The sequence below is a fragment of the Bubalus bubalis genome, chromosome 13 (genome assembly GCF_019923935.1).
Source record: "Bubalus bubalis isolate 160015118507 breed Murrah chromosome 13, NDDB_SH_1, whole genome shotgun sequence".
Classification (NCBI taxonomy): domain Eukaryota; kingdom Metazoa; phylum Chordata; class Mammalia; order Artiodactyla; family Bovidae; genus Bubalus; species Bubalus bubalis.
The window spans coordinates 74,604,772-74,893,129 of NC_059169.1; the positions used below are offsets into that span (position 1 = coordinate 74,604,772).

General features: G+C 41.6%; 1 protein-coding gene and 2 long non-coding RNA genes across 23 annotated transcripts; 2 read left to right on the plus strand and 1 right to left on the minus strand.

Moving 5' to 3' along the window:
• Window positions 1-45,726: 45,726 nt before the first annotated feature.
• On the plus strand, window positions 45,727-169,357 carry TSC22D1 (TSC22 domain family member 1). 16 transcript variants are annotated; one of them, XM_006053400.4, is made up of 4 exons: window positions 45,727-48,568; window positions 48,932-48,975; window positions 76,545-76,691; window positions 77,588-79,280. In XM_006053400.4, exons 1-4 carry the CDS (start codon window positions 46,109-46,111, stop codon window positions 77,721-77,723), a joined length of 2,787 nt encoding a protein of 928 aa, XP_006053462.2. In that variant the 5' UTR covers window positions 45,727-46,108; the 3' UTR covers window positions 77,724-79,280. The 16 variants fall into 16 exon arrangements, 12 of the variants coding, with proteins under 12 accessions (XP_006053462.2, XP_025118802.2, XP_006053463.2 ...); XM_006053399.4 differs by lacking the exons at window positions 76,545-76,691; window positions 77,588-79,280 and adding exons at window positions 166,742-166,793; window positions 167,967-169,357 and having other exon boundaries at window positions 45,744-48,568; XM_025263017.3 differs by having other exon boundaries at window positions 76,532-79,280.
• Window positions 169,358-201,932: 32,575 nt separating this feature from the next.
• SERP2 lies at window positions 201,933-228,085 on the minus strand. Of its 6 annotated transcripts, none has more exons than XR_006543838.1 (6): window positions 228,067-228,085; window positions 227,194-227,311; window positions 220,277-220,349; window positions 209,646-209,700; window positions 209,283-209,530; window positions 201,933-202,387 (listed from the first exon to the last, which is right to left on the minus strand). It is a non-coding gene; the product is annotated as a stress associated endoplasmic reticulum protein family member 2 (long non-coding RNA). The 6 variants fall into 6 exon arrangements; XR_006543837.1 differs by lacking the exon at window positions 228,067-228,085 and adding an exon at window positions 227,737-228,029; XR_006543836.1 differs by lacking the exon at window positions 228,067-228,085 and adding an exon at window positions 227,584-227,730.
• An 18,955-nt stretch (window positions 228,086-247,040) lies between these two features.
• Window positions 247,041-251,592, plus strand: LOC123328919. Its single transcript, XR_006543921.2, has 2 exons — window positions 247,041-247,332; window positions 251,067-251,592. It is a non-coding gene; the product is annotated as an uncharacterized LOC123328919 (long non-coding RNA).
• The last annotated feature ends 36,766 nt before the right edge of the window (window positions 251,593-288,358 follow it).

A 288,358-nucleotide genomic window follows, 5' to 3' on the forward strand; every position in this document is an offset into this window, starting at 1 on the left:
TATTTTGAGTTCAATTTCTGGACATGCCGATAGAGATATGACTACAAAATGCTCTGAAGGACAGTAGATATTTTGCTCAGTAAACCGACTTGTGAAAGTTTAATCAGCGAATTTATCCTTCCTCCACCTCAGCCCATCCAGGATGTAGAAATGAACACTTTCCTTCTTTCACAAGAAATTTACTCCACATGCTCTGTGAGACAATGTAAGAGAAACGATAGATCAGATAAACTGATCCATAAAAAGATGCTGTCAGCTACAAATGATACCAAATATCAACCTTTTAATTGTGATACCTAAACATAATTTCCCTAGAAGATATCATTTTACTTAAAAATTATTTATTTATATATTTGGCTGAAATATATATATATATTATATATATATTTGGCTAAAATATAATATACATTTATATATTTAGTTGTGCCTGTGAACTCTTAGCTTCCGCATGTGGGATCCAGTTCCCCCTAGCAGGGACCAAACCGAGGCTCCCTGCACTGGGAGCGGGGAGTCTTAGCCACTGGACAACCAGGGAAGTCCCCAAGGATGTCATTTTAGTAACAGCTTTATACTTGCTTTGTATGAGTGTTTACTTTCTAATGGAAATGATCCCATTGCCATCCTTTTGCCTGTAGGAGAGGAGGGGCAGTAGGGGAAAGACAACTTAAGGAAAAGGTTGTGGAAATGGATCTGATGGTTCGGGCAGATGATTAACTGCCTCTGCAGAGGCAGCCCTGAGGGCTACAAAAGCCTTCCTCAATTTAAGACTTTCCCCGTTTCCCTTCTGATTGTTGAAATCTGATCTTTGTTTCCTAGTCATACATCAGTAGCTTGATAACAGTAATCTGTTGATTGTAATTTTCCTCCAGTATTCAAAACTAGAGAAGCAGGCAAAAGCTCGATGCCAGGGTTGCCTCTTTTTGCCGGTCTTCATCTTCATGTGTTAAGGTGGAAAGAACAAGAGCTGGGAAAGGATCCCCAGACAGCTCAGACCACGGAGAGGAGAAGAGACGCAACTGCCTCCTTTGGGAGCCACTCATCATCTTTTGGCGTACTGGATTAACCCTAGTACAAAGGGGCCCTTTCCCAGTTAAACCAAACTCTCGGTTTTTTATTGGGTTGGCCCAAAAGTTCATTTGGGCTTTTCCATAAGATGTTACAGGAACACGTGAACAGAGTTTTTGGTCAATTCAACATGATCCTGGGTGTCAGGATCAGTTGTGAAATGTGTGTCACAAACACATTACTAGTAATAAAGTGGTAGAGTTTTCTTAGTAGCAATGGTTATTATTGCTCAAGAAATGTGAGTGGATTAAGGGTTAGCCTTTAAAAAATGTCTTCCTCACTCAGGTCCATTCTAACGTGTTTTCCTGGGGGAGAAGCTGAGGGAGGGGGATTACTAATGAGACACAGGGATCACTCTACGGCACCTTCAGTGGTTCGTGCCCAAGGACCTCCTTTGTTTTGGGCGCCATGACTAGATGAGGTTGAGAAATACTGGTCCCAGAACCATCTCTCAGGGAGACCTCTGGGCCTCTAAGTTGGTGCACGACTGTGCTTGCATGTGGCATCTTTCTCCCCTCTTCCTTCTCACCTTGCAGTTCAACCCAGGTACTAACACAACACAGTGTTTGGTTGGTTCTTACTTGTCACATGGGCTTCCTCTGAAACCTTTCATCGAGTTGTCATGGACCAAGCTGCTGCCTCCAACTTGTCCAGCTCAGAAACAGAGAAAATTGGCTGTGTTTTTCTTTTTTTCAAGTCATCAGCATTTAAAGCCCACCTCTGCTGTTTAATTTCTGTGTGACCTTGGAAACTTTCTTAACCTCTCTAAGGCTCAGTTTCTCTCACCTGGAAAACGGGAATACAATAGGGTTGTTGTAAGTATTAAGTTGAGATGATGTTATTTGGAGGAAAAACTTCTTCTTCCAACTTGAGTTCAGCTTGTCAGGAGAAAACACAAAGCTTACTTACATTCAGTGGAGGTTTTAAATGAAATGACTCCCAAAGCAGGGAGAGATAGGGGTGTATATATGAACTAAATGGGAGAGGGAGGGAAGAGAAAGAGGTTCTGTGGAAGAACAAAGGGAAGGCCTGACAGTTTCAGATAAAGTTTGTTAGGCAGTTACTCATCCCAGTGATAATGATTAGTCTGCTTTCCGGCTGTAAGTCTCCTGGACAGGGAATTGCTGACAGCTGTATGTTTCAAGAGTGCTGGCTAAGTCCCCAAAAGAAGCTTCGGGAAGGTTGCTTTCTGTGGCTGCTATTTGTTCAGATGCTTTTAGCTCAAAATAATCTTTACGCTATTGAAGCACATGTTGGATTCCTTCACTGAAAGACACAGGGTGCTATCTAGGTGTTGTTACAGGAGAGGTGAATCTTTCAGAGTTCAGAGACATTAACCAAAAGGAACATCATCACCCTTGGGGGTCAATGGCTCCCTCCTGGGCACTGAGGAGGAGGTACCATAGAAATCCTAAAAGCGAAGGCAGCAATGAAAAGAAGTGTTCTGCTTCTCTCAAGGGGAGAAAAGAAGTCCCCACTCTACACTCTTAGACCACAAACACAGATGATGGGTTCCTGCCCCTACATGGGAACAGCCTCTTCTTTGGTCCTCAGTACAAGAAAACTTAAGCTGAATAAAAATCATTTTCCTTCTGAAGTTTTTGCTCCTGGTGTCTGCTGCTGTTGTTCAGTCACTCAGTCGTGTCCAACTCTTTGCCACTCCATGGACTGCAACATTCCAGGCTTCCCTGTCCTTCACCATCTCCGGGAGCTTGCTTAAACTCATGTCCATTGAGTTGGTGATACCATCCAACCATCTCACCCTCGGTCATCTCTTCTCCTCCTGCCTTCAATCTTTACCAGCATCAGAGTCTTTTCCAATGATTCGGCTCTCTGCATCAGGTGGCCAAAGTACTGGAGCTTCAGTTTTAGCATCAGTTCTTCCAGTGAATGTACAGGATTGATTTCCTTTAGGATGGACTGGTTGGATCTCCTTGCAGTCTAAGGGACTCTCAAGAGTCTTTTCCAACACCACAGTTCAAAAGCATCAGTTCTTTGGTGCTCAGCTTTCTTTATGGTCCAATTCTCACATTCATACACGGCTACTGGAAAAACCACAGGTTCGACTAGATGGACCTTTGTTGGCAAAGTAATGTCTCTGTTTTTTAATATGCTGTCTAGGTTTGTAACAACTTTTCTTCCAAGGAATGTCTTTTAATTTCATGGCTGCAGTCACCAACTGCAGTGATTTTGGAGCCCAAGAAAATAAAGTCTGTCACTGTTTCCATTGTTTCCCCATCTATTTGTCACGAAGTGATGGAAGCAGATGCCATGATCTTAGTTTTTCGAATGTTGAGTTTTAAGCCAGCAATTTCACTCTCCTCTTTCACCTTTATCAAGAGGCTCTTTACTTCCTCTTTGCTTTCTGTCATAAAGGTGGCATCATCCGCATATCTGAGGTTGTTGATATTTCTTCTGGCAATCTTGATTTCAGCTTGTGCTTCATCCAGCTTGGCATTCTGCATGATATACTCTGCATATAAGTTAAATAAGCAGAGTGACAATATACAGCTTTGACATACTCCTTTCCCAGTTGAGGGCTTCCCTTGTGGCTCAGCTGGTAAAGAATCCACCTGCAATGTGGGAGACCTGGGTTCAATCCCTGGGTTGGGAAGATCTTCTGGAGAAGGGAAAGGCTACCCACTCCAGTATTCTGGCCTGGAGAATTCCATGGACTGTATAGTCCATGGGGTCGCAAAGAGTCAGACATGACTGAGTGACTTTCACTCACTCTCACTCACTCACTCACTCACTTACTTTCCCAGTTTTGAAGCTGGTGTCTGAAAGATGGTCAAAATGAGGCAAGGGATGTGGGAGAGGGCTTACAGAGTCAAGGCAGAAATTACAATCACTTAACGAGGACCAGGGGCTTCCCTGGTGGCTCAGATGATAGAGAATCTGCCTGCAATTTGGGAGACACAGGTTCAATCTCTGGGTTGGAAAGATTCCCTAGAGAAGGAAATGGCAACCCATGCCAGTATTCTTGCCTGGAGAATCCCCATGGACAGAGGAGCCTGGTGGGCTACAGTCCATGGGGTCACAAAGAGTCAGACATGACTGAGTGACTAAACAACAACAGTGAGGAACAGGTGAAAATCTACAACCAGGTGTGTGTATTTTTAAGTCCAAGGACACAGACTGTGTCAAAGTAAATAGCTTTATATAAAGGCGTGATTTGGTCTCAAGGTATTTTAAGCCCTGATAAGAAGAATCTTTAAAAATAAGAGATAAATCTCTACATGGCTTGTCAGAGAAAAGAATAGTGGAATACTTCATATTGCATAGATTTTCATGATTTTTAATTCCATTTTGGGGGAGGGGGTCTAATTCCTTTCTATTTGTGGTACATGTAACTCTAGGAGTGAAAACTCATTAGAAAATTTTATGTAATACATAATTGCATTGACGATGGCGATACCAAAAGAGACGGACTCCCAGTGAGAAATATTTTTTAATTTTACTGTTTATTTTATTAAAGATTTATTAATTGCATGTATTACAAAGGGGACTGCTCCAAGCCTATGAATATTATTCTTATATAATTGTGCAAATTATACAAATGATTTATGCAAAATGATTCAAAATGGCTAAATCTGAAAGTTTAATTTGGAATAGATGACCAATATTTTCTTTGGTAAGGTATATTTTCCCTCCCCCAGGCCAAGTGGTAATTAAATAAGAAATAAGGGGAGCAAGGTACACTGGAGGTTAGAAAATGAAGTTTAATTTTCATTTTATTTATTTATTTACTAATTTTTAAATTTTTGGCCATGCCCTGTGGCATGTGGGGTCTTAGTGCACCAGCCAGGGCACCCAGAGCAGCCCAAAATAAAAATAAATAAAACAAATAATAAAGAAATAAATACATAACTTGTAAAATTAAATCTGAATTTTCAAAATTATTGAAAACCATATCTGTTTTCTATATCCATTCATTGTGTCATTCAGTGACTGTTCCATTACCTTTTACTATGGTCTTGTGGTGAAGGACATAATGAAACAGAATATCCAGCAATGACTTAGTTCTTCGGCATTTGGCAAGAGCTTTACACACACTAGTTGAGGCCCACAAGAGTTTGCTGAAATGAATATTATCATTCCCATTTAACCAATGACAAATCTTAGGCTCAAAATGATTGTCCAAATGTCGATAACCTGATTCCAAGTCCAGGGTTCTTTCTACCAAAACATGAATTGTATTTTACCCTTGTACCTTACCTTTAGATCTCAAGTCTGGGAGAGGAGGTATCTATACATTTAAAAGGAAAAAAACAAGATTTAGACAGCAATGTAAAATAGGGATTTGGAAAATATTATGGGGTAGTTAAGTGGTTAAATCCCTAATGTGCAAGGCAGAAAGCAAGGATCACTCAGGAGGAACATATCACTCTTGATGGAGAAAGCAGTGTATGTTTATTACAAGTGGAAAATAATCTTTACCACACAAGGACTAACAGCCTGTTTGTGGAATCTGATGTAATCACATAAAAACTATTGTTAACTTCAAACAAGCAAAAAATGCATAAATCAAATCCATGTTTCTTATCAGATCTGTGGTACCTACTTTTGGCACCTGTAAATAATTCTAAGTGTGAAAAGCTTTGATAAACCAACTTCATTTGAAAAGCAAAAACATATAGATGGTGAGACTACCAGAGGAAAAAGATTTAGGGTAATCTCAATTTAACCCAATATCAACTGAAGTGAAGGAAATGGGTTAACAACAGATACTTACCTTTAACTAATCCACAGAATTCATGATATGTACTCAGGCTCTTTAAAACTCTCTATTTCAACAGTCAGTATCCACTAGATGTGACTATTTGAATTTTAATTCATTATAAATTAAATTTAAAATTCAGCTTTTCAGTTGCAGTTACCACCTCTGACATACTCAATAGCCATATATGGTGACTGGCAGCCATACTGGACAGTGCAGACTTAGGACATGTTCATCTTTGCAGAAAGGTCTGCTAACACGGCTGCTGTAGACTCTGGCAAACGATAGATTTTGATGAGGATGTAAAATTATTTTTTAAAAGAAAAAAGGGGAAAATAAGGAGTTCTTATTATACTTTTGCCTTGTTTTATATAATGGTAGCATTAGAGTTGCTGTATTCATTCATTTTCGAACAAATATTTGCGCTTTGCTAGGCATTGTGTAATTGCACCATTTCAGTTCTGCTAGGGATTAGCAGTTGTTTCTCCCAGAACCTAGCACCTAGAGTTGTGCAGGAAAATAGTCCTACTCGATAGTCATTTATTGCTGGAACAATGCAGACCCTCAGGCTCCTTCCTTTGTCCTTGTACAGGTCAGGAGTGAGACGAGCAACTCCAGTGCTGAAGATAAGGCAAATTCTTAATTACCTACCCGGTATCTCTTCCCTTCTTCCTTGTGCACAGAATTCCAGTTTTATTACAGTCATGTCCCCAGCCAGGGTGATGGATCAAGACTTTTTTGTGGAGGTCGTGCACTGCACAAAGGTGTCAGGCCCAAAAGTTGAGTGATGGCTGAAAAATAAGTCTTTTTTAACGTTTACATAAATGTTTTATTACCTACTGGCTGTCCTGCCTGAGGCAGTCAGTCTCTCAAATTTTTCAGTCTATCAGCTCTCTCTGCTGATATTTCATTGCATATTCAGTGTACAATGCTACCTTCACCCCATTTTCATTTTTTTTTTCCATGTTTGATGCCTTAAATTATTGTGCCTAATCCAAGTCTTGAGTCACTCTTCCCCCTCTTCCTTTTTTAATAGACTCTTCTTTCCTGTCTCTCAACAGAAATAGCTTTTCCTCATTATATACAATAATTGCCTATTAAAAAAATTAAACTATACATAAAAGTATAAAGGAGAAAGGAAAATACCTGAAATCTCATTTCTGGGATAATATTAACATTTTGGTGACTTTTTTTTCACGTTTGTATATACAAGGGATTTTCTGGATCATTTTGTCTGCTTCCTCCAGTCTTTTCCCCACATGATAAATTAAGAACCATCTCATTAGAGCCCACTACAAATTTAGTTGTCAGACTTTGCCTGGATGCTTACACTGCTTGGCAATGTTTTAAAATCTGTCACATTTCCTTTTTACTACATTGGGTTAATGGACATCTTCCCAGTTCTCCTCAAGCTCTACCCACTTGGCTGCAAAGAGTGAGTCCCTCCTCAACTCCCCTTCACCTTGGCAGAGTTCTGTCATGGCCCGTGGGTCCAAAAAAAAAAAAAAAAAGACGAAGAGGGGGCAAGGAGAAAGGAGGCAAGTCATGGTTACTTTGGGATGGACAGTGGGCACGCTTAGGAAACAGAAGCTGGGAAGGCAAAATGTAACAGACCAGGAAGGCATGTTCACCGAGAAAGGCCAAGTCCGGATGCAAGAGCCAAAAAGGAAGGTTGCAATGGAAGCCCAAGAAGAGCCTTAGAAATTAGTCACCTGAGTGTGGTCCCTGTTTTTGTTTTTAATTATTTCCCTGTTTTTGGCCGTGCCGGGTCTTCACTGTTGCATGTGGGCTTTCTCCAGTTGTGGCGAGCGGGGGCTGCTCTCTAGGTGCGGTGCACGGGCTTCTTATTGTAGGGGCTTCTCTTGTTACAGAGCACAGGCTCTAGGAGCACGGGCTTAGTTGTTCTGTGGCACATGGGATCTTCCCAGACCGGGGATCAAACCCGGGTCTCCTGCACTGGCAGCCAGATGACTCCAGTTAACAGGGCGTTATGACAACCAACTCCAGGTGCTAAAGTAGCTCGAGGTGTCATGTGGCTCCTGACAGGTTGGTGTTCTGGCCCCCAAAGAACCAACTCCACAGGCACCCTTGGCCATTTGGTCCACTCACTCCACTTGCCCGACTGTGAACCTTGGAAGCAGCTCGTGCCCACATGAAGGTTAAGCCAGTGCCAGTTTATGTACGATGGCTTGTCTACAGAACTTCTCTTCCAGGCTGGAGTTGACCAGGGTCCTGCTCTGTCCTAATGAGTTGTTCCCTTGAAGCATTCTTCCCGATATTCCTAAAATCCTCCCCAAGCTCTGGTGAAAGATACTATGTTTATTACCAGAAGCCATGTTCTAAGATGGGAACACATCCTATGTCTTGATGCTGTTGTGTAGAAAAGAGAGGGGAACAAAGCCTTTCAGTGTTCTAGAAAGATTGAAAGGCTGCTGGGATGGGTATAGAGGGGAGAGTTGGGAAGAGGATCTGAGGTTCTAGCAGCTTCTTATGTGGACTTTAAAGCAACTGACTCACTTTTCAGCTGCATGTTCATTGTCAAAGCCCAGGGTGCCATGATTCCAGTTCCCAGGCATTTCAGAGATATTATGCCGTAAGTCAGGTCACTTCTAGACTTCCTTCACTGCTGGTTTCAGGTTCAGTTCTCATGAATTTCCTGAGTCAGTTATGGCTCATCCATCTGCTTAACGGTTTTTAAAATGTTGATGATGTTTGTCTTCATAGACATATGCCTATCTTTTAAATTTATTTATTTTTAACCTTTTACTGTTAGTTTTGGGGCTGGGGAAAGCAATTGAAGTAAAATGTCCTTAACTCATCATCTTAAACCAGAAGTTAGCATGAGAATATTTGCCAAGGAGAGCAATATTGTAAAAACATTATTTTAAGGAAGCTCAGATCATCTGTAAAATGCAGGACAAATTAGATGGGCAGAAACTTGAGTCACGGAGTTAGGAGGGCCCCACAAAAATCCCAAAGGGAGAAAGTTAAAGGTCTAAAATGTGGTTGTGGCAAGGAGAATGAAAATAAAGAGCAAAACCTTTGAAAAAAGAGAAAGGAATTTGTTGACCAATTGACTACAAGAAAGAGGAGTCCATGTACCTGGGAGAGGGTGACTGAAAGAATCTATGGAATTTATGAGAAGGAATAAGGAAGAAGAAGCATGGAAGAAATTTGAGGGGCAGTTCCTGGCTTCTGTTTTTATAATGGTCTAAGTGTTGAGAATGAGGAGAAAGTGTGTTTTCTCAGAGCAACTAAAATGTATTTGCCAAAAGTCATCAAACTTGTTAAAGTAATTAGTTAATTTATTTGGTGCTGTGCTGGGTCTTTGTTCCTGTGTGCAGGGTTTCTCTAGTTGTGGCCAGAGGAGGCTACTCTCTAGTAGCTGGGGCACATGGACTTAGTTGTCCGGAATCTTCCCTGATCCGGGATCAAACCTGTATTGCCTGCATTGGCATTCAAATTCTTAACCACTGGACCACCAGGGAAGTCCTTAAATTATAGCTTGTTTAAAGAGATTTGAAATAGGTATTCAAGAACTTCTAAATGTAATCATGGAAGCGAATGACCTCAGAGGTTCAGGAGGTGATGTCCTCTCTCTCCATTGGAAGGTCACGTCTTTTTAGGAAAAGGGTTTTTATTCTCTGGAGGGAGTAAATCAGAGGGGTTCTGATTTGGGAGTTACTAGGCATAGTTTCCCTGGAGAAAGAAATGGCAACCTACTCCAGTATTCTTGCCTGGAGAATCCCATGAAGCCTGGCAGGCTACAGTCTATGGGGTCGCAAGAGTCAGACATGACTGAGCGACTAAGCACACACAGGCATAATTTAAGTTTGGGGGTACTACAAAGTTATTTTAGGGGAATAAGAAAAATTCTGCAGCCTTCTTACCCCACAGGTAGCCAGGCTGTCATTTTTAGTCAAGAGACCACAGGAGGCTTTTTAAAGAAATCTGGGGACCTCCCTGGTGGTCTAGTGGCTAAGACTCGCTGATCCCACTGCAGGAATCCTGGGTTTGATTCCTGGTCAGAGAACTAGATCCCCTGTGCCACAATGAAGACTGAAGATCAAGAGAGCTGCAACTAAGAACCAGTGCAGCCAGATAAATTAAAAAAAAAAAAAAAAATTTTTTTTAAATAAATCTGACTAAGCTAGGAGGAAAAGTCTAAATATACAGACAACAAGAGCTCCCTGTGCCAGACAAGGATCTCCAGGGAAACAGAGAATCAACAGGATATAGGTATATTTGCATTAAGAGATTTATATTAAGGGATTGGCTCATGCAATTATGGGGACCAGAAAATCCAACATCTATAGGGCAGGTCAACAGGCCAGAAAGTGAGGCAGGATTTCTTTGTTACAGTCTTGAGGAAGAATCACTTTTCTTGGGAAACCTGTTTTTTTGCTCTTAAGGGCTTCAACTGATTAGATGAGGTCCATCCACATGATTGAGAGTAATCTCCTTTAAAGTCAACTGACTGTAGATGTTACTCACACCTACAAAATACCTTCACATCATGTCTAGAATAGTGCTTGATGAAACAACTGGGCACTATAGGCTAGGCAAGTGAAAGTGAAGTCACTCAGTTGTGTCCGACTCTTTGTGACCCCATGAATGGTAGCCTACCAGGCTCCATGGTCCATGGGATTTTCCAGGCAAGAGTACTGGAGTGGGCTGCCATTTCCTTCTCCAGGGGATCTCCCCAACCCAGGGATCGAACCCGGGTCTCCTGCATTGCAGACAGCCGCTTTACCGTCTGAGCCACTAGGGAAGCTAGGCTACACAAATTGACCCAGAAAACTCAGTCCTCACATTCCCTGAAGCAACTTTCCATCCAGATGAGCCCAATACCAAAGCCTGCCATCAACAAGGCCCACTTATGGATGAGGCCTCTTAGTCCCCCTTTCTAAATGTCCCATGCTAAAGAAAGAACAGTCAACCAAGAATCAGTAGACATCTGAGCAAAGTCATTTGTGGAAACAAAAATAATTCAGGCAGAAGGAAAAAATTGAAAAACTATCAGGGATATCTTTGGGGAGATAACAGAAGACAAGTCTATCATGAAACAAGAAAGAAGCTACTGGAGAAAAAATGACTTCAGAGATCAAAAAGAAGCTCTTAGAAATTACAAACATTATAACACAAATGAAAAACTTGGTAAGAGGATTATAAGATAAAGATAAGGAAATCTCTAAGAAAGTAAAACAAAATGACAGAAAGATGGAAAACAGATAAGGGAAAAAGAGAGAGAGATCAGTTTGGGGAACTGATACCTAAATGAGGTTTTCATAAAGAGAGAACAGAGAAAATGGAGGAGGGGAAAATATCAAAGAAACAATTCAAAAAAGTTTCCAAGCATTAAAGGTCATGAGTTTCCAGACTGAAAAGGTTTACCCAGTTCAGCTCAGGGGTTAAATCTATATCTACATGAAGCTACCTCATCATGAAACTGAAGAAAACAGGGAGTAAAGCCTGGATGAGAAGAAGGGACAGGTTACATACACATGATCAAAAATCAGGCTGACTTCCGACTTCTCAACAGCATCAGCAGAGAACAATGGAACAATGCCTTCAAAACTCTAACAGGAAAATAATACTTTAACCTGGTATTCTAATCCCAACCAAACCTAGCAAACTGAAGGGTGCAAGGATGATATTTTCAGAAATTAAAGTTCTCCAAAAATTCACTTCCCAACCATTGTTTTCTCAGCAAAGAGTGAAGGATATATTCCTCCCAAATAAAGGAATAAAGAAAGAAAGAGGAGGAAATGAAATTCAGGAATCAAGGCGTCGCTCCAAATCTTTGTTGTGACGAGACAAAGAACCGAGGAACATACACTCGCGTGACAAAGGGATATAAGGAAAGAGAGAGGGGAAAAGAATACTCAGGGACATGGTGAGGGGAGATCTCAGAACACAGAGAGAGTAGTCAGTCCAAACTGAATAAGATCAAAGGGTTCTGGGAGAAATGTCTCCAAGAATAAATTGATTGGTAGGACTTCCCTGGTGGTCCAGTGTATAAGAATCTGCCTTCCAATACAGGGGATACAGGTTTGATCCCTGGTCTGGAAACTAAGGTCCCACATATGTGTGTGAGCGCTTAGTCGTGTCCAACTCTTTGCAACCATGGGACAACTAAGCCCTCACACGGCAACGACTGAGCCTTAGCACTCTAAAGCCTGTGCTCTGCAACAGAAGCCCACTCGATGCAATGAAGACCCAGCATGGCAAAAAAATTTTTTTTAATTAAAAAAAAAAGAAATTGATTGGGCACTTGGCATGTTTGAACATATTAAAAGGAGAGTTACACCTCTTGGAACAATTTGGAGACAGAAAACTAAGCAATAAAATAAAAAACAAACCAAGAAATTATCAAATCCAGGAAAACCAAAAGGTTATTGAAGAAAGTAAAAGTAATCATGTCACTGAGAACTACTCGATTCAATTATAAACAGTATTTACCTAGTTAAAATAATGTAAATATTAAACACTGTTTAACCAAATGACATATTTGTTTAGAGGATTTATATTTGCAGTGCAGGCCAAGAAGTGGGGAAAGAGCTAAACTCTTATCTTGTATAATAAATAGAAACACGGATAATAAGCAACACTGAAAAATCAAGTAACGGTATTTATCTCCATAGCATCCCAGTAAGGTTATTTAAAGATTTAAAGATAAATACATTAAAAATAAAAACCAAAAACAGAAAGCTAAAAGGCTTGTCTCTGGGAGGAAAAAAATTAATGGTGGAAACAAGGAAAAGATTATTGTTTTTCATTATAAGCTTTGTAGAACTGTTTGATTCTTGTCCTACACACACACTTTTAACAAAAACAAAAACTTAGGGAAAAAATTTCCAGAATAGCATAAAACCCAAACTCCTGGCTATGGCGTCAGAATCCCGGATTCCCCTTACGAGTTTTGCCACTCACCAGCTATGTGACCTTGGGCAAGGTTTCTAAGTTCTCCAAATTCTGCGAAAAGGGGATGGTAATAGTTTTCATGGGCCTCCCAGGTGGCTCTGTGGTAAAGAATCCACCTGCCAGGCAGGAGTTCGATCCCTGGGTCAGGAAGATCCCCTGAAAAAGGAAATGACAATCTGCTCCAATATTCTTGCCTAGGAAATCCCATGGACAGAGGAGCCTGGTGGGCTACAGTCCATGGGGTTGCAAAAGAGCTGGACACGACTTAGAGACTACGCAACAACAACAATTGTTCTCATGGTAACGGTACATATTTACTGATTCACAGCCCTGCTTGTGAACTATGAATGAAATAACCCATGTGAAGTCTAAGCACTATGATTGCTACACTTAGTGTGTTGCATAAACTTTGGCTAATTTTTTAGCCATTATCAGGCTGATATCAAAGGCTCTTTGTATGAATAATCTCTCCCATCTGCTTTTCCAACCTCAAGTTCTATCCCTCTTCACGACAAACTCTATGCAAACTCTAAGTGTGGCCTGCAGTGTTCATCCTTTGGGAAATACACCACACTCCTTTCTGCCTCCTTGCTCTTGCTCATGCAATTGTGTGTTTTCCTATTCCACAACCTATTTTGGTTGAAATAACAATGGGAAAGAAATGCGTTACACCCCGCAAATAACTGGACGATATTTGCATTCAGAGGGTGGAAATCCAAGATGTAAATATTTCCTCTAGGGGCTAAAAGCTGAAAGAAGGAGCTCCATTTTTGTTTGAGACATGTTAATCTTGTCATTGCTCAAGGTTGCCATGGTTCCTGTTTTGGTGCTTTCAGGACTTAAGCTTAAACCACTACATCTGAACAAGTGGAAATAACCCTATTCGATTGAGACAGGGAGTCAGGCAGGGTGAGACTCTTGGGAGATAAGTCAATGCTGTAACTAGAAATATAAGCCAGGATTTTTGTGTTTCTATGACACACCAATCCTGGCTGCCCCTGACACTGCCTATTTCTAGCTTCATGTTTTCCAGGGAATCAAGGAGCAATTTATTTTGTAAACCAGGGAGATTCTTTTCCCTTTCCTGTGACACAATTTAAATGGAAAAAAAAAAGTAACCATTTGCTTCTAGTTTTCTAAACTAGTTGTCTAATTTATTAATATTAGAGTCAATTATTTCATTAGCAAGAGAGAGACTTCATTAAAAAAATAAAGATTAAGCCAATGAAAATAAAGCTATTTGACTTTGGTAAATCATACTCTTCTGTCCACTTCACAATCATTTTCAAATTCACAGTCATAGACAGAACTGTTCCTTGAACAGAAGTGAAAATCGCTTTTTTATGAGACTCACTAAGAAATGGCAACCCACTCCAGTACTCTTGCCTGGAGAATCCCAAGGACAGAGGAGCCTGGCAGGCTATAGTCCATGGGGTCACAATGACCGAGCAACCAACACTAACACGAGAAGTCATTTCTACTCACATTTAAGTACTTTCTTAGAGACTCTTGGTTGCTGCTGTATACAGGAAATAACCAGGATTATAATATGGGAATATTGTTCATTGTTCTTCATTGCTTTAAATGGTCACAAGATTTCAAATTTTATGATTGCATAAATCATTTTATGAAGCTTTCTTTTGCAGATTTAAAGTAAGAAGATGCATAATATTATCTTCTTTCTAACCATCATTCTAAGTTGAATTCAGATAGACTATCCAGAAGCTTATGCAAATTCATCAGCATTTCATCATCTATTATCTTCACCAACAATATTTTATTGATATTTGCTGACACTTTATCAATGTCCCTAAGGCATATGAGGATAAATCAGGTGTACATTTGTATGGACTAGGAATATTCTCTGTTCTTAAAGGGTAAATAATTTGTGAAAGGTTGTTTCTTGCCAGCTGTATCAGGTTTTTAGGTAAGGAAGTGAGAGATGAGAATATTTTCATGTGAAATAGAAAATCTGAAACTCTCAGGTTAGGTTTTGAAAACTCTGATTCCCTTAGCTTGAAGGAAGGATAAAGTAGAAGACATTTAGATGAGCCAAGGACTTCCAAAATGTACACTTCAGTTTCACGTTCTCTGTATCATTCCTATGCCTTCTCTTCCAAGGCAAATACTATTGCTTAGGACACCCGAGGAACAATTAGGGCACCACTGAATCTCTATATTAGATAATTTCTTATAAACTGAGTTTTAACTCATGACCACCCTTAATTTCTAAATACATTCTTGCTTATTAATATCTATGTTAATTTAAACATACATGGGGACTTCCCTGGTGTTCCTGTGGTTAAGAATCTGCCTTTCAGTCTAGGGGATATGGGTTCGATCTCTGGTCAGGAAACTAAGATCCTACATGCCATAGGGCGACTAAGCCTGTGCGCCATAACTACTGAGCCTGCATGCTGCAATGAAGATCCAGTGCAGCCAAAAATAAATAAATAAAAATAAATATACATGCCTGCTAAATCTCATGGAAACAGAGTCTTAGACGATGGACAAGGTATGTTGCCAAGGCAAAGTTGCCAACTACAGGGTGGGACTGTTCTCAAAACAAGAAGGTCAAGTCCAGAAAAGTACCCATGAACCAAGTCTCTGGGACCCTCTAGTATGCGCTGGATACCAGTGATTAAACATGGAAGTAATAGCAACCCGTTACGCTTCCAAAATTTCATCAGATAATGACATCTTCCTTGGATTCAAAACTACAATGGCTTCAAACACTATGGTTGCCAACTTTTCAATTAACAGATTGATGGGTATATTGAAAAACTGGGCTGCTCTCAAGTGGTAATCTCACTAATGAATATTATGCTTGATAAATTAATTCTGAGGCTTAATTTCCAGTGTGGAATGGAAAACAATGAGAAAACAAAAATGAAATGACAATAGCACAAGATACAGATTTCAAAGAAATAGTTTGTAGCCTCTCCTATAGAAGAGGATAAGAAGAAATAGGTATTTCCAGAAATGTAGCAGGTGACATAAGAAGATGAGCTCATCAGTTTGCCTTGACTGGCATGGAATGTCGTCTCACACATGCACACGACTTGGGTGCAAAAGCTTTTTGTTCATGATGGTTTTACTGCTACCCCTGCAAGACTCAGTCAATTACATGTGATGCTCCTGCTGCTGCTGCTAAGTCGCTTCAGTTGTGTCCGACTCTGTGCGACCCCATAGATGGCAGCCCACCAGGCTCCCCCATCCCTGGGATTCTCCAGGCAAGAACATTGGAGTGGGTTGCCATTTCCTTCTCCAATGCATGAAAGTGAAAAGTGAAAGTAAAGTCGCTCAGTCGTGCCCTACTCTCAATGACCCCATGGACTGCAGCCCACCAGGCTCCTCCGTCCATGGGATTTTCCAGGCAAGAGTACTGGAGTGGGCTGCCATTGCCTTCTCCGTTACATGTGATGACCATGTGCTTTTTCCATAGCAATGTCTATAAGAATGTTTAATTTGAATTTTCCAGAACAACAGTCTAATGGCTAACAAGGCCTCACACCCTTTGAGTGGTGCCCAGGCAACGCCTATTCCTGATTGTGGTTGATAACTGACCACTAGGTTTAATATTTTCCCAATTTCTTTACTTTTCTTATTCTACTCCCCCCCACACCCCCCGCCTTTTTTCAATTTTATGTCATATACAGATTGGGGTAAAACACTTTACAAATTATTTCTGATTTAATATTTCTCATTTTCAAATGTGCTTTTCAGACTTTAATTAAACCAAGTCTCCCTAGGGGGCTACTAGGAAGCACTGTTTTTTTCTGCTTTCCAGAAAGGGACAAAGAAAAAGGAATAATAACTTCAGACAGTAAAAGTGGACAGAGACAATAAAGAAGAAACTCTCCTGACTGTTTCTGAATTTAGAAGCTTTCTGTGTTTCCTCAGAGCTCAATTCATACTATCATGCCTTTTAGGAAAATCTGATTCCTTGAAGAGGTTGATAGGTATTATATTCTATTTCATAATATGAGGGAAAATATCACTTACTTAACTTTTTATAGGTGTAATATCACATATAAAGTAAAATTTAAAAATATGTCTTCCTTCAGCTTATTTGCTTAGACAAAAATTATTATTTATTATGAAGCAATAAGATCATTACTTTTCAGCTTTGGGCAAAATTCATTCATAATTAGGCCAAAAATAATTATAATTTTACATACTGTCTTTTAAGTCATATAACTTGATAATCTTGTATTAGAAAGATTTATTGAGACAATTTAAAATATAAGAATTTTGGGAACTTCCCTGGTTATCCAGTGGCTAATACTCTGCTCCCAGTGCAGGGGGCCTAGGTTCAATCCCTCGTCAGGGAAGTAGATAATCACATGCCGCAACTGAGACTGCATGTGTAACTAAAGATTCCATGTGCTGCAAACAAGACCTTGCACACCAAATAAATAAAAAAAAATTTTAATGTTGTACTTTACATATACATACACATATGTGTGTGTGTGTGTGTGTGTGTGTGTGTGTGTGTGTGTGTGTGTATAACCAGTTTGTCTTTAAAATGCAGCCACTTAGTTTTGACTTCATTTACTGAGACCAAAGAGAACATTTGCAATCAGCATATATTAAAAACAAATCTTAGAAAACTTGTGGAAGAATAATAAAGTAGATCTTTGAAGAAGCACTTATCCTTTCTTCCAAATTCCACAGCAAGGTAAAGAGAAGTTTATTTTTAAAGGCAGATGCTGTCGATTTTTTTTTACAGAAAGTGCTAAAGAGTTCCCCTCCTTGAGGTGTTGTTATTGTTGTTCAGTCACTATGTCGTGTTGACTCTTTACAACCCCACGGACTGCAGCATGCCTGGCATCCTCGTCCTTCACAATTTCTCAGAGTTTGCTCAAATACATGCTCATTGAGTCGATCAGGCAATCTAATCATCTCATCCTCTGTTGTCCCCTTCTCTTGGCCTCAATTTTTCCCAGCATCAGGGTCTCTTCCCATGATTTGGCTCTTCACATCAGGTGGCCAAAGCATTGGAACATCAGCATCAGTCCTTCCAATGAAAATTCAGGACTGATTTCCTTTAGGATGGACTGGTTGGATCTTCTTGCAGTCCAAGGGACTCTCAAGAGTCTTCTCCAGTACCACAATTCAAAAGCATCTATTCTTTGGTACCCAGCCTTCTTTATGGTCCAGCTCTCACTATCTGTTCACGACTAGTGGAAAAAGCATAGCTTTGACTGTGCAGACTTTTGCTGGCAAAGTGATGTCTCTATTTTTAACACAGTATCTAGGTTTGTCAAAGCTTTTCTTCCAAGGAGTCTTAATTTCATGGCTGCAGTCACCGTCCACCATGTTTTCGGAGCCCAAGAAAATAAAATCTGTCACTGCGCCCAATTTTTCTTCTTCTATTTGCTGTGAAGTGATGGGACTGGATGCCATCATCTTAGTGTTTTGAATGATGGCTTAGTTTTAACCCAATTTTTTCACTCTCCTCTATCATCTCTTCAAGAGGCTCTTTAGTTGCTCTTCAATTTTGGCCATTAGAATAGTGTCATCTGCATATTTGAGGTTGTTGATAGTTCTCCTGGCAATCTTGATTCTAGCTTATGAGTCTTCCAGTCCAAAATTTTGCATGATGTACTCTGTATATAAGTTAAATAAGCAGGGTGACAATATAAAGCCTTGACGTATTCCTTTCCCAATTTGGAACCAGTCTGTTGTTCCATGTCTGGTTCTACCTGTTGCTTCTTGGCCTGCATACAGATTTCTCAGGAGACAGGTAAGGCGGTCTGGTATTCCCATCTCTTTAAGAATTTTCCACAGTTTGTTGTGATCCACACTGTCAATTTCCTTGCTTTTTCTTTGATCCAACGAATGTTGGCTATTTGATCTCTGGTTCTTCTGCTTTTTCTAAACCCAGCTTGTACACCAGGAAGTTCTCGGTTCATGCACTGCTGAAACTTACATTGAAGGATTTTGAGCATAACCTTATTAGCATGCGAAATGAGCATAATTGTTCAGTTGTTTGAACATTCTTTGGCACTGCCCTTCTTTGGGATTGGAATGAAAACTGACCTTTTCTAGTCCTGTGGCCACTGCTGAGTTTTCCAAATTTGCTGGCATATTGAGTGAAGTACTTTAACGGCATCATCTTTTAGGATTTGAAATAGCTCAGCTGGAATTCCATCACCTCCATTAGCTTTGTTTGTAATAATGCTTCCTAAGGTCCATTTGACTTCATACTCCAGGATGTCCGGCTCTAGGTGAGTGACCACACCATCGTGGTTATCCAAGTCATTAGGATTTTTTTTTTTTTTTTGGTAGAGTTCTTCTGTGTATTCTTCTTAATTTCGTCTGCTTCTGTTAGGTCCTTACTGTTTCTGTCCTCTATCACGCCCATCCTTTTAATGTTCCCTTGATATGTCCAAGTTTCTTGAAGGGACCTCTAGTCTTCCCATTCTTTTAACTCTACTTCTTTGCATTGTTCATTTAAGAAATCAAAAAAAGAGTGGATATATACATATACATGTATATGTATATTGGATTTCCTTCCCATTTAGGGGGGTGATATAATTTTTATGTTAGGGTCTCTGCTAAAGAAGCAGAGCAATGGCAAAAGTTCCAGCCAACATAACAAGTTTTAAAGGGCAAGGAAAAGGAAGAGACAAGAAAGACAGAGAAGATAAAGGAGAAATGAAGAGAGGAAAACATACAAAAGGAGAAGAAAAAGAATTGAATGGGAAGGGGAGGGAATGGTACTCATTGTTTTTTTTTTTTTTGTTGTTGTTGTTATTTTGGGTTTATTTCTTTTAGCTTTCAGTCCACGTTTTTTCAGTAATAGCATCCTCCATTTATCCTTTGCGATTACATCCTCCCATTCGGATACCATCTGGTGAGACTATTGTTCAGAAGCGGGGTGCTTTCCCCCAACCAAGGAAAGAAGAGTTGACCCTAGTTAAGCCAGTCAAACCCTCTCTCTTTGGAATCTGAACCATTGCTTCTAGATGTAGCTGTTGAGACTTTCATGCTGTGGAGACTCATGTGAGCTGCTTGGTTCAGTCCCTTCCAACACTGGATCTTCAGTCTTCTCTCTTCAATCCTTTGAGCTTCCCGACTTTGCCTGATAAATTTCTTTCTTTCTTTCCTTTTTTTTTTTTTTTTTTGACCTTGCTACTCAGCATATGGAACTTCCCTGCCTAGGGATCAAACCCATGCCCCCTGCATTGGAAGCATGGAGTCTTAACCACTGGACCACGAGGGAAATCCCAATAAATTTCTTTCTTGCTTAGATTTACCAGAGGCAATTACTGTTGCTGGCAACCAAAGAACTCTACCTGGTACAGTCAAGGAAGAAGATAAGTGAAAATACATGTGGAAAATAAGATCTGAGTGAGATCCACTGAGAATATATTTTCACATCCTGAATCCGTAGGTACTGGGGAAAACAATTTTAGCTTAAACCTGAAAAAGATGTGCAAATTTGTATTCAATCATTGCAGCTCTCTAGAAGCACATATAATCACACTGTAAAGTAGCAAAGGGTTTCTAAAAGGTGAGGATAATATTCTCTTTCAAGGATAACCTACTGCAAGATTGACATCACAATTTTGAGCAATGAAAAGAGAATGTGCTTCCTGCAAGGCAGAGGTTTACCTCTGTTTTTACTGTGTAAGATCTTTGTGTCTTTGATGATTTCACATCTCTGGCATGACTAAAGGATTTTTCAATTCAAATCGAACTCCTTCAACTTAGCTAGTCCCTCCCACCTCCCCCACTTACCCCCCTGGGATTCTTTCTTTTCACTGCCAAGGATTAAATTCTCTGTGAAAGCCATGAAGGCAATAGAAATCTGTACGAGAAATGAGACACAAAACTGTCCGAAAAGAGAGACGCAAGCCCAAAGCTTGAGTGAGAAAAATAATCGAACTCTTATTCATACTGGAAAAAAGTCTAGTTTCAAATCGAGTTTTTTTATTGACTTTTTTTGTCCAGAAAAGTATCATTATTTATGAATAAGAAATGGTTATTCTTCTGCTTTACCAAAGATGCTAAGTTTTGCATGTTTTAAACGCCAAACAAACATATCCATAGAAAAGGGCTTGCTGCCAGTTTCTGGTGAGCACACCAGACTTTCAAAACAGCCCAGATGTAGCAGCTCTGTGTTGACGGGTGAGCGATTCAAGACAGAGGGCTGAATTAGAACTGATTCTGCCTGAGATGCTGGTTTTTTTGGGTCATAGCTTGGTGATCAGAACGCAACCTCCCATGTACAGCAGCACAGATCCATTGCTCCCTCGTCACACTACACGCATGAAAGACAGTGCTGTTAGCAATGTGGGAGCATCAGATGTGATGAGTACAAGTGAAAAGGACCAACAGTATACACTGTAGACGGGAACTATTGCCTTGTTATTTTATCAGTCCTTACTCTCTCCCGAGTGGCTCAGCAGGCAAAGAATCTGTCTGAAGCTCAGGAGACCAGGGTTTGATCCCTGGGTTGGGAAGATTCCCTGGAGAAGGAAAACAGCAACCCACTCCAGTATTCTTTCCTGGGAAATCCTATGGACAGAGGAGCCTGGTGAGCTATAGTCCATGGGGTCGCAGAGTCAGACACAACTGAGCAACTAACACTTTCACTTTTTTTTCACTCTCTCCACCTCACATATGAAATATCTTCCATTAATTTTATTTTTTTTTAATTAAAAAAAAATATATGTATGTATTTGGCTGCACCGGGTCTTCGATCTTCCTTGTGGCGTGTGGGATCTTTAGTTGTGGCATGAAAACTCTTGGTTCCAACTTGTGGGATCTGGTTCCCTGACCAGGAATTGCACCCAAGCCCCCTGCATTGGAAGCACAGAGTCTTAGCCACTGGACCAGCAGGGAGGAACCATTACATTAATTTTATATCCTTGTAATTGGTGTGTGGAGCCATAAGTTGTGCCCAACTCAACTAAAGAGATTGCCAGTTTAGACATGATGATGAGGGGGTTCATACAAGAATGATATACTATCAGAACTGTATCATCTCATTTTCTGTCTGTTAACCCAAAAGCTCACCAAAAGCCTGAGGCTGAATAAAACGGAATATGATCAATTGACAAGAATTGCACTCTATATATTAACTCTCTTAAAATAGTCCCTTGAAAATGTCTTTCCTTTATGTTTATTTGACATGGGAATTTGTTGTTGTTTTATGCTCGCTCACACATTTTTGCTCTGTGTGACAAAAATGAGCTTGGGGGAAAAATCACAGATTATTATGTCAGGGCTCCCAAATGGTTAGATGACCCTATCCCCCCCAAAAATAACCCTAAGAGTTCTTTGTTTTTCTTATAATTGCTCAGGCTTTAATTCTATTGAAAAATGACTAGAAAAGCCAATCTATGAAACAACTCTTTAGTATTTGATAAATGAGTCAGTCTGATGGGCCTCCACAGTCACATCAGTCATGCTTCTCAGTTAACACTGCATATTTTCACATGGGACAGTCATTAAACAAACCTTTCGACACGATAGGACTTCAGTCATTCTGTCTCATTTCCCAGAAGGAAGAATAATGGAATAAAGCCTGGAGAGGCAAAAGAAAAAGGAAAGTGTATTACACACACACACACACTTCTTTCTAACCTATATGTCTTTGCAACTTAATTTGTTACAAAGAGCTACTATGGCCTATGAAGTGGCCCAAAAAAGCATACAGGAGACATTTATTGCTAAATCCTCAGGACACTTTAATGAGATAGCAGGAGATATTCTGCTAAATAATATTATTATTAAATAATAATAATATTAAATAATATTATTATTTAGCTCTTAATGATTGGGAAAATTAAGCAAAGTGAGGCTGAAAAATATACCTGATATTACACTACCAATCTGATTTAAAAGGCCAGAACTTGCTTAAATAACCTTATTTGGGAAAATGAATCTAAGCAGAGAGTGACCTGGACCAGTAGCTGCCATGTGGATCCAGATGTTATTTCCATTCTATTCTAAATAGCTCTGCTTTTAACCATAGACTAAGAGAACTCTGGTACCTCCCAGGAGAAATCAGACTGTCAGGCCTCTCCCTTGGATTACTGTGCACCCCCCGGTGCCCCCCTGCACACACAAGCCCCCACACTCGTGCTCTCTACACAAACCTACCAGCTGCCCACCAGAAAACCAGAAAAAGGTGCCTCAAGACAGGGCTGGAAGGGAAGGCTTCTTGTGGATGGACAACCCTTAGCAGCCGAACGAACTCTTCAACAAAATCATCCCTTTGGCTTCACTTCCAAGTTTTGGCTCTGAGTCAGATAAATACATAAAACATATATGTTTTGCAGAAACATATTTCTGTGTACATAAAAAGTACACAGAAATCTTTTTTTTTAAATTATTCATAATCTCACTACCCAGAGTGATGTCTGTCAATATTTTGGGATAGTGTAAAACAAAAAATGTTTAAATAGTCATTTGGGTTTCCACTGTACTTAGAATTCTTCTTAATATTTTATTTATTTATTTGGCTACATTGGGACTTAGTTGCTGCACACAGGCTCTTCCTAGTGGCTCGAGCTCACTAGCTGTGGCACTCAGGCTTAGTTTCTCTGCAGCCATGTGAGATCTTAGTTCCCCAACCAGGGATTGAACCCACATAGCACTGGCGACCCCCTCCAGTGCTCTTGCCTGGAAAATCCCATGGGTGGAGGAGCCTGGTGGCTGCAGTCCACGGGGCTGCTAAGAGTCAGACACGACTGAACGACTTCACTTTCACTTTTCACTTTCATCACTGGAGAAGGAAATGGCAACCCACTCCAGTGGTCTTGCCTGGAGAATCCCAGGGATGGCGGAGCCCGGCGGGCTGCTGTCTATGGGGTCGCACAGAGTCGGACACGACTGAAGCGACTTAGCAGCAGCAGCAGCAGCAGCCCTGCACTGCAAGGTGGATTCTTAACCAGGAAGCCCCTGTACTTGCAATTCTGAGTTCTGCTTTATCTTATTTTTTTGAAACTTTATATTGTGAGCATTTCTCTGTGTCATAAAGCATTCTTTGTAATCACCACACACATCTAGTGCATAAAAAATAATGATTATAGAGATCAAGGAGATACCATAAAGCCAAAGGGGGGAAAAATAAACAATCTTAAAGTTGAAGATGAAAGAATGATTGTTCTTATTACTAATTTTCAAATCCTAAAGGGGAAAAATGTTCAAGAAAAAAATTAGAAACTAGTAAAATAAGAATGACGTTACTTTGATCAACATATAAAATAATGAAAAGACAGCAAAGGCATAATATATAAATATTGAAACTGAGCAGGGCCCTGTGGGTCTCCCAGGCACAGAAGCTTTTCCATTTCCCATTTCTTGTGGGCAAGACTCTAGCCTTCATGGCTTTCCCTAAGTTCCAAAGGGCAGATTCTAACAGTTGCTAATCAGGGGAGAAGCAGCCAAGAAACCACCTGAGACAAGATTAAAGGGACTAGAGAAGTTCATCAAGATTGGGAGACCCCCAACCTGAGACAAGATTAAGGGAGTGCAAGCCCTTGTTGTTCAGTTGCTCAGTCAAGTCCAACTCTTGGCAACCCCATGGACTGCATGCAGCACAACAGGCTTCCCTGTCCATCACCATCTCCTGGAGCTTGCTCAAATTCACATCCATTGAGTCAGTGATGCCATCATATCCTCTCATCCTCTGTTGTCCTCTTCTCCTCCTGCCTTCAATCTTTTCCAGCATCAGGGTCTTTTCCAGTGAGTCGGGTCTCAAAGTATTGGAGCTTCAGCTTCAGCCTTGCTCACGCACTAATCTTGTCAGAGGCCCCACTTATGAATCATTGTTATAAAACCCATCCTCAAATCCTCCTAGGTTGGGACACATAGTTTTTTGAGGCAGGAGCCTGATGTATCTCCCTTTCCCTGGCAAAGTAGTAGGGCTATTCTTTTCCACTTCACCCAAAACTCTGTCTCCAGGAATTGATTTGCTCTGATATACAAAGAGGCTGAGGTTTCAGTAATACTATTGTTAGGGGGCACACACTGACTGAAATGGCCCACCGTGGCCAGGCATCCTAGTAACCATTTGAATGAGTCATTTTATGACAGGAAGTCCTAGTAAGGAACACAGAACTAATAAGCCATCACCAACAGGGAGAGTTCAGTTCAGTCCAGTTCAGTTGCTCAGTTGTGTCTGATTCTTTGTGACCCCATGGACTGCAGCACGCCAGGCCTCCCTGTCCGTCACCAACTCCCAGAGCTTACTCAAACTCATGTCCATTGAGTTGGTGATGCCATCCAACCATCTCATTCTCTGCTTCAATCTTTCCTCCCACCTTCAATCTTTCCCAGCAATCAGGGTCTTTTCTAATAAGTCAGTTCTTCACATCAGGTGACAAAAGTATTGGAGTTTCAGCTTCAGCATCAGTCCTTCCAGTGAATATTCAGGACTGATTTCCTTTAGGATGGACTGGTTGGATCTCCTTGCAGTCCAAGGGACTCTCAAAGAGTCTTTTCCAACACCACAGTTCAAAGGCATCAATTCTTCAGCGCTCAGCTTTCTTTATAGTCCAACTTTCACATCCAAACATGACTATTAGAAAAACCATAGCTTTGACTAGATGGATCTTTGTTGGCAACGTAGTGTCTTTACTTTTTAATTGGCTGTCTAGGTTGGTCATAACTTTTCTTCCAAGGAGCAAGTGCTCAGAGATGCTCAGAGGGCTCAAACTTTGTGTGCACCAGGACCCAGAGACTCCACAGAGACTGAGACAGAACTGTGTTTGAGTGTCTCCTGCACAGGTACGGGTCAGCAGTAGACTGCCACAGGGGTAGGGGCTTTGGGGTGCAGCGGACCTGGGTGTGACATAAGCCCTTTTGGAGGAGGTCACTATTAACCCCACCATAGAGCCGCCAGAACTTACACAGGCCTGGGGAGACAGACTCTTGGAGGGCACAGATAGAACCTTGTGCACCAGGACCCAGGAGAAAGGAGCAGTGACCCCACAAGAGACTGACCCAGATTTGCCTGTGAGCATCCAGGAGTCTCTGGCAGAGGCATGGGTCGGTGGTGGCCTGCTGCGGGGTTGGGGGCACTGAGTGTAGCAGTGTATGCATGGGACCTTTTGAAGGAGGTTGCCATTATCTTCATTACCTCCACCATAATTTGACCCCAGGTATTTTCCAGGCAAGAATACTGGAGTGGGTTGCCATTTCCTTCTCCAGAAATATCAGGGAGGGAACACAGTCCCACTCATTAACAGATAATTGGATTAAAGATTTACTGAGCATGGTCTCACCCATCAGAACAAGACCCAGTTTCGCCCTCAGTCAGTCTCTCCCATAAGGAAGCTTCCATAAGCCTCTTACACTTCCCCATCAGAGGGCAGACAGACTGAAAACCACAATCACAGAAAACTAACCAATCTGATCACATGTACCACAGCCTTGTCTAACTCGATGAAACTATGAGCCATGCCGTGTAGGGCCACCCAAGACAGACGGGTCTTGGTGGACAGTTCTGACAAAACTTGTTCCACTGGAGAAGGTAATGGCAAACCACTTCAGTATTCTTCCCTTGAGAACCCCATGAACAGTATGAAAAGGCAAAAAGATAGGACACTGAAAGGTGAACTCCCCAGGTCAGTAGGTGCCCAATATGCTACTGGAGATCAGTGGAGAAAAAACTCCAGAAAGAATGAAGAGACAGAGCCAAAGCAACAACACCTAGTTGTGGATGTGACTGGTGATGGAAGTAAAGTCTGATGCTGTAAAGAGCAATATTGCATAGGAAGCTGGAATATTAGGTCCATGAATGAAGGCAAATTGGAAGTGGTCAAACAGGAGATGGCAAGAGTGAACATCAACATTTTAGGAATCAGGGAACTAAAATGGACTGGAATGAGTGAATTTAACTCAGATGACCATTATATCTACTACTGTGGGCAAGAATCCCTTATAAGAAATGGAGTAGTCATCATAGTCAACAAAAGAGTCCAAAATGCAGTACTTGGATGCAATCTCAAAAACGACAGAATGATCTCTGTTCATTTCCAAGGCAAACCATTCAATATCACGATAATCCAAGTCTATGCCCTGACCAGTAATGCTGAAGAAGCTGAAGTTGAATGGTTATATGAAGACTTACAGGACCTTCTAGAACTAACACCTGAAGGAGATGTCCTTTTCATTACAGGGGACTGGAATGCAAAAGTAGGAAGTCAAGAAATACCTGGAGTAACAGGCAAATTTGGCTTTGGAGTACAGAATGAAGCAAGGCAAAAGCTAATAGAGTTTTGCCAAGAGAACACACTGGTCATAGGGAGAGTTCAGGATCAAAAGGAAACACCATGTGTCCAATCACCTCCCAGAAGCCTTCTCTCTGGCATCCATCTTGGCTGAGTGATGCATGCCCCACCAGGAAGGACTCTAAGTCAGAATGATTGGCTAAAGACAACCTGGAAACTAATCCCATCACCATAAAACCCAAGACTGCAAGCCAGGACTGTGGAAGAGCAGTCCTCCTGGGCTCCCTTACTCTACTGCTCTCCATCTGGGCGCCCCTTTCCAATAAAACCTCTTGCTTTGTCAGCACAAGTGTCTCCTTGGACAATACATTTCTGAGTGTTAGACAAGAACTCACTTCCGGGCCCTGGAACGTGTCCCCCTTCCTGCAACACTATCAAGAAAATAATTATTATTGTGCAGCACCAAATTATATTGGTAAGGTTAATTAAGGTAGTTTTATTAAATAATAAAGGCTTTCCAGGTGGTGCTAGTGGTAAAGAACCTCCCTGCCAATGGAGAGACATAAGAGGCGTGGGTTTAATCCCTGGGTTGGGAGGATCTCCTGGAGGAGGGCATGGCATCCACTCCAGGATTCTTGCCTGGAGAATCCCAAGGACAGAGGAGCCTGGTGGGCTACAGGCCACAGGGTCACAAACAGTTGGACAGAATTCAAGTGACTTAGCACGCACACATTAAATAATGAAAGGGAAATGCCTACATTTTAAAAAGATGCCTAGAGAAAATATGCATAAAGGATCTCATTATTTGTGAGTATGGTATTCTTTTTTTTTTTTTCTTTTCTTTAATTGACTAGTAGGGAGGAGCCTGGTAGGCCACAGTCCATGGGGTCGCAAAGAGTCGGACACGACTGAGCGACTTCACTTTATATTTGTTTATTTTTGGCTGTGCTGGGTCTTTGTTGCTGCGTGGGCTTTCTCTAGTTGTGGTGAGCAGGGGCCACGCTCGTTGCAGTGAGCAAACTTCTCATTGCAGTGGCTTTTCTTGTTGTGGAGCACTGGCTGTAGGCTCATGGCTTCAATAGTTGTGGTGCATGGGCTTAGTAGCTCCACGCCTGTGGGATCTTCAGGGACTAGGAATCAAACCCATGTCTCCTGCATTGGCAGGTGGAGTCTTAATCACTGGACCACCAGGGAAGTCCTGAGTATGATATTTTTAACAGAGCACTGCAACTTCTGACATGAGATTTCCTATGTGAGCTTTATGAGGACTTAGGAAAAAAAGGTGGACAGTATGTTAATAGCATTATATTAATAAAAAGTTCTTAAAGAGATGGGAATATCAGACCACCTTACCTGTCTCCTGAGAAATCTGTATGCAGGTCAAGAAGCAACAGTTAGAACCAGGTGTGGAACAACAGACTGGTTCCAAATTGGGAAAAGAGTACGTCAGGGCTTATTTAACTTTTATGCAGTGTACATCATGCAAAATACCAGGCTGGATGAAGCACAAGCTGGAATCAAGATTGCCAAAAGAAATGTCAACAACCTCAGATATGCAGATGCTGCTGCTGCTGCTAAGTCACTTCAGTCGTGTCTGACTCTGTGCGACCCCATAGATGGCAGCCCACCAGGCTTCCCCGTCCCTGGGATTCTCCAGGCAAGAACACTGGAGTGGGTTGCCATTTCCTTCTCCAATGCAGGAAAGTGAAAAGTGAAAGTGAAGTCGCTCAGTCGTGTCCGACTCTTCATGACCCCATGGACTGCAGCCTACCAGGCTCCTCCGTCCATGAGATTCTCCAGGCAAGAGTACTGGAGTGGGGTGCCGTTGCCTTCTCCCCTTATGGCAGAAAGTGAAGAGAAACTGAAGAGCCTCTTGATGAAGGTGAAAGAGGAGAGTGAAAAAGTTGGCTTAAAACTCAACATTCAGAAAACTAAGATCATGGCATCCAGTCCCATCACTTCATGACAAACAGATGGGGAAACAATGGAAACAGTGACAGACGTAATTTTCTTGGGCTCCAAAATCACTGCAGATGGTGACTGCAACCATGAAATTAAAAGACACCTGCTCCTTGGAAGAAAAGCTATGACAAACCCAGACAAGGGTCTGTCTAGTCAAAGCTATTGTTTTTCCAGTAGTCATGTACAGATGTGAGTTGGACCATAACGAAAGTTGAGTGCCAAAGAATTGATGCTTTTGAACTGTGGTGTTGGAGAAGACTCTTGAGAGTCCCTTGGACAGCAAGGAGATCAAACCAGTCAATTCTAAAGGAAATCACTACTGAATATTCTCTGGAAGGACTGATGCTGAAGCTGAAACTCCAATACTTTTGTCACCTGATGTGAAGAACTGACTCATTGGAAAAGACCCTGAAGTTGGGAAAGGTTGAAGGTAGAAGAAGAAGGGGATGATATAGGATGAGATGGTGGGATGGCATCACCAACTCAATGGACATGAGTTTGAGCAAGCTCTGGTAGTTGGTGATGGACAGGGAAGCCTGGCATGCTGCAGGCTGTGGGGTCTGAAAGAGTCAAACAAGACTGAGGGACTGAACTGAATTGAATCGATGTTAACAGCAGAACTGTCCAATTCCTCCCCCTGGCCCTAACCAAAGAGTATTCTCAAGGACAAAAAAAAAAAAAAGTGGTAATATTTAACCTCTCGCAAAATATTTTGTGTTCACTGGAGATTGATCCTGATACTACCAGCCTTTCCCTTTGCTTCAGAGCTATCTCCTACTTCCCAATTACAGCCAAGGGGGTGGGCTGGACCTGGGCTACAGCTGGGAGGAAAGAGCTCAGATAAAGGACTTGGAGAAGACTGTGGTTTACTGCTAAGAGAATGGGCTGTGGAGACAACTGCATCCCAATGCAGAGTTGTCACTTGTAGCTAGGTCACCTGAGCAAGTCACCCAAACTGTCTGCAACTCCATTTCCCCATTTATACAGTAGCGGTAATAAAATCTATTTCTCACAGATGTTTCATGAAAGTTGGTTACTGTCATTTATACTTTATCTTTTATGTTTTCACATATTTCTACTGTCCCTTTTTTGACCATGGAATTGTAGTTCATTTCAACAGTGATTCTGGCTTCTTGTTTTTTTGTTTTGGCTTTATTATAAATTCACTGGACTTGTGTTATGGTAAGCTGGAAAGTATCCTTCCATTCTTGTAATTTGATGTTTAATAAAGCTCATATATGGCACTAATACTACTCTTTAAACATTCATTAAACAAAAGTTCCCTAAATAAACTTTTTATTGAAAGTCTAACATTGTGCTAAGCACTATGCCAAATGATGTGGCTAGAAATTAATAAATCCTGGCTGGATGAGAAGGTTAGAAAATTGTCTAAATATATTTAGAAAAAGGCTTAGGCAAATATTTAAAAAATGTATAATGGATGAGGCTAATATAAAAGTAGATTTCTAGTTGTAATATGAGTTAAAGACGTTGGCTTAATTTCAAGAAGCTTTCTGATAGAGTAAAGAACCTGAATTAAGAATTTGGAAAAGCAAAGTGGAGTATTAATCAGGAGATTTTGTTTTCAGCCCAGGCATTAGTGATACAATTTTGAGCAGGACATTTAATTTTTCAGGACTTTAGTTTCTTTACTTATAAAAGAGAATTTGGAGGTTACAAACTGAAAAAAAAAAAATCTTCTACAGAACCCATGGACTCAAGGGGAAATCACAATGGAAATGATAACATTTTTATATGTACAACAACATATCAAAACTTGGGGGTAATTAGAAAGGTTGCATATGTGTAAATGAATTTATCTAAAATATAAGACAGCTTGAGCTACATGTTCAATTCATAAAACTAGGGTTAAACAAAGTAGAAAAGGAAAATAATGAAATTAACTATGGAAATTAAGGAAACAGTAGAAAAGAACAGAAATATAGATGATCAATAATACCAAAGGCTGGTTTTTGGAAATAAGCCAGACAAGGCAATTTATGGAAAGAAAATAATGGGCCAATCTCATTTACAAATTCAGATGCAAACTTTCTGAATTGACTACTAACAAATCATGTGCAAAAATGTATGAAAAATACATTGTGATCAGAGGAAAATACTATGGAAAAATACTATGGAAAACAATATGGCAGTTCCTCCACAAATTAAAAATAGAATCGCCATATGATCTAGCAACCCCATTTCTGGTCATATATCCAAAAGAACTCAAAGCAGGATCTCAAAGATGTATCTGTATACTCATGTTCATTGCAGCACTATTCACAACAGCCAAGAGGAGTAAGTAACTTAAATGTCCATAAACAGATGAGTGGATAAAGAAAAGTGGATAATCACACACAACGGACTCTTTTTTTTTTGGCTGCTCTAGGTCTTTGTTGCTGCGCTTGGGCATTCTCTAGTTGTGGCACGCAGGCCTCTTAATGCGGTGGCTTCTCTTGTTTTGGAGCACCGGCTCTAGGACATGTGGGCTTCAGTAGTTGAAGCATGTGGGCTTAGTTCCCCCCAAGGCATGTGGAATCTTTCTGGACTAGGGATTGAACTTTTGTCCCCTGCATTGGAAGGCAGATTCTTAACCACTGGACCACCAGGGAAGTCCCCCTAATGTACTTTTGATGGCAGACTCTCCATAATATAGTTCTTACTGTATCTGTCATGCAGACCACTCAACTCTGTATCAGGGTTATTGCCATTAGGAAATCAGCTTAGGTTTCAGCAGAAGACAGTAATGATAGAAAATGATGTTCAAGAGTTTAGGTTCTGTTACGTCTGGGCTTCCTCTTCCTTTGAAGGAGACGAGACTTCCTGTCCACCTACTCTTCTCATCCCAAATAAATAAAAATTAGGCAGCCAATTCAGAGACAAAGGTGGGTCTCTTAGAGACAAAGAGATCTGTTTACTCTTCCAGAGACCTCTCCCAGATGCTTTCCAACCACCCATAGGCACCAAAGAATTCTGTGTTATTTCTATTTTCATGCAGCCTTAGAAGAATTCTGTATGTGATCTCAGTACCCTTAAATAAGTTCTTGCTCCACGACTCAGTCTATTACTTTTTATTCTTCTTTTTTCCCCCTCTTACTTTTTGATTACCTGATTATGTCATATTTCTGCTGGTTGTATAAGTGTGATAGAGTTGACTGAAATGTATATTATAATCATTCTAGAATATTCTGTTATAAGGTATGTAGGCACAAACATGCCTTTTCTGTTCCACACTAAAAATGACTTACAATTTAGGCAAGTCCTTAATAAATGTTTGTGGGCTGAGAGACCTCACTGAAACAATGGCTTTTTTATTATCTTTGCTATTAGAAGAAAGCAATGACGGGATTCTTCCAAAATAGTAGATAAAGTATAGCAGACTTAGATGTCCACTTAAATAGAGTTACAGGCCTAGACTTTTTCTCTTTTGGTCTAGACCAAATTGTAAATGATTTGCCATCCCTCACGCACACATTGTAGTGTGGGGATGGGGGAACCCAGTGGGGTTGACTGGGAGGTTTGAGATGGTTGAAGAATGCAAACTGCCCAGGGGACAAGCATATGCAGATAATCAGGCGGTGGCTGTCCCTGAAATACTGATCAAAATGCACTTTAATCTGTGCAATAGACTTCAGGTTCTGCTCTCGTCCTGTTTCCCTGTTGAAAATGGGACTCAAGTTCATATTTTAAAAATTTCGTTTTAGCAACCTACATGTCCATTGACAGATGACTGGATAAGGAAGATATGGTACTTATGCACAATGGAATATTAGCCATAAAAAGGAACGAAAAACTTCAATGCTTTAAAGGTGAGGCTGATAACATTGCTTTTATTTATTTTTAAACATAATCCCCCTTTCTAGTTTTTCTACTTATGGAATATTCTATCTGTCACTGTATAGATAATGGGCTGCCATAGAATAAAATTGATTAATGTTAAACATATGAGATACAGACATAGTTTTTTTCAGTGCTTGGCTGTTGGCTATCATGTCATTTGTCAGAGGATAAGTAGCCTCAAAGAACACTTTTGGATGTTGTTATTGTCTCCACTTTCTGCTAAGTTTAGTATATTTCCCTGGTCTTACTAGTAATATTGCTAGATTTAGTTACACCAGGAACATAGAGGCTTTTTGCCTCCCGAACGTCTGCCGTTAAAAAAAATGAACAAAAGTAAAAACCCAACAACTGAAAATTAGACAAGCAGCAAAACTCATACGTTTACTCAGGATCAATTCTCATACTAAAGAGCCATAACTGCAGGTTTTCTTTACATCTGTACCGGGCACCACCGTATGCTCATTCCCCAGCAGATGTATGCATCAGTGAGGCATCACGGTTTCCAAACTATCATGTTGCTATTGTGTTACATTAGAATTCTTTTTATCTAATTTCCAAAGATTCATATGGTGCCTATATGTAATTGCTGGATTAAGACATGTTTGCAATGACTTAGAAGTCTCTGGTTACCTTCATCCTGGAGGAAAAATATCTTTGGTGAAACGTGAACCAAATTGTTCTCCTGCTGTTTTCCATTTGCTCTTTGTTTACAATAAAGTTATATAAATACACCTTTGAGCTGGCGGTGAGGGTCCATGGTAAGGCTGGCCTTCTCTTGTGCCCTCATTGATACATAAAGGAGCCCCCGCCTAGGCAATTTTGTCTCCTTAAAAAACAGGTAGTAGATATTCAACTAATGATATTGAACTTCAGTCAGTCTTATTATTTCCTATTCCTAGTTCTAAGGAGAGCTTCCCTTTTCTCCCCCAGGTGGCTTGAAATTCAAGATTAAATATCATCTTACTAGGAAAGGGTAGGGGGGATGTAGATCTCTTAAGGCAGAGTCAGTGACTTCTAGGAAAGATGAGTGGACCCTTAGAAGAACACATTGGAAGTATGATAGCTTGTGAAGAACTTTTGTCTGAGTGTGGCGCTGACTTCACTCTCCTCCTGTGATAAGTCCGTCTTCGCTGGTTAATGAATTAAAGAAACTCCCGGGGAGGGGATTTTTGACAATGGAATTCCTTCTGGAGGATCTGTCTTTAGGCAGATAAGGGGAGTTTAGAGAAAGCCTCTTCTTGCACTTGCTGTTTTTTAAGTGCCTACATCACAAAATATTAATATACCAAAGTAGCATATTTTGGGAGTGGTATGCCATGCTACACTTCACAATCATAAGTAAAAGGAAAAAGTGTTTCAGATGGAGGCGAATGCAAAAATAATAGCAGAACCCTCATTTGGTATTAATACTTCAAAATGGAAGGTTTTCTTTTTTTTAACTATTTTATTATTTATTTATTTGGCTGCATTGGGTCAGTTGCGGCACCCAGGATCTTCGTTGCACTGTGCTGGATATTTCGTTGCAGCATATGGACTCTCTAGTTGTAGTGCATGACCTCAGTGATTGCACGGGTTTAGCTGCTCCGTGGCACGTGGGATCTTAGTTTCCCTGACGAGGGATGAATCCAAGTCTGCGGCATTACAAGGCAGATTTTTAACCACTAGACCACCAGGGAAGTCCCCCAAATGGAAGTTTTGACCAATGAACAGGTAGTTAAGTTTTTTAGATGTGTTAATCATTTTATCTGAAATTATTCATTGTAGTCTTTGTGTGAGCTCTGTGATGAGTCATGCCAAGTTAAGTTTCTTAGATAGTAGTTCTGGAGCTCATCTGAGAGGAAGAAGCACCTGAATTTTCCATATCCTGAAGCCAGGATGTAAGGAATGAATCTCCAGAATCCACAGAGACTAAGTACCTCAGTTCTCAACAGTATTTAACATGATGCTCTATCCCTAAACAAATGCAAAGCTCTCAGAAAAGGAGATGCAGATTCAACTTGCATCTTCTTACCATTTTCACTGAACTTTGCTTCAAAAAAAAAAAAAACAAAAATGCTTTGGGCATGATGTTCCATGAAAAAGAGTAGTCAGAAAATTATCATAAGTTTAGTTTGGGCAAGGAGAATTTTTCAGAGATCAAGTAAAGAACAGAGAAGGAAATGTAATACCATTGGATGCCTTTGACTGAAATTTTAATAGTGAGCTTGTTTCTTACTGTCATAATTTCTGAACTTGATGTTCTGCAGAAACATCCTGTGAAAAGTTTAGTAGTGAAAGTTCATGTGATAAATGATATGGACAATATTATTGCAAAATGTGGGATCTAAGAAATTCTTTACAAGTACTTATTGAGTTCCTATCATATGCTTGACAGAATAAAGAGAACTTACATCCTTTTTCAAGATGCTTTTCACTGGAAGTATTCTTTTCAAAATGCTGTTTTTCTTTTATTAAGTAATTTAGGATCAACAATGGGGTAAAACAGTACTATCCCATTTTAATCAAAATGTATATTGATAGAAGTGTAATCCAACAACTATTTTTTTTGTGTTACTTATGCCTTGGATAAAAGGGGTGTTTAGAAACTCTTTAAAACATCAAAGTTAAACCACTGAGTTGGCATTATGGCATGATCCCATTCCTGTCTATAAATAACTGGAACAAGAAAGCACCTGAACCTTCACTTCTAGTTTTTGACGGAAAGCTTTGCTGGCATCCTTGCAATTAACTTTATGTTTAACTCCGTGAAGGGGCTGAGTCAGCTATACATTTAATTTTCTTGAATTTGACAAGTGTGTATACACTGCATGTATTAAATCAGTTTTGTTAGGCTCTTTTCTCTAAAGCCTATCTCATGCTTTTCTCTGAAATTCCAACCTTTCCCCTTTAACTGTTCTAATTATATCACTTACATAGGAAGGTTTTGTAAACACCTTATGCAAACAGTTGCATATAGCAGTCAGTGGTCATACACTTAGAAGGATTTTATCTTGTGCTTCTGATTCTAATTTAGCTTGCACATATCCAAGGTTTTCTTTTATTTTCCATCAAAGGTATAAAAATCAGAAAAGATTTTGGCCTTTATGACTACTGATTTCCTGTTTTCTTCCACAATGAAATTAACTGGGAATGTCAATTTAAGTATAAGTTACTGAAAAGTATTTTATCGTTTTTCTCCTGAAAGATAACTGAGAGTAGGAGAAAACGAATAACCAAAGGAAAATTCCACACTGAGGAATGACTTCAACAGCCATTCTTTTTTCCTTGAGCTCTGAGACTTGAAATAGACCTGTGTTTGTGAACCTAATCTTTAAATACAAAGAAATATTGGCTGCCATGATCTGTTTGTACTACTCGACCTGGTTTTAGTTCACATATGGTGGAAGGAAAGAAGTCTTCTCAGAATTGTAACACAAAGAAAAATAATGAATTTGCTTATTTCAATAACTTAAGTATTCAAAAACATGTGCAAATACAAATTGGTCCTTAGAACGTGTTGGAAAGACTAGTTTATTATTGTCTCTATTTTAAAGGCTCTCATGTTCAATGAACACTAATTGCTAGGATGGGAAAACATTTATCTTGTCCTGCATAGACACTGTTCCCCAATTATGTGTGATTAATGCCTCACCCCCTGCCCCCCCAAGCATTTGACATCTGTTTTTGATCAGTGAAGGATCATCCAACTTATCAAGCCGTGGTTCTGTTCATTTATGTCCAATTCCTAGGCAGCCGTAGTAGAGATTCTAAAATGTACATTCTTTCCTAGAATGTTTCTACATCAGGAGAAAATGGTGTTCCCAGAGTCTTTGGACAAATTAAAACATGAGTATTCTGTGGAAATTTAACTTGGGAGCTAGAGTTGGCAGAAACCTGATTTAACAATGTGTCTCAGATGCAGCCCTGAAGGAAGAGAAGGTTATACTGCAGGAATTTCTATCTTAGCCCCACCACTTGTTAAATTTTAAGACCACAAACTCTCTGCACCCCATATTCCTCATTTGCAAAATGGGGTAATTACAGCTCGTACATTATATAGTTGTGAGAATTAGAGATAAAACACTTAAAGCAGTTAGAAAATGTGTGGTAGAGAGTAGGTATTAAATAAATATTAGCTATCATCTGGGGAGATTTGGAGGGTTATCTGATTATAAACTTAGAAAAAAAAAAACAACGAAGTTAACAAATTATCTTTTTTTAATGTTACTTAGTTCTGTAGCAGAAGTTAGAAATTTTTTTTTTTTTAATTTAATTGTGAGGAAATTCTCCAAATTAACACATTCCTTAGAGAAGACTGACTGTGGAAGCATCTGTAACATTTATGTTGCTTCAAACAGGGAAGAAGTCTTTCATCCCCTTCATGTAGAAGAAATGCTGTGCGCAATTAGTGTGTATGCTGAATTATCTTCCTTGGCATTCAAAAGCATTAAAAGAACACTCATTAATTTCCAAAAGAGCTTTGAAAAATACTAGTCTCTAGAGGTCATACTGTGTTTGCAGGAAAATCCTCAGCACAGAGGCATGGAATCTGCTGCACTGAGGAGGGACCTGAGTATCCAGATTTAGGCATAAACCTTGGACAAGTTATTTAATCTCTCTGTGATCACTTACTTCTAAAATGAGAATGATAAAGCCTTTTCCCTCAAAGGGTAGAATTTAACGAGCTAATGTATATCAGTGTGCCCGCTGAACCATAAATTCAAATTTCTATACTTTTTTAAAAAAATAATCATGTCTCCTTTGAGGATATAAAATTGTTTAGCTGACCAGAAACATATTTATATTAAAGGTTTAACAAGTGCTACAAAATTGAATCAGTTATAAGTTAAGCTATACTCAGTTAAATGTGAATGAAAAGTTTCAAAATAAGTATTTTGTGCAATTTACAAAAGTCAAAGAGCACATATGACTTCTGGTCTCATATTAACAATTTTCTAGAGAGCAAACTGATTTAATAAACATGCTGTACTATCCCCATGCATAAATTTCATATGTAAAAATATATGACTTTTTTCATGTTTATAACTCATTATTAAAAAATTTGACTTTTTTAAGATGACATAATATCATATAAGAAATGAATCGCCAGTCCAGGTTCAATGCAGGATACAGGATGCTTGGGGCTGGTGCACTGGGATGACCCAGAGGGATGGTACGGGGAGAGAGGTGGGAGTGGGGTTCAGGATGGGGAACACGTGTACACCCGTGGCTGATTCATGTTGATGTATGGCAAAACCAATACAATATTGTAAAGTGAAAAAACAATAAAAATACTTCTGTTTAAAAAAACAAAAGTTACACACAACTACAGCATGACTCAAGTCCTGGTTGGCCAGAATAATTACTGGAGTGGATCAATGGTGTATTTTCTGCACCTGTTTCTCTTTAGTATTTATCTTTGCACTCATAGCCATTCTGAGTGCAAGTATTCTCTTCTTGTTCCTCAAGGACACTACTTTTGGAGAATTACTTGGTTTTATTTTATTAAAAAAATTTTTTTTTGGCTGTGCACGCAGCGTATAGTTTCCCTGGATGTGGGCTCTTAGTTCCCTGACCAGGAATCGAACCTGCACCCCCCGCATTGGAAGGTGAAGTGTCAACCACTGGACTGCCAGGAAAGTCCCTGCTTGGTTTTATTTTTTAACTTAATTTATTTTAATGTATTTATTTTTGGCTGCGCTGGGTCTTCCTTGCTTTGTGCAGGCTTTCTCTAGTTGTGAGAGGGGGCTACTATTTCTTGCGGTGTGCAGGCTTCTCATCGTGGTGGCTTCTCTTATTGAGGAGCACAGGTTCTAGGGCATGAGGGCTCTGCAGTTTCAGCGCAAGGAAGTCCCTTACTTGGTTTTAAATGCCCATCTATTTCAAAGTTCTCACAAATAGGTAAATTAAGTTATAATGGTCAGGAAATTTTCTATTTTATGGTAGAAAAAATTCTGGGATTCTCCAGGCAAGAATACTGGAGTGGGTTGCCATGCCCTCCTCTAGGGGATCTTCCCGACCCAGGAATGGAATCCAATCTCCTGCATTGGCAGGCAGGTTCTTTACCACTAGTGCCACCTGGGAAGCCCACTAAAAACTCCTGACATAGTGAAATTTACATGCTGGTTTGCAATGTCATGATAACGAGATTTAGGTGAACACTGCACCTGGGACTAATATGAACAATAGAGAGTAATTCAGAACTACTTCGGAGAAGGCGATGGCACCCCACTCTAGTACTCTTGCCTGGAAAATCCCTACCAGGTTCGAAGGAGCCTGGTAGGCTGCAGGCCGTGGGGTTGCGAAGAGTCCGACACGACTGAGCAACTTGCCTTTCCCTTTCAGAACTAAACCTTCAGAATGTAAATAGGTGAAATGTAGGCTTTCAAAACACAAAGGATAAGTCCAAGTACTGGATTCAAAGGAGTTAATGACTTCATTCCACACAGCAGTGGGCATTTGATAATAATGTAAAAAAACATCCAGACTTTTCAAATTGAAAGGTGGGAACATGATAACACCACCAGGTTGGTTCAAGGGCTTCTGTTTGTTTTTAGGGACTCATACTTATGTATCACTGGTCATAGGAATGCTGGCAACTGGAGAAAGAGAGAGACATTTCTCAAACTCAGGTTTTCCATATTTGCAGACTTGCTCCTCATATTTCAGTGGGACTTGAGGCTGCCTCACCAGGAATTTGAAGGTGAAACGGCAGATAAAAGTGAAACATGTTTCGAAAGACTGTATTTTCTTAGGTCTTACTGTTATCCTGGAAAAATGAAAACAAGTTTCTTTTAAAAGAAATAATACACCCACCCACCCCCCAACATCAAAACAGCACAAAAATAACATATTCATTATTACTGGTTATTAGAAATATCTGCTTTTACAGGGTTATCTCAGTGAGTCATTCTGTCCAACTTTGGAAGACTTGATTATATGTGTTTCTTCTGCTTCAAACCCTATCAGCACAATCATGGTGGATATTTAGATGGCCCCAGGTATGTTAAGTTATTCCGGGGTAATTTAAAACTTTGACCTAAAAGCCAACATTTGAGGGACTGTGAGTATTTTCTTTCACATAGTAGCTCAGAGACACATTTAGCCCCACTATATTCCACTGCACTTTCAATTTTTTAGGATACTTACTTCCTATTTTCCATTCAAGAACTATTTAAAAAGCATGTCAGAGTTTCATTTCAGCAATGAATGGTGGCCATTAATTGGGTGTATCTCTTAAAGCAAAGGCTGCTGTAGCCTTAAAACAGAAATTATTTTTGTAAATGGCCATCAGTCAGTGAGTCAGTTCAGTTGCTCAGTCATGTCCGACTCTTTGTGACCCTATGAACTGCAGCACGCCAGGCCTCCCTGTCCATCACCAACTCACAGAGTTTACTCAAACTCATGTCCATTGAGTCAGTGATGCCATCCAACCATCTCATCCTCTGTCGTCCCCTTCTCCTCCCGTCTTCATTGGCCATAGTTATGTCAAAGATCCAATTATTCACCTATCAATTCATGAATATCATAAAACAAGTCTGATGTTTTCAAGTGAACTTGATTTTTACTACCATCTCCCTTTCAGTATTTGTGGCCACCTACTTTGTATCTGGAGAAGGCAATGGCACCCCACTCCAGTACTCTTGCCTGGAAAATCCCATGGATGGAGGAGCCTCGTGGGCTGCAGTCCATGGGGTCGCTAAGAGTCGGACACGACTGAGCGACTTTGCTTTCACTTTTCACTTTCACACATTGGAGAAGGAAATGGCAACCCACTCCAGTGTTCTTGCCTGAAGAATCCCAGGGATGGAGCAGCCTAGTGCGCTGCCGTCTATGGGGTCGCATAGAGTTGGACACGACTGAAGCAACTTAGCAGCAGCAACTTTGTATCTGAGGTTATTGATATTTCTCCTGGCAATCTTGATTCCCGCTTGTGCTTCTTCCAGCCCAGAGTTTCTCATGATGTACTCTGCATATAAGTTAAATAAGCAGGGTGACAATATACAGCCTTGATGGACTCCTTTTCCTATTTGGAACCAGTCTGTTGTTCCATGTCCAGTTCTAACTGTTGCTTCCTGCATATAGGTTTCTCAAGAGGCAGGTCAAGTGGTCTGGTATTCCCATCTCTTGAAGAATTTTCCACAGTTTATTGTGATCCACACAGTCAAAGGTTTGGCTTAGTCAATAAAGCAGAAATAGATGTTTTTCTGGAACTCTCTTGCTTTTTCCATGATCTAGTGATGTTGGCAATTTGATTTCCGGTTCCTCTGCCTTTTCTAAAACCAGCTTGAACATCTGGAAGTTCACGGTTCATGTATTGCTGAAGCCTGGCTTGGAGAACTTTGAGCATTACTTTACTAGCGTGTGAGATGAGTGCAATTGTGCGGTAGTTTGAGCATTCTTTGGCATTGCCTTTCTTTGGGATTGGAATGAAAACTGACCTTTTCCAGTCCTGTGGCCACTGCTGAGTCTTCCAAATTTTCTGGCATATTGAGTGCAGTACTTTCACAGCATTATCTTCCAGGATTTGAAATAGCTCAACTGGAATTCCATCACCTCCACTAGCTTTTTTGTAGTGATGCTAAGGCCCACTTGACTTCACATTCCAGGATGTCTGGCTCCAGGTGAGTGATCACACCATCGTGATTATCTTGGTCGTGAAGATCTTTTTTGTACAGTTCTTCCGTGTATTCTTGCCACCTCTTCTTAATATCTTCTGCTTCTGTTAGGTCCATATCATTTCTGTCCTTTATCGAGCCCATCTTTGCATGAAATCTTCCCTTGGTATCTCTAATTTTTTTGAAGAGATCTCTAGTCTTTCCCATTCTGTTGTTTTCCTCTATTTCTTTGCATTGATTGCTGAGGAAGGCTTTCTTATCTCTTCTTGCTATTCTTTGGAACTCTGCATTCAGATGCTTATATTTTTCCTTTTCTCCTTTGCTTTTTGCTTCTCTTCTTTTCACAGCTATTTTTAAGGCCTCCCCAGACAGCCATTTTGCTTTTTTGCATTTCTTTTCCATGGGGATGGTCTTGATCCCTGTCTCCTGTACAATGTCACAAACCTCAGTCCATAGTTCATCAGGCACTCTATCAGATCTAGTCCCTTAAATCTATTTCTCACTTCCACTGTATAGTCATTAGGGACTTGATTTAGGTCATACCTGAATGGTCTAGTGGTTTTCCCTACTTTCTTCAATTTAAGTCTGAATTTGGCAATGATGAGTTCATGATCTGAGCCACAGTCAGCTCCCAGTCTTGTTTTTGCTGACTGTATAGAGCTTCTCCATCTTTGGCTGCAAAGAATATAATCAATCTGATTTCGGTGTTGACCATCTGGTAATGTCCATGTGTAGAGTCTTCTCTTGTGTTGTTGGAAGAGGGTGTTTGCTATGACCAGTGCGTTCTCTTGGCAAAACTCTATTATGCAGATGACACCACCCTTATGGCAGAAAGTGAAGAGGAACTAAAAAGCCTCTTGATGAAAGTGAAAGTGGAGAGTGAAAAAGTTGGCTTAAAGCTCAACATTCAGAAAACGAAGATCATGGCATCCGGTCCCATCACTTCATGGGAAATAGATGGGGAAACAGTGGAAACAGTGTCAGACTTTATTTTTTTGGGCTCCAAAATCACTGCAGATGGTGACTGCAACCATGAAATTAAAAGATGCTTACTCCTTGGAAGGAATGTTATGACCAACCTAGATAGCATATTGAAAAGCAGAGACATTACTTTGCCAACAAAGGTCCGTCTAGCCAAGGCTATGGTTTTTCCAGTGGTCATGTATGGATGTGAGAGTTGGACTGTGAAGAAAGCTGAGTGCGGAAGAATTGATGCTTTTGAACTGTAGTGTTGGAGAAGACTCTTGAGAGTCCCTTGGACTGCAAGGAGATCCAACCAGTCCATTCTAAAGGAGATCAGTCCTGGGTGTTCATTGGAAGGACTGATGCTGAAGCTGAAACTCCAATACTTTGGCCACCTGATGGGAAGAGTTGACTCATTGGAAAAGACTCTGATGCTGGGAAAGATTGAGGGCAGGAGGAGAAGGGGACGACAGAGGATGAGATGGCTGGATGGCATCACCGACTCGATGGACATGAGTTGGAGTGAACTCCGGGAGTTGGTGATGGACAAAGAGGCCTGGCATGCTGCGATTCATGGGGTCGCAAGGAGTCGGACACGACAGAGCGACTGAACTGAACTCAACTTTGTACCTAGGTCCTCTGGGTGGCAGTGGTTAAGAATCTGCCTGCGAATGCAAAAGACTTGGGGGTTTGATCCCTGTTGGGGGGGAAGATCCCCTGGAGAAGGAAATGGCAACCCACTCCAGTAGTCTTGCCTGTTAAATTCCAAGGACAGAGGAGCCTGACAGGTTACAGTCCACGCGATCGCAAAGTCTGCTGCCTCTGAGCAAGCACGTACTTGGTACTCAGCCCAGAACTCCTCGTTAAAAACACGTAGTCCTACTTTTTGAGTTTAGTGAAGGAGAGCACAGAAAAAGCAATAATATATCAAAACTGATACAGGCTATACAGGGATGTTGAGCATGTGCCTCTCTATACTGCAATAGAATGGTGAGGTTCCTAACCTTTTAGGGGATGGAAAGAGGGGAAAAGTTTAGAGAAAGCTAAAAGGTAAGATTCTGAATCTACTATTATGCATCTTTCAAACCCTGCCATATATGTTTTTAACAAGCTCCTGAAATAGGACTGTAGATCTGGTCTGTGAGATTTAGTGAATCAGAGGTCTGACCATAAACGTTTAGTCCCTCAACACTAAGTTGAAAAAAAAAAACATTTCTGAGGTTTCCTATACTGCGTTTTTGTTTTCTTGGTTCCTAGGTGAGAAGTACATTTTTGTTTAGGGGTCAAAAATGCTTAGGGTAGAACGTTTTAACGTGTAATGGCCAGAGCAGCAACTTTCAATTAACTTGCCTCCAATCCAACCTAACCCTGCTTCGGTAAAACTATGCAGGTTTTTTTTTTTTTCTTTTTTTCCAAACTGGAACTGCAGATAGTTCTTTTTCTAACCGCAAAGGTGGTCTTCATTGATCATTGTCCTCGCGTTGCCACCATGACCAGGCCACTGTGTCTTTCAAGTCAAAACCTATGCGGCCTACCGCCTGGACAATTACAGGGAAAGCTATCCCTGTGGGCGATTAGCTCCACCTGTTGAGGTCAGTTTTTTTTTTTTTTCCTCCCCCACTGGGCCGGGCTGCTTCCCTCCAGGTTACTACGGATTGCAAGAGCTCCCTTTCTGGAGATGAGCTCCCTCCGGCCGTTGACTGCAAAAAGCAGCAACATCTGCAGGCTCGCTCGCCCCTGCCCGTCGAAGGGGTCGAGGGGACCGCATGGCAGCTACCACCGCGCCGCACAAAAGGGGGCGCCGCTCGCGAGGAGCCACCGGCCTTCCGCGGACCCCGCGGCTCGGGGATATCCTCGGAGCCAGCGAGGGCGGCGCGGTCCGGGGGGCAAGCCCAGGTGCGGCGAGGCGGGGAGAAGGGCCCAGCCGCACGCCTAGGAGGAACGCCTGACTCATGTCGTGGCGGCGGCGGACTCCTGGGAACTGAAACTCGTGATGCTGCTGCTGCGGAGAAAAGCCTCATTACCCATTCCGGAGGCGGGGGTTGTGGGGGGGGGGAACACACCACCCAGGGCGCGGACACCCGAGCCCCGGGGACCCGGCGGCTTCCGCGGGCCCCTCCGCCCGCCGCGTGCCCGCGCGCGCGCCGGCCGCGTGTGGAAAAAGGAGCGGACACGCCTAACCGGCGCGCGCTCCGCGCCCCGCCCCACCCCCCATGGGCCGACCCGGATTCTCTCCCCCGCGGCCGAAACTCCCCACCCCCCTACCGCCGGCGCCTCAGTCAACCTTCGGCAATTTCCGCCGGGACACCCGGCGCTCGGCGAGGCCCGAAGACCCGCCGCCGCCGCCTCCTTCTACCGCCAGACCCGGCTTTATGTCTGCGGCGCCGAGGCGCATGCGCAGACGCCATCTTCCCTCCTTCTCAGCCGGCCCCCTCCCGCCGCCGCCGCCGCCACCGCCTCCGCCTCCTCTCGCCCGCTGTCGCCCCTCCTCCTCCTCCTGCGCTCGGGCGCTGGTCCCTCCTCTCCCGATGCCGCGAGAGACCGGGGGATACGGCGGAGCCAGAGAAGAGCACTAGTAACAACCACCACAGCCCCCTCCTCGCCCGCCGCCCTCCCTCGGCACCCACCCACTCACCCGCCCCGTTCGCCGACACCGACCAAACCCCACCTCTCGTTCCTTTGAACGGCGTCGGCTGCAGTCGCTGCACCAGCCCCGTCTGGCCACCAACGCCGCCGAGAGAGGAGTCGCCGTCGCCTGCGGCCCCCTCCCGCCAGGGCCGCGGGAGCAGCGGGGGTGAGAGGACCAACCGGCTGCGGAGGACGAGGACGAAGCGGCTCGCACCACCGCCGGCGCTCCTCAGCGCACGTCCCGCCGCCCTCCGAGGAGGCTCGGGCGCCGGCCCCTTCCTCCCCGAGGACGTGTGCCGAGCTGAGGCGCCTGCCCGGAGGGAGGAAAATGCTCGGGCTCCATGGCTGCCAGTGATGGAGCGGTCCCTGGGCTCCCGCTGCCACCGCCACCGCCGCCGCCGCGCCCCGGCCGTGCTCCGCGAGGACCCGGCGTCTCTGCGCGTCCGCCCGCGCCCCGTTGCTGGGCTCACCTTACCGGGCGCCCCGCCGCCCGAGCCTCGCCGCGCCGGCCCCAGCCGCGGCCAGCGTTTCCTCACGGAGCAGCAGCAGCCGCCGCGAGCCCAGGGGGTTTGAAAGGGTCCGCGGGGCCGTGGGGGGAGGAGGCCCGAGCCGGGCCGGCGGGGCCGGGAGCGGAGGTTTGAGCGACACTGACTGAGCTCGGGGCTCGCCGCCGGCAGCCGCGGCGGCGCTGGGGGGCGGCGAGGGGAAGGCGACACTCGCTCGGCGCCGCCTTCGTGCAGGGCGACCGGGAGGCTTTTTGCAGCGGCCGCCGCCGCCGCCGACGGGAGGAGGGGCGGAGGTGGCTCCGGAGTTGTCCGGAGAAGGTGGGCATTTCTTGGCTTTTCCCACCCCCTCCCCTCGCCTCCCAGCTCCCCTGCGCACCCCCTCCCTCCCGCCCCGCACCCCACGTGAAGCGGAGTATAAAGGGGGTGTGAGGCCAGAGGGGAAAGTGGATGGCGAAGGACTGAAGGGGTCCCCTCCTTCGGGTCCCCGGCCGCCCCGTTCACCCTCGTCCATCCTCCCTTCCCGAAGCTCGCCCTCGAAGGCAGGAACGGCCGGCGCCTGCGGCTGAGGAGAAGGAGGAGGAGGTGGGGGAATCGCGCCGGGCGGAGCGTCAGGTCCCGTTTTCCTCCCCGGCGTCTTGAATACAAAGATTACGGTGCAGAAGGAAATTGCACTCGCCTTCTCCGCCCCCCGCCCCGGTACCCAACACAATGCACCAGCCGCCCGAGTCCACGGCGGCCGCGGCCGCTGCAGACATGAGTGCTAGGAAGATGGCGCACCCGGCAATGTTCCCTCGAAGGGGCAGCGGCGGGGGCAGCGCCTCAGCTCTCGGTGCAGCAGGTACCGGCGTCGGTAGTAGTGCCCCATCTGCCGAGGATTTTCCGCCTCCGTCGCTGCTCCAGCCGCCGCCTCCTGCAGCATCTTCTCTGTCGGGACCACAGCCTCCGCCTCCACAAAGCCTGAACCTCCTTTCGCAGGCTCAGCTGCAGGCACAGCCTCTTGCGCCAGGCGGAACGCAGATGAAAAAGAAAAGTGGCTTCCAGATAACGAGCGTGACCCCGGCTCAGATCTCCGCTAGCATCAGCTCGAACAACAGCATCGCAGAGGACACGGAGAGCTACGACGACTTGGATGAGTCTCACACGGAAGATCTGTCGTCTTCCGAGATCCTTGATGTGTCGCTTTCCAGGGCTACGGACTTAGGGGAGCCTGAACGCAGCTCCTCGGAAGAGACTCTCAATAACTTCCAGGAAGCCGAGACACCTGGGGCGGTCTCTCCCAACCAGCCCCACCTTCCTCAGCCTCATTTGCCTCACCTTCCACAACAGAACGTTGTGATCAATGGGAATGCTCATCCACACCCCCTCCATCACCACCATCCCATTCATGGCCACCACCTGCACCACGGGCACCACCATCCATCCCATGCCGGGGTGGCCAGTACATCTATCCCTGGAGGGCCGCCCTCAAGCCCAGTGTCCAGAAAACTCTCGGCCGCGGGAAGCTCTGACGGTGTTATGCCAGTTGCACCAACTTCTGCTGTATCATCGAGTGGCTCGCCGGCATCTGTCATGACTAGTGTCCGTGCTCCGAGTACTACCGGCAGCCTAGGTATAAATTCTGTTACGGGCACCAATACGATGAATAACGTTAACATCACTGCTGTGGGTAGTTTTAATTCTGCTGTGACCAGCAGCATGCTTGGTAGCGCTAATATAAGTGTGAGCAGTATCCCCAGTGCTGCTAGTGTGAGTGTCGGGCCTGCAGTGAGCAGCGGGGTTAATGTGAATATCTTGAGTGGCATGGGCAATGGTACGATTGCTTCCTCCGCGGCCTTTAACAGCGCTGCCAGTGCAGCAGCGGGCATGACAGTGGGGTCCGTTTCGAGTCAGCAGCAACAGCCAACCGTTAACACGTCCAGGTTCAGAGTCGTGAAGTTAGATTCTACTTCTGAGCCTTTCAAAAAAGGTCGATGGACTTGCACTGAGTTCTATGAAAAAGAAAACGCCGCCGTACCCACCACCGAAGGGGTGGTGGTAAATAAGGTGGTGGAAAGTGTAAGACAAAACCCGACCGAAGCAACTTCCGAGAGGGAGAGCACGAGTGGGAGCTCCGTGAGCAGCAGCGTCAGCACTCTGAGTCACTACACGGAGAGTGTGGGCAGCGGAGAGATGGGCACCCTAGCAGCCCCGCCGGTGCAGCCGCAGCCGCCCCCGACCCTTCCAGGGGTGGCCCTTCCGCAGATGGACTTCAGTAGCGCCGCTCCACAGGGCATTTCAGCAGTTAGCATCCCTCAGAGTATTTCTCAGTCGCAGATCTCGCAGGTACAGTTACCGTCTCAAGAACTGGGCTATCAGCCGAAGCCAGGTCTTCAACCAGTACCTCTGCAAGCCGGTATTCAGCCGTCACCTGTTGGCGTGGTGGGTGTCACTTCGGCTTTAGGTCAGCAGCCTTCCGTCGCCAGCCTGGCTCAACCCCAACTGCCGTATTCCCAGGCGGCTCCCCCAGTGCAAGCTCCCCTGCCAGGGGCGCCACCCCAACAGGTACAATATGGCCAGCCGGCGCCAGCTGTGGCCCCTCCGATGGCCCCAAGCCACGGTACATCAGTGGCTCCGAACCCAGCCTCCGAGTATGTTCAGCCCTCACCGCTTCTCCAAACAGCGGTATCCTCTGGACAGCCCACTTCTGCAGGGATGGCCGTGGGAGCCACGGTGATTCCTATGGCTCAGCCACAGAGCATCCAGCTCCCAGTGCAGCCCGCGGCAGTGCAAGCACAACCTGCGGGGGCAGCTGGCCAACCTGTTGGCAAGGCTCACACGACAGTAGCTGCTGTACCTCCTGGCAGTCAAATCGCAAATATTGGTCAACAGACAAGCCTACCATCGGCACTGCAGCAGCCCTCCACCCAAGTCACACCTTCAGTTATCCAGCAAGGTGCTCCTCCGTCTTCACAGATAGTGCCACCTGCTCCAGTTGCGATGCTTCATCAGGGAGTTCAGCCCAGCGCTTCAGGCCTTCCTCAACAACTGGTCATCGCACCTCAGAGTACCCTGTTACCTGTGCCTCCCCAGCCACAGGGGGTCGAGTCGGTAGCTCCAGGAGTGGTTTCGAAGCAGTTGCCTGCAGTTAGTCCTTTGCCCTCTGCTAGTAGTATTTCTGTTACGAATCAGGTTAGTTCAGCTGGTCCTTCTGGACTGCCTTCTGCCCCGACAAACTTGGTCCCGTCACAGAATATAGCACAAGCCCCCGCCACTCAGAATGGTAATTTGGTTCAAAGTGTCAGTCAGCCTCCCTTGCTAGCATCTAATATAAATTTGCCTTTGGCACAACAGCTACCACTCAGTTCTGTTCAATTCTCCGCACAATCGTTAGCTCAGGCAATTGGAAGCCAAATCGAAGATGCCAGGCGCCCAGCGGAACCCTCCTTAGTTGGCTTACCTCAGACCATCAGTGGTGACAGTGGGGGAGTGTCAGCAGTTTCAGATGGCAGTAGCAGCAGCCTTGCAGCCTCTGCTTCTCTTTTCCCGTTGAAGGTGCTACCGCTGACGACACCCCTGGTGGATGGCGAGGACGAGAGGTAAGCTCATGCCATGTTTCTGCAGGCATTCAACAGATGCAGAGTTCCTCTGTTTAGTCACTGCATATGCACAGGGTTAGTCTAAAAGCATTATCTACTTTTTTCCTCTTTAGAGGTGAACGAGCATTTTTCTGGTAAGTTTTCTAGAGCAGGAGTGTGATGGAATGGTTTCAAACTGCTTAGGAAATGGTCTAAGTAAAACGTAAACAATACTTGACAGAATGGTTTTTGAACATTAAGAGTAGGTATGGGAGCCCCAAGCGGTTTTGTTATTTATGAGATGGTTTTTTAGAATTAATTATGAACAGAAGCTTAATTTTTGCCAACCCAGCTTAATAGTTCATCTTTTCTTTTGACTTACTAAAATCGTTATGATCATCTCTTGGGGGCAGGAGGGGAGGTTGTGGTTCCATTTGTTTCTCCTTCACTGGACTCGATGACCCAAAGTTCTACTGTGTGTGCTATTAGTCTGAAAAAGATCATGTTACTGCTTTTCCTAGTCAGATATTATAGGAAAGGTGACCTAAGCTGGGTTATACTGGGTTAGGTTGCTCTCAAACTAATTGACCGACTTTTGTGTACTTAATGGTCGTTTTATCTGAACAGTAAAGAAATGGGAATGGTAAAAAATGTTTTGTGGGGGAGGAGGGGCATACACTCTTAAAAACAGCCCAATTTATCTTTGACAGTAGTAGGCAGTATGTTTTTCCTTTTGCATAGTAGATCAAGATGGTAGCTGTTTTAAAGAGGAAAGAAAGAGAATGTCTTGGAGGGTTGAATTTATAGAGACATGAAACTGACTTTGTTCTCCTGCTAATCTACTCCACTTGTTCTCTTCTCTAACCAGAGAAATATAGAAAGCCTAAAATACATTACTAGACCATTGTTTTCTTAATAGGATTGGTAATAATATGGTGATCACATTTATTGAATCAAATTGTGTCTTTGAAGCTGGCTAGCTAGAAGAGTTGTGAAACCTTTCATGATACTACACGGCTTTAAATTAAGTCGATTTTTAAAGGAATGTTCTTTTCACAGATTTGCCTTACTAACCTTGATCAAAGTAATAGTTTTGATCAAGGAGTTTTGACAGAGGCTATTCATTTTCACTGTGGAACTTTGAATAAATGTGAAAGATACTTAAATATTTTAGTATTGGAGATTTTTGTGATTGAACTTTTATTAAGCCAGTTGGAACATTTACATTCTAAATGTATATCTGTGGTTTTCACTTTGGAAAAATTGAGCATATTTCAAAAGAATTGCCATTTTAGAAAAACAAAGGCCAAATGTTTCAGTGAGGCCTTCTTTTTTTTTTAATTACTTAAAAGATATAAGGTAAAGGCATAGTTAATTGAAATAATTTAAATTCTTGCCTTTGAGGATTCTTATTTTTCTAAGTCATATATAGAATCTTGTTATCTAGCCACATGTATTCTGTATCATGTATACAAGGCTATACTTTAAAGAGAGACCTCTTCTAGGAGGTGGTTTCCTTAATAGTTATATTATAATTGTTGCTAAACCTTTAAATTTATCAAATCATGCTAATACACATCTATAATTTTAAATAATTAACTTACCTCCGATATTCAGGTTTTCTAAATCTAGTGAGTGTGATCTGAGTAAAACCCCTATAAGAACAGGTATATTATGTGGATGCTAAATTTAGAGAAGTAAAAGATGGGTGGATACACAAATGAAAACCACATACTTTGAATTCAAACCTGCCATGATTTTTACTAATTACCATTGTGGTCTCCTGGCATGACTTTTTCCTTTTTGTTTTCTTCTCCTGGTGGTAGGGCATGATAGAGCTTTCCGTAACATGGTGTTCCAGACGATTAAAGTCAGATGTTGCTACTTACAACTCGGTTTTTAACTGTAGAGCTAGAGTCCCAGTTTAAGATACTAGAACAAAATTTTTCCATATAGCAACTGAGGTGAGGACTAATGAGGGGCAAATTATGTAGAAAGGTTTGAAATTAAAGGGGCAAAACAGATACTGAGAAATATGATTAAATATTGGTGTACAGTAACTTGAGTTGACTGTACCTGTTTTGAATTAACCACATATTTGAGCTTTTGTTAACATCCTTTAAATTCTGTAATACCAAAATGACCCCTAAAATAGCTGTAAAGGTCAGATCTGATAAATTTGTGTATTATTTTCTTGGCATTTTACTGCAGATTATCACTGTAGTTTGGGGAAAAATTGTTAAGTGATAATGATTTTAAAAATTGTTTTTACTTTTTTCTTCCCATGTTAGTTTCTGTGTTGTTTGTGTCTTCTGGGCTTCACCTATGGATCTCATGGGAGAAAAGGATACATTGTAATGTCAGTATTATGACTTAGAAAACGCATTAGCAATAAAACTTTTAGGTGGTAGGATAAATGAAGATTGGCTGTTCTTTTTTCATCTTTTGAAATAATATTGACACAGGGTAAATTTTAAAATGTTGGTAACACATGTGTCTACTGGTGTTGGCTACTGGCAGAGACTATAAAGATTAGAAACATGGATCAGGCCTTAAGATTATGTGTGATCTTTTAAAAAAAAAAAATCATTCTCCTTAAAAAGGTTTTAATGTCTTATATTGGGCTTCCCTGGTGGCTCAGATTCCTGAGTTTGGTCCCTGGGTTGGGAAGACCCCCCTGGAGAAGTGAATGGCTACCCACTCCCGTATTCTTGCCTAGAGAATTCCATGGACTAGGAGTCTGGTGGGCTATAATCCACGGGGTTGCAAAGAGTTGGACACAACTGGGTGGCTAGCAAACAAAACACATCATGTCTTAGGTTAGCCTTTAATGTGAACTTATTGTTACAGCACAGGGAAGATGCAGGTATTTCACACTGATGTTTTCAGTGTTTTGTGATTGTTAATACAGCCTCTTCTGTGAAATTGGTCAAACTTCCATTCATCCTTCAAGACTCAGCTCAGATGTTCCCTCTGTAGCATTCTCTTCAAGAAAGGTTTGCCTTAGCCCTTTTTAGTGTTCCTCTATTCAAGGCACTGTGCATGTTCAATTAAAATTAAATTTACCCATTTTCCCCACAAGACCGTGAATTCTTCAAGGGCAAGAGCTAAGTGTTTTTTGAAAGAATTAATGAGCAGACCTTTCTTTGCCTTTTGGATGATTTAAAACTTGTATTGTCTCTCACCTTAAGCATAACTGTTGGAGATGCAGGATCATATAATTTAATGCAACAGAATGAAAAGAAATTTCATACCTTAAAGTAAATTGATATTTATCTTCTAAATAGAGTACCTGTATATAGAGTAGTTCCTCAAATATTTATTAATGAGGAATTTGAGCTTTCTTATCCAATAGGAGTGATACTCATTTTTGCCAGCTTCTTAGGATGGTTGCATCAGATAAAATACTTTAACTGTGAAATACTAAATTATAAAATCTAATTTTTATTTATGTTGTACCTGCCCAGTTTAAAGAGCCAAATAGTTTACGTGCTTATCAAAACAAAGAAAAGCTTCCTGCCCTCTCTATTTCCCTGAAGCAATCACTTTCACCTCTTGTAGATGATGATTGTGATATTTATCTCCTAGTCTCTAAATAACCGCCTGTATTACTACTCGACGTGCAACGCAGCTAGGTGGTTAGGAGCATGGACTGCTTGGGTCTGAGCCACCCTCTGTTGTTCACCAGCTGCTTAACCTCTCTGTTCCTCGGTTTGCTCACTTTAGAAAGTGGTGAGAATAGTATCTACCGCGTAGGATTTTGTAAGAATGAAACGAATTTGGAAAGTCCTTTGAAATGTCTCTAACTCATATGCTCTATATTACTGTTCAGTTGCTAAGTCGTGTCCAACTCTCTGCAACCCCATGAACTGTAGCATGTCAGACTTCCCTGTCCTTCACTGTCTCCCAGAGTTTGCTCAAATTAAGGCCCATTGAGTCAGTGATGCTGTCTAACCATCTCATCCTCTGCTGCCCTTTTTTCCTTTTGTCTTCGATTTTTCCCAGCATCAGGGTCTTTTCCAATGAGTCGGCTCTTTGCATCAGGTGGCCAGAATCTTGGAGCTTCAGCATTAGTCCTTCCAATGAATATTCAAAGTTGATTTCCTTTAGGTTTGCTTTGTATAAGTATGTGTTAGGTAAAAATACTCCTAGCTTTTGTTTTTGGCTTTAGTAACTTCCTGGGTAGAAAATGAAGATTAACTTTGTCATGATCTACTCAGCTGGTCCTCCTTCCTCCTGGTCCCCCCTTCATCTTAATAGTTATGATTGCATCACTGTTGATTATTCAGTTTTCTTGTAAAGTATAACTTTTCCTAGCCTGTCTAATGTCCTGCACTTGCCTTCCTCCTCAGATCCCAGCCATCTAGTATGTATGGTATACTTGTATATATATTTCTGTATATTGTTTAACATGTACAAATGTTAGTAGTGGGTTCCCTTACCCCATGTTTTCATCCATCATCATCTGTTTCCTCCAGGTTGCCTTTCTTCCCATTTTTGTGGGTTTTGGGCTTAACCTTTTGTGATAGAGCCTCTCCTCAGATGTCTGGCAATTCTTGATCTTCTGGGTGTACTTGAATGTAGGAGACTAAAGAGCTGATAAGCAGTTCTCAATGTGACTTGTTGACTGTTAGCTTTTCCATAGGCTGATCTGGCTGGCATTCATTGTCTCCACGCCTCACTGCCGCTTTAGTTTTCTCTGTAGTAATCACTGACTCAGCATTTCATCAAATGTCCCTGGAGATGTTCAGACATATCAGGTATTGTTACCACTTTTATCTTTCTGAGGAAGTCTCTCATATTTCTCTGATCTTCATTCTGGACTAATTGCCTTTTAGACTTCCCTAATATTGTGGGGTTCTGTGGTTGGATCTCTCTTTTCCAGTGACCCATGTCATATTCTTTCTTGGCTTGCTCCATATTTTTAAATGGCTTTATATTACCCTTATACAGTTAGGTAAAGGATATTGGATTGGAAAGTGTATTATTTTATCATTTTGCTCCATAGCTTTCTAGCTTCCATGCTGCTTTTGGGAAGTTTGAAGCCGTTCTGATGGCTTACATATATTACATGTGGCTTGTGTGTGTTTTGTTTTTCCTTTTTACCCCTGTCCTCTTATCTATTCTCTTTTCTTCCCTTCTCTCATTTTTTAAATATCTGAAAACTTTTAAGAGTGTATCTGTTTTTAGCATTCTGAAATTTAACAGTGAGGGTTCCTTATGTGGATTTCTTTTCATTCAGGGTGCTGAATGCTTGGTGTGCCCTTCAGTCTGGAAACGCCTTTTAGTTTTGGGACTTTTTCTTGAATGAGGTTGTTGATTATTTCTTTCCGATTTCTCTTTTCTTTCTCGAATTTCTTTTATTGGGATAATAGACCTTCTTGACCAGTCTTCTGATTTTCTGATATTTTCTTTCCTATTTTCCATCTTTTTCTTTTTGCTCTACTGCTGTTGAGTTTTCATCTATTATCATAAATTATCATATGTTAAATTTCCAAGAGCTTTTGTCTTTGGTCCTTTTGAATAGTATCTATCCTGTTCTAGTAGCAATCATACTTTCTCTTAGCTGAGTATAAGTGTTAGTTTTTTTTTTTTATTCATTTAGGTTTCTTCTCCATGTGTGATCTGTGTGCTCCATTTTTTACTCTCTTAGTTTTTATTTGTTTGGTCTTTATCTTTTGTGTTACAGCCTTTCCTTAGATGGTGGTTGTGTGTGAGTAGGGGAGTAAAATGCTGATTTGGAATTCTGAGAGGTTTTGTTAGCTTCACTGTGTGGTAACCTGTCCAGGCACCTCCGTATGTGTTCCTTCACTCGGTCAGCTTGTTTTCGGTATGCTCTGCTGCATATTGCTGTGCCTCGTTTTCTCAGTCCCAGGATCTTGTGTTTTATATTCACTAGACAATATATTTTCAGTTTTTTGTTGGGGTTGGGGAGGGGTGGTTGGTATCTGTGGGGCTGGTTGCTTCTTAAACAGACTTTTAAACAATCTTTCTTATTTTAGCACTCTCTCTCCCCCACATCCCACTTCAGATGTATGTGGTACTGCCAATTCCTGAGTCTTTTGGGGATTTTACAGTTTAAATTGGGTTTGTTCTTGGCTTTCCCCACTGTTTGCTAAAGATTTGATTTCCTAGTGTTTGCTAAGTCATTTGTCACTCAACCATCTGCTTTCCAGCTTCCAAATTTTTGTTGCTATTGTCTTTTCACCCATTTTCTCAATTTTTGTGGGCTCATGGCTTTTTATATCTTAAAAATTCCTTTTCTGTCATGTTTGTGAGGTTTTTAGGAAAGGAGTGTGAACTGTGGTTAACTACACGTCTATTTCAGTTGTAGAATGCTATGCTGTTAAATATGAAGAATGATGCTAATCCAAAACTTGATCTGTAATTAGTACATAAATTTTGAGTGGAATCGCTTGGCTTATATTCAGCAGAAATAAGAATGGCATATAACTTGGTATTTCAGTTCACAGAAATGATTTTAAATGTTGGATTAGATTCAGTTAATACTTATTATCACATTTAATCACTAAACAGCCTTGTGAATTAAGTTTTCTCTAATTTACTGGTGCGTAAACAGAAGCTTATTTGGTTTATTAGAGAAACCGAGTGGGTTGTGTAAGGTTACACACATAGCAGTGAAGCAGAATAAGGATTAAAAGTCGTTTTTCCAATTCAGAATCTGGTGCTGTTTCCACTGCTCATAAGGCCAACACGAGGTGAGCCCCAAAGGAGTATTAGAGTGGCTGAAAACCTGAAAGAAGGCAGGCCTCGTTGATTTGTGTCTTAGTACAAATCATGGAATTGCCCTAGAATATATCAGCATTTACCTGTGACCCTTTGATGAGGAAAAAAGTGGGCAGAGTCATAAGATAGATGTACCTGGAAAATACAGTAGACAGACAAATGTTAGATGAATTAGTTTTAACATTTTGGGGGGAAAGTTGTATGAAAAGTATCTTTTCAGGAAAACCATTTTAATTTTCTAATCTAAATTCTGTCTTTGTAACATTGGCTTCAGTATTGAAAAGCAAATAGATTTTTTTGTTTGTTTGTTTGTTTAGAAACTTCAATTTAAAAATATGAAACTGCAGAGCACACCCTGTTCTGGTATGGCATTATCTGAACCATAGTGGTTGATTTTTGCTGTGTCACTGTGTCTTTAGGGTTGACTATGTCATGGTAAGAATATGCTTTAGTGGCTTATTAAAAGAAATGACGTGAGGGGAAACATTATAAAGGATGTTTATGTTATTTTAAAAGAATGATCTGTCTATATTGAGTTTTGGATTCCAGGTTGACATTTTTCCTAGGCTTGCATATATTCAAAGGGCCCACTCTCCCCAACCCTTCACTTCTTCCTTACCTATCAGCTAGACCTGAAAATCTTACTGGACCTTTCAGCCTCATGAGGTCTAGTTGAGCTTTGTTTTCCTTCCTTGAAACACCCATTCTCATTTACTTTCAGTTCAGCTCTTCTATCAGACTCATCGTTGGAGTTCTTTGGATTTGTGTCCTCTTCCCATCTCCTCCCTTTTCCCTAGGTAGTAGAGCTCTTCTTAGTTCTAGACTGATGTGGGCCTTTGCCTTAAATGTTATCTCTACTTGCGTTCTCACAGCCTCCCAGTCTCAACAGATCACAGTCTTAACCTCCTCATTACTTGAACTCTCAAATTTATTAGTCATCCTCATTTTACTAAATGTTATTTCTCTTTCTAGTTCTTCACTTTAGGAGCCTGAGTCATTTCTTTCCCTCACCCTCTACATTCTGACCATTACTTTCTAAATATATCTTGAATTTATCTTTTCTTTCGCTATCTCTGTTGCCAAAACTCTAGCCTAAGATAACATACTCAACTCTGAAAAGTACTGCTGTTGCTTCTTCACCAACTTTCTGCATACATTCTTGCCTTTCTCTGATTTTATGTCTTGTAGTCAGAATGACATTCTTAAAATGGAAATCTGTTTCAGTTACTCACTTGTCCCAAATCCCTAAGGCATTTCCATTTTTTTTAAAGGTGATTCCATTTTGCTTTTGCTCCCTTCTGGCTTCATATGCTACTTCCCCTCACTTTTTGAGTCCCATCTGCCTCCTTTCAGACCCTCAGGTTGTCATCCTTTCTTGCTCTGTCCTCCAGGCTTTGGCTTGGACTGTTCTTTTAGCCAAAACGTGTTCTATGTCATCTTTCCTCCTTTCCTCCCTAAAGCCTCACTGTCACCTTAAGAGGCCTTCTCTGATACACCAGTCTAAACTTAGATTCTTTGTTAACACTGTTTAAGATTACCTTGTTATTTTATAGTGCTTAGTACAGCTTGTAATTTGTGTGTGATTATCTGTTTGATTTTAAGCTTCACAAACAGGTTTTTGGTTTGCTACTATTTATACAAAGTATATGTCGGTATCTGATAGTAGATACTCAGTCAAAATCTGCTTAATAAGCGAAGAAAAAAAAAATTTAATGTTGGCATAAAGACAACTTCTTTTTAAAAACACTATTATGACATATTTGAAAGGTAAATAAGTTCTTGATACATCATGTGATAACAGTATTTTCTCCTTTAGTATAGTTGATTGAGAGAGAGTTGATTGAAAATTGATTACTTTTTGCTGTTTATGAGCAAAAAGCAATGCTTACTTGCTGCTTTTAACAAGCATCTCTGTTTATTTTTGCACATATGTTTTGTTTATGTAAGTTTATGATGAGTTCTCCAACTTAAACCCATTTATTTCTACATTGTGTCAGTATTTTTCTTTATCTCCTTTTGACTGGTTCAGCTCTTGAGCATAAATGATTCTCAAATATCTAAGTCTTACCTTGACAGTTCTTTGCAGTTTCAGCTGTTTAAAATATAAACATTTAACTGGCAAAATGCCACTTGTTTGTATTAAGAGTTTCCTTTGTTAGTGTAGTAAGTGTTGAGTTAATTACTTGTTTAAAATTCCTAACCACTCTGTTTTGCTTATGGTCACTGTAGTTACTTGTTACTAAACTAGTAAGTTATGGTTTCTGTTAAGGGCAAGGAACCATGAAAAAGATGTGGCAGTGATTAGAATTAGCAATAAATTTAATTGATTATATATGGATATTAAATGGGAGTAAAAAAGTATTAAGAGATGAGGCCTTTTCAGGTTGGGGTTATTAAAAACAGAAGGGAAAATACAGAGTCTGTTGTAGTTCAGGAGTCATCAGAGGCTAGTTCTGAGAGTCTTCAAAGGTTTTCATATCCTTTTGTGGACATACCAGTGTTAAACCTGGCTGCGTGGCTTAAAACTGTATTTGTGTTGACTGGGGAGAAGATTCACCATGGCTTGATTTTATTAAGGATTAGATCGTGGTGAATGGTATTGCCTTTTCTCATCCATGGAGCCATAGAGTAAAGAGTACTCTGAGCTTCCTGGGGATAAGACAGATGAGATAGCATCTTATTTTTCCAGGCAGCCCAGATTATTTTTATAATACTGATTTACAACCTAGGCGAGGAGCTCCTGGTACTCAGTGTACGTGTCTGAGTATTCTTTTTCTGAGTAATTGTAGATGGATGGATTGATTATAAAATTGCTCACTGTTGATGAGACTTTATTCTCTCTCAGCTCTCCTAGTTACCTAATTTCTTTGGTTATTAGGGTTAGTGTATATCTCCATGTCAACAAGCCACGTATTGACTAGTTAGTCAAACAACATATAGATGTATAGTTGAAATAATATCTAGTATTACATTTTTGCTATCATATGGGTATGATATATTTCTAGTGGTGATAGTAATAAAATCTTACTCTTGTATTATTTTTGTGGGGCAAGGGTTTAATAAAACCATTTGAGATAGATTATGTGCTCTGGAGTCATAGCAGTCTTAAAGTTGTCTTAAAGCAGTCTTAATGAATGGAGGAAATTAGGGGGATTGTGGTTTTCATTGTAAGATGATTCAGTTCAGGAACCCTTTGGTTAGCAAATTTCTCAACTTGTAAAAATACTGTATTCACTTTTCTAGCTTCTCCTCCCTCAAAGCAATGTTTCATTTCTCTTATGTCAAAAAGGAAAAAGACAACCCTGATTTTCCAGAAAAGCTATTGATTTACAGCTGCAGTTTTAAAGGTCTGAAGGATTAAGTGGTTCTAACCTTCAGGTACGATTTTGGCAGTTTAATGTCTCCATAGGTTTTATCTGTGTTTGTCATCCAAAGCAGATGTGTCCTAAATGTATTTAGTAGTGAAAGGAAATCCAAGTAACTGTGAACTAAATATCTAGGATGGGTTCCTTACATTATTGATCATAGGTGATTTCTTTGCGTACTAGCCAGAGTCCATTGCCAGTTTCTTCCAGGCACTAGAAAGAGATGGAATTATTTCTTCCTATCCCCTGAGCACTCCTAGTGTGGGAAAAGTCGCTCAGTCGTGTCCGACTCTTTGCGACCCTATGGCCTGTAGCCCACCAGGCTCCTCCATCCATGGAATTTTCCAGGCAAGAGTCTCTACCAAAAAGGAAATGGTATAGATTTATTCAAAGTGAGAAAAACATTATCATTGACAGTAAATGTAATTTGATTATTTTATTGACATCTAAAGTGCCACAAAACGTATTCCTTTATATGTTGGTGCCTTTTTTCATTTTTGTTTGCCATTTCAAAAATTTGGGAATATACACACATATGTGTGGGTACACGAGGTGGCTCAGATGGTAAAGCGTCTGCCTACAATGTGGGAGACCTGGGGTTCGATCCCTGGGTCGGGAAGAGCCTCTGGAGAAGGAAATGGCACCCAACTCCAGTACTCATGCCTGGAAAATCCCATGGACGGAAGAGCCTGGTAGGCTACAGTCCGTGGGGTCACACAGAGTTGGACACTACTGAGTGACTTCACATATACAAAGGTATATGCTTTTTTAAGAGGACGCTTTAAAATTGTCCTTAGATTACAGAATCTCCTGGGTATTTGAAAGGATGTAATTTATTTACGTGTATATACATAGTACTATTTATATCCTTCGGAGAAGGCAATGGCACCCCACTCCAGTACTCTTGCCTGGAAAATCCCATGGACGGAGGAGCCTCCTAGGCTGCAGTCCATGGGGTCGCTAGGAGTCGGACACAACTGAGCGACTTCACTTTCACTTTTCACTTTCACGCACTGGAGAAGGAAATGGCAACCCACTCCAGTGATCTTGCCTGGAGAATCCCAGGGACGGGGGAGCCTGGTGGGCTGCTGTCTATGGAGTCGCACAGAGTCGGACACGACTGAAGTGACTTAGCATAGCATTAGCATTTATATCCTTAAGGAGAGCCTGCAGTTGAATTTAAGAATAAATAAATATATACATATATATGCGTGTGCGCAAACACACACACACACACACACATGTACATGAAAGGAAGAGATAACAGGTAACAGATATATTACTCTTCTCCTAATTTTGGTCCTTTGTGTCAGTTTTTTCACCCATTTATAATTTATCTTGTAATATTTACATCTATTTTTGCAAGCTTCTGGAAACATTTTAGGGAATGACTTGAGATAGAAAACCAGTAAATGGGAAAAGTAGGACAAGGTAGGATATGGTGTTTCATGAGAGATATTATTAAAGCAGTGGTGAGAGATAGAATGTAAAGATCACATGCTTTTGAGAGAACTTTGATAGCTGTGGGGATTTGTAATATAAGTCACATTAGCAGAGAAAACAGCCCCAAAGGTTCAAGGTATGGAGAGTGTTTTATAGAAAAGAACACAGGACATAGTCTAAGTTGGTAGGAGATAATGTCTGTATACAAGAATGTGGCAGACGAGGCTAACTTTGAAAAGCCTTAAAGGCAGGATTGCCAAGTTTGGACTTAATTGGACTTGGAATGGAGGGCCCTTCTTGTGTTCGTGTAGTGGCCTGATCAGTGCTGTGTTTTAGGAAACACATCCTTACTTTGGATGTCTCATTGCTTCCTTTCTTAATGGGGTATGAGAAGTTCAGTAGTTCCCTTTCCATCACTGGTGAAGATAGAGGCACATTTTCTTTGTGGTTGCAATCTGAGATAATGGTTTGAACCAGTGACCTTGGCCTCATTAGGAAAGCTAAGAAGGTAAGGACCCAGTCCACACACTGTAACACTCCACTTATCCAGAGTGGGTAACTTAATCCTTCAGAACGCAGCTCTGGCTTCCGAAACCGCTGGAAATTGCCATCATAAAACAAAGCTATGTGGGTTTTTTTGTTTTGCTTGTTTCCTCTGGTCCTTTTTTGGACTTTTACTAGCTGTATCATCTTAAAGGAGATGAGGGGAGGGGAAGGGGAAAACGGGACTCTTAGGCATGTAGGATGACAGAAAGAAAGTAGCAGTTCATAACCTGACAGCAAAGTCAGAGTTGGAAATTTTAAGAAAACCCCAGAGAAATTTGATACGGTATTGACTGTTCACTAGTTGAAAGTTAGGTTATGTTTTGTATATTATTTTAAGGAAGCATGAACCTGAGTAAATTCCAAACGGTGTTAATTACTGAGCTATGGATAAGTATAAAGAGATGGTATTTTTAGTTGTATTTGCCACATTGTATCATTTAACCATGGACTGTTTAATATGCTGCTCTATGTTGCCTTTTTTCCCCATTCTCAAATAAGGGAAGTGCTTCACATTTTCCTAGTAAGAGTCTTCTGTAAGAAATTCATAATGTGTTATAAATAAATGTTAGGCTTCTACAGACAGATATTACAGAGAATATTTTCAGTACTAAAAAGTCCCTAATACATGCTAAGATTTAAGTAATTATCAGTGATTTTTATATTTTATATCAATTTTATATATTATAAAATATATATCATATACTGAATATATATTTTATATAATTTTCTATTTATATTAATGAAATTATTGATGAATAAATGGCATGTCAGTTACTGATGAATAAATGGCATATCAGTTACCTATCAGTTTAAGGTATTGTGTAGATACCTACTTATTTGGATATTTTTTTATAATATTCCCCCCTCAGTTTTTTCTTTGAAATATTTTTATCATCTTTTCAATGCAGTGAATCAAATAATTGTATCAAAGCTGATTTCTCATTTTAGATGTTTTAAGTCTCTTTTTTAGAAATGGATAATACAATCACTTTCCTTCATGAGGAGGTATTTGCTTATGCCTTTAATGTCGTTTTGTTTTCTTCGTTGTATCCTTTTTGTTGTGCTATTTTCAACAATGACTAGGATTCTTTATTGAGGGAAATACTCTCCTGTTTTAAAATTTACTTTTGAGAGATGGTATTGGAAGGACTTATGCTCAAGCTGAAACTCCCAATACTTCAGGCACCTGATGCGAAGAACTGACTCTTTGGAAAAGACCCTGATGCTCGGAAAAATTCAAGGTGGGAGGAGAAAAGGGGACAACAGAGGTTCATATGATTGGATGGCATCAACTCAATGGACATGAGTTTGAATAAGCTCTAGGAGTTGGTGATGGACAGGGAAGCCTGGCGTGCTGCAGTCCATGGGGTCACAAAGAGTCAGACACCTGAGCAACTGAACTGAACTGGTTCAGTGAAACTTACCTTATTAAATTTATTTTGGAAAAAATGCTACTTTGTAGTTAACCTTTTTTACTTGATTTTTGTTTTTTCAACTGTATTGTTTGGGGTGTAAGGTGATGAGGTGAATTGAGTAAATCTCTGGTTTGGGCTCCAGTGCTGTCTGCTGATCAGGTGCTAATGAGCCATCACATGTCTGAGTCTTTCCTTCTTGTCCTGTTTTAAAAGGCTTGATCACTTACAGTTGATCTTAACTTCTCTTCCAGAGTCAATCATGGAGCCTTATCTTTTGTCTTTGGTGGATATTCCATGATATCATAGAATCTTAAAATAAGGGATTTCAGTGATTCCTAAGCTGTTTTTTCATTGTGTTGTTCTCTTGGGATCTGTCAAACATTACTTACCAGTTATTCTCCTATGTGACATCAGGATTTATGTTTGTACAACTGGATATATATCTTATTAGGAATTTACTTGTTTTGAGATTCCAGGGAGGAAGGGTAGATCTAGAATGAGGAGGTGTAGGGTGAGTCCAAGCTAGGTATCTTAACTAGTTTTCTGCCTCCATTCTTGAATCCCATAGTAATAAACCAAATATTAAACTGCATCTGAGTCCTTTTTTAAAATTTATTTTTAAATGGAAGATATTGCTTTACTATGTTGTCTTGGTTTCTGCCGTACAGCAGTGTGAATGAGCCATAAGTATACATATATCCCCTCATCCCAATCCTTTTAGGAACAAGCATACTTGCGTGTGTGCTCAGGTGCTTCAGTCTTGTCCAACTCTGCGACCCTGTGGACTGTAGCCTGCCAGGCTCCTCTGTCCATGGGGTTCTCTAGGCAAGAATTATTGGAGTGGGTTGTCATTTCCTCTTCCAGGGGATCACCCCTCGTGCAGGGATCAAACCCATGTCTCACATGCCTCTGGCATTGGCAGGTGGGTTCATTACCACTAGAGCCACCTAGGAAGCCCCAGTATCAAGTATGTTTAATATTTACTGAAGGTAAATAATACTTGAAGTAGCAACTTCTTCAACTTTTTTTTTTTTTTAGGTAAATTTGTATAAGGTTGATGATAAATTCATAGGGGACCTGAGGATTGGATGACAGATGATTCTAAAATGTCTTTCACTATATTATTGGCTGACATACTACTACAGGTAAAATATTGTCAAGGAAGTTGGTCACATAACTACTAAGTGATGGAGCTAGTATTCCATGAGGTGATTTGATTCCAGAGCTTGTACCACTCTGGCTCTCTGTCTTTGTGGGTTCCATATCCATGGATTCGGCCATTCTCTGGTTGGTTGAATCTGAGGATGTGGGCTCCACAGATGGGGAGGGCCAGTAGTATTGATACTTGATACTACTTTGGACCTAGGGAATGTCATAATGAGTGAAGTAAGTCAGAGAAGGAGAAATATCGTATGACATCCCTTATACCTGGAATCTAAAAAGAATTGATACAGATGAACTTATTTACAAAACAGAAAGAGACCCAGACTTAGAAAAGGAGCTTATGATTGCCTGGGGGAGGAGATAGTTAGGGAGTTTGGGAAGGTCATGTACACGCTGCTGTATTTAAAATGGATAACCAAAAAGGACCTATTGTATAGCACATGGAACTCTACTCAATGTGATGTGCCAGCCTGGATTGGAGGGGTGTTTGGAAGAGAATGGATACATGTATATGTATGGCTGAATCCCTTTGCTGTTCACCAGAAACTACCACAACATTGTTAATTAGCTATACCAATAAAAGAGCTTCCCTGGTGGCTTAGATGATAAAGAGTCCACCTGCAGTGCAGGAGACCTGGGTTTGATCCCTGGGTTGGGAAGATCCCCTGGAGAAGGAAATGGCAACCCACTCCAGTATTCTTGCCTGGAGAATCCCATGGACGGAGGAACCTGGTGGGCTACAGTCCATGAAGTCGCAGAGTTGGACACAATTGAGTGACTTCACTTTCACTAATAAAAAGTTTAAAATTTGAAAAAAAAAGCACAAATGCAGGCCACAAAAAAAGCAGTCTTTAGCATATGAGTATGGAGCTCTTTGGCCTTATACACTTCCTGTTGGTTCTTCAGGAGTGGTACAGTGGCGTTCCAAATGATGATCCTCTCAATCTTAATTTCGTTCTTTTTTTCTTAAAACATTTGAAAGCATTTTCTACTCAAAATTATTTAAGTTTTCCAAGTTTTTGCTAAAGAATAAGCCTTTAATTAGAAAATCTGCTTAAGTGGAATCCAATTTCTGAAAAATAAATTGATATAGAGATAGTTTTATGACAAACATTTTAATAGATCAGACTGGTAGCCTTGTATTGATCTCAGTGAGCTTTAAGTACAGACTTATAAGCTCTTGATACTTCAGGTTATTTTTTGTTTCATGTGATCAAATTACAGTACTTTTCAAAATAGAAAACTCTTTAATCAATTCAATTATAATAGCACATTGTGACTCAGATCTTTTAATTTTGTACAGCGACAGCTTATGTTCACATTGCAAGATTATTATTGGAATAAAAAATTACTAATTTACATGAACATTTTTATATGAAGTTAAAAAACAAGATTTACTAGTCTTTTTTGCTCATTAACCTAGAAGAATATTATTTTTAAATCTTAGTTGCATTAGTTATTCTTTTAATTCAAATGTCTTATAGTAAAGTTGCTTTCCTTAATTTTTATATTTTCCTGATTCACTTGTAAACAGTGGAACTATAGAAAACAATTGGAATTTTTAAAAATTATAATTAACAGTAAAGGATATCTTAAAGTATATTTTAAAGGATATAGTAGTAATTTGTCATTTAATAGTAACATAGTATAAATCTTATTCACATGTTCCATAATTTTACTTTCCAGTAATATGAAATACCCAAAGCTGCTAAAAGTCAGTAATTTTCACATCTTGTACAATTGATTGCATTTCTAGACATTTTGCTTATTGATATGCTTTCAAGAGTCTAAATTTGCCACTCTTCCCAATCCTAGAAACAGTCACATTGAAAAAGAGAAATTATCAGTGAGGTTACCCTTCTGAAATGGATAGGCTAACAGACTCACTTTGTTTTTTCTTTATATAAGTTTAGGTATGTCTCTAGTTACATTCAGATTCTTAGCTCATGAGAATCTGCCAGTAGCTTCAGTTAGCTTATTAAGAAATTGATCCATATGCCAAAAAAAAAAGTGAACACATCGGCTTAACAAAAACCTGGTTGTGTTGTGAATATGTGACTTAAATACAATTAATACAAATGCAGTTAATACACATGGTTGAGTTAGAGGTTCAAAAATGAAAAGGGGCAGGGGGAACAAAAATAGAAAGACCAGTAAAAGGGATGGTCAGGCGAGAGGAGGATCTGGTGATAGTTTTTAGCTGTATGAAGTATTTTAGAAAAACTAAGCAATGTAAGCAATTGTCTGTTAGCCCAGAAGGCTTTTTATATTTATCATATTTCTGTTCTTTCTTGATATGTGTGATTATTTATTTAAGAAATATTTATTAAATGCTTGTTATACACATATGTTCACACTGAGCAAACATACTAAGGATGCAAAGGGAAAAAGACATGATTTTGGTCTTAAACAGTTTTGTCTTGTACCCCGAAGAAATATCCTAAAATCTTGTACGTCTTCTGAATTATTCCACGTTAAATCATGCTTAGTTATTCTGTGTGTGATGTGCATGACAGCTTTTCTGTTCACACAGGTTGATTAATCTAGGCTGTAGACTAATGAGCGTAGAGCATAATGAGGTGGAGTTTAATGAGCATTATCCTTGGCCTCAGATCAGGTGTCTAATCTTGTTTATGCTGTCTCTTCATTGTCTGACCTTTGTAAATGTACCTGTAAGCCCAATTTCTTACCTGTTAAATGGGAGTACTAGCTACCCTTGCACTGTTAATGGGAGGATTAAAGGAGATAATGTAGTGCAGCAAGTTCACTTCTTTGTTCGGTAAACAGTAGCTGCTGCTCTTACTATGCCAAATAAGAATGATTCCTTTCTTACCTACTGTAAATTGAAATTACGAACTTGTCTACGTGTTTAGAGACTTTCTCCATACTACAGCCTTAGAAACAAGTGATGCTGCGCCTTTGTGACATTTTTCGTGGTAGCCTTTCTCACCTGGAGCTCCATTAGAGAATTAATGCATGCAGGAGGAGTGCATACCTTCTCAATTCTCTAAAGAACAATGTGTATCTAGTATCACCATTCCAGATACATAAGAGAAAAGTAAATTTATAATGAAAGCATCGCGATTAATTCTTTTGCTGAATCCCAGGGTGCTTGGACTGTAGCTTGACTATTGGAGAAGTGCTTCAGAATTCTGGAACTCATGGAAATAAAAGTTGTTAAAAGCACACTTCCCTCTTTCTTAATGGAGGCAGGGAATATGTAGAAGGAATGTAGTGTCATGTGGCAGATTGTTGATACTCCAAAAATGAAACCATTTCCCTAATCAAATGGTTCTGAAACTTTTTTGCTGTAAGATTGTTTTAGACAGGCGTAATGTCCTGAAGGCCATCTGTTCCATACTTAGTCCCATATGGAACTGAAGACTTATCTGCTTAGAATGAATGGAATTAATCAGTTTATTTTAAATAAGATAATGAGTCAGTACCTGGTGTCTAAGTTTCAGAGATTCCTTGAACTGGATTTTGAAATCTAGTTTAAAAGTTTCAAAACTAATGTTTTGGGAATGCTGGTTCTTCAAGTAAAAAGAAAAATGTTCTAGAGCCCTGGAATTTGGGGGAGAATGCTTTTTGTTATATACATCTTGGAGACTGACATTGTATTTTAATTTATTGAAGACGGAGAAATTCTGCAGAAAGAAGACAGTTTTATTTCTTGACTCCAACTCATTTGAACATATAGCACCTATTAGTGTCTTGTAGACCCTGTGTTTTTGGGAACATACTTTGGGAAATGTTGATCTGTTTCATTTTACATGTGAGGAATATTCTGGGTCATATAGCTAAGTGATGGCAGGCTTCAAGTGCATCCCGTCCCTTCATTTATTATTCTACATGAGCGGTTCTTTTTCTGCTATACCACCTTGTTTCTCTTAAGTATTTGATTTATATTAGAAATAAAAGTATAATTGTTGTCATGTGAACGTGTATAGCAAGTATATAGCAAGTATATATACCATCTGGCAGAAGTTTAAGAGTATGTTGTGAGAAGTATAGCACTGACATATTTGCAGCCTCGTTTAATTGGCCCTGTCATTGTAAATGGTTTGCAGACCTTAAGGATGGGCCTCGTATGAGTTAGCATATTCCTAGGGGAGATCTGAAACTAGGAGAGAAAGAGCTAGTTAACTCCATGAACTCAGAGATAGGAACTCTAATCAGAACTTGCTCTGTGCTTCAGTTAGTAAAACATAGGACATTTTACTTACTTTACTTTGTTTTTCTTATGTTTTATAGTTAAAACTTGACATTGCTAACAAAGTAAAGGACCTAGTTAAACATTTGCAGTCCCATTTATCTATTTCATGTGTTAAGCATTTATTTCAGCAATGGAATAAGAAAGTGGTACCAAAAAGAATGTCAAATTCTGAAAATAATGGCAGTCTTTTGGAGACTAAAAGATTTATCAAAGAGGTGAAAAGAATGGATATTGGAGATGTTCCTGAAGATGTATTGGTAGATTAAGGTATTTTCTGGCCTTTTTGGAAATAACTTGGACGATAGACCATAAAACAGCAGGAAGTCAGGATTTTTAAAGTATTAGCTGTATTTATCAGAGACTTGATTCAAGTTTTAAAGGAAGAATGGAAAAAGATTTTCCAACTCAAACACTATAATCTTGTATTCTGAATAAAACTTAAAGAAGTGCCTTATTTAAACATGTGAAGGAGTATACAAGAATTTCATTTCTTGAAGAAGTTATATTCACATTTGTTGTTTTCTCACTGATTAAATTGAAAGCTTGAGTTGTGGTAATAGTGGCACTTACAAGGCCTTAATCCAGGATCTGTGATGGCCTTTAGAAAGCTGTATGGATAGCCCACGTGGTTTTAACTAAGCTTCATGTATCTCTTTTATGTCAAATCACATTTCTAAAGTTGATTTGATGGTAATGATGTTCTTTTCCTTTCAGGCCATTTCACCATCTTCTTTTTTGGCAGTATTTTCATTTTCACGACCTGGATCGTGACTATAAAATCTTATTTCTAAAATGTTTGGAAAGTTGGATTGTCTGTGAAAGCTGTGAATGGTTGGTAAAATATCAGGATTAATGTTTTTTTTTTTTTTCCCCCAGAATGTAAATTTAGTATAGCATATCAGGTTGGGCATTCTTTATTTTCCTGGTTTGCAGTTTCATTACTGTGTAGGTATTAAATACCTCATGAGTATTTGGCAAACTTGGGCTTTCTTAATTTCTGATGGTTTACTGACTGACATGGACCCCAAAGTTCAGGATGCCATCTGTGACTTCTTTTTGCCACTGCAGGCTCAATGGCCAGACAAGTTATATAGGACTAGAGTAGATTAAAGGTGTTATTTATAATTAAATAATTCTCTAGTCTTTTAGAAAACCTTGCTGTCTTTGTTGTTAAGGAATTTGAAAGCATCTTGTTCTTGTATAAACTACTGAGTACTTCTCATATCATACTCACAAAGAGATATTATATTGATTTTTATTAGGTTTCATCAGAATGAGGAAGGGAATGACCTTCCTTTGATCTTGTTTTTATATACAGAAGAATTTGAGTAGAAATAATGAAAGCCACCTGTAAATAATTTTAAAAATACATTAAAATTTAGGACAGCTACAACAGACATACAAAATATTATATACGCTAACAAACGAAAGACTGTTATCTAAGTAGCAGAATTGAGCTCTGAATTAGTAGAGAATAAAATCCAATTGTTACTGCTAGATCATTATTAACACTGCTCATAACAGAAGTGATGACTTAATATAATGTTTATTAATTTAATGTTTATATTTAATGACTTAAATATAATGCTTAAAGTACGTTAAGATAATTAAACTCATTGAACTTTTTATGAGATTTTTATACTTTTAAGAGACTGTCCTATATATTTGTTAGACAGGTTAATAGATACATGTGACATGTAAACTAGAAATTAAAAATCTGAATCTTGATTTTTTGGAGATCCTTTCATGATAGAAGAATTTCGAATTACCATTTCAACAGACTTTTAGATATAGGCCTTTTGGGTTCTGTAGAAACATCTGTTTCTAGATTATTTATGGTGCTGATACTGAGTTTTGCTATACTTTATTTCTAAGTCTTTTTGCCTTGCAGACTTTCCTGGGTTGGTAGAAATGGCAAAACAAAAGAAGAAAATTTCAGTTCTACTTAAAGCGTTTATTCTAGCATTTTATCACATTCTAAGTATTTTAAAAGCAAATATTGCTAATCAAAATAATATAATTTGGGAAAGTATAAAATTAGTTAAAACTCAGGATCTTGGAGACAGATTGGTTTTCTGTTTCCTAGTCTACAACTTACTAGATTTGTGATCTTAGATGAGTTAACTTTACTGCTTTGTGCCTTAGTTTATTCTAAGTAAACTTGTGACGATTGTATTGTATGTCATGGAGTTGTGAGGTTGAGTGAGGCCATATATATAAAACGCGTACTATATTGCTGTATACTAAGCTCTCCGTAAGTGTTTAAAAAAAAACCAGGTTACGAGTATTTACTTGTAACTCATTTTTTAAGTGAAGGTTTATTAATTGAGAATTTTGTCATTTGATTTTTAGGAAAAAAAATTGTAAGAGGGATATTTATGGCACTGTACTTTCTTATGGAGATTTTTAAGAAAATGAGCACAAATTTTTATTCTTTGAATTTTTTATTATGCAGGAATAAAAATTCACATGTAGTAATTCAAAATCTGAAGATTTTTTGTTTTTTAGCCAATTACTCCTATATGCTTGCTTTAGTCCAAAGTTCATTTCCATGCTAGTTTAACATAAACATAATTCAGTTTCTCTGTTTGTAGAAGAGAAGATATTTTTTTATCTCTGATTTCTTCCAAATCAGAGTTCTCTGTATAGAACTATTTATCAAAAAAATTAAAAAGCATAAGCAAGACTATCACTATCTGATTAGTTTTCTGATGTTAGTACAGAACATTAATGCTGTTATTTCTATTGCTGTTGGTGCTGCTGCTGCTGCTAAGTCGCTTCAGTCGTGTCCGACTCTGTGCGACCCCATAGACGGCAGCCCACCAGGCTTCCCCGTCCCTGGGATTCTCCAGGCAAGAACACTGGAGTGGGTTGCATTTCCTTCTCCAGTGCATGAAAGTGAAAAGTGAAAGTGAAGTTGCTCAGTTGTGTCCAACTCTGGCGACCCCATGAACTGCAGCCTACCAAGGCTCCTCCGTCCATGGGATTTTCTAGGCAAAAGTACTGGAGTGGGGTGCCATTGCCTTCTCCGTATTTCTACTAGTGTTAGTTTTTAAAGAAAGATTGAAGTGCACTTTATGTCAAATTATTCAGAACCTTTTAATTTTATTTTAAAACAAACTTAGGTCTACCAAAGTTGCAGAAATAGTACATAGAATTCGCCCAGCTTTTGCTAATATTTGTAGAACAAATGTAGACATCAGGAGTTAATACTAACCATCTGTAAGTTTATTTGCATTTTGATCATAGTCCATTAATGACCTTATTTTGGTCCAGGATCCTATCTAGAATTTCACAGTGTATTTAATTGTCATGTCTGTTTAATCTTCTTCAGTCTGGGCTAGTTCTTCATTGTCTTTGCCTTTTGTAACCGTGACATTTTTGAAGAGTACTGGTTAGTTAGACTATTTTTTAACTTGTGTGTCTGACGTTCTTTCATAATCAGATTGAGAATTAAACATTTTTGGAAAAGATTCCACTGAAGTGATGTTATGTCCTTATCAGTACATTGTATCAGGAGGTACATGGTACCGATTTGTCCTGATACTGGTGGTGATAAAAGTTAATTTGGTTAAGGAAGTGTCTGTCAGGTTTCTACACTATTAATTTACTTTTTTCCTATAATAACAAGTGTCTTGTGGGAGATATTTTAATACTGTGTCAATATTGTTTCTCATCATATTTCCATTAATTTTAACATTAAATTACTTTCATTATGGTTTTCTTTTTTTGAAATATAGAAGCCTTTTTCATTTAAAGGAGGCAGTGGTAAATTTAAATGTTTCTGTGTTTAGTTATCTTGACCCTGAAGTTGCCTTTTTAAATGCAGCTTGACTCTGAATTTGACTTTTTTTATAGTTGATATATATTTTTAGGATTGCCTTTTATCCTTCATTCTGTAGTGCATTAACTGCTCTAAAAATGTATTGCACCTTTTCTTCTTCTTTTTTTTTTTAACCTTTTTTACTTCCCTATCTTATAGCTAGTAGAACCTGAAGATACAGTTGGATTAGCTATTGCTTTTCTCTCTTTTAACAAATACTTAATATTTAAACCTAATAGAGTAACTTGAGCCCCAAATTTTGGGATTAGTATCTTTTCCAAAAGGATGAAGAAAAAAATATATTGGTAAATCTTGGAATTTGGTTAGATTCTTAAAATAATCTAACAGGTTTCTTTCACTCTCATTATATTTTCTTCTCTGTTAGTTTATTGCTTTCCATGCTTTATGTTCCTTAATTTCCAGGCTTTCTTCCTTATTTTAGTATTTATAAGGTGTATCCATTTTGATAATATATACATAGTTGTGGTTAGCTATAACCTTTTCTCGGAAGTTAAGCAGGGTCGGGCATCATTAGTACTTGGATGGGGGATACTGCCTTTTCCTTCAGATACAACACAGTACTGTGGCTAACTAATTCTAAGGAAGCTGGGCTTTGTCTGTCTGTCTGCCTTTTCGACAAGATCTCTCACTTTTTAAAATTTAAAAGTGAAATTGGATGTTTTGGCAATATCCAGTTTGTTTTCTTACTAATTTTGGTCTGGAAAAGAACATTAGAAAATTTATAATGGGTCTTGTAATTTAGCTAAAATTTGTGTCACCTCAGGATAATACCTGTGAAGTTTCAGGTGATCGATCATACAAAGAAATTAACCCTATATGCTAATGGACGCCACCCCCCCCCAATAAAAAGAGAATCCATGAAACAAATACTTATGATGATTTTTACTTCCTTTAGGATAAGAAAGCCTAACTTTAGACATCAGCTGCTTGACAAAGTTCTCCTTAACTTTTTGTTTTTTGACCAGTGGGCTTCATTCGTTTGTAAAACCTTTACTGAATTTATTTAACTCAAGTGTGTATGGGGGCTGGAGTTGCAAAGACTCACTGCTTCTCTTAAGGATGTTCTTTCATTTTCTTCTTAATGCCAGTTGGGCCTGATTTGGACATGTGAAGGGATTTGTGGGAAATTCTTATTCTTTGCAGAAATGCCTTAGAACTAGTAAGAATAAATGAAAAAGAACAAGAAGAAGAAATTTCTGTGTCACGTTCCCAGTTTTGAGTGAAAGTGAAGTCACTCAGTTGTGTCCGACTCTTTGCGACCCCATGGACTGTAAGCTTACCAGGCTCCTCTGGAGGAGGCAAGAGTACTGGAGTGGGTTGCCATTTCCTTCTCCAAGGGATCTTCCCAACCCAGGGATCGAACCCATGTCTCCCACATTGTAGGTAGACGCTTTACCATCTGAGCTACCATGTGACTCTAAGATGTTTTGTTTTATGAATTATCTGTAAATTTATAATTTAGACTTCAAATTAGTCTTCTATAACACAAGAGAATATAAATCATAGTCTTCATAGAAATATGTTATCTTCTATTTCATTGATTAAAAATGATTCCGTGAATCTTTCTCTCTTTTTGTTGGTATTAGAAATGCTTAGACCTAATAAATATTATATGCTTATTTGGTAATTTAGTATTGAGAACAAATATTGCAAATAGTCTGTACATTTCAGGAGAGTTTCTTAAGAGTGGTATTCATATATAAAATACTTAGATTGTTTCCAATTTGAATGTAACTTAATATTCAGTAAGAATCTTTAAACTTTAATAATGGAAAATACTAAAATGATAGATGAATAGACAGACTTTCTGCCTCCTTGTTTGAGTTCTTTTGTGGCATTTCAGCATTGCTGATTTTCTTAGCTTTGGTTTGGAATTTCTTCTTTATTGGTTGAACTGTAAATCCTGAAGCGGGGTAATTTCTTTTTTCCCTCTTGAAACATTACATCGAAGAATGCTGTCTGTTAAAACAGAATTAGGTTAGGTCCTACTGTGTCTTTCTTGTGAGCCTCAATCAGTAGTAGTCTTGCAAAGGCTATTCTTTCTTGTTTGAATAATGATCTCATTTTGAAAGTGCCTTTACATTTTTCTGTGTAAGTGATTATCAATCCATAGTCTTCATAAATTAATTCCTGAAGCAAGAGAGATACAGTTCTCCTCAGTGATTCAAATAATTCCTGTTTAAGGAAATCTGTTTAGTTCATTTTTGAGTATGAATATGTTGAATCCACAAGTTTTGGCATACTTTAGGCAAAATAGAGAGGTGATATCTTGAAAGTAATCTGACTTGGGAGAATTTCATAAGTGAGTCTATTTCTCCAGTCAGCTCTCTTATTTTACTTACCCTATAACTTAACCTAAGGACATTTGGCTTTTTAAAATCGAAGTTTGTTGCCTTTTTAATTTATATATTCTGTGGGGCCTGGTAATTCAAGGATTTGGAGCTCCTACTTAAGGAGAAACTGTAAATTTAGACCATTATTAATCTGAGCAAGATAATGATTTCTTGGGAGTTGTTTCTCATTTTCAAAGTGTAGTGGGCTTCTAAATTTAAATTTAGAATTGAGTAATTTTTTTCCATAATGGAATTCCCTGAGTAATTTTTTTCCATAATGGAATGCTCCCTTTTTGCATATATTTTCAATCAGATATATTGCTATACTACTGATTAGTATTTATAAAATGAAGAAAAACTAATAAATTTGGAAAATCATATCTTTATAGTTTCTGAATAAATTTTAAACTGTATCTTAGTTAAGTTTTACTTAGCTCTTATTCATTTGGGAGTCTTTAAATTTCCATGATTTATATTGAAATATTATTAGATAATGAAAAATAATTTGTCAAGAAAATTGATCAGAAAAGGGTAGAGGTTGATTGTTTAATAATTTTGAAAGTGATTTTGTCATACCTGTTTTCACGGTATAGGTCCACTGAAAACAAATGAGGTACCTCTGATGTATCAGTTTTAAGCCTTTCTCATCTGTTAAAGAGCCACTCCTTAAGAACTCCAGCTGTGGAATAGTTTGCTAATCTATTTGTGATTTTTGACCTTTGAAAATACCTATTTAGATTTTGTTTTCTTGAGAGATTGAATATTCAGATCTTTTCTTTTGGTGCTCTTTTCCTCTTGTTATCCCTCACATTCCTCCTAATGTGATTTTACTGTAAAATACTGTTTAAAGACCCTGGGATTTAAAATCTGTTGGAAATTTGAAGAAAAAATAGCTGCCACATAAACTCATAAAATACTGTTGTAGTTATTTATTTGATATCTCTTGTTAGATGACAGTTTCACCCCCTTGACTTCCTTTTACTTCTTTTTTCATTTCTTTAAATTTTGGAAATTATAGATTTGATGGTTAAATTTATAGGTTGTCTAAATCCAAACCATTTTCATTTCTCACTTGTACAGAATTTAATATAGTCCTAAGGTACCAAAGGGTTATTACCTCATTCCTTCATCTTCAGGCTTAAAAAGATCTTTTTTTCACTCTAATTGTTGTTAGGTAATGGAATAACCATTCCTTTTCAGCTGTTGGCATTTTTCCAAACTGGCCGGCAGAGCCAGGAGGAAGTGAAGGCATTAAAACTAACTTTGGTTGGTTGCTACCTTCTTAGTGCTGAACCTATAACCTTTGTGAGTTGATTGATAGAGAACAAGAGAGTGCAGTCCTCGTTCCACTAACAGGTAAGGAACCCTTGTGATGACCAGTCGGGGTGAGAGAGAAATAATTTGATAGCATTTTTTCTTAATTTATCCCCAAATACAACATGTCCCTGAAGTCAGACAGTGAACTGCCCATGTTCCAGACAGCAGGAGCATACAGCACCTTTCTATTTAGAATAAGATCTGAAATTTAATAGGGATGTATCACTCAGTACCATAGAATACAATCGATCTGTTTTCCATTGTTAAAATTTATCCTGCAGTCCCTCTAACTTTAAATATTATATATCTGCCTATCTTTATTCTCCTTTCAGCTTTTCCTTGATCAGATACTATGTGCTTTGAACTTCCTTCTCTTGTTCACCTTATTTCTATAATAAAGTGAACTTATTTTCCAGTATCTTTATCATCATCTATTATTTGGGTATATCTTAACTGCTTTAATTTCTACATTGAAGCAATTAATGATTATTTCCTGGTCCTTCTTGACCCCAAACCAAATAATCATATGTTTGAAAAGGATTTTTAGTCTGTATTGCCTATGTCCACTATTCTGCCCTCCCACTTTTAAAGATGAGTGCTTGAAGAATAAATCCTTTTCAGTGACAGTAGGCACAGCTTGATAAAATTCAGGTTTATTTTTATACTGCTATAATAAGGGGCTGTAGTCTGATTAATTCTTTAAATTACTGAAGAATTAAAAAACTGAGAACAAATTCCGCTTCTTAAGGCAATTCCCAAGGTTTAGTGGTATTCCTGTTAATATGCTTGATTATTCTATTTCTGCTTTTCAATCCATCGTCTTCTCTTTGACAGCAGAATTAATTGGGACTCCTCCTTTAATATATCTGAGGTCAAGTGCCTTTGCCTGTCCCTTTAAGATCTTGTTTACCAGTCCTAATTTATCATTTTTGTATTTGGTCTTCCACTTGACATTGAGTGGTTTGTCACACCCTGTGTTATGACTTAGACCAAGCTAGTTCCCTTCTTAGTAGTTACTGAGGAATTAATCATTTGTGGTGAAAGGCTTCTAAAATTCAAATTAAGAAGGCATGGAAGAATGTGTGCCCAGAGGCAGCCCCTTTTTGTCCTGAGGATAAGTCATTACAAGCTCAATGACCAGAGAATGTAATTTCTTAATAAGAGTTTTTTCTTAAATCTATATTCAGCTCTCTATTTCAGTGCTTCTCTCCTACCAGAGGTGCAAGGAGTGATCCTAGAACCACAGATACAGCCAAGACCACGGAGAGCTTTTGACGTCAGGGGTCCACTTTCTCCACTGAACCTTTGGAGGCAGAATATCCAGCTTCTGGAGAGAGTTGGGAAAGGGTAATAAACAAGTGGGTGCTTTCCGTTATTTACTTGGGTTTATTTATAGACTGGAGTGTCCTTCCATTGCCCATGTAATTCTGTTGTTTACTCCTTGGGTTCATAGAAGAACCAAGTGGGGCTGCAATCTGTTTTTCTAAGAATGCTAACTAGTGCCCTTTCAGAAAAGAGACTTAAGATGTATTTAATTTTCTCTCCAGATAATTAAAGCAGTGGCTGATTTGGGGGCACTGATTTGGTGAATGCCTGTGTAGTCCACAGGAATTTTTAAAAGGAAATATTTGCCCATTTTAACCTTTACTGGTAGCAGTGTACTTCTCAGTGCTCTTTTATATTCCAGTATTTAAGAAGTTTCTGTATTTTGTCTTTGGGCAAACTGGACATCTGTATTTTCCTGATTTATACATCTGATGTCCAGGTGTTATCCTACCCTATTAGTGAGAACTTTTTGGTCTATTTTCCTATGTTGAACTTTAGGACTCCATATCAGGTAGATCTTTAACAAGATGCAATGATAGTACCATTATGGTTTTACTGTCAAATTTAGGCTTCATTCTTTAATACGATACATATGAATGAATATGTTTCAGGAGATGCTATCCCTGAAAGCTTTGTTAAATATACTCACAAGTAGTTTTCCAGTCCCTAGGAATAATGTTATTTGTGGCAAAAGAACCTTGTCCTAGATTTTCCCCATGGCATTAATACGGTTTTCTGTTAGTATCTTTGATGCCAAGGGTAGGATTTGATTTCAGGAAGTTCTTATCATCTACAGTGGGTAGAATGTGAACTTTGGTGCCTTTGGCAAGTTTTCACTTTTTCCTTAGTGGATTCCTTCTGTGACTCCAGGTATCTTGATAATGGGAGACTGGTTTATTTGTTCTCTAATTGCCCAGATTTCTTTCAACTGGTAAACATCCTCCTTCAGCCAAAGGAACTCCTCTAGCAGAGCCTTCAAGGATGATATCTGTCACACATGCAGCAACTGCAGTTTGGAAGGCAGTGGTGAACGGAGCCATGCACTATGTCTAGAAGACACAAGGATGAGAGAGCCACCTGATCTTGTCATTGATAAACTTTAAGATTTTCTCTGGTGTACTTTTGATCTGGAAATGGAAAGGCTCAAATAATAACGTAATTTTTTCAGATTGGAACTTTACATGACCATGAAACTATTCCTTTCTATTCAGAAGACTGAACTAGAGGAAGCATGAGAGACTCCTTTCTTTAAAAAAGCAGCTCTCTATCTGTTTCACTTAAAAGATTTGTGGGATTGAAAATCACCCTAATGAAGCAGGCAGACCTTTTGGTAGTCTCGGAGACCCAGAAAACTTAATGAAACTTGTCTTTTGTTGCCCAACACTGAAAAGAACTAGGAAGTAAAGGGTGAAGATCTTAATTATTCCTAAATTACTTTTAATATTAGGATGTACTTTTTTGGTTTATCTTTTTCTAATCTTGAGCCTTATTCTTGTCGAATCAACAGATTCCAGTATAGAAGTAGAAGCACCTTCTAAATTAAGTCTTTAAAAGTAAATACCTGTTAAAGTTGAGGTACTGTTCTGCATTTGCAGGCATTCTAAAGTTGAATGATCCTGAAACAAAGAGGTATTTTATAGACCAAAGGCAAGTAGTAGTAGTAGAATAAGCCTCTGTGTGTGAATTAAGTGTTGCAAGAAAGTTATCCAAACTATGGATTTGATAAATTGATAGAAGTAGCTATCAAAATGTTTTATTTCTCTTTTTAGTATCTATTAAAACTAGTCAGTTGAAAGCTACTAAAGAAGTTTTTTAAAGTTACACGATGCTGCCAGTTTGTTTTATTTGGTCTCAACTTTAAGAATGGAAATTCTAGAGGTAACACTCTGGAAGCATCTAAATGTTTTAGGAATCTTAAGAGGTTTTAGAAGCCACACTTGCTAGGTTATAACCTGGCCTTTAGTCTTTGTTGGCTATGTGTGGGACCCTTTTTCCCCTCATTAATTATACATAAACTTTGATATGTATGGTACTTAAAAGTAAGTTTAAAAGATCAGTTTGAGCTAAAATTTCCCAGGAGAGCTCTGAGTTCCAATAAATGATTACAACTTTTTACTCTTGATTTGCTTTTGTTAAAAGTTAATAAGATAGTTTTTACAAACACATATAAATTAAAAAATAACTACTCAACATTTTAGAACTCAGGGAACTGAAGGCCAGTTTATGGCCTTTCGTTTCAGTTTTGAAGAGAAATGATTTAGTCTCTTAATCCCATTCATCTCATGCTTTGATTAAATTTTAGCTTTGTTCCTTAAAGTGTGCAAAAGAAATGTAAGTGCATTTCTATTCATCTCATGCCACTGAAAGCTATTTAAAAGTGAAACTTCATGTATATTAATGTGAACTGATTTGTTTAAACTTTTATTTTGATTCATTTTCTTTCAGATTTTTAAATATTTCATGTCACAATATGCAATCCTATATTTTTCAGTGTTTATTTTATGAATATTAATATAAGCTAATTTTTTTCTAGAATGACTAATTGTGTAACATTTGTATTATGTGATCATTTGAAAAACTAATAAATATTTTCTCCTTGAAAAAAATGCACTTACTGATAAATGGCTTATTTTTCTTTCAGGAGTAGAAAATGGAAACTATAACAGTATTTTAAAATGTATTTTAATTTTATGTGTCTTCCTCTAAGTATTTCTGAATATATATCCTTATATGTCTTAAACTTTTTTGAGAAAAAAATGATTTAAACTGTTGAATTAAAATGACTTCACTGGGTCACACAGTGCCATATTAAGGAAATAGGTGATCTATTAGTCTTGTTTTTGCACTTTACTGATTAGCTTCACCTTAGCTTTGTTTCCAGAATTGGATTTTTTTAGATGCCATTTTCGTATGTCGATTTTGCAAACCGTTAAAACTTGAGTTAATATTGCAAATATCAGGAGTAATACACTCAAGTCTTTTAAAGTGAGATCTTGCTAAACATAGACCCTTAGAAAATTGCATACAGAAGACAGTTCTTCGAGTCAGAAAAAGAATATTTGAGAATAATGACTTATTGGAGAACTGTTTTATTAGTGGGTGCTGTTAATAGGAGAAGAAAGTATTTTACATTTTGGTGTTCTACTTGAACAAGTCATTGGAGAAGAGGAAATCTTAACTTACAGAGTCTCTTTCTTTTAACCTTATCAAGAGAACATGGGAAAGGATAAAATTTGGTTTTCATGATTCTTGTCTTTATATCTACATAAACTTAATTAGAGCCATTAGAACAATTTACTTTTCTATGCAGAGTCTGCCAGAAACAAGAGGAGATTTCCCTTTTGGTTTGATGAAAATTTGTAAGAAGCAGACTGCTAAAATTAAAAAACTTTATGGTGGAGTCCTAGGTGACAAATAAGTTTAGTTAATGACAACTTGTGGATTAAAATGACCTAATTTGGCTCTGTAAAGAAATTATACTCTGAAAAAAAGAATTATAAAAGGATATTATGATTTAGAGTAGCCACTGTATTTGGGGTGTGGGAGAGGAGCTAAAATTCTTGTCTTTACTAGTCTAGTAATTTGGAAAAGATGAGTAAAAATACTGTGGATAAAATTTTGTTTTTAGAATTAAAGGTATTGAAAGATTCACAGACAAAATGTATTTCTATGAAAGATGGGAGGCTATGTTTCCTTGAGTACAAAAGAATTTAGAAGCCTTAACTATGTGTATTTAAAAGATGTAGGGCAGGGAGTGTTAAATAAAAGCATTACACTGGAAATTTCAAACATATTGTAAAAATAGTGATGACATGAGAGTTTTAAAAATAATTTTCATTACATGAACTCTTCCCTACACTATCAGTAGCTTCAAAATAAAAACGTTTATGAATATTGAACATGGCTTTATGTTTGAGGTATAAGAACTAGGCTTATTGTTTCACTGTGATTCGTAGGACTAGCTATAGAATAAAATAGTTTTTTTTAATTTGAGTAAAGAACTTTTTTTTAATAACTTCTGTTTTAAAGGAGATAAATGTCAATAAGAAGTGTGACTACAAGTACTGACCTTGTAGCTATTGTAAATATGTCCATAAATCTTACTCGATTTTGCTGTATTGAAACACTTGAGCAAAGTGTCAGTGCCTAGATGTCCTAAGCAATTTCTTGATTTTAAAAATTCAGGTATTTTAATTTCCCATTTAAGAAAGTTCACATTAACTTAGTCTTGAAATGTGAAAGGTTTGTATTTCCAAAATAAGCACATAGGTGCTCTTTAAAGGTTTTTCCCACTTAAATGTACATCTAAGGTACTCAGATTACTGCAGTAAGAAAAAACAAAAAATGCTAGGGAACTTTGAAGTGTGCATCGGAGTTTTCAGGAATTGTGATGAAAGTGATCTCTACTGAAGAGGTAAGCTATGGCATGTAGGTAGAAAATGTTCAAAATATTTTCAGTGTAACATCTGATGATAAAGTGACCTACAACAGATTTCCTTGGATTTTCAGACAGATGTAGAGTTAGGGAAAGAATTTTTCTTTAAATTTGCCCCAGAGAAGAGCAATGGATAAACCACAAATTTGTTTGGAGTGAATTTAGGAACATACGTCTATCTACATTGTACTCTCTGTACCTGGCCTCCTGTATTCCAGGCATCTCCTACCCTTGCTCTTTTTTTTTTTAAACCCTTGTTCTCTTAATGTTTATGATCCATACTTAACTTAGTATTTCTTATGTGCTGAGCACTGTTAAAATACTGTACTTTACATGGAAAGTTGAGTACATATTTCATGAGGTTATTCCCTGGTTGTTGGTTGTGTATGCCTATTTTTATTAAACCTAAAATGTAGAAAGTAGCTGTACTGAGTAATTTTAACTTTGGTTTGAGAAGTTAATTTGAGTTTTATAAACATTCACTTTCACTGTAACTCAGAGGAATCTTTAAGAAATAATATTGTTGGCTAGTATATACAAAATTGTTCAGACAAGATATTTATAAGGTTATTCCATAAGGTATATTAAGTGGGTTCAAAGAATCAAAAGTTAGCATAATATTCAGTCTATCTAGAAACAAAGGAAAATGTAATATTCAGTACAGATGAGCTAGAAATATGATTTAGGATTTTTTTTTTCTAAAATTATGTTATTATAATTTACTCAGTAGATGGCAACATAAAAAACAATACTCTTCCATCCTATCTTTTTAATTCTTTTTATAAGAATACCAGCTTGTGGACATTTGGCTTTTACTTAAAATACTGTGCTATCTGTTGTGGTTTTTCCTTCGTACGGAGCACATGACCGTGTTGTAGTGATAGCACTCGTGACCTCAGTGAGATAGCTCATTCCATGTTCAGGATGCTCTGATGGGAAGAAGCTGATCCAGAATATGCCTCCATGCCACTTTTTATTTGAAGATTACCTTGGGAATTAGCCAACTTAGAACCTTCATCTTACATACAAGATTAATTGATGTCTGAGAATATCACATGTATTTCTAATATCACATAGTTGATTAAAGGTCTACTGTAGGATTTGAGTCTCTTGAAGGCTCCGAGATCTATACTTATCCTGTACTTTATTGCTGCCTCATGTTAGTCCCAGTTCTGGGAACATCGAGCAAGTCTGATTCCCTTCAAATACCATAGCCTGCAGGTGATTTAAGATGGCTCTTACACTGCATCAATTTCAAATGCAGTTCGTTTCGTGTTTTTTTTTCCCTACAGGTTAAGCATACCTCCATTTCTTGCTCTTAGGTAGCATGGTTTTGAAATCCTTAAGAGTTTTGTAGATCTCTGAACATGCTTCAGTATATTATTTTTCTTAATGTGTGACACAACAAAGTACAGGTATGCTCAGCCTCTGTTTGACCTTGTGACACTCATACTGCTTTGTTTATCCTTACGTATTTATCCAATCAGGTGCTTAATTTTACGAGATTCTCTTGGACAAAAGAGTTTCATATTGATATGCAAATTTTGTTAAAAAATCAGGGCAGTAGTCTCTTACAGACTTAACATGTGCAGTTCAGTGGAAAAGAAAATGACTCAAAGTCAAGCCAAGACCTTGAGAAAGCAATCAAAAAAGTGTAATCTTCATTTCAGTTATTGCTTGCTTAATTCTGACTCACAGAGCTATAAATTCTGTATTAAATAGTTTTTATTGTTGTTCAGTCGCTAAGTCATGTCTAACTCTTTGCGACCACATGGACTGAGCACCCCCAGGCTCTGAGCACCACTCCCTCTCCTCCACTCTCTCCCAGAGTTTGCTCAAACTCAGGTCCATTGAGTCAGTTATGATATCTAGCCATCTCATCCTCTGCTGCCCCCTTCTTCTTTTGCCCTCAATCTTTCCCAATATCAACATCTTTTCCTTGCTTTTTGCATCAGGTGGTCAAAGTATTGGAGCTTCAGCATCAGTCCTTCCAGTGGATGTTCAGGGTTGATTTCCTTTAGGATTGACTGGTTTGATCTCCTTTCAGTCCAAGGAACTCGGAAGAGTCTTCTCCAGCACCACAATTCAAAAGCATTAATTCTTAGTGCAAAATGTTATTTTTCAGGTTGTCCTTTAGTAATTTAAGGGGAAACAGGCCCTTTGGAGCTAAATGGTTGACACAAGGACTGACATTGAGACGAAAATGAACTTGTGTTTAGTAACATAATTAAAACTGGAAATGAAAGGCAATGCTTTAGTGGAAAATTTTGAGATATATCCCAAATGGCTGAAGATGGTGGAGAAGTGCCCTGGAAGCCTGTGTGGCGAAAATTCTCATAGTTTCCTGTTGCCTCTTGAAATATCGTGCAAATACTTCAGCAACGTTGTTTTGGTATAACAGTGTTTTAAGTTACCAGTTAAACAGCTTCCCCCCTCCTCTCCAAATTTTAAATTGAGCTCCAGGAAGACATGTATTTAATACCTTTGAGGTATGAGTGGCCTAATGGTTTTTTTAATGGTTGATTGCATGTACCTTTAGGGTATGTGTTAACCTTTTTTTGAGAAATACTCAGGGTGTGTTCTACCTTACCTGAGTTAGAAAGAATTTGAGGACAAATGAGCAAGAAAGAAAAGAACGATTTACATGCCTACTTTGTGCAACTTTTGCTAGGTGAATTACACAGGGAGGCCTGGTGTCCTGCGATTATGGGGTCGCAAAGAGTCGGACACGACTGAGCGACTGATCTGATCTCATCTGATGTGATTAAATCCAGTTGACCTTTTAGGTAATTTTTTATTTTACACCCAAAGATGCCAAAACTCAGAAATCACAACATCTTCCCAAGGGCATATAATCAATAAGCAACAAAAGTAGCATTTAAAAGAACATTTGTCAAAATCTAAAGAATTCTATCATGCTGTTGATTGTCAAACATCTTTGCCAAAAAGAATGGATATTCTTAGGAAAATTTCATTTTTAAAAGGGATATTTTACTTAGTATGCATTTTTAAATTGAGAGTAGTTTTAGTCTTTACAGAAAAATTCACCAGAAAGTTCAGAATACCTCCCTCCTCCCCATATACAATTTTGCTTATCATAGTTTGCTCTATTGACATCTTGTGTGGTGTATTTTATAATTCATGAACTGATATCGATACCTCATTATTAAGTGAAATGTATAGTTTAGGGTTCACGCCTGTCATACAGTTCTGCAAGTTTCCCCATATACATAATGTCATGTAATAGTGTCATACAGAAAAGTTTCACCAACCTACACATGATATACGCCTATATTCATCCCTGTGTTCCCTCCCCACCCCTGGCAATCAGATCTTTTCCTTCTTTGTGTAGTTTTACCTCTAGCTGCCTCAGACTGCCTTCTTTAAGTTAGCAATGTACAATGTCTCTTTGTGATTTGTTAATGTACTTCTATTACTGAATGGTATTCCATCATATAAATGTACCACTGTGTGTTTATCCACTCATCTTTGAAGGACATCCTGATTGCCTCCAGTTTTTGGCACTTAGGAACAAAACTGCTGTAAACATTGGTGTGTAGGGTTTTTGAGGACAGAAGATTTCAACTCATTTGGAAAAACACCCAGCAATGCAATTGCTGGATCTTACGGTAAGACTATGCTTAGCATTGTAAGAAACGGCCCAGCTGTCTTTCTTCCAATGTGGCTGTACCATTTTGCCTTCCCACCAGCGATGAACCAGAGTTCCTGTTCTGCATCCTTGCCAGCATGTGGTGGTGGTGTTTTGGATTGTAGTCCCTCCAGTAGGTATATAGTGGCTTCTTACTGTTTTATTTTGCAATTCTCTAATGATAATTTTACCATCTGTATATCCTTTTCTGTGAGGTCTGCTTTCAGATCTTTTGCCCATTTAAAAAGTTTTTTTTTCCTTTTGTTTTAAAAGTCCTTTGTATGTTTTAGATAGCACTCCTTTACCAGAGAAGTATTTTGAAAGTATTTTCTCCTAGTCTGTGACTTGTCTTCATTATCTTAACCGTGTCTCCTAGAGAGCAAAAGTTTTAAAGTTTAATCAATTCCACATCAATTTTTTTTCCTCTAATGGATTGTGCTTTTGATGTTGCGTCTTTTAAAAACACACTGTTAAACCCATGGTCACCTACATTTTTTCCTATGTTACCTTCAGAAGTTTTACAGTTTTGAATTTTACATTTAGACCTGTGATCCATTTTGGATCGCAGTTAACTTTTGTGAAAGTTGTAAGGCAAAAGTTTAAGAAAAGACTATCCTTTTTCCTTTGTATTTTCTTTGCTCCTTTTTCAAAGATCACTTGACTATATTTGTATGGGTCTGTTTCTGGGCAGTTTATCCCATTTCATTGACCTGTCTTTTCTGCTGATACTACTACACTGTGTTGAATACTGTAGATTTTTTGGTTCATCTCAAAATTGGTTGTCAGTTCTCTAATTTTCTAGGTCTTTCACTGAGACTGAAACTAGGTCTTTCATATAAATTTTAGAATCAATTTGTCCACAAAATGACTTAATTAGGGTTTTTATTGGGATTGTATTGGATCTAAAGATTAAGTTGGGAAGACCTGACGTCTAACCATCTATGATCATGTAATTAGTCTCCCATTTATTTAGATCTTTGATTTTTCATCAACATTTTGTGGTTTTTTCCTCACATGGATCCTGTATATTGTTAAATTTATGCCTAAATATTTCTTCTCTTTTTTTTTTTTGGTGCTGATGCAAATGGTGTATTTTTAACTCCAGTTGTTCATTCCTGATATATAGGAAAACAGTTAACTTTACCTTTATCTTGCAACCTTTTTATAGTTGCTTACTAGTTACAGGTGTTTTTTCTTTCTTTCTTTCTTTAGGGGCTTTCAATATACAGTATGTCAGCTGCAAACAAAGACAATTTTGTTTTCCTTCTTAGTCTTTATACCTTTCATTTCCTTTGCTTATTGCACTGGTTAGGACTTGCAGGTACAAAGTTCAGTAAGGATGGTGAGAGGGGACTTCCTTGTCTTATTCATGATATTGGGTGGAAAGCATCTGGTTTCTTAACAAGAAGCATGATGTTAGGTGTAGGTTTTTTGTAGGTATTTTTCACATTATGGAAGTTCCCCTCTAATTCTGGTTCCTCAGAGGTTTTTTGTTTGAGTGTTTTGTATTTTTTTAAAATCATGATTTGATGTTGCCTTTGTCAAATGCTTTGCATTTATTGATAAGATCATATGATTTTTCTCGTGTTTATAATTGATTTTTGAATACTAAATCACCCTTACATATGTGGGTTAAATGGAGCTTGGCCATGGTGTATAATTCTTTTTATATGTTATTGCATTCAGTTTGTTAATATTTTGTCAAGTATTCTTGTATCAAGGTTAATGAAACACTGGTCTATAATTTTCTTTTTTGTAATGTCTTTGACTGTGATATTCGAATTGCTTCATAGAATGAGTCAGGAATTGTTCTCTTAGTTTCTACTTTCTGAAATAAATTGTAGAGAATTGGTGTTATTTTATTAAACATTTGGTAGAATTCATCAGTGAAACCATGTGGGCTTTGTTTTCTGCTTGGGAGGATTATTAATTGTTAATTCAGTTTCTTTCAATAGATACAAACCTTTCCAGTTTGTTTCTTGTAAGTTTTGGTAGATTATATCTTTTAAATTCATTTAATCTAAGTTAACAAATTTGTGGAGTAGAGTTCATAATATTCCTTACTATCCTTTTAATGTCCATAGGATCAGTAGTAATGGCTCCTCTTTCATTTGTGTTATTAGTGATTTGTGTCTTCTTTCCTTTTAATTGTTAGCCTGGCTAGAGATTTATCAGTTTTATTGATAAAATTACCAAACCTTGGTTTTGTGGATTTTTCTGTTTTATTGTTTTCAGTTTCATTGACTTCTCTAATTTTTATTTCTCTTCTTCCACTTGCCTTAGGTTTATATGGCTTTTCTTTCCCAGCACTGTTTTTGCTGTGTTTCAGAATTTTGATAAATTGCGTTTTCACTTTCTTCAGTTTGAAGTATTTAAAGATTACTCTTGAGGCTCTTAAAACCAATGTATTATTTAGAAGTGTTGTTTAATCTCCATTTTGGGGATTTTCATCTATCTGTAAATATTTGGTATCTTACTAATTTTTAGTTCAGTTCTATTTTGATCCAAGAGCATACTCAGCATGCTTTCTATTCTTTTAAAATTTTGTGGTGTGTATTATGGCCTTTAATCTTGGTGAATTCTCCATGTGAGCTTGAGAAGGTATATTTTGCTGTTGTTAGATGAAGTAGTCTTTAGATATCAGTTAGACCAGCTGATTGATGGTGCTGTTCAGTTCAGCTGTCTTTCCTGATTTTCAGCCTGCTGAGTCTGTCACTTACTGGTAGAGCAGCCTTGAAGTCTTTCATTGTATTAGTCTGTTCATCAGTTTCTCATTTCAGCTCTGTCAGTTTTTGACTCACATATATTGATGCTCTGTTGTTAAACAAATACATACTAAGGGTTGTCATCTCTTCATAGAGAATTGACCCCTTCATCATTGTGTAATGTCCTTCTTTATCCCTGGTAACTCTTCTTTGTTTTGAAGTCTGGTTTTCCTGAAATGTATGTGGTTATTCTAGTGTTCTTTTAATTAATGTTATGGTATATCTTTCTTATCCTCAAATCTCCTGTATCTTTATATTTACTGTGAACTTTTCTTACAACATACAGTTGGGTCTTTTTTTTTTTTTTTTTCCCCAATCCATTTGATAGTCTCTGTCTTTTAATTGATGTATTTCAACCATTTACATTTAAAGCAATGTTTTTAAGTTGGATTTATATCTATCTTGTTTGTTTATTGCCTTTGTCCTTCTAAAATGTGTTTTGCCTTACACTCTATTTCTGCCTTCTCTAGTATAATTCTAGCCTAGGGTCCTAACATTTACATATGCTTTGCCAGGAGCCTTCTAAATCATTTCACTTCTTTAATTTGATTCATTTAATTCTTTTGAACATCCATTTACTAAATTTCATGCATCTCTCAAGTGCTGAAGATAAGATGCTTCTACCCCATACCCGTTTTTTCAAAGGCTTTCCGCCCTAGTTCTCCAGAGCCTGGATCCATCTATTGTGTCTTGTCAAAGACTTTATGGCTTTAGTATTTTCTCTGTGAGCCAGTCTCCCTCTCTACTGGATTGTTCCCATTACCATCTAATTAAGCTTTCATATTTCATCTTAAGGAAGCCATCTTGACCTTTTCCCTCAGCCTCTAACTTCTACTACAGTCTCTACTCACTTTTATTACCAAGAATTATCTACTCATATTGTTATAATTTCGCAAATTTTATTTTTTTCTTAGTCTATCCCATTGTGGCTTTTGCATCTAACATCATGTGACTGCTCTTACGAAGGTCTCTCAGGTTCTGTGGCAACAGCAGGTCTACTCGATGCTTACCTGGACATTCTGACCTCCTAGCAGAATTCATTGTAGCTGAACCTACCTTCTGAAATGCCCTTCTCAGTCCTTGAGTTTTTCTTTTAGCCTCTTCTTCCTTTGCACTTGGATGACTTCATCCATTCCCATGACTTAATGCTTTTTCTTTTTTTAAAATTCCCTAATGGTTATTTCTTGCCCAGCTACCTCCTCAAAGCTCCGGTCTTGATACCCACTTGGAAATCAAGTGGATTCAACTACATAAAAAAAAGTCCAACCCCAGGCTATTTTTTCTCTGTGTCTTCTTCATTTCAGTAAAGAAGGATATTCATCTCACATCAAAAACAATGGAGTGGTCTCCCTTACCTCCCATATGCAGTCTGTTATTTGTTAGTCCAGTTGTTTGTTTTGGGATTTTTAAAAAACTTCGTTTTTTTTTTTTTTCTTTTTATAGCAGTTTTACGTTTATAGAAAAATTGACCAAAAAATACAGAGCTTCTATATTAATTTCCCCTCCCTAGTTTCCTTTACTAGCCTCTTGCATTAGTTTGGTATATTTGTTGTAGTTGAGCCAGTTTTGGTGCATTGAAGTCCAGAGTTTACATAAGGATTTACTCTTTGTGTCAGCAGTGCTGTGGATTTTGCTAAATGTGTAATTTCACCCATCCATCATTAGGGTATCTTGTCACCACCACAGTCCCTGGCACCCACTGATATTTTTACTGTCTCTCAAGGTTTGTCTTTCCCAGAAGGTCATACAGTTGGAATCTTGTAGCATTTCCCGCTGGTTTCTTTCACTCAGCCGTATGCAGTTAAGGTTCGTCCTTACCTTTTGTGGCTTAATAGCATATTTCTTTTTATTACTGTATAGATCTGCCACAGTTTGTTTGTTCTTCACCTTTTGTAGGACATCTTGGTTGCTTTCAGTGTTGGGGACTTACGAGTAAAAAAAGCTCCTATAAACATTTGTGTGCAGGTGTTCTGAGGACACACTTGCAACACACTTGGAAAAATACCTAGTAGTGCAGCTGCTGAATCTTAAACGGTAAGCCTCTGTTGAGGTTTGTAAGAAATCTCCACACTATCCCAGAGTAGCTGTACCGTTCTGCATTCCTACCAGCACTAAGGAGAATTCCTGTTGTTTTACGTCTTTGTCAAGTACAAAATAAAATACAGCCCAAAAGCAGAGCCAAAAAATAGTATCCAGTTTTTCACAGAGAAATTATGAGACAGAGTTTACATATAAATATCTCCACTTCTAGTGGAGTTTTCATGTCACAACAGTTTACTATATTTCCCAAGAACGTAAGAGGTGTTAAATCCTTTAGGATAAACTCCTCTTCATTATAGGTATTCTGACTTACTTCATAGTGTGGTGGTATCTCATTGTTTTAATTTGCAGTCACCTAATGGCATGATATTGAGCATCTTTTCACATGTTTATTTTCCATCTCTATATCCTCTTTGGTATTTAGATAAGGCCAGTGTTTTTATATTGATCTGTTTTTTCCCAATGTGGATGTTTATTTCTTCTAGCACCAGCTTTTGAGAAGACTGTCCTTTCACCTTTGAATCACTTTGGTTCCTATTTCAAAGATCAGATTTCCCTCCTAAATCTGTCTCAAGCCTGTCCAGCTTCTCACTATTTCCATCTACCAACCTCTACTCCAGCCTGTCCCTTGCCTGGACTCTTGAAGTAGCCCTCTCTGGTCACCTTGACTTCTGTGTTCTTTATAGAATAGGATTTATTACATCCATCCGTATCTGTTTGCTGTTGAAGACTCAGTTGCTTTTCTTCATTAAAATTGTAAAATCCAAATTCTTTTATCATGGCCTGTGATCTTGCCTCCAGCTTTACCCTAATTCCTGCTCTCTAGTCAATCTTGGGTTTATTTCATGAAGTCTCTAAATTGCATATCCTCTCCTTTAGGGGATTCCCAGTGACTGGAATGTCCTTTCCTCTGATTGTAGGTCTCAGCTTCCGTGTTTCCATTTCAGAGATGCTGTCTCTAGTCACTAGATCTAAACATCCCGTTCTGCTTCTTAACCTTCATTCTTTGATATCAATTCCTTCCTAGTATTTTTCTCAATTTAAAATATATAGTTTGTTTATATATTGCCTGGTTTCCAGAGGTCATGTCTGTTATTCATACTGTTTCTTAGCACTTGCCAGAGTAGCTATCACACAGTAGGCACTGAACAGATACTTCAGTGAGGAAGACATAGGCAACTTTTGAGATGTCCACATCTAGTGAGGGAGATCCACACAGAAATAGGTGAATCGCAGGGCCACTTCAGTGCTGTTGGACAATGTTATAGTTCCGAAAAATAAGCAGTAGAAGACTTAAAAAAAAATCTTTGGGATTCTCGCAGAAGGCAGTGGCACCCGACTCCAGTACTCTTGCCTGGAAAATCCCATGGACGGAGGAGCCTGGTAGGCCGTAGTCCATGGGGTCGCTAAGAGTTGGACACGACTGAGCGACTTCACTTTCACTTTTCACTTTCATGCACTGGAGAAGGAAATGGCAACCCACTCCAGTGTTCTTGCCTGGAGAATCCCAGGGATGGGCCAGCCTGGTGGGCTGCCGTCTATGGGGTTGCACAGAGTCAGACACGACTGAAGCGACTTAGCAGTGTGAACTAGTGATTACAGTAATCAATTTCTGAAGTCTTACTGCCCAGGCTTATTTATGAATCCTTATTGCCTTGGCCATAAGTGAGTTAAATATTTGATAATGCAGGGTCAACATAACTTTCATCCTAGCAGTACGATCCCAGAAATCATCCATTGGTACTGACAGTATGGGTGCTTTAGGGACGATCTCAAGCCCACCAAGAGATTGTCCAGCCTACTGACTGAACATGGCCTGCAGGGTGGGTGTTGGTTTTGAGTGCCCAGTGCAGCCATTCACCTGGGCAAGTTTAACCTCCCTGTGCCTCAGTTTCCTCATCTGTGAAGGAGCTAATAAATGCTGCACAGGGTTGTGATGAGGGTTGAATAGACTAATACTTAAGTAAAGCATTTTTTCATGTGCCAGATAAAGAAAAAGTGCTTATTCTGTCATTAACATTTGATGATGTTAGAGTACCCTGAGTAATATGCAGCTTTCTCAACAGACACTTCGGTTCACACTTTTTCTTTAGACTGTATTCTGATGCCAAACATAAATCTTAACCTTCTCAGCACCCATCCTTTCTCCTCCATCTATGCTCTGCATCCAGTCACCTCTGCTTTCTCAGATGTCTTATGACTTAAATTCCGTCTCATATTTCTTCCTTGCAAACAAATCTTTCTTGTATGCATGCATACAAACACATTCAAGTCTCCAATGAAAAAAATAAGTAACTGCAGGCGCTGCCCCACCTCTTCCTCTGTATGCAAACTTACTGTCTCTAACATTCTCTCCGTTTCTTTCAGTGCCACTCATTTCTCTATTCCAAGCTTGTTTCTACCTCTTAACTTCACTGAAATGATACCACTGAGGTGATCAGTGACCTTATCACTGAATCAACGGGACCTTTTCATCCCTTGCCACGTGTGCTCTCAGCACTCAGCACAGTTGACCCTCTTCTAACACTTGGATTCTGAGAGTCTTCAGTCTGAATTCCTCCTACCTTACTGGCTGCTTCTGAGTCTGATTTGCAGACCCATTCTTTCCCAGGCTTTTTTTACATATTGAGAGTTTCTGAGGCTGGATCCTTGGTCATTTAATTAATTACTGATGATTCAAGTTCAGTAGTAATACTGGTCCAGCTTTAGAGACAGAATGACCTACTTGACATCTCTTTCCCTTTCTTTGTGCCCCAAGGGCACTTCAAACACACTTTGTGAATTTTTGATCTGTCTCCCCTCAAATGTGATCTTAGCATTCCTCCTTTCAGTGACCAGCACCCCCGTGCATCCACTTACGCATGCCAGAAACCTAGATGACGTTCTGTGTGTGTGTATTCCTCACACCTCCTTTACCCCATCTGTCATCCTCTCTTGTTGACTTTTGTGTCTGAAATCTCAGCAACCTATTTCTCTGTTATCAGTGTCCTCAGTCTGTTACTTCCTAGCTTGCACTATAACAGTTCTAACTGGTCTCCTTGTATACAGCCTTGTGCTAATCGAATTCACTTTCCACAGTGCAGCCAGAATGATGTTTTTCAGGATACAAGTTTTATTGATATTATATCTGTAATTAAAATAATCAGCTTTCTATTTTTAGTTTGAATCCTTGGGTAGGTTAGAGACAAAATCCTTCTTATAATTTGTGAAACCCCAACAGACCAAGTTCCTGTTTACCTCTCCACTCATGCTTGGCCACTTTTTATTTATTCATTGTTTTTATACTCTGCCTCTCCCTCATCTTTTTTTTGCCTTCACTCCGTGGTCATTCCCTTGCTTCAGGAATACCTCTGATGTTCTTGACAGGTTAGATCACCATCCTCTTTGCTCTCATAATGCCATGTTCATATCGTATCAGTGGTCACAGTCTTACATTTCTGTGTTTCACCTCTCCCTCCAGCTAAAAACCCCTAAGAGACCAAGGATTGTGTTTGGTTTTGCTTACCATTTGTGGGTACTTAGCCCAGTAACTGGCTTATACCCTTTGGTTCATCAGATCTTGGGATGCTATCTTTCTTTCACTAAGGAATAAAAAATTTAAAAAAGGAAGGAAAATAATGAAAGATAAGCTCACAATAATGTTATTGAAAGAATTTTCTATAAAATTAGCTTGAACTATTACATTTTCTCCCAGCCCCCTGCCTTTCTTAGATAATAAAAGAATGTTATTTAAGAAAAATATCCTAGTTTATTTCTAGATTCTTGATACTATACGAAAATAATTGGCACTTAATCATAGTTCCATTCTTCAGGCCTTCTGAAACAGAGAAATTAGATTTGTTTCTAACTTTGGAAATAAAATATTCAAGCTGGTTTTGATTTGTCTTTTAAGCGCAGGTTTCCTGAACTCCCAAATGATGCTGTCTGTGGTCATCTCTGGGAAGGGGTACTTAGTCATAATTTGAGTTCAAGAGCAAGAATTACTTTTTAACTGTAGGGTGATGTGAAATGAGTCTTTGTCTAGGTCTTCATTTCATTAATTTACCCTTTCTTCTTCTCTCATACTTTTGTTTCTTATAGGAAGGTACCAACTGTCAGCATTTCTATTTCCATTCCTTAGTTCATGAGGTTCTCTGCACCATTCTATTAGGGGGTCCAAGAGGGTCATTCTATTAGGGGGTCCAAGAGGATAATTTCTATAACAGACTTAATTTTTGTCTTGACTCAATTTATGCTTAGTATTAGAGAAATTTATAATGGAAAAAATTCAGTTTGTCACTTAACATTGTATTATTTCTCAAAGGAGTTTAAATTTAAAAATCTAAAAAACTTAAAGTTTTAAATTAAAAAATCTATCCAAAAAAACTTTTTGTAATTTTGGGGGCCTTGTTTTGCTCGATGCTGAATAATCAGCACTCCTGGTAGCCTGGCATTTGGTAGTTGGAATAAACTAATCACTTCAGGCTTTTGCAATCACTTGAAATACTCATTAACTGTGAGTCATTGTTTTGAAATAATGTACATTATATTCCTTTTGTTTTTCTTTCTTGAATTGCCTAACGGTGTTAAGAACAGCTTTGTGTCGTGAGCTTAGCATACATTTTTATTTTCTGAAAATCGAGTGGTGCCGAATTACGTTGCAGGACAACAGTTTATTCCTTTAACATCAAGTTGGTAGTAAGATGTTCTTTTGTAGAGCAGAAAGTACAGCAAAGTACAGAACTTTTTTTTTTTTGCTTACTCAAGTACTTATAAGAAAGTGTATATGTCTGAAATAATAGGGAACTAATTACCTCTCAGCTTCCCTGGCGGCTCAGATGGTAAAGAATCTGCCTACAATGCTGGAGACCTGGGTTCAACTCCTAGGTCAGGAAGATCCCCTGGAGAAGGGAATGGCTACCCCCTCCAGTATTCTTGCCTGGAGAATTCCATGGACAGAGGAGCCTGAAGGGCTACAGTCCATGAGGTCACAGAGTCTGACGTGACTGAACGACTAACACCAACACTGGCATCTTAAAAATTTATAAGCACGTTTCTTTGCTAAGAATGGAAGTGCATTTCTTTATTTTCAAAATTGTTTACAGTAGTTCTTTGAAAGCATAGAATAATCTTCATATTTAAGAGTTAAAATCAGTTATTGCTGCTGCTGTTAAGTCGCTTCAGTCGTGTCCGACTCTGCGACCCCAGAGACGGCAGCCCACCAGGCTCCCCCGTCCCTGGGATTCTCCAGGCAAGGACACTGGAGTGGGTTGCCATTTTCTTTTCCCATGCATGAAAGTGAAAAGTGAAATTGAAGTCGCTCAGTCGTGTCCGACTCTTAGCGACCCCGTGGACTGCGGCCTACCATGCTCCTCCATTCATGGGATTTTCCAGGCAAGAGTACTGGAGTGGGGTGCCATTGCCTTCTCCGAAAATCAGTTACTACCATCATATTAATTAAAATATATCTGTATAAAGTAGCTTATTAAATGGTTTCTAAAATTTCTAGTTTTAATAATAAGGACCTAGTCATTTTTTCGTGAGTAAATTAAAATATTTTAAGTATTACTGTTTTTAAGTTGGGACATTCTACTTTTCTAAATATAAAGCTTTTTATTAATGGAAAGTGGACTTAATAATGAACTCTCGTATTTTCAACATTGTCTTTTAAAAAGTCATTAAAAACAATCCTGTGACGGCTATCAGGGTTTTAAAAATGAGCAGCTTTGTTCCAACTTTGCGCATGAACCAGAGCTTTGATATTTTAGTTTTACAGTTCAGAGCATTAAAGACAAAAACAAACCAATAATCATCTCCTAGCAGTCGTCTTTGTTCTCTGAACTGTTTGTGTTGGTGGTGGATGTAGGACTATTTGAAGACACATTTTGTGTATGTTTTCTAATTAAGTACTCTAAATTCTGAAACCTTTGTTTAAATATATTTATCTCCCTATAATAGAGTTTCTAATAGGCCTGTATCAGTATTCACAAATTTAGATGATATTTCTCAATCTACTAAATAAGTCGGGATACTATACTTATCCTAAAGGATTTAACACCTCTTACATTCTTGGGAAGTATAATGGATTGTTGTGACATGAAAACTCCACTAGGAATGGAGATATTTATATGTAAATTCTGTTTCATAATTTCTCAGTGAAAAATTGGATACTATTTTTTGGCTATGCTTTTGGCCTATATTTTCTATCTGGGTTTGGCTTCTAAGATAGGAAAAGGGGGATCAAATTTGTCATATAAATGAGAGTTTTATTCTTCACCTCTGTAAATCAAAAGTTCTTTTTAAGCTCTTTTTCTTTCAGCCTTAATTTAAGTACATATTTTCAATGTGCAGATATGAGAGATTTTTAAGATCGCTCTGAACATTTCAGTACAAATCACAAAATGGCGAGGATGTTTCTGAACATCCATCTATTACATGCTTCATAATTTTTTAAAAATCTTGGTTACTTTGACAGCAATATGAATCAGATTCGATGGTCATTATTTCGACACTTATAAAATGGCTGTCAGAGATGGTTCACAGAGATAGATCGATTGAATTGACAGTAATTCCTAAATCATGATGCTAAGATTTTAATATCATCCAGCAGTTATGCACAGGTTTTGGTGATACTTGGCTGGTTCCTAGTAGTCTGATCTTGTACCTGATGGAATGGATTTTAATTTCCATCATTTTAAGAAATTGATTAGAAACCTGATGTTCTTCTGGAAGGTTTTGAAAGTGGTTAAACATTATGGTTCCAAGCTTTTAAATGAGAGGTTTTAAAAAATTATCTCTCTCAACATTTTTAGTACCGATCACACAACGATAGAGCTGTTTTGAGACATCCATCTTTAAAATTCCCATAGAAGTTATTCCTGGAAAGCAATCATTCTCTCATGAACTGTTGAAACGTTTTCACATCAAAGGTACAGGTTCAGTGTGTTTGTACTGAAGATTTCTGCTTGGCGGCTTATTAATCTCTTGTCATTACAGGAAAGCTCAGCAATTGTGAATGTTTTTCTTTTCATAAAAGAAAAATCCGTAGCCCATCTTTTAAGTTAAACAATTCTTCTAAGTTCTTCACAATAGATAGCTAGCAAGCCAAATAGAGGAAAAAGGAATTTTTTTTTTTCTGTTCTCTGTCTTATTGAAAATACCCTTATGATTCTTCTGGGCTTCACTGGTGGCTCAGTGGTAAAGAATCTGCCTGCCAATGCAGGAGATGTGGGTTTGGTCTTGGGGTTGGGAAGAAACCCCTCAAGTAGGAAACGGCAACCCACTCCAGTATTTTTTGTCTGGGAAATCCCATGGACAGAGGAGCCTGGTGGGCTACAGTCCATGGGCTTGCAAAGGAGTCAGACACGACTTAGTGACTAAACAACAACAAATGATCTTTCTACTTTAAATGATTTTTTTTTTTAATGGAATTAACAACGTTGATATCCTGGAGCATTTAGTGCAATCTTATAATTTCAACTTCTTTGCTGCAATAACTTGCCTGTGACTGGATGACTCATTGATTTTCACATGAGTTGATGTCTCTGATTTATCTGCAAATCCCTTTTCTAGCTAAAGCAGCTGCTCAGTCGGAAGTTGCAATTATAAAAGAAGAAATTTGCGGTTGAGATTACATCTTCGCCAGTAAAATTTTTCTTTAATTCATCATATACACAAACACAGTGTTTTATTTTGGAAACAGAATCTAGCAAACACTACAGGCTGAGCCATGTAAGAAATGTGTCTTCTTTTTATCTTCTATTCCGACCTTTTTGGACTACATCGTTTGCACCAGTGCTTCTTCCTTCAGACATTATGCAATCTTTCTTATAACCCTTCTGACAATATTGATTGAGGATTGCATTTTAATTTGTCACTAGACTTTTATTTTTAAAATTCAGTCAGTTTTGCCATAGAGCAAAGTATTTTCCTAATGTAACATAACTATTTGTTGGGGATATTTAGTGAGTGTTGTAAAATGTTGAGCCAACTGGATTGAGTATTGCATGGCTTTGAACATATCTTGAAAAAATACAGATATTTGTCTTGGTTCTGGATTTTTAAAATTTTAGATGTCTTATGAACAGTGATGGCTTCATATTCTCATTAATTATCTAAGCACAATATATATTTAGGACTGATTATTTGGTAAGGGACATAAATCTGTATTTCAAATGAATAGTTTTGCGGGGTTCTTTTTTTGCAGATCTGATTAGCATGATGCATTTGTCAACTGTTGTGGTTAATATGATGATTGTGCTTAGAGAGTTATTCAGCGCTGCCATTTTCCTTTTATTTACCTGTTTGTGTTATCAGTGGGCTTCACAGGTGGTGCAGGTGGTAAAGAATACACCTGCCAATGCCAGAGATGTAAGAGATTTGGGGTTCAGTTCCTGGGTTGGGAAGATCCCCTGGAGGAGGGCACAGCCCCGCTCTAGTATTCTTGCCTGGAGAATCCCATGGACAGAGGAGCCGGGCGGGCTACAGTCCACTGGGTCACAAAGAGTTGCACACGACTGAAGTGACTTAGCATGCATGCACATGTTATTCGTTATCATCCTAGTCCTATATTCCTTTGCAGGAATATTTTAAAGCCATTTCTTAATTTGGTGTGGATTACTTACTTAATATAACTCACTTAATCACATGCCCATAAACTGCAGTAAAATTTAAAGCATTGAAAGTGATCAAGTAAAAGTGCTACTGAAAATTCCGATACCTTTGTGGAACTATTAATACAACTGAGGAAACCTTAACGGAGCACAACTTGAACACTAGTTGATGAGACCATCTAACCAGAGGATAGACTGGGGTCACCAGTGTCAATCTAGATGTGGAATATCAGCACAGCTCAATGTCTGACTTCTAAAATGAAAAACTGTTTTCTTCCTGCACCAAGTAGATCATCTTTTATACTCTCTTCTGGAATTTACTGGTTTAAAGTATGGTTTTAAAAATTGGGATTTTCTCTCTCATAGTCCTTTAAAACTCAGATAGTTTGCATGTCCATTAAAATAAATTTTGGCCTTATTTGACAGTCCATGATTATTCCCATCACCTTAGCTTTTCATTTCCAAGGTGATTGAAATCTTTCTAATAGACCATTGTACAGTCTTAGATAAATATTAAAGCAAAGTTTGATGAAAGTAATAATATTATGTCCATGATATGTTGATAGTTAGATATTATAATTAGGACTGTCCGTGAATTAAATAAGCAATCTGTTTTTACCTTTGTCCTTGGGACGGGATGAGAAAATTTGTTTAGAAATACTCTCTGTGAGTTAACATATAATTTGTTTACCTCCACTTTGAAGGAGGATATTTGTTTTCTTTTGGGATGCTCAGTTGTGTCCGACTCTTTGTGACCCCATGAACCCATGAACAGATGCCCACCAGACTCATCTGTCCATGGCATTTCCCAGGCAGGAGTACTGGAGTGGGTTGCCGTTTTGTCTTCCAGGAGATCTTCCCTACCTAGGGATCAAACCCTTGTCTCCTGCATTGCCGGCAGATTCTTTACCACTGAACTACCTGGGAATCCCTTTCTTTGGGATATTTAACTTCATTTTTTGTCAAAATTATTTTTGAAGGTGCTAATATATTCTTGAGATTGATTTAACTGGTAGACATTTAAAGAAAACAACAGCATTAGGATGGAGAATATGCTGAGGTTCTGATAGAGCCTGCACATTTAAGATTTTAATGTTCTGCACATTTTCAGTGTGAAATTCAGTGCTTGTTTTCTGTTAGTGTCTTAGAAATTATAAGGGATAATCAAGTCTTCTGAAAAATTTTCTAATTTATGCTCACTGTTCATTTTCTCCAATTTTTACTTGACATTTTAGTGAGTAGGCAATAATTTTTTTTTCTGTAATGATGCAACCATTGCTCTTGATATTTTTTTTTAATGTAATGCTTGTGGATCAGTGCACACTGTTTAAGGGGCCATGGCATAGGATGAATTAAGTTTTGAAAATTTGTTTCCATTTCAGTTGTTGCCTCTAAAGACTAAAAGCTGTGTGTTTTGCATACGGTCTGGATCTACTTATATTAATACACATGTATGTGTGTAAGCATATAGACACATGCGCACACATGTATATTTGTGTGTATAAACGGTTCATTTATCCCTGACCAGAAGGAAGCATAGTAGTCAGACAGTGTAATTCTGGGTTGAGTTTTTAGATTGTTGAAGCCCAAAGAGCCTCTGCTATACTTTTGACTAGCAACAAATGAGCATATTCATTCCCCTTGCACAGATTACTCTTGTTTTAATTTTTTTGTTAATTTTCTAATTTGATATGTTTTAATGTGAACTTTGGCTAATGAAGATAAACATGTTAGAAGTACAGTTACATCTCTTTTTTTCATTTATCTTCTTTTTTCCCCCTTTTAGTTCTGGTAATTAATTCAGTGAGCAATTGCATATTCTTACTTGATTTGTTGTGATTTAATAGATCATAACCTTCTTAGCTTTTATGACTTCTCAGAGAAAGGAGTTCCAGACTTTTTAGCCTTTAAGATGTATTTGATACTTTCCTACTCCTGACCCACCCCCTTTGAAATTGTAGTATTTCATCACATATTACATACCTTACATAATTACATTACCAAACATTATATAAAATTGACTATCTTAACCATTTTTAAGTATTCAATTGAGTAGCACTGAGTACACTTATATTGAGAATCACTGTCATCCTCCCTCTTGGTCATTTTGATTGCTCTGCTAGCATAGTAATGTTGGCTTAAAAATCTCGCTGGTGTTGCCTGTAGCACTCTTACTGTTAGTGAACCATCCTTTTGGTTACTGTTTTTATCAAAATGTTGTGGAGATTCGTTAACTTCTCTGGGTGTGGAAGCACACTGTCTAGGTACAGAAGCTGAGATTTCTAGTTTATATTGAGTCTTGGTTACTACTAGTAATTTAGAGTCCATCATTCAATGAATATGGCTGATTAACATGAATTTCAATTTTCCCTAAACTTACTCTGTTCTGGTTAGACTGATGCTCAATCTGCCAGTTTATGCTTATCGCATGGAACCTCCTGAGATAATTCTATAGTTTGTTCTTTTCAGTTAGACACTTTGGGCTGTGTGTCTCTCTTTCTCTGTGCTTTGGCAAAAGGTACAGGAAATACAAAGGCTCAGATGGGGAAGGAACTTGATGTTCTTAGCAGACAGAAGGGCAGCTTGGTGGCTGGGCGTGAGGAGCCCAAGGACATTGGTGTGAGATGCAGGGGCCAGATACTGTGGGCCCTATAGGAGTTAGGTTCCTGTTGCACTGTGAGTAGAACTCTGCTGAAGGAGTCTAAGTGAAGCTGGAGTGGAGTGAGCAGCATAGTCTTTGTGTGTTTTATAAAAGATCATACTGGCTACTGGGTGGGAAAAAATGGATTCTAGAAGAAGAGTAGAAGCAGGGAGATTGTGTTGGGGTGTGGGATGTATAGTCCAGGTGGCAGTCTTACCCTGATACACTTCCCTTCTTTCAATCTCTCTCTCTTTAAAACTAAGTCCACGATGTGACCATCTGCAGGACATGTGAAGATAACTTGCCAGGTTTAGTCCATGGAAAAGTGAGGCTTATCAGGATGTGTTATAAACATCAGAGCAATGCGTTGATCAGTATGATACTTTAATCAAGCTAACTAACCCTGGGCTAAATATAGTGTGCCTGTGAATCTCAGAAGTTCGCTATCAGCTATCTTTGAACATCTCAGTGAGGTTAAATGAACTTTAATTATGTAGGAGTTAGTGAATGCAGAAAGATAATTCACGTGCCTATTTTATATGTGAAGAACAGGACGTAGGACTTATAGTCATTAGTAGTACTAAAATCAAAACATTTGTCACTTTCTCCTAACTGCAAGCAACGTTTTGTCAACATCATGCTTTTAGTTTAATTCCTTCCAAATCCATTATAACTTCAGAGTATGGATGAAATTTAAGTTTTATGCACATTTTGGGCATTTATTATTTTGATGTCTCAGATAAAAGGTCATGAAATTCCTCTGTGTATTTGCTTCTAATTCCATAAGACTGGGAAAAGGCCCCTCTTACGTGCTTTTATTGGAGAAGGCAATGGCACCCCACTCCAGTACTCTTGCCTGGAAAATCCCATGGATGGAGGAGCCTGGTAGGCTGCAGTCCATGGGGTCGCTAAGAGTCGGACACGACTGAGCGACTTCACTTTCACTTTTCACTTTCATGCATTGAAGAAGGAAATGGCAACCCACTCCAGTATTCTTGTCTGGAGAATCCCAGGGACGGGGGAGCCTGGTGGGCTGCCGTCTCTGGGGTCACACAGAGTTGGACACGACTGAAGCGACTTTGCAAGCAGCAGCAGCAGCAGCATACCTTCCCCTATGTTAAGCATTTATTCTACCTAATTATAAGGCTCTTTGAAAACAAAGGTCAAGATTGGGGAGAATGAAGACAAATGGGAGAATTGGAGAAAGAAACTTGAAGGAACTTGAGGCAAGTGTGAAATTTCTGTGAAGTCTTGTGAATATTCAGTTGCACTCCATACTACAGCTTTGTTACATGAAACCGTATTTCAGATTAGCAAACACTGAGGGAGATTGACATGACAAGAAGCTATGTGTTGTTTACACTGTGGCTTTATCTGTTTTCAGCATACTGTTGTCTCTAGTGTGAGGAATTAAGTTCTATAGAATTGTGTGAGCTTTTAAGTTTCGTATGTTGGCTTTAGGGGGATAACATCAATTGCTGTTGTTTAGTTGCTCTGTCGTGTCCAACCTGTGTGACTCCATGGACTGTAGCCCGCTAGGCTCCTCTGTCCATGGGATTCTTCAGGCAAGAATACTGGAGTGGGTTGCTATTTCCTCCTCCAGGGGATCTTCCCAACCCAGGCATCGAACCTGTGTCTCCTGTGTTGGCAGGCAGATTATTTACCAATGAGCCACCAGGGAAGCCCAATAACATCAATACATACCTGATTAGACCTTGTAGGCTTTAAAAAGTAATATATTTTTACTTTTTTTTGAAGTATAGTTGATGTGTAATATTATATAAGCTTCAGGTGTACAATATAGTGATTCACATTTTTTAAGCTTATGTTCCATTTATAGTTGCTGTAAAATATTGACTATATTCCCTGTGTTGTACAATATATCCTGGTAGTTTATTTTATACATAGTAGTTTGTGCCTCTTAATCCCTTGTCCCTATGTGAGATATTTACTTTGTAAAATTTTGAAAGGACTTCAGATGCTTAGTTCTTCAGTACAATATTCCTCTGATTCCTTGCCTTTTTGGACTTATCTAAACTTGGTCTTCCAATTCTTTTGAATCTTTCTTATTTTGACACTGCAGTTCTCTGGTTTACTCCTTTTAAAATCTCATTTCTTGGCTATTTACCTCCCCTCCCATAAGCTATGTAGAGATATGTAAAAGCTTTGTCCTTAATTCTGTTCCTTTCTGTCAACTTACTCCTGGAACATCTGTGACAGTTCTTAAACTCTAAATACTGCAGATGACTCCAAATCCTTGTCTTTAACCTTGATCTCTTTCCCATTGCCCTGTCCTGTGTTGCTGACCAATTGCCTTGTATCCTGTATGTGTTCCTTCTCCTGAGCTTGGAGCGTCTATTAACCATCACCCTGGAGTTCCCATCAGCTAGACTCCAAAGCTTAGTCACCTTGACTCCACTTTCTCCTGCCTCCCTTGAGCTTGCTCCTGAATCCCCAGTGCCTGGTTCATAATGGACACTCTGTGTTATCTGGTTTTGGAATTTCTTATTCTGTAACATAATGCTTTTTCTTTTTTTTTCCCACTGCTATTATCACCCCCATACTCTTGGCTGTTATCAACTTTTTTGGACTATTTGTGGGAGACGCCTTACTGACTACCCAGCCTCCAAGCCTCCCCACCTCCTTCCCAGTTATAGGATTAATCGCACTGAAACACCCCCTCCCAGTACCCAGTTCAGACATCTTTAGTGGCTTCCTGTTGCTTTCTTCTAGCTGACTACTCACTTATACTTTTAAAATATCACCTTGACATAACCCCTTGCTCATTCGTTGTTGTTCAGTCACTAAGTCGTGTCCGACTCTGCGACCGCATGGCCTGCAGCACTGCAGGCTTCCCTGTCCTTCACTGTCTCCTGGAGTTTGCTCAACTTCATGTCCATTGAGTCAGTGATGATATCCAACCATTTCATCCTCTGTCGCTCCTTTCTCCTCTTGCCTTCAACAGCATCAGGGTCTTTTCCAGTGAGTCAGTTCTTTGCATCAGGTGGCCAAAGTATGAGAGCTTCAGCATCAGTCTTTCCATTGACTATTCAGGGTTGATTTCCTTTAGGATTGACTGGTGTGATCTTGCTGTCCAAGAGACTCTCAAGAGCCTTCTCCAGCACCACAATTAAAAAGCATCAACGCATATGCTTATTCATATGCATCATTTTTAACCAAGAATTCCCATTCTACTCTTCCCCTGAGGCTTATGTGTCCTGGGACCACATTTTGAGTTCTACCCATTTGGATGTGATCTTTTGGAAGCTCAACCCATATATGTGTGTCTTGAACTTTTAAAAAAATTATCACTCACCCACAACCTGTCTTAATTATTATTTTTTTGAGTCATCATGGGCAGAGTGGTTAAAAGAATGGACTCGAGCTGCACCGCCTGCATTCTCAGCCCAGTTCCACCTCTTACTAGTTCTACACCTTGAGCTGATTACCTAACACTCGGAGCTTCATTTTTCTCATCTGTAAATCGGGAGCAGTCATAGTACCTGGCTCACAGGGCTGATGTGATTAATAAGCAACTTAATACATGTTTAAAACACGGCCTAGTACCATAAAGATATTTTCTATTATTACGTGTTTCCAAAAGAGTTTTCCTATTCCATCAGCTCCCTAAGGGTCGAGGATGTCTTATTCTTATTTGGAATGCCCCATGGAAACCATTAAGGTACCTTATACTTAGTAGGCATTCAGTAAATTACTTATGGAATTAAATTTAAATTTATTGAAAGATCTAGTTGTCCAATAACAGCTACTTTTTTTTTTTTTTGAAACAAGGTTCTTTAAACTTGTGCCAGGGGAGTTTCAACAGTCATAGTGTGAGGTCACAGAGTTTTTCTGGGATGGTTTAGCACCAAAGTATATGGTTTCCTTGTTTAATTACATGGTTTGGAAAGTAAACCAACTATGTACTTTAAAAAAAAATAGATTTTAAACAAAATCATACAAAGATGATGAACTAGTGAACCACTGAACACTAAAACTCTTAAGACATAAACTTTGGTGTTTTAAAGAGTAGCAACAGCAACTAAGAATCATTTTAGACAACAATTAGCATGCAACAGAGACAACCTTCTAAGTGAAAACACCCCAGAGTAGAGCTTGGCTGGTAACATATAATTTTAGAGTCCATCCTGGCATTTTTTATGTATGCATTTGGCTTTTCCAACATACATTCAACAGTGTTTCTGAGTACTGAACTGAGTAAGAGATGGCCAGGGCTAACATTTGCTGTTGGGCTTGTATGATGATTGTAAATTGGGGTGATGATGTTTCAGGCTTAAATATGTGAAGGTGTATCATGTAGTAGTTTTATTTATGTGGTTTTAAAGAAATAGTAAACATTATCATTTGAGACTTTTAAGAGGAACTTAAGAAGCTCTAAGACTAGACTGCAGGTAAAACACAGGGTAATGTTTGGTCTGATGGGAAAAAGGGAAAAAAATCCATTAAGTGTGGGCTAAGCCAATTCTTTCTGGCTCCAAGATAAGAAAAATGGAATTTTCATCAGTAAATGGAAACATGTCTAAATACCCCAAGAAAGTAAAATTATTTCCCTCAGATTAAAATATTTCATTCCATTTGGTGATAAAGTAGCTTTTTTTTCTGTGATTTAATAAGGGTCTTGAAGCAACAGCGAAAGAACTATTTGAAGTGCCATGTAACCCTGGATCTCAAATTCACATAAACTAATCATCATTTTATAGTCAAACCTAGGTATATTATCTTGCATATTTAACAGAGTAAAAGAGTAAATTTCCATCTTTTTATGTTAATATGCTCTTAAGATGGATTCAGTTAATGTCTCCTAATTTTGTCATGAATTTATTTGAAATAATTTTTAATGTTTAAGTGTTCTAAGTATTTCTAGTCCAAATAAAAACATAAATATACTCAAGAATCTGTAAAACTAGGTTTTGTAATGGATCAGTATTTAAGTAAAAGGAGGAAAGGTATCGGGTAATTGTAATGAAACATTCATCAGCTGTAGAATGCCTTATTCATCCACTAGCCAAGTCTTAGCCTGTGTTTCTGTTTCATTTGTCTTTATACCTTTGTGTAGAAACCCTGAGGGTTCATGCTGTAAAGTCTCTCTCTCTCTGCTTTAGAGTTGAAAATACTGATTTTTATATTCTAGATTATACCTTCTCCTCCCCCACCAAAAAAAACTGATGAAAATTCTTGGAAAAGTATTAGCTCATTTACAAACCTAGTAGCAACGGCAGTTTGAAAATTCAAAGGTATTTATGTTGGCATCCTGGAGTTTGGTGGGAATCATTTATTTTCCTTTCTCTTCTGCCATGTTAACTTTAGTCTAGATTTATATATTCCTAAATAGAGCTCCGGCAGGTTTCTAGGATCTTTCATCATGTACCACATCGCCTGGCTGCCCTCTGTTTTCCCCGTGTACTTCAGGGTATTTGTGTGGGTACATTAGAAGCTGTCTGAAGGAACTAGAAAGTAAAATTGCTGAAAAAGCAACCTTCATATTAGTAATTATATGATAACTTAAAAATGATTAATTGTAGATATGTCTGTGTTGTGTGCATTTTCCCCATATTTTTATATTCAAATTTCATTATGTTCAGTATGTACATATTAGTGTATCTCTAATGACTGATGACTGTACTTGGCTCGAGTGAGGCTTATATCTCTAAGCCTATGCTTAGTTGACTTTTTTCAGGAGCCTGGGGCTATAGGAATACAAGGGAAGTTTGTTGTGGTCCTTATTTTAAATAGCTTGCAGTTTTGTTGTGATAAGTATGTATGTTTGTAAAATAACTATAAAAATAGTACATCATTAAGGATTAGTTCATAAGATATTGCTTACATATGAAGACAGAGCTTCCCTGGTGGCTCAGTGGTAAAGAACTTACCTACCAATGCAGGAGATGCAGGTTTAATCCCTGAGTTGGGAAGATCCCCTGTAGGATAAGATGGCAACCCACTCCAGTATTCTTGCCTGGAAAATCCCATGGACAGAGAAGCCTAGTGGGCTACAGTCCATGGAGTCGCAAAGAGTCAGACATGACTTAGTGACTAAACAACCACATATATGAAGGGAGAGCTCAGAGCTGCAGATTTGGAGTTACTGAAATAGTAAGGACTCGGGATTTGAATCCTAGTTCCTCCACTTACTTCACTAGCAATGTGGCCTTGGTCAGGTAATGCAGCTTCTGCCTCAGTTTCCTCATCTGTCAAATGGGGATAATAATATAGCTTACCTACTGGGATTGTTGACTTATGGGCTTTCTAAATAGGAATTTCTTGAGAAAATTCAGCAGTAATGACCTCAGCCATCTATTGATATATTGATTTGTCTCCTACACATCTGAAATGGCACTAGTTTTGAACCACTGTTGGGAGATTTGAGAAAACAGATAATTTTCTGTGTATAGTGCTTCCAGTAAGGAACCCTGGTTGAGGATTAAATGAGCAATCAATTATATGGAACAGGGCTTGAAAGTGTTAATTGTCATTGTTGTTAGACTCTGAAGAGAAAAAGAGAGGATTTAATTAGAGGTAAAGGGTTTTTTAGGCTGAGAGAAGTTAAAGGTTATCTGAAAGTGTTTTCCATCTCAAATAAGTATCCAATTACTTGTGTCTTTGGAACCAAGATGGGACTTGGAAAAATCAGCAACTTAGTTATCAGTCAGAAAAGCATGGAGCCTTTGAAAGGAGGATTGTGTATTTAAAAAAAAAATGCTTCTTAATAAGCATTTAGTTGAATCAGTCATATAAATATAAAAATATAAAGTATAAAAGTATCATATTGAAACTATGAGAGAGAGAAAAGTTTTCAGTGAGCAAGAGATGGCAAACAGAAAATAATCATATACCAAAAAGGTAAATCGACACACCTTTTTTGGGGGTGGTTACATATATTTTTTGTTGCATATAAAGACAAATCAGAGAGAGATTTTCATTTGATCTGCTAGAGGGCTGTTGGAGCACAACTTTAGGTAGGTTAACTACAGTTGGCTGTTGAGCATAAAGATCATTGATAACCCTGGGACAGAGTCATTTCAATGGCGTTCTCCTCACCATGCGTGTGCGCACTCACTCTTCTCCCCACCCTCCCCACCCGCCACACAGAGTTTCTGTATGTTTGTAAATTCATCTGACTTTGATACACTTAATCAGAAGTTTGTTGTTTTTACTACACTAGACTGGTCATCCCACATTCAGAGCCCCTCTTCTTATATTTCATCCAGCATGTCACACCTCTGATCATTTTCTTTCATCTGTCCCACTTGACTCCTTCTAACACGCGCACCCCTTCCCCGCCTGAGCCTCTGGGAACAAGTCTGACCTTAGGGAGGATTCAAAGAGGTCCAGCTCAGCACTGGAGGATCCTGCAGTTGGGATGGCTGTTGCTGTCTTAACTCTTTATCATGTAGAGGTGTGTATAATCAGTGTGCTGCTTTGTTCCAGTGATCAGTTCCCCGCCTTCACCCCACTTTGTGTAGCTGGGCTACTTTTATTTCTCTTTGCAGAGTAGTTTGATAACTCGAGGCCTCTTCGTGAAACTTAGAGGCTGACTCTGTCTGATGTGTGACATTTGCAGTGTCCCATCTGCTGAGGCATTTCTTAAATGATACTGACACTCTCTAAGACTAACCTTCTGCCGCCTTATTACCTGTCGCCTGTCAGGGTTTTATCTGTTTTCCTTCTGCTAAATTTTCCATTGCTCCCCATGGTTGGCTCCCCACCCCGCTGCTTCTAGTTCCATATCCTTATCCCTTCTAGGTTCTCACTGCAGGAACCACTGGTACTGCCTAAAACAGAACAGTGGCAGAGAGTGAGATGTTGTTTAATAAAACTTTTCTGGCAAAGGAAGAAGCCAGCAGAGGAGACAAGCCATTAAGTATATGAGATAAAGTAAGGCCATAGGGAAATACTGAGCAGGTTTTAACATTAAGAACCCAGAGCGAAGCCTCTTCTTTCTTTTGGTTGAGATTATAATTTAGACATTTTAAGATGCAGTCTGAGGAGGACAGTGAGGGAATTTAGTTGATTGTCTCTATCACCTCTGAAATTTAGGTAGAGATGTTGCTTGTTGATAGTGAGAAATTGCAATGGCTCCAAAAGGATGAAAAACAAAATATAGAATGGTTTATGTGGAGTATGGATGTATAATCAAACAAGAATGTGCATGTGGGTGGCCGAAAAGCTGTGAAATAAGTGTGGTTAAGTCTGGCTCCTATAACATTTGGAAGCCCAGAAGCAGACTGGCTGATAATTAGTCAAGTGATATGTAAAGTTTTTCTAACAGTATATTCCATAAGGACTTAAAGGAAGCTTACAAAAATATATCCAGCATGACAGAATTACAAAAGTATACGTTGAAAGTATATACATTAAAAAAGGATAAGATGGGGCTCAGAATGAAAATGTGACCCAGACAATATACACAGAAGTCTAGAAGTGGGGCATAAATTAGCTGAGGGCTTTCTAGCTGCCTATCTAAAGATGGAAATAGTAATTGCTAATTCCAACTTTGTACGATGTAAAACAAATGAGTTAATTAGGCAAAACACAAGACTTGTTGGCATTGAGAAAATATTTGCCCAAAGTCTTTTCTGGGATTTTATAAAATGATGAAAACAGGGAACATGTTTTGGGTCAGCAGAAATAGCTCTAGTGATCATAAGAAAGTAAGTTAGTTAATGGCAGTGTTTCATTCTTTCCAGGGTCGGAAATCTATAGATGTTAAGTGGACAGAATTTGATTGAATTAGAACAGTTAAAGTAAAACTAACCCCATTACCAATGAAAAAACAGAACTGTAGTTTGTCATGCAAGTACTATTTTGGGGGAAGTATTTGTAAATTACAGATATTTCAAAACATCAGTTTATACCTAATTATTAAGGCAGTCTAGAGGTACAGCCCTGCTCACCTTGGGCTTACCTGGGTACCTTCAAATTCATATTGTTGAAACAGTCTTAGATATCAAGTGTTTTCAGCAGAAACAAGTAAAAAGAAAATACTTTTTTGAAAAATACTATGCAAGCATTTAGTTTCTAGCATAGTATCTAATGGCATCCAGATGATTTGCTGAGGCTAAGAGCGTGGCAGTGTGCCCAGGGAGCTGCTCGCCAGTGATGCTGGAGTGAGTGAAACCGACGTCCAACTCCACAGGCCCAAGCCAAACTGTATTTCCAGTGAGGGAGAGAACCGTTCCGTTAGTTAGATTTTTATGTTTAGGTTTTTCATCTCAGAACTAATTAAGGGATTTTACCTTGACTGTGGCCTTATTTAATAAGAAAAAGATTTACATTTCCTTAGATTGACTTAGAGCAGTTTTTTTTTTAATAAGGAGGATTAGAAAATATTTCGTGTATTAAACGCATTAATCAAGTCAGAAGCTCTTGTTTTAATTAGTTTGAGGATGGATTACGAGGCAGAAACATTGCACAAACAAGTCGCTAATTATTCCCTCAGATACTGGCCAGCCATGAAGACCTAACAACCAAGTAGCAAAGGGTGAGCAAAGCTGTGAATTATTTTCTGTTTGACCAAGTAAAGGACTAAATGCATGAGCATTTGCTAAGCGAGGTACCTGGGATATAAATATGATAAAGTCATGACCCCTGCCCTCAGAGTCTGGTCGAGGGTTATCTAGTCTATAGGAAAGTAGGTAAGTGGTAATTGCTCTGATAAATGTTTGAAAAATACGCTGTGAAATAGTGAAATAACCCTTTCTAGAGGATGAGACATTTTAGTTGAATTTTGAGGGAAGTTACTTGGCAAAGGATGTCCCAGTTAGGAAAGGACAGACCCCTTCAGCAGCACAGGTCTTTAAAATAGGAAGAGTGTAATTGGGAAAGGCAAGAACTGACGCTGAAGCTCCTGTACTTGGGCCACCGGATAGAAAGAGCTGACTCACTGGAAAAGACTCTGATGCTGGGAAAGATTGAAGGCAAAAGGAGAAGGGGGCGGCAGAGAATGAGATGGTTAGATAACATCACTGACTCAATGGACATGAATCTGAGTAAACTCTGAGAGATAGTGAAGGACAGGGAGGCCTTGCATGCTGTAGTCTATAGGGTGTCAAAGAATTGGATAGACTAGTGACTAGCAACTGACCACCACCACCACCAACAAAAGGCAAGGGACAGCAGGAGATGAGGCCAGAGGGCTAGGCTGTTGTTCAGTCACTCAGTCGTGTCTGACTAGGAGGGGGCTACAATAGGAAAGACCTGTTGTGCTAAGATAAGGACCTTCACTTTATCCTAAAAACAATAGGGAAACTATGGGAGGATTTGGGGTAGAAAAATTACATGATTAGATTTGCATTTTGGAAAGATGGACCTGGCAGCAGTTTAGAGAAGAGCTGAGTTGTGGTGAACAGTGCTTTAACTATTTTAAAACAAATAAACTATTTACTGCTGAAATGTGATATTAAGTACATTCACAGTATTGTATAACTTGTCAAATTCTAAAACATTTTTATCACCCCATCATACTTAGTGAGCAGTGCTTGCCATTGGCCTCTGCTCTCAGGCCCCAGCAACCACCAATCTACTTTTTGTTTCTATGGATTTACCTGTTGTGAGTATTTTGTATGAATGGCATCATACAACATGTGACCTCTTTTGTTTGGCTACTTTCACTTGGTATAATGATTCCCAGGCTCACCCACGTTATAGCATGAATCAGTACTATTTTTATGGCTGAAGTGTGTCCCTTGGGTGTCTGTGCCACATTTTGTCCTCATCTATTCCTGAACATTTGATTGTTTCTACCTTTTGGCTCTTGTGGATAGTGCACATTAGTGAACATCGGTGTGTAAGTATTTGAGTACATGTCTTCAATTCTTTTGGATGCTGGGTCACGTGGTTTTTAAGTTTTTGAGAAACCACCCAACCATTTTCCACAGTTGCTACTCCATTTCACATTCCCACCAGCAAGGTACATGTGTTCTAATTTCTCTACATCCTCACCAAGACTTATTTTCTAAACTTTTAATTATAGCCATCCTAGTGGGTGTGAAGTGGTACCTTACTGTGGTTTTGATTTGCATTTTCCTAGTGACTGAAAAGTGAAAGTGAAGTTGCTCAGTCATGTCCGACTCTTTGCAACCCCTTGGACTGTAGCCCACCAGATTCCTCCGTCCATGGGATTCTCCAGGCAAGAATACTGGAGGGGGTTGCCATTTCCTTCTCCAGGGGATCTTCGGACCCAGGGATCGAACCCAGGTCTCCTAGTGACTGAAAGATGTTAAACATCTTTCATGTGCTTGTTAACCATCAGTATGTCTTAATTCCACTCTTAGGTGTATACCCCAAAGGTCTGTTCAATATATACTAGACCCTTATTGGATAGTATTAATCACAAGTATTTTCTCCCATTCTGTAGGCTGTCTTTTCACATTCTTGATAATGTGCTTTGATCCACAAAGGTTTTAATTTTGACCAAGTCCAACTTATCTATTTTTGTTATTGGTGTTGGTTGTGCTTTTCAGTGTGTTATATCTAAGAATCTATTGCCAAACCCAAGGTCATGACATCTTATTCTGTGTTTTGCTCCAGAAATTTTTTAGTTTCAGCTCCTATATTTTGATCATTGGTCTATTTTGAATTTGTCAATGGTATGAGTAGAAGTCTAGGTTTATTCATTTGCATGTCAGTATCCAATGTACCAGCACCATTTGTTGAAGACTGTTCTTCCCCTGTTGAAGAAGGCACCCCTTTCTAAAATCAGTTGGTGAGAGTTGTATGGGTTTATTTCTGTATTTTTGCTGTAGGTGATCTCTGAAGTGTCTGTTGCATTCGTTTGAGGTCAGCTAGTATTTTAGCAGCGGAGAAGGCGATGGCACCCCACTCCAGTACTCTTGCCTGGAAAATCCCATGGACGGAGGAGCCTGGTGGGCTGCAGTCCATGGGGTCGCTAAGAGTCAGACACAACTGAGCGACTTCACTTTCACTTTTCACTTTCATGCATTGGAGAAGGAAATGGCAACCCACTCCAGTGTTCTTGCCCGGAGAATCCCAGGGATGGCGGAGCCCGGTGGGCTTCTGTCTGTGGGGTTGCAGGACACGACTGAAGTGACTTAGCAGCAGCAGCAGCAGTGTTTTGGCAGAGATTGCCTTGAATGTCTGGACCCGCCCCCTGCCCCCCATCTCCCTTGCCAAATAACCCCAACTCTCCCACTCTTTGTAGATTGGCCCTGCATTGGGACAGCCTTTAAAGCTGAGCTAGGCTATTTATAGTTCTCCCTTAGCCTTTACTTCCTCATGCACTGAACCTGAAGATCTGCCAGGAGTAACGTTTCAGGGTCTTCTCACATCCTGTGCTGGGCGTGCATGTTGGCTTTCTGATTTCCCACTATCTATAGATGGTACCTTTCCAGTGTACTAATTTTCCATAGAATCTCTCTCCCCGGGCTGTCAGCATATCTTTTGTGCACCTTCCCTGTAATCTTTTTGCCTCAGGTGACAGAGGGTTGTTCATTTGCCTTTAGTGTTTTCTAGGAATGGCATCCCACTCCAGTACTCTTGCCTGGAGAGTCCCATGGACAGAGGAACCTGGTGGGCTGCCTGGTGAGGTCACGAGGAGTCGGGCATGACTGAGCGACTTCACTTTCACTTTTCATTTTCATGCACTGGAGAAGGAAACGGCAACCCACTCTGGTGTTCTTGCCTGGAGAATCCCAGGGATGGGGAAGCCTGGTGGGCTGTCGTCTATGGGGTCGCACAGAGTTGTATACAACTGAAGCGACTTAGTAGCAGCAGCAGGAACGCCCTCTACTTAGCTACTTTTCCACTTGGAGTGAGTGAATGTCCGTCAGTCTTTCAGGTTGTCCACAGATAGGTCAACACAGACACGATTCTTTGAGAACAAGGTCTGCTCTGCTCCCAGTGCAACCAGGGGCCGGTGTCCCACACTGAATGAAGGCTTCTGTCATCAAGACTGCAGCAGAGCCAGGGAGTTGGTGGGCAAGTAGTAATGCTGCCAGGCTTATCTACCATTTTCTTGTTTCCCCTTATGATTCACTATTTGCTTGCTTGCTTATAAACCTTTGACTACTTTCCAGAACTCCTACAAAGTTGATTCTGTTCGTTTTGCTCATTTTGGAGCATGGTTCTTGGAGGGACGTGCCTTTGGAGCCACCTACTTTGCTATATTTGCTGCTACTACAACCACAGGTGGCCTTTTGAGGAATATGTTTGATAGGAGAGGTAGAGAGTACCTGAGAGATACTGGATGTAGATGGCTACCCGGTGAGAGTATATCTCTTGAGCAGTTTTCAAGGGAAATGAAATGGAACTCATATTTTCATATTTTAAGGAGTTCTTTTGGTCATTGGATCTGGGAGTCATGTAAAAGAATTACATAACATTTAAGCTAATTTTGAAATAAAGTAAACAGCTGTGAATCTACTTTATTGTTGTTGTTTAGTTGCTAAGTTGTGTCCGACTCTTTGCAACCCCATGGACTGTAGCCTGCCACGCTCCTCTGTCCATGGGATTCTCCAGGCAAGAATACTGGAATGGGTTGCTAGGGGATCTTCCTGACTTAGGGATTGAACGCGCTTCTCCTGCATTGTAGGCAGATTCTTTACTGCTGAGCCACCAGGGAATAAAACATTAGAGTATCTTTGAAACTATTTTTTAATCCCTTCCCCCTCCCCCCAGCATCCACTTTCCCCTGTGTTTTACATCAAAATAGATCCCACATCAGCTTATCTAGATAAGTACTATCCCTAAACAATGTGTTGTTAGTTTTGTTTGTTTTAGGAGCCTTATAGAAAACCCTGTGGGGAGTCTTGTCTGGATTATGCGTTTCACTCAGTGTTTTAAGAGCATCCATGTATAACTGTGCACTGTTCATTTTCATGAATACATGAAACTTAGGTGTGTGAAAGCCCACAGAAGAGTCTACAGTCTTCTCTTGCTCAGATTTAGGGTTGTTTCCAGTTATGTTTTGTTTTTGTCTTTGTTTTTTTGTCAGCATGGACAGGGACGTTGTGAACATTTTTTTACACACATGCCTAGACCTGTATAGTATTTCCAGCTGGAATGGATTGGCCCAATCATGGAATAGACACGTGTTCAACTTGTAAAGGGACTTTCCACAACTATTGTTCCAATTTGCCCTCCCACCAGCTGTGCATAGAAAGCTCACCGATTGTAATTTGATATTACAGACCATTTCAATTTTGCTAATACAATGCATGAAAATGTTAGTTCATTGTGGTTTGAAGTTGAGTACATTAGCAGCATTCTAGAATCCCCTTTCAAACTACCTCCTAATTACTACCCTCATTCATTTAGGTAAAGATACTAGTCTAGTGTCAGTTACTTTTGTTCATTTCAAACTTTATATAAGTGAAATTGTATGCTATATATGCATTTACTTCTGGTTCTATTTGTGAGATTCATCCTTGTTTAACAGAAATTTGCTGATTGTCGTAACTATGTAGTATTTCATTGTATGAGTATATCACGTTGTATTTTTCTATTGATAGACTTTAGATAGTTTTTATTTGGAAACTTTCATAACTATTCGGAGAAGGCAATGGCACCCCACTCCAGTACTCTTGCCTGGAAAATCCCACGGCGGAGGAGCCTGGTGGGCTGCAGTCCATGGGGTCGCTAAGAGTCAGACACGACTGAGCAACTTCACTTTTCACTCTCATGCATTGGAGAAGGAAATGGCAACCCGCTCCAGTGTTCTTGCCTGGAGAATCCCAGGGACGGGGGAGCCTGGTGGGCAGCCGTCTATGGGGTCACACAGAGTCGGACACGACTGAAGCTACTTAACAGCAACAGCATGACTATTCAGCTATAAACATTCCCATGTATATCCTTTTGGTGCACATATGTTTGCATTTCTGTCGGGGGTAGTCCTAGGAATAAAATTGCTGGCTGGTTTGTGTATGTTCATCTCTAGTAGATATTACCAAGTTTCCTATTTGCACATCTACCAGCTATGTATTAGTGCTCTGTTTGCTTCTAACTCCATCCGTCCCATTTAAATCTGTTCATCAGTCTTTCTAATTTTAGCTACCTTGGTGGGTATGTAGTGTTACCTCATTGTGGTTTTAAATTGCATTTCCCTTATGAACAATAAGATTGAGCATAGATAGAAAGCAGACAGACATGCTATTGGGATATATTATTTTGTAAAATATCTGTTCAAGTCTCTTGTCTGTTTTTTCTATTAAGCTTTTTCTTATTGATTTTAGGAGTTCTTTAAATATTCCTGAAATAAGCTCTTTGATGTATTACAAATATCTCCTCTCACAATGCAGTGTGTCTTTTCATTCTTTTATTGATGTCTTTCCCAATTTTGATGTAGTTCAGTTTGTTTATTTTTCCCTTTATAGTTAATGCTTTTGTGTTCTGTTTAAGAAATTTTTGCTTATCACCAAGATATTCTATGTTATTTTCTAGAAACTGTTTAACATTTAGAGCTATAGTCCATCTTATTTGATTTTTTAAAAAAATATGGTTTGTGATAGAGATTAAGAATAAGTTTTTCCATATGGGGCAGCTAATTAGCTCAGCACTAATATTCGGAGAAGGCAATGGCACCCCACTCCAGTACTCTTGCCTGGAAAATCCCATGGACGGAGGAGCCTGGTAGGCTGCAGTCCATGGGGTGTCGAAGACTCGGACACGACTGAGCGACTTCACTTTCACTTTTCACTTTCATGCACTGGAGAAGGAAATGGCAAGCCACTCCAGTGTTCTTGCCTGGAGAATCCCAGGGACGGGGGAGCCTGGTGGGCTGCCGTCTCTGGGGTCACACAGAGTCGGACACGACTGAAGTGACTTAGCAGCAACAATATTTGAAAAGGCCATCCTTTTTCTTCTTTGCAAATCTGTCTTTGTCATAAATCCAGATAACACAGGGGTGCCAGTATCTTTTTGATTTTGTGTTTTTAAATATCTAGAAGTAGAATGGCTGGGTCATATGGTAGTTGTATTTTTAATTTTTTGAGTAATCTCTATACTATTTGCCACGGTGGCTACACCAATTTACATTCCTACCAAAATGCACAAGCATTCCCTTTTCTAGACATCTTTGCTAACATATTGTATCTCGTCTTTTTTGCTGATAGCCATTCTAATAGATATAAGGTGTGTAGGTTTTGTAGTAGTCACATTAAAAATGGAAAGAAACAGGCGCAACTAATTTGAATAATATGCTTTATTTAATCTAATATTGTTATTTCAGAATGTAATCAGTATAAAATTATTAAGGAGATATTTAACTTTTTGGAGTTACTAAATCTTCATAAGCTAGTATATGTTTAACCTTTATAGCACGTCTCAATTTGGATGAGCCATATTTCAAGTGCTCATAGTTGCCTGTGGCTAGTGGCTGCTGTATTGGTGAACATAGGACTAGACTTTCCAGTAGAGTGCTAATGCTGGCAGACTTGCTCCTAACCTAGAAACAAATGCGTCTGACATTTCACTGTTAAGAAGGATTTGGTCTGTAGGTCTGGAAAGATATTTTATATGTGGTTAAAGAAGCTTTCTTACATTTTTAGTTACTAAGTTTTAAATTTTGTCCATCTTTTTTTAATCTCTTGGGATGATCTTTTCTTTTTCTTTTAATTTTTTAAGGTGATAAATAAATTTTTAAGATTTTCTAATGATTAGCCAGTCTTTTATTGCTGGAATAAGCCCAACTTGGTCATGATCTCTTTTTATTCACTACTAGATTTATTTTTGTAAGAATATCATCTTCTGTACCTTGGCTGTTTGATAGAAATTTACATGTAAAAGGTTCTAGGTTGGATGTTTCTTAGTGTTGCCTCAAATTTCATAATATTCTAGTATATTTTAATTTTTGATTATATCCTTTAATTCTTCATGCTATTTATATTTGTATCCCATTTTCCTCATTAATGTTTTCAGTGAGTGAGTGAGTGATAGTCACTGAGTCGTGTCTGACTCTTTGTAACCCCATAGACTGTAGCCTGCCAGGCTCCTATGTCCACGGACCTGTTTTATCAGCCTTTCAAAGAACCAAACATGTAAGAATTGTATCTTGTTTTAAAGTTTTATGAATTTTTGTTTTATATTCATTGTCTGTTTCTCTCTGCCTTTAGGCTTATTTTAGTTCCTATTCTATTAAGTTGAAATTTCTATTCTTAAATTTAGAATAGCTCTTAATTTTCAAGTTTTCTTCTTTAACGTTGTAAGCATTTAAGGCTATAATATTTCTTCCAGGTTATTACTTTGGCAACATATCTTACAAGTCTACATTTTCTTTTCATTTGAATTATATTCATTTATTTGGCCATGCTGGGTCTTAGTTGTGGCATATGGGATCTAGTTTCCTGACCAAAGATCGAACCCAGGCCTCTTGCATTGGGCGCATGGAGTCTTAACCACTGGACCACCAGGGAAGTCCCCATTTTAAGTGTTTTAAATCATAACTATATTTTATTTTTGACCCAGAAATGATCTAGGAGTGCTTTAAAATGTAGGTGTTTTTACATTTTTATCATTTTTGTTAGCAAATTATGTATAAATGAATTATGCATAGTGATCTACAAAGTTGGTTGTGTGATGCAGGTTCTTTGAAATTTGTTTAGTCTTGCCTTATGGTTTAGCGCATGAACAGTTTATGTAGATATTCCATAGATGCTTATAGAGGATGTGTACTCTTTAACTGTGAAGTTGGGAATTCTCTTTGTGTCCATTGAGTCAAGTTATTTAATAGCTTTTTTAGATGTTTAATACCTTAACTAATTTTGTCTGCTTAATCTAAATATTGTAAAGAGAGGGGATTTGACACATTCTCCTTTATGATTATATCAATTTTTGCTTTATAGATTTATATGTATTCAGTGAATACAAGAGGAGAATTCTTGTGCATTTCTGGTGCATTGAAGCTATTATGTCTTGATTCTTTTTATCCCTAATGATGCCTTTTGCTTAGATCTATTTTGTCTTATTTTAATAAGGTCATTCCAGCTTTCTTGAGTTGATATTGCCAATGATCTCTTTTTTCCACTTTCCATCTTTTAGTATTTCCATGCCCTTATATTTTACTGTGTCTCTTGTAAATACTGTGTAGTAGGATTTTGATGTGTGTGGGGAGAGGTTTTTTCCCCCCATTTGGGTTTGAGAGCTATATATTCTACTTACATCCTTTTAGTTTATACTAGTCAGACATTGTTATTGACCATTTTAATTTCATTTTTTTAAAGTTCCATAAATTTGACATTATTTATGTAGACATTGACATTATTATTTATTATCTAAGTAACAAATAAATATTATTTATTATTACGGTAGACAGTGTTACCATATGTACCATCTTTAAAACATGGGAAAATTAAGTGAATGAAGGACAGGCATAGTAGATAAAGTATAAATATGGGATTGACATGAAGCAAGTAAGCTGATAATCTTTGTGTATAATGTTGTGATCTGCAAAAAAGACGTAACATCTTAGTTTTATGAAAAATAAGCCTATAGATAGACCTTAGTAATATTCTAGGATATTGTTTTTAGGGTTTTTTGATTTTTACACATTGACTTTATTATTACTAGTGACTTAATTAGGGAATCAGTAAACAAAGGTACGCATGAATGGAAAGGTGCGAAGTTTGAACCAATGCATATCTGAGGTGTGTGTGAATAAATGATTTGGTTAAACCCTGTAACTCTGAGGTCAAAGACCTAGTTAATGCCTGTAGAACAGAAGTTAATGCTCAGGATTTTGTTCTCAGGCTATTAATATTCATAGGTCTGGATGGTATTACTATAAGTGAATTAATGAATGAGTAAGTATATCTATATAGAAGACAAGGAAAGCCATATGTGGTCCAATTATGAGTGTTTAATATATTTTTGTTATTAATACATTTCTAAAGTGCTCAATTCCAATGTAAATCTATTTGGATAAATAGCATACAGAGATAAATACCTGGAAATCAATGTTCTGCATTATTTGAGAAGTGCTGACTGCTTATTGAAAATAAGAGGATATGATCTAATTGGTTATGTCTGGGAGTAATGATGGAGAAGGCAATGGTAACCCACTCCAGTACTCTTGCCTTGAAAATCCCATGGATGGAGGAGACTGGTAGGCTGCAGTCCAGGGGGTCGAGAAGAGTCGGACACGACTGAGCGACTTCACTTTCACTTTCAAGTACATGTCTACCAGCTTCTTTGCTTACTGTTCCTTCTTGTAACTCAGACCTTTTAAAGGGAGCATTTTTCTTTTCCCTAAAGGAATATTTTTGGGGAGTTTCTTTACTACTACTACTACTACTAAGTCACTTCAGTCGTGTCCGACTCAGTGTGACCCCATAGACAGCAGCCCACCAGGCTCCCCCGTCCCTGGGATTCTCCAGGCAAGAACACTGGAGTGGATTGCCATTTCCTTCTCCAGGGGAGTTTCTTTAGTGAATCTTAAATGGTGACAAATTTTTATTTTATGTTTATCTGAAATGGACTTTAATTCTTAAAAGGTCTTGGGTACTCAATTCTAGGTTGAGAGTTATCCTAGTCATTTGTTCTTTCTGCGATAGTAGGACATTTTTGAAATGTCTTTCTAATGAAAAATGTAATAAAAAATCTAATATTTAATATTTGTGGGCTCAATAAAAATAATCTTACTAAAAAGTCTCTTAATAACTATGTACACAGTTGGCATTAGGTTATATACAGATTGCTATACATTTAAAGATTGAAATATGACCAATAGGAATTTCTGTACACATGTGTATGGTGACTGCCCTTAGGTTTGTAGCTGGAGTCACTAGTTATACTATTACTATTTATGACTTTGAGGTTTTATTTGTTTATACTATGTGCCCATTTTTCAGAAACTCATACTTTATTAGATTTTGCTGATCAGAGGGCAGGTTGTCTGGATTTCAATGTTTTAAAACCTTATTTTCTGATTATTGCCTTGATGAAGTGATTTTACTGCTATTTCTGTCTGCTCTTTACTGTTTCTGTAATATGCTAGAAGGAAAATGCAGTCTTATGTTCTCTGGATCTTTGTATGTCACTTATGCTGTGTATTCTACATAGCTTTTATTTTTTAGTTCTCATTATAATCCCATTTTATACTTACATTAGAAATGGGATTTATATACTTCCATTTTATAAATGAGGAAATTGAATTTGAAAATTATTTAAATTACTTCCTGAAGTATCATAGTATGTACATGTTGGGACTAGGAGTCAAGCCACAAGCACTCAGGTATTGTCTACAGTTCTGGTCTCACTTAAGGTACCCTACGATCATCAGCCATCCTGATGCAAATCAGTAAGTAGGCTGAAGAACCACCTGTGTGGCTTGATGTTCATGTGCCAGAGCCCCTCAACTGAAAATAGTGCTGCACTGTTTCGTGTTGCATCAAGGTGTGTAACTAGATTTACTTGTAGGATTTGAGACCGCTATCTTACGCCACAAATCATTTAATATATTTATCATGAGCATCATTTGTACTTAAAATAATTTCTGTCATTCCCTGTCTTCCCCTATCCCAGCTCCCATTCTAGATTAACATGACAGGTAATAATAAGTAACTGTGTATTTTATCTCTTCCAGGCTAATTAAAACAACTTATTACATACCTATGTGTGCCCAGCATTCAGAGACATTATTTACCGTTGGGTTGGCACTGTTATTGTTCAGTTGCTCAGTCGTGTCTAACTCTTTGTGACCCCTTGGACTGCAGCATTCCAGGCTTCCTTGTCCTTCACTATCTTCTGGAATTTGCTCAAACTCATGTCCATTGAGTCGGTGATGCCATCCAACCATCTCATCCTCTGTTGTCTCTTATTATGATGTATAAAAGGTAGGCTAGTATGTGAAGGGGTGGGGAAGAACTATATTCCTTTTCCTGTCAAGGAAGTTAGAGTATTCTGCAAAGTTTTAAAGGATTTTGTGAAGAGATAGGAAAACTGATGATTGTAAATACTAGAGGTTTTAGGGGAGAAGGCAATGGCACCCCAATCCAGTACTCTTGCCTGGAAAATCCCATGGATGGAGGAGCCTGGTGGGCTGCAGTCCATGGGGTTGCTAAGAGTCGGACACGACTGAGCGACTTCACTTTCACTTTCCACTTTCATGCATTGGAGAAGGAAATGGCAACCCACTCCAGTGTTCTTGCCTGAAGAATCCCATGGGCAGAGAAGCCTGGTGGGCTGCAGTCCAGAGTTGGACACGACTGAAGCGACTTAGCAGCAGCAGCAGCAGCAGAGGTTTTAGAGGGCTGTTTGAACATTCCTATGGTTGGTTGACTATACAAGTAATTTCACTTTCTGGCTACTCTAACCGTAAAACATTCACATACAATTTTTGAGTTTCTTTTATCTGTTGTTTTTTTCTCAGTTTTTCAAATTTTGTGATAGTGTATCTGTTAAATTTGTTAACAAATTTTGTAAATTTTAATCATATATTAAAACAATACATTTTAAAAAATTGTCCAGATTTGTGTATAAGATGCCTGTGTGTTCAGGTTAAAAAATTGTCCAGATTTGTGTATAAGATGCCTGTGTGTTCAGGTTTAAATAATTAGAAATTAAATTATATAGAATCATGCTGCTGCTGCTGCTAAGTTGCTTCAGTCATGTCCGACTTTGTGCGACCCAGAGACGGCAGCCCATCAGGCTCCCCCGTCCCTGGGATTCTCCAGGGAAGAACACTGGAGTGGGTTGCCATTTCCTTCTCCGATGCATCAAAGTGAAAAGTGAAAGTGAAGTCGCTCAGTCGTGTCCGAGTCTTCGACACCCCATGGACTGCAGCCTACCAGGCTCCTCCGTTCATGGGATTTTCCAGGCAAGAGTGCTGGAGTGGATAGAAGGGAATGGACGCTATTAAAAAAAAAAAAAATAGAATATGATGTGTTAGCGCCATCTACTGTTGAGTAAGAATAATCTCTGTGTATACTTGGATTTTTCCCAGCCCCTACCTATTAAGTCCTGCCTGTTATTGTAGGTATCCTCTCTTAGTTGACCACTCTGTAAACTCTGGGTGTTTGGGAATATTTAGATGATATTCTATGTTCAGAGTTGACCAGTTTTTGTAGATCTTGCTCATAATTCTCATCAAAGTAACAGTAGAGAATTTCCTATAATATTCTTAACAGTTAAGGATTTTAAAAGGAAGCTAGCTGGTTATGCTAGCTTTCCATATAGCATCTTTGGTTTAACATTTACTGATTGATTGGCCATTGCTATAAAAAGACTGGAGGATTAAAACTCAGATTTTAAATTGAACGCACCATTTGTAGTTGAAGGACTATCCATGGAATACTGTGTTTCCATATGTTGCTTGTTTTATAATGAATGTCCAAATCTGCATAGCACAGTATTGAGTGTATTTGTCATTTAGAGGAAAAGCTGTGTTTAAATAATATATTAATTTTCTTGGAGTTTGTTACTGGAAAGCACATTACAAAAATAGGTTCCTGTAATACTCTTTACTTTGGCACTTATGATCTTGAGACCGTTAACTTCTCTGAGCCTCAGTTTTCTCATTTGTAAATGAGAATAGCAGTAAAAGTATGTATCTCTTGAGATTATTGTAGAGCATAAATAAGATACACCTTCTAAAGCACTAAGCGTAGCTTCTGGCACCTTATAATAATAAATACTAGTTGTTATCATTATTTGTCATTAATATTTTTATCACTGATTATATATTTAAAGTAAATGTTTCAACAAATACATTTTTTATCTTAGTAACTAATACCTTTTAAAAAAACCTATAATGTTTGAATAAAACTTGCCTCCTAAGAATACAAATGTTCAAAATGCTTACTGTCTCTGCACATCATTTATAATGGAGGGTGTTGTGTGGTTGGTGGAAAGTAACAAGGCCTTTTGGATCTCTGGTCCTGGACCTTCAGTTACTAGCAGTGTAACCTGCAGTCAACTATTTAACCTCTCTAAAACACTCAGTTTCTTCTTCTGAAAAATGGGGGGAGGGTGTTACGAGGATTAAATGATACCGTGTATATATGGAGCCGTTATTCATTTCCTTTTTGTGGACTGCTGCTGCTGTTGCTGCTGCTAAGTCGCTTCAGTCGTGTCCGACGCTGTGTGACCCTGTAGACGGCAGCCTACCAGGCTCCCCCATCCCTGGGATTCTCCAGGCAAGAACACTGGAGTGGGTAGCAGACAATAAATGTTCATTCTCCCATTCAAAAACAACCTACTACAAGTTTGCTAACATGCACCTATTTCTCTAATTTTGCTTTGCATTATTTATGCTAAAATAAGAAGAGATTTGCTTTCCTGGTAGCTCAGACAGTAAAGCGTCTGCCTACAACGCGGAAGACCCGGATTCGATCCCTGGGTTAGGAAGATCTCCTGGAAAAGGAAATGGCACCCCACTCTAGTACTCTTGCCTGGAAAATCCCATGGACTGAGAAGCCTGGTAGGCTGCAGTCCATGGATTCACAAAGAGTTGGACACAACTGAGCGACTTCACTTCACTTCGAGCATCTTTATGTTTGAGAGACATGGAGTTTGAGGGGATACAAAGAAATTGTGACATCTTTGAGGTGTCTAATTGAGATAGAATCTAAATACACGAAGGTTTTCTTTTTAATTTGAATAATGTAATCTGTGTGCATCATTATTAAATAAATTATATAGGAACTATTTGGGGGGAATTCAAAGGAGGAATACTTTTCCTGCTGGACCCAGCTTGCCTGCCCCTTCCCATTATCGTCACTGTCACCATCGTCAGTCACCATCATTGTTTTAGTAATTGTCGCCCCGTGGATATTCTAAGAGGACATAAAGAAGATAAAATCCACTCATGGATTAAAGAAATACTTAACCACTTGCATGTTGTTTAGCAGCATTATGGACCAAGTCTTCAAGGTAGGGCAGGGGTTGTATGTGGTGGTAACTGATGAACACTGAAGACATAGTGAGTGTGTGTGTGTGTGTGTGTGTGTGTGTGTGAGTGTGTGTGTGTGTGTGTGTTCAGCTGTACTTGGCACGTGCTTGTACATACATGAACAAGTGAATGAAAGCCTCTGCATCACAACAGTAACGTCCCCTGAAACCAGTGTTCTTATCACACTCTAGTTTAAACTTCTGTGCATAATTATAAACAGCCAACTCCCTCCTGTGTCCTCTGGGTCTTTACTTCATAATGACGCTGTCAGTACATCACCCCTTGTTATCTTTCATCTTTTCCTCTTTACTGGCAACTTGTGTGGATCAGCAAGCCACCCCCTGCCCACCCCCCAGCCCCAGGCCGTCTCTTCCTGATCCCCACTCATCGATGTGGCTGTGGGCCGACTCTTCCCTCTTCATCACCTGCTTACAGCGTAGGTTCCTGAGACTGTCACATTGCACACATGACCGCTGACTTCCTAACTGTCCAGTCTCAAGTCTGAGAAACACTTTTCAGTCTTAGCTCCTTCAGTCTCCTGTCTTTGTCATCATTGTCTGATGTTCTCCTCCCTTGGTTCCTAGTTCTCCTCTCTTGACCTTCTCTTTTTGAGTCTCATTTATTTATTTTAAAATTTTTCCTCACCCAGCCCTCTTAACTGTTGGTGTTTCCTTAGGTTCTGTCGTTGCCCTTCTCTTCCTCTTACTCTGCAGATTTTCTTTGGACTGCGGGGACCCTGCCCAGATGTGATGATCGGCTCCCTCCACTTGAGTTTTATCTGTGGGATCCTAGGTCAACCTCTGGTAGTGCAGGGGGCAGAGAGCGGTGGGCTTTAGCCCATGAGACCCTCCACCACCTGTCAACACAAAAGCATCCCTGTGTAAACATACAATCTATATGAGACAAGCAACTGAAAACCACAGAAACATGGACAAGTAGTGTGTTTGGTGTGCAAACTCAGCCTCAGAAGTGTCTCCAACTCTTTCTGCTGCTGACGTACTCCTCTGTAGAAATTCTGGGGCTGTGCTCGAGTGGCCTCAGTTTCCCTGTGAACACGTCTCCTTGCGTGTCCCATCCAGGCTGCGCTCCTCAGTTATCACCCCTTTCAGACGGTCTGCTCCTCCTGTATTCTGCCAGTCAACAGGACCAAGATACACTCTGTGTATGAGCCAAACCCCTAATCATCCTAAACTCAGCTGCTGCTGCTCTTATCATATGTACCCAGCCAGCTCTGGGATAACTACCGCCTTAGTATCTTTCCTTAGTATCTACAGTGGAATTTACTGTTAAAGTTATTTGGTCAATGTCTATTTATTTCACTAGAATCTTTATGTCCCAAGTCCCTTGCATATTTTCACATGATAATATTTTTATATGTAGAAATACATTTAGCAACAATCCCTAAATCCCAAGGAATATTTAATAGCATCACCCTACTAAACCAAAGAACCCAGATCTCCTGCATTGCAGACGGATTCTTTACCAGCTGAGCCACCAGGGAAGCTCCACTAAAGAACACTAACGTACCGTAAAACAATAGGTCTTTTCATCTTGATTTGATCAAATTTATATTAAAGAATATTAAGATTATATTAAAGTGAAATACTTTAAGGTTGTTTTCTTTTGTAGTTTCTCAATTTAAAAGAGTTGTTTATATGTTATCAATACCTTTTAGAACTTGCACACTTCTGATTCCTTCAGTTTAAAAATATGAAGCTCAAACTCCCTATGAGTCTTATGTTATCATCCAGTTCTTCTCATTTAATATTTCTCAGTATTATTTTTGTTCCTTAGATGCTCTCCAGTGGTGGTTCAGTAGTTACATTTTTGTGAAATGTATACTGTACTTCCCATTTATTGTCATATTTAAAGTAAACTGTCCCCATTATCCTTTCAGGGCCAGCCTTGGAGATGTAAACTTTTCCCATTTCAGTTCTAAATAAGTAACATGAGAAGATGGCATGTTCCAAATTTTAAACAGTTATAACTTATTCGTGTAGGTTTTCCGGTGGTTCTAGTGTTTGACATAAGAGAAGTATTGGGCTAACTGAAACAAACTTTTAGATGCCTAATCTTATTTTAACCTGCTGAGATGGTTACTGTTTGATGATGACTCAGGCTCAGATCCAGGACCATAACTTGTCTTTATGGATGTGACTTACGGGAATTACATGAGATACTATATATATAAAGTACTGAGAATAGTGTGTGGATACGAGTTCCTCAATAGTGGTAATATTATTGTCTATATATTATTTTTATTATTTTCTTCTGCTGTTTTTCAGTCGCTAAGTTGCATCCGACTCGTTGTGACTCCATGGACTGCAGCACACCAGGCTTCCTTGTCCTTTGCTATCTCCTGGAGTTTGCTCAAACTCATGTCTATTGAATCGATGATGCCATCTAATCATCTCATCCTTTGCTGTCCCCTTCTCCTCCTGCCTTCAATCTTTCTCAGTATCAGAGTCTTGATACTGATGTGATGAGTCAGCTCTTCACATCAGGTGGCCAAAGTATTGGAGCTTCAGCTTTAGCATCAATCCTTCCAGTTAATATTCAGGATTGATTTCCTTTGGAATTGACTGGTTGGATCTCCTTGCAGACCAAGGGACTCTCAAGTCTTCTCCAGCACCACAATTAGAAAGCATCAATTCTTTGGTGCTCTGCTTTCTTTATGGTCAACTCTTCTTACACCCATATATGACTACTGGAAATACAGCTTTGACTATACAGATCTTTGTAGGCAAAAATGTTTCTGCTTTTTAATACACTAGGTTTGTCATAGCTTTTCTTCCAAGTAGCAGGTGTCTTTTAATTTCATGGCTACAGTCACTGTCCACAGTGATTTTGGAGCCCAAGAAAAGAAAATCGGTCACTGTTTCCACTTTTTCCCCTTTCATTTGCCATGAGGTGATGGGCCAGATGTCATGATCTTCGTTTTTTGAATGTTGAGTTTCTGGCCAGCTTTTTCACTCTCCTCTTTCACTTTCATCAAGAGGCTCTTTAGTTCCTCTTTGCTTTCTGCCATAATGGTGGTATTAACTGCATATCTAAGGTTTGTATATTTCTCCCAGCAGTCTTGATTCCAGTTTGTGATTTATCCAGCCTGGCATTTCACATGATGTACTCTGCGTATAAGTTAAATAAGCAAGGTGACAGTATACAGCCTTAATATACTCCTTTCCCAATTTGGAACCAGTCTGTTGTTCCATGTCCAGTTCTAATTGTTGTTTCTTGACCTGCATACAGATTTCTCAGGAGGCAGGTAAGGTGATCTGGTATTCTCATCTCTTTATGAATTTTCCACTGTTTGTTGTGATCCACACAGTCTAGGGCTTTCCTGTAGTCTATGAAGCAGAAGTAGATGTTTTTCTGGAATTCCGTAACTTTCTGTATGATCCAGTGGATGTTAGTAATTTGACCTCTGGTTCCTCTGCCTTATCTAAATCCAGCTTGTACATACATTATTTTTTACATTATTTTTCCTGTGGGAGACGTGAAATGTAATTTTTCATGTAAATTTAAAATGTAAATTTTAAAATTTCCTCAAACTTAAGACTTCTGGAAACTTCTGGCATCTCTGAGGGAATGTTGTGATTTAACTATTTAAGCAACTTAAAGTAATTCCAATCTTAAGTTCTGTTCCAGCTTACACAAAGAACCTACTGAAATTCTTTTACCTTTTATATAAGGACTTTATTTAAAAACAGGAATGACACTTGCTGTGCGCTCCATGGTCCGCTCTTCCCTCTGCTTCACACACATCTGACTCCCGCCAGTGCTGGATGCTGGAGGTGCAACAGTGAGAAAACCACCTGTGTTCCGTGTCCGCTATGCGTGGGGCATACGGGTGTGTCACGCTGTCCTGTCTTCAGTTACAGGCGATTAAATTCTATAAAGCAGCTGTATTCATGTCTATTGCTGGGAAGGATCGAGGGCAGGAGGAGAAGAGAACAACAGAGGATGAGCTGGCTGGATGGTATCACCGACTCAATGGACATGGGTTTGGGTGGACTCTGGGAGTTGGTGATGGACAGGGAGGCCTGGTGTGCTGCGGTTCATGGGGTTGCAAAAGACACGACTGAGCGACTGAACTGAACTGATTCAGGTCTGTGAGAGCATTTCACAGGGAGACCTCACCTGGTCTAAGTGTTCAGGAAAAGACTCATTCGGGAAGGAACTTAGAGATGAAGTCCAGAGATTGATCAGTATCATTAACTAGGAACGAAGTGAACAGGGCAGGGCGTGCGTTTCACACAGACGTGATATGCTTGAGATGGAAGGGAGCCATTATAAAAAGGTGTGTTCTTAAATGTAATGAATTCTTATCTTTTTGCAGTTGTGGTATTTTACTGTTAAATATATTCTGTTTAGGAAGATCTAAGTATTATAACAGTCTTAAAATTTTTAATCAATAACTGCGACAGTCTAGTCTTTTCTTAATAAAATCTTTATGTTTAAGAAAATGTAAAAAGAAATGACTTTTAAGGTAAATTGTAATTATGAATATTGAAAATAGTCATAAAATTTGCTTCAATAAGCTGTGCCTTCAATATTAAAGATATTTTAAGATAATTTATTCTTGATTATGTCAGGGGTCAGATCATGTGGCTAATGAATAATTTTCATCACTTTCATTTTAAAATAGAGCACATCATCCCTGTTTTGGGGGGGGTTTCCCTGGTAGCTCAGCTGGTGAAGAATCTGCCTGCAATGTGGAAGACCTGGGTTCGATCCCTGGGTTGGGAAGATCCCCTGGAGAAGGGAAAGGCTACCCACTCCAGTATTCTGGCCTGGAGAGTTCCATGGGCTGTGTAGTTCATAGGGTTGCAAAGAGTGGGACATGACTGAGCGACTTTCACTTCATTTTCTCCCTGTTTTTATAAATTGCACCATTAATTACTTGGTAACCAAAAAAAGGAGGATCATTTCATCAGTTATTCAAAGTTTATTTCAAGTCACAAATAATGTATGTTTTGGACTGATTTAGAACTAAGCATTCTGTTATATTTTATAATATTTTGAGTGTATTTTTTTTTCTGTACTTGTATTCCTAGAAATAAACTGCACCAGTTGTTCTGTAGTTTGTTTATAGCTTATGTAACTGCTGAAGTAGAAAGTTGAATAGATCTTGAAGGATACCTAATTTATGTATTCTGTCAGCAGTGACATTTCAACTTTTTTTAGCGACTCCATGTCGCTTAGAATTTCAGCATGTCTTGTTAGAATCATAGTGATGATTGTATAATCTATGCGTTCATCCACTGATGCCCCCTTCTCCAACAGAGTTTCTCACATGGACTCCTGTAGCTTATCTAGTGTCAACCACATGGCATTAATTTTAGTTTTCTCCATCTCTTTGGGCCACCCACTGAGGTTCTGTTCTGTTCACGGGGGAGTGGCTCTTTTGGTGGTTTCTGTTGCTAATCCTTTCGTGGCAGTTGCAGGAACCGCCCAGGGCTGGGTCACTGAATGATATTTAGGACTTGATGGTGAAGCTGTCTAGCTTGGGAGTTTTATTTATAAAAAGGTTTTTACTGTTGATTTAATTTTATTTAGTGGCAATAATGGGCTGTTCAGATTTCATATCTCTTCATCAGTCTGTTCCAGTAAATCATGTTTTTCTAGCAATTTGCCTGTTCTGTATTTTTAAAATGATGGCTGTATTCCTTTTTCTTTCTTGATATTGCTTATTTCTGCCTTCTCTTTTTTCCTTTATCATACTGGGGCTTTGACATTTTAGGGTCTTTTTCACAGGGCCAATTTTTGGCTGTGTTAATCTTCTCATATATGTTTTCTGTTGTAATTGCTTTTGCTATTACCTTTGTTATCTCCTTTCTTTTATTTTCTTTGGGTTGATTTTGCCAAGTTTTATCCTCTGTGATAAAGCCTCATGTCACTTTAGTCTTTAATGTTCAAGACGGTTAACTTCGGTTACATCCTACGAGTTTTGAGATATATGATATTCATTTTAATCTCATAATTTAATAGGAAATCTGTGATGTTGATCCCTTTGCTTTGTATTTTTTATTACAAATGTTCCTGAATTTTCTAAAGTTTAATCTATTTTTTGAAAGCTCCAACTTGGACATTTTCTGGTTATTTTCTGTTTTATAATTGATACCATCCAGCTTTTGCTGATGATCACATCCCTTCATTTTGATTTTCTCAGTCCTTTTCTACCTTCTGAAGTAGCATTGTGTAGGAGAAAAACAAATGAACTATGTGTTTCTCTTTATTTCCCACCCCATCCCCATGTCTGCTCCAGTAAAATGGTATATTTGTAAGACTAGAGCAGAATATCTTGGATGTAAGTTGTAGGAAGTACCGTGGGCCCTCTTGGGAATTGAGAAACTGCTGGGCAGGAAGTTTCTCCATCTGTCCCTGAGCCCTCCCTGTCTGCTTGTTTCAGTTTTGCTTTGCGAAGCCTCTTGAATGTTCCTCTCTTCCCTCACCTTCCCTTCCCTCCTCTGGCCCTTCTCTCTCTCCCTTCCTCCCCACCTTTTTCTCTTCCTCCCTCCCTCCCCAGCTTCTTCTCTCCTATCTTCATCCCTCCCTTCATCTTTTTTCTTCCTCAAATCTTCCTTCTATTCTTGCATCTTCATTGCTGCCCCCACCCTCCAACATGTTTCAAAAGTTAGAAAGCCCCCTAACAGGATACTCCTGATTTTTGAATCTAGAATTCCCACAGGAGCCATATGGCATTGACTTGTTACACTCTAAGAAAACCTAAAGAAAATCTCCTACGCCCTTTCACATCAAGTCACTATGTGCATAGTGTTACTGTTCTCTGGGAAGCCATGTCATCCTAAAGAAACTGGGTCACTGCCCCTTTAAATAGAAACTGCCTTGAGGGAGGGGTGGAACTCGGGACACTTGTGAAGCGCTGGGTCCACCAGGATAGTCAGTTGGGCCTGAGTGCAAAGTGAGGCCCTAGGAAAGCCCTGTGGTGTGTGTACCATGAAACTTTTTCTGTAGTCTAGTGGTAGACCTGCTGTGAGTACTCAACTGTCGTCAAATAACTGTGTAAAGAATTGCCCCCTTGGTGGTCCTATTCATTATACCTTGAAAGAGAGTTGACTTCTAAATACCCATATTGGAGGGTGAAATAAGGTTCGGTTCAGCCATTTTTATGTCCTGGTTGGAACATTTGTAAAGATATATATATTTTTAAAACCACTTGGAAGATTATTTGGAGATTATCAAGGAAATAATTTTTTCCTTCTCTTGTTAAACTGAGATGAATTCTGTAATGTCCATTTTTAGTTTAAAATCTTTGAAAGCTTAGTTACATAACTTTTTAATTTGTTTGATTCCCCAGGTAAAGCGCTAATGAATTGACTTAAAATTGTAGATGATTTAGGACTTTATATTGAGCTTTTCTATCAGAAAATGTCAGTATCCCTTCATTTAGCTACTTAAAAATGATGTTAGCTGTACTTTATAGTATGTTTTGAAATTAAAGATCTTTAGATTTATATGTCAGTCAGTTGCATGGTTCTTTTGAGTTGCTCAGAATTGTTGTGAATGCTTCTTAGAGCTGGTGAATTCTAGCTTAATTTCAATATATGTTGTATATTATATATGTTGTATATTATATATATTTTATGAGTATATGTATGTGTGTGTGTGTGTGTGTATGTATATATATTGGAGAAGGCAATGGCACCCCACTCCAGTACTCACACTGTCTCTACTGTTTCTATAACTTAAACTGATTTGAATGCTGGCAAAAGTCCTTATACAATTGTATAGTTCTACATAAATTTAAAGTACTTCAGAGTAGTTGGTATTAACTTTTAAAATTTAGAATTCTAATTAAGTTTCAAAAAAAAAAGTTGTTCACTAGCTTCAAATTAGAGAAAATAATTATAGGAATTTTGCAGTTGGCTTAGGTGACTCAGATGGTAAAGAATCTGCCTGCGATCCAGGAGAGCTGGGTTCGATCTCTGGGTTGGGACGATGTCCTGGAGAAGGGAATGGCTACCCACTCCAGTATTCTTGTCTGAAGAATTCCATAGACAGAGGAGCCTGGTGGGCAAGTCCATGGGATTGCAAGAGTCAGACACAACTGAGCGACTAACACTTTCACTACTTTATTAAAGAAAGGCACAGATTATGGTTAATTTTATTTAAAGAGAGGTGAACCAAAAAGATAATGGACAAAGAAACCTTTAAATCATTTAAAATTAAATCTGTAGATTTCATCAGTACTAAGTTTGAAGAAAAGTTATACATCAGAGCTGAAATTGCAAAGGGAAATTTTCTGCTTAGCATAAATGAAAATCCTTGAATCTTAAAGGAGAAACAATCTTTTTGCCTGAATTAACTCTTACATGTGATGGCAATTTTTTCTAGTTATTTTTAGTGAAAAACGTATGAATCCAGTTTTTAAAATTCTAATTTCTGTTTGATTTATGGATTCCTGAGGTGTGTGTAAACTTTAAAATAGAGTCATGATCTGACTGCTAATGGTCAAATAATACTTGTTTTCATAACAATATAGATACAAATGGAAAGCTGGTTTTTTTTAAAATCACTGGACTAACTTAGATTTTAGTTATTAATTAAACAGATGACCAAGAGTTGTTATGATGTCATTTTTTTTTAGAACTGGCTTATGATGATTTAAAAAAAAAAAGCATACTTTTGTTAAACCAGATAACATTCAGATCAGATTAGATCAGTTGTTCAGTCGTGTCCGACTCTTTGCGACCCCATGAATCACAGCACGCCAAGCCTCCCTGTCCATCACCAACTCCCGGAATTCACTCAGACTCACGTCTATCAAGTCAGTGATGCCATCCAGCCATCTCATCCTCTGTCATCCCCTTCTCCTCTTGCCCCCAATCCCTCCCAGCATCAGTCTTTTCCAATGAGTCAACTCTTCACATGAGGTGGCCAAAGTACTGGAGTTTCAGCTTTAGCATCATTCCTTCCAAAGAAATCCCAGGGCTGATCTCCTTCAGAATGGACTGGTTGGATCTCCTTGCAGTCCAAGGGACTCTCAAGAGTCTTCTCCAACACCACAGTTCAAAGCCATCAATTCTTCGGCGCTCAGCCTTCTTCCCAGTCCAACTCTCACATCCATACATGACCACAGGAAAAACCATAGCCTTGACTAGCCAGACCTTTGTTGGCAAAGTAATGTCTCTGCTTTTGAATATGCTATCTAGGTTGGTCATAACTTTCCTTCCAAGGAGTAAGCGTCTTTTAATTTCATGGCTGCAGTCACCATTTGCAGTGATTTTGGAGCCCAGAAAAATAAAGTCTGACACTGTTTCCACCAGATAACATTAATGATTTACAAATGAATAGCTCATTGAAATTAATAGTTAACTGAAAATATTTTAGATACGTAGGATGAATTTTATCTCAGTTATAACATTAAGTGGTCTTATTTGCCCACTTGTTTTGTCACATCACTTGCTTCTCTGATTTGGCTTTAGAAATAACTTAATACTTTATAAATGTTTCTGCATGTATTGTCTCTTCTGGGTCCTTAGACTAACTTATTAGGAAGTTACAACAAATACTCTTATCCTTATTTTACAAGTAAAGAAATTGAAGTCAAGAGATGGTTACCAGTCAGTAAGACCCAGCCCTAGTCTTTCAGCTGCTGAGTTTGTACTTTTTATATGTATGTAGTACAAATAAAGTATGCCTGATAAATGTTTGTTGAATGAGTTAGCATAAATAATTTTTATTATAAAGTAATAGACTTATTCATGATTTAATTAGAAATTTCTTTAATAAGAAATTAGAAGGGAAAAGGCATCTTCAAATTGATCTACAGTGCATTTGATGAAAGATAAAAAATTATCTCACATGTTATTTGTATGTGATTATAACAAAAATATAATTCTATATCTATATAAACATTAAAAATACATAATTATAGTGTATAGTATGGTATATACACTTATATATGTACATGTATTTGACTGATATCATACTTCATTGGCAATTTAAAATCTGGTAGTTAACCTGGTGTCAGTGAAGAAGCATTTCTAGACGAATTTATGTCCAATTTTAGGAAAATTTAGGGAGAAAATTAAGAAAAGTTATTTATTTTATCCAGAAAACTAACAGAGGAAACAGAATGAAAAGGGACTGTGATAGAACTTTTAAAAAGTGGCGCTTGGTTCAAAGGAATTTGAAGCAAATTTTAAAAACTTTTCTTTAATTTTCTTTAATCTTCCATTTTTCTGAATTTGCTTATGGAATTTATATATAATACTGGTATCCTGTAGCCCTTCAGTGAGTTGTTTGGACATTTTAACTTTAACAGAAAAGATAAAAAGATTGTGGAAAACATTTATCTGCATAATCATTACCCTGATACAACTTGTTATTTTGTACTTTTTTCTATTAACATACTACAAAAGTTTCTGTTACAAAAAGAAGCAATTAGCAAAGCTGTGCAATTAAATGTGAAGCTTATCTGGAGAATGACTTTGAGGATGGGAGGAGTGGACAAAAGTAGATATCTGAAAACAAAATTAGCTGCCATTCTTCCTAAATTCCATTATTCTCTCTATACACTGGTCTTGAAATACTTATCATTAACACTGTCTCCTTGCCTCTCCTACTAAATGGTACTTTTTTGATGGTAAAGACTGCATTTTCATGTCTCCTCCTCAGTACCTGGCACACACAGCAGGGTCTCAGATATTTGTTGGATGGAGAAAAAAATCAGATAATGCCAGTGGCTTTAAATTTCTGAGGCATTGATACCAGCATGCAAAGTAGAAACTGCTGGTTTATATGAAAAAAAGAGAAGGCACAGTTACAGGGCTGTGAGGATAAAAGAGACGACCAGTTTGTTGTTAAAGAAGTAAATTCAAATGATGCTGCAGAACTGAAAAATGCAACAGTCTGTTTGCCTTCTCTCCTGAAAGTTTAAATAGTTAAAAGGAAACATAAATGCTATTTAAAGTCATCATTAACAGAAAAACAAAAACCAAAAAGATACTCATTATCTTTTCAGAAACATTTAAAGCAGATATTCTGCTTTAACTATGTAAATATCTGTTCTGTTGGATATGGTGCTTAGAAACTGGAAGCAGACAGGCTCTGTCACTTGGGACAGGTTATTTGACCTCTAAGCCTCAATGACCTTCTAAGTATCTTAGGGGGATAAGAATGGTTACCTCCTTCACTAAGTTAACATGAGGATTATTAGATGAGAGAGGTAAGGTGAAGTACATAGCACAGATTTATAGGAAACTCTCAATAAATGTTACTTATTACAGTAAACTAAATTACAGTTGAGCTATCACTTTAATAATATTTTTAAAATTATTAAAAATTTAAATTTTTATGAATTTAAATTTAAATTATTTAAATTTAATTAAGTAATTTTTTAAAAAATAATAATTTTATGGATTTAATAATATTGACCTCCATATATAGAATTTCATTTAGTGCAATCTGATTGTAATTGGTGGTCATATTTTCACAGAGTGAACTTCCAATCCTTTATATTTCAAAAGCGATTTAATAGTCACTGAATAACTTTCTTAAACGGAATTAATACAGATGGTACTCTGAAAATGTCAGGGGTTCTGTATTTTTATCCACTATTTTAAAACTAGTCAACATGATGTTAAGAAACTTCATAATTATTTAGGCTCATTAAGGGGTTTGAATAATTTAAGAATTAGAAAGTGTATGTAGTAAGGTACTATAGAAATTTACCATACTTCATTTATGCCTACTTCATTGTTTAAAGTTGATCAAACAATGCTATCTAGTGGGCAATAAAAATTTGTAGTTCCATGTATTTAACAGGATGGTTATTTGATTGCCAGAAAGCAAAGTGTGATCCCTAATTGATGTGATGAATTTGTTGGGAGCTCCAGGTGCTCAGTTGAATTTCTACATCTTGTATTTGAAGAGAACAATTTAGTTTTGACCTTAGAAACAATTTCATTAAATCAGACATTGACAATTTAATAATTTTCACAAATTTTATGAACATTACTATCAGTATTTAAGATTTTAAAATAAGTCTTAAAATATCTTGATGAATATTTTTTTAAATAAGCACAGTTTTAGAAGTCACAGTTTGTTTTAAAAGTATGAAGTGGTGAAGGTCTTTTGAATAGGTACCACAAGGTGGCAGGATTGTGTTTTCATAGATTCTTTTTGCTTTGATGGCCTGCAAATTCTTGGTTATCTGAGATTAGTGTTTTCCATGTGGTTAACTGTTAAGCATTTTATATACCAGAACTTTTAAATTTTAACTTTTCTAATGGAAAACCTTTAAAGTACATTCCCTGTTTTCCTGAACTCTTAAGCAGAAAAATATCTTAGCCTTTATCAATAAGCCGTTTGAACACCAGTTATTGGATTGCGATTAAGATGAAGTGCGAGATAAAGGTGGTGTGTGAGGAATGAGGATTTGGCCCTGCAGAAACGCTAGGACTCGTGCTGTGAAAACGCATGATGTTTGCATTAGCTTGCTTCTCTGCGTATCTGCATTTTTTCCTAGCGAAGTGAAGTCAGTCCTGTCGAGTGCCAGACTGTGGTGTAGTAGAACATAATTGCTTTCTGCAAAATTAAACAGCAGTGAAGACAGCCGTTGCCTTTTCCCCAGTAGGGAAAGTAGGGCGGAGAGCAGAGTGGAGGAAAGAAAATAAACCTTAAAAAGTCTTCATCAAAGACTGCTCTGGTAAAGCAACCCCAGACCATGAGGACTAGGATTCTGTAGTTACGAGGGACATTAGAAACAAACATAGCTGCTTGTGGAGCAATTTTCAGAAGTATTTCCTGTGATAATATTTTAGATTCTGAGTTGTACATAATGTGTATGAAAGAGATAATACAGATTATATAAGATATCTCTAATTATATACTTAACTTAGAGATGGATGTATTTCCATGGTGACTGTTTTCCTGCTCTGATCCTAGAGCTGTTTCAAGGCTGTTTGTGCTGTTTCTGGTGATACAACAAGTGTTGGGTAAAATCGTCAGTATCTTGGAGGCTGCATTTTTTGCCAGAACCTTTTTCTCCCCTCCCACACACTTCCAGTTGTTCCGTGAATCTATTACAGCAGAGGTTTGGGCTAAAAATAGGTTTTCGTTTGGATTTGTTTCCTTCACTAATTATTTGCATATTTTTTGTAATCTTTGAAAAGATATGGGTAGAATTCATGGTACCAAATTTCAAAACAAATCCATTTAACTTCCCGTAAGCCCTGAGAAAGCACTGTTGAACTCTGGTGATGAAGCTCATTGAAGAAGAGGATGTGGCTTCCTTCAGCACCCATTTATTTCTCTGGCTTTCTGGAATGTTCCTTGACCTGCCTTCTGAGTTAATGAGAGAACTCTGAAAGGGCTGCAGAGAAGCCCCTGGAAATGACCATTAAGTTAGCTCTACCTGAAATAGGTATCAGGGCATAGACCCTCGATCCTTTCTTCTCAGTTCTCCTCAATGACACGACCGTTTTTAACCTATAGTAGATGAGAAAGTAGGAGTTTCATGACTAAATATATGGATAAACTTCCCTAGCTTGTAGTTTAAGCTTGTACATGCTTTCCTTCTGGTAAGATATTATATGTTTTTAAGTAAAAGTGATCTTCAAGATTTGCAAACTGGTTTTGTGGGTTATATAAAAGATTCACGCTCTAAGAAATAGCCAGAAGCCTTCCGGTTACCCAAGGGCAGTTTTTGTGTTAACTGTACAGGCTGGAGCAGAATGAACTCTAATTTTGAGATTACCCGAAAGATGCAAGAGGTTAGCTGTGTTAAGAACATCCTGCTACACATTCTGCCAAAAATTGAAGAACTGTGCACAAAAGCAGCACGTTTGAAGTGGTACCAAGTTGGAACATTTACCTCCAAGTTAAACATTTAACATTTAACCTCATTTGTACATGAGGTACAATCTCATTAAAAGTATTAGCCCACAGTTTAAGTATTTTTCTCCTTTTAAATGTAGTTTTAAGATATATTTAATTTTTGTTTTGGTGAAGGAATTTTGGACTAAAAATGCATTGTAGTTGAATTAAAAAATTTTTTTCAAGTCTATTAGAGAACATTTTATTTTTTATTTATTAGTTGGAAGATAATTGCTTTATAATGTTGTTTTTAAAAAAAAAGTTAGTGATGAGTTAGAGCAGTTACTTACAGACTTTGAACGCCAAGCTAAAGGTTGGGATTTTATCCTATATGCAGTGTGTAATCATTAAAGGACCTGTAATTGAATGAGTGACAGGCAAGAAAGTTAAAATTAAGAATATTAGCCTGGAGGCAGTATACAGGATGGATTTGCCTGGATCCAGGTGGATGGTGATCAGAACCAGATTGACCAGTGGGGGTAATATGGCAATAATCCAGAAATCTTATGATATGGATCTGGATTAGAGTGTTGGTAATAGAAATAGAATTAAAGGCAGAGATATTAGCAGGGAGGAATGGACAAGACAGCAAATTGCTTATGTTATTTAAAATTTCTGTTTTTGTCAGACAGAAATCTTAGGCACAAGCCCATCTTTCTGCAGGAGAACTGTTTCTGTACATTAACGTATTGCAAATTCTTCGTTATAAAGAAGATAATGCTACTTGATTTAAAGTCCAGTAATGGAAGACTGTTGAGCCTGATTTCACAGAATTATATGCTAAAAGTGACACTAAAAGATTATAGTATAGTGGTTCTCAAAAATCCAGCAACCTCAAAACCACTGGTTTATTGGAGAGGGAGAGGATGTTTAAAGGATGAAGCATGTCATGGTTATAAGCATAGGCTCTATGCATCCCTACAGGTGTGAAGCCTGGATCCACGCTTGACGATGGGCAAGTTAGGCTTCCCTGGTGGCTCAGCTGGTAAAGAATCTGCCTGCAGTGCAGGAGACCCCAGTTCAATTCCTGGGTCAGGAAGATCCCTGGAGAAGGGATAGGCTACCCACTCCAGTATTCTTTGACTTTCCTGGTGGCTCAACTGGTAAAGAATTAGTCTGCAATGCGGGAGACCTGGGTTCGATCCCTGGGAAGATCCCCTGGAGAAGGGAAAGGCTACCCACTCCTGTATTCTGGCCTGGAGAATTCCATGGACTGTATAGTCCATGGGGTCATAAAGAGTCAGACACGACTGAGCAACTTTCAGTTTCACTTTTAATGGGCAAGTTACTTAACTTCTCTATGTCCCAGTTAACTATTTAGGGTTGTTACAGGTACTAAATCCAGTGATACATACAAAATGCTTAGATTTCCTGGGACATTGTAAATACTGAAAAACAGCTGTGGCTGTTTTTAATTTATCATTTCCAACCTCTGAGAATTCTAATTCATACCTTTGACTTTGGGTTCAAGAATCTGTACTTTTAAAACTTCCTGCAGCTCTGATCTCCAAGTTTGAAAACTTGTTGCCACCTGCTTTTCTACCTCCATGTAATAGGACTGTATTTAAATGTCTCTATCCATTTTCTTCTTTTTCTTTTGACAGTCCAAAGATGGCCAAGTTTTTAAATAGGATGTGAGACAGTGTCCATGTGCTCCATCAGGAACTCCTGTTGAATAGCTTGTCTAAATCCCTCTGAAAATTCCTCCAAGCACCCCCACCACCATTCCTCACCCCTTGGTCTCTCAGTGGAATTGAGGATCCTAGCTGTGGTTGTCAGCCTTCCCTGTTGCCTCACCTGGAAGCCAAGATTAGAGCTCCCTGGTCTCAGCCCTCACGCTCCAGCTCTGCCTGTTTCCAGCCCTATCTGTGCCCTCAGAAATTCCTTTGTACCACACCCCCCCCCCCCCCCCCCGTCTTTTTTTTTGGCTGCACCGTGTAGCATGCGGGATCCTAATTCCCCAACCAGGGATTGAACTCGTGCTCTCTGCAGTAGAAGCATGGCGTCTTAACCACTGGACCACCAGGGAAGTCCTTGTACACTTTGTTGGAGAAAATGAATATAGAATCTTACTAAGAATAGTGGAACAGGTTGCCATTCCTTTCTCCAGAGAATCTTCCCAACTCAGGGATCAAATCCGGGTCTCCTGCATTGCAGGTGGACTCTTTACCATCTGAGCCACCAGGGAAACCCACTTAACAACTGCAGAGTTTTTTGAATTATATCAAATAATATCAGGTTTGTTTTTTGTAAAAAAAAAAAAAAACAAAAAACCTCCTAATACCTTTTCTCCAATCCTCTGATTGTTGCTGGTGTCTTGACTCTGATCTAGTGGTTCTTAGCCCATGCCTTATTTGATATTACCTGGGGAACTTTTAGGACTTCCGTGGTAGCTCAGACGGTAAAGCGTCTGCCTATGATGCGGGAGACCAGGGTTCAGTCCCTGGGCTGGGAAGATCTCCTGGAGAAGGAAATGGAAACCCACTCCAGTATCCTTGCCTAGGGAATCCCATGGACGGAGGAGCCTGGTAGGCCACAGTCCATGAGTTCACAAGGAACTTTTAAAACCTACTGATGCTCAGGATTCATACAGGGTCAATTAAATCAGGATGGACCTGAGGCTCTGTATTTGTGAAAAGCCTCCCACTTGAGTCTAAGGTTCAGCCAAGGTTGAGAAGCATTGAATTAGTCTGTCTCATCACAGACAGACCCCACCCCACCCTGCCTGGCACAGTTGTTAGACAAAGGAATGCCTCAGCCATGTGAAGTGAAAACAGCTCTCCTGTCTGGCAGAGAATTTGAGATGGTAAAGAGAAAGCTTCCTGAAGCCTGTGTTTTTCCTGGTGGGCTTCCTTGTTTTGCTGTCTCTGTGCTTCAGGTCTTCGCACTTGCTATTCCCATATTAGATCCAAGTCCTTTAGAGCTGTAAGAACTGTCCTTAATGGTGCAGGGATTTCTTCTATACTATGACATGGATGTTTCTAAAGACCCCACTTTGCAAAATTGCATGCCAAAAATAAGGTGGCTTCTGGAGAAAACCGAGTCAAGCCGATCACTCAACACTTAGGCAACTTTTGTAACTAGAGCACTGAGAAAACAAAAATTTGGTGCCAGCTCAAGAGCTGAAACTTCTCATGGTAGATATGAAAAACACACACACACAAGTAGGGTGAAATGCCAGCAACATTTTAATTAGCGCAGAAGCAGTGGGTGCTAAGATAACACAGAAGGAAATGGAGCTCTAAGCTAGGCAGGCTGCTGTGGGGTCGGGTGCAAGAGGCAGCTTCCTTGGCAGAAGCTGAAAGCTGCACAGAACTGGGGGGTGGCTCTCCTGGGGAAGCGCTTGCTTTGAAGTTTTGTTAAATGCAGCAGCAGGGCCTGGGGCTATTTGTGTGCCTGCTCAGTCGCATGGTCGTGTCTGACTCTGCAGCACCGTGGACTGCAGCCCACCGGGCTCCTCCGTCTGTGGGGTTCTTCAGGCAGGAATACTGGAGTGGGTTGCTATTTTCTCCTCCAGGAGATCTTCCAGGGATCAAACCCACGTCTCCTGCATTAGCAGGTGGATTCTTTACCACTGGGCCACCTGGCAAGTCCCTGGAGCTCTTCGTTCTCTTGCTAAAGGTTGTAATTGACTGACGATGCTGGCTGTTTGGACTTCCCATCCTGGGAGACATTTGCTGAATGAATGGATGAATGACTTAGAACTTCTCTAATGAAAGTGGTGGGAATAGTCAGAGATGGGAGCATTGCATATATACTTTGAAAAGATGGAACAATGAAAGTGACAGCCTTATGGAAAGTTTAGGAAGCTGAGGAAGACATCATCCTCGATCCTCTTCTACTGCAATCGTACTCTAGTACTCTTATTATTGTTGTATTATTATTACATGACCTTTTGAAATATACACTCTATCAGTTTTCTATTACTGTAACATACTCCCTGAAAATTTAGTGGCTTAAACCAACAATAAATATTTATTATCTGCTCAGTTTCTGAGGGTCAGGAATAGCTTAACTGGATGGTTCTGGCTCAGGGTCTCTCAGGAGGTTATGGTCAAGATATCAGTCAAGGCTGCAGTCATCTGAATATTTAACACTGGGCTGGAGGACCCACTGTCAAGATGGGGCACTCAGATGGTCGATGTTGGGTGTTCCTTGCCATGTGGACCTTTTCTACACAGGGCTACGTGAGGGTCTTCGTGACATGACAGCTGGCTTTTCCCAGAGAGAGTGATCAAAGAGTCTTAGAAAGCACACACCATTGTTTGTATGGTATTTTTCCCAGGTCAGCACTCTTCACTGTGGAAGGGAGCTGAGCAAGGGTGTGAATATCAAGATGGGGTGATCACTGGAGGCCGTCTTGAAGGCTGGGTGCCACATACATGCATTCGTGTTGATCGTTGTCATTGTAAAATAGGTGCAGTCTGTATATTTGTTCACTTAGTACTTTCATGTCGTTTAGTTTCTATTATTTGTGGTGTCTATAACTCCTTAGTTTCTTTTGTTTCTAAACATGAGATTATAAAATGTAATAGTTATACATAATTTTCTCTAGAATTCAATTCAGCAGACATTGAGTACTTTCTGTGTACATAGTTTGGCATTTAAAGTTTGCTGCTATATACTTGAATATATGAAAATGTAAGCCATGTACATATATTTAAAAATAACTCGATTATGGGCACAGTCAACAGTACAGAAAATGACTCATTTTTCTTTTCATTTCTCTTTCATGAATTGATCTACTTTCCTGGCATTGCTCTTTGACAATTACTATGATTGGACTGCAGGTAAGGATTCTTTTAAACTTTTTCTCTTTTATTATAATCTTAAGAGCAAATGAATGTAAATTTGCAAATATAATTTTTTAAATGAAATCCTTGAATGAAATACCACACATTTAAGGATTTAGACATTTCTTTCGAAAGGCCATCTTCAAAGAGAGAAATAGTCTCTTTATATCAACTTCCATATGAAATTCAATAGTTAATCTGAATTCCCACTGACCCATCTCTGAGTTCAAGTGCTTAGTGTTAAACCCTTGGGCTGGTCACCCAGCTGAACTTCTAGTGAGTCAAGAGTGCTGCAGTTTAGCTAAAGATACTGTTTCTGTAATTCTGGGTAGAATGAAGATTAATACAGGTATGATAAGTCTGTGAGTATGTCAAATAGTTGAATGTGATTTACAGATGTTAGGTTACTGTTGTTGTTTAATTGCTGTGACGTGTCCGGCTCTTTTGTGATTCCATGGACTGTGGCCTACCAGGCTCCTTTGTCCATGGGATTTCCCAGATGAGAATGCTGGGCTAGGTTGCCATTTCCTTCTCCAGGGGATCTTCCTGACCCAGGAATCCAACCCATGTCTCCTGCATTGGCAGGCAGATTCTTTATCACTGAGCTACAGGGAAGCGCCAAAGAAATTTCCATGGACTTTTAAAGTGAAATTTCATAATTTTAGGAAATCATACATAATTTTTATAGTTATTTATAGTTTCTTCCTTATGTTTATACATAGATGATGATGTCTAATTTTGTTACTTTGTCAAGTAAAATTGAACCCTTTGATCAACACTTGAGAATTATAGAATCAATTTTATTTTGTTTTTTCAGAATTAAGATTAGCAGGGATATGGACTAAAATTATTAAGTGGATCTTTTTTATTGAAAAGAGTGACATAATTTGAATTATTTTTCAAATTTCTTAAGTGTTCAACGTGTATAACATACATCTAAAATCTTATTTATAGTTATGTACATTAACTTAATTTTTATTACATTATATATTTTAATATAAGCTTAATTTTCACAGATAAGTAAAGAGTATTTAAATATTTCCTGACACATTCACCATCTTTTTTTAATTGAAATATAGTTGACTTATAATATTAGTTTTTAGTATACACATAGTAATTTGGCATTTTTACAGATTACACACCATACAAAGTTATAATATTGTTGACTATATTCCTTGTTCTATACATTACATTCCTGTGACTTATTTATTTTTAAACTGGTACTTTGTACCTTTTAAAACCCCTTCTTCTATTTTCCCATCCCCACCCCTTCACCACCCTCCAGCCGCCCACAGCTACTAGTTTGTTTTCTGTATTTGTGAATTAATTTTGTTATATTTGTTCATTTGTTTTGGTTTTTAGATTCTACATATAAGTGAAAACATACAGTACTTCTCTGTCTTATTTCACTAAGCTTAATAACCTCCAGATCTATCCATGTTGTTGCAGATGGCAAGATGTTTTTTTCTTTTTTATGGCTGAGTAATGTCCCTCCCCCCCCCCCCCCCCCCCCCCCCCCAGTGTGTGTCACATCTTTATCTGTTCATCTGTCAGTGGGCACTAAGGTTGCTTCCGTATCTTGGCTATTGTAGCTGATGTTGCTGTGAACACAGGTACATATTTCTTTTTGAGTTAGTATTTTCACTTTCTTCAGATAAATACCCAGATGGTACTCTGGATTGTTTGGTAGTTCTATTTATAATTTTTTGAGAAACTTTCATAATATTTTACACAGTGACTGTCCCCATTTACATTCCCAACAACAGTGCACAAGGCTTTCTTTTTCTCCAGATCTTTGCCACTTGTTATTTCTTGTCCTTTTGATGAGAGCATTTTGACAGGTGTGAGGTGATATCCCCTTGCGGTTTTGATTTGCATTTCTCCGGTGATTAGTGATGTTGAGCATCTTTCCATGTGCCTGTTGTCCAGCTGTATGCTTGCTTTGGAAAAATGCCTGTTCAGGCCCTCTGCCCATCTTTCAGTTGAGGTGTTTTTTGATACTGAATTGTATGAGCTCTTGATATGGTTTGGATAGTAACCCCTTATTGGATGTGTCATTTGCACATGTCATCTCAAGTTGCCTTTTTGTTTTGCTGATAGTTTCTTTGCTATGCAAACGTTTTTTAGTTTGATGTAGCTCCATCTGTTTAGTTTTGCTTTTGTTGCCCTTGCCTGAGGAGATAGTTCCAAAATAATATTGCTAAGACTAATTTCAAAGATTGAACTACTGATATTCTAGGAGTTTTATGGTTTCAGATCTTATGTATTTAAGTCTTTAATCCATTTTGGATTTATTTTTGTATGTAGTATGAGAAAATGGTCACATGTAGTCGTCCAGTTTTCCCAACACCACTTACTAAAGAGGCTGCTGTCTTATCCCCGTTGTATATTCTTACCTCCTTTATTGTAGATTAACTGACTGTATATCTGTGGGTTTATTTCTGGGCTCTATGAAGGAGGCTATTAGGACTGGAACATAGTTTGGGACATCAAGTAAATAGGTAAGGAAAAAAAAAGAGAGGATTCTCGAAAGATATTAAACAGAAGTATTGGGAATCACTCTCTGAACTAACTCATCATATGTGCGTGCTCAGTCACGTCCAACTCTTTGCAACCCCATGGACTGTAGCCTGCCAGGCTCCTCTGTCCATGGGATTTTCCAAGCAAGAATACTGGAGTGGTCTGCCGTTCCCACCTCCAGAGGATCTTCCCAACCCAGGGATCAAACCCACATCTTGTGTATCTCCTGCATTGGTAGGCAGATTCTTTACCACTGAACCACCTGGGAAGTGCTTCGTCATATTACAGACATTAAAGCAAAACTTTAGCTGTCCTTTTAACAACTTAATGAAGTCTTTTTTAGGATGACTATTATGAATTGGTTCTCGGGATAATTTTTATGTGTTAGGGATTCTCATAGTTGAAAAAATTTCTTTTGAGTATAATCTATAACAATACTATTTATTAATTAGGCTATTCTCAGGCAACTTCCTGTTTTAAAAAGTAAGTGGAGAAATGTACTGACCTTTCGATAACTCTAGTTATGTCTGAAACCAAGTAGTTGAGAGCACGAGGTCATGACTTTAATTGCTTGATTAACCTGATTGATGTGAGAAATACTAGGTTCTTTCCTTGTGTTATCTCCCCATTGTATATGGAAAGAAGTGATTTTTGGAAATTTGAATTTTCTTGGGCTCCAAAATCACTGCAGATGGTAACTGCAGCCATGAAATTAAAAGATGCTTGCTCTTTGGAAGAAAAGCTATGACCAACCAAGACAGAATATTAAAAAGCAGAGACATTGCTTTGCCGACAAAGATCTTTCTAGTCAAAGCTATGGTTTTCCGAGTAGTCATGTATGGATGTGAGAGTTGGACTATAAAGAAAGCTGAGCACCGAAAAACTGATGTTTTTGAACTGTGGTGTTGGAGAAGACTCTTCAGAGTTCCTTGGACAGCAAGTAGATCCAACCAGTCCATCCTAAAGGAAATCAGTCCTGAATATTCATTGGATGGACTGATGCTGAAGCTGAAACTCCCAATCCTTTGGCCACTTGATGTGAAGAACTGACTCCTTGGAAAAGACCCTGATGCTGGGAAAGATTGAAGGCAGGAGGAGAAGGGGATGACAGAGGATAAGATGGTTGGATGGCATCACTGACTCAATGGACATGAGTTTGAGCAAGCTCCAGGAGTTGGTGATGGACAGGGAAGCCTGGCAGCAGTCCATGGGGTCATAAAGAGTTATACACAACTGAGTGACTGAACTGAACTGAACTGAATTCCAAAGCAGGGTTAGATAGCATCACTGATTCAATGGATATGAACTTAAGCAAACTCCCAAGAGACAGTGGAAGACAGAGGAGCCTGGTGTGCTACAGTCCATGAGGTTCCAAAGAATGGCACAACTTAGCAACTCAACAACAACAAATTCCAAAGTATAAAATCTTTAAAGCAGCATTAAAAAGACATTACTGATCAAGGAATAAATAGATTTGAAATTTTACAATAACATATCTGAAGTCAAAGGACTAAAATAACATCATAGTTGCTTTTAAGCGTTTTTTGAAGGTGATAACTTTAATTGGAATTAAAAAGGCTATGTCAGCATCATTTTGGCATTTCTCTCTTAGGCCATAAGAGGAGTTGGTGAGATGTATGGAAAGAGTAATATCGAAACTTACATTACCGTATGTAAAATAGATAGCCAATGGGAATTTGCTGTATGGCTAAGGAAACTCAAACAGGGGCTCTGTATCAACCTAGAGGGGAGGGAAGTTCAAAAGATATATGTATCTTTTGGGGATATATGGGATATATGTATATATCCGAGTAGTCATGTATGGATGTGAGAGTTGGATATATGTATACCTACGGCTAATTCATGTTGAGGTTTGACAGAGAACAACATTCTGTAAAGCAGTTATCCTTCAATGAAAAAATGTTAATTAAAAAGAGTAGAATTGTGTATGCTATTAAGAGAATGAGGAGAATTTTCATTGATATCAGAACCTTAGAAGCATAAAGAGGCTCATATGTGATAGAATCTAGTCTAGTCAAGGCTATGGTTTTTCCAGTGGTCATGTATGGATGTGAGAGTTGGACTGTGAAGAAAGCTGAGCACCAAAAAATTGATGCTTTTGAACTGTGGTGTTGGAGAAGACTCTTGAGAGTCCCTTGGACTGCAAGGAGATCCAACCAGTCCATCCTAAAGGAAATCAGTCCTGGGTGTTCTTTGGAAGGAATGATGCTAAAGCTGAAACTCCAGTACTTTGGCCACCTCATGCGAAGAGTTGACTCATTGGAAAAGACTCTGATGCTGGGAGGGATTGGGGGTAGGAGGAGAAGGGGATGACAGAGGATGAGATGGCTGGATGGCATCACTGACTCGATGGACGTGAGTCTGAGTGAACTCCAGGAGTTGGTGATGGACAGGGAGGCCTGGCATGCTGCGATTCATGGGGTCGCAAAGAGTCGGACACGACTGAGCAACTGAACTGAACTGAACTGAAGTGACTTGGGAATAATCAGTCTTCACTAATCCATTTGAGAATTGGAATTGGATCCTAGAATTCTTCTACTTTGATATAAACAGACTTGGACATCCTTGGAAACTTAGTTTTCTAAGTCCATCCAATAATATAAAACAGTGTCAGTAGCCATAGTTCTTAGACTTAGATCAAATGTATGCACTTATAATAAAATACCTATTAAATCAGAATTGGAAATTTGATTATATATATGTACATATATATAAACTCCTTTTTCCATTAACTTGTATATCATTGCTGGAAATTCTTTAGCAGTTTTCTCTTCTTCATCCTCTGCTTCACAGAGAATGACAGCTGGAAACTTTAAAATTATAGAGATTTTTGAGACTACTAGTCATTAGTAGCACTGTTAATAAAAGAAGCAACTTCTGCAGCATCTAGTGATTTCCATTTAAGATCTTTGTGTAGAGATAGTGCTTTCTCTGGAGAAGGAAATGGCAGCCCACTCCAGCCTGGAGAATCCCAGGGATGGGGGAGCCTGGTGGGCTGCCGTCCACGGGGTCGCAGAGTCAGACACGACTGAAGTGACTTAGCAGCAGCAGCAGCAGCAGCAGTGCTTTCTCTTTGATTGTGAAAAAGGTTGTTCTTGGTTTTTTGTTTCATTTTGTTTGGAAATCAGGAAGATTTCCATTTCTTCTGTTTATTAAGAGCTTGTTCTCACTGGCTTCACATCACTTGAAGTTGCTGTAGCTCTAAGTGTTTCTTTTAAGTTCAGGTGTTCTTTGGTGGCCCACAGTGTGGATTCCTTTATGCTTGTTGCTCTGGAGAGATATCACTTACTCTCTGATGTCTTTCAAAATGTCCTATTCTTAGCTTCTTCCTCATTAGTTAAAGTTTTTTCCTTTTCGTGCACTGCTTGATATATTTTTTTTAAATTAAAGCATAGCTGGTTTACAAAGTTGTGTTAGTTTCAGGTGTACAGCAAACTGATTCAGTTACACACACACACACACGTGTATATATACACTATAGTCTTTTTCAGATTCTTTTCTATTCTAGGTTATTATAGAATATTGAATATAGTTGCCTGTGCTATGCAGTAGGTCCTTGCTGTTTATCGACTTTGTATATATAGTGGTGTGTATCAGTTAATCCCAACCTACTGCTTGGAATTATTTTTGAACCAGGGTCGTTGGACATGTTTGGGATTTGAATGAGTGCTTTTTTTTTTTTTTCTTTAATATACAAAAGTTAGAAAAGTTAAGATTTGCCAAAGAATAGCAAACAATCTTGTAGGATATCAAACTATGAGTAGCTGATAATACGCTTGAGATGTGTGTGTGTTTGTTTTTCCAGGCAGCCTGATCCAGCTGGATGCAGTTTCCTGTGTTCCGCTGATATTGCTTGAACACATAAGCCTAAGCAAAATGTGAAATATGAATTATGCTCAAGTTGTCTAATGTATAGGCTATATTGGAACAATTTGTGTTTTCCCAATATGCTTTATAACAGAGCAGATCGTGCTTGATAGTCTCTTTTAATTTAAAAAAGCATGATCTGTAGCTCTAGGAAATTTTCTTGCATTATTTTATGATACTTTCTTCTCCTCCATATTTTCTGTTCTGTTTGCAAAAATTTTGAGTTTTTATTGAACATTTGCTGCAGATGTTAGTCCTTCTAAACTGCTGTCCTGGGACTTCCCTGGTGGTCCAGTGGTTAAGACGCCTCACTTCTATGGGGGGCAGGGAGGGCAGCACAGGTTTTATCCCTGGTTAGGAAATGAAGATCCCACATATTGCATGGCATGGCCAAAACATCAAAATAGAAAAAAGAGCAATCCAGCTTTTGAAAAAATAATACACTGCTGTTTTTTCTCTTCTTTCCTATTTTTCCCTTTTTGGTATTTATTCTGGTTCTGAGATATTTCTTCAGCTTTACTTTTCATTCATTCTGGGAAATTTTCACTTGTGCTTTTATAATAGCAGTTTTTCAATTTCCATGAGTTTTTGTAGTGTTCTCTTGTTTTCTACTCCACCCCTCTCCATCTCCATTATTTTATCCATGTAATCTTTTAGCATCTTCAAAGCTTCTTCATTCCCTCAGTTTCCCTCAGGTTCCTTTTTCTTTGGGTGGTGGTTCCATTAGAGAGTAGTTAGGCTTTGCTCAGTTATTCAGTTGGTAAGGATAGGTAAGGATCTGTTTTTCTCTACAGACTCTCATTTTGCCTGTACCTTGCACTTTGAGAAGCCTGTGCTTTAGAAGTATTGGATTCTTCAATGCATATCAGCTATCTTCTGATACGTCTTGCTTTGTCTTGCTTCTGTATGTCTTGCTTTGGTTTCAGCATGATTACCATCTTTTTTCCAGGCTGTTGAAATCGACATCTCTCACGTTTACTCTATCCTTCTATGTTTAAAACCAGATTCTCTATCTCTTTAGTGGTTTGTTGGCAGCAACAGGGATAATATAATTGACTGTATTCAGTCTACCATATTCACTTGGAAATAGCTTTAAACAGCTTTGTAGCTGAAGGAAATAAACCCTGTGAGATTCTCATGGCTTCATGAAACTGTATAAACGAAGATTCAGAGAAGAGGGCTGTCACTATATTTCTAGTGCTGGAACTTTGTAGGCAGATGATTCTACAAAAGGACATCACTTGTGTATAGTTCCAGGCAGGAAAAGTTTCTGAGTTTTTATTGAAAGGTGAAAAGCACCCCTAAATAATCATTGAAGAAACTATTTAGGAGCATACCAAATGGTATGTAATACCTATGGCTATATTGCTATTAAATGCTCAGCAGTGCTTCTTAAATGCACTGTGTATTATAATTCTGATTTCAGTCACTGTTCTGCCAGAGAAGAAAGGAGTCTTTCGGAGTACCAAGAAAGCCAGGGCCATCCCTTGCATTGTATACTGCTCACCACACATCCCCATGGCTTGACTTTGTATGGACTCACGAATATCAGATGAGCATTGCCCCTGCCTATTCTGTCTCTTTGATATGCTCTTCCATGACTGATTCCTTCATTTCCTTCAGGTTTTTACTCAAGAGTCACTTTCTCATGGAGGGCTTTCTTGATGACTATCTGAAATTTATCCTCTCTGATCATGGACATTCCCACTTCCATTCTTTTTCTCCTCAGTATTATCACTATCTCCTATACTATTTAGCTTTTAAATTTTTTTAATTTATTTTTATTGAAGTATAATTTCTTTACAGTGTTGTGTTAGTTTCTGCTGTACAACAAAGTGAATTAGCTATGTGTATACATATATTTGGTCTTCCCTCATAGCTCAGATGGTAAAGCATCTGCCTACAATGCTGGAGACCAGGGTTCAATCCCTGGGTTGGGAAGATCTCCTGCAGAAGGAAATGGCAACCCACTCCAGTGTATTCTTGCCTGGAAAATCCCATGGACGGAGGAGCCTGGTAGGCTACAGTCCATGGGGTTGCAAAGAGTCGGACATGACTGAGCAACTTCACTTCACTATACATATATTTGGAAATGGCAGCCCACTCCAGTATTCTTGCCTGGAGAATCCTGTGGACAGGGGAGCCTGGTGGGCTGCTTGCTGTCCATGGGGTTGCATAGAGTCGGACACGACTTAGCAGCAGCAGCATACATGTATTCCCTCCCTCTTGCGCCTGCCTCCCAGCCCACCCCCATCCTACCCCTCTAAGTGAATATTCCTTGGTTTAGAAGTCTATATGTAAATCTGGGATTCCTGATCTAGAGGACAGCATATTGAATCAGAAGGTGGTTCTCTGCCCCATCCTACAGTAGATGAGATAAACGCTGTACAAAGCACACAGTGTCTTTGAACTTCACTTTCTAAACCTACAGAAGAAGGAAATTAGAACTAGATGATCTCTACGGGCCATTTCAGCTCTAAAATTCTGCAGAGACCAGTAAAAGAAACCCTCAGGCACAGTGAAGTCACAGAGTTGGAGTCTGAGAGACTGTAATATGGAAATGCACCCCCTTGATCAAAGCAGAAGGCATTTATTAAACACATGGTGTCCCTAGCACAGAATTACCTCTTCCAATCGCTAATGTTCACCTGAGTCTGTACTGCCTTTGAAATTCAGGAGCTATGTAATGCTCTAGTATTTATCTTCACCTTTGTAAATAAAACTGCTCAACTGAGCTTCATCTGCTTGTTTCAGGATCCCCAGGGACCGGCTCTAATGGCCCTAACGAGGTTCTCTGTGTACAGAATCATGGTTAATGTCCTCCCCACTGGCTCTTCTTTCTCTACTGCTTATCATTGTTTTTATCTTAGGGAAATTAACATAAAAAACAGCTTAAAGTAACTAGTTGCTTTTAAAAAGTTAAAGAAGAGCCTGAAGCATCTGTTTCCCATAGCTGTGCAAAGGTAAAATAGAAATAGTATTCATTTCTGATAGACTTGCACAAGGTTCTTGAAATAGCAAATCATAATCAGGGTAACTTTTCGCTTCTTCAGAGTTTTATGTTTTTTGATTTCAAAATCTGTGATGCCCATTTTGCCCGTGGCTTCTGATTTTCATAATCTACCACAATTTAGCACAAGCAGTGGTTTATAAAGAAATTTGGCTTTGAGGAGCTTATTTTCATGACGATAAAAAGGAGAAAAGAGAATGTTAATCATTTGAATCCTGTTGACTCTTTGAGCATAAGGGCATTATTTTGGAATTAATGGTTATGTTAGGGACTTCCTTGGTAGTCCAGTGCTTGACTTCACCTTCCAGTACAGGCCTTCCTGTGCAGAGGGCGCAGGTTCGGTTCCTGGTCAGGGAGCCAAGATCCTACATGCCTTAGGGCCAAAAAACCAAGACGCAGAACAGAAGCAATGTTGTAACAAATTCAATAAAGACTTTAAGAATGATCCACATCAAAAAAATCTTTAAAAGATAGTTATATTAAATAAAGCAAATATGTATAGAGAGAGGCATGTGCAGACAGGTATGGAAGAACCAGAGATTGCTTCTAGAACTTTAAAATAATTTAAAAGTAATTGTATATATTTAGAGAGAAAATATACAGAAAGAGACAGGAAAAATATATTTATAAAGAGCCTTATATGTGTGTGTATAAATAAATAAAAGGTTAATTTAAATGTGCTAGTATTTTGTTAGGATTTTTGAAATTTTTCCTCTGAGCAAGTAATTTGTTGAGTCTTCTAATCCTCATATGAGATTTAGGAAACCTGTAGTATCAATATACCTCTGTTCTTCTGCAGGATAATTACCAACAAATTTGATAGCTTTAAGACAAAGCAAAATTGTAGTTTAAAATTCAAACCCAGTAATACATTTCCAATAATTATAGAGCAGTTAGTTCTGAAATAGACATTTTTTTTAGGTCTGGTCAGTGAAAGTATTCAAGTCCTTGTGTTATAACTTTTTAATAGCTTTTTTTTCTTTACTCTTTGCTTTCAGTTTAAAATATTTTTAATCAAAATACATGCATAGGTAACTAGAGAAGTAAATTCATAGAAACAGACAGTAGCATGATGATTACGGGGGCCAGGGTGGGGGATGAGTGTGGGGAATTATTTAATATGCATGGTGTCAGACTTGCTAGAAGAACAAGTTGTAGAGAGCTGTTTTACAACAAGGTATATACTCTTAACAATACCGAACTGTACACTTAAGATGGTTAAGTTGATAAATTTTAGGTTATATGTGTTTTACCACAATAAAAAATACACATGCATTTATAAAGATCAGGTAGAATTAATAGAAAAAAATATGAGCTGTTCCTTTTTTTTTATCCTCTCACCTGCTACCTAGCCACTCTTCTTTCATTTTTTTAAAGTGTGATTTACATACAGTAAAGTTTCTCTCTTTAGTACACAGTTCTACAAGTTTTGACAAACACAAACAGTGGTTATACCATCAGCACAATCAAGAAACGAAACAGTTCCATCTTCTACAAAAACCTCTCCTCTCTCACCCCAAGGCTCTGGCAACTTCTGATCTGGTTTGTTTGTTTGTCTGTCTGTCTTTTGTCCCCATAGGTTTGTCTTTTCTGGCTTCTTTCACTTAACCATAATATATTTGAGATTCATTCGTGTTCCTGTGTGTATCAGTACTTAATTTCTTGTTATGGCTGAGTAGTATTCTGCAGTATAGGTGTACCATGATTTGTTTATCCATTCTGCAGTTGAATGACATTTGGGTTGTTTCCACTTTTGAGTGATTATGACAAAGGGCTTCCCTGGTGGCTTAGCGGTAAGGAATCTGCCTGCAATGCAAAGAGCCACAGGAGATGCAGGTTTGATCCCTGGGTTGGGAAGATCCCCTGGAGGAGGGCATGGCAACCCACTCCAGTATTCTTGCCTGGAGAAACCCATGGACAGAGAAGCATGCGCTCACTAACTTAGACTGGGATTATTGGGTTTTATGGAGAGTGAGTCTAACTTTATAAGCAACTCCCGAACTGTTTTACAAAGCGGTTATACCATTTTGCATTCCTGCCATACATGAGCATTCCACCTCATCAGCAGTTGATATTTTTAGGTTAAATTTTTAAAAGATTTCCCCCCTCTGGTATCTCATTGGGACTTCCCTGGTGGCTCAGATGATACAGAATGTGCCTGCAATGCAGGAGACCTGGGATTCGATCCCTGGGTCAGGAAGATCCCCTGGAGAAGGGAATTATATTGCTGTATCTCATTATGGTTTTAGTTTGCATTTCTGTAATGACTAATGATGTTTAACATTTTTTCATGTGCTCTTTACCAATCTTCATCTTCTTTGATAAAGTGTTGTCCATTTTTTTAAAAATTGGGTTGTTGCCTTGCTATTGAGTTTTAAGAATTCTTTATATATCTGGATATAAGTCCTTTATCAGATGTGTGACTGGCAATATTTAATTACAGTCTATAGCTTGTATTTTCATTCTTGTAACTGTGTCTTTCACAGAACCAAAATTCTCTATGTTAATAAAGTCTAGTTTATTGATTTTTTTTTCTCTTTTATGGATGGTGCTTCTTGTGCCATATGTAAGAAGTCTTTGCCTAACCCAAGGTCCCACGGAATTATAGTTTGGGATTTTACATTTAAGTCTGTGGTCCGTTTTAAGTTGATATTTCATGTGGTGGGGGAAGAATGGGTCAAATTGGGTTGTTTTTTTATATGCATCTAGTTGTTTCAGTACTGTTTGTTGAAAATATTATCTTTCTGCACAGAGTCAGTTTTACATTTTTGTCATATCAGTTTCCATATATGCATGAAACTGTCTCTTAACCTCTCTGTTCTATTCCATTGCTCTGAACATCTGTCCTTGTACCAATACCATACTATCCTGACGAGAGTAACTTTACAGAAACCCTCGAGTGGGAGTCCTTCAGCACTTTTCTTAATGTTGTTTGGCTCATTCTAGTTCTTTTACTTTCACATATAAATTTTAGAATCACTTTATCATTTTTTTATAAGATGTCGTGCCGGAATTTTGATTGGGATTACATCGAATCTATACATTATTGTAGGGAGGGGTAATTGACATGTTACCATGCTGTCTTTCAGTTGGTGAACACAGTTTATCTCACCATTTATTTGATTCTCTTGGATTTCTTTTGTCAGCATTTCTTAGTTTTCAGCATACAGATATTATACATATTTTGTTAGATTTTACACCTGTTTCACATGTTTTTATGATATTGTAAATGGAATTTAAAAAATATCAGTGTTTAATTGTTGATGCTAGTACATAGGAATGCAACTGATTTTTCTGATTGAACTTATATCCCATGACTTAGGTAAACACGCTTATTGTTAGTTCCTGTAGTTTTTTTGTGTGCATTCTTAGGGATTTTCTGTATAGGCAATCTTGTGCTAAGTTGCCTTAGTCATGTCCAACTCATTGCTACCCTATGGACTGTGTAGCCCACCAGGCTCCTCTGTCCATGATATTCTCCAGGCAAGAATACTGGAGTGGGTTGCCATGCCCTCTTCCAGGGGATCATCCTGACCCAAGGTTCAAACTCTAGTCTTTTATGTCTCCCGCATTGGCAGGCGGCTTCTTCACCACTAGAGCCACCTGAAAAGCCCCACAGACAAGCATATTATCTGTTAATAGGATAGTTTTATTTTTATCTTTTTAATCTGGATATCCATTCTTTTGGTCTTCCTTCCTTCTTCTTTTTTTTTTTTTGCCTTATTGCCTGCCTATTACTATTACCTCCAGTGTCATATTGAATAGTATTGCTGAGATTGGACATTCTTGCCTTTTTTTCCAATGGTAGGAGGAAGGCATTCATTCTTACATTGTTAAGTGTGATGTGAACTGAATGGTTTTTATTAGGTTGAAGAACTTCAATTCCTATTTTGCTGAGAGTTTTTTTTTATTATGAATGGAGGTTGAATTTTGTCAGATTGCTTTTTCCTGCCTCTATTGAGATGACCCTGTAATTTTTCTTTAGTCTGTTGACTAAATCATACAGTGAATCATATTGATTTTCAGATGTTTACCTTGCCTTCTCAGAATAAATGCTATTTGGTCCTGATTATATAACTGGTGTCAAGTTGCCAAAACTTTTTAAAGAATTTTAGTATCTCTGTTCAGTAGGGCTATTGGTCTATAGCTACTTTTTTTTTTTTAATAACCTCATTACCTGATTTTACTATTAGGGTCATGCTGGCCTTGTAGAATGATTTGGGAAGTATTTTCCCTTCTTTAGTTTTCTGGAAGAGAGTTTATATAGAATAGGTATTATTTCTTCCTTAAATGTTTACCAGTGAAACCATATGGGCCTGAGGGTTTTGGCATAGGAAGATTTTAAATTACAAATTAATTTTTAAAAGAGACCATTTAGGTTACCTGTTTCTCCTGGAGTGAGTTTTGGTAGTTTTTGTTTTTCTAGGAATTTGTTCATTATATCTAAGTTGTTATATTTATTAAAATAAATGTAATAGGCTATGTTTTATTTTATTTTTTTCTCAGTTCAAAATATTTCCCATTTTCCCTTTTATTTGACCTCCATAGGCTATTTAGGTATGTGTTATTTCCAAATATTCGGAGATTTTCCAAATAATTTTCTGTCATTGATTTCTAATTCAATTCCAATGTGTGTATACAGCATGCTTTGTATGATTTGAATTCTTTTAAATTTCTTGAGACTTGTTTTGTGGCTCAGAATGTGGTCTCTCCTGGTAAAGGTGCCACGTGTGCTTGAAATGCACGTGTATTCTGCTGCTACTGGATGGAATGTTCTGCAAAAACCAGCTAGGTCAAGTGCTTGACAGTTTTTCAAGTGTTGAGTATTCTTATTTTCTGTTTACTGTCTTTCAGTTACTGAGGATTGTTGAAAACTACAGTTTTTGGATTTTTTTATTTCTCCTTACAGTTCTATCAGTTTTTGCTTAATATAGTTTGAAGCTCTGTTATCAGTGTTTAAACACTTAGGATTTTTATGACCTCTTGATAAATCGATCCTTTTATTCATTAGGAAATGATTTAGCTTTGCAGTCTAATTGGTCTGAAAAATATAGCCTTTTCAGCATTCAGCATTTGATTATTTTAACATAGAGGATCTTCTTCCATTCTCTTATTTTGCCCATTTATGCCTTTATATTTAAAGAATTATTTCTTAAAGCCAGCAGTAGGTGTGTCTTGCTTTTTTATCTAATCCAACAATCTCTACCTTTTAATTACGGTGTTTAATTGAGAACATTTACATTTAATGTGATTATTGCTACAGTTGGTTTAAGTGTACTGTCTTATTGTTTGCTTTTTGTTCATCCCTCTTTTCTTTCTTTCTACTTCTTTTAGATTGTATTTTCTCTAATGATTCCATTTTTATTGGCTTATTATTAATAGCTATAACTCTTTGTATTGTTATTTCAGGTATTACTTTAGAGTTTGTAGAATCCATCTTTAACTTATCACATCTACTTGCTAGTAATCTAAGAACTGTTCAGCAGTATCCATTCCTTCTCCCCTCCTGGTCTGTGTTCTACTTTGTCATACATTTTACTTCTATGTATGATATAGCCCCTCTTCACTCATATACTGTTACTAATTTTGCTTTAAACGGTCAGTTATTTTTTAAAAGAGATATAATAGGTTTTTTTTAAGAGAAATAATAGTTAAGGGAAATATTTTTGTGTTTAACTACATACATAGTTCCCATTTCTGATGCTCTACATTCTTTTGTACAAGATTTCTTACAGTGATAAATTTCTTATCACTGGCCGTGATTGAGTCCTTCCAGCTTTCTGAAAAAGAATTTCATCCTCATTTTTTTTTCTTTGTTAAAATATTTATTTATTTGGCTGTGCCAGGTCTCAATTGCAGCATGCAGGATCTTTTGTTACAGCATGTAAGATCTAGTTCCCTGACTAGGGACTGAACCCAGGCCCCTGCATTGGGGGCACAGAGTCTCAGCCACTGGACCACCAAGGAAGTCCCTCATCTTTATTTTTGCCAGATATTTTCACTGGGGACAGACTTGTAAGTTGACAGACTTTTCAGAATTTCCTCTCAGCACTTGAAAGATACTGCCACACTCTTCTGTCAGCCAGAAGTCTGCTTCCAGTCTCATCTTTGTTGCTCTGTGTATAATCTAGTTCTTTTCTCTGGGCAGCTTTTAGGATGATCTCTTTATGCTGGTTTTAAGCCATTTGATGATGATATACCTTGCTGCAGTTTTCTTCATAATTCTCTTGCTTGAGGTTTGTTTAACTTCTTGGATCTATTTTTTTTTTTTTTTTCAATAAAATATAGAGGAAATTACCATAATTGCCTCAAATATTTTTCCCCTCCCTTCCTCTCTTCTTCAGGGACTTCACTAGAGATTTATTTGGTTGTTTGAAATTTCTCCATGGTTCAATGATATGGAGCAATAATAATTTTTTTGTTTTTTTCTGTTTTGTTTTGGTTAGTTTCTATTGCTAATATATCACTAATATTTCTGCCCTGTTTAATTTGCTGTTAATCCCATCAGCCTATCTTTTTTCCCAAATCATATGTTTCATCCTTGTAAATTGGGTTTTCTGCACTTAATATGCTAATGTTTACCTGTACTTTCTTGAACATATAAAACATGGTTATAATAATTTCAGTGTCCTGGTCTACAAATAATATCTGTCATATCTGACAAATAATATTTGTCATATCTGGGTCATTTTGATTGATCGATTTTCCTCCCCTTCGTGAGTCATATCTCCCTGCTTGTTTGTATGCCTGGGACTTTTCATTGGATGCCAGACATTGTGAATTATTGGTTGCTAGCTGTATTTTATTTAATATCTCCGAGCTTTGTTTCAATAAAAAATTAAGTTACTTGGAAACAGTTTGATCTTTTCAAAGCTTCCTTATATATTTATCTTTTATTTTTTATTGAAGTATAGTTGAATTACAGCACTTTGTTAATTATTGCTGTGCAGCAAAGTGACTCAGTTTTTCACATATACACTCTTTTTCATTTTCTCCTCCATTATGGTTTATCATAGGATACTGAATACAGTTCCCTGTGCCGTCCAGTCGGACCTTGTTGCTCACCCTTTCTATATATAATAGTTTGCATCTGCTAACCCCAAATTCCTACCCTTACCCTCTCCCACCTCCTTTCCCCTTGGCAACCACCCATCAGTCCAGAACTAACTTTTCATCATGACTTTGGCACTATCCTTCTAAATATCTGGCATCCTGTGTTTACAAGTTTGTTTGTTTTTTTTTTTTTCCTTTTTACCCAGGCTGGTGGCAATACCAGCCCTGTGTGATTTCTAGAAGCTGTTCCGCTGCTTCTGTTGCTGGCTCTTCCCCAACCTCAGGCAGTTTCCCAACGTGTGCTACGTACTCATCTGAAACCTGGGAGCAGAGCAGCTCCTGGAAGACCCCATTCTCCCTCTTGAAAATATTTTTTAATCAAAGCAATATCTGTACATACCTAAAAATAGAGTGAATAGAAACAAAAGTTAGCAATTTCCTTTTTTCAGTCCATAAATTTATGCCTCAGCAGGCAGCCACTTTTAATTTCTCAAATTTACCCACAAATGTCCATGTAATAATATATTTATACTGTTATTTCTTGCTCTGTTAATTGTAGGCATTATATATATAATCAAGCCATAGTCGAGGATTTAGCACTATTACACCATTCTTAACAGACATTGTTTTTTTCCTGCCATGCATTTCTTCTTCCCACAACCTTCCCAGTAACCTTAACTTTTTAAACCAGTAAAACAATTTTAAGAATTATTATAGTCAAGTTTTATCTATGAACATTCTTTTCTTTTCCTTTACTTTTGATTTCTGCAAAACTGTAAAACTGCCTTTGAACTTAGCTAGTTGTTTGATTAGATCTGGTTCATACCTGGCTTTAGCCCCCTCCCCCCACAAAGGCTCAGCTCTATTAGATCATGTCTCTCTTTATTTGCACCAAAGTGCTGCCTCCCAAAGGCTCTCACTTCCCCCCACGATTACATACCTGTTGCTGCTAAGGTTTGCTTATTAGCACCTGTCACCCCCAGATTTCCTTCCCCATCATCTTCTTTTGGGTTTTTTCACTACACCGTGCAGCATCTTAGTTCCTGCACCACGGATCAAAGCCATGCCCCCTGCAGTAGAAGCGTGAAGTCCTAACCACTGGACAGCCAGGGATGTCCCTCATTATCCTGTTGATTCCCTTCCTCCTCTCCAGCATTTGAGTCCCTGGTTCATGTTTCTCATGCCATCTTTTCTTTGTGGGGGAATGTTTTTTTTTTTTTTTAATTTTCATTTTATTGTGGTAAGAAGACTTAACCTGAGACCCACCCTCTCAAAGTTTTACATTTGCAACATTGTATTATTGATTTCAGATGCAAGGTTGTACTGCCGATCTCTAGAACTTATTCCTCTTGCTTTAAACCCCTTTCCCTGATTTGCTCCTCCATTTTGGTGTCTAAAATATCTGAAAATGTTCTTGTGATACATTTACATTTAAATGATTTGACCAAGTGAAAAACCTTTCTCTCTTAGAATTTTATAAGCAATTTCTCCATTGTTTCCCAGTGGCCAAAACAGCCATTCTGATACTGGTACCTGTGTTTGTACCTTGCTTTTTTCTGTTTGGGAGCTTTTCGGATTTTCTCTGTCCCAAGTGATCTTTAGTTTTGTCATGACGCGCTTTGGTGTAGGGCTCTTTTCATTGATGGTGGTCACCATTTGGTCGTCTCATATAATCAGGAGGCTTGCGCCCTTCAGTTCTGGACATATTCTTAAATTGTTTCTTTGGTAATTGCCATCCCCCTGTTCTGTTTTTGGAATTCATTCTATTTTGCTCTTGGACCTCCTCCTCGATGGACCCGGTTAGTGTCTTGTATCTCATATTTCCATCTCTGTTTCTTTTGTTCTGTTATTTTGAGGAAGATTTTCTCAACTTTATTTTCCATCTTTTCAATGGAAATCAAGGAAATTTAAAGTATGGTTGAATTTTTCTTAATTTTTTTTTGACATTCTTTCTTGTTCCAATAGTGTGCAGGACCCAAACAACAGAACATTATTTGTGGTTTATCTGCAATTCAGCTTTAACTTGGAGTCCTGTAGTTTCATTTGCTAAACCTGGTAAAATGACCCCCAACACCTAGTGAGAGTGGACTAGAAAGGGAAGGTGGCGAGCAGTCCCTAGACAACAGCTGTTCGGTCAAGCTCGGGGTTCTGTGCTTCAGCCTCTTGTGCGGCAGTCAGTTTAGATTTGCAAGGAGTTTGGACGGAGGGACAAACAGGTTATCTTGTTTGAGTGGTGGGTCACCAGCGGTGCCTATATTGTTGTTGCTGTTATTCGGTCACTAAGTCCTGTCCGACTCTGTGACCCCGTGGACTGCAGCACGCCAGGCCTCCCTGCCCATCACCAGCTCCCGGGGTGTACTCAAACTCATGTCCATCGAGTCAGTGATGCCATCCAGCCATCTCATCCTCTGCCTCCCCCTTCTCCTCTTGCCCTCAATCTTTCCCAGCATCAGGGTCTTTACCTATATTGTAACTATCAAGTTTGGAAGAAGAGCACATGTCACTGAATTAGCATATGTGCTATTAATATGCAGAAGTGATTGAACTGGAATCCAGGTAAAAAGGCACTTAGGCAAAACAGAACAGAACAACAAAATCAACAACAGATAACCACCCAGTCTTAAAGGTCCGGGCTTTTTGCTGTGATCCAGATTCCCCACTGGAGTGAGACCTCTTGACCTCTGCCCAGTGTCTGAAGGGGACTAGTATCATCCATGCCTTCAGGCGTCTCTCCTGGAGGCATGCGAGTGTTTATCCTGTCCTTGGTTAAACTCTGGGCACTAAACTCACAGATGTTCTATTTTGCAAATGTAAGAAACTTTCTGTAATAGCTGGAAAGTAATTTTAGTCCTCTGGGCCTCAGACATTCCTGACCCATGGACTCTCCTCTATAGAGATCTCTAATTTCATTGCCTTCTTTTTGAAATTATGTCTTTTCATTTTTCAATTTAAAATCTATCTTATCCAAGCTACCACATAACATTGAGCAGAGTTCCATGCTCTATACAGTAGGTCCTTGTAGGGTATACATTTTAAATATATCTGTGTGTACATGTCCATCCCAAACTCCCTAACTCTCCCTTCCCCTTATCCTTTCCCCCAGGGAGAGTGGATACTTGTCTATGTATGGCTGAGTCCCTTTGCTATTCACCTGAAACTATCACACCATCATTAATCAGGGGTGTGTGTGTGTGTGTGTGTGTGTGTACAGAATAAAAAGTTTAAAAAAAGAAATGAAAGTCAAACTTAACAAATCTAACAAAGGCTATAACATTCATAGAGATTAAAATTTTTTCTCTAGTTAAAAAGAAAATCTATCTTAAAGGAACCTAGCACATTTATGAAAAAGATAGGAAAAGAAATAGATTTCTAACTATCCTTTTTCCCAGCAGATTCTCCAGAAATATATTACAGATGTTCAAGGGTACATGTACAAGGATGTTTCTTGCAAGTGTGTCTAAAATAGCAAAGTGTTGGTGATGACCATAATGTCCCACTGTAGGGATATGGGGTAAACAGACTGCAATTTGGATATTGGCTTCTATTAGCTGAATACGTGGATGATCAGTTGGAATGAATGAAATGAAAACATGACCAGCTTGTAACTTTCTATTTTCAAGAACATCACGAATAAATAAAATTCAGTTAATTTATTAATCTTCTTAAACCAGTGGGAATTTAAAATTCTTTTCTATATATGATCTTAGAGTTTTGGTTTTTTAAGCTCTTTTTACAACTTAAATGATGCTTTACTTTTTCCTGTGCAGTTGACATTCCATTTAAATCTGTAAATGACTTAATCATGTAATGATAACTGTAACTTTCAAAATATATAGAAACTGCTGCTGCTGCTGCTAAGTCGCTTCAGTCGTGTCCAACTCTGTGCGACCCCATAGACAGCAGCCCACCAGGCTTCCCCGTCCCTGGGATTCTCCAGGCAAGAACACTGGAGTGGGTTGCCATTTCCTTCTCCAATGCATGAAAGTGAAAAGTGAAAGTGAAGTCGCTCAGTCGTGTCCGACTCTTAGCGACCCCATGGACTACAGCCTACCAGGCTCCTCCATCCATGGGATTTTCCAGGCAAGAGTACTGGAGTGGGGTGCCATTGCCTTCTCCAATATAGAAACTATAATGTAAATAATAATTGTGCCTAGATTCATAGACATACAGACCACATATCTGCTTCCCAAATTGTGATTTTTGAGCTTCCACTTACTTTTTTCCTTTTGAAAATAAATTTGTATCATAATATATAATTTTTGTAAATTATAAATATGCCAACACATATTTGAATATCACTTGAATATCATTTGTTATTCAAAAGCAAAGCCTTAAAGTTTAGAGAATATAAACCTTAAAATAACAAAGAATGATACTGCCTTGGTTTTTAAACCCCAAAGAAAATTAATTGCCTTTTCATCAGCTTCCACCTTCACCAGATTTGGTACCTAACCATTTTGGACAGTTTCTAAAACCAAACACACTCTGCCAACATTGGGTCAACTTCAAAGACTTATCTAAGAGGCTCCACTAGCAACTTAAAATTTCCTAAATTAAAGGATTCTGCTTAAGAGAGAATGTTTGAGAGAGGAAAGTCCATATGTGGGTGTGTGTGTGTATGTATGTAAATAGAATACGTACCTATATATGTTCTGTGGTCAAGTTTTATGTTGGAATTATTTGTGATGATACAATTTGCTTACTTGAAAGTCTTTAGCATTTGTTTTTTGTTTCTGTTTTTATAGGATTACGCCATTAGAGGGCAGTATTGTAGAGGCTTAAATGTACCTTCTTAAACATACTGAATTGCAAGCTGTTTATAACCTATAATAATCAAGTGACCCTAAGGCCTTAGACTTCCAGTATATTAAACTTTAAACTCAGTTGGTACATTCTTGCAAATATTTTAAATTAATAGAAGAAAATTATGTAACGGGTTAAGCTATTTCACACTCAGATCTTTTAATTTTGGTTTAGAGAAGGGAATTATTTGGTCAGTGTGGCTATAAGGTTGACATACAGACTTTACAGTATCTCAATTCCGCTGATGTAAGAAGGCTCAAAGGACTGACTCTTATAGAAATTGCACTTAACATCTAAAAACTTGCCTTAGGGACTTAAAGTGAAAATAGATCTGTATAGGAAGGATTCACAGAGAAGGCAATGGCACTCCAGTACTCTTGCCTGGAAAATCCCATGGACGGAGCCTGGAAGGCTGCAGTCCATGGGGTCGCTGAGGGTCGGACACGACTGAGCGACTTCACTTTCACTTTTCACTTTTCAGCATTGGAGAAGGAAAGGGCAACCCACTCCAGTGTTCTTGCCTGGAGAATCCCAGGGACGGGGGAGCCTGGTGGGCTGCCGTCTATGGGGTCGCACAGAGTCAGACACGACTGAAGTGACTTAGCAGCAGCAGGAAGGATTCAACCTGTGGGGGTTTTTTTGCCCCTAGCTATACACGGAAGGAAATGCAGTTTTAAGGTTTATGGCAATGGGAACTTTTAAGATCTCATTTCATCTGGTAGATTGCTTTTGGCTTCAATTTACATATGCGTAGCAAAGACTATGTACTGCTTTTTGTTTCTACATATAATTGATAAATTCATAGAAAGGTAGAATCTCTCAAAAAGGAAATATGATTTTTTTCCCTCTAAAATTCACTAGCTTTAAAAAAAGTATTATTACAACATAGTTATCTTTATAAATAAAACCACCCTTAAAGTCCTCCAATTACTGCTGCCTGTTACAACGAGATAATTGAAATCGAGATACTCCAGCTCCTGCGAGTCTTTAAGTGCTGGGACTGGGCATGCCCAGTAGCTCAGATGGTTCTGGTTGCAAATAAGCAGCTTTCGCCGTTCAGCAGCCACGGGGACAGGCAGCTCCAGAGACGGGGTCTGACTCCCTTAAACGTAAGCACGTGCGGAGCCCTAATCGCATTTTCAGGACCCCTCGGCGTTTTCCGCCGGAGCACTGCTCGGTCTTTCCTTGATCTTGGAGGCCCCTGCGGCCCGCTTCTGGGCCCCTGAAGCCGCGGCCTGGGCCAGCCCACCCGAGGAGCCGGTGGGGAGGCTGGGGGCGGGGTGGGGGTGGGGAGGGGGCGGGGCAGCGGGAGGAGGGCGGGAAAGGGAGAAGGGGGCGGATCCAGCGGCGCGCTGGCCAATCGGCGCGGCTCTTTCCTGCATATATTTTGCACGGAGACTGGGAGCCCTAGACTAGAGCCTAGTGGAGCCCGGCTGCTGACCAGGGAACCTTCTCCGCACGGCAGTGGGATCTGCGTCTTCCCGGAATCACCAAACCCCAGAAGCCGGGCTTCTTGCAATTAGTGCTGCCGTTTCTGTTTCTCCCTGAGCTGCGTAAAGCTAGAAGATTTTTATCTAGCCCCAACAAAGCGGCTAGTATTCCCTCTTTTTTTTTTTTTCCTGCGAGGGTGTTTTTGGCTGCAATTGCATGAAATCCCAATGGTGTAGACCAGTGGCGATGGATCTAGGAGTTTACCAACTGAGACATTTTTCAATTTCTTTCTTGTCATCCTTGCTCGGGACCGAAAACGCCTCTGTGAGACTTGACAATAGGTAAATGTCGGCTGGGATACTTTTTTAAATTTACTCGTGAGATCCTTGTAATAATGCAGGTGAAAGATAGCCCGGCGAATTCCTTTGTCCATTGCTGAGAGGCTACGGTGACATGGATGTTGCTTTTTGAAATGTTCCGAATAGCCTTGTTTTTGCGGGTCTGGCCAGAGCACAGTGTTTTACCACATTATGTAATTTAGCCTTTGTAGCTCACTAAAATAGGGAAATGTCTGGATATTCGTTAGGAAGAGAGTGGCTGGTGTTTTCTGGAGGGTGATATATTACATAGCATTAAAGAATGTTCAGAAAATGATGTTAGTAACACCACAGAACTGAGGAATTCTTTTTGTCTGGGATAGGAAAAAAAGGTCTCATTTATTGATTTTTTTTCCCTTCTCTTTTTCAGCTCATCTGGTGCAAGTGTGGTAGCTATTGACAACAAAATCGAGCAAGCTATGGTATGTACTGTTTTAAAGATCGTTTGTACTAAATGTGGGCACGGTACAAAATGCAGGGTATCTTGGGATGAAAGGAGCGCATCCGTAGAAGATGATGACTGCTCTCCATACATTTAGAAATGCCGGCACTGTCTCCATTCTGCCAGCATGAAGCCACATACCAGGGCTGCTAAGGAGAGAGAAAGGGACCCTGCGGGCATTCGATGTTCTTTCCAGGACCGATTTCAAACAACCGTCAAGATTTTGGCGGAGGTGCCTGCCCCTCTTTTGCTGGGGAATTGCTGGGAACGCGCTGGCCCAGCGTGTCCTTCGGTCTCGGGCACATCGCTAGTGATGTGGCTTTCCTAGGGATCCTAAGGTTTACCGCGGAGCCGGGAGCGGGGAGGGCCCCAGAAGTGGGGGTCTCGGGAAGGAGCCTCCTACACAGGGCCAAACGGATCCCCAGTGGTGGAGGCTCCTGCACAATGAAGAAGAGCTGGAAAAAAGTTTCGCCGTCTCAGCCTGCGCCTGGATTTCTCCTATTTTTTATTTCCGCCTTGGCCGTTCTTTTGTTATTGGAGCAGCGCCTGTGGCTCTTCTCACGGGATTCTCTGCCCACTGTTGCTAGGCAAACTCCGAACCTTTAATTCGGAGCTATAAATAACTCGAGCGCCCATTGGCTGCGACGGCTACCCAGGTTTCTGTGATGTCAGCTTAATCACGAAAAGGGGGGGTTGGGGGGGGGGGAGGAAAATGCGGCAACACGCTCTGTAGGAACTGGCTGCAGCCGGTGCTGAGGGAGGCGGTCCAGCGGGCGGAGGGAGGGGCTTGGGGGCGGGGTCGTGGCTCCCGTTGCTCGGGCTGGACATCCCTGAGCCCGGCTTCTTTCTGCACCGAGCTGGAGCCCGGCTGCATTTTGCCATCTCGAATAGGAAACCTGAGCGTAGGCATTCCTGGCCAACGGCTGCAAGGAAAGCAAAACCTTGATCACTTATACGTTAAACTGAAGTATTGTACAGTTAGGGTGGTATTCCGTTTTTTTCCCCTGGAGCCTGTTAAATGAACCTCTAAAGGCAGGATATGTCAGTGGTCAGGGAGAGGCGTGCAAAATGTTTTAACAATTCACAGTCCGGGAAACAGTCAATAGAACGTTAAACCTTTCTCCCCCACCCCCCTTCCTTCTCTCCCTTTCAGGATCTGGTGAAAAGCCATTTGATGTATGCAGTTAGAGAGGAAGTGGAGGTCCTCAAGGAACAGATCAAGGAACTCATAGAGAAAAATTCCCAGCTGGAGCAGGAGAACAATCTGCTGAAGACACTGGCCAGTCCCGAGCAGCTTGCCCAGTTCCAGGCCCAGCTGCAGACTGGCTCGCCCCCTGCCACCACACAGCCACAGGGGACCACACAGCCCCCGGCCCAGCCAGCGTCCCAGGGCTCAGGACCAACCGCGTAGCCATCCGGGCCCCCGAAGAACTGGCTGCTGTGGTCTGAACTGAACAGACCCGAGAAGATGTACTAGGGGAGGGGTCCGCCCCCACCGTCACCCATTTCATTGCTCGCTGCAAAAGAGACGTGAGACTGACACATGCCATTTTCTCTTTTTTCCAGTATTAAACACTCATATGCTTTCGGCTTGAAGAAATTTCTTAGTTGGGTGAGTTAAAGGTTGATCAGAGAATTAGCATGGATATACTGGGACCTCATGCAGCTTGGCAGGACCGTGAGAAATGGTTTCATTCATTCTGAGGAGCTGTTGTGCCTTTCCATCTCCCCCCGCCCCTGCTGCCCACCCCCCACCCCCTCCAAGAGTTCTTCCTGCTTGCGCAGTAGTGTACTCCATGGGGTTCCGAAGCAGAGGAGCTTGCCACTGGACTTTCCTCTCCTCCCCGGAGAGGAACTGGAAAGGGAAGTGAAGGTCAAGAGTGAAGCTTAGTCTCACCTAAAATGAGGGGAAAACATAGTTCATTGTACAAGCGACGACTGTCACCAGACTCCATTAAAAAAAAAATTGGACTGTGCCTCTTTCCGAAACAGTGGATGACACAAAACTATTAGCGTGACTAAATGGTGACAGGTAGCTGGGACCTAAGCTCTCTTACCATGAAGGTTGTTTTGCTTATTGTATATTTGTGTATGTAGTGTAACTATTTTGTACAATAGAGGACTGTAACTACTATTTAGGTTGTACAGATTGCAATTTAGATGTTTCATTGGCTGTCTGAAGAGGTGTGGATTGTCTTTTATATAGCAATCTTCGTGAAAAACCCATGAAGCAAAACACACCTCCCTAAAGAGATTTTAAGAATTTGGCACAGTTAGTCACTTTGTGTAATCTGCAATCTTCTAGCTGCTGAGTATCTTGAAGTCACTCCCTGTTCACTGAAATCCTTTGATTGAACTGGTTGAATACTTTGAAAAATGCGGAGTTCTAGCTAATGGATTTCCCAGTAGGGGTTTCTGCATATTACCTGTATAGTAGTTATCTGCATATGTTTCTGTGCATGTTCTCTACACAGTTGTAAGGTGTCACTGTATTTAACTGTTGCACTTGTCAACTTTCAATAAAGCATACAAAATGTTGATAAACAAGTGTTTCTATGTTACAGTGTTAATGTAATGGTAGTCATTTCCACAACTATTTACAGGCAAAGTTAAAACAATTTGGTGAAATTCTGAAGTGGGGTGAAAGGGTTGGGCAATGTAGTGATGCTCATGGTTTGATTGGAGAAGCATAAGGAATCTGACATTGCATTATTTCAGGCAGTAAGGGAAGAGACAAGGAGGCAAGAGCTTGGTCCTTCAGATTGTTGTGTGACCTGGACAAATGGCTTTCCCCATTCACAGCTGATGGGAGGGTGCTGAAAGAAATCTCTTGAGTGCCTCTGTGGCTTTAAAACTCGGGGAGTCCATGGAAGTCTTAATCTTCGGCTGAGGGGAATGAACCTTACTCCGTGTATAATCCCTACAAGCAGCTCTAGGATTAGAAGGTGGGGCTTAGAGACAGAATCTGATTTCCGCTTGAAGAACTCTGAGAATGGATGCCTTTCCTAGTGTGGATTGAGTTCCCAGCTCCTAGGGATGCCCAAACAAAAGATAGGATAATTCCAGTGGCTTCTTTTATACTGAGTTTGAGGAAGGACCAGATGAACAAGGGAATCCTCTCCCGCTTGTTTCCTTAAGGCTAAAATAAGTCAAAGTTCTAAACATGGAATCCTAAAGCAAGTTGGCACCTGAGAAGTGAGCCTGCAGGGTCCCATTCTGTTGCAGGAGCCGTGCCACTGAGCAGAGATGAACAGGGTGGGTTTTCAGCCCTGCAGTCTGCCCCAGCACTTCAGTACCCCTCCACTAGAGAGAAGCAGCATTCCTCAGCTCCAAGGTTTTCTCAGGCCCTTGCAGGATAGAACTCAACTTTTCTGAATCCTTCTCTAACGTAGAACTGATGGGAGGTTGATGGGTGGATGGAGGGAACATCAGAGTTCCCTGGAAAGGACTGGACTGGGTGCATGTGTGACGGAGCTCAAAGTGACCTGCTGGGCAGCCTAGCTCTTATTGAAGTGCTGAACTGCTGACTGCCGTGGAAGGGGGCCGTGGCCATGAAGATGGTTTGGGGAAACTTGGAGAGGGCTTAAAACAATCCTTGTCATACTCACGTGAAGGTTATATATTAATAACTGACAAAGGGATACTCATGTAGTAATCCCATTTCCTTTAAAAAGAAAGCTATGCTGATTCTAAATCCTTAACCATTTCATCCTTTATATTTTTAACGAAGCCTCTTCAATAGCAAAGGTTGTAATTATGGGAAATTTGAAAAAATTCATGTCAATGTATCATTAAGGTAGAACTTTCTTCATTATTTAATGGAATTGGGGGCCTTTTTAATTAAAAAAAGACTCCCATGCTGTTTTGGAAGCTGAATATTGTATGTGAAATAAGAATGAATTATTAAAATCAAAAGATGTTTTTTCAGGCATGCTTACTTTAGTTACTACTAAACATGTTTTAAGTAATTTTAAAGGGCATTTTTACTGTCTGCTTACAGACCTGATTAGGGCTTTGTTGGCTTGTGGGTTGCTATATAATTGATTATATCATACTTAGTTTCTCTGGAGCGGGAGAGATTTTTAAGGGGGACGGAATGTTGTCCAGCCTTGGATGTGCCTGACATCATCAATTGCAGCAGGAGAAACCACCATTTGGGGAAGGAGAGACAAGGAATTTTACCTGATTTTAATGAATGTCTGCTTTCTGTTTTAAACTCACAATGCTTATAACTCATTAATTCTGTGCCTCTTTTTTTGCATAGTTTAAAAACAATTTATTTTTCGTTATGTGATAAATACATAATGCCAGGATCAATTTTAAATTGATACAAGATATGTATAGATATTCATTATAACTGAAATGGGTAAAGAACTTGCCTGCAATGCAGGCGACCTGGGTTTGATCCCTGGTTTGGGAAGATCCCCTGGAGAAGGGAATAACTACCCAATCCAGTATTTTTGCCTGGAGAATTCTGTGGACAGAGGAGCCTGGCAAGCTGCAGTCTTTGGGATTGCAAAGAGTCAGACACGACTGAGTGACTAACACACACAAATTAGAAATGAAAACTTAATTTCCACAAACAGTGCTCTGCCCTTACTTTTATGTAAAAGGAGTAGCTGAAGCTACCAGGGGCCTGGCAGCCTTTAGCCATCAACTTCACAACCATTCCAACAGCAATCGTGGCCCAAAGATTAGAAATGGAGGCAGAGAAAAATGAAGTTTCCTCCCTCTTAAATAAGAGCGCCTGCCACGGAGCAGAGATGAAGAAGAGCTCCACCTTCCAGGCCTGGCACTGCAGAAACTAGCTCTTTGACCTTTTGAATGGGACCTTCTACCCACTTTCTCATCAGTAAAATACGGAGCTGGATCAGATTACGAAGATGCTGTCCTGCCGCAAGATGCTACAGTCCTCCGCTTTTTCCAGTGACTTCATTTCATTGGAACTTTTGGGAGGAGAGTGTGCTGTTTTATTTGTTTAACCTCATGGGCTAAATTAATTTGGTGTTAATCCTAACTCTGCCGTTTACTAGCAAGGTGACGTTGGGCAGGTTCCTTTACATACTGGTCTGTTTCCTCATGCTAAAATGGGGACATGTTATCTCCATAGGTTTTATTTTGTAAGGGAACGCTGTAAACACAGATTGATTCAAAGCAAATGGGTCAAGAAATGTTAGCCTCTGTCTTATTTTTGAGTCATTCATTCTCTTGTTTATTTGTATATTTAATTTTGTATTTTTTTTGCAGGAATAAAGGTGTGGCAGTTTTATTTTCTGAGCTTCCCTGATAGCTCAGTTGGTAAAGAATCTGCCTGCAAGGCAGGAGACCTCGGTTTGATTCCTGGGTTGGGAAGATCCGCTGGAGAAGGGAAAGGCGACCTACTCCAGTATTCTGGCCTGGAGGATTCCATGGACTGTATATGTATAGTCCATGGGGTCACAAAGAGTCGGACACGACTGAGTGACTTTCACTTTATTTTCTATTAGCTTTTATTTAGCATTGGGATAATAGTGATGGCTGTTAAAATTTTATTACAAAAATGCACTAAAAAATGCCTTTTCTTGGGATAGGGACAGAAATAGACCATTCCTTCTATATCTAAGAAATTATTCTTAAGGCAGCCATTTGATTAGAAAGAATTTATTGGGAATTGTTTGAAAGTCATATTGGTAGAAGTAAATACACAATTACAGGTGGAATGTATGTCTTACATGATTGATTTCCTTATGGAAAGAAGTTCTAGGTAAAACAGTGCTATGGATGGCCAGGCAGGCCAGAGTCACTGGGGTCAGTAATCCAGCTTTATCAACAGCTGTTTTAAAGGTTTAGTGGCCATTTTAAAGTGTGCAAAAATTACTGCACTATTACAACATAAATCTGTGCTTTAATCCAGGTGTTTTGGACCCAGATGTCTGTAGCATGTGACAGAGAAGTCCCTTGAGTGAAGTGAGGGCAGACAATGGGAAGCGGTGATGACCATGGCCTCGAGAGTACGCTCCATCCGCACACGCACGGAGCCTGTGCTGCTCAACTCCATGCAATCATCGCTGTGTGCGAACTCAAGCTCAGTGTTGCCAGATCTTCACATTTTCCAAGATCCAGAAATCCAGGCTCTGTCTGAAAATTCCTGATTTTAGACATCGTGTAGACCAAACAAAAGCACGGCTACTCTGCTGATCTGGCCCACGGGCTGCGAGTTTCCGCTCCCTACTTTCTAGATCTGCAAGAACCAGACTCCTACCCTAAATGGCAGCTCATCCCTTCAGCACAAAACAAAGCAGAAAACTTCTCTTTTGAGTAGAGAAAATGGGCAAAGGCTGTCTGGGGAGCTATGTGTGAATTTCTTCAAAGATCCTTTCCTGAGTACCGTCCTGGCTTTTTTTTTTTCAATGTGGACCATTTTTGAAAGTCTTTATTGAATTTGTTAACATTGCTTCTGTTTTATGTTTTGGTGTTTTGGCCATGAAACATATGGGGTCTTAGCTCCCTGACCAGGAATCAAACTCTCACCCCCTGCATTAAGGGATAAAGTCTCAACCGCTATACCACCAGGGAAGTCCCCTGTGTCTTGTTCTTTATACTAGAAAGGAGTACAGAGTCTCAGCCCTAAAGGGCAGCCCAAATATCGCCTGTTAGAGATATGAGGTACTTTGTTTTCTGGAGAAATTTGCCTTATGTGACAAAATACCGAATCGCTCCTTCTCTTTCAGGTGAATCCTTCAGCAAAAATATTTCTGGGAGTTCTTTTAGGAACTGTTGTTAAATCGGTAGCAATTCCTCAGGGGAGTATGACCCCTCCACTACAGTTTACAACTGACTCATTTAAGGACAGAGATGTTAGCGGATGTGTGTACTACAGGGTTTTATCATACATGCTTCAGAATTCCAGGAATAACCTGTATTTCAGTAAAACAATCTGCCCTATTGTGTCATGTAAACTCAAGCATGTCTGGGTAGTGGTCTGCAGTCAATGCAGACTGCTGCTGCTGCTAAGTCGCTTCAGTCGTGTCCGACTCTGTGCGACCCTAGAGATGGCAGCCCGCCAGGCTCCCCCGTCCCTAGGATTCTCCAGGCAAGAGCACTGGAGTGGGTTGCCATTTCCTTCTCCAATGAATGAAAGTGAAAAGTGAAAGTGAAGTCGTTCAGTCGTGTCTGACTCAGCGACCCCATGGACTGCAGCCTACCAAGCTCCTCCATCCATGGGATTTTCCAGGCAAGAGCACTGGAGTGGGGTGCCATTGTCTTCTCCGAAATGCGGACTAGGGGACCAAGAAAACAGAAATCTGTGTTTCTCTCCTTAAGGGGAGAGAGAGATGGAGACAGACTAACCCACTGTCCTGGTTTGCTGGGGAATTGAGAGTGATTCCTGGAAGTGGGACTTTCAGTGCTACAACCAGGAAAGTCCCAGGCAAGCTGGGAGAAGTTGGTCTCCCTAGAAACCATTTCCTCTCTACTTGGACATGCAGCTGAATCATACCTCCCAGCCCTTTGAAATTCGGTACAACCTGGAACTCAGTTTTAGCCAATGGATTGAGAGCTGAAGTGATGAACACTCGGCCATAAGAAAACCAATCTGAGGACTTCCCTGGTGGTCCAGTGGTTAAGATTTGGCACTTCCACAGCAGGGAGTACAGGTCCGATCCCCGGTCGGGGCACTAACATTCTGCGTGATGTGCCGTAAAATAAAATAAAAACAAACAAAAAACACAATCTGCCATGCTTGTTCCACTGACCCAGTGGGGAAGACCTGGGGCCCTTGGGTGTGACAGAGCCTCTGTCCCTGGGTGTGTGAATGACCGAGTGTCCTCCCCCACTAATCTGGAACCAGCCTGCACAGTCCCATAAGCTGGAGTGTGTCAGCCTTCAGACATCGGAGAATCTGCTTGTCTTGGGGGCGGACCCAAGGCTAACACAGAAATGACACTGAACTGGGTGTTGCCGTCAGAACAGAAATGTTGACTGCGGCATTGACGGTGGCCGGTGATAAAACCACTGGAGGTATGAGAGGTTGAGACCCATACTGGAAGTGGTAACACATTTGGTAAAACTGGTGCCTATAGCGACCCAGGTGCCCAGGGAGCCTGTATTTCTGAAAGGTCAGGAAGTTAGTAACCTGTGGTTCTTTGCTATGTTTGATGAAGGCTTTCAAGAAAAAGGCGGGCTCAGGAAAGAATGAGTCCACTTTTTCAATAAAAAGAAACGGGAAGAAAGGGTACAGAAACTGGGAAAGTCAAAGGGTTCAGTCGCTCAGTCGTGTCCAACTCTTTGCAACCTCATGGACTGTAGCCCCCCAGGCTCCTCTGTCCATGGAATTCTTCAGGCAAGAGTACTGGAGTGGGTTGCCATGCCCTTCTCTAGGGGATCTTCTGACCCAGGGATCAAACCTGAGTCTCCTGCATTGTAGGTGGATTCCTTACCATCTGAGTCACCAGGGAAGCCCATTTACTTAACCCTGTTTTTAAACTTCATATCACGTTAACTCTTACAGAAGAAAAGAAATAGAACTTGTTCTAGTCTCTCTTGGATTTTATTTTGCTTCATAGATATCCAAGTTGTTGGAAAGGAGCAGAGTTATGCTTCTTCCTTCATGGATGTGAAATGATTGAACTGGGTCACAGCATGAAAGCCTTCAGCTTCCTTTTGGGGAAAGGAAAATGGAACCCATTTGTTGTTGTTATTATTACTACATGGTATTGAGCTGACTGTGTGCTAAGCACTTGAAATACGGTATCTCATTTATTTGCACCTGCCCTCTAAGAAAGGTATCATCCCACATTACAGAAGAGAGCAGAAATAAATGGCCAAGTGTAAAAGAGGCGATAAGTGTCAGGCAAACCAGGGGCGTCTGATACCAAGGTCAGTGCCCTTAGCCGCCACCTTGGCCGCTTTAAGATGGGCAGCCCCAGCCTGCCGAGCATGTCTGGGCCCCCTGGCCGCCCTAGTGTAGCATTCAGTGTGCACCCCAAAGAGGGGTGTGCTTCTGGCCCAGGTCAGGGCTGGCCTGTGAATCCTGTTTCCTCCAGAAAACAATAACACACGACACACTGCCCTGAACTCTTTCCACCCTGCCAAGCTGCTTGGCTAGTAAGGCCCAGTGGAATTCTATGTCCTTGGAAGGGAATTTTATACTACAAAGGGAAGAGCAGGTATGAATTGAGGATTCATATGTGAATGTGGACTTCCCAGGTGGTGCTAGTGATAAAGAACACGCCTGCCAATGCAGGAGACCATTAAGAGACTGGGTTTGATCCCTCAGGGGGAGATCCCTTGGAGGAGGGCACGGCAACCCCCTTCAGTATTCTTGCCTGGAGAATCCCCAAGGACAGAGGAGCCTGGCGGGCTACAGTCCATAGGATCGCAAAGAGTTGGTCACTGGTCACAACTGAAGTGACTTAGCACACACACACACGCAGGTACACGTACAGTACAAAAGCAAGTAGATGCCCCGTCCTCCTGTCCAGCGTGGCAGCAGACCGTCCGCAGCGTAGACGGAACAGCTACCTTTCCCCTACCAGTACCACTACCTCTTGACCCAGAAAAGCCATCACTGGAGAATGAAATGATCCTATAGAGGATACTACCATTGATTCACTCATAACACCCACCCTGTTTATTAAGCACCCACAATGTGCCAACTTCAGGAGTCCCCCACACCCGTCCTGTGGGTACAACAACGAAAACACTTCTGCTTTGGAGGTGCCTCAGTCCGGTCACAAAGACAGATCATGTTAAGAATGATAACACAAGAGACTATCTCCTTCAATACCAATGTATTCAGAAGGCTCACGGAACAAAGATGTGGGGGAAATGAATTTTGTCTGGGAGGTGAGGGAGGGAGGGAAGAGACACAAGTTTGCAGAGGATATTTTGGTCCCACTCCCTGCTTGTTTTGGGAAAAAGTGTTGGCATACTCTCTGCTGTTGGCTGCCCAGCATTCAGTCTTTATCCTTCCTTTGGGAAGCCCCAAGGTGGCCACAGTAATGGTCTTATTTGACATCTGCCCTCTCCACTCCACATCCGCCTTCCCCTGGTCTCAGTGACCCAATCTAGTCAAGTCTGAGTGGACTTTAGCCCTCAAAGGACTCAGAATCTTGCCCTGGCCTCCCTCTGCTAGGATTGGCCATTTGAAAAGGAAATGCTCAGGGGTGCCGCAGCCCTGAGCGGAAAGCTCTGGACACCGGCAGGAACCACCATACAGATCCAGAGGAGAGGCAGCTTAAAGAGTGCTGGGCCAACACGTGAATCTTTGTGACCTCATTTGAACCCTGCATTCAACTAGATCTGAAGACAAGTCTATATCCCCAGAGGCTGCTTTATTCTCCGCAGCTGGTTTAAATTACGTTTCCTGTGCGGACTGTATGTGTATATGTGCTCAGCCATGTCCAACTCTGCCACCCCATGGACTGCAGCCCGCCAGGCTCCTGAGTCCATCGAATTCTCCAGGCAAGAATCCTGGATGGGTTGCCATTTCCTTCTCCAAAGGATCTTCCCGACCCAGGGATCGAACCCGCATCTCTTGTATCTCCTGTATTGGCAGGTGGATTCTTTACCACTAGCACCACTTGGGAAACTAGAGGATCCCTAACTAGTGCAGATCTGTCCTCTGTTTCCTTGTCAACAGTATGGAAATCTGTTTACTTTCTTTTTCCCCATAGGAAGAATTACTGTAGGATACTTTGAATTTTGGAAGAAATAATTATTGCTGTATACTTTGAATTCTCAAAATTCTATAGGAGTGATAAATCTGTCTCACAATAAAGGATGGAAAGGAGGAAAAGAAAGAAAGAGAAAGGAAGGAAGAAAGAACCACCTCCCAAGCTTTCAAATTGAGTTTATTAGCATGTAAAAATTTTACTTGCACTGTAGATGAAGGGCACGATGTTTAACTGGTCCACATGGTTGAGTCCATTCTGTAAATGACCAACTGTAATCTATGTGGAGGTGGTGCTCAACTCCATCTGGGGAGGACCTTGAAGGCTCCCTGGGAATGTGATACTTGAGCTGTGCCTTCTATTAATAGGACAAGTTGCCAAGAGGGAGCGGGCAGCAGTGTTGGAGGCATCTTGTGAGTGTGTTGAGAGGAGTGGCAACTTGAGGCTGATTTCCTCTAACTGAAGTGCAGGCTGGTGGGGTGTGAGGCAGGAGAGGGCGGGCTCTAGCCTCTAGATCTCCTCTAGCCTTTGAATTGTGGGAGAGGCTCCCATAATCATGCTAAGGAATAGCAGCAAGCATCACACTGTAAGGTACATTTTAGAAAAAAATGGAGGTGGGATGGCCTATATACAGAGAAATCTGTTATTGAACCACTGAAATAGATCAGGTGCAGGAAAGAAGTCTAAGAAACACACCAGGTCATAGACACTTGTCAGGGTGGGATGGGGGAAGAGTGTAGGAGCCTCTAGGTCAGGGAATTGGATGGGTGAGTGATTGCACCACGCCCCGGATGGGAATGAGAAGGCAGAGCCAGTCTGGGAACCTGCTGCTACTGCTAAGTCGCGTCAGTCGTGTCCGACTCTGTGTGACCCCATAGACGGCAGCCCAACAGGCTCCTCTGTCCCTGAGATTCTCCAGGCAAGAACACTGGAGTGGGTTGCCATTTCCTTCTCCAATGCATGAAAGTGAGAAGTGAAAGTGAAGTCGCTCAGTCATGTCCGACTCTTAGCAACCCCATGGACTGTAGCCCACCAGGCTCCTCCATCCATGGGATTCTCCAGGCAAGAGTACTTCAGTTTTGAATGTGTAGAGTGGGGAACTTGCAGGGAATCCAAGTGGAGATTTCCTCTAGCCAGCCCCGCCTCTGGCCTGGGGGCTAGCTGGTGGAGATGCTTGTGCTCATCATGCCCACGTTTTTCTCTTCTTTCGGGGCACAGCCAGACCACCTTCCCACCTGCCGGCTGTAACATGCGCCCTGCCTTGCCCATGGATGGCGAGCAGAAGGGGTGTGTGACACCTGTGGGTGTGGCCCCAGGGCATCTTCCTCGCTCTCTGAGTGTGCAGCCCCAAGAGGAGGGGGACGGCGGCAAACTGTGCTGAGCCCCAGATGTCGTAGGGGGTTGGGGGAGTCATTACAGCATTTAGCCCACCTCGTCCATTGCAGCTGAAGACAGTGAGAGTCATTTTGTGACCGAGTCCAAGCCTGTACTGCTGCCCACATAGATCAATGAATTGAGAGATGAATTGTTAGGGCAAGGAATGGCGACTTTATTCAGAAAGCCAGCAAATGGAGAAGATGCTGAACTACTGTCCGAGGAACCATACTACCCGAGTTAGAAGTCAGGCTTCTTTTATACTAAAAGGGGAGGGATTGTGGCTGGTTGTTGCAAACTTCTTGGTACCTGAATCCTTTGTTCTTGCAGTCGTCCATGCAGGTCTGGTCACCGTGTTCCTATAAACCTCCAACAAGACAAATGGTATTCTCTGTCCTGCAACTTCTTATCTCTGTATGAATGGAAAAATGTTATACCTTTAAAGGTCAGAGCGTTGAGAACGGGCTATCATGTGTATTTCAGGCTATCGGCAACATCTTTCGGACAAAAGGTGCAGAACCAGCCTGACTAAGCACAGGCAACAAAGGTTAGAGCTAAAGGAACAGATCCAATATGGAGTCAGGTTTGTTCTGGACCACAACTCAGGGGGAGGAATCAGGTCTTCTCAGAGAAAGGGCAGGAAAGAGTGAAGGTGGAGGCAAATACAGATGGATTTGCAGGTGTTGAGAAGCTGAAAGTCCCTCCTACTGGCCAAATTTGGCCCCTGTGGATTAGGAAGAGGGTGTTTGAACAGAAAGTACAAACGGCAGATGCTGGGAGTTTGAGAAAAACACTGGAGGTAGAATCACACAGCCTTGTGGAAGGAAACTGCTGATGTTGAGGACTTTGGGTTCCAACAGGAAATCTAGACCTTGCAGGCTTCTGCAGGAGCCTCTGCCCCCAGATCAGCTGGCCTGGCGCCCAGGATCTGGGGCTGGTGGTCTAGGGCTGTGCAGAAGATGGACTTGAACGAGACAGGAGGTCCTGGGGGCAGTGACTTAGAGTCCACGTGGGAGAAAATGGAGAAGGGACTCAAGCTGTGGTTTAAGGGAAAGGTGGAAGATGGGGTGGGTGAAAGTGTTTGTCACTCAGTCGTGTCTGACTCTTTGTGACCCCCTGGACTGTAGCCCGCCAGGCTCCTCTTCCATGGAATTCTCCAGGCCAGAATACTTAAGTGGGTTGCCATTCCCTTCTCCAAGGGATCTTCATGACCCAGGGATCAAACCTGGGTTGCCCACATTGCAGACAGATTCTGTACCATCTGAGCCACCAGGGAAGTCCTTTGGGAGCAGGTGTAGGGGATTTGAAGACTTGAAAGCTATAGAATTGAGGGGATAGCATGACCAACTGGATACCAGAGTTCCTGGGAGGAATCTCAGGGCAGAGAGCACGGCCTTGGGAGGTTCTTCTAACCCAGCAGTGCTGACGCCTACAGACTCACACAACAGAATCACCTTACACAGGACCATGGGGAGGGGGCTTCCTGCCAGCCTCTGGCTCTGCCCCACCCCTTTCCACTTCCAGAGGGGACGCTGAGTCCCAGGGACATGAAGCCACTTCTCCATGATCACAGAGTTAGTGGCCAAAACAGCCCTGGACCCAAATGTAATTGCAAAGGAAAGGGAAAACTTGGTGAAAGAGGAAGAGAGGAGGGGCATTCATTCATTCATTCATTCGTCCACTTTTTCATTCAACAAATGAGTATTGCCTTTTAGATGCTGGGGCCACAGATATGAATATGGCCTGGTATCTGCCTCTAAGGAGCTTCTAGCCAGGGAGGGGACGCCAATGGCTTTTGGAATAAAGCACACAGGATACAGGGGGACAGAAGGACGAGTCATGTGTGCCTGGGTTGTTGAAGTGGGTGGTTGATGAGTATCACGAAAAGCTTCCAGAAGGCACAACTTGACTGAGTCTTACAGGATGAGGTGGACTAGTGGAAAGGATGTGTCAGACGCTGGCCAGAAAGCAAGCTGTGTTCTAAGGCCGCCCTCGGGCTGGAAAAGCCAGTGCTCCTCGGAAATAACGTTTTGATTGGTGGGGGAATTGGGAGGAAAGGTCAGAGAGCAACGTTCTCAGGGTGGCACATGTGACACCCTTGCCCCTTGGAGGCCTGGCTAGTGCACACTGGCCAGTGGAGCGGGGAGCAAGTTGCCTCCATCCCTCAGCTAAGAACGGGCACTCGGGAGCAGACCCCTGGGCTCCGGGACCAGCTCCATGGCACTGCCAGCCACCAGACACCACGGGCTGAGGGCCAGGATCCTGGAGGCGAGGTGGGCTCATAAATAAAGCCAATAAAAAGTGACAATGTTAAAATCCAGGCGAGAGTGTTGGGGGAGGAGCAATTGATTACCTCCAGCTTGGAAGGGGCTGCAGAGCCAGGAATGTTGAGGCATGGGCAGGAGTTTGAGAGGGTGGATGGGGAGTCATGGAGAGAGAAGACGAGGCTGGGTGGGGGGCTCTGAATGACTCTGATGGAATCTCTACCTTAGGGAGGAGCTGCCGTGGACTTCAAAGCAATGACTGGCTGGAAGCTGTGTTTTCTCTAAATTATTTATTTATTTTTGGCTGTGCTGGGTGTTCATTGCTGCTTGGGCTTTTCTCTAGTGGTGGCGAGCGGAGGCTACTTTCTAGGTGCGGTGCTTGGGCTTTTCGTTGCAGGGGTTTCTCTTGTTGGGGAGCACGGGTGCATGGGTTTCAGTTGTTGCAGCACGTGGGCTCAGCAGCTGCGGCTCCTGGACTCTAGAGTGCTGCTCAGAGTTGCTGCTCTAGAGCGCAAGCTCCGAGACTTGTGGGACCTCTTCCCAGACCAGGGATCGAACCCATGTCTCCTACATTGGCAAGCAGATTCTTTACCACTGAGCCACCAGGGAAGCCCTGGAACCCGTGTTTTCTCAGAGCCTTGATTCCTTGTGTCTACCCAGCCCTCATCCTCTCACCTGCTAGGGTCGGGAATGCTCTTAACAGGTGCTTTGTTTTTTTTCCCCAGTTTGCCTGGTACTTTGTAGAAGTTAGATAAATGCCTATTGAATGAATGAATAAATGGAAAAGTGTTGAGAAAAGATTTGGAAGGGCTTCATCTTTGGTAATTCTGGGATTATAAAACAGAGGGTTTCGTTTACCCAGAGGACCCAAATCTTAGCTTCATCTCCCAGGCCTCTTAATCCTTTTTTATGCCTTGGATCTGCTTGGTGCCTAGTGATCCCTTCTCAGAGCAAGGTTTTGGTTTTGTTTTTTGTTTATGATTTTACATTCTTTGAAAGGGAATAGATTAAATCTTTCTGGTTTGTTTGTTTTAATGACCACTGCATTTATTTCAAAAAGCATTTCTCAACAAAATGGGAACTCAACATCTCCTAACAGTGTGAATTCAATGAGGATAACTTTAAAAAACAGAAAGGAGAGAGAGAAGGAAAGGAAAGGAATGGGGGGAAAGAAGGGAAAGGAAAAGTCTGATGCATTAACCAATCTCATCATCCATGGTGGGACTCTCTGGCAGGGAGATGGCATCATGACCATCCCCTTGAGGTCCCCTCGAGGTCCCCTCACCAGAAAGCAGTAATGCTGATGGGTAGACAGGATCTACGCTGTCTCGGCCACCCACAAGTGAACATGTTACTGGCAGACGGACACGTGGGCTGGGAGTGCTGAGTGTCTCACGGGCCTAGGGGCCGCCGGGCTCAATGGACCCCTCCTTACTCCTGAGCCCTCACTTCCTCTTCTCACCTTGAAGAGACAGGGACCCAACTGACTCTGGCCAAGGAACACACACTCCTTCTGCAAAACCTTAGGCTTCTGGAAATATCTGAACATCTGTGATGCTTTTTCTGTCTTTACAAGCGTTTTCTTTCAGAGGTTGATTGTATCTCCCTTGTAACAAATATTTATAGTCCCTTTTATGACTATCATCGTATAGTTCATGCCTTTGGTCCACAAGTATTTGCCGAGTGCTCACGTCAGCAAGAGCAAACCATCCATGCTCCCTCCAGGACCGTGGGGCCTCTGTCACCACGTGGGTAGATTCCAACCATTCTTCCCAGTTTGGTTAAGGGAGGCCCTTAGAGTGGGGATGAGGAGCACTGAGGGGAGAGATTCCGGTCCTGGGCTGACGGGGCCTCACTGGGGGCCTGCTGGGAGGTGAGAGGGTGTCAGGGTGGATGAGGCTGTGTGGGTAGGGTTGATGTGAGCATAGTGGCAAGGAGCCCATGCCGGGTCCATGGGGAGCAGGCCAGGCTGTGGCCCTGCAGGAGTGAACTGGTTTGCGTGTGACGCTGGTTGGCAGGCTTTCTGCCATTCATTCCTTCCCCTGATCCATCCATCCACATACATCTAAAGAGACCTTCTCTACCTGTATACCTTCTCCAGGTTCCATGCAGCCTTGAGTGCCAGATACAAGCCCCTGCCGCCTGAGAGGAGAGACAGGGAAGTCAGTGGTTGGAACCTAGAAAAGGACTGAGTGAGTATCAGCCAGAGGGGCTGCCTTGGAGCAAAGGAGGAAGTGACCAGCTTTACTGGAAGGGCAGGGAGGAGAGGAGAGGGAATTCCAAGGAAGCAGGAGCAGAGAGGCATGAGGCAAGACTGCTTGCCCCAGAACCAGGTAGTTCAGCCAGAGCCAGGCTGCTCGCCTCAGAGGTGGCCGGCTGATTGGCAGGGAGAAGTGAAGTCACGTTCAGGGCCACCAAGGGCTGGGGCCCAACCCGATGTATTCAGATTGGCCTTTAGAAATCCTGAGTGACGTTCACGGGGAGGGCTGGTTGTGGGGGCAGGGCTGGGCTGGGATTGATGTTGTGGTACTGAGTCGCCCTGGTACCCTGCAGCCACGCGTAGTGACGGAGACCCTGGGAGGAGGAGGCAGATCCAAGAAACATATAGAAAAACACGGGCAGGTAGCAGATGGAGAGAGAAGGAAACGGAGGGAAGAAGGGAGGCCCGGGGGCTGTTACCGGGTCACCCGCGTGTTTGGCCGCAGGAAGCTGGGCTCAGTTTTGAGTGAGGTCTGGAGTGCCTGATGGGGGAGCCTGGGCTCAGCTGTTGGCTGGAATTTGGAGTTCAGGAGAGGGGAGGACCCTGGACGGGAGTTGAGCTTTGCACAGTCCTGTCCTGATCAATGAGACCAGCTGCAGAGCTGGTGAGAGGGCCGCTGGGGCTACCACCTGTGACCTTGGGCGAGTCCTTTCCCTCTCAGGCCTTGCTTTCCTCTTCCGCCCACTGGATTGGGTAGTGGTACGAATGTGATGATATAACCTATATATTGTGCTTAGACCAATGCCTGCCGCACGTGCACGCATGCTATGCACACACACCCCCAAAGCGTGGTAGCTACTGTGTCCTAGACTGCCTGGGACCCCTCGCATATAAAGAGATGGTTGAAGCTTTATGAATGGATGAGATGGCTCAGGGAGAGAGAGTGCTGTGAGGCTGAGGATGGCGTGGCCCTGAGCACGTAAGGATGTTTTCTTACTTCACCACTGTTTCTGCGTCTCTGAGTCAGGATCCTGGTCAGAACAAATCACGGGGCTGTGGTTTAAAATCGTTTAAAAACAAGTTCTCATCGGACCTTCTAAATATATCAAACCATTTAGTTTTATGAGAGAGCCAAATGAAAGCTTTACTCTTTATATTGCAAGAAGAACAAAGTGATACTGTAAATACCATACAGGGCATTGTTAAGGTACGTGGGAACCGCGGTTGATCCCAGACTTGCTGTTAACCAGCAGCGTGACCTTGGGGAGACATCCACTCTCTCTGAATCTGAGTTACTGTAAAATGAGTCACTCAGATGATAATCGTCGCTCAAGTTTCTTCCAGTCCCAAAAGTCTAGTTTTAAAGGCAGATAGCTAGTTGTTTGTTGTAGTTACTTGATACCGGAGGAGGAAATGGCCACCCCCCTCCAGTATTCTTGCCTGGGAAACCCCGCGGACAGAGAAGCCTGGTGGGCTATGTATGGTCCATGGGGTCACAAAAGAGTTGGACATGACTCAGAGACTAAACAACAGGTTACTTGATGTACTTGAAAGTTAAATGGTGGATCTTCTTTAAAAACATCTATATGTGGTAGGAGGGGTGATCCACAGCAGGCAGGATGCCAAAGCAGTTGGGGAGAGGACAGTGGCTGGGGGTCTGGGAATCTGGGTCTTCAGCCCCAGCTGGGAGGGGAAGCAACTCAGGCTGGGGCCCCTATATGTGCTGGAGGTGGACACCACCCCCCACAACCACATCAGACACTATCTCTGCCTCCGTTGTATTTAAAATCTGTCAGGCAAGTGAGAAAGTGAACAAGTCCCAATAATGAATGAAATGATGCTAAGACCATAGGCAAATTCCTCAGTCTCTTGAAGATTCTCCATAAGATGGGGATACAGACATTTTACTCAAGGGGTGTTATGAGAGTAACTGCCTTAACATGGGTTTTTTCCTTGATATTTGATGGGATTTGCAGAGATGCATACAGTATGTGTGTGCTGTGCTAAGTCACTTCAGTTGTGTCTGACTCTTTGCAACCCTATGGACTGTAGCCTGCCAGGCTCCTCTGTTCATGGGATTCTTCTCAAGGCAAAAATACTGGAGTGGGTTGCTGTACCCTCCTCCAGGGGATCTTCCCAACCCAGGGATGGAAGCCATGCCTCTTACGTCTCCTGCACTGGCAGGCAGGTTCTAGTATCAACCTGGGAAGCCTGTACACAGCACAACAGAAGCTAACAAATAAAGACATGGGAGCAAAGGGATAATAAGATGAGAGAAAGGTAAATTAATCTCCAATGGCACATGGATGGCCTTCTGTGGTTGCTAGCAGTAGGCGGCAAATTCCGTTCTGAGCTTCTAAGCTATCAAAGTAAAGTGAAGTGAAGTGAAGTGAAGTCGCTCAGTCATGTCCCGACTCTTTGAGCCCCAGTGGACTGTAGCCCACCAGGCTCCCCGTCCATGGGATTCTCCAGGCAAGAACACTGGAGTGGGTTGCCATTTCCTTCTCCGGGGGATCTTCCCAACCCAGGGATCGAACCCAGGTCTCCTGCATTGCAGGCAGACGCTTTAACCTCTGAGCCACCAGGGAAGCAGAAAATATGATCAGCCTGATCACATCACTTCCAGTTAGAATTTTTCAGTAGTCTCCTACTGCCCTTAGAAGCCAGGCACCTCCATCACCTCACATCTTCCTCTGCTCCCAACAGCCGCTCACATTCTATGGCAAAGAGCAGCCCTCCTTCTCTCTTTCTTGGGCCAGCCGTGTTCCTGCTCTTATAGTCTTTCTTTCCGAGCTCAGCTCACCATCTCTTCCTCTAGGAAGCTTTCCCTGACCCCAAGGCTGGTGAGAGTGTTGCTGTCTGCTCCCCAAGAATCCTGCACCTCTTCTCTGTACTTACTGGTCTGTCTTCGCTTGGTGATCCATCTCCTTCCCCTTGGCTCCCTCCCTCCAGAGTACTGGGTACACAGTGGATGCTTAGTAATTACCAGCAGAATGAATGGATCTGCTAAACGTTGCATAGTCCTGAGATCTGTGTGTTAGGCTCCCCCTTGGATCTTCAGAAAGAGGATGTCCTGTGGTGTGGGGGACACCCTGGTGGCATGACTCACAGCCTGGCTGGCTGGACTAAGTGGTGATCTACCAAAAATGGAAAGAGGTTGATGGTGGTGGTTCCAGTAGGAATCTCAGATGATGAGAACTGACGTGGGAGTTTCCTGCAGGGGAGAGAAGGCAAGTGGGGAAGAGTGAGCTGAAGGTGCTGCTGCTAAGTCGCTTCAGTCCTGTCCGACTCTGTGTGACCCCATAGACAGCAGCCCACCAGGCTCCCCCGTCCCTGGGATTCTCCAGGCAAGAACACTGGAGTGGGTTGCCATTTCCTTCTCCAATGCAAGAAAGTGAAAAGTGAAAATGGAGTTGCTCAGTTGTGTCCGACTCTTAGCGACCCCATGGACTGCAGCCTTCCAGGCTCCTCTGTCCATGGGATTTTCCAGGCAAGAGTACTGGAGTGGGGTGCCAGAGCTGAAGGTAGTTTACAGAAAACCTACAAAGGGCATTTTGAGGAGCCTGCTTTCTATGACCACCCCTTGGAAGGTGGATCTGTAGAAATTAGTGAGATTTTTGAAAATAAACAAAAGATCAACACCAGAAAAGAGAAGGCAGAGGATGGTACAAACCCATAGCCCCAGGGGACATATTCTAGGACAAAGGTCACAGAGGTAAAAGGCTAGTGACTAATCTGAATTATCAAGGCAATGAGTTCATATGGTGAAACCTTTCAGACTTGCTGAGCTGTGAAGATGCTGTGGTGAACTTCATGAAAAAATCAGAGAATCACAACAGTCCACACGAACATTTCACAAGTAGACACTGGTCCAAAGATACTTGGATATTTAATCATTTTATATCTAGGTGCCTTGTTTTAGGCATATATAGACTTTCCAGGTGGCAGAGTGGTAAAGAATCCACCTGCCAATGCAGGAGACACAAGTGTGATCCTTGGATCGGGAAGAGCCTCTGTAGTAGGAAATGGCAACCCATTCCAGTATTCTTGCCTGGAGGATTCCATGGACAGAGGAGCCTAGTGGGCTATAGACCATGGGGTTGCAAAGAGTCTGACATGGCTGAGCGACTGAGCACACACATATGTTTATATAGGTGCCTAATTTAACTTACATATACATATGTGTGTGGATATCAACCACTGGGTTCTAAGTTATTTGAAAAGAGTAAGAATATGTCCATTACATGCATTTCCCACAATATCTGCCCTAGAATCTTCATACCATACTTGGTTGTTGAATTAAACTGAATTAGAAATATTAGAAAGGCATGGTTTGCAGATGTAGGGAAGTCATGCTAAGCTTAATAGTATAGGCTTGTACTTTAGACGGCTTACAAAGGATCACTTATTTGTAAAATTGTTCACTCCCCATTAAAGAAAAAAGACCCAGAGCCTCCGTTAAAAAAAAAACAAAAACCAAACAATAAAAAAAAACCTCAGGGATTTTACACAATAATATATTCCATGCGAGTCATCACTGTGAAATGACTTCCAAGGAAATCTGAAGGACTCGTGGGCTGCATTCATTAAGTGTGTATGGTCCTCCCCTCCACTGGTCAAACCACAGCTGGTATAATTCTGTTCCGGGGCTCATGTCTTCTACAGAAGATGGATAAACCCAGAATAGATTCAGGAAATGATGGCCAGGAGAGAAAAGACGCTCAAAGTTGTGAAATGTAAGAAACAACCAAATGATGATTCCATTTATGCTTTCATTCCCCTACTCATCCAAACTGGAACCTTGATAGTAATTCGAGACTATTTCACCTCCCTCAGTCCCTCTTGGATCCTGGCATTGCTCTGTGTTCCCCAGTGTCCTCAGCTGAGTTCTGGAGCCCCTTGTGTCTCCTGAGGCTCTGCAGCAGCTCCCATCCTCTGGGCCTGCTCACCTCTGCCCATATTCCACCTGACTCAGGGTGAGCTTTCCAAAATGCACAGCAGTTTGTGCCACTCCCTGCTGAAAATCCTTAATAAACACACCTACATTGAGCGCCTGACTCAAGCCCACTGTTAGCCATATCCTACTGTCTCAGGTCACAAGCAGCCTCAGCTCTGGCCAGGCCACAGACCCAGCAGGTTTCCAATAGACCATGTACTTTCTCACCTCCCACTTTTGCACATCTTGTTTCATCTCCATAGTGAGCTGGGACAGAAACTCAACTCTAGCTCACAAACAACAAGAGAAAGTATCATGAATATAATAAATGTCTGAATATAAAGTGACCCATAATATAAAATATTTTCCAGTAAGAAGATTCTCTGCTCTGACTCAATTTTTTCCCCCAATTGAATATTTACATTTATTGGGGAGAAGGGAAAGATGGCAAGAGATAGTTTTAACTTTACAACCACCCAGCATCCTGATTTCAAAGGCAAGAGACGGTTTTCCTCCTTAGCAGAAGACCACACCCTGGGAAAACTCTGAGGGCCTGGGCTTTAGACCTTCCCTGAGCCAATCACTGTGCTCAAGGGATGGGGACTCACTCTGATTGGTTCCTGCAACAGAGAGGGGCAGGGCACAGTGTCTGGCACCCAGAGCCCTCTGCAGGGACTGAAGCAGAGGAGGAGTTCCCAAAGGAAGGGATGCAATGGAGGTGGACCACTATGTCTTCTCTCTTCCAAAGCCCTCCCTCACCTTCTTTGAAGAGTCAAGTGATTCTTCCCAAGTGCATTCAGAAGTCCTCATGAACACCACTCTCAGCAAGGGTTGTATCACTATGGTTTTCTGGGTTGTATAACCTTCTCACTCATCAGATGTAAATTCCGAGAGAGCAGAGTTTTGGTTTGTACTGGCCATCTTCTGTCTACTCTCCATGTTCACTCATCACCCTCTTCACCCCACTTTCCCATCTGGATTGTATCGCTGGGCCCCTGGGCCTAGTTTGGCCTGGGGATCTCACCAGCAGGAGATGAGGGGGGGAGAGGAAAGAGGCTGAGATATTTGTCACTCTGGCTCCTTGCTCTGTTGTTCACAGCCCTGGGTTCTGCACTATCTCTTTAGGTTTCCCTATACCCTTTCCACACCAGACAAATAGCTCCTTTATTAAACTCTCCTCATATTACCCAGTTAAAGCATGCCACCTGGTTCCTGCCAGACCATGCGTAACACAGTGCTCCATTCATCCTTGTTTCCCCAGGACCCCGCATTGAGCCTTCCACACCATGGGCCCTTAATAAATTCAGGAATTAAGGAATGATTGAGCATTGTCTAGATCTAGGAGGGTTGAATTCTATATTGAAAATGGATCAGGGCAATAGGTTTCAAATATTTTTTGGTCAGGATCAGAGAGAAACTTAACTCAGATTGCAGTGCAGTGGACGCATACATATTTTAATATAGCTGAGTGAGAAGTTTTGTGAAGCAATGCTTTCTTTCACGATTTGCAGTGCACTGTGGTATTTTCCATTTAATTCTTCTCTGTTTCAAGTTCAAGTTCTCATTTGCTATTGTTCAGTCACTCAGTTGTGTCTGACTCTTTGTGACCCCATGGACTGCAGCATGCCAGGCTTTCCTGTCCTTCACTATCTCCTGGAGTTTGCTCAAACTCATGTCTATTGAGTTGGTGATGCCATCCAACCATCTCATCCTTTGTTGCCCCCTTCTCCTCCTGCCCTCAATCTTTCCCAGTATCAGGATCTTTTTCAGTGAGTTGGTTCTTCACGTTAGGTGGCTGAAGTATTGGAGCTTCAGCTTCAGCATCAGTTCTTCCAATGAATATTCTTTAGGATCGACTCATTATGGTCTGCTAATGTCTTATGTTTCCCCCAGATGGTTGCAACCATGGCTTGAGAAGCACTATTCCAGTAACATTTAACTTCTACTCCCTGCTGGAGACTTTGGGATTCCAGAGGGAGAATTCTAAGGCACAACGGGGACAATGTAATAGTGTCATAGGGGCAATGCATTTAGTGAGAATTGGCTTCATTGCCTTGAAAATCAAACAAAACTGCCATTTTATCTTCTGTTTTTCATAGAATTCTTACTCAAAGTTAGCCTTTTAATGTTTAGACTAACTTGGAGGAAGGAGTGGATGAGAGCTCTTAAAACAGCCTGGTGTATGTGAGCAATGGTAAGCACTGTGTTCATAAAGTCAGTGCGGGGACCACAGGCCTGGGAGGTCAAGAGAAAGGTAAAAAGGAAAGCTAATCCTGTAGGCTTGTCTAGGGGTCCCTGGGCCTCTCCTCTGTCACCTGCTGCCATCAGCAACTCCGTCTCCTTCTCAGCAAAAGCACATCTTAGTGGCTTATGCTGTGCTTAATTGTGTCCCACTCTTTGCAACCCCATGGACTGTAACCCACCAGCTCTTTTGTCCCTGAGATTTTTCAGGCAAGAATACTGGAGTGGGTTGCCATTTCCTCCTCCAGGGGATTTCTTTCAACCCAGAGATCGAACTCTGTGTCTTCTGCATTGGCAGGCAGATTCTTTACCTGCTGAGCCATCGGGGAAGCCCATCTTAGTGGCTTAGTCATATGTAAAGCTTGATTAAGAAGGCACCATCAGCCTATCTCGGGCCATCAGGGGCTGGTAGTCAGCAGACCATGCCATCCACTTGCAATTGGATATTGTCTCCCTGTTTCAAATCCAGCCCAAGTTTGTGGTCCCCTCCACCTCAAAAATTGTATGATTCTATTTAAAAAACTAAGTTTTATGTTCTCTAAAATTGACTCTCCCCTCCCAATTCACCATCTGTCATTCTCTTGGTTTCTGAACTGTAACACCAACTTGGAATTGTGGAAGATGGTAAGAGATGTTACTTAGCTGTGATTTGGTATCAAATCCTCAAACCCCATCTTCCACATCACCTCCCTTCAAGGTTCTTGAGAGAGAAAAATGCCAAGAAGATAAGCCCAGATGGGGCTCCAAAGTGGAGGCTTGGCCTGTGATACAGGTGAACTGACGTATATTTGTTTGTCTTCATTCTTTCCAAAAATTCCTACCAGCGCCTAGGATATGTTGGGCATGGGGGAGAGAACAGTGGACAGAGTCCCTGTCCTGGTGAAGCCGATGTCCTGGCAGGGGAATCAGAAAAGAAACAAATAAGCCAATGGATAGATACCAATGGGCTTCCCCAGTGGCTCAGCGGTAAAGAATCTGCCTGCAATGCAGAAGATGCAGGAGATACAGGTTCAATCCCTGGGTCAGGAAGATCTCCTGGAGGAGGGCATGGCAACCCACTCCAGTATTCTTGCCTGGAGAATCCCATGGACAGAGAAACCTGGTGGGCTATAGTCCATGAGGTCGCAAAGAGCTGGACACGACTGAAGTGACTGAGCATGGATATCAGCATAAAAAATGGTGGTAATGGAGAATGGAGATTCTCCATAACTCCAGCCTAGGTGTGTGCCAGGCAGTGTGTGTGTGTGTGTGTGCGCACGCGCGCGCGCGTGCACACATGCGTACATGGGAGCACCATTTTAGTGGTATCCGTGAGGGCTGTTTGAGAAGAGAGCTGAGTAGATTTGAGCCAAAGAAATACTAATGGAAAACGTGTGCCCTCCAGTCCACGCCAAACCTCGGCCACCATTTTTAAACCAATAGGCTCAAGGATTTTAAAAATTGTTTTTAATTGTGGTAATATATATATAACTCAAAATGTACTCTCCTAACCATTTTTAAGTGTCCGGTTCAGTGGTATTAAGTATATTCATGGTTGTGCAACCATCCCCACCATCCATCTCCAGAGTGCTTTCCATCTTGCAAAGCTGAAACTCTATATCCATTAAACAATGCTCTGTTTTCATCTGCCCTCCAGCCCCTGAGAACCACCGCTCTACTTTCTGTCTCTAGGAATCTGACAATTCTAGATACCTCATTTAACTGACTTCCCTGGTGGCTCAGTGATAAAGAATCTGCCTGCACTGCAGGAAACTGGAGTTTGATCTCTGGGTTGGGAAGATCCCCTGGAGAAGGGAATGGCAACCCACTCCAGTATTCTTGCCTGGGAAATCTCATGGACACAGTCCAGGGGGTCACAAAGAGTCGGACTTGACTGAGCGACAAACGCTTTCACTTTCCTCAGGCAGCAGGGAGATCACTGGGCAGCATCTAGGGAGACGGGAAAGTGCAGGGACTTCCCTGGGGAGAGAACGCAAGGGCTGCCAGGGCCGGGGGAGGAGGATGAGGACGGGGTGCAGCCCAGAACAGGACTGAGGCTGAGATGCTGGGGGCGCGGCCGGAGGGGTGTGCAGAGGGCGTGCTGTGAAATTCCTGAAAGCCGGGGCAGAGAATACACCATCTTGTTAGAGCAGAAATTGCTGCTCCTTTGAGAGAGAGACAGAGACCAAGGCATAAGGAGACAGCCCGGCATCCACTGGGGATGCGGTGTCAAGGGGAGCTTCCTAGGGAAAAGCCCAAGATTCAAGGCTATTTTCAAGGCTGGTCCTCCGAGGCCTGCACCCGGCCTCCCTGTGCAGTAACGCCGGGCAGCCTGGCCATGCACCGGCTTCCTCCAGTCTCCGTTGCCACGGGCAACAGAACCCAAGCTGAGTTATTACATCATCGACTTGTCCCTTCCTTGGCCCCCTGGGAGCCCCGCCAGGTTGGCTAGCAGCAGGAGCCTTTTCCAACACAAATAAATGTTGATCTCAGGTAATAGCGCTGATATTAGAAAACAGGGAAAGAGACACCTTGCAGGTTTCACTCAGACTGAAAAGGAGTGGGAGCCAAGCCCGGGCCAGGGCTGCGGCCTAGGCCCAATCTGGGGACCCAGAGCTGCAGAGATGGCTCTGGAAATACAGGTTTGGTGACTTCTGACAGCAAGTGCCCTTAATTCATGGGGGAGTCTTTCTGCTTCTCTGCCATCCTTTCCCTATTCGCAGTATTTGCTCTAAAATAGAAACACCCAACTAGGGTTATTCTCCTGCCCTAAAGGCAGGGAATAAATAAAGTGCTTTCCTGTTATGCAAAGAGCTCACATTTCCCCACATGCAGACCACGGGTCAATGTCATCAACCTTTCTCCCTTCTTTCATTTTCCCAAATCACATTTCAGAAGAGAGCAACAATGCCAGTTTTGTGGATGTATGTCTAATATGTAGATACTTTCTGGGTCACCCTCATCAGTTCAGTCGCTCAGTCGTGTCCAACTCTTTGCGACCCCATGGACCGCAGCACACCAGGCTTCCCTGTCCATCACCAACTCCTGGAGCTTCGTGTCACCCTCGTAGTGGATGCCATTGTATTCCGGCAGCCACCTGGCATCCTCAGGAGGAAAATTAGATGATGTGTCTAGCCTCTGAGTGAAAGGAAGGACATCGAGAATGCCCAAGGTGACTGTGTACCCTGGAGACTTTAGGAGCCCATGAGACTAGCAGGGGGTGGCAGCCCCCAACACAACCCGCTCTCTGCTCTTCCTGGGTTCCCAAGACACATTTCCCTGGTCCATGGGACCAAGAAAGCTTCTCCTGTGTGTGTCTTGCTCCCTGACAATCCTATTCACACCTTGTCACCAGAAATGTATCTTTATTTTACTCTCACTTGTCCCCTGCCAAATCCCAGCTTATCCAGTCTGAAGATGGTTTATCCAAACAGCACTAATCAGAGGAAAAATAGGGGAAAAAATTAAGCCCCTTTCTTAGGTCTTGTGTGTGTTAGTTGCTCAGTCATGTCTGACTCTTTGTGACCCTATGGACTGCAGCCCACCAGGCTCCTCTGTCCATGGGATTCTCCAGGCAAGGATACTGGAGTGGGTTGTCATTCCCTTCTCCAGATCTTCCCGACACAGGGGTCGAACCCTGGTCTCCCACACTGCAGGCAGATTCTTTACCATTTGAGCCACCAGGAAAGCCTGGACAAATTTCTACCATCCCTCCTTAGAAACATACCCCTGTGGGATGTAGTTCTGAGAGTGGAGATTGAGTGTGTGGAAGGGAGTCACGTGAGAGATTCTGTGACCTAGCCCAGGCACAAAAGATGTGGAGATATTGTGTAAATGATAAAGTGACTCACTAAAATGTCAGGAAAGTCCTTTCCTCCCTTCCTTTCCTCCTCCTTCCCTTCCCTCTTCCCTTCCTGCTTTTTTCTCCCTCCCTCCCTCCCTTCCTCCTCCCCTCCCTCCATCTCCCCTGCCCATCCCCAGCCATTCTCCGCCCATTTGGAATCTCCAGTGCTGTGGGAACTGATTGCGTGTCCTGTCTCCATTCTAACATATCGGGAGGTTTGAAGATAACAAGCATAATGAGAACAAAACAAGCAGTAAGTCAACCTCTTCACAGATATCGTTGTCTTCTATAGCGCAGATGAATTTAGAATCTTGTCTAAAACTCCAGGAGTTACTATGAGCAACAGTAGTAATAGAGGAAACAGGGGCAATAACAACAGCTATACATTTTGAGTTCTTTCTTCAACAGCCTGGATGGATTGTGTTGACCCATTCCACACCTCCCCTTCTGGGCATTCTTGCTGCTGGAACATGTTCTTCTAAGACAGGGCCCCAGCAGAGGTAGGATTTTGAAAACGTAGCAACGTTTCTCTGTATAGTCCCCACCTGTCCTGAGTAGCAATTACTCTTATATTATTATATGATTGCCAACAATAATTACATATAATCGTATACGTATATATAATTATATATATAATTTGTATAGCATTCTACAGTTTTTTCAAAGCAGTGTCACATACATCATATCATTTGCTTCCCACAACAGCCCTGTGATGTAGGAGGGCAGAAGATCTTCAAACGGATGAAGGAGGAAATCAAACCAGAGAACAAAGTGACGAACAGAAGCCAGGAACTCGGGGGCCTGATTTCTGGTCCTGGGCTCTTTCTATGGTTCAGTTCTGCCTTCCGCAGCTCCAGCCTCGCTGAAGCTATGCCCTCACCAAGAAGCTATTGTTCACAGACTTATGTATTCATTCATTTCATGAACATATCTGTTGTTTAGTTGCTGAGTTGTGTCAGACTCTTTGCGACCCCTTGGACTGTAGCCTGCCAGGCTCCTCTGTCCAGGCAAGAATACTGGGGTGGTTTACCATTCCCTTCTCCAGGGGATCTTCCCAACCCAAGGATCTAACTCACACCTCCTACATCTTCTGCATTTCAGGCAGATTCTTTACCACTGAGCCACCAGGGAAGCCCCTCATGAACATATATGCTCAGTCAGTGGGTTGTCCTTTCCTTCTCCATCATGAACATGTATATTGAGCACCAAATTTTCCATACAAATTTTTTTTGTATTGAAAAATCAAAACACCATCAGCCATTCCTGTGGAGCAGAATCAGGTGGTGGTTAAGGTCAGTGCAGTCGTGGAGAGCGCAGATGCAGGGCCGGCCTGCTTGGGTCTGCAGTCCAGCTCATCTGTTTACTTGCGACGTGACTTCTGGCAAGTGTTTCAAACCTTCTGGTCTGTTTCTTCATGGGTACAGTTCAGTTCAGTTGCACAGTCATGTCCAACTCTTTGCTACAGCTTGGACTACAGCACGCCAGGCTTCTCTGTCCCTCACCAACTCCCAGAGCTTGCTCAAACTCATGTTCATTGAGTCAGTGATGGCATCCAGCCATCTCATCCTCTGTGGTCCCCTTTTCCTCCTGCTTTCAATCTTTCCCAGCATCAGGGTCTTTTCCAATGAGTCAGTCCTTTGCATCAGGTGGCCGAAGTATTGGAGTTTCAGCTTCAGTGTCAGTCCTTCCACTGAATATTCAGGACCGATTTCCTTTAGGATTGACTGGCTTGATCTCCTTGTAGTCCAAGGGATTCTCAAGAATCTTCTCCAACACCACAGTTCAAAAGCATCAGTTCTTCGGTGTTCAGCTTTCTTTATGGTCCAACTCTCACATCCATACGTGACTACTGGAAAAACCATAGCCTTGATTAGACGGACCTTTGTTGGCAAAGTAATGTCTCTGCTTTTTAATATGCTATCTAGGTTGGTCATAGCTTTTCTTTCAAGGAGCAAGCATCTTTTAATTTCATGGCTGCAGTCACAATCTGCAGTGATTTTGGAGCCCAAAGAAATAAAATCTGTCACTGTTTCCATTGTTTCCCCATGTATTTGTCATGAAGTGATGGGACCAGATGCCATGATCTTAGTTTTTGGAGTATTGAGTGTTAAGCCATATTTTTCACTTCATGGATAAGACAGGGGTAATTATAGCTTCTACCCAAGGGGCATTTTGTGAGGCTTCAAAGAGCAGATACTCATAGATACCAGAATAGGACCTGGCCCACAGTAAGCCATATGTGTTAGTCATGAGTCTACCCTACCTTATGGGGAGACTGAAATAACACAGCGACAGCAACAAATGTGTGTGCAAGGCTGTTAAATGCTCACGAATGCTTCATGCAGAAGGGGAGAGCGAATATCGTATATACATGCAATCTAGAAAAATGGCACTGATGGACCTATTTGAAGGGCAGGAATAAAGACACAGATGTAGAGAATGGGCTGTGGACAGAGTGGGCGTGGGGGGCGGGGAGACGAGGGCGGGAGGAACTGAGAGGGCGGCAGGGAAACACACACACACACACACACACACACACGGCACCATATGTGAAACATAGCGAACGGGAAGTGGCTCTTTAACACAGGGAGCGCCGCGGCTACTCTCTGACAGCCTGGGCAGGGGATGGGCTGGGGGTTGGTGGGATGTTCAACAGGGAGAGGACATCTGTATACTTACGGCTGATTCTTGTTGCTGTGTGGCAGAAGCCAACACTACATTGTGAAACAATTATCCTCCAATTAAAAATTGAAAGAAAAAAAAAACCAAAGAGAATGCTTTTCAGCAAATTTGGGGTGATGACTCCAAATGCTTATTTCTTTCTGGATCTTTCTTCTTCTGTTTTTTTTTTTTTTTTCCCTTCAGATTGTTTTTATTGATTTATTTTTAACTGAGCGGGGTCTTCATGCAGGCTTTCTCTAGTTGCAGAGAGCAGGGGCTACTCTCTAGTTGGGGTAGTTTTGGCCGGAGGGCTTAGTTACCCCAAGGCATGTGGAATCATCCTGAACAAGGGAGCAAATGCTTTACCACTGGACCAGCAGGGAAATCCTGGACTTTCTTCTTAGTAGTAACATATTTTGTCTCCCCCATAGTTGACCTCCATCTTGGTCCCATCAAGAAGTAATGGATGAGTTATAAACGTCTTAGGACCAACCAATGTTTGTGTTTTTGTTTTTTTAATTTATTTTTTGACCACATCAAGCAGCCTGTGGGATCTTAGTTCCCTGACCAGGTATCCAACCTGAGTCCCCTGCATTGGAAGCAAGGAGTCTTAACCACTGGACCATGAGGGAAGTCCCTGGGCCAATTTTTAAACTATTCATTTGGAACTCTCTTCCAGAGCTCTATGCAGCTCTGCTCAGGTCTCTTTGTTCTCCTAATGCAATATTTAAAGTTTGTATCTGTCACAGTGAGATAAACTAGAAGTCTCTGTGTACAGGCTTCTATCTTGGGGACTTTCAAGACGTTGTAACATAGTCTGTGCCTCTGTTTTGAACATTCAAGGCTGAGAATCTCCAGTTACTTCTCAGAAAGAGCTTGACTCCCTGGCTCCACCTTAAATTTGGCTTTGCCTTCAAGGTCTCACCCTATCACTCCAACTCACCAATCATACCTTGGCACTGATAGAATTAATATCCTTTCTATTCATCCTGAGAGAGTTCCTCACAGCTCTGCCGAGGCAGATCAATTGCCTATATTACTTTTATTATTTAAATTCTAAATTCCTTTTTAGGAGAGTCTGCCTTCTGTCATGAGCAACAGGCTTGTGGATATGCAAAACCTTCCAACATAATCCAGTGTTCCAGGGGATGAGGGCTTGTGTACCACAATCTGAGATTTGTTGTTGTTCAGTCGCTGAGTGGTGTCTGACTCTTTAGTACCCCATGGACTGTAGCCCTCCAGGCTCCTCTGTCCTCCACTATCTCCTGAAGTTTGCTCATATTCATGTCCATTGCATCAGTGATGTTACCTAACCATCCCATCCTCTGCTGCCTCATTCTACTTTTTGCCTTAAATCTTTCCAAGCCTCAGGGTCTTTTCCAGTGAGTTGGCTGTTTGCATCAGCTGGCTGAATGATGGGAGCTTCAGCTTCAGCTTTAGCATCAGTCCTTCCAATGAATATTCAGGGTTGATTTCCTTTAGGATTGACTGGTTTGATTTCCTTGCAGTCCAGAGAATTCTCGAGTTTTCTCCAGCACCACAAATCGAAAGCATCAATTCCTCGACACTCAGCCTTCTTTATGGTCCAACTCTCACATCTGTACACGACAATCTGAGAACTGCCATTCAAGAGCAGGGTTTGGCAGGACTCACCGGCTTGTTAAATAAAGTTTTATTGAAACAAAGCCTGTCCATTCATGTATGTGTTGCCTATGGCTGCTTCCAAGCTACAAATGTGTAGCTGAGTAGTCTCAAGGCTGTATGGCCCACAAAGACTGAAATATTTAATCTCTGGCCTCTGCCGAGAAAGTCTGCTGACCCCCAGGGAGGAAGGCAGACCCACAGGTGGCAGATGGAAGCCTGAGGACTGGATGATTTTCAAAGAAAGGAGCTGAGACTTACTGCTATGTCTTCACAATTTGCAGCTGAAGCCTGATGATGAGTTGTGTATGATAAAGGAGATCACTCAAATGATATTTTGCCTCCAAAGCAAATGTGATCCAGAGTGGAATAACTGCAGGCTGTTAGGATGTTCTCGTGTCTGGAAGGGATGAGAACTCTCTTCCAGCCCTGCGCAGCCCACATGTCTCTCTGTGTGCTTTCTTCCCCTCTGAAGCTCTGAGCACATTCTCTGTGCACGGCCTTCCCAGAAACAGTGTTTGATTTGTCATGATGCTCTGGGAGGCGAGAATCTGAAAAGAGCCAGAATCTGCAAAGAGCCCTGCACATTTCCACTGGAGATGGCTTCCCTCTTACAGAGCTTTTGAGGGTCAAGTCGTAAGCACTCTGTGCCCCTGTCTGTGTTCTTAATGACAGAGATACACAGGACCTGGAGCAAAATAAGACACAGAGTCTTAGAGTCGCTGAGCTCTGTGGAGGGTCCCAGATGCTTCCAATGTCAGAGGAGGGAGGCGTTCTCATGCATCAAAGTTGATGCCCTGTTTGTTAGGTTTGGGAATATTGCCTCTGAGTCCCCATTTGATTTAATTAAACTACGTCTGCTGGTGAATTGGTTCCCAAAGGCTAAATGAGTGGATGGGCAGCACTGAAATCAACTGGATATTGTTTTTAAAAACACCCCATCCCCCCGTACCCCAAACCCACCCCACAATAACTGTGATGCACAACCAGTGAATGCTGACAAGCAGAATCTGGTGTTTATGTCCCAATGTTTCAATGGATTCAGGGGGTGCCAGTTCTTTCTCTGTAGGATCTGTACCCTAAATCCCCAAAGAAGCTGCTTAATGTGCTCCTCGAGGTACTGCTTGGGGGTGACCGAGATGAGAGGTCAGGTTCTCATCAGGATTCAGGATTCTGACTTTCTCACCTCACAAGCCCTGCTTCTCTGTTTCCCATGAAGGGCTTGATTTTCTCCTGAGCAGTGTTTTTCATACTGTAGGTCGCAATCTACTCGTGGTTTATAAAGTCCTTTAAAGAGGGTGCAACCAGCTTCTTAAAAAAAAGGACTAGAAAAAAACCAGAGTGCATCACATGTGTTAAGGTAAGTGTTGTTCCATGCTAATTGCTTTAGTGGGTGTGCTGTACATCCAGTTGCCATGTGTTTCTTTTTTCTGCTCTTTTACTTATTTTGGCTGCACTGGGTCTTCACTGCAGTGAGCAGGCTTTCTCTAGTTTTGATATGAGGGCTTCTCTTGCTGCAGGAGCATGGATTCTAGAATGCGAGGGCTCAGTAGTTGTTTCGTGGGCTTAGTTGCCCCGTAGCACGTGGGATCTTAGATCCCAAACCTTGGATCGAACCTGCATCTTCTACATTGGAAGCTGGTGGATTCTTAACCACTGGGCCACCAGGGAGGTCCCTACCATGGGTCATGGCAAAAAATATTTGTAAATCTCCCTTGTACAGCCATGACCCTAACTAACTTAGGGCAGCTCTGGTCTCCATGAGTAGAGGGCTCATGGAAGAAGTCACCAGGGAGGGCAGACTGTCAAATACAAGAACTTCTGGGAGGTTACCTGGAAACTAACAGAAAGCCAATTTGTGGACGACTGCATAGCTCGGTGGAGATAACTCCACCACGGGAAGTTTTATGGATGGCAGACGACTCAGCCCACCACACCCGTCACCTGGCGACAGTTGGGTTTACCTGGAGCCCAGCCTGGCCAAATTTCAGTTTCCATTTCCTTGAAATGGGGATATTCACCCTATTGATTATTATTGTTGTGGAAAAGACCAAATGAGGATGGGAAAAGACTCTTTCCAGTAAAGGATAAACCTCAAAGCTCAGAACCAGCTATGGCTTTTCACGATGGTCTGATGGGTGTGCTTTTGTTGGCATTAAGGTGGGGAAGAGGAAGGCTCTTAGGGCAAGTCTAGGCCCCGTGGGAGTCAGAGAGGGTGTAAACAGGAGCACAGACCGGGGAAACCTTACAACAAGGGGCCTGGCCTTCGGCCTGCTTCTTGGCAGGCAGCCATGGGGTCTGATCTCACACTGATCTAAGTCACCAAGAAGAGGGTGGCCAGACAGAGCCCAGATAATGAAGGGGCCAGCTAGCAGAGCGCCTACCGAGTGCAGCCCTCAAGTGGTGGAGAATGCCTTTTGCCAGCTCCGGAGGGGCTTAGGGTGGGGGTGGAGGTGGGCACAAGGAGGGTAGCCTGTCCCTGCGGCAGCTAAATTTCAGAACAGCCCTGACACCCTCTCCTCAGTGGGAAACAGAGGAAGGAGGGGAACTCGGAGGATGGGAGAAAAGAAAGCTTTCAAGAACATCACTAAAAGGTCTGGGGTGAAGGACTCTTGTGGACAAAAAGCCCCCACCCTCTATTCCGAAGGGCCACTTACAACAAAGCCCCTTAAGTGGTAACTAGAGGTCCTGGCTGTTTCCTTCATTTTTGTTTTTAAAACTCTCACACTTATTAGGGCTTTTCTGATGGCTCAGATGATAAAGAATCTGTCTGCAAAGTGGGAGACCCTGATTGATCCCTGTGTCAGGAAGATCCTCTGGAGAAGGGAGTAGCTTAACCACTCCAGTATTCTTGCCTGGAGAATTCCATGAACAGAGGAGCCTAGTGGGCTACGGTCCATGGTGTTACAAAGAGTGACTAAGTGACTAACACACCCAATTATTAAGGGATGAAATAAATGACTAAGAAAGCAAAAATGGAATGAAAAAAAAAAAAAAAAACCAGCAAAGGCCTGTTTCAGAGCCTCTTTTATCCTGCAGGTGATCTGGGCATCTGTGACCTCTTTAGGCAAAATTAGAAGTCCCAACCAGGGGGCAGGTCCAAAGATCCCCTCTGCAAATTATCAAATGTGTGGAAAACCCAAAGTCCTTAAGAACTGCCCAGGCCTTCCTTTCAGGTGTAGACCTTGAGGGTGGGTAAATCTAGCCCTGGTTCCAGGGCCACAGATTCCCTGACTTTCCCCCGTTACATAATTAAGTCCCCCCACCCTACCCATCCCCCTGCGGAGCTATCTTGACACCTTTTCTCACTGAAAGCCGCACGGGACATAAGGTTGAACAAAGACATTTATTTGTAAAAGCAATTCCCAATGGAGCAGAGACTGTCTCCATAGAAAGTAAAGCAGTGATCATGGGGGGCCCACATGCAGACATTAGTGAAACCCAGGGCGAATCCAGACAGACGGCACTGCTGCAGACACCACAAAGCTCCCCATCCTGCCAACTGCAAAGCAAAATGTCCTTTCCGCTCAAGAACACGGATATACCGAGATGTCCTGTGAGAAAGCAATTTGGTCTGACGTCCACGATGAAGTGATCAGGGAACAGCTGAGGGAGCCTTTGATTGTTTGTTTGTTTTTTCCTCTTCTGGGTGACTTGTTGGCTTCCCACAGATACCCGGCTAAGAGCTGAAGTGGTCCACCCTCCAGCGGGAGGGGGCGGTGTCAAACCCCCAGGGCTGGCTCACATGCCCATTCGGATGCTCTGAATGATCTGGAAGATAGCTGGACGAGGAAAACAAAACAGTCGGCTCAGACACCCGACAGCACACAGCTGGAAACCCAACCCCACCGCCAGCCCCGCTTTGCTGACCCGGGGCCCTGGGCCTGTTAGCACACAGCTGATTAGAGATTTCCTAACAAGGAGTTAAGTTAACAAGAGGTCAGTGAACTTCTTTAAAAAGGCAGTCTTGCTCTGTCTGCTGATGGATGCCGCGGGGATTTATGGATAACTCCTGCTAATTCTACCGAGAGTGGAGGCCAGCAAGCCCTCAGATGCTGAGGGATTTGGCCCCCGCCCCTAGAAGTTTCTGATGCTGCTGGGGAGCGGGGAGCAGGGCTTGCGTGCGGGTGGGGCGCTCATTTAACAGGTCATCGACGCTGCCTCTTCCCAAGGGCTGTGACCTGGAAAAGAAGCTGCCCTTGAACAGGAAGGAAGGCCAGGTGCTGGGAGCCCACGCGCAGAGCTGGGCCCCCCGGCTGCTGATAACCTCTGATACAAGTGCATCTTCAGGCGGCCTGGAACTTTCTGAAATTCAACTTGAAATACACCAAGAGCCGCAATGATTTATTCAGGGCGCTGTCCTCACTAAGTGGAACGAACTCCTTCCTCATAAACTGAAGGGGTGGGTAGCCTGAATGTCCAACAAACAATTCCAGGGGCCCATCCCCTCCTTATCTGGGTTAGAGCGATTGGATAGTTCCCAGTCTGGTTTGGTCTAAAGGGTTTAAATGTGTCCCAGGAGAGGAAGGTCCACCTTCTTTTTCACATCTTTCCCAGATGTAAAATATACAATATGGGTCCATCATGATGAAGATAATCATGATGATAACAGCAGTCAACATGTACGGAATGATTTTTTTTTTTTTTGAGGAGCATCTGGGTACCATGTAATCATCTGTAAACACAGAACAAGCAGAGGTCATTTCAGGGGTTTACCCCATCTCTCCTTCATAAAGTCTTCCTGGAATAGACCCAGGAATGCTGCATCCTAAGTAACCAGAGTGAAAGAGGCTACTCAGAACCCTCAAAAAACAAAGTGTTTGATTTTATCATCTAACGTTAGTGGGCATATACCATGGGCCGGGCACTGTGTTTGGGGATCCAAAGATAATTCACAAGGGCTCTTTCTTGGACAGCTAGATTTGAAGGGTAGATTAAGTAAGAATGAAGTTGGGTGTCGGGTTTTTTTTTGTTTTGTTTTGTTTTTTTACGATTTTTTATTTTTGATGTGGACTATTTTTAAAGTCTTTACTGAATCTGTTAAAGTATTGTTTCTATTTTATGTTTTGGTTTTTGGGCCACAAGGCACATGGATCTTTGCTGCCCAAATAGGGATCGAACCCACAGCCCCTGCAATGGAAGTCATAGTCTTAACCACTTGACTGCCAGGGAAGTCCCTGTAGTGGGATTTTTATAGACTAAAAAAAAAAAAAAAAAAAAAAAAATCACTGTGTACATCATCATGACTTTCCTAAATTGGATATACACCCAATGTGATTTAATATTAGGTTTTCATGAATGTTCAGTGTGACCATAATAAAAAGTGATAACTGATAAGGCTCTGCTGTAATATTGTTACAGCAGATGCAGTGTTTGATCTGATCCCCAAATACCTCCAGTCAACTACACATCTTGGGCCCTCCTTTATGCTTCTTAGTGGTTATTTGGGCTCAAGGATTCTTGTGTCTGGCCACATCTCTGGTGTTACTACTCCAGTCTGCAGTGTGCCCTCTTCTATTATTATGAGCTGCAGACTAAGTCGAAAACAAAGACTGTTAGAACTATGTGTAAAACTAGAGTCAATCGGTTGTATGTGAAGGTTGGACTCTTTTCTAGATAAAGGAGTTAATTCAACAAGTCGTGATACATAACCCTGGCTGTGCTCAGAGGTTTTCTTGGCTTATTCTGATTTTGGGGTGACTTTTGACGGGAGAAGTTGCTAGATGGATGAGGAAGTACTCACACAAATGTATAAGCTTGCTGGAATACGGACGTTTCCGTCTTCCTCTAGCAAAGCTAACAAGGAATAAAAATTAAATAAACATTCTGTGTTCTGGCTTCACATAGGAGTCCTAGGAGGCAGCTGTATATTCAAGCACATTAGGAAAAAAATATTTACATCCACCATGCCTCAAGCTTTGTTCTTGGGATTGGGAAAATATCCCTAATTTGGACAAATGGGCTTAACTTTAGAAGAGAGTGTTAGGATCGGAGGGAACTGGGTTTGACTCTCCGCTCTTCACTGACCAGCTGTGTGACTGCATGAATAATTTAACCTCTTCACGCTCGTCTCCTCTGCTGTGCAATGAGGACCATGTTGCTTGCTGCGTTAATATAGGGATTAAACATATGATATAGATGAGGCTTCTCACATATCAAGGTTTTGGTGCATGGGAGCTATTGTAACTAGTTACTATTGCCACAATGATGGTTGTGGCTTCTCCAGGTATGCCCATGAAGACCGGAGCTCAAGGGCTATTTACCATCTGCCAGAGTATGCATTTTTAGAATTCACTAAATAGTTCTGAGTCCTGATTTCTCTAATTCATAAAACTGTAGATAATATGTACTCCAAAGAATTGCAAGGAATGAATCTGATGACATAAGTTAAAGATGCTCATAATAGATGCTCCAAAATGTTGTTTCTCTGTGAGATTTATTCCTAGACAACAAATCATTATCAGCAGTATGTAGGTCAATGACTAGGAAACAGTCTGTGTCTTAGTCCATCAGATCCCATTTAAATTATTCCATGATTTCAAAAGAGCTGGGTAATGATAAAACCACTCAATTCTTTTCAAGGAATGCTGCAAATTTCTCTTAAGAATCTTAGACAAAGTTTGCTTGCCTCAGAGTAGCAACACTTATATTAAAACTTACCTATCTCTGTGTCTGCTTTAAAAACTAAGGAAAGGTCATTCTTGACCCTTATTGGATCCATGAATTAACATGTAAAATCTGATGGTCTTTCCTATGTTTACAGATAACCCTTTAAAATCGAATCCTCTTGGAGAAATTACTTTGAATAAAGTCTACTTTAAGTTCAGCATTTGCCTCCACTGCTAAGATAATGGAGAGATGGTTGTATTTTCTGATTTCTTTTTCAGTTGCATCAAGATCTTTAAAAAGGCTTTACCATCTTATACCAATTATATTAACTTTACTTCTGCGTGCACACCAGTAATGACCCGCCGAGCAATCCAGGCCTCCCCAGTGCTGACTTTGTGAGGCGGTGGATGGGAAGGGAGCCAAGAGTGGGTTCCAAGTGGGAAAGGAAGTGGGGAGTCTAGACCCTGACAAGTTAATAACTTAACAGTGGGTGAACAAAGCAGACAAAACAGTTGAGCGGGCTGCAGGAAAGGGGCTGTGAGCAGGCGAGTCAGCAGGAGGAGAATGCCAAGAAAGGGAGGGGTGGCGGGCATTCGAGGTCAGGGCATCCGGCCCTGGGAAGGCCACAGAGGTTCAGAAAAATCCAGGCTAGAGTGGCAACTCCAGAATCCGAGAGCCTCCATGCTCTCCCATCTGTTCAGGATCCTGGTTCTTGTTAACCTTGGCTGGCTCCATCTCTTTTATTCAACTGTTCCCTTTCAATGAAGTCCTTAGGGTTTAACATGTGAGAAGCACTTGCAAACTCAAAAATCAAACAAACCAGGACAATCTTCTTGACTCCACATCTCCCATCCACAGATACCCTCCTCTTTACAACCATTTTCAAAAAGCTGTCTATAGTCCTCACTTTATCCATTTCCTTACCTTTGATTTCTCATTCCACTGCACTCTAGCTTCTGCTCTCTTCAACTCCATTGAAATAGCTCTTGCTAAAACCACAAATGGCCTTCCAAGTCACCTAATCCACAAGCATCCTTCCGCCGCCTCCTGCCGTATACCCCTCTTCACCGTCGCTGAGCGCTCCCTGGGGGAAAACTCCCCCTTGGCTTCTGTGACACACGATTCTCCTGGTTTCCAGTCTTCTTCCTTCTCTCTACTCTTTACACTAAACCCGGTATATGGGGGGTCATCCCGACTCTTCCTGACCAGTCAACAAGAATGCTGAAGTTCCCCAGCACGTATTCTGGCTTTGCTCTCTTCATTACATTCCTTCTCCTGGGTGATCTCAACAACGGCCGCTTAGCTTTCAATGACTCACCAAGATGTGCCGTCAGCCCTGACCTCTCCTAGGAGCTCCAGACCCACGCCTTCCACCGTCTAATTGATACCTGCACACAGGTGGCTCAAAGGCTTGTCGAACACAATAGGGATGCCTCACAGTCTCTTCCCACTGCCAAGCTTGGCATCCTCCTCCTCTGTCTCGCACGTAAACCCAAAGCACCAGAGTCATTCTTGGACATGTCTAGTTGATGACCAAGACCTGTGGGCATTACCTAATAATCTTGTGATTCTGCATCTTTCATTCATCCTTCCAGAAACCGCCCTAGTCCAAGTTACCATCATCTTTCCCCTGATTCCTGAGACAATCTCCAGCTGGTTTGCTCCTCTTCAATCCTTTCTCCATACTGTAGCTAGAATTAATCCTTAGATAAAAATAAGTGAGATCATGCCATTCTTGAGTTCCTAGCATACCAGAAGCTTTGTATTGCCCAGTAAGTGAGATCACACCATCCTTGGGTTCCTAGCGTTCCAGAAACTATTGACCAATCCTTTGCAAAGCCTTCATGACGAGCATTTCCTGGCCCCAGGCATCTTGTCCATACTCACCTTCTCCACTCTCTTCCACCTTTATGGCACCTCTTCCTGTTTTCAGGAGTCCCTGATCTCACAATTGGACTTCTAAACATGCCATTCTTTCCGTCTGAAATACTTTCCCCATCCTACCCTATTGCCTAGTTTTTCTTCATGATTCAGAAGTTATTTCTTCAGAGAGGCTGACTTTGACCATCTGGAGCAAGAGTTCTCTAACTTGTGTATCACAGTGTCTTGAACATGTCTGAAAACAGGTGCTGGACCCTGTCCCTAGAGTTTCTAATCCAGTGGGTCTGTGGTGGGAACTGAGAATGTATATTTCTAGCAAGTTCCTAGGTGATGCTGAGGCTGCACCATGCTTGGAGAGCCACTTACCCAAAGCACACCATACCTGTGCATTACAGGCACACTTTGTTTTATTGCCTTTTTTTTTTTTTTTTTTTACAAATTTGTGGCAATCCTGTATGGCTGAAGTCTAAGGGTGCCATTTTTCCAACAGCATTTGCTCATTTCTTTCCTCTGTGTCACATTTTGATAATTCTCACATTTCAAACTTTTCCATTATTATTCTACTGGCTATGGTGATCTGTGATCAGTAATCTTTGATATTACTGTTACAAAAAAGCTTGTGGCTTGTGGAAAGGCTCCGATGATGGTTAGTGTTTTTCATCAATAAAAAAATACATTTTCTAATTAACATATGCAATGGCACCCCACTCCAGTACTGTTGCCTGGAAAATCCCATGGATGGAGGAGCCTGGTAGGCTGCAGTCCATGGGGTCACTGGGAGTCAGACACGATTGAGCGACTTCACTTTCACTTTCCACCTTCATGCATTGGAGAAGGAAATGGCAACCCACTCCAGTGTTCTTGCCTGGAGAATCCCATGGACGGAGAAGCCTGGTGGGCTGCCGTCCATGGAGTCACACAGAGTCGGACATGACTGAAGCGACTTAGCAGTAGCAGTATACTTTTAAAAAAGATGTAATGTTATTGGATTCTTAATAGGCTATAGTATAGTGCAAGTATAACTTTTATATGCACTGGGAAACCAAAAAACTCATGTGACTTGCTTTATTGAGATATTCACTTTACTGGCACTGGTACTGCAATATCTCTGAGGTCTGCTGGTACTTGCTTTCACAGCCCTACATGCCTCTCCTCCAACATATTCATGGCTGAAGTTTTACACATCTCAGCATAATTATTTGACTGACTCATCCTTCTTCCCCACTCGACCACAGGCTCTAGGAGAGCAGGGATGATTTTCTTCCCAGATCAACCCCTGGGTCTAAGCTCAGCACCAGGAACATAGTAGGTCCTCAGTACAAATTCACTGAAGGACCGAAAGATGAAAAATTGTGAACAGCATGGAGGAAAATGTATTTAAAAACTTCAATTGATTACTTTGCCAACCAAAAGAATCAGCATCATATGGCAACCTTGAGATTCAATTGGTCCAAGAGCTTAGTCCTTGAGGGGAAGTCAAGTCATAAGAACATAAACTTCCTTGAGGTTGGGGGCTGTGCCAGTCCAATCCACTCTCCTCCTGGGGACTGACTGACCCCAGATAACTGCAAGTCGCTGAAGAACACAGGCATAGCACAAAGTGGATGCCCTAGGAGACTGTCAGAAAGCTGGAACCCTACCAGACAATGGGGGCTTCCAAAAATGATGTTTATTGAAAGTAAGTGGTTGACGATAAGAGAGATCAAAGAAGTTGCTGAGAAGAGAGATCAAGGGAGGCCAGAGGGAATCCCCTTTAGGAGGATAAGCCAACTTCAGAAATCACACAACTTTTATTCTTTTTCATTTAAAAAATTTAGAAAATTAAAGCACCAGTAGGAAAAGTATGGGTCACAAAAGACAAGCAGAAATGTTAGAAGACAAGACATCGTGAGGTGGTTCTTTCTTTGAAAGAATCAGCACAAAGAAGGTCAAAGGCAAGATGTCATTTCCCAGTGGCTTCTCCAGAGATGGAGAAGAGGGGAAAGAGAGGGAAGCCTGGGACAGGTGAAGGCGGGAGGATGATGTTAGAAGAAGGGATCATATTAGCAAAGAATGGGATGCTCGCTCTCTAGAGTCAAATGGCAGACAGTAGAAGCATTCTTCTGAGAAGGAAACCATAAAGAAATCCAGAGGACCCAAAGGGCACAGGGAAGAAGGAAGCACAGACAAGGGAGGTGTGAAGATCACCTTGAGGGAGCCAATGGGTGATGAGACATCTTTTTCCAGACTGTTCATCTCAGATCCTGAGGCAGGAGTTCCAGAGCAGACGCACGTCCTCAAGCTTTCCTTTGTGGTGAAACAGAAGGGGTTCTCCGGGGTGGCTCAGTCCTCAAACATCCCACTTTCCAGTCTTGGGGCTGCGACACCCTCTGGGTATTACAATTTCAAGATAGTTCAGGCAGTCTCCAGGGAAGGCCAGTGTTTATGTGGTCAACCTGCAAACATGGTGAATTCAAATCTATCCTGAAGCAACTGTCCAGGAAAGAGCAAGGTGACAGAGAAGACTGGTGGCCCAGTAAAGAAACATGGCTGGGTTGGGGCTTTACTCACCTGGGAGCAAACCCAGACAGTCTGTCCAAATGGAACTCTGGACCGTGCACCTTTTCTGGCAGGGAAAGTAAGAGATGTTTCAACAGGAGTTCTTTTCAATACCTGGTCATATGCTAAATGCCTGAAGTTGGTGGAAAACTTCTGCTCCATGGTCATTTGGAGGAAATAGTAAGAGAAAAGGATGTAGGGTGATGAAAGCAGATGGGTTTGGAGTTTAGGTTTGGGAATTAGCTCTCTTTTTAGCTATGGGATGCTGGCTGATTTCCTCTATGGACCTGTTTTGTGATTCAGAGAAATGAGTACCATAGCTTCTTTGTAGGGACTGTGTGATAAGAAAAGAAAATATAAATGTAGGGCCTGGCATTATAGTAAGTACTCAAGAATCAGTAGTCAAAATAGTTGTATGAATAGATCCTGCTCACCCCATGGGCTACTCTTCAAAGAGTTCTTTCTAGAAGGAGAGAAGAGGCTCTAGCTCTAGCTGCCCCTGCAGAGATGACACCACTGAGTTCTGGCTGGCAAACCCTGAGCTCTACCTGTCCAGGTAGGAGCTGGGGCTCCCGACTTCCCCAATATCACAGAGCTGTGCCCCCCACTACACATTTTCTCACCTTCACAAGAGTCACAGCATTACCTTTCTTTCCTTGTAAACATTCAGAAACTTGGTTTGAACCTTGCCAGGAGTGTTGAGAGATAGGGACACAGCACGATGAAGAGCATCATCAAAATGACAATAACAACAAACATTTGTAAAACCACTACCAGGACTCAACTAAACATGTTGCACACACTGTCTCATTTAATAATCCCCAGGATTCATTTTCACGAGGATCCTAGGAGTTTTCAGATAGAATCTTATCGCTTTTAACAGTGGGAGAACTGAGGCTTAGAGTGGGGATAGATGTGAGTAGCTCAGACAAGGCCACAGAGTTAGTAGATGGCAGAGCCATGTTCCCAACCCAAGGAGGCTGGCCCTGGAGCTGGCACACGTGGGACTTGGTCCTTCTGCTCGTCCACACCATCCTTAACAGAACCACCAGTCCCAGCGAGGGAAGGGGAACTGGCCCTTCCAGAAACGGAGAGGCATGTCCATAAAGGGAGACTGCTGGACCCCCTGAAACGAGGCTGGGAAGACAGGAGACTTCAAGCCCAGCCAAGAACATCTCAGGGAATCACTCTTCCTATCTGTTCTGAATAGGGTGTCCTGAGAAAACGGTCCTGCCCGTGATACATTATCTCTGCTCCGTTCCACCCCAGCAGGCAGAGTGCCTGCAGGAGACAGGAGAAGAGTACAGGCTGTTAACTGCCGGACAAAGGGAGCATTCCTGTCCAGAAACAGTGCAGCTACTCACAACTGACAGGCAGGCTCTGCGGGAAAGGCATGAACTCTGTAATCACAGAGGCCAGCACTGGGCCAGACATAATTTCCTATGTGATGGGCAAAGAGGGTCCAGATGTGCATTCCCTTCTGGGGATAAAAAAAATCAGAATATCCAGCAACACAGGAGGTATCCCCTAAACATACACACACACACACAGATGTGCACATAGTCAGACATACACACACATACACACAAAACAGGCAGACACATACAAACACACAGAGACACACACATAAACCCACAGAGACACACAAACACATATATGCAAATACACAGAGACACATAAATACACAGACAAGCACACACACAGAGACACACACAAGCACATATACATGAACACACATACAAGCACGTGCAAATATACACAGACACAGACGTAAACACACACAGAGACATAAACACATATGCATACACACACATGACACAGGATCTCACTGAAGATCGTGCCTCAGTGAGAAGAGCTTTTCTTTCATTTGTTTCCCTTTAAGATTTGAACAAAGAGGTCTACTGCTTAAAAAAAAACAAATAGAAAGAAAGAAAAGGCTAAAACCAGGAGTCTAGACATTCTGTTCCCCAAATACACTTATTTTTTTCTGATTATACAAGTAATATATGCTCATTGACAAAATTGGAAAATATAGAAAATTAGGAAGGAAATAAGTCACTGGTTAATCCTATTACCCTGGAGGTTTCCCTTTGATGGGGGCTATAAACTCATCAGCTTCAAGAAAACCCAGGCTTCAAGAACCACGAAAATGCGCATAATCTCTAATTAGGAAGTGGGTATCAGGTTCAGCCAGAGAGAGAGACAGAGAGAAATGAAATTGAAATGAGGGGCAGATGAGAGAGAATTAGTCTGAGGGAAGGAAGCGGGGCTGGTTGGTGTGTAAGTTTCCTTCTGAGAGTCGTAAGCACGATGGCTCCAGCAACCTGGCTGAAACCTCAGTGAGGGGAGAGGACAGACTCTGCTCTTAGCTTGCTGCTTCCTGCCCATGTCCAGGGACATGCCGGGGCCCCGGAGAGGCGAACGACACCACAGGGTCCCAAGAAACACGGAAGCACCGACTGAACTACCAAACTGTTTGTTCAGCTAGCCTGTGAGGAAAAAGACCTCATTTTCCCAGGTCCTGGTGAAACAGTTCCAGAGGACAGTTAAAAATGCTGAAGACAGTAATACTTATGGAAAGATCCTGTGTATATAAAAAAATGAAAGACTAAAAAGGGGTAAAATGTGCTAAAGACAGGGACTTCCATGGTGGTCCAGTGGTTGAGAATCTGCCTTGCAGTGCAGGGGACACGGGTTTGATCCCTGGTTGGGGAACTAAGACCCCACGTGCTGCAGGACGGCTAAGCCCGCGCACCACAACTCCGGAGCCCACACGGTGCAAGGAAAGGTCCCGAATGACGCAACTAAGACACAGCCAGAGAAAGCAAGCAAGCAAGAAAACAATTCCATGTACAATCACGTCAGAAACATAAATGTTGATGTTTAAATATAAACTTTGCAAAAGATGTGCGTAACTTGTACACTAAAAACTATTGTAAAACTGCTGAAGACGGTTGTCCAGTGAACGCTGTAGAGAGGACGTCAGGGCCGATCACCCCGCTGTGACTGCTGTGTTCAGGTCAGACGTTACTGACCCACGGCTGCACACTCCCCACAGAGCCCCGGGGGCGGCTCGGAACCCTCCTCCACAAGGCTCTTGAAAGAGCCCAAGACAACAGGGAGAGGGAAACCCAGGGGCAAGAACTGTGGGCACAAACGGCGTATGGACTTCGTCAACGGTCCAGGGAAGCACCCGCAGACAGCAAGTGTCTGGAGCAGATAGCGCGCGGTGTATCTGTATGACAGCATCTCTGCCGCCTCAGACAGACATTCCGGGTCACGCTTGTCTCTGAGTCTCAAGATAAAGACAGAAGCTATCAGACAGTTCCCTAAAGAGGCAGGGTTTTGAAAACAGGGGACTGAGAGTCGGGACGAGCTGCTTATCTGGAAAGAGGACCCCCGGCCTGCAGAAATAGCAGATAATTTTTTTTTTATAAAAACGGGAGAGAATAAAACAGCCAAGTCTCTAAGAGAGAGGGCTGTTGAAAGCCTTGGTACTTCAGTGTCAATCTAAAGGTCTAGGAGATCAAACAAAGACAAATGCAACCCAGTTAAAAAGGCCCCAGGAAAAATTTTGGGTCAAGACCTGAACAAGAAAAGTTTCTGGCCTGTTTGAAATAATCATCTGAAAGGACTCAGAAGAGTGATGTGACTAAGAGACAGGTTATAGATTTCTGATGGAAGGTATATAATATTAACAACAATAAGGCTAGTTTCCAAACTAAACCTGACCAAGTAAGACACGGCCCTGACATGGCCTATGTGGACAATTACGTGTCTCAAAAGAACACGCTGTTCCCCTGAGCTTTTGTATCTCACAAGCTTTTTTTTTAAAATAACCAAACAGTGGTGTATTTCGGTTGCTTTGAGAAAATAAAAATCCAGGGTCAGGAAGATCCCCTGGAGGAGGAAATGGCAACCCACTCCAGGATTCCTGCCTGGAAATCCCCCTGGATGGTGGAGCCTGGCAGGCTACAGTCCATGGGATTGCAAAGAGTCGGACACGACTAAGCGACTGAGCACACACGCAAGCAAAGGCATGAAACTCACCAGTTGCTTCTAATATTCAACTTTAAAGTACAAACCCCTCCCTACTCACTGATTTCGGTCTGCCTGTGGGTGGTTCCTTTTTCCTGCCTGGGTCTGTCTGAAAGGCTCTGATGCTTTCTCGTGGGAACATAAGTCTCACACACTGGGAGTGTTATCACCGAGATAGCGTCCCTTTCTCCTTGGAGTGAAGAGGTGGGGTCTACAGCTCTCTGGAAGGTTCAGACCACCGTGAGTGGCTGCGTCTGCCAAGCAGAGGCACAGCCTGGGAGGATGGGGGTGGGGGGCGATGGGAGACTAAGCCGCCCTGGCACATAAGTCCCATCCAGGGTACCACTACTTCCCATGAGGGTGATGGGGACAGAGGTGGCAGTGGCTGAGGCTGCAGGTTTCAAGCGTGCCGTGGGCCAGCAAGTACGTCCCCGGAGCCGTTCAGCGCCTGGACAACCTCCAGCAGGGCTCTTCCTACCCCTGTTTAATGCATAAGGAAATCAATACAAGAAAGTGAGGAACTGGTCCAAGGGTTTTCAGCGGATACCTAGCAAGCCCAGGTTCTGAACCCACATCTGGCAGCGCCCCAAACTAACCTCCCCTCGGAAGCCTCTTATCTTTTTAAGGCCAGTTGGTCAGTTTTCAAAGAAGTGTCTTGCCGGAGAGATCTTTTGCAATCCTGGAAAGTGGAAATTTCCTTCCTCTGAAGTGAGGTGTGCTACATAACGTCTTCTGACTGGTCACAACCATGGGTCCGGGCTGGATGGGACCCCGGGGGCCTCCCTGGTGAGGAGTGGGCATTCCCTGGGCGCCAGGGCTCTCTCTGGGTGCCTGTGCTTTGTGGCCTCCCGGCTCCCCCGGGTCCTCTCCCGTCCTTCTCATCATGTGGCTCTCGTCAGCGCCCAGCGCTGCTGGCACGAAAGGCATGTGTGGAGAATGAGGAAGGCCACAGGGAAGGAGCTGAGGGGGGAGAGGCCAAGAGTGTGCTGTGACATGTCACTCCGCGTGATGAGGGGTCCTGGTACCTCCTGGAGGTGTGTTAACTTGTTTTCCCACATAGAATGGAGTAAGGGTGACCAGCAAGTGAGCATTTACTTAAGTGTCAACATTTTACCAGTCTTCATTATTTCCCAGAAGATACTAGGAAAACAGATAAAACAGGAATTGCTTATGACGTGCCTGACCTGAGTATTTATTTACCCTGGTAGCCAAAGCAAAGACAGAGGATGAGATGGCTGGATGGCATCACTGACTCAATGGATGTGAGTCTCAGTGAACTCCGGGAGTTGGTGATGGACAGGGAGGCCTGGCGTGCTGCGATTCATGGGGTCGCAAAGACTCGGACACGACTGAGCGACTGAACCGAACTGAACTGACAGTATTTCTGTGACTTTTTAAATTGAAGTACAGTTGATTTACAACGCTTCAGGTGTACAGTAAAGATTCATTGATACAAACACACATGTGTGTGTATATAAGTCACTTCAGTCCTGTCTGACTCCTGGCGACCCTATGGACTGTCGCCCACCAGGCTCCTCTGTCCGTGGGATTCTCCAGGCAAGCAAGAACACTGGAGTGGGCTTCCATATAGCAGAGTGATTCACTGATACAAACATATATATATATTATTTTTCAGATTCTTTTCCACTATATGTTATTACAAAGATGTTGAATATAGTTTCCCATGCTATACGGCAGGTATTTGTTGTTTATCTTTTATGTATAGTAATATCTGTTAATCCCTAATTCTTAAATTTATCTCTTATCCCTCTCCCATTTCCCTTTGGTAGCCATAAGTTTGTTTTCTGTGTGACACTATTTCTAAAAAGAGCCCTTTGCCCAACCATCAATCAGTAAAGTGGGTTAACAGAGTACGGTAATGAAAGTAAGAGAATCAGATCACATTTTTCCTCTCTGTATAAAAATCTAGGGACTTCCCTGGTGGTCCAGTGGTTAAGAAGTTGCCTCCTAATGTAGGGCACTTGGGTTGGATACTTGGTCAGGGAACTAGGAGCCCACATGCCTTGGAGCAACTAAGCCCGCAAAACTCCTGAGTCTTCTCGCCACAGCTAGAGAAGCCTGTGCGCTGCAATGAAGAGCCTGCGTAGCCAAAAAAAATTTACAAAATATGAATAACTAATTATATGAACTCAGAGAGGGCGAATGACCTCCTCAATATCCCCGAGACTTGGTGAAAGGGAACTTAAGGTTGGCCTATGGTATATCCGGTTCATGGGAAAGGGACCCGCTGGACAGGGACAGGAAGCGGCGTGTCTGCAGAGGTATGGAAATCCCACGGGAAACTCCGGTGTATTTTGTGTGAGCATGGCAGGCAAGGCGGGGATGAGAGGGCCGCTGCGCACATCACAGATGGACAGCAGGACGTGGGATGTGATGGATCTTTATTACTTTGTGCTACAATGGGTAAAGTATGGTAAAGACGGTCAAGTACCTGCCTACAATGCAGGAGACTCAAGTTCGACCCCTGGGTTGGGAAGATCCCCTGGAGGAGGGCATAGCAACCCACTCCTGTATTCTTGCCTGGAGAATCCCCATGGACAGAGGAGCCTGGTGGGCTACAGTCCATGGGGTAGCAAAGAGTCGCACATGACTGAGCGACTAACACTTTGGCTTTCACAAAACTGAACAGAGGCGAGAGAGAGCAGTGATGAGGGGCTTCAGTCATCCAGGCACTGAGACAGCTCATGACATAAAGCAAAGGAACTGATGATAAAGGGAAGGGCTAGATTTGAGGAAATTGCATTTTTTAAAATTTCATTTTATTTTTAATTGGAGGATAATTACTTTACAATGTTGTGATGGTTTCTGCCATACATCAACATGAATCAGCCATAGGTATACATATGTCCCCTCCCTCGAATTCTTTTAAACGTACAGAAAAGGTAGGTAGATCACCGAATCACTTAGCTGTGAGGCAGAAATTAACACGACGTTGTAAAATCAACTCCTTTAATAAAATCAAGGAGAAAAAAGACAGGCAGGAGCCTATGACCTGTGACTCTAGAACACGAGGAACTTGGAGGGAAAGTGGGAGCTGCAAGAGGAACTGAATCGTGACTAATCCCAGAGAGACGGCAACAGGGACGGGGCTAAAGGAGCTATTGTGTTTCTCATGACATGTTTGGTTTAGAAAAGGACACAGACAAAGATAGAAGGAACGGCACAGTACCAAGGACGAATTGAGAAGAGTGATACATTTCTGTGAGAACTGTGCTTAGGCCTGAAATGAAGCTTGCAAAAAAAAAAAAAAAAGCTAAAGTTGGCAAAAGAAATTTGAAAAGAAAATTTAAAAAGGGACATTATTTTTAGTGATGATTAAAAAAGGGATGAGGTTCTTTGCTTGGATCACAACAGCATGTTAACAGAGAATGAAGTTAAGATGACCCAACTCCCTGTTCACTGTCTAGCCTTTCCACAGAAGCCAGTGGTCTTAACTAGGCAGATGTAAAGAAGCATCCTTATGGAATTTCCCTGGCAGTCCAGTGGTTAAGACTCTGTGCTTTCAATGCATAGGGCACAGGTTCGATCCCTGGCCGGGGAACTAAGATCTGGCGTACCATGTGGCATGGCCAAGTATTTTAAAAAATAAAAATAAAGAGGCATCCTTAGAAGAGCCCCAGGCATGCAGGCAGGGGATGTGGCATGCCATGAGTGGTACGTCCTCTTAACCATTTTAAGTCCAAATCTCCAGGCCTTCAGGCCCCTGCACAAACCAACAAGCAGATAGGACAGCAAAGACAATGTAACTGATCCCTGAAAAAACTAATGAAAACTGGGAAGTTTCCAAAAGATTACTGGCAGCAAACATCCCAATGTACTCATGCAGGAGGGGGAGACACAGTTCCTACTATGTGAACCAATAAGCCTGGCAAAATGTTAACTAAGATGAAGTTTAAAGAAGGTTTTTAATCCCTTTGAAAAGGATGGGTATTGAAAACTAGCACAGGTTGGAGAAAAATAAGCCAGACTATTGGCTTGCCCTCTCCCTTATATGGGCTTCCCTGACAGCTCATTGGGTAAAGAATCGGCCTGCAGTGCAGGAGGCCTGGGTTTGATTCCTGGGTCAGGAAGATTCCTTGAAGGAGGGCATGGCAACACACTCCAGTATTCTTGCCTAGAGAACCCCATGGACAGAGGAGCCTGGTGGGCTACAATCCATGGAGTCGCAAGAATCAGGCGTGACTGAGCGACTAAGCACAAACACTCCCCTATATGCTACCTAAGGGCACAGGCCAGAAAGGGCTCCAGTTACTGTGTATCTTGAAGTAGAAAAAACAAAACAAAACAAAAAAAACCCAGCTCTGTATCTATTTAGTTCCTAACAACACAGGCTGTATGGTGACCGACGCTCACAGATCCCTGTGACTGGGCTTTGGCCATTCTTGAGCCTGGTGTATTATCTCAGGCCTCCAAGCCTTTGTCACACGGTGCTCCCTCATGCGGAATAACCTTCCCTTTGTCTGGCTGCTTGTCCTTCAAATCTCAGTTCAAATGGCAGCTCCTCTGGGAAAATGTCTCTTCTGCTCAGTATGATTTAGAAGCCCCGCTACACAATCTGATTCCCGTGTTGGAATCCTAGTACCCAATGTGATGGAGGTAGAAGGTAGGGATTTGGGGAGGCGCTTAGGTCCTGGTGGAGGTCTCATATGTGGGATTTGTTGTTTCATTTACTTTCTCAGTCATGTCTGACTCTTTTGAGACCTCCATGAACTGCAGCCCTCCAGGCTCCTCTGTCCTTGGGATTTCCCAGGCAAGAACACTTGAGTGGGTTGCCGTTTCCTCCTCCAGGGGATCTACCTGACCTAGAGATCAAACCCGGGTGTCCTGCTTTGGCAGGTGGGTTCTTATCACTGAGCCACCAGGGAAGCCCCATAAATGGGATCAGTGCTCTTATAAAGGAGACCCCACTGAGCTCCCAAGCCGCGTCTGCCATGTGAGGATACAGGGAGAAGTCTGTGTTTGGGCACAGGGCCCTCACCTGTGATACCTGTTGGTATCCTATTCTGACTTCCAGGCTCCTGAACCATGAGCAATAAATTTTTGCCGTTTCTAAGCCACCCAGTCCACGGTGTTTTGCTAAAGCAGCCCGAATGGACTCAGTCCCTTATCCGCGCTTGCCCAGCCCTCTGGGTGCTCTGCTATCACCGTGCTCATCCCCTGGGCTACAACGGACAACGTCCTTATCTGCCTCCCCACGGCCTGCTGCCTCCTGGAGGAGTTTCTATTTCCAGAGCCTGCCCAGTGCCAGGCACACTGGGGACCCTCAAGTCACCGGGATTGCTTGCAAGAGTTTTGCTGAGAGGTTCAAAATCAACCTGAGGGGATTTGTCTCTAATCGTGTTCTGTGGGCTTCTCCAAGGCTAGACTTCTATCAGTGACTTGGAGGAATATTTTTTCAAGAAACCATAAAGCTGGGAGAGAAAGATAATTAGATAAAAGGCTCAAGGTTCAATCTTTGGTTGACTATAAAACCTGAAAACATAGATAAGTTTTTACATAGATGGATTTTTCTTTGGCATGCTAACAGCATGTGTTTTTCCTTTTTTGGTTTGTTTTGCTTTGGGGAGAAAATCAGAGGCAGATCACGTGAGGCAACGTGTCACAGAGGACTGTATAGGCGGCACCAAGCGAAACGCCGCAGTGGTACACCGTATTCATTGCAATGTTTCACCAGTGCTCTGAGCTATGCATTGCTAATGCAGGGCAACACACTGAATATATCATGGAATGTCACTAACCGTATGGTACATTATCACATAATATCAGTAAGCCATTTATTATAGATGTTCTTCTATGCTTCCAGACTTTCTGGCTACTCTGTAGAAAAATGGCTTGTAACCAACAATGAAATTATAATAGAAATGTTCACGAAGCTTAATGCGTGCATGTGTGCAGTGTCTAATTCTTTGCGATCCCATAGACTAGCCCACCAGGTTCCTCTGCTCATGGGATTTCCCAGGCAAGAATACTGGAGTGACTTGTCATTTTCTCCTCCAGAGGATCTTCCCCACCCAGGGAATGAACCTGGATCTCCTGCATTGCAGACAGATTCTTTACTGCTGAGCCACCAGGGAAGGCATGTGTTGTAATGTGAGTATAAATACCATTCTCTGAACTTGCCACCTTCCACATCAGGCGATTGTACCGTGAGGCTTAGGTCCAAGGTTCCGTTCTCCCCAGCATCTCTGCAGAGCTTCTCTTAAGCCATAAGGCCTCTCCCTCTTTCTGGAACGTGAATTTATCTCAGGCAGATTGGTGCTCCACTTTCTGTTCCAAATGCCCTTTTTTAGGTCAGGTCTTCAGAGAAAGCTTTAACTGAACTCTGAAGTGTAGCCAGCCAATTTAATTGCTCAGTGTAATCACTTTATGATTATGATTTGATAACATATCAGTTCTGTCTCTATTCCTATTTGGTTTGCTGGAACGAAAACGAAATCAAAACCCATTAAGAGGAAGGCTTCAGGCAGCGATTACCTTGAATCCCAGACCAATATACTTTTGGCATATTTACCTTGTGGAGAAAACATGTGTTTTTATGGGACAGAGGAGACCATGGGATAGTAAGCACAGTGAGAAACCCATACCTGAGCCGCAGACAACAAAAACGAATAGTGCCAACAGCCATGGGCCCACAGGATATTTCTCTTCTTGCGGCCTCTGAAAGTGAGTGGGAGAAAGTAAGATGAGGTTCATCCATTCAAGAAACATTTACCGAGTACAGCTAGACACCGTCCTAGGGGCTGGGGACCCGTCTGTGAACAAGACAGATCCAGTCTTAATGCCAGTGGGCAGATCTAGATGAAAGTGAAAGTGTTAGTCGCTCTGTCGTGTCCAACTCTTCTGCAACCCCATGGACTGTAGCCCGCCAGGCACCTCTGTCCATGGAGTTCTCCAGGCAAGAATACTGGGGTGGGTAGCCATTGCCTTCCCCAGGGGATCTGCCAGACCCAGGGATTGAATCTGCGTTGCTCACATTCTGAGCAGATTCTTTACTGTTTGAGCCACCAGAGATCTAGATGAACAAAGTCAATTTAAAGGATCAAGACTGGTTTGGAAAAACTCATCAACAACCTTATTTGCATCCCTGTAACTCAATGAACTTGGTAGTTCTTAAATATTCTGGAGACAGATGAGGTATAATACATAAATCATTACAGTGATTTGGGAGCCAAAAATGCCATTACTAATAATTGTTTCTGTTGGCTGAAAGCACACTTCATACCAGGCACTCTAGGAAGCAGCCGATAGTCACCATTTCCAGCGCTCACAACTCCACACAAGGTCAGTCTTATCATCCCCCTTCTGTAGCTGGGAAATTGAGGCTCAGGCTTCGGTAACTTCAGCAAGAGCTGGGATTCAAGTTTAGATTTGCCTCATTATAGAGCCAGGGGTTTTGCTCCAACAGACTCCCCTTGAATTCCCGCATCTGTGGCTTCCAAGCTGGGTCACAAAGCACAGCCATTTTGTCAAAACTTTCCAAGTGCCAGGACTTCCCCTGAGATCAAGTGGGTAAGACTCTACCTTTCAAAGCATGGGTGCTTATAGGCTCAGTCGTGTCTGACTCTTTGTGACCCCGTGGACTGTAGCCACCAGGCTCCTCTGTCCATGGAATTTTCCAGGCAAGAATACTGCAGCGGGTTGCCATTTCCTTCTCAAGGGGATCTTCCTGACTCAGGGATGGAACCCGGGTCTCCTGTGTCTCCTGCATTGGCATTTGGATTCTTTACCACTGTGCCACCTGGCAAGCACAGGTTCTATCTCTGGTTGGGGAACTAAGATCCATGTGTCTCATAGTGCGGCCAAAAAAATAAAGAGAACTCTTTAAAAAATAAAAAATGATGGCTTAAAAAAGAAAAATTTTTTAAGTGCTAAAAACCTAGGAAGTCACTTCAGTGCAAATCCAGGGAACGGTAGACAGCAACCACGTATGGAGGTGAGAGGAGCAGCATTTTGTAATAAATCTCCTAATTTTAGTGAAGCTGACTCTGGAGAAATCTCTACTTCTCTGGGAAGGACAAGGGGCCTGTGGCTCCCACACAGATGAGTCCTTCGAACCTCTGGCTCATCTCAAACCGAATGAACAGGAAGTCCCTCTGCAACCCCTCTGGGTCTGTGTGCTGGTAGGGCTTGGTCCTTACAATCCAATCAATCAATGGAAAACCAATATTTTCTGAGAGAGGCATCTGAAAGTGGAGAATTTCTCAAATGCTAAGGGAGAAGGTAGAGTGAAAAAAAGAAAGAACTCTGTAAATATTTCCTCATTGGCATGAGCCCAAAATAGGCTGTAGTCAACACAGGTTAAAAAAAAACAAACTTATTTTTATCATAGATAAGGCAACAATTCTCTGGTTCTCAGCTTACTTGTTCCATTCTTAGAGAACCTTCTCTCTTTTACTTCTGTTGAGCTCACTTGGCACTTATATCACCAAGTACTTTTTCTAGATAGCACTTAGCATGGTTTGTATCGCCATGCTTATTCTTGTGATGCTTTGTTTAATGTCTGTCTCTCCACTAGACTGTCAGTCCCACAAGGGCAGGCGCTGTGTCTCTTTCACGTATCAGGGCATACCAATGCCTGATTCAGAACCTAAGTAGAGTAGATGCTTGATACATATTCATCAAAGAACGAACAAGCATGCAAGTTTCACTAAATATGACGTCTTAGGACACCTAGGGACTTCCCTGGTGGCTCAGATGGGGTAAAGAATCCACCTGCAATGCAGGAGACCCAGGTTCAATCCCTGGGTCAGGAAGATCCCTTGGTGAAGGGAATGGCTACCCATTCTAGTATTCTTGCCTGGGAAATCCCATGGATAGAGGAGCCTGGCAGGCTACAGTCCATAGAGTTGCAAAGAGCTGGATATGACTGAGTGACTAACACTTTCACTTTCACTACTCTGTAGGTCATCTAGAGTAAAGAAGGATCTAGAAAAGATACTGGCTCTTTTATTAATTTTTCCAAATTGGTGATAGGGTTATTCCAGGATTTCTCTTACTAGAGCAGTATAGATTAATGTCAGGGGCAGATGGAATCTGACTAAGGGTTAAAGCAATTCACTTCTCTGACTGTGACAAACTTGTATCTACCAACACTTGTATGATGGCAAACCACAATGAAAGGGGATAGATGTTTCTTTTGACTAGAACAAGGACAAAATCAGTCAAATAATTGCACAGAATAACTATTTAATCAGCATTTTCACTGTGTCATTCTTTGGCACGTGAGACTAAGTCAAGATGAGAGCAAATAAATAGTTGTTTGAACAGAGTGTAACATTTACCCCTCCCCCATCCACCAACTTGCTAATCTTTTGTCCCAGTTGACCAGAAACAAATTCTGTTGCTGTCATCCCACTAATGCTATATTTTTAAAAAATCCATTTAGTTCCATCTCCAGCAAAGTCAACAAGTGAATTCAGGAGCCTGTAAATGGGATTATTGGTCTAGGGCAGATACCAAATGGAGTCCTTTATTTTTCCTTTGAGGAAACTCCACTCAAATTATCAGGATACAGAGCTTGGAGCATATAACACAGAAATCTTTTTGATGACATTTCATAGTGAAACAATAGTACTTGGGGACTTTCAGAGCTCAAGAACAACTTGGTTGGTCATAATACCTATATATATATATTATTATTTTTTTTTAAACTGGAGTACAGTTGCTTTACAATGTTGTGTTAGTTTCTGCTGTACAGCAAAGTGAATCAACCACGTGTCTCTGTGTGTGTGTGTGTGTGTGTGTGTGTGTATCCTCTTCCTTGGATTTCCTTCCCAGTTCCCTGTGCTATACAGCTTGTTCTCATTAGTTATCTATTTTATGCATGAAAGTGAAAGTATTAGTCTCTCAGTAGCCTCTGGCTCCTCTGTCCATGGGATTCTCCAGGCAAGAATCCTGGAGTGGGTTGCCATTCCCTCCTCCAGGGGATCTTCCCGACCCAGGGGTCAAACCTAGGTCTCCTGCACTGCAGGTGGATTCTTTACTGAATCACCAGGGAAGCCCACAGTAGTATGTATATATCAATCCCAATTTCCAAATCCATCCCATCCCCCCCTCCTCCTTGGTATCCATACATTTGTTCTCTATATATGTGTTTCTATCTCTGCTTCACAAATAAGTTCATCTATACCGTTTTTCTAGATTTGAATTCCTGGTGGTCCAGCTGTTAAGACTCTATGCCGCCAGTGCAAGGGACATGGGTTCAATCCCGGGTAAGGGAACTACGATCCCAAATGACTTGCAGCACAGGGGAAAAACCAAACAAACCCCTCTATCCCAATATATCCTTTTCTGAGAGCTTTGAGTTACTTCATTTTAGGAAACATTGCCCAGCACAAATCTGTCGGGACAATTCACCTAAGCCTGAATCTATTGCTGGGAAAGGTTTTTTTTTTTTTTTTTTTTTTTTTTTTTTTAAAGCAGTAGATTTGTGCAAATGACATGGTTCATTTCCAGCAGGAGTTTGACAGTCCGTGGGCCCCAAAATGGGCCTCCCTGGAGGCTCAGACAGTAAAGAATCTGCCTGCAATGCAGGAGACCCGGGTTCAATCCCTGGTTCAGGAAGATCCCCTGGAGAAGGAAATGGCAACCACTCCAGTATTCTTGCCTGGAGAATCCCATGGACAGAGGAGCCTGGTGGGCTACAGTCCATGGGGTCACAAGAGTTGGACACGACTGAGCGACTAACACTTTCACTTTGTTGGAGGATATATTTCCCTGTGATAGGATACCAGCAGGAGAACTCTGAAATGTAAATTGCCCCTTTATTCTGAAGAAGTTACTACTGTATAATTATGAATGATCATCCCATTACTCTGTTATCTGGGAGAACAATATTGATTCACTCCATAGCTGTACACCAATAATGAAATATCTGCATACAATTAAAGGCGTTTATTTCTAAATGACTAGTCTGGATTTTCCTTTAGAATCTGTTCGTGTGTCTGCATTTCATTCTGAACAAGTTACCCCTTGCAAGTTACTTCTTTCTAAGTATAATCACGTTTGATCTGTAATTAGGAAAATATGATTTAGGATTTAAAGTGTTTCGTTTTGTTTTGTTTTTTTTTTGAAAGAGAATTTCATTTTTATTTTTGGATGTTGATCCATGTACAATAAAGTTAACCAAAAAAGCCTTTCTAACCAAGGGAAAATAAACATACCTTGTGGCTTGGTTTGGAAATCTGTCATTACAAAGTTAGTAGGACCACTTAAATACCCTCGTAGGCACCAGGCACTTTTGAAGGGCCCACTCCATGGTATATCAGAACCTATTAAAAATCTACTCACACTACACGTTAAACATTATTTGAAAATATTTCTGAAAGTTGAATTGAGTTGAACTGCAGTCAAGTTGACTACATTTCTTAGATATTGAAACAGTTTTTTCTCCAGCTGTTCCATTGTCTTTTCTTACTTTGGAGACATTTTTTTTTCAGGTCCCAAATGTTCTCAAGTGGTGTTGAAAAGCTTAAGGTGGCAGATGCTGACTTTACCAAGCCTAACAGATAACACAGACTTCCCTGGTGGCTCAGTGGTAAAGAATCCACTTGCCAATGAAGAAGATATAGTTTCGATCCCTGAGTCAGGAAGATCCATCCCCTGGAGAAGGGAATGACTACCCACTCCGGTATTCTTGCCTGGGAAGTTTCATGGACAGAGAAGCCTGGGGGGATACAGTCCATGGGGTTGTGAAAGAGTGGACCTGACTGAGCGACCTAACAACAACAAATGGATAACACAGCTCTGCAAAAAAGTTTCTGTTTTGTTGTTACTTTTGCAGTCAGGTAAGCTGTCAACTGAAGAGAATTAATAAGTGAAGTCTGATTTTTTTTGTAGTTCATTAAAAAGAACCACACAGCTAGAAATTTTCAGTAAATTAGTTAGCCTGTATGATATCCTTGGAAGACCTGATCTTCTAGGGATATAAACCCTGAATGCTTTAATATCCTTAAAAACTGTTTTTCAGAATCAACTGGGACAGTAAGATTTTTTTTCCTGAGTAAAAATAAGAAAAACACAGATCTATGTGAAAAATAGTTCCAATTCAATGGCATTTTGCTGCCCAATAACAACTAAATGATCTAGCTCCCAAATGAGAGAATTTCCAGCACAACTTAAGCCTGTGGCTGTGCTGCGCTTAGTCACTTCAGTCGTGTCTGACTCTTTTCGATCCCATGATGCCTGCCGGGCTTCTCTGTCCATAGGGATTCTCCAGGCAAGAATACTGGAGTGGGTTGTCATGCCCTTCTCCAGGGGATCTTCCCAACCCAGGGACCAAACCCGGATCTCCCGCATTGCGGGCGGGTGCTTGACTGTCTGAGCCACCAGGGAAGCCTACATAAGCCTGTAGCTGTGTATAAAGATCCAGCTTTGATCCTAAGGCTTCTCTGACATAGTACTGCTTGGTTGTGCAAGAATTCTAGTCTAGTGACTGCAAATCTAGCTTTTTGCTCAGTGAATCAAACTAGCATTGTGTCTTTGGCTAAAAGCAATCGCTTCATCAAGTCAGAAGACTCTTCCAGCCAAAACTCCAAGCTTCAGCTAAACTTCCACTTTAGTGTCTGAGATAATATTGATAGATTCCAAGTGTCTTTGCTCACACACTTGGAGACAAACACTACCCAACAACTCATCTGTGGCCTGCCACTGAACGTCCAGAAATACAGGCCTGGCAATTTCTGCTGAAGATCATTTACTCTACTGAAAACAAACGAACACCACACACACACACACACACAAGGCATAAGGCACAGATTTTACTTAAACATTGTTATAAAGCTTTAATCTACAGTTTTGGAGGCGTAGAATGCCTGGCAATAAACTAGGCTCTAAAATTCTGGAACATATCAAGATGAACCTGAATTCACAGAATGAATAAGAGGAATGCTGCTTTTAGAATTTGGCCTACAAGCCCCTGAGAAAAGGCAAAGAAGGAAGATGGAAGGAAATACAGGTTGAATCGCACTTTGAATTCCCAATGTACCCAAGGAGAGCATTACAAAAGGCAGGAAAGAAAACCTTATCAGGGTGTGTTTGTTGGGGAGGGCGGGCAGGGGTGAAGCCTAGGAGGGAGAGATGGCAAACGGCCTCCCTTTACCCATTCATTCATTCATTCATTCAACAAACGATCTCGCACCTGCTAGGTTCCTGTCCCTTGTGTCAAGCAGTGGGTTTAACTCTTCCCTTAAGGATGTGACTTTGATCTTTCCCAGAGACAAAGACTCAGTTCTGTCCTGGGGAGGCCCTTCTGCGCCTCCGTGGCAGCCACTCCCAGAGGGGCCACGGCCAACCAGGGCCCTCTCCGCCCACGCGAGCCCAAGTCCGCGCCCCGGCCGTGGGGGAGCCCATTTCTCAGCGCCCCCGGGTGCCGGACCCCGCGGGAGGGGCGGCCCGGGGCGCGGAGAAGGCGGGGTGGGGGGCAGCCCCGCGCCCGCAGCCCTACGCCCGCCCCGCCCCGGCCCGGCCCCGCGCCGCTCGGTCCACGCCGCCCCCGCCTTACCAGGGTTTTGGCTACGTTCCCCCTCTGGGTGATGTTTTTGCTGTGCTTCTCGTTGGCCATCCGGATCCGCTGTTTGGCCACCATGGCTCGGGCGCCAGGAAACGCTCTCGACTTCCACCTGCAAGGATGCCCCCCGCGTGAGCCCCCCGACCGGGCCGAGCTCGTCCCGCCCGCCCCGGGCGCTGCAGGTGGCAAGGCGCGGCCCCCGAGCCCCGGGCACCCCGCTCCCCAACCCCCAACGAGCTGGCTCCAGAGAGAGGCCAGAGCCCGGACGGAAGTAATCTTTCATCTCAGGAAACCCTCTCCTACTTCCTCGCCATCCTTCCGGTCCCCCCAGCTACCTAACCAGCGCAGCCCCGAGGCGGGCGCTGCGGCGAGTCCTCTGCGCACCCGGCAGCCGGAGCGCAGCGCGCCGAGCGGCTCCGGTCGGGGGAGCCCGGTGGAGTCGGGATCCAGCGGCCGAAGGCAGCGAGGCCCAGGGTTCCGGCGGCAGCGGGCTTTATGCGCTCACTGCGGGCGGGGTCTCCCCGGCCCGGGACCCACCGAGGCCCTGGGGAAGGGGTTGGGGCGGCTGCGCTTCGAGTCGGGGTCGCGCTCCCCGGCTCCGCTGCCCGCTGGCGGAGGGCAGGGCTGGAGGCGGCGGCCCGCGGTCCTCAAAAGACAAGTTGAACGAGGGAGGACGGGGCTGGGCCCGCGCTTTTGGGGGACCGTGGGAAGGAGCCTCCCCTATGGGGGTCTGGGGAAGGGCTTGCGCAGGGAAGGGCGCAGCAGGAGCTTTCTGAAGTGCTGCAGAAAGGACCGGATCTTCCCGAGGATGGGCAGAAGGGGGTGTGAGGATGGAGCGGAGAGAGGCCTTCCTGCCTGGGCGGTTACCGGGTTACTCGGAAGACAGACAGCGCCGCATCTGAGTGAAACGTGGAGGAAAGACTTAGGCTTGCTGCCCATGCAGAGTTTGGTGGTCACCGCCCGGACATGGGTAACTTGGACCACCCGGGGCAACTTGGATCTCCTCTAGAGAATTCCTCCCCCCCACAACCCCCGACCCCCGGTCCAGGGGCATCTGAACTGGAGGCTTCCCTGTGGTTCAAGGGTACAAATGGAACGTTCCTGACTCACAACCATTGGTACCAGGCCCTACAGATTGTCTAGTGTGGGGACAGTGGGGGAGAGAGGTCCAGTCCTTCACTTTCCCACGTGCTGGATGGATTGGAGTTAGCCCCCAGAAGACCAGAAGAGGGGAAACCTCAGCCTGGAAGTTCTGGGGCTGGGGGGAGTGGTGGGAAGAAGAGTTAGACCAGCTTTGGCTCGTGCACCCCAGTCCTTACCTTTGGGGCATCTGTGACTGGGTTTCCACCGGGTTTTATGGCGTGAGACTCCCCTGTGTCCAGGGGAGGGGAGGGAGGGCGCCTTCTGGCCCTTTGGGCCCTGGTAACTGGCAGGGGCTCCTAGACTGAGTTCAGCCTCATGCCCTCCCCATTTCTTGTCAATCAAACGATAATACGGACTGTTTAGGGGCAGCTTTGGGTGAGCTAGAAGAAGCCAGAAGTTATCTAGCATCATTAATAAAGTCTGGTCATTCTTTTTCTACTCTGAAGATGAGTTAATTTTCCAAACTAGTTTCCATTGGCTTAACCATTACCACCACCACCATTATTCAGTTCAGTCCAGTTGCTCAATTGTGTCAGACTCTTTGCGACCCCATGAATTGCAGCACGCCAGGCCTCACTGTTCACCACCAACTCCCAGAGTTCACTCAGACTCACATCCATCGAGTCGGTGATGCCATCCAGCCATCTCATCCTCTGTCGTCCCCTTCTCCTCCTGCCCCCAATCCCTCCCAGCATCAGAGTCTTTTCCAATGAGTCAACTCTTCGCATGAGGTGGCCAAAGTACTGGAGTTTCAGCTTTAGCATCATTCCTTCCAAAGAACACCCAGGGCTCATCTCCTTCAGAATGGACTGCTTGGATCTCCTTGCAGTCCAAGGGACTCTCAAGAGTCTTCTCTAACAACACAGTTCAAAAGCCTCAATTCTTCGGTGCTCAGCTTTCTTTACAGTCCAACTCTCACATCCATACATGACCACTGGAAAAACCATAGCCTTGACTAGATGGACCTTTGTTGGCAAAGTAATGTCTCTGCTTTTGAATATGCTATCTAGGTTGGTCATAACTTTCCTTCCAAGGAGTAAGCGTCTTTTAATTTCATGACCACAAACCAAGTAGGCCCAACTCTAATGCTGCACTTTTAATAACAATTGAGTTCTTTCTTTTTAAAAAATTAATTTTTATTGAGTATAGTTGCCAGCTGATGTGAAGAGCTGGCTTATTGGAAAAGACCCTGATGCTGGAAAAGATTGAGGCAGGAGGAGAAGGGAGCGACAGAGAATGAGATGGTTGGATGGCACCACTGAATCAATGGACATGAGTCTGAACAAACTCCGGCAGATAGTGAAGGACAGGGAGGCCTGGCATGCTGCAGTCCATGGGGTCACAGAGTTGGAAATACTTAGCCACTGAACAACAATAGCTGCTTTGCAATATCAAGTTCATTTCTACTATACAGTAAAATGAATCAGCTGTATGTATACATACATTCCCCCCCTTTTGTATTTCCTTCCCACTTAGGTCACCACAGAGCTCTGAGTAGAGTTCCCTGAGCACTGAGTAGGCTCTCATTAGTTCCCCGTTTTATTCATAGTATCAGTAGTGCCTATGGGTCGATTCCAAGCTCACAATTCCTCCCATTCCCCTGCAGTTCCCCCTTGGTGTCCATTCATTTCTTCTCTATGTGTGTGTCTGTTTCTGCTTTGCAAATAAGATTCTTGGTGGGGAAGGGTGAGAGGCCTTCTCCCCCTCAGTCGCACTTGCTGGATTTGGCTGTGTGTGAGGCCCAGGGCCAGCCTCTCTGTGACTCGCCTTCCTCTAATCTCGTCCACATACCTGAAGAGGAGACAAGGCAGGATGCCGCCTGAGCTGGGCACAGACCTGGCTCCAAGAAGCATGAAGGAAAAGATGCAGACAGAGATGGTTTTCCATTTGGGCCTGCGAGCAGAAAAGCATTCCTGGGGTCAAAGATCCGCCTTCCGTCAGGCTCAGGTGTGCTGCCTCGCTTAGGAAAAAAACTGGTTTTTGACCCATGACTCCTGCTTGATATGGGGCTTCCCAGGTGGTGCTAGTGGTAAAGAACCCACCTGCCAATGCAAGAGATCTGGATTCAGTTCCATGGTCGGGAAGATCCCCTGGAGGAGGGCATGGCAACCCACTCCAGTGTTCTTGCCTGGAGAATCCCAGGGACAGAGGAGCCTGGCGGGCTACAGTCCAAGGGGTCACAAAGAGTGGGACGTTATGGGAGCGACTAAGCACGCACACGTGCCTGCTTGACACTGACCAATTTTACTCTCTTTTTCTTGCTATGCTTCATTTCACAATATTTTAAGTTAGTTTAATTATAGATTGTATACTCACAGCAAACATTCAAACAGAAATAGGATGTAAAGTGATAAAGCAAAGGTCTCATTCCCTGCCCTCCCCACTAATTCCCATTGTTTCTAGGTTACCCTTTTAGTAGTTTTTACTCCTATAGAAGACTACTTATGCCAACATAAGTAAAAACAAGCCAACATATGCCAACTGTTCTGCCACTTGCTTTTCTCAGTTTATTGCAATATGATTACATCTACTTTTATATCCCTTCTTTTTCTAATAGGTACACAGTCTTCCATATTTATGGTTATATAGTAATATATTGAACTATAGGTGGACATTTCTTTGCCAACAAAGGTCCGTCTAGTCAAGGCTATGGTTTTTCCAGTGGTCATGTATGGATGTGAGAATTGGACTATAAAGAAAGCTGAGCACTGAAGAATTGATGCCTTCTAACTGTGGTGTTGGAGAAGATTCTTGAGAGTGCCTTGGACTGCAAGGAGATCCAACCAGTCCATCCTAAAGGAAATCAGTCCTGAATATTCATTGGAAGGATTGATGTTGAAGCTGAAACTCTAATAGTTTGGCTACCTGATGCGAAGAGCTGACTCATTGGAAAAGACCCTGATGCTGGGAAAGATTGAAGGCAGGAAGAGATGGGGACAACAAAGGATGAGATGGTTGGATGCCATTACCGACTCGATGGGCATGAGTTTGTGTAAACTTCAGGAGTTGGTGATGGACAGGGAAGCCTGGCGAGCTGCAGTCCATGGGGTCGCAAAGAGTCGGACACGAGTGAGTGAACTGAACTGATAGGTGGACAGTTATTTCCAGTTATTTTGTATACATGTGTGTGTTTGCCAACCATGCTTTAGTGAACATCCTGGACGTGTATCTTTATGTGCTTGTGCAGGACACGTGTATGTGTATGGACTAGATCGCTAAGTTGAAGCTGCTGCACCTTTCATGGCTTCAGTGGGGTTACTGCTTTCTTTTGGGGAGAGGCAGTCTCCTGCTCTTGTTGTTCTGTCATAAGTCGTGTTCGACTCTGCGACTCCATGAACGTCAGGCCTCCCTGTCCATCACCAGCTCCCGGAGCTTGCTCAAACTCACGTCCATTGAGTCGGTGATGCCATCCAACCATCTCATCCTCTGTCTCCCCGTTCCCCTACTGCTCTCAATCTTTCCCAGCTTCAGGGTCTTTTCCAAGGAGTCAGTTCTTTGCATCAGGTGGCCAAAGTCTTAGAGCTTCAGCATCAGTCCTTCAGATGAATAATCAGGACTGATTTCCTTTGGGATTGGCTGGTTGGATCTCCTTGCTGTCCAAGGGACTCTCAGGAGTCTGCTCTAGAACCACCGCTACAGGGACTATACCTGCCCATTCTCCTCTTTGCCCTCTACAAGTCTCAGACCTTTATTAGACCTAGAGGATCACCGTTATTGCTTTTTAAATATTTTTTAATATGGACCATTTTTAAAGTCTTTATTGAGTTTGTTAAATACTGCTTCAGTTTTATGTTTTGTTTTTTTGGCCCTGAGGGATGTGAGATCTTAGCTGCCCCACCAGGGATCAAACCCACAGCTTGCTGCATTGGAAGGTGAAGTCTTAACCACTTGACTGCCAGGGAAGTCCTGAGGATTACCATTATTTACTAAGAAGAGTTTTCCCTTCCACCGTGGGTCTTGTCCCTTCCTGTCCTTAGCCCCACATGCATGCATGCATGCTCAGTTGCTTCGTTTGTGTCTGACTCTTTGCAACCCCATGGACTGCAACCTGCTAGACTCCTCTGTCCATGGGATTCTCCAGGCGAGAATACTGAAGTGGGCTGCCATGCCCTCCTCCAGGGGATCATCCTGACCCTGGGATCGAACTCACGTCTCTTGCGTCCCCTGCATTGTAGGCAGATTCTTTACCACTGAGCCACTGGGGAAGCCCCCTTAGCCCCACAGCCTGCCATACACCAGAGATCAGGGAGCAGGGTCCGATATCTGAAGCTGCATCCTTAGAGTTCAAGAGTAACTGCTGTGCTAAGAAGGAGTGAGGCCTGGAGTCATCTTGCTTTTGTGAGGTGGGAGGACTGAGGAGGGGAATGGAAACTCGATCAAGAGGAGAAAATTCCTTTGGGTTAATCGTGCTGGTGGGAGGAGTTTTATGACACACCGGTAGTACCTAATGCTCAACTGCAACTTCTAAAATTGCCTTGGGTAAAGAAGCAGGAAGCTGTTAACTGATTAAAATTGAATTTGGGGTGGTAAGTTTTTCAACCTTTCGAGCAAGAATTCATCACAAGCCTGTGACCATTAATCCTAAGGCTGCCCCATGTAGGGCACTGGATTTCAGACTAGAGAGACTGGGTTTCACCCATCTTTATGAATGACGTACAATCAAAGCTGCAGCTTCCCTGGTGGCTCAGTGGTAAAGAATCCACCTGCCAATGCAGGAGATACAGGTTCGATCCCTGATTTAGGAAGATTCCCTTGAAAAAGGAAATGGCAACCCACTCCAGTATTCTTGCCTGGAAAATCCCATGGACAGAGGAGCCTGGTGGGCTACAATCCATGGGTCACAAAAGAGTCAGACTCGACTTAGTGACTAAGTAACAACAAATAATCAAAGCTTACAGATGTGACTCTATGGAGCTGTGATGTACTGGACACCTGTCATTTTTCTGTGAACAACATGCAAACCTTGTGTCTTTTGGGGGGATCCTCACTGTGTGGATCTCAGGACCTTCTCTCCCACTATGGGAGCCCAGTAAGGTGTGTGACCGAGCTTGGCCAAGTGATGCTCCTGTTTGGAACTTCAAAGCTTGAGCAAAAAGTGCAAGGACAAAGGGCCAGGTTCAACTTCACCTTGGTGGTGAGGTCTAAGACACCAGCAGTATCTAGTGGAGAGGGTGATGGTTAAGGTGGTGGTGGACCCAATGGTGGTATCTCATGTATTCTGCAATCTTTGCAATAAATTCTTCTCCTGCTTCCACTGGCCAGAGTTTATATGTGTTGTTCACAATCAAGAGGGCTTCCCACGTGGCTCAGTGGCAAAGAATCTGCCTTCCAGGAAGGAGATGTGAGTTTGATCCCTGAGTTGGGAAGATCCCCTGAAGGAAATGGCAACCTACTCCAGTATTCTTGCCTGGAGAATCCCATGGACAGAGGATGGGCTAGTCCATGGGCTAGCAAAAGAGTCAGACATGACTTAGCAACTAAACAAGAACAATCACAACCGAAACCCCTGCTGAATGATGCAAAAACAGACGAAACCCCAGAATGTCCTCCTTGGTCATTTCGCTTTCCAGATCTGGAATGATGGCCGTCTCACTTGAAGTTTTCAGACATTGACAACTAGTGGCCTCCCTTCAGCCTAACTCATCAAGGGGACCTGGGCATAGAGATCTTGATGGCAGGTGCTGTGGTGGCCAGTTCTTGATATTGAATGAGGGTGACAGGTACCCCCTACATAAGTAAAACTAGCAGATCGCTGATGCTTCAAATTAATATTTTCGGTTTCTTCTTCCTCCAAACCATTTCCAATACTGCTGGAGAAGAGGCAAAGTTGGCAAATCTCAGCAGCATCTCCTTTGCTCATGTGAAGTTCTGGTAAGAATGTTCATGGTGATGTGTCAAACAGTAGGCAGAGAAAAATAGGAGAACTGACAGTCATTGCTGTCTGCTGCATGTGTTAGAATCAATGCCTTCAATTATGATTTTATGGAACCATATCATGTTGTAACTGGAAGGGAACTCGGCCATTTATTTCATGTTTATTGAGTATCTTCTATTTCATGTTTATTGAGTGTCTTCTATGTGCCAGACACTATTTTAGACACCGAGGATTCGATGACTGATACAAGAGTTTCTACCTTTAGAAAGCGCTAGGTTTTATGCAGAGACAGAGAGCAAACATTGGGAGACGAGCCTCATTTCACAAATGAGCAAAGGCCTTGGAATTGCAGAGGGAGTTGTGGCAGAGTTGAAGGCAGCAAAGAGGCCTCTTGGCTTCCTGTTTTCTCAGAAGGAACATTTACTAGGTAAACTTGAGTGGGAGCCAGCCTGCAGGTTTGAGGGATTTGGAGTAGCCTCTACATGCTCTGAAATAAATCACACACGTGCACACACACACGCACACACACACACACACACACACACACACACACACACAGGCATACTGCAGAACAAGGATAAACTATCTTCCAGACGAGCCTTGATCTTTGGTCCCTAAGTGATGGCATAAGACAGACTTTAAACATTATGATAACTGTCATTCCCTGACCCTACAGGTGATCAGATTAAGCTTTAAAAGGGAAGATGTGATTACCCATCTCCAGTCTGTAATTGCCTGCTCACAGCTGTTATTAATAGCAGTAAAACCATCCTATCCCGAGGGGGGAGGGATCGTACCCCACCACAGTATTTTCCCTAATGACCTCCCATGGCAGAGCACTCAGGGCTGCAGTGATGTGAAGTGTTTCCACATGTTTGAACACTCAAGCCGTGCTGCGTATCACACTCCTGCCCGTGCCCTGCTAAGATTTCAACCGTGATTTAGCACAAAGCCAGCTTGTTTCTGTTCAGTCGGGTACATGTTTTTAATGGCTGGAAGAGTTTCCTGGTAGGGAAGAAATAACATCAGTAATATCTAACATTTCCTAAGCACTTCCTGAGGGCCAGGCATTGCTAACTGCTTTACCTGTGCTTTCTCACTTCTTACACAACCCTCTAAGTACGTGGATCCTGGAAACAGACAAATCCTGGCCCCTCCCCTTATTAGGTGGGTGATATAAGTCTCTCTCCTCATCTATAAAGCGGGGATATAGCAGTAATGCTTATTAGAGTTCTTTTGAGATCAGAGGAAATTATTCATGTTAAGAACATTAAACGCAGAGCATAGATCCATGGTCATTACTTAGTAAATGTCAGCCTCTGCTAATATCTCCATAGACCACTGAGGAAATTGGTTTATAGAAGTTAAGTATCTTGCCTAAGGAAGGTTAAGACAATGAGCCACGGTCATTGCCCTCACATAGTTTGGAGTCTACTTGAGGTTCTTAAACAGGGCTGAATGTTGTAAGCCCAGATGAACCCAAAGAGCCATTGCATTAAGAGACATAATCTTTCTCGGTCATTTTTTCTTTTAAATTATTTCAAAAATCTAAAAAAAAATCCAAGCATTACCATATTGAAGGGATATAGAGAAAAGTCAGACTTTCTCACCTTTGACTCCAATAAGTTCAAAACAATTTCTACCTGTCTGTGCATTTTCAAATATGTGTGCATAATACATTTTAATATGTGTACATATATTATATATGCTTATTTATGTAGAATATATTTAAATAAACTCTTTACAAAATCCTTCTAATTCCCCTTTAAAAAATCTCAAGTAGTATCCTGCTATTCAACGTGATCTGTACCCTATTTTATTATTTTTTTTTTCACTTCATGTATCATGGAGATTGATTCACATCATTTTATCTAAGTATATCATTCTTTTAACATGGTTGCATGATATTTCAGGTGTGAAGAAACCATAATTGATTTAACCAATCTCCTATTGATAGATATTTAGATTGTTTCCAGTTTATTGCTACAAAAATCAATGAATAGCTTTGCCTATATATTTTTGCAAAAATACATGCATATATTTATTGGAGGACTTCCCAGAAGTGTGATTACTGGGCCAAAAGTTATGTGTTGAGAAGTGTATGGAGATTATCAAATTATCCTCAGAGATATTGTATCAATTTGTATACTTCCTTCATAGTGTATGTGAATGGGTTCAGGGTATTTTTTCCTTAGTTATATGGCACTGGATGAACACTCTTGGGTGAGTAGCATGACTTCCTCTTGTTTCTTTACAGGCTTTCCTCGTGAGAGTGAGTGCTGTGCTGAGGCCCCAGTCACGCATTTGTCCACTTGCACTCAGTTAGCTTTGCTGTCTCCTTCTCAGGGTTTCCCGGTCAGTGAGTCACGATAGGGACCAGAGGAGACAATGGACAGATGGGCAATATTCCTGACCGTTTCTGGATTTCCTTAGAGTCTACCTTCCTAAAATAGAAAATTATAAAAAAATTGAAATGTTTTAAAAATAATATTATTCTGTTTTTTAAGCTTCACTGTCACAAGACATGTTTATATCTAGTACAGAGCTCTAAACAATTTGGAGATAAAGGACTTTATGCACAATCCTTATTGTACAGAAATCACTTTTAGTAGACTGTGAGCTCCTTCAAGACACAGACCATGGATGTTCATTATGGTATCCCCAGAGGGTGTCTAATGACAGATTAAGTGAATACTGAATGAGAGAATAGTGAATACAGAAAGAATTTGGGAGATTTGGATATTAATTACAATAAATATCTATTTAGTGTATTATACAGTTCGTATTTCATTCATTCAGAATACATGTCAACTTGTGTTAGATATGCAGAGCAAGTTCATACTCCAAGCTGTAACCCAACCATCTATAGACAACAGTAAGCCCCTGTTTTCATTGCTTATCTTAGTTTCCTTTGATTTAAATTCAAAGTTATATCACCATTTAGAATAATATACATGTTTTACTTGTCCGGGTCACTCACTCCTCATTATAGTTGTTATTTTTATCTGTCACATTGAATTTTTTTCCCCAAAATCCAGTCCTTTCAGTAATGTCATCACACAGTTGTTTCAAAGGAGCTTTGCGGATGATGAAGAATGCTCTCGGCCTTTCTGAATGTCAGCACATTCTACCAAGATTCCCAGCTTCTGGAAACTTGTCACATCGAATGTACTTTAAAAGGATTTCATAAAGAGCTTATTGGCAATGGTATGGGTATGGATTAGTAAATCATCTGCAGAAAGCTCAGACATTCGGATGAAACTGTTTGCACCGAAACCACTGTAGCGTTTGAATCACACAACGTCCCCGGGTGACTTTGCATGTGGAAAGCTCTGGGCCATTCTGGTTTCCACATTCGTCTGGGTGGAACTGTGTACTAGGCAGGGGCTGCCCCAAGGCTGTTGAATATCACAGTGAAATCTGAGCCGGGATGAGGAAAAAATAGGTGAGGGAAGAGGAAGAAGAAGCCTTGAAGGGAGCCCCTCCCGGTCACCTAGAAGCATCAGTCTCCTCATGTCACCTGGAAACACACACCTGGACCAGAGCCATGGTGTCACTCCCCCACCCGATTTTCACGTAGAAGCAGAAATCAGGAAGGAGCCAATCCATGGGAAGAAAGGAAGTGACTCAGAGCAGTTGGCAAGCCTCCTCACCAGACTGATTCCTAGGAATTCCTCTGAGCATAATATTGGGAGGGTGTGTGGTTCAAGCCTGCCTTTTACTCCAGAGCCCTTTGTCCATGAAGGATGAAATACTGCCAAAGAGTGCCAAGTGTCACTGCATCCAGTACGGGTCAGGCCCACGGAAACACTGAATTCTTCCTGCGAAGTAGATCCTGTTCTTTTGTCTGTTTTCTAAGATATTTTACCAAGCTTGATCAGTCAACCCCCACACCACTCCTGGGAGACAGGTCAACGTCATCCTTATCCCAGGTTTGTAGCTGAGAAGCTAGCACACAGATGGTAACCGTGACAAAATTCCCAGAAATAAAGGACCTCGGGGTCAACAATCTGGTTAGAAGTAGGGAAGAGGGGACCGTGGTAGGAATGTACCTTTTAGAAAAAAATTATTTTACTAAAGTATAGTTTATTTACTTATTTGGCTGCAGGGTGTCTTGGTTGTACCATGTGGGCTCCAGGGCACGTGGGCTCAGTAGTTGTGTGGTACAGATTAGTTGCTCCGTGGCACGTGGGCTCTTAGTTCCCTGACCAGGAACCGAACCCAAGTCTTCGGCGTTGCAAGATAATTCTTAATCACTGGCCTACCAGGGACATCCCTAGTTGATTTATTAGTACAATGTTGTGTTGATTTCTGCTGTATAGCACAGTGATTCAGTTATATACATACTATATGTTCTTTTTCATAGTCTTTCCCACTATGGTTTGTCACCGGATATTGAGTGTAGTTCCCTGTGCTATACAGTAGGGTCTCGTTTATTTATTCTGTATGTAACAGTTTGCATCGGCTAATCCCAAACCCCCAGTCCATCCCTTCCCCGTTCCCCCTCCCCCTTGGCAACCACAAGTCTGGTCTCTGCATCTATGAGTCTGTTTTGTAGATAAATTCATTTGTGTCACGTTTTAGGCTCCAAATGCACATGATATAATATGGTGTTTGTCTTTCTGACTCACTTCACTGAGAGTGCTCGTCTCCCAGTCCATCCATGTTGCTGCAAATGGCCTGCTTTCTTTCTTTTTAATGGCTGAGTAGTATCCCGTTGTACACATGTAGCCGGTCGTCTTTATCCATCCGTCTGTTGATGGACATATAGGTTGTCTCCATGTCTCAGCTATTGTGAATAGTGCTGCTGTGAAAATACGGGTGGACCTATCATTTTGAATTATAGGAATGTGTCTTGAAATTTTGCTTGCATAGCATTTTTACAGAATTGAGAAAACCTGAAGCATACGTGGCTTCTATCCCAACTCTGTCTCCTTGGCACCAGCATGGACCACTGTGACAGATGTGATTTTGCCAGAGGGTTGTCACTTATATACCAGTGGTGGCCCCGGCTAAGGGTTCAGGTTGCTGAACCTCAGGGGGTTGCCAGCCCCTCTCTGCTTTGTCAGAGCTCCCCATTGAACAATCCCTGAGCCCACCTCCTGTGCAGACTCAGGGGACTTCAGGGTTGAAAAGGACCTTGAGTGCTATTCAGTCCAACTCCTCCTTTAAAGGTGATGCAAAACAAATGTCAAAAGAGGAAAATTCATCCAGATGGTTGCTTGGTAACCAAGAGCGATTATTTTCATATGCAAAACCTGTACTCAATGAATTTGCGTGTGTGTGAGTGTGGAGAGAGAGGGGGGCTCATTTTTTTTTTTTCTCTATCACTTGGTACTGTGTAGGACATATAGTTAAAATACATTTCATTATTTTAACTCAGCTAATGCCTCCCAGGAGGCTTTGTGGTATAGAATCTGTCTGCCAATGCAGGAGACTTATGTTCAATTCTTGGGTCAAGAAGATCCCCTGGAGAAAGAAATAATAACCTGCTCCAGTACTCTTGCTTGGAAAATTCCATGGACAGAGGAGCCTGGCAGGCTGCAGTCCATGGGGTTGCAAAGAGTCGGACATGACTGACTGAGCACACACATGCACAAATATCATTCATGAGTAGACACCATACACAAGACTTTGGCAGCGAAAGGAGCAAAGTCTAGAAGGAATGGAAACATGATTGGTTCGACTGAGGGTTTTTTGTTCCTTTGCTCTGAAGAAGCAGAAATATTCTTCTTTCAGATTCATTTTGGTTAATATTAGCATTGCTGTTTTAATGACAAAAGTTCCCTCTTTTCCCGGTGAGCCCAGTTCTCTGGGACATCTCCACAATTCAGTCCATCCAGACTTTGTCTTTTTTTGTTGTTGTTCGTTTAGTAGCGTGGTGCTTCTTTTCTGTGTTTTTTTCTTTGTCATATTTGATATTCCATGTGTGTGTTCTCTTGGTTCATATTTGCATGATCTGTTTCCTCTTTCTCTGATCCCCTTCTCTTCAGCATTTTCCACCGTGTTCTATTGTACCGTAGACACGTCAATGGCACAGACATTCAGGCCCATGGACTTGGAATGGGTAAAGTTGTCCTGTATTAAAATAGTATTGCCTGAATGCACATTCAACGTTTGGACTCCATGCAATAGGAAATCACTGGATTTTTATACTGTTATCTACTGCAAGGGAAGCCTCTACTAACAAGCAATTTATCTAGTTCATTCTGTAGGTCTACTAGTCTGATTGAGAAAACAAGGCCTTAATGAACTCCAACTATAGCAAAACATGAGTGCCAAGGAGCAGCCTGTTCACCTTCCCATGATCCCAGTCTCCCCGGCTTCCTTCATCCTTCCTGAGATGCTCATACCTGGGTGGCCTATGGCAGCTGTGTGGCTCTGTGGCTTCTGAGCTTAGTTTGGTCCAACTCTTTTGGTTCTGCTCCAGCGAGAGTCAGGGAGAAGGTGTCATGTCGTGACTGGTGTTTTATTCTTCTTCCTCTCCTGTCCAAACCCACAGAGTCTAATCAGTACCCAGCAAGCTTTATTACAGAGTTGGCTTTCTCAGTGACAACTTAATGAAAAGGGACCTTGACTCTCCTCTTTGTTTCTCTCCCTCCATTTCCTTGACTTTGACTGCACCCCACGTGAACTCACTCCCATAAATGGGATGATTTGCTCTCTCCCATCCCCTGCCTGTTGAGATCTGGAAACAATTGCCTCGTCTGACACTTCTTTCCACAGCTGAACTTGTCTCAAACTGTGGTCTCTCCTGTTTCGTTGGCTATTTGTTTGCCTAACTCTGAAATGTGCTTCCGCCTCACCCACCCCCTCCATCCTGTGTATTTTGTTTATCCAATGTAGGCGGTTGCCAATATAAAAGGAAGAAAATGACCGGTTAGAGCTCTGAATAGTGTAGAAGGAGGGGGAGGATGGGGGGAGGAGGCCAGAGAAAGAGGGACAGGCTATTTGGAAAACTTCTGGCTGAATAAGACCTCACCAGCCAAAGACCTGGATAGCTGTCTGTAGAGTCGACTGGCTAAATGCTGCCTCATGACCGCAACAGCCCATTTGGTGAAATGTAGTGTCATTCCCAGTCCGTAGGGTGACCAAAAGTGGGACACGACTGAAGCAACTTAGCACAGCCCAGCAGTGCCATTCCCCTCCCACTGCTAGTGTCTACCAGGTATTAATCATTTCCCTTAGGATTCACTTTCTTTTTTTCATTTTTATTTCAAGTGGTGGAGATGTTCTAGGTTTTTTTGTGTGTGTGATAGAAAATATGTAAAACTGAACATACAACATAAAAATGTTTTATTTAATACATAGCATAAATGTTAACCATTTTAAAGTGTACAATTCAGTGGCATTAAATATCACCACTGTTTCTAGAATTTTCTCATCATCCCAAATGGAAACTCTATACCCACTAAGCTTCCCCACCCTTTCCCCAGCCCTTGGTAACCTCTATTCTATTTCTGTCTCTATGAATTTGCCTCTTTAGGAACTGAAACACAGTTTTGAAGTCTTAGCATCCTTAAACGGATAACAGTTGGCTCAAAGCCCCAGCACGCTTCTATCAGATTGTGGAACGAGCCATCTGGTGACTGAATCTTCCCTTAAATAATCCAGGAAACAACCACGGTTCACCTGAATTACTCATACTATGGCTCCTAGCAAACAGTCTGACGTTCCTTTGTATCCTCTTTAAAAGCTTTGTTTTCTCCTTTCCCTTCTTTCATGGTACTTTTCAAATAGCTTACTCGAAACTGGCTTGTCATTAAAAGTTGGCAATTGCCCTGGTCATTGCTCCTAGAAGATTTTAATTCTTCATTTTTTTAAAGAACATTAAAGAAATTGAATTATAGTGGATTTGCAATGTTGTGTTAGTTTTTGGTGTACAGAAAAGTGATTCAGTTATGTTCACACATATATATTCTTTTTCAGATTCTTTTCCATTATAGGTTATTACAAGATATTTTATATAGTTCCCTGTGCTATGCAGTAGGGCCTTGTTGTCTATCTCTTTTATATACAGTAGTTTGTATCTGCTAATTCCCTTCTCCTGATTTATTCTCCCACCTTCCCCTTTGGTAACAATGTTTGTTTTCTATGTCTGTGAGTCTGTTTCTGCTTTGTGAATAAGTTCACTTGTATCATATTTTAGATTCCACATTTAAGTGATATCATATATTTGTCTTTGTCTGACTTACTTCACTTAGTATGATAATCTCCAGGTCCATCTATCTTGCTGCAAATGACAATAATGTGTTTTAAAACAAGTTCCCTATCTTCCTTTTTTAAAATTGTGATAAAATATATAGAACATAAAATTCACCATTTTAACCATTTTAAAACGGACAGTTCTGAGGCATTAAGTACATTCACACTGCTGTGTGACCATCACCACTATTCATCTCCAGAACATTGTCATCCTCCCAAACCAAAACTCCATAGGTACCCATTAAACACAAGCACCCCATTTGCCTCTCCTCTGGCCTCTTATCTTTACAAATCTGCCTATTCTATGTGCCTCATATAATTCCCTTTAATTGACTCAATGTCTAGAAATCCAACTCAACAGCAGAAATGGGATACCACATCAAGAGGAAAGGGGCTTGTTAAACTTCAAGAGTTTATCTTAGGCTTCTGTTTTGACACAGCTGGACTTACAGAGATTTACAACTTGGGGTTCATGGTTAAATATAAGATTTTTGAGATTCCTTTACTTTTATAAATGCTCACACTGGGTTAGTTGCTTCTAGTAATCAAGAATCAGATGGTTTATGTTTCTTTATCTATAGGCAGAGCTACCTGATTTCTAAAAGGGAGATTATTTCCTCAAGGGACTGTTGACCTAGTTAACAGCTAGAGGGTGGATCCTTGGGCATATTCAGAGCACTTTCCAATGCCTTTGGGGTGAGAGTGTAAATAACACCTATTTTCTTGGCCCAGGGTAAACAGAGGAGCCTGACAGGCTATAGCCCATAGGGTCACAAAGAGTCAGACACAACTGAAGCGATTTAGCGCAGCACAGGATAGCTATTAGAACTGAAGCAGGCACTTAAGTAAGCCATCTCAGTCTTCTGCTTAGAAAAGTTGTCATCATTTTTTAGGTTTTGAAGAGAGGTAGGAAGGAGGAAAGGATTTGAACTCATTTTCTCCCATCTTGCTCCAGAAGATCAAGATAAATGTGCAGATGTGCTTAAAAATAATAAGAACAAGAGCACAAAATGATTCTACTAGAATGCTCAGGCACCATCTTCCCTCAGGAAGCGTTAGCTGACAGTGTGACCTGTAGCTTTTGCCTCCTCTGAAGCCCTCAGGTGCTTTTCGGTCTCATTCATCTGATGGAGGTCAGCCATTGTTTGTGTTTAATGTCTGGTTTACTCTCTAATAAGATTATAAGCTCATCAAAGACAAGAATCAGGTCTTCTCTGAAGTGTTTACCATTGCATCTGCCCTGCAGCTAGCTTTCTTTCAGCACCAAACATAGCACTTTGCCTACAGAAGGTGGTCAATCTTAATTTGGTGAGACTGTTCCTAGAAGGAAAAATATCTGATATGAGCTTCTCTGGACTTCTGTTTTTCTGAGTTCTCATTCTTTATCATCACCTCCCTTTCTTTCCTCCTCAACACATGTGGGGTTTTCCTTTCTTCTATCCACAGTCCATGCTACCTGCCTAAAGCAGGGGCTCGTGAGCTTTCAGGGGCAGCTGTGGTGGAGCAGAAAGAACACTGCATTAGGAGTCAGAAGACGTGGGGTTGAGTTCTGGAACTTTACCACCTAGAAAGGCCTTGGTGTGCTCATCTGTAAAAATAAGCATAACAGTACTTCCTTTGTAGGGTTGCCATGGGGATTAGCATGGTCTAGGGTGTCCGGGTGCGTTTTGATCTGTAATGCTCTGTTGGGAGATGTTAGGGTGGTTAGAAGACGTGGCCTCGGGGACCAGATCACCTGGGTGGGAAACTTGGCCATGTCCCTTAAACCCTGTCTCAGATTCTGGATCTGAAAAAATGGCAATGATTATGATACCTGCTTTGCAGGCTTGTTCTAAGACTTCAACAATGAATGTGTTTGTAGACACAGGGTAGGGCTTCCCTTGGAGCTCGGTGGTAAAGAATCTGCCTGCCAATGCAGGAGACACGGGTTCAATCCCTGGGTTGGGAAGATCTCCTGGAGAAGGAAATGGCAATCCATTCCAGTATTCGCTTCATGAACAGAGGTGCCTGGTGGCTACAGTCCTCGGAGTGGCAATAGAGTCGGGCACAACTTAGTGACTAAACCACAGACATGTGGTAAGAAGCATGTGGATGACATTGATTATTGTGTAGTTATAATGAGGTGTTATTTTTCCATAGTGAGGTGTCATTACTGAATGAAGATAAAGTCCAGTTTTAGCCCCAGTTTTGTATTTTGTTCTTATCTTTTTCCCCCAGTTTGCAAGGTGTTTCCACTTGGATAGTTTATCATCACCGAAATCTCTATGCCTAAAATGAAATATATAACCACAAGCCTAATGTCTCCCCAAACCTTGGCTGCTATTCAAGTCTACCACGGCTGGTGGCGGGCTCCATTCTTAGTTACCAATATTCACGTTCTCAGAGTTCTCCTTGACTCTTCCCCCACTCCCTCACCCTCTGGGTCGAAGTCGTCAACAGGATATGCTGTTTCAAACATACTGAGGTTCAGCCAGAAGAGCTGGAGACAATGTCCTTTGCTCTAAGAGAATGTTATGATTATTAGCCAGCTGTTTTGGCTGGAGTTTTCATAGAAAACAAATCCATCTTGTGCCCTTCCAGCAAGTGAAAAAGTGGATGATTGATCAGCAACGGGTCGTAATAACAAACTTTCTGAAGATCAAAGTCACACATCAAGGAACTCTGTGATCTCACTTTCCTGGTTTGAAAATAAAAACACAAATGTATTCTTGATTATGTATATCCTAATCTTTCTGAACTGTATTAAAAAAAAATCTACCATATGATAAGCTTCGCACATGTTTATGGCTGCATTTTCTAGGAGGAATTTCCATTTCGATCTGTTGGTTCCCAGATCGTGTTACTAGTGAGTTAGACAGGATGGAAAATAAGCTATCAAGCTGACATCTTGGATGAACACAGCTACAGATTAATGGGTAGGGGAATTCTTTCAGGGCTGTGAGGAAGTACACTGTAAGTTGAGCAGTAATTTCATCAGAATATGCCAGGAGACATGGGCAAATTGACAGGCTGGGATGTGATGGCAGTGAATATATTGGCTTTTGCTATCATGACAAAATGTCAAATGTTCTTTTTAAAAAATGATTGTATGGGTTCATAAGATGGAAAGAAAGAAAAAGATAGTGGCTGAGTTGCTGGTTTTTTTTTTTTTTTTTATGAAATAGTTTCAAACAGTGATCAGAAGAGCAAGAAATCTAATAAATTATCTGGCACGCCAGCTTGTTGTAACAGACCACAAAATAAAATCTTGTGATTTCTTCTAGGTCACTGTTAGAGGAACCAAGAAGAAAAGACAAATATCATATGATATCACTTTTATGTGGAATCTAAAATATGATACAAATGAATTTATTTGCAAAAAAGGGGAACAGACTCACAGATAGAGAGAACAAATTTATGATTACCAAAGGGGCAAGGTGGAGGTGAGGGATAAGTTAGGAGTTTGGGATTAACATATACACACTACCTATGTAGGGCTTCCCAGGTGCCACAGTGGTAAAGAATCTGCCTGCCAATGCAGGAGACGCAAGAGACATGGGTTTGACCCCTGGGTCGGGAAGATCCCCTGGAGTAAGAAATGACAACCCTCTCCAGTATTCTTGATTGGAAAATCCCCTGGGGGCTATAGTCTATGGGGTGGCAGAGTGTCGGACATGACTTAGGAACTGAATACACACACACACTACAGTGTGTAAAAAAGAAATAACAAGGACCCGCTGTAGAGCACAGGGAGCTATATTCAATATCTTGTAATAAGCTGTAATGGAGGGGAATCTGAAAAAGAATATGTGTGTGTGTGTATGTGTGCTGCTGCTGCTGCTGCTGCTAAGTCGCTTCAGTCGTGTCCGACTCTGTGCGACCCCAGAGACGGCAGTGTACACCCACATACAAACAGATACGTATGCAGCTGAGTCACTTTGCTGTTCACCCGAAGCTGACACAACATTGTGGGTTAACCATACTTCAGTTTTTTTTAAAATGGTTTAAAAATTAAAAGAGGAAAGTTTGAAAATTCAAATATTTAGGTTCTTCTATTTCCTTCAGCTATATGATCTCAACCCACCACTTATTCCCAAGCCTCATTTGTCTGACTTGTAAAACAAGGATAATATAATAATATTTATTCTCTTAAATCATGAAGTGGTTGCGATGATTACTTTAAATAAAATAGATGAAAAATCTTTGAAAAATTTAAACTATAAATTACCCTCTTATTAGATAGAATACTTTTTCCAGGGATTTACACCTTTTCCCTATCACATTTTTTTACTGGTTCCAAACTTCCTCTTATCTTTTAGAAATGCTCAGCAAATAGTTCTGTTGTTTATTAAGGAGATGAGCTTGGCGCTTGTTTACAGCTGTTACTGTGCACGTAATATTTTCTTCTGAAATGCCTCTCTCCCAGCAGCCCTGCAGGGCAGACAGAAAGTGCATTGAAGGTACAGTGATTGATCTGGGGGATACAGGAGGGGGCCCCCATTTTTTTCCCAAGGAGACTAAGAAGATGGATTAGAACGAGGTAAGTTCTTATTTTAGTGCGTTCCTTTAGGTTTGACAAGACATATCCAGAAATAGCCTAATAATGTTAACTGGTATATCTTGATTTACACACAGTTACTATTTGAAAGAGGAAGATCAGGGACCACCATATTTAATAGACTTTCAGATCCCATTGCTTCCAAGACGTGTCTCTATGTTGTTTCCTCTAAGAAATAACACAAAATACCACCAATTACAATTTCAAGATGTTAACGATTGGAAGCAGGCCCTGCTTTCAGAGCTTTTAAATCGAGAGAAACTGTATGACAGAGTTGATGAAATATGGTACTGTTCTGAGTGTCTACTGTATCCAAGGAATGAACAAGGATGTGCCTTCTTTATTCATTTAATTCTTTCAACAGACCCAAGAGGTAAGTATTCTTTTGCCCACTTCCACAGATAAGCAGGCCGAGACACAGACAGGTTACTCTGCAAAATGACCCACAAGTGATAAATAGTGATGCTGGAATTATGATCCAGGTCTGTCTGATTCCAAAGCCTATAATGCCATATTAGGTTTCATTGTACCTTGACCTCTCAGGAGGGCTTCCCAGGTGGTGCTGCTGGTAAAGAACCCTCCTGCCAATGCAGGAAACATGAGACACGCGTTCAATCCCTGGTTCGGAAGATCCCCTGGAGGAGGGAATGGCAACCCACTCCAGTGTTCTTGCCTGGAGAATCGCACAGAAAGAGAAGCCTGGCCAGCCACAATTCCTAGGATCACGAAGAGTTGGACATGATAGAAGCGACTTACCATGCACGCACAACCTGTCAGAAAACTTCATTCGTTATCTTGGCAATTTAAGGCTAGGAAACGTTTGGCTGGAAATAGTGTGCCCCCCTAGACAATCCACCCTTTATATATTTATTTTGTTCTTGTTTTGGCTGCACTGCATGGCACGTGGGATCTTAGTTCCCAGATCAGAGATCGAACTTGTGCCCTCTGCAGTGGAAACACAGAGTCTTAACCTCTGGACCACAGGGAAGCCCCATCCTGCTTTTAAAATCATGAGTCACCTTTGACTTACACTGGATGCCTGGACCCAGAATTAGATTAGATCCAAGAGACCAATTTGCTAAGGTCTCTTCCTGTAGATGGACTGCATGTTCTGCCCTCAGTGGAGAGAAGGCCACTCCAGAGACGTGACGGTGGTGAGACTCCTGGGTGCCACAGCCAAGGAGCTGAGGCAGGCAGCTTCCCAGGGCAGTGCCTCTTCATGATGCCGTTTTTATTGTGGATGAAAAGTTTGCAAGTCAAAAACAACAGAGAATATAACACACACCCGGTGCCCACTAGCCAGACGCAGCAGATGTCCACGTTTTACCATACATGCGTCAGAGAAGCCAAAGTCCCTTCTGTTCCCCTTCCCAGTCCCACTGTTCCATTCCCTCTTTCCTTAGGTGTCAGTCGCTGCCATCATGAATTTAGTGTGTCTCTTTGTTTTTCCTACTTAACATAATAGTATATATTTAAAACATTTGCAGAGATGGCGGCGTGTTATATTTATCATCCTATGAATGTCTTTGTTTCCTTCACATTATGTTCCAAAGATGTCACCGTGTACCATGTTGGTTTGTATGAATCCAGTTCATTCAACTTCTGCTTATTGTTTCGTAGTGTGAACATACCACAAAATCTATCAATTTCCCTATTTTTGGCTATTATACAGAATGTGAGGGCTTTTCCAAAGGCCCAGCAGGTAAAGAATCCGCCTGCCGTGTAGGAGACACAGGGGACTTGGGTTCAATTCCGGGACCAGGAAGATCCCCTGGAGTAGGAAATGGCAACCCACTCCAGTATTCTTGCTTGAAAAATCCTGTGGACAGAGGAGCCTGGTGCACTATATATACTCTAAAGAGTCACAAAGAGTCAGACACGACTGAGCAACTGGGCGCACACACACACACACACACAGAATGTCACAATCAAGGTCCTTCTGCACATAAGGGACATTTCCTTTAGTGTGTACACATAGAATGGTTAACTGGGTCACAGGCCATGTGCGTTTTCCATATTGCTGAATGTTCTCCAATGTTTGAGTTGGTTTCTACTCCTGTCAGCCATGTGTGAAAATTCCCATTGCCCCACATCTTCAATAACGCTTGGTATTGGTCAACTTTTCAAACTTTGTAAATCTGATGAATGGGAAATGGTAACTGTTGTTTTAATTTATTGGTGAGGTTTTATTTCCGACAAGCATCAAGGCTCATCTGAATGGCCTGTAACCACAGCCCCGCAAGTCTCGGCCTCCCAGGCTTTGTTATCACACTATCCACCCTCCACCCTCCCCTTAGCGTTTGCAGCAGGGTGCGGCCAGCAGTGTGTGTGGGAGGTGTGTCATGTCCTGAGGCTGATGACTGCCTCTGTTCCCACATCCTGTTAGTCCGCAGGACTGCAAGGCCATAACAAATATTGACCCCGATTGTCTTAAGTGTAGGTTTCTCTCTGTTAATTGGTTGGGGACATTTAGGAGCCTGATGAGTTTGTGGAGCAGAAAATGCCTCCAGCCACAGGGCCTTGGAGGAAGATTTCCTGTTTCCCCGATAAAAGCAATATTTCTTGGGACTCCCCTGGTGCCCCAATAGTTGACTTCGCCTTCCAATAAAGGTTTGATTCCTGGTCAGAGAACTAAAATCGCACATGCCTAGCAGCCCAAAACAAAAACAAAACCTAAAACAGAAGCAATATTGTAACAATTTAAGATTTTAAAAAATGGTCCACGTTAGGACTTGCCTGTAGCTCAGATGGTAAAAATAAATGGCCCACATTTTAAAAAAAAGTCTTTTAAAAAAAAGCAATGTTTCTTAAGAATCTGTGCCCACAAGACATGGTGGCAATAACTTGTTGGTTAGGATTCCCCCTGGATTCTTCAAGTCCAGTTATGAATTAGACCTTGTGTAGTGTGAAAGAAACAGCACTTGGGGTACTTAGCTGATCTCAACTCCACCTCTTAACAAATAGATGATCTGGGAAAACGTCTTAAAGCCACGTTTTTCTCATCTGCAAAGAGGTGATCTTAACGCCTACACTACAGAATTGTTAGGATTAGATGAGGTAACGCAGACACAGGTAAGGGCTCTTTGGTTACCTATTTGTGGTAATAACTATCTGATTTATTTTAACTGACTCAACTTTTAGAAACTGGGAACTCTCAAATAAATACCTTGATTTCTTGCTTCCCTTTTAAAAAAATTTGAAGCTCTGGTAACACTGGACCAGATCCTATGTATTTTGATAATCCTAGGCGGCCCTCTGGATGGTCAGGCTTTCTTTTATTTGTCATGCCCCTCGTCCCACATTTATTTACATCTCCTGCCTGGCCCTTGGGGGAATCAATTTGCAGCTTCCCTGATTGCCAGTCTTCAAGGTTCCTTCATGAAGATTAAGCCATTGTTCTCTGAGCTGGTCCTTGGGGATCCTGTCTACTGCTTCCAGGGATGGAGGGGACCGAGAAATAATATTTGGTGACTGGCTGGCTCTGTGCTCTGTACTTTACATGCTCTGTATTATTTAACCCTCATAGTAGCTGTAAGGTATTGTGTGCACTATCATCCTCAAATACATAATAAAAGATGCGTATGGCAAATGGTGAAGCAACCTTGATGAGTTGAACAAACTGTGCCACGACATGCCACTACAGAGAGACAGAGCAGGGATGTGATGCTGGCTATTTAGAACACTTAACCTACTCGTGATACTGTGCCAAAGGAGAGGAAATTAGCTTCTCAAAGATTTGGGGGTTCATCACTATTAAAGTGAAAGTGATAGTCACCCAGTCTGACTCTGCGACCTCATGGACTGTAGTCCGCCAGGTTCCTCTGTCCATGGGATTCTCCAGGCAAGAATATTGGGGTGGGTTGCCACTTCCTACTCCAGGGGATAGTCCCAACCCAGGGATTGGCGGGCAGGTTCGTTACCAGTAATGCCACCCGGGAAGCCCTCCTGACAGGTCAATGTACAATGAAACCCAATGTGGCATTATAGGCTTTGGAATCAGACAGACCTGGATCAAAGCCAGGTCTCCCGCATTGCAGGTGGATTCTTGACCACCAGCGCCATGTAAGGCTCCACCTAAATGTTCTGACACTTGTTGCTCATTTTCAGGTCTGTTTTTGGGAAGAGGTGAACCAGTATCACCTGGAGGACAGGCATACCTGAGAGCCCCGGGGAGTTATTTTCTGTGCCTCAACTGGAGCTACCTCCTCCTTCAGTGACCATTTCCCTCAAGGACCAAGAGACCTCCTCAGATGAGGTGTGCATGTATCTGCGGGGAAGGTTTTAAGTTTGGCTGTGTCCCAACACGCTCTGAGGCAGAGGTTTGGGGCTTAGCCAGTCAGACCTCCTTTTTACCTGTCTGACTGAGACTTCCCAGAAGAGCTCTGGAAAGTCAGAGAAAATGTCAGCTGGAGTGTTTGAGCAAGCAGAAACAGGATGTATTTCACACTGAAGGTAATTACATGGTGGTGTGTAGTAAAGGGGACTGAGGCAGTTGAAGTCACACAACAGAGATGCCTCCGATTGGCTGAGGAATGTTTCTCCGTCGTGGATAAATATTTTGCAGGAGTTACCTGGGTGAAAACCAGCTTCCTGTAAAGGATTGATTAAAAAACAAATAAATAAATACTCTTGAGGGCTGAGTGCTCTGTAATTATTTCCCAGATAATGGTACCAATTGAACTTTATGCAAAGGGAAGGTTCAAAAACAATCTTCATCCTTCAAGGACCATTCCCAAGTGTGTAACTATTGCTCCACAGCTTCAGAGCTGAGAACCACTTGTTCCCTTGTTCTTCAAACAGAATTCACAACTACAGAACCCTCCTTAAAAAAAGAAAGCCATTTAATTTAACCCTCATAATGTAGCTGAAAGTCCCGTGTGTGTGACCTTAGAAGGCAGGAGGCTTAACACCGAGATCCTTGGCCAGGTAACTTCTGTAAGTCTTTGTCTTCACCTCCATAAATAAGATAATAATATGTCTACTTCTGCTAGGTGTAGTGAAGTTCAAGTGAGATTGTGTTCCATTAGGCAACAAACATTGTGATTGGTTATGTACCTGGCACTGTGCTAGATGCTGGGAACAAAAAATGAAAGGATCCTTCAGCCTCGAGAACTCCCTGTGAGAGGGGACAGACCCTTCAACGAGTGACCTGTTCCATACTAAGGGGTACCCGTGGAGGCACAAGTCCGTTCCTTGGACAGGATCCCCAGGAGGCCCACGGCCATCACCCTGGAATGACAGCACGTGGGAGGTGGCCCCAGGCTGGGTCCCGAAGATGTGTAGGTCCACCGGAAACAGACGGGCGGCGGGAGGAGAACCGTGGTGGGTGTGAAGCAGCGTGGGGATTACCCGCAGCCCTCTCGGGTGGCTCAGAATTACACGGGACACAGGGCAGGGTGGGGGCGGGAAGATGAAGCTAGGGAGAAGGGAAGGCAACATGGGCAGAGCCAGGCTGCGCACTCCCGGTGACTCGCTTGGGTTTCCTGGTGCAGGGCCAGCCCTGGAGGAAGGAATATTGGCAAGCGTTAGCAGGGTGAGTAAGGGACAGCTGAGGTTGTCCTGGTTTGCCCTCATCATGTAACATGGAGCCGGTCGACCGCTGCCCAGCCAGCTATGTAGAGCAGGCCTCCTCTGGACCTCTATCACTCCCGAATCTGCTCCTTTATAAAGTCAGGTACCTATTTTAAGTGACTTCTCGCAGCCATCCGCCTGTTCCTCCCATCCCATGCCCTCCTGGTCTTGGACTCGTCCTCAGTCAGGATCACGGAAGTGCTGGACCACACCATCCAGGGCGCAGTGTGCATAGGTCCCTCTTCCTTATTCTCACGAGAGTTCCCAGGCCCCAGACAAGGCTGCCCCTCGAATCTCAGCATCCCACTGTCTCCATCTCTGTGATTCTATGGTCTCCCCACCCTCCTTGACGTTGCCTCCAGCAAACCGTGAGAGGAGAGGTCTTAGGTGGCATAAGAGGTCAAGAGCCGACTTCCCAACAACCAGCTGCGAAAGGAGCTTGCTGGTTCTACTCCCTTTTTTACCTTCAGAGGCAATAAAACATCGTGCCCCGGATATCTGACTGCTGAATATTAATAGCTAAATGAAAAACATTATGTCAATCTACCATGCAAAACAGCATTAAAATTTAAAAATATATGTATAGTTATAATTTTTATTTGACTAATGGACAAAATATTAAATATGACTGAATTTAATTATCATTGTACATGCATGGATGACCTTTTCATGAGTGGCAATGAATGAATAATAAGTAAAGACCTAAATAATAATAAAGTATTATATAAAGACTCTTGAGAGTCCCTTGGACTGCAAGGAGATCCAACCAATCCATTCTGAAGGAGATCAGCCCTGGGATTTCTTTGGAAGGAATAATGCTAAAGCTGAAACTCCAGTACTTTGGCCACCTCATGCGAAGAGTTGACTCATTGGAAAAGACTCTGATGCTGGGAGGGATTGGGGGCAGGAGGAGAAGGGGACGACAGAGGATGAGATGGCTGGATGGCATCACCAACTCAATGGACGTGAGTCTGAGTGAGCTCTGGGAGTTGGTGATGGACAGGGAGGCCTGGAGTGCTTCGATTCATGGGGTTGCAAAGAGTCGGACATGACTGAGCGACTGAACTGAACTGATTATATAATTATTACATACATTTTATTTTCTTGCCTTATTTCAGCTTAATTACAATCTATGTTATAATCAAGATTTTCACATCATTTATGCTCACTTGTAACAATGATATAAAAAGTTAAAATGACCTTGTAATTATTTGAAGGTAACAAAGTATAAACATATTTTATTTATAAACAAATTAAGTGGAAAATTTTAGAATTATTTTAATATACATTTCCAAATAGTTATTTTCTCCTAAAATAGTCAAAATTACCTTTTAAAACTGAGGCCAATTATAGACTATAATTCATAAATATAAAACCTTTAAATCAAAGTGACTTAGAGCTGTGTTTTTAATTCTTTGAATATTTGAAACGTATTAAATATTTTATAAAAATAAATCTATTGTATTTCTAGCATTAAATGTCTCTTCAGATGCCAACATAATTGCATGTCATGTGTATATTTATAAGCACACAAGTTCAAGTGTAATATGAGTTGTGGAATATTGCAGAATGATTCTGTTGTGATGACCTGCTAATTTGTAAGTACTTCCAGAATCATTCTGCTGCTGCTGCTAAGTTGCTTCAGTCATGTTCGACTCTGTGCAACCCTATAGACAGCAGCCCACCAGGCTCCCCCTTCCCTGGGATTCTCCAGGCAAGAACACTGGAGTGGGTTGCCGTTTCCTTCTCCAATGCATGAAAGTGAAAAGTGAAAGCGAGGCAGTGACCCCAGGGACTGCAGCCTACCAGGCTCCTCCATTCATGGGATTTTCCAGGCAAGAGTACCGGAGTCATTCAGTGGACCAGCAATACTGTGAACCAGTATTTAATTTTGCAAGAGTCTGTGTCTTCTAGGCTATTTGAAAGGAAGGTCTTCGAAAGTTAATTAATTTGTCATTTACCTTCACACTTCTGTCACTTAAAAACTCTCAGCACTTTGAATCAGTGTTCATCACTGACCTTGGCAGAGGCCCAACCCATAAACCTTCCCAGTGTTTAGATACAGTTGTCTATTGTTTCGAGGACAGGCGAAAAAGAGGAGTGGACAGGTGATTCCCTGGGGCGTGAATGGCATTCACTGTGAGAACAGTTCCATTATCAGAGAGAATGTTTGCAGGTTATGCTGTGCCACTGATGAAAGTCTGATCTTGGTAACAAATGATAGAGGAGCCCATGTATTTCTTTACTAGGTTTTTTGATTGTTTGGGTTATGTGTGTTTATATTATACAAGGCCCTCTAAAGCAAGGACAAATAAAATAATGCTGCTGCTGCTAAGTCACTGCAGTCATGCCTGACTCTGTGCGACGCCATGGATGGCAGCCCACGAGGCTCTCCCGTCCCTGGGATTCTCCAGGCAAGAACACTGGAGTGGGTTGCCATTTCCTTCTCCAACGCATGAAAGTGAAAAGTGAAAGTGAAGTCGCTCAGTTGTGTCCGACTCTTAGTGACCCCATGGACTGCAGCCTACGAGGTTCCTCTATCCATGGGATTTTCCAGGCAAGAGTACTGGAGTGGGGTGCCATTGCCTTCTCCAAAATAAAATACAGGATGCACAATTAACTTGATTTCAGATAAATTAGAACTATTTATTTTAGTGAAAGTGTATACCCTAATTGCATAAGATACACTAATATATCCTACATATACAAATAAATGCTAATTTAGTATATTAGAAATAGATGGGTAAACAGTGGAAACAGTGTCAGACTTTATTTTTTTGGGCTCCAAAATCACTGCAGATGGTGATTGCAGCCAGGAAATTAAAAGACACTTACTCCTTGGAAGGAAAGTTATGACCAACCTAGGTAGCATATTCAAAACCAGAGACATTACTTTGCCAACAAAGGTCTGTCTAGTCAAGGCTATGGTTTTTCCAATGGTCATGTATGGATGTGAGAGTTGGACTGTGAAGAAAGCTGAGCACCGAAGAATGGATGCTTTTGAACTGTGGTGTTGGAGAAGACTCGAGAGTCCCTTGAACTGCAAGGAGATCCAGCCAGTCCATTCTAAAGGAGATCAGTCCTGGCTGTTCATTTGAAGGACTGATGCTAATGCTGAAACTCCAATACTTTGGCCACCTCATGCGAAGAGTTGACTCATTGGAAAAGACTCCGATGCTGGGAGGGATTGGGGGCAGGAGGAGAAGGGGACGACAGAGGATGAGATGGCTGGATGGCATCACTGACTCGATGGACATGAGTTTGAGTGAACTCCGGGAGTTGGTGATGGACAGGGAGGCCTGGCGTGCTGCGATTCATGGGGTCCCAAAGAGTCGGACACGACTGAGTGACTGAAATGAACTGAACTGAACTGATAAAAAAAAAATTGTTCTTTGCTTATCTGAAATTCAAAGGTCACTGGAGCTTCCAGCAATTTTATTTGCTAAATCTGACAACCCTCAGGGCAAAGAACATGCTTTCTCTTGCCCAGGACTAAATGCAGTTCTGAGCTCAAAGAGCTTTATTTGGAACATAGAAAAAGAGAAAAGCAGATTTCTGAAAATCACAGCCACGACTCCTGTAAGAGGAATGTTGAATATTTCTTTTACCTATCACCCAGGTAGGTAGAATCAGAGAGGTTAACTTCTCATCAAGAATGTCTGTGGGAAACCAGAAGATGAGTTCTTCTCTTGCAAATGTTTCTTTAATCATGAAGCTATGAAATGTTATTGGCTTATTCTGTCATAAAGCTCGAATAATCCCTAGCTCTTCATTTATTTATTCATGCATACATAAAATATTCATCAGACCTTTTTAATGTATCGCGCACATAATATTTAATAGTTGAACAGTCCTATGAGGTGGATGTTATTATGTCAGTTTCACAGATACAAGAAACAAAGCTCAATGAGGTTAAATAATTGGCCTAAGGTCACCCATTGGGTACATTAGAGAGGCCGAGTCTAAGACAATGTTGTTCTGATACACAAATTCTAGTGAAGATGCAAGCCGGGGTGCAGAAAGGAGAGAAGAGTTAGTCATTCTTTAGGGCTTCTTATACCCCAGGCATAACTGATTGTGGTTTAAACGACTAACAATCTTTCCTGTTCTTGTCAGATAGAATTCTGACCTTTCACCAAAAAAAATGGAAGAAATACAGGATTGTTTCCGTAAGATAAAAACTTTTCCATGAGGTTAAAAAAAAAAAAAAGTGTTTTCTCTTCTTAAACTTGTATGGAAATGCAAAGGACCTAAGTTGCCAAAACTATTTTGTAAACGGACAAAGTTGGAAGATCTATACTACCTGACTCAAAGCTTGTTATAAAGCTACAGTAATCAGATACACGTGGTGTTTGTGTAAGAATAGACACACAGGTCAATGGTAGAGACTAGAGTCCAGAAATAAATGCATACATTTGTGGTCAATTGATTTTTGAAAAGGGTGCACAAGAAGAAAGCATAGTCTTCTGGAAAAACTAAATATCCATTTGTGAAAATAAACACACAACAGCAACAACAATAAAATGCTTAGACCCTTAGCTCACACTATACACAAAAATAACAATATATACCATAAATCTAATTATTAGGACCCAAACTATAAATGGGGTTCCTTAGGTGGCACTAATGATAAAGAACCTTCCTGCCAATTCAGGGGACATAAAAGACATGGGTTTGATCCCTGGGTTGGTAAGAGCCCCTGGAGGAGGGCATGGCAACCCTCTCCAGTATTCTTGTCTGGAGAATCCTATGGACAGAGGAGCCTGATGGGCTACAGCCCATGGGGTTGCAAAGAGTCAGACAAGACTGAAGCAAGTTAGCATGCAAACTATAATGAAAAAAACTTTTTTTGAAACCTGCCGTTCATTCTAAGACCTGAGAATTAAGGGGTGAATAAAGTGTCAAAAAACCCCTTTCACTGATGAGCTTACATCCTAGTGAGGATAGACAGATACTAAACAAAATGTTTAAAATTTTTGTAATATATAAAGCAACTATAGATCAATAAAACTTTTGGCTGACTTAAAATTCAACATTCAAGAAATGAAGATCATGTCATCTGGTCCCATCACTTTATGGCAAATAGATGGGAAAACAATGGAAACAATAAGAGACTTTCTTTTCTTGGGCTCCAAAATCACTGCAGATGGTGACTGCAGCTATGAAATTAAAAGACACTTGCTCCTTGGAAGAAAAGCTATGACCAACCTAGACAGCATATTGAAAAGCAGAGACATTACTTTCCCAACAAAGGTCCATCTAGTCAAGGCTATGGTTTTTCCAGTAGTCATGTATGGATTTGAGAGTTGGACCATAAAGAAACCTGAGCACTGAAGAATTGATGTTTTTGAACTGTGGTTTTGGAGAGGTCTCTTGAGAGTCCCTTGGACTGCAAGGAGATCCAACCAGTCCATCCTAAAAGAAATTAGTTCTGAATATTCATTGGAAGGGCTGATGCTGAAGCTGAAGCTCCAATACTTTGGCCACTTGATGTGAAGAACTGACTCATTGGAAAAGACCCTGATACTGGGAAAGATTGAAGGCAGGAGGAGAAGGGGATGACAGAGGATGAGATGGTTGGATGGCATCACTGACTCGATGGACATGAGTTTGAGCAAGCTCTAGGAGTTGGTGAGGGACAGGGAAGCTGCAGTCCATGGGGTGGCAAAGAGTCAGACATAACTGAGCAACTGAACTGACTGATATAAGTTGGTGATAAGAGCTATTGAGAAAAGCAAGTCAGTAAAGGGGTTATAATCTTATGGACCTGGTGTCTGGAGGGCACAACTAGGAAGATGAAACATGAACAGAGACTTAAAGGAAGTGAGAGTGAGACACAGGGCATACTGGTCAGAGCTTTCCATGTAGAGAATGGAAAGCACGAGGGTCCTGGGGTACACAGAGCTGCAAGGAGTCTCGTGTGGCTTGAGGCGAATACAGGAGAGAAGAGGGCTCATGGCTCCAGTCACAGGCCTTGCAGCCCATTGAAAGGACTTGGGCTGTTATTCCTAGTGGGGTGAAGAGCATCACATCTGATGCAATTAGAAATTTTAAAAACAAAAAATTCTAAGAGAATAATGTTTTTCACGATACAATGTTATTTCTGTCCATTAGAGAGCTCTCCTGAAGACCCTCAGCATAAGCACATTGATCCTTAGCATCTTTTGGAAGAAACTAGTTCGTAGGATTCATTGCAAACTCCTTACTGGGACGGCCAATGCTCTGTAGCCTAAAGCTCTAAAAATTAAAACTCACAGTGAGCATATACACCCTCCAGATATGCACAGAGTATACATGCACATGCAGCAGATCGTATGCCATTTCCCATTCACTTGACTCAAATGTCACTTCTACTGTGAATGTCTCCTTCATTTCATCAACTTCCCTCTCTACTCCCAAAGCATTTAGTAGACACCTGAATTAGTCAGGAGAGGTGGATAACAAACACTCCCTACATCTTCCAGGTATAGAAAAACAGTGATGTATTTCTAGTTGATGCAGAGCAGGTTGTAGTTTGGGAGCTCCTTCTGGGTAGCTGAAGAGGGAAAGCTCAGCATCGCACATAATGGCTACCCATCCTTCCACAATCACTTATGATATCAAATGAAAACTCTATGGAGTCTCATGTGCTGTGCTGTGCTGTTTTTAGTCGCTTAGTCATGTCTGACTCTTTGCAACCCCATGCACTATAGCCTGTCAGGCTTCTCTGTCCATGGGGCTTCTTCAGGCAAGAATACTGGAGTGGGTTGCCATGCCCTCCTTCAGGGGATTTTCCCAACCCAGGGATCAAACCCAGGTCTCCCACATTACAGGCGGATTCTTTACCATCTGAGCGATGAGGGAAGCCCAAGAATACTGGAGTGGGTAGCCTATCCCTTCTCCAGGGGATCTTCCCAACACAGGGATCAAACCCAGGCTCCCACATTACAGGCAGATTCTTTACCAGCTGAGCTACCAGGGAAGCCCATGGAGTCTCATGCTGCTGCTGCTGCTGCTAAGTCTCTTCAGTTGTGTCCGACTCTGTGCGACCCCATAGACGGCAGCCCACCAGGCTCCCCCATCCCTGGGATTCTCCAGGCAAGAACACTGGAGTGGGTTGCCATTTCCTTCTCCAATGCATGAAAGTGAAAAGTGAAAGTGAAGTCGCTCAGTCGTATCCAACTCCTAGCGACCCCATGGACTGCAGCCTTCCAGGCTCCTCCATCCATGGGATTTTCCAGGTAGGAGTATTGGAGTGGGATGCCACTGCCTTCTCCATGGAGTCTCATACTGGCAGCTAAATGCTTCTGCCCATACAATTGACCAGAGCAACTCGCCCCTGCCTAGAAGGGCAATTAGAAATATTGGTAGATAGCATCTCGGTTATCATAGAGCCTCTTTACTAGAGCTTGTCGGACTTGATTTGTCTATTTGTGTGTCTCCCCAACGCATCACATGTTGTCCTCGAAGGTCTATCACTTATCATCTTGATTTATTTTGACCTAGCCCCACTCTGTCCTTGGCACGTAGTGGGTGCTGATTAACCTTTTAGAAAACAAATACATAATTTTTTTTGCATAGACTTATTCATTTTTATTCTTTAAATTATTATTATTATTTGGCCTTGCAGCATGTGAGATTTTAGTTCCCGGACCAGGGATTGAACCCTGCATTGGAAGTGCAGAATCTCAACCACTGGACTGCCAGGGAAGTCCCCACATATATATTCTTTATGGAAAGCTCACAGGTGTGGCTCAGAGAAACTGGGCGTTATGCATTTTTGCACTTTATTTTCTTTCTGGTAAAAGGCAGCCCCAGATCCTCAAGTTTCCATTTGTTCTCCCATCAGTTGAAGGATGATCAGCTGCATTTCTCACCACTTGGCTGAATCAAATCATAAGGGACATTTCTCACCACTTGGCTGGGTCAAATCATGTGGTTTACGATTTTCAACAAATTATGGAAAAGGACCGTTAGTTTCTCACTGTTGTTGGAATATTTACAACAGCCTGATTTTTGCACATACCCACTCTCCAGGGAGCACAAGGCAGTTACAGGCATTAGCTAATGCAGGCAGGTCTGGGGAGAGGGATGCAGGTATAATAGCCTCCATTGTGTGGGATGCAAAGTCAGTATGGTCCGGTGATTTATACAAGCACACACGGGAGCCTGCAGTCCTTGATTTCCTGACTTCGGCTCACACATCTCTCCATTTCCTCTGATTCTGTCTTCATTTTTCAAATCTAAAAAAAAATGTACAAAAGTGGCCAATTTTACTTGGCCTCCTTTTAAGGGATCATTTTTCTTTTCTAATATCTTTTTCATCTTCTAAACAACCTGGCTTCAAAATAATTAATATAGTAACAAATCCACCGAAATGGCAAACAGCACTGCTCTGAAGCCAAGGTCTCTTCTTGGGTTTGGCTGGATCAGCTCAGAGCATCAACTTAAGTGACCTCAAAGGACCCATCCCTTTCTAAGATTCCGTGACTCCACAGTTGAGAACATCTCCAAATGAAATCTATCCTCATTTTAACAAGTAGATCCAAACCCACTTTCCAACGGCTGTCTCAGGATGTGTGCCCAGCACACTTGGCTTTGGGTGGTCTGTTAGCCACTCTGACTTCTATTCTTTTGGGGAAAAAGTGATTCAGAGGCTAAAACTCCCCCACCATACAATGTTGTGAGTCATCTGGCTTTTATACCTTTTTCCTTCCACTTCATCTGTCACTTCATTCATTGATTTCTTTATCCATTCATCAAGCAAGCGCTGAGTACCTGCTCTGTGTTGGACAGTGGGCTTACTGTAGGACATGGAAAAGCGTCAGGTTTCTGCCCGTTGGCATCTCATCATCCAATGGGCATATGGATAATTATAATCCAAGGTGGTAAGTGCGATAATATGCACACAGCATTTTAAAAGTCCCGAGAATAGGTTCCTCATCCAGTCTTGGGGTGGCCAGGGAAGAAATCAGGAGGGCTTCCTGTTAGAGGTGATGGCTCAGTGTTCAGGTATGAAATGTGTACCCAGGGAAATGAGAGAGTGAATGAAGAGGAATGAGACAGGACTGCCTGACAGCCCTGAGGGTCATCGTGAGATTATTAGTCGTAAATTTAAACTGAGGAGCTACCCTGGTGGTCCAGAGGTTAAGAATCTGCCAGTGAAAGGGACATGGTTCGATCCCTGGTCCGGGAACTAAGATCTCACGTGCCACGGAGCAACTAAGCCCTTGTGCCACAACTACTGAGCCTGCCCACCCTAGGGCCCATGCTCTGCAGCGAGAGAAGCTACCTCAAAGAGCAGCTCGTGCACAGCAAGTGGAGAGTAGCCCTCGCTCCCCGCAATGAGAGAAAGCCTGCACACAGCAATGAAGGCCCAGTGCAGCAAAAAATAAAAACAGTAGATGAATAAATAGAGACTGTGGAGCCTGACAGAATGTTTTTCTCCAGCCGAGTTCAAATGCTTGGGTATAGGTGAGAGTACATGTGTGTGTGTGCGTGTGTGGCGGGGGTGGTTTGAACTTTCCAGGGTTTGGATTTTACAATGAATGTGAAGGAAAGAAAGGAGAATAAAAATGATAGGGATACATCAGGACGTCCCTGGTGCTTCAGTGTCTTAGACTCTGCAATCCCAATGCATTGAGCCTGGGTTTAATCCCTGGTCAGGGAACAGGATCCCATATGCCACAACTAAGACATGTAACGGCCGATAAAAAACCTATTTTTTAAAAATGATAGGGGTGACATTTAAGGGATGACTGTATTTATGGCCAATGACACATCAACTAGGAAGGGAATAGGGGTATGAAAAACTGAAACCAGAGGACTTTTGGAGCCTGAGTTCTGGACTTAGGGGATTGAGCTGGAAAGATAAGAGAAGTGGTGTTTGGAGAGTGGGATGCTTAAGGGTGAGATACAGAAAGGTTATGGTTTGCGGAGAAGACAAGATCATGGGAATGAGAACTTTGGAAGAGGGAAACACAGGGAACTGAGGGACTGAAGAATATTGGATGGACTGTCTACCCCTGTAACATTAAAGTCACCAATGCTTATGGCAAGAGTTGTATTTGTTTCTATTGTTGCTGTAACAAATGATCACAGATTTAGTGGCTTAAGCAACACGAGTTGATTATTTTCCTTTTCTGTAGGAAAGAAGAATAACACAGGTCTCATGGGCTAAAATTAAGATGTCAACAGGGCAGTGTTCCTTCCTTGAGGCTCCAGAGGAGAATCTGCTTCCTTGCCCTTTCCAGCTTCTAGAGGCTGCTTGCGTTCCTTGGATGGTGGCCCCTTCCTCCAACCTCAAAGCCAGAAAGTGTGGGTCAAGTCTTTCTCGTGTCATATCACTCTGATCTCTATCTTCCCTCTCCTGCTTTTAAGGACCCTTGTGGTGGCTTAGCTGCAAAGAATATGCCTGCAATGCAGGAGAGCTGGGTTTGATCCCTGGGTCAGGAAGATCCCCTAGAGAAAGAAATCATAACCTACTCCAGTATTCTTGCCTGGGAAATCCATGGACAGAGGAGCCTGGTGGGCTACAGTCCATGGGGTTGCCAAGAGTCAGACACAATTGAACACATGCATTCTCTTCACTCTCTTCTAGGACAGGGGCCATATTTGATATACCCAATAATGCCAAGGGCTTCTGTAATGGCTCAGATGGTAAAAGAAAGTGCCTGCAATGTAGGACACCTGAGTCTGATCCCTGGATCAAGAAGATCTCCTGGAGTAGGAAATGGCAACCCACTCTAGTGTTCTTGCCTGGAGAATTCCATGGACAGAGGAGCCTGGCGGGCTACAGTAATGCATGGGATCACAAAGAGTCAGATCCAACTGAGTGACTAACACTTTCACTTTCTTTCATTAATGCCGAGCACAGTCCTGGGCTTGTAGATCAGAAGTTCAATACAGAATTTATTAAGTCCCTTGTACATTTAATTTTTAGAAGCGAGAACAGGCAGGTTACCTCGACCACATTCCATGCCTCCACATTCTTTCTTACAATGACCAACTTTTCAGTGACTTGAGAACTTTGCCTAATGTGAGCAATCTTGTTTCCTTCTAGATCCAAAATGACAGCTGACAGTTACTGAAAACTTTCTTAGTGGGACTGCTGTTCTCCAAGCAGAATCTCATTGAATTTAACCCTCCCAGCAACCTGAAGAGGGGATACGTGGGATACGTTTACTCTCCTCATTTTATGGATGAGGAAACTAGGGTCTGGACTAGTTAGAACACTGTTCTGAGGCCTCACGGGTGAAAGGTGCGTGGAGCCCAAAGCCCGTTCCTTCTACTCTTTGATGTGCAGCCTTCCGTTTGTCCATCATCCTTTCTTCTTTAATCGTGAAACAGCAAACAATAACTCTTAGAAAGGCATCACTTGCTCAGGATGACCATTTTTAGACTTTACTGTAAAGCTTAATTTTTGTTGTGCAAAATATAAACCTTGAGAGTCCTTGGTAAGAAGCTATGACTTCAGGATGGGTGTGTAGCCAAGGGACTACTGGATGTTTTGGAAATGAAGTCTAGAGTAGCTCCTCTGTAACTTGCCAGGGTTTCTAGCATCCTTTCTGGTCTGTTCTAGAAAATTCTGTTTCCTGTGACTTGTCAATGTGCCATTGAGGCTGAGAAGTGCTTCTACTGGGAACACAAGACTTGTGGTCTGCGTGCCCCATGGATCTTTTCAATTGCGGGAAGAATGACGTGTGTTTTCTAAGCACATCACTTGAAACCATGGTTTAGTAAACTTAAAAAAATTAAGTAACTTTTTAAATTGAGGTAGAGAACAATTAAAAAATTTTTGCATTTTACATTGGAGTACAGTTGATTTATAATGTTGTGTTCGTTTCAGGTGTATAGCAAAGTGATTCAGTTATATGTATATATGTATCTATTCTTTTTCAACTTCTTTTCCCATTTCAGTTCAGTTCAGTTGCTCAGTCGTGTCCAACTCTTTGCGACCCCATGAATTGTTAGTACAGAATATTGAGTATAGTTCCCTATGCTATACTGTAGGTCCTTGTTGGTTGTCTAATTTAAACATGCTATGCTATGCTAAGTCACTTCAGTCGTGTCTGACTCTGTGTGACCCCATAGACAGCAGCCCACCAGGCTCCCCTGTCCCTGGGATTCTCCAGGCAAGAACACTGGAGTGGGCTGCCATTTCCTTCTCCAAGGCATGAAAGTGAAAAGTGAAAGTGAAGTCGCTCAGTCGTGTCTGACCCTCAACGACCCCATGGACTGCAGCCTAACAGGCTCCTCCGTCCATGGGATTTTCCAAGCAAGAGTACTGGAGTGAGGTGCCATTGCCTTCTCCGAATTTAAACATAGTAATGTGTATATGTTAATCCCCAATTCCCAATTTATTCCTCCTCCCGGCTGGTAGCCATAAGTTTGTTTTCTAAGTCTGTAAGTCTGTTTCTGTCTTGTAAATACATTCATCTGTATTATTTTTTAAGAGCTTCTACATATAAACAATATCCTATGATACTTTTCTTTCTCTGATTTACTTCACTTGGTTTGGTCATCTCCAGGTGCATCCTTTTTACCTTTAGGCCTTTTTGCCTTTAATGCAAATGGCATTACTTTATGCTTTTTTCAGGCTGAGTAGTATTCCACTGTCTATATGTCCCGCATCTTTTTTATCCTTTCATCTGTCAGCGTACATTTAGGTTGCTTCCATATGTTGGCTATTGTGAATAGAGCTGCTATGAACATAGGGGCAAATGTATCTTTTTGAATATAATTTTGTCCAGCTATATACCCAGGAATGAGATTGCTGGATCACATGGTAACTCTATTTTTAGTTTTTTGAGGACCCTCAATTATTTTCATTGAGGTACAGTTGATGTACAATCTTATATAAGTTTCAGGTGTACAGCAGAGTGATTCACAGTTTCTAAATGTTATGTTCCATTTATAGTTCTTATAAAACATTGGCTAGATTCCCTGTGCTGTAAGATATCCTTGCAGCTTATTTTTTTTTTTATTCATAGTAGTTTGTGCCTCTCAATCCCCTGCCCCTACTTTGCTCCTCCATCCTTGCCTCTCCCCACTGGTAACCACTTTTTTTTTTAATTGGAAAATAATTGTTTTACAATGTTGTGTTGGTTTCTGCTTTACAACAATTCTAATCAGCTATATGTATGTGTGTTAGTTGCTCAGTTGTGTCTGACTCCTTGTGATCCCATGGACTGTATCTCACCAGGCTCCTCTGTCTATGGAATTCTCCAGGCAAGAATGCTGGAGTGGGTTACCATTCCCTTCTCTACCCACTATGTGTGTGTGTGTGTATATATATATATATATATATATATATATATATATCCCTTCCCTCATGAGCCTCTCCCATCCCCACTTCCCCATCCCACCCCTCTAGGTCATCACAGAGCACCAGGCTGGGCTCCCTGTGTTATATAGTAGCTTCCCACTGGCTATTTATTTTACTCATGGTAGTGTATATAAGAAAAAAAAGTTTATCAGCTTGTTCTATGTCTGGATGTAGGGGGAATTAACTTTGGAGCAGAAATTCTGGCGAAGTCCAGAGTATTTTCTGCTTTCATGGTCTTTCTCCACATTTTCTTTCTTTTTTTTTTTTTTTTGCTTGTGTCTGGAGAAGTTGCATATCACTCGTATCAGTCCATTTGACCAAGTGCTGTAGGATGGAGAAACTGTTCTAAGCCCTTCCAGGAAGCAGCCTGATGATTCTGAAGGTCAAGGAATTTCAAGTCATGGATGCACAACCAGATCTGTGCTTTAAATCCCTCCAGAGAGAGGGCTTAATAAGCTGCTAAGGTCTCCAGGGATGGAAATGCCAACATTTTTTTTTTTTTTTTGCAATGAACTTTAGTCTCTCACAGCCCTGTGATTGCAGAGTGAGTTTTACTAGCTAACACTGAAATCACAGTTTTGGAGAAAGCCAGACATGGGCCTTGTTTTCCCCTTGGCGTGGCTTGCCTTTCTTTCTCTGATGTTCTGGTAGATTGCATTTCCTCGGAGCAATGACGCAACACGACGCTTTCAAGAGCAGATGCAGAACCTCTTAAGAGCTTGATTGTTCTGGGTCCACGGTTGTGATTAAGCATTGGAGAGATCTCCTTAGTACCTTTGTGAAAGGTCAGGCATTGACCTGATTTTGATGGGCACCGGCGGATGGGCTCTTGCCTACTAGCGCTCTGATTATCCTGGTTCCAAGTGTGTGCAGAGTCTGGTAGTGATTCTCCAACATAGTTGTGTTCCAAAAGGATACAGAGCCTCTGGCTCTTTGAGATCTGATAGGGTCTGGATCTTTGGACTTTTAGGAAGTTCCTCAGGAGATTCTGATCATATAAATGTTTAATATTCGCTGTTGGAAGCACAACACTAATTACATATCTTCCAACCCTAGCTGTATGCTGGTGAGTTGCGGTGCTTATAAAGTAAACTATAATTCCTGTGGGTGACCTTTTATAAAACTGTTCCTTATTAAGTCTGGATGAGAAGAAATATAAGGTACCAAAGGTATTATTCTCTTACAAGGCAATCAGGAGAAAACCAGAATCATTGATAAGAACAGTTGCTAAGTAACCAGTTGAGGCCAGGATGGTAAAGTCACTTTAAAATAAAATGTCAAGGCTTGTGGAGAGGGGGCTTTATGCTCCAGGTAAAGAGCCCTTCTTCACTCTCTTTGGTTTTTTTTTTTTTTTTTTTTTTTTTTTGCTGATCAACATACCTGAAGGCAGCATCCTCCTCAAATACTTAAAGAAATTCTAAATAATATTTCAAATGAAGGCCAAGTCATTTATACAAGAAAGTAAAAATAGAAGTTAAGTAAATAGTTCTTAATGAAGCGGAACTGAGTAAATTTTGAGTTTAAAAATTGAGTAATTTGTACTTGTGAGTGAAGTTTTGCTAAAGGATCAATGTCTCAAAGAAATAGGCAGCAGCGGGACTTCCCTGGTGGTCCAGTGCTTAAGAATCCACCTTTGAATGCAGGTGTCATGGGTTTCATTCCCGGTCCAAGAAGATCCCATGTGCTTCGGGGTAACTAAGCCCATGTGCCACAACCTACTGAGCGGGCACCTGAGAGCCTGTGCTGTGCAACAAGAGAAGCTGCTGCAATGTCAAGTCCACGAACCGCCACTAGAAAGAAGCCCCCACTCTCTGCAACTAGAGAAAGCCAAGGTGCAGCAACAACCCAATGCAGCCAATAAATAAATATGTAAATAAGTTTGGTTAAAAAGAAAGAAATAGGCAATGGTATTGCCATGAAATAAATAAAAAGCAGAGACATCATTTTGGCATTGAAGGTCCATATAGTCAAAGCTATGGTTTTTCCAGTAGTCATGTACAGATGTGAGAGCTGGCCCGTAAACAAGGCTGAGCACTGAAGAATTGACGCTTTCGAATTGTGGTGCCAGAGAAGACTCTTGGGAGTCCCTTGGACAGCAAGGAGATCACACCGGTCAATCCTAAAGGTAATCAACCCTGAATATTCGTTGGAAGGACTGATGCTGAAGCTCCAATACTTTGGCCACCTGATGCAAAGAGTCAACTCATTAGAAAAGACCCTGATGCTGGGAAAGATTGAGAGCAGGAGGAGAAGGGGGTGACCGAGGATGAGATGGTGGGATGGCATCAGGGACTCGATGGACATGAATTTGAGCAAACTCCAGGAGATAGTGGAGGACAGGGAAGCCTAGCATGCTGCAGTCCATGGGATCACAAAGAGTTGGACGCGACTGAACAACAATTGCCATGAAGATAAGCGAAACTTGTAAGGGAGTGCTTTAGGCATGTGGCTGCCCCCGTAGCTAATCCTCATTCAAGCTGTGGGGGCTGAAAGTCTGTCAGTCCTGCTGGGATTTGAACATTTGAACCTCTATTTCTCAGGGTATACAGGGGGATTTCTATGTTTCTATTTGACTCAAATATACCCTGGATCAAATATACCCTCTCTTATTCCCCATGACAAATCCCAGCAGGCTGGTATGGGACTTGAAAAACAAAACATTAAAACCAAGGGGAAAATAGCTACTAAATGTTCCATGAGACTTAATCTGTTGGAAAAACTTTCTAAGGGCCCCATAACTCTTGGCATGCCAGTGGACAGCATCTGTATGTTTACTTACTACTATTTTTATATGGCTGATTTCTTTCTATTTTTTTAATTGGAGGATAATTGCTTTACAACGTTGCATTGGTTTCTGCCTTACAACAACGTGAATCAGCCGTAATTATGTATATTCGCTCCTTCTTGAGCTTCCCTCGCTTCTCTCATCTCACCCCTCTAGGGAGCCCAGCCTGGCATTGCGTGTGTGTGTTTAGTGCTCTGTAAAGGAAGAGACATCCAGCGCCTCCCTTCAAGGCAAGTGTTGGCTTTCTGATCACACCTCCAGGACACACTGTAAGGCCCTTTTCCGGATCAACTGTCAAAGCCAGGACTGACAGGGCCTCCTAACACCACGGGCCTGTGTCTGCCCGGCCGCATTTTTCTAAATTCAAATTTATAACCTGGGCAAATATTTGTTTGTGGGGCAACGGCATGGAATATTCTTGTTAAAAACTGCAGACATACAAATATTTTGTCCAACTCCAGTGTTGGGGTTCGATCACCATGTTCTCAAACATGAGGTGAGTCGAAGATGGTCTTGGACACAGTTTTCTCTCCAAATGTGCTCCACCTGGGAAGGATTTTGAGGGTCTTATTCAAGGTTAGATTTGCTATGTTGGCTGATGTTCAGACTTTAATCCTACGAGGAAATGTGAAAGGGAGCCTTTTTTCTTTTTCTAAGACCTCCCTCCCCAGTTTCTTTCCATTTAGAAGAGAATACATTTTCCGGATTATAAACTTAAGTAAACATTTGGTTTGGTTCGAATAGTGAGAGATGCTGGACTGCATCAAGTCCGTTGTCCTTGCTTGCGTCTGTTTCTGGCTCTCAGGCTGTCAGTTTCACATGGTCAGCTCCAGAGAAGCACGTCCCTCGGCGTGGCGTCCCCTCAGCTCGAGTGGGCAGAGTGTGTGTGTGTGTGTGTGCGTGTGTGTGTGGTGGGTGGCTGCATGGTGTTCCTGGCTTCAGCAGGCCACTGGGCTGTGTGTTTGTCGGGCTGCGTACCGTCCACTTGTGTGCTGTTTGGGCCCACATCTAAGCTCCCTGCGGCAGCAATGCTGTGGACTTGGCCTCCCTCCCTTTGTGAAATAAACACCTTCCCATCTCTGTGGCTGTGCTCCCTGGGCTCCAAGTCGGAGATGTGATGAGTCAAGGATGTTTCGAAACCTGGGATGGAAGGAGAGGGGAAAAGAGCATTTATGGAATTCCTCCTCTGGGCCAGCTACTTTACATTTGCTCTTCTGTAACCCTCACCCAGACTACTGGATCGGCCAAAAGGTTCCTTTGGATTTTTCTGTCCCATCTTATAAAAAAAACTCGAATGAACTTTTTGGTCAACTCAATACACTGTAAGAGGGGGAAGTCAACCCTATTTAATGGATGATAAAATTGAGGCCCTGCCCCATGAACTCATTTGCCCAAGGTCATGCAGCCAGTAAGTGGTCAAGCCAAGATGTGAGTTCCAGTCTGCCTGAATCAAAATCTATGGCATCTCTGGGGCCTCGTACTGGAGCTGGGGTTTAGAATCCATCTAATTCTGGTTGGAGGGTGAAGCTTTTCTCCAGTAAAGCTCTTTCTCTCCCTGGTGGCTCAGCCAGTACAGAATCTGCAATGAGGGAGACCTGGGTTCGATCCCTGGGTCTGGGAGATTCCCTGGAGGCAACCCACTCCAGTATTCTTGCCTGGAGAATCCCATGGACGGTGGAGCCTGGTTGGCTATGGTCCATGGGGTTGAACAGAGTCGGATATAGCTGAAGTGACTGAGCATGCATAGTGACTTAGCACCCGTAGCCAATTTAACAATATTCTGATAGTTTTAGGTGAGCAGCAAATGGACCCAGCCATACATACACATTTATCCATTCTCCTCCAAACTCCCCTCCCATCCAGGCTGCCACATAACATTGAGCAGAGTTGCCTGTGCTCTACAGTAGGTCCTTTTTGGTTACCCCCTCTAAATGTAGCAATGTGTACATGTCCATCCCAAATTCCCTAAGTATTCCTCATCCCTGCCCCCACCCTGTCCTTCCCCCCACTTGCCCCAGGAGCCATACATTTATTCTCTAAGTCTGTACGTCTGCTTCTGTTTTGTAAATAAGTTCATTTGTATCGTTTCTTTTTAAATTCCACATATAAGCGATGTCATAGGATATTTCTCCTTCTCTGTCTGACTTGCTTCACTCAGCCTGAAACGCATTAAAGTGAAACCGCCAATAAGAGCTTTAAACAGAACTTCCTCCCCGCTGCCCTGCTTCCTCCCAGGGAATTTGCAGTTTAACAGGCCAAAGAGTGAAGGGAAAAGGCAAAGGCTTGAGCCATCTGGGGAAACTAGGCTCCAGGGAGACTTAAGAGGGATCTTCTTTGAAAAGGAGGTGACCTTCCAGGGGTCCTGTGGATATGACCTGGGCAGGAGCGCAATGGACCCCAGTCAGGACCTCTCCAGAACTGGGGGAACCTCTGAGGGCCAGACATTTGCTGTCAGGGCTTGTCTAGGTTCTGACAAAGGAGGTAGGCTTGATCTCCTGGGAAGAGTTTCAGCTTTATTGCACTTGTAAGTGGACAGATTAAGGGGGACCCCAGAAAAGAGAACCAGGCATGTCTTTCTTGATGTAAGATAAGCCATTTTTGGCCTGAACCATTTTGTGATCTAAGCTTGGCCTAAATGCTTGCCCTTGAGCAGGTCTCAATAATTAATGATTTTAAGAGAAGGGAAGGAATGCAGAACAAAGGCAAAGTACCCAAGAAACAGTAGTCCTGGGAAAAACAGAGACCTAGTTCTTTCTCCAGGGAATAGATGGGGAAAGAGTGGAAACAGTGTCAGACTTTATTTTTCTGGGCTCCAAAATCACTACAGATGGTGACTGCAGCCATGAAATTAAAAGATGCTTACTCCTTGGAAGGAAAGTTATGACCAACCTAGAGAGCATATTCAAAAGCAGAGACATTACTTTGCCAACAAAGGTCCATCTAGTCAAGGCTATGGTTTTTCCAGTGGTCATGTAAGGATGTGAGAGTTGGACTGTGAAGAAGGCTGAGCGCCGAAGAATTGATGCTTTTGAACTGTGGTGTTGGAGAAGACTCTTGAGAGTCCCTTGGACTGCAAGGAGATCCAACCAGTCCATTCTGAAGGAGATCAGCCCTGGGATTTCTTTGGAAGGAATGATGCTAAAGCTGAAACTCCAGTACTTCGGCCACCTCATGTGAAGAGTTGACTCATTGGAAAAGACTCTGATGCTGGGAGGGATTGCGGGCAGGAGGAGAAGGGGACGACAGAGGATGAGATGGCTGGATGGCATCACTGACTCATTGGACATGAATCTGGGTGAACTCTGGGAGCTGGTGATGGACAGGGAGGCCTGGCGTGCTGCGATTCATGGGGTCGCAAAGAGTCGGACACGACTGAGCGACTGATCTGATCTGATCTGATCTGATACATACAGAAGAGTCAGATACAGATAGCGCAATTGAAAGTCAAGAATTTTGATTTTCCATCACTGTCCTCCACTCTTTGAGTTGGAGAGACATCAGTTGAGTGAGTCCTGCCTGAACTAACCTCCCTGAACCTAGGCTGGGTTGAGGGTTTTATGAGATGCATGCCATTTGGATCCTTTGATGCTAAAGAGTGTACTATAGAAAATCTTGTCCATCTGCTCCAGTCCATAGACTTTCCAGCTTAAATCCAGATGCATTCTGTCATCAGCTATTTGCAGACATTCCTCAAAGCTTCAGATTCACGATTTAGCAGCTGCATTTACTGTGGGCTGAGTTGTGTTGCCATGATTCTAGGGGAGCCCTGGATAAACTTGTGAGTATCCATGTATTTACAGGGATAATGATGCAGTCAGGCAGAAGGAGTTCTGCTGTGTGTGTAGGGATCCCCAAGGAACACAGCTAAGTTCTGAGACATTGCTCTTTACCTATAAAAACAGTGCTGCCGAGAGCCCTGAGTGTGGAGGCCCAGAGTAGCTATCAGGCAGCTGTTTTGGTTTTTCCTTGTGTCTTGTAATAAATACTGTTTTATCTCCTTGATTTTATGTAGCATTTTATGCTTTCCAGATCTTTTTCAACTTTTATCTCCTTTTACCCTCTAAAATAACTTTGCAAAATAAACAATTATCATCTCCATTTGATATATGAAAACTTCAAGTTCATTAAATGTGATATTTAGAAAACTTGAGTAATGAATATCTTTAAATGAAGTTTTCTTAGACATCAACTGTTGACAAATTATTTTTCTTTGGAGTTACATAAAGATGTACAAATATTCTATATGCTTGTGTTCATTACACAATCATTGAAAATCTACTAACTAAATATAAGCAGACAAAAATATTGATAGATTTGAATTAATAGCATTTGTTTCATATGTTGGGTGATATTTTGCTGAAACTAAATAACTAACATTTGGCTTAATAGTATACCCATGTATCTATATTTTTCATTCCTGTCAACATGATTTCTTTGATTAGTTTGAGTCATCGCATTTACCATAGTCACTACTCTCCCATTTTAACCTGACTTGATTTTAAACCATGGATACATGGTTGTGAAGGACCAACCAATTGAGAAGTGTAAATCAAAATGCCACGTTCAAAGTTTAAAGAGTTAGTATTTAATGAAAAGTCCTCATTGCGTATTTTCTGTAATACTGTTGATAAACCACTGGAGATTGGTATAAACAGAAACACGATCCAATGAAAAAATTTATTCACAAAGTGATATTACTTTGAATGAAGGCTCTGGGATGAGGTATCCACTGTCCACTGTATTTCCCCATTTCAATTACCCTCTATTAGCAACACGTTCTAACCCTCACTCTTCATTGTTTCTTAAAATCTACTCCAATCCATGGGGCTCATTGAGCTGTGCCTTCTTTTCGTCAGAATCAGTACCTCCTCTTCCCATGATCTCACAGTTTATCTCTCTGATTTCACTCTGCCTTGGGTTACAGTTAGCAGCTGCATGCCTGGTTTCCATATTGGGTGGAAAGCTTTTAAGTCAGGAAACTTCTCATAATCTTTGTGGTCCCCAACATGAATGTCACATGCACAAATGCTTAGTCATGTCTAACTCTTTGTGACCCTATGGATTGTAGCCCACCAGGTTCCTCTGTCCACGGAGTTTTCCAGGCAAGAGTACTGGAGTAGGTTGCCGTTTCCTGCAATGTCCTAATTTGGGGGGAAACTAGAGTGAGGGACCTTCATAGGGCATATACATAAGCCCCACAAGGAGCAGACCTCAAATTGCTTGCCTTCTGACATAATGGAAGCCTCTCAGCCTAGACTGGTTGACACAAAACTTGAAATATTCAAAATCTGAGCAGATTAAGGACTCCTCTGACCCCATTCGTCTCATCTGAATTTCTTGTTTGTAGAAGGGGAAACCGAGTCTCGGAGAAATAAGATGACTTGCCCAAGGAGAGGTCACACAGCTAAATATTTGCAGAACCGGTATTAGCTCTGAGCTCAGTGTGCTCTGCTTCATCAGGCAGCTTCCCTGCCTTCAACGCTTCTCTGATCCCCGGAGAAGCTGTTGAAAGCAGCCTGCTCTGAACTCAAAGAAGAGGCTCAATCCAGTTGTTCATTAGAAGTTCTAGAACATTGACTTATACTGCCTGCGACTGTCCGATATTTAATTTTCTTAAAATTAAAAATTGAAATCTTCATCAAAAATTAAGTCTTGGGTCATATTAACAGAGATAAGGCTAATTAAGGACAGAACTGTAGTGTATCCAGTATATAGAAAGCTCTCAAAAAAAACTTATATGTTATAATGAATGAACCAACACTCCGCATCCTAAATCTCATGACATTATAAATCCAGGCACAGATGAAATGAACATGCGGGCTTGCAAATACAAATTGCAAATAGTGAGATTACAGAGCTGATAGGCAGTCTTCATTATATTATTCACACACTACTTTAGGGGTTGGCATTATGGCCCTTGGGTCAAATCTTGTACTTCTTTTTGTTAATAACATTTCATTGAAACATGACTGTACCCATCTGTTTAAAATTGTCTGTGACTGCTTTTGTGCTGAAAGAGCTAAATAGCTGTGACAAAGACCATACTGCCCATGAAGCCTAAAATCTTTATTATCTGGCTTTTTACAGAAAAAACCTCTAGACATTTATACTCCACGTGTTTCTTCATCTGGGGTTTGTCACTCCAGTAGGATCTCTAGACATATTTCTGGAATTATCCCAGAACTTTTATTTATTCATTCATTTCCTTTTTAACTTTTTATTTTGTGTTGGAGTACAGCCGATTAACACTTGTGATAGTTTCAGGTGGACAGCAAAGGGACTCAGCCGTGCATATACACTGCCACATAACATTGAGCGGGTCCAGAACTTTTAAAAGTTGTGTTTCATGTCTATGACGATCTGGAGTTAAAACGAACATGAGCACACTCTCTGCCTTCCACATCGTTTCTTTAGAACCTGATCTCAGTGCCTTGCGTTTTAGTGCCTGCATTTGGTTTGGGTTTACGGTTGCGAGAAACATGAGAAGGTGGGAAGACCTCACAGCAGGCTAGACAAAGTCCCTTTAGGAGCATCCAGGGCTGTTCTAACCACTTAGCCTATGACTTAGAGGCATCTATCTGCCCATGAGTCAAGTAAAATACACCAGCTTTCTCTACCCGCAAGAGACTCCTCCTGGAAGCCAAACACACTTTGGGTTGCTCTGAGGGAAAAGAGGATAGTTGGTTTTGCTATATGGAGGGGTAAGGAGGGTCTGCATTAAGCTTTGCACAGGGTGTGTTTTTCTTAGTTACTTGACCAGTGAGTGTTCCAGATGTTTGTAAAGTGGGCAGTAGGTTTCCAAGGACCTGGCCTTTTGCCAGAGGAAATCAGTCGTGTTCCATCTGGATGGAATAATAATACCATTTTGCTCCCAGACTGAACATGTGTCTCTAGCAGGAAGTATAAAGTTGGGCTTGATCATCCTATTAAAATGGTATTCTTGAACCATTTACACATCCTAGGGGGTCTACATCAATGCAGTGAGATTCCTGAAGAGACACAGGGAGATAAAAGCAGACAGTCTTTTAAATGTTCAAGATCCATGAAAGATAAGCCTGATTGGTTTGTGGGGGAACTTTCAAAGCAAGAAAGCAGAACTTGACTTATAAAGCTTGAAACCCATGACAAGGCAATCAAAATACTGGTTTCCCCAAAGTAGAAGACATGTGTGGCATTTCAGACCAACTAACTGATTAGAGGAACTCGATTCCAGTCTTGACTAGTTGAGATAAAATTTACAATTGCGAATTTGAATAATCCTTCGGGAAAGAGTTACATAGAGGAGACATAAAGATAATAAATGCCTCTAGACCCAGTAATTCTGTCTCTAGAGATTTTTCTTAAAGAAATAATGCACAGAAACCAAAGAATGTGTAAACAAAAATGTTCACTGCTACATCGACTTTAAGATAAAAATAAAGAAATATTTATGTAAAAATATTAGTGGTAGGAGAATGTTTACTCAGTTTTGCTATATCAATATTATAAAACTATTAAAATGAATAATTACAAAGAACATGTAGAAAAATGGAGAAATGTACTATAATTTAAGTAAAAATAACAGCAAACAAAGTAGAATGCTTACTATAATTGTGGATATGTGAATACTACGTGCAAGAGGTAATATCAAAGAATGAAAATAGATAATTAGGTAGTGAGGTATGAAGGGTGACATTTAAAATAGTTTCTTTAATGATGTTGTACTTTTTTTTTTCCCAAAAAAGAATTAGGGCAGTCACTAATTAAAAAGCCAAAAGCTCAGGTAAGGGCAAACATTAAAGAAACACCATATTTTAATTTTGACACAGATTTGATATGCTGGGAAAAATAAAATCACTGTATTCAAAATATCATAAGGATTCTGAAAACTCTCTAAGCACAAAAAGTCAGTGATTCTCTCATGGGAGCTAATGAGAAATGACCACTTACTGTATAGAAATGTGCAGTAAGTCCCCTACATTTGAACCTTTAAGTTACAAGCTTTGAAAGACGAGAACGTGCCCCCGTGTGCTAGGTGTAATACTGTACTCCTGGACATTTCAAAGTGCTGTACCATCAGGTTAAAACTCGTTTCTTTATTTTTTGTGTTTGCTATGTATTATTTGTATGAAAAGTATTATAAACCTATAGCAGTACAGTACTATAAAGCCACTCGTGTTAATTGGGTACCTAGGCTAACTTTGTTGGACTTAGGAACAAATTGGACTGACGATCATGCTCTCTGGATGGAACTCGTTCATAGGTAGGGGACTCCCTGGACTTTAGGCTTCAAGCATCCTTTGTGGCTAGCACTAATACTATTCCCATTTTTCAGATGAGGTGATAGGTGTAAAGAAGACAGGAGGTTTGCCCGTGATCACACAGGTCATCAGTGACAGAGAGAAAAAGACATCAGTTGCTCAGCCATGTCTGACTCTTTGAGACCCCATGGACAGCAGCATGCCAGGCTTCCCTATCAGTGGCAGACCTGGGATTCAGTCCAAGTCGGACTGGAGGCCCAGTGCAGCTGTGGAATTGGAAACCCTTCAAGACGATATGCACAGGGAGACGATCTCTCGGACTAGAAAACTCTTGGAATGAGTACGCACTTGATTATCAGACAGACCTGAGTTTGGATTTGCCTTTTGCATCAGGCAGGCTGCTTGTGATGAAAGGGAGATAGAGTCTGACTCATCCTGATGCAAGTACTTAGGAAATTTATTATCTCATGTCACTTGGAGTTCAGAGGTCAGGCAGGCTGTGGGGTTGTTGGTAAGGTTGGCCACTTAGTGGCACCATCCAGGACTCTTGCCCTCTTGCCCTTCTGTCAGCCTCAGAGTGATCTTGACTGGGAAAAGGATGCAGCGAATCCTTGTCTGAGGAAAAAAAAAGAGCACCCCTACCTGGGACGATGTCTCAGTGCAGGGAAGCTTTCTTCTGAAGACTTCCGGCAGAAAAGTGTCCCAGGATCATTCCTGAACTAGTTCCTGGCTGGAGATGGCCATAGCCTGATTGGTTTACACTAATGTGGAGGCGTGGGCATCAGGGAGTTAACCAGAATATTCACTGCACTCTTTTCTTGGCTACCTTAGTTCAGTTCAGTTCAGGTGTTCAGACGTGCCTGACTCTTTGTGACCCCATGGACTGCAGCACGCCAGGCTTCCCTGTCCATCAGCAACTCCTGAAGCTTGCTCAAGCTCATGTCCATCAAGTCAGTGATACCTTCCCACCATCTCATCCTCTGTTGTCCCCTTCCCCTCCTGTCCTCAATCTTTCCCAGCATCAGGGTCTTTCCCAATGAGTCAGTTCTTTGCATCAGGTGGCCAAAGGATTGGAGTTTCAGCTTCAGCTTCAGTCTTTTCAACGAATATTCAGGACTGATTTCCTTTAGGATTGACTGTTTGATCTCCTTGCAGTTGAAGGGACTCTCAAGAGTTTTCTCCAACACCACAGTTCCAGAGCATCAATTATTTGGTGCTCGGCTTTCTTTATGGTCCAACTCTCAATCCATGCGTGACTTATTGTTGCATTTCCATTTCTCTGTCTGTAGAAGGGTAGAGCTGAGGATTCAATGGGATGAAGGTTGGATGTGCCTGTACTGTGGGGACATTCAGTATTGAGTTTTTCAGTTTGGGGAGAAAGGTGGAGGGGTGAGTACTGGTCATATAAACTTGAAATGCAATCTTAGTGAGAGCACTTAATTCTTTTTCTTTACCACCTCTTGTGTGTATATGCATGCATAGTTGCTTCAGTCATGACTGACTCTATGGACTCTAGCTTGCCAGGTTCCTCTGTCCATGGGATTTTCCAGGCAAGAATATTGGAGTGCGTTGCCATGCCCTCTTCCAGGGGATCTTCCTGACTCAGGGATCAAACCTACATCTCATGTCTCCTGTATTGCAGGTGAGTTCTTTACCACTAGTGCCGCCTGTGGAGAAGGCAATGGCACCCACTCCAGTGTTCTTGCCTGGAGAATCCTGTGGATGGAGGAGCCTGGTGGGCTGCAGTCTATGGGGTCGCTAGGAGTCGAACACGACTGAGCGACTTCACTTTCACTCTTCACTTTTTTGCATTGGAGAAGGAAATGGCAAGCCACTCCAGTGTTCTTGCCTGGAGAATCCCAGGGACGGGGGAGCCTGGTGGGCTGCCGTCTCTGGGGTTGCACAGTGTTCTTGCCTGAAGAATCCCAGGGACGGGGGAGCCTGGTGGGCTGCCGTCTCTGGGGTCGCACAGTGTTCTTGCCTGGAGAATCCCAGGGACGGGGGAGCCTGGTGGGCTGCCATCTCTGGGGTCGCACAGAGTCAGACACGGCTAAAGTGACTTAGCAGCAGCAGCAGCACCTGGGAAGCCCTTATCATCCCTTCAGTCAGTTCAGTTCAGTGGCTCAGTCATGTCTGACTCTTTATGACCCCGTGTACTGCAGCACGCCAGGCTTCCCTGTCCATCATCCCTTACTCCTTATCATCCTCCCTTATCATACCTTAGTCCTAAGGAAATCAACCTGAATATTCACTGGAAGGACTGATGCTGAAGTTGAAGCTCCAATACTTTGGCCACCTGATTCGAAGAGCTGACTCCCCAGAAAAGACCCTGATTCTGGGAAAGATTGAAGGCAGGAGGAGAAGGGGGCAGCAGAGGATGAGATGGTTAAATAGCATCACGAAATCTAAGGACATGAATCTGAGCAAACTCCAGGAGATAGTGAAGAACATGGGAACCTGCTGTGCTGCAGTCCAGGGGTCACAAAGAGTTGGATGTGACTTAGCGACTGAACAACAGCAACATCCCTTATCCAGTAATAGTTTGATAAACAACGAGGAGCCAGTAGTCCTAAAATTTTTTTTAAAAATATTTCCTCCTTTCTTTTTTTAAAAGCAGCTTTATTGAGACATTATTGAAATAGAAAAATTGTATTTATTTAAGGCCATGTTTTGATACACATATACATCGTAAAATCACCACAATCAGGATAGTCAACATCTATCGCCTCTACACAGTTACTGTGTGTGTGTGTGTGTGTGCATGTGCGTGCACATGTGTGTTGAGAAGCTTTAATTTAAAATTTATCCTCTTAGCAAATCTCAAGTGTACGATATGGTATTGTTAGCTGTTATCACGTGCTATGCGTCGGAACTCCAGAACTTATTAATCCTGTTTAAGTTTCTTTTTTCTTCTTCCCCTGGGCCTTCACCCCACTTCTGCATTGAATTTCTCTAGCTGATCAGAAACATGCAGAGACTCAGAGTTTAAGATGTTATGACGTTCCATTATTTAAAAAGTGGAAATTAGATTTCTCAGAAAATTTTCAAGATTCAAGCTAAACTATGACCTCTGCCTTCTTCCTCGCCTCTGCTAGTCTTTGCTACTGGTGTTTCCCCAGGCTGTTTCAGTTTATCTTTGAGCAACAGAATTTCTTGCTTTGTATTATTTCTCAGTTTTTATTTGTGCTAAGTGAAAAGACAATGAGTTTTTACAAACCATGAAATTCACAGGCCTAAGCATTCGTGACTCTTCCCTCCCTGGTCCCCTCCTACAAAAGCAGAGAGCATCCACTTTCTCAGTGAAATGTTTCTGGGTGCTTCAGTCCCCCGGAGGACCATCAGGCCCTGGTTCTGACTGTGTCACATACTAATGTACAAGCTGAACTGCTCTCCTCTGCTCCATTTGCTCCACTTTCTCTGGTGACATGCTTGGGACAGATAGAATGACCCCTGGGGGTCAACACAGGAGCTGGAGAAAAAGCAAAGAACTGGCTGGCAAGCTTGTTAGCATGATTCCTCCCTCTTTCTGTCCTTCTTACTCCCTTCCTCCCTCCCTCCCTCCCAAGGTCACGTGGACTGAACCCCTGGATGTCGGTTGCAGTTCCTGTTCAATCAATCAGTGGAGTTTCAGGAATCAGAGGCACATCTCCTTATCTGAGTGACTGAGTGTCAGCCCCACTTCGAAGCCCAAGTTCTGATTGTAGTTTCATGGTGTATATGGAGAGAAAGACATATTGATTTTGGCACCTCTAGTCAAACGTCATGGGAAGTATGATGTGGTTAGTTCTGTACTGAGTCCCTGCTTAATTCCCCAGGTTTTACCCATGCATGGCAACCCCAAAGCCCTGCAAACATGTTAAACACTATAAAACCAATGGGTTAAAGGCAACTGAGTTCAACCTATTGGAATGTGGCCATAGCATAGTAAATCATTTGTGTGAGCTTATTATAAAATGACAATATAATACTTAATAAATATTTTAAAAGGAAAATATTCCTTAGAATTCTTTTACCCAAACACTACTGTCTATATTTTTTATATCTAAGCAGCAGCACTAGTCATATGTCTACATTTATGTAATATTATATATATAACATGTATATGTATACATATGTAATATAATTATGTGTATTATGCATAGTAGTAGACATTGTTGACATTCTTGAATTTTACACTCTCATTTTTTCAATTATTTGTCAGGGACGTCCAAGACATCTTTAACTTTGAAATGACCGGATTTCAAAGCTGATATGAAAGAAGGCAAGAGTCCACAGTTAGTGAACAAGTTGCCTACCATTGCTGGGAACTGCGTTTCAATACAGCTTTTGTGCTTGCCTATGGAGCTTGTGAGGAACTCTCATAAAGTGATAAAAATGTTGTTTCTTTGCAGATTTAGGTAAATATAGTAATGAAGTGATATAATGCAATCTGGAATTTATTGGCAGAATTTATGTTTATAACTTTACAAGCAAATCCCGAGTTCATAGGTTCATTAAGAGTCCCAGGGGCTTACTTCACATTTTCAGTTACTGCATTTAAAAGGGAGCAGTTGTGTGCCACAATGGCTTTCAGTTATCTGGGAATTTGCAAGGATATAGGCTATATTCTTCATGAATGTCAATGTTGTACTGTTTTCTACCTTTTTACATGACAATTTAGTTCCTATAAATATTTTCCCATGGTGTTATGTAACCCTCAAAAAGATTATTTCAAATAACTACACATATTCCATTGGGTTGTTGTATGATTGTTTACCAAACTCTTCTCCCGTCACTCCACATTGAGTTTGTTCTCAACTTTGCACTGTTGCTCTTGCAATGACAAACTTTGCGTCTACTTCTGAAATATTTTCTTGGATAAATTATTACACCGTTTTGCAAAATATTTATGTAAATTTGCAGATGACCATCAATGTGTTACCAAGTCCAAGCTCATACTCATCACCACACAACAGGGCAATACATCAAGAGACAAGTTGCTGAGACAGGAATAGAGGGTTTATTTGGACAGTTAGCAGACCTAGAAGACGGTGGACTCATGTCCCAAAGAACCATCTTCCCTGAGTTAGAAGTTAAGCTTCTCTTCTACTGAAAGGGAAGGGGTTGTAGCTGGTTGTTCCAAACTTCTTGGTGCCTGAATCCTTGTTCTTACAGCTGTCCAAGTAGGCCTGTTCACAGTGTTCCTATAAACCTTCAACAAGACAAATGGTATTCTCTTTTTTGTAACTTTTTATTTCTATACAAATGGACAAGTACTATACCTTTAAAGTTCAGAGCCTTGAAAATGGGCTATCTGTAATATTTTAGGCTATAGGCAACAGTCTTTTACAAAAGGTGCAGAACCAGCATGACTAAACCCAGACAAAGAGCACAAAGGTTACAGCTAAAGGAACAGATCCAATATGGAGTCAGGTTTGTCCTTCTCCGTTACAAATGTATTAATGTTTATTGAGTGGTGCAAAATAGATGGCATCGTGCATGGTTGTTTACATTTTTTGCTGGTTAAATAGATATAAGATTGTTCAATATTATTGTTTTACTTTCTGATACTGATTGAACACTGTAAATATATTTAAAATTCAAAGTTTCCTTTTAAATGATGTATCTGTTCATATCCTTTGTTGGTTTTCTTTTAGGGAATCCTTTGGGGCTTTGGAGTTGAGAGGGGTGGAGAGAGTTTGAATTCCAACTCTGCCACTTATTAGCTGTGTGGCCTGGACAAGTTACTTAACATCCCTGGTCTCTTTTTTTTGTTTGCATCTGTAAAATAAATCCACCTGCAATGCAGGAGATGTGGGTTCAGTTCCTGGGTCAGGAGGATCAGCTGGAGAAGGCTACGCACTCCGGTATTCTTGTCTGGGATATTCCATGGGCAGAAGAGCCTGGTGGTCTATAGTTCATGGGGTCTGAAAAGAGTCAAACATGACTTAGTGACTAAACAATAACAACAAAGGGGGCATAGCAACGTGTCTCTCACACAGTTGTTAGAGGATGAACCACATGCACACATGAGGAAGTACTGAGAACACCCGTCAAAATCATTCCATGAGTTTTTAGTTACACGATATGGCTGGTTGGTTGGTTTTTATCCCAGCTTGAGCTGCCAATGGCTTCCTACTGCTCTTGGGATAAGCCTGCCTAGACTCCCCAGGAGCCTGAGCACTCTCTCATCTCTGTATTAATTCTCCCAATTCACTCTTCACAGGAAGTGTCTTGAATGTGTCTTGCGGTTTCAGAATTCTACCTATGCCTTCCTACAATCAGGTCCTCCCCTCACACCCTCGCCAACCTTCTTCATCTAGTAAACTCCGAATCATCCTTCAAAACAGCCTCCAGCAGTTTCCGTGACCTTCCAATCTAGCTCACTCCTCTTCCTCCCATAAACCTCCGTGCCTGTCCCCATCACAGCATTTACTACACTCTTCTATATGGTCAATTTACTTGTAACTTTTTTCCAATAGATTCTAAGCCCCATGTGAGTAAAGACCATGTTTTATTTGATTTTACAGCCCCACCTGTAGCACAATCCTTGGCGTGTGGAAAACACTCAACAAATATTTGTTGAATGAATGAATCAATACCTACATTACTCATCAGGTGTGGATTCAAATGTCTCAAAGAGGAAAGGAAGTCACTTTCACAGGACAAATATTTGCCATCACTGGGATTGGCTGGATTTAGGGCAGCCTTGCGGGAGAAAGGGTTTCATCTTCCAAGGAACTGTTCAGGGTGTGTAAACTGTGGAATTACAAAATACATATATACTCTCACTAACCTGCAATCAATCACCAGTCATGGTTCTGAATGATTTGTTAAAGCCTCAAAGGACAGAGAATTGCTGTAGTCTATTTATCATGTTTAATGGTGTATGAGAAATACATATGCTGAAGTCAAACCCAAGAGACGAATCCCCAAATTAGAATGGGCAGTGGCTGTATTGGAGGAAGTGATTAATCTCCCAAGATGAGTACTTTGAAAGTGACAGCATCTATTGGGATGATTAAGTTCGGATCTAATTGTCTAAAAAATAAAAATAGGTACGTGTTCTGGCATATGACTTCAGTGCTAAAGAAAACACACACGTAAGGGGTAGGCATGGAGTCTAGTTGGCAAGCCTTGGAATAAGTAAAACTGAGGTAGACTTTGAAAGAAAGGAATAAGTGGTGGGGAACCCCTCTTAGCAAGAGAAAAAACAGAAGTAAGACATGCAGTGCGGAAATAGGGTTGCTGTTCTGGATGGAACAGAGGAAGCTAAGGAACAGGGGGTGTAATGGATAACTTATGGGGACATGGAAGGCTTTCCTGAGAATTCCTTGGTGCATCTGTGCAGACGCAAGAGGGAAAGTCTGACGCTTAGGCTGGATTCCCTAGAAGTGAGGTCTGAGATAGAGATTCAGATGCCTGTGATTTACTGAGAGCAAGGAAGGAAGGTAGGAGAGGGCAGAGAACCCAGCAGAGACAAGCCTCAGCCTGACCCTCTGGGACATGGGGTGCAGAATTGTCCCCATGCTGAGGTGGGGGGGACTGGCCTTTTGTGCCCCTGTATCTGCCAGTCCCCAAGAGGCAGGGCACTGGTATCTCTCTGGTGGGGTGTTCTGGTCAGCCAAAGGCAAACCTCAGAGATGGGGAGCAGCCTGGAGCCATGAGCCACGAGAGTGTCGGGTCGGTACCCTATGCCTCCATTGCGCCCGTGGAGGCAGCTAATGAATTCTCTTCCTCCCCAGCTGCATTGCCTGCATCGTTTCTCCTTCAGAAGACTTGGCTGAAGGCCTGTCTTCCATAAAGTCATGGTCTCTTCTGTGTGGGAGAGTAATCTCTCCCTTTGCACTTCCTAAAGTGCTTCATCTACACCTCTTTTGTGGCACTTTCCTCTTAGTGGGTGTCATCTCACTCATTGGTGCGTGGTCCTATCTCGCCTACTAGCCTGTCAGCCTCCCCATGACAGGAATCACAACTCGTCCAGCTCTGTATTGTGTTGACCCCAGCTCCGTGTCTAACACGTGGGGTTCAAAATAAACATGTGCAAAACAAATGTCCTGATAATGCTGCTGTTGCTGCCCAAACTGGGGAAGAACTTTGGCTGCAAATCCATTTTTTTCTGAATTGGCTGCTAGATGCTCTTGGTTTATTTTAGCTTTGCAAAGCCCTTCATAATCCCATCCCCACCCCCAACATTAATATAATCTTTTTAATATCCTTTTGCCTGTGGGCCATTAGCCTATTACCAGCATAATAGCGAAATTATAGTGACTTTGAGATGGCAATCTTGGGGTTTCTGCAGGATGTTTTCAGAGACTTACCTTTGAGCTACCCAGTGTCTGATTCCATAGACACAAGTCAGGCCTATGAATGGAGTGTAGAAGTGCTGTTTTTGACATGTTCATGAATGCATAGCATCTGCCACACTGAGGCCTGCAATTCCCAGCCTGTCTTTTGAGTTTCTTGAAGTCTCTATAGGGAGTTAACAGAGTAGTGAGATGCTGCGGAAATTGCTCCACGGTGCCTTCTCACCTCTGTCCTTCCTAGCCCGCTGGCCTTGGCCCTGCTCTCTCACACACAGGAGAACACAGGAGAGGTGGTGTAGGGTGTCCTGAGGCCGTACAGGGCTCAGCCAGGGACGCCTACATGCCTCAGCTTGCTGGGTGTTTGGACGGAGGTGGAGAGTGGTGTGGCCCGGGAAGGAGCTCTTATTCTTGCAGAAGGGCAGCCTTTTCTGTACACATTCTTTTGGAAGAACATCCAGGATGGTGTGTGTTTCATAACACGATGCAACCTGATATATCCTGGGCAGGTTGGATTCACGGCTGACAGTGTATTTTTTAATCAAGCCTAATCTCCTTAAAAATGTTATTGGCAAAGATGGGGAACAGGTATTCCACAGGGACTCTGTTGCTAAGCATGGTAGCACTGAACTCTTTGTAACTTGCACCGTTCGAAAACCAAACGTGTTATCTATGCAACTTAAAGGAAATTAAATAGTCCAGAAAATGACAACAACAACAGTGAATTCCGACTTGTTTTCTAGACTTGAGGACCTGTGTGCAGTCAGATTCTTACCTTGAGCAAAACTACTCACTGACCAGAGAGATCATTAACCATAGATGACCAGGGTACCCAGTTGGGATGGGTGCTGTTGGTGGTCATGGGAATAACTAACCTTGGAGATGTTGACCAGATCATAGTGAAGGCCCTTTGTAAATTACTGGTGCCAGACTCTTCCGAAGCATCAGTCCCTGGGTTTCCCAGACCCCTCATGCCAGCTTCTGCAGGATGCAATCAACCAATGGCCAGAGGGAACCATCTGACACCACCCTAGAGGGTGAGAGTTTCTTGTCCTTCTCCAGAGCCACCACTTCTTTCAGTCTGGTTAAACCAAGAGCATTTTAAAATGGCTTCATTTATTGAGACAAAGTGTTGGCTCTGAGTCTGTTTCTTGATTGGCACTTGTTAATTTCGTCTACCTTGGCTCACTCGGATTCCCATATGATCCTAATGAATAAAACATTCAAGGGCCAAATGTTGTAGTGTGACAACTTGACGTCAACGTTTCTGGAGTGTGGCATAATGTACAGATCGGGTCCCAGAGAGGCATCTCTTTCAGAGGAAGACCCAGAAACAGCTCTGCTGTAGTGGACTGCATCTTCCACCCAGAGTCCGAAAGAAGACAAGTGTGTGCACAAGCTCAATCGTGTCCAACTCTGTGCGACCCCGTGAACTGTAGCCCGCCAGGCTCCTCTGTCCACGGAATTCTCTAGGCAAGAATACTGGAGTGGGTTGCTGTTTCCTTCTCCAGGGGATCTTCCTGATCCAGGGATCAAACGTGTCTCCTGGGTCTCCTGAATTGGCAGGCAGATTCTTTACCACTGCTCCAGCTGGGAAGCCCTGGGTTCCAAAGACTTTCTTCAAACACCGAGAGGGTTGAAGACTTTCTTCAAATAATGAGTTGAACACTAACATGATACTGGTCAGGCAATTGCTTCACCTCACTTTCTTTGTGAAATGATGTGATACATAGTATTTGTATTTGCGATTTTGTTGTGTTGCTCTCTGGTGGAGGATTTTGCATTTTAGTCTCACGGTGCCAGGCATGGCTGTGTGATTTATGGCACCCAACCATCCTGTGGAAGAGTAGTCCTCCCTGCCCTATTGACGTCAGGCTTGCCTGTGGGGTTTGCACTGGCTTGCAAAAGTGAGTATGAATAATTGTGTCACTGTTGTATAGATGCCTTAAGGGCCATCGTGTGGTGTGCCCTTTCTCTTTCTCTGTCACTGGGGCCTGGAATGAAGAATATGTGAAGATGGGTTGTAACTGACCCACAGTGACATGGGTGAGCATCAAACCTGTGTTGCAGTAAACACTGAAGTTTGTAGGTTGTATGTTACCGCAGCATAACTTGGCTTAAGCTGATTAATACAACTGAGATAATACGATCTATTGGATGAACATTTGGCGGGAGAATCTGATGAGAGAATTAACTCAGAAATATATGTGTGTTAATCACTGCAGACGGTGATTGCAGCCATGAAATTAAAAGACACTTACTCCTTGGAAGGAAAGTTATGACCAACCTAGATAGCATATTCAAAAGCAGAGACATTACTTTGCCAACAAAGGTTCGTCTAGTCAAGGCTATGGTTCTTCCAGTGGTCATGTATGGATGTGAGAGTTGGACTGTGAAGAAAGCTGAGTGCCGAAGAATTGATGCTTTTGAACTGTGGTGTTGGAGAAGACTCTTGAGAGTCCCTTGGACTGCAAGGAGATCCAACCAGTCCATCCTAAAGGAGATCAGTCCTGGGATTTCTTTGGAAGGAATGATGCTAAAGCTGAAACTCCAGTACTTTGGCCACCTCATGCGACGAGTTGACTCATTGGAAAAGACTCTGATGCTGGGAGGGATTGGGGGCAGGAGGAGAAGGGGACAACAGAGGATGAGATGGCTGGATGGCATCACCGACTCGATGGACGTGAGTCTGAGTGAACTCTGGGAGTTGTTGATGGACAGGGAGGCCTGGTGTGCTGCAATTCATGGGGTTGCAAAGAGACGGACACAACTGAGGGACTGAACTGAACTGAATACATACCTGCTTATAGAAGGTGCTTGGAGCTCATCTTCCAAAGAGCTAATATAGAAGAGACAGAGGTTTCTAAAACATATGTTAATAACTCTGTGTAATAGACCCACGGACTTTGTAAGGGGCTCAGCTTGTGCTGTCACAAATTCCCCAATCCAAGAAAACCTCTTTTTTCCCCTTAATATTTACATTTTATTCAAGTATAGTTGACTTACAATGTCTCAGGTGCACAGCAAGGTGATTCAATTATACGTATACACATATATTATTTTTCAGATTATTTTCTACTGTAGGTTATTATAAGATATTGACCATAGTTCCCCATGATGTATAGTAAATCTCTGTTGCTTGTTGCATATCAATTTTTTAAATTAGAAACCTAGCATTCTACTCATACTAAGTCAAACAAGTGGAATCAAAATGT

Bases quoted from the DNA above. Each gene is read 5' to 3' on its own strand.
- TSC22D1 (XM_006053394.4), top strand. From the start codon at position 46,109: ATGCACCAGCCGCCCGAGTCCACGGCGGCCGCGGCCGCTGCAGACATG. The intron at 48,976-166,741 runs GTAAGCTCATGC...TCTCTTTTTCAG, and splicing joins GTGGATGGCGAGGACGAGAG to CTCATCTGGTGCAAGTGTGG. The intron at 166,794-167,966 runs GTATGTACTGTT...TCTCCCTTTCAG, and splicing joins ACAAAATCGAGCAAGCTATG to GATCTGGTGAAAAGCCATTT.